The sequence below is a fragment of the Mobula hypostoma genome, chromosome 29 (assembly GCF_963921235.1).
Source record: "Mobula hypostoma chromosome 29, sMobHyp1.1, whole genome shotgun sequence".
NCBI classification, from domain to species: Eukaryota; Metazoa; Chordata; class Chondrichthyes; order Myliobatiformes; family Myliobatidae; genus Mobula; species Mobula hypostoma.
Window position 1 is genome coordinate 23530196 of NC_086125.1, and position 288358 is coordinate 23818553.

The 288358-nt window shown below is 42.9% G+C and overlaps 3 protein-coding genes across 6 annotated transcripts; 2 read left to right on the forward strand and 1 right to left on the reverse strand.

The window, feature by feature from the left end:
- The first annotated feature begins 45097 nt into the window (after positions 1-45097).
- cc2d1a (coiled-coil and C2 domain containing 1A) lies at positions 45098-180392 on the forward strand. Of its 3 annotated transcripts, XM_063035825.1 has the most exons (29): positions 45098-45381; positions 49530-49668; positions 63282-63388; positions 66027-66119; positions 73711-73842; positions 74408-74747; positions 77591-77715; positions 79187-79259; positions 83578-83658; positions 84420-84550; positions 86183-86255; positions 87578-87702; positions 91535-91661; positions 93189-93361; positions 99063-99185; positions 102212-102270; positions 107228-107344; positions 113909-113982; positions 118452-118510; positions 121749-121800; positions 122843-122942; positions 123992-124082; positions 126868-126999; positions 133372-133427; positions 161530-161596; positions 165198-165324; positions 166024-166100; positions 171730-171777; positions 175188-180391. In XM_063035825.1, the coding sequence occupies exons 1-29, from the start codon at positions 45322-45324 to the stop codon at positions 175206-175208; spliced, it is 2982 nt and encodes a 993-aa protein (XP_062891895.1). In that variant the 5' UTR covers positions 45098-45321; the 3' UTR covers positions 175209-180391. The 3 variants fall into 3 exon arrangements, with proteins under 3 accessions (XP_062891895.1, XP_062891897.1, XP_062891898.1); XM_063035828.1 differs by lacking the exons at positions 45098-45381; positions 49530-49668 and having other exon boundaries at positions 63316-63388; positions 66031-66119; positions 175188-180392; XM_063035827.1 differs by lacking the exons at positions 161530-161596; positions 165198-165324; positions 166024-166100; positions 171730-171777; positions 175188-180391 and adding an exon at positions 143433-161523.
- Positions 174080-175073, forward strand: LOC134339272 (uncharacterized; the record flags this gene model as incomplete). The annotated part of the gene is made up of 2 exons (XM_063035646.1): positions 174080-174157; positions 175005-175073. Coding segments are annotated over 2 exons (147 nt in total), but the record flags the coding sequence as incomplete, so codon positions are not given.
- Positions 180393-180624: 232 nt separating the features above from the next.
- LOC134339379 (podocan-like protein 1) lies at positions 180625-217264 on the reverse strand. Of its 2 annotated transcripts, XM_063035829.1 has the most exons (10): positions 217154-217264; positions 215544-215771; positions 214813-214906; positions 208106-208170; positions 200675-200784; positions 199576-199732; positions 190617-190732; positions 188796-189453; positions 185467-185615; positions 180625-182512 (listed from the first exon to the last, which is right to left on the reverse strand). In XM_063035829.1, exons 1-10 carry the CDS (start codon positions 217196-217198, stop codon positions 182320-182322), a joined length of 1815 nt encoding a protein of 604 aa, XP_062891899.1. In that variant the 5' UTR covers positions 217199-217264; the 3' UTR covers positions 180625-182319. The 2 variants fall into 2 exon arrangements, with proteins under 2 accessions (XP_062891899.1, XP_062891900.1); XM_063035830.1 differs by lacking the exons at positions 199576-199732; positions 200675-200784.
- Positions 217265-288358: the final 71094 nt, after the last annotated feature.

A 288358-nucleotide genomic window follows, 5' to 3' on the forward strand; every position in this document is an offset into this window, starting at 1 on the left:
TATAAGAGTTTAATCCAGGATATAAATTTCGAGCTAAAATTAAACATTTCAAGCACCTTAAATAAATAAGGCCATTCTACTCTATCAAAAGCTTTCTCGGCATCTAAAGAGATAACACATTCAGGAACATTTTGTGAGGGAGTATAAACGATATTTAACAGTGTACGAATATTATAAAAAGAGTAACGACCTTTAATAAACCCCGTTTGGTCTTCCGAAATAATAGAGGGAAGTACTTTTTCTAATCTATTTGCTAATAACTTAGAAAAAACTTTAGAATCAACATTTAATAAAGATATTGGTCTATAAGATGCACATTGAGCAGGATCTTTATCCTTCTTTAATATTAAAGAAATTGACGCTCTATTAAAAGATTCAGGAAGTTTACCAAGTTTCAATGAAGCCTCAAAAACCCTACAGAGCCAAGGGATTAATGAAGGAGCAAAACATTTATAAAATTCTACGGTAGACCCATCAGGGCCAGGAGCTTTCCCCAAATTCATAGAGAAAATAACATTCTTAATCTCATCCATGGTAATGGGAGTATCTAACATAGAAGCCATATCCTGTGAAATCTCAGGGAAGTCTAAATTATCTAAAAAATCATTCATATATTTAGAATCTCGAGGAGACTCTGATTGATATAAGGAAGAGTAAAAATCACAGAAGGTTTGATTAATCCCCACATGATCAAGTATCAGTCGATCATTTTGGTTATAAATCTGATTAATTTGAGATTTAGCATAATTAGACTTCAATTGATTAGCCAACAGTTTGCCAATTTTGTCACTGTGTACATAAAATTCACTTCTTGTTTTCTTTAATTGGTTTATAATCGAGGACGAGAGTAATAAACTGTGTTCCATTTGAAGTTCAGTTCTTTGTTTATATAACTCCTCAGAAGGAGCTATAACATATTTCTTATCAATTTCCTTAATCTTGTCCACAATTACCAACTCCTCCTGCTTCTGCTTCTTCCTCAAAGCAGCAGAATACGAGATAATCTGACCACGAATATAAGCTTTAAAAGTGTCCCAGAGAGTGTTAACAGAAATATCCTCTGTATGGTTAATTGTAAAAAAAAGATCAATCTGTTCATTCATAAAGTTAACAAAGTCCGAGTCCTGAAGCAACAGCGAATTAAAACGCCATTGTCTATTATTTTGTATATTGGCCAGAATTTTAATAGAAAGCTTAAGTGGAGCATGATCCGAAATGGTTATAGAATCATAATCACATTTAATCACTGAGGAAATAAGACGAGAATCAATAAAGAAATAATCAATTCTCGACTAGGAATGATGAACATGTGAAAAAAAAGAAAAATCTTTTTCCTGAGGATGCAAAAAGCGCCAAATGTCCGTCAACCCAGAATCAGAAAGGAATGAATTAATCAAAGTTGCAGATTTATTAGGTAAGGTCCGTAAAGGAGCCGAACGGTCCAAAGCTGGAGACAAACAGGTATTAAGATCCCCGCCCCAGATCAATGAAAACTCATTCAAATTCGGAAACTGATTAAATAATGATTTATAAAATTCCGGACAGTCCATATTAGGAGCATAAACATTAACCAAAACTACTTTTTTTATTGAATAGTAAACCACTAACCAATAGAAATCTACCATTCGGATCAGAAATAATATCATGTTGTATAAAAGAAACTGAGGAGTCTATAAAAATAGAGACGCCTCGAATCTTAGCATTGGAGTTCGAATGAAACTATTATTCCTTCCAGAATTTAAAAAAACGTAGTCTGTCCCCCCTCCGCACATGGGTCTCTTGTAAGAATAAAATTTGTGCTTTAAGTCTCCGGAACACTTTAAAAACTTTTTTCCTTTTAATAGGATGATTAAGACCATTAGTATTCCAGGAGACAAAATTAATAATAGACTCCATAAACCCTAAAGTCAACCCGCAACAAGGAGGATTGACGATAGGCTCGACCCACGAACCCGGAGAGGGAACAGAACATACAAGAGATACCGGGAAGAAGAACGCAACCAATACTTCAATAATGTATATAGCCCAAGAAGAAAGAAACTAAAACGTGAAGCCCCTCCCACCACCTCCCACCCCATGACCCCAAGGCTAAATCTAATGCAGACCAGCCCGAAAGAAGCAAGCACTAAAACTACCCCCATGACTTCCGGTATACGCTCCCTAAAAAAAAGTGTAAATATAAAAAAGATCAGCTGATTATAAAACAGTAAAAGAATAAAAAAAATAACTCAATTAAAATAAACACATAACAGAATAAAAGCCAGAAAATATATAAAAAGACCGCAATAAACCCCAGACCCATGAATAAACAGAACAACAAAAAAAAAATAAGATTATTAACATTAACTAGCTATAAAAACCTACAAAACAAAATAGATTTAAAACAAAACTACAAAATTTAAGGCCACAAAGGAAATACGTAAAATGACAATAAGGAAGTAACCACCCAGAATCCCCTGGGAAAAAGAAAGAAATGACGCAGTTAAAAAGAAAGTTTAGCAACCATATTAAGTAATCAAAAATAAACTTTTCTGCCCAAATAGGGCAAAAAAAAATTAAGACCGACAAATTCACAGCCTCCGATCAACGGAGATAGTTAAAAAAAATTACAATTAAGATGTTGAAGGTGAAAATTGATCCAGATAACTCTGGGCATCCGATGGAGAGTCAAAAAAACAGAGGGCTCCATCCAACTTGCGAATCCTTAGACGTGCAGGGTAAAGAAGCGCTGGTTTTAAATCCATCTTGTAGAGTTCCGACATCACAGATCTGTAACGAACCCGCTGATCCCGAATTGGTTTACTGAAATCTTCCACGAATCGGAATTTAAGATCCAAAAAATCAATGAAACCTTTAGATCGAACAAATCGAAACAGTTTCTCCTTGTCTTTAAAGTAATGAAACCGTAAAATGACATGTCGAGGTTTATCTGACCTAAGCAAGTATGATGGAACTCTGTGAACGCGATCCAATAGTGGTGGTTGGTCAGGAAATACAGTAGGAAATGCATCTTTTAAAAGTTGAGAAAAATACTTCATAGGGTTATCAGATTCAACAGCTTCACGCACCCCGATCATTCGTAAATTCTGCCGTCGCATTCTAGATTCTAAGTCAGAGTTTTTAAAGGTCAGAAAGTCAAGTTTCTTCTTCATTACATTAATTGTTTCTTCGATTTTCCCCATCTTAAGCTCACTTTGTTGCGTGGATTTTTGAAGATCAGATATAGCCGACTGATGTTCCGTAATAGATGTTTGTATCTTATCGATTGAATCGGCAATTTTCTGGAAATTAATTGAAATTTCCGCACGAATCAGCTCCGTAACAGAGGTTGAAATTTCCGCACGAATCAGCTCCATAACAGAGGTTGAAATTTCCCTTTGAATTAACTCCGATATAGCTTTCAAAGTCACCGGTGGTTCAGTCGGGGGGAAATCAATACCTTTCGGTTTAACCGGAGGTTTGCCATCCTTCCCGTTTTTCCCATTCTCAGACATAGCAGACCTTAAACGCATCCAGTTATCGAAGAGCCCAATTTATTTCAAAGTATTGTAAAAGTTGATGCCTTAATGGTTAATTGAAGTATAGCTGATCATAAGAAAAAAAACTCAGAGGTAATGGAGCGAGTCAAGAACGCAACTTCACTCCATGAGCGCTACCGGAAGTCCCCCGACTATGTGAAAGTCTCTAGATGGTTGTTATACACGAATGCTCCGGATGGCTCTTGACGTGAGTTGGCAACAGCACATGACGAACGTCGAGCTCTATGACGATATACCGATGCTCACCACTAAAATCGAGGCGAGAAGACTGCAACTAGCGGGGCACTGTCTACACCACGCCGAGCTACCTGCCAGCCTAGTCATCATATGGGAGTCCAAGCATGGGAGGATGAACCCTGGGCGCCCTCCCAAGACTATGGTCAACATGCTCCTAGAAGACAGTGGCGCGGCTAATATAGATGAACTGAACACACTGATGAGGGAGAGGGAGAAGTGGAGAACCTGTCATCATGCCCGATGCCGGTCCCCTAGGCCTGAGTCAATGTAGTAGTAGTATGAATGTGAGAATGACCAGAAAGCCTTTGACAGGGTATCACACACCAACACAACGGGCATACTCTTTAAAATGGGCTTTGGGGAGGGAATCAGAAATTGAATCCAACTGCTCTACGCAGACACCTGTTGTGCAGTCCAAACCAACGGGTGTGAAACATAGCCTCCCCATCAAGTCTAGAGTCAAGTAGGGTTGCCCATTCTTCTGTCTTGTTTGTGTGCTGAATAGCAGTGGTCCTCAACCTCTGGGCTGTGGACAATACCAATCCGTGAAGCATGCAGGGGTTCAGCGGTAGCCAGAATGCACCCAGCACATCTTTAAGAAAAAAGCAGGAATAAACAAGCTAATTAATTAGGTGCCGCCAGAGCTAAAAGCACAAAGAGCAAGGCCATGCTCTTTGGCAACAGGCCTGACTGATCCAGAGCCCCCTTCACCATCAAGTCTGATTACCTGAAGGTGCTGGGGATCTGGTTTGGAGAGGCTAAGATGTGGAACACGAATTAGCTGGAGCGGACTGGGAAAGTAAAACAGAAATTGGCAATGTGGCGAAGGTGCTCCCTATCAATAACGGAGAAGGACCTGGTTATCAGGTGTGAGGTACTTGGTGCAGCCGTGGCCTATCCTTCATTCCCCCTACTTGGGAATAACCTGAGCTGTTTTCTTTGATCCAAGATGGAGCAGGTCAGACAGATCACAATGTACAAATCCCTGGACAACATACCTAATATTATTCTCACCCTGATGACCACCTTCATGTGTGCCTGCATCATGCTGTGCGTGGAACCTAAATATGCAGGCACCAAGTACTACCACGTGCCAAGGTTCTAACTGTCCCCTGAGTTATGAAGGATGGTTCTGGCCCCATTACCACACAACGTTCCAGTCAACTGGACATCGTTGCACTACCTGTCTTTCATGGAACGGTTCTTCTTGACTAACACCTTTGACCATATCCATCAGGCTGTGGTCAGAACAGAATGTCCTGCAGGAGAGGGCACAGTGTGGTGACTGTCCAGACCATCCGGCAGAATGTCTCATCGCCAGGCCTCACCAAGAGGCAGCAAGGCCTTGCCTGGCTGGCAGTGAGAGGTGTCCCTCCCAGTCAGATCCCTTCATTCATGGTCGGAGCATCATTCACACAGTGCACTGCCTGTGGGAAGACTGTAGTTTTGCAAAAGGTTTGTGTCGCGATTCATCCTGAACAGCTGCTTGACAGAGGACTCTCTGATCTACAAGCTGCTCCCAGAGGCATGCACTTTGACAAACATCAAGTGCTGCTGATAGATCATTAGTACTGTGAAAGAGACTCTTTGGTCAGCCCAAAACTTGTTGGTCTGCCAGCATATTGATATGTCCATGGAAGAATGCCGCTGACTGGCATATTCCAGGCTGCAGGAGTATGTGTTGAGGGATGCACTGAAGCTTGGTATAGCCACCACAAGGGATCAGTGAGGAAGGAACACACAGTGTAGGGTTATTCTCCTATTGGAGAGGAAGGGGCCAGGTTGGGGAAGGAAGCCCCTCAATTATTATTGTAGTAATAGACCACCTCAGAGTGCTCATGAGTGGCAGCAGTGCTATTGTTGTTAATGATACAATGGAGCAGTACGGAAAGCATTGACTATGAATGTAAAGAATGAACAGGCATTGACTGGTTTATTCTTGTAATTTTTTTATTATGAACAAATATTAATTTCATTAAAAATTCGAAAATGAAAAGGTATTGCATGTTGTATACTTGTAAATAATTTTATTATGAAAACTTTATTTTGCTTAACAAATGACAAAATTAGACAAGAAACAGGAAAAGTCATCAGGACAGATGCTCAAAGACATCATCAGATCGTTGTAGTGACTGTCTTTAAAAAAAGGTGGATAGGTTCAAGGAGAGAATTATGGAGTTTAGGGACAAAGCAGGTGAATTAAATTCAACACACAAGAGATTAAAAATTAAATTATATAGAAATCTCCACAATGCCTGAGTTTGAAAGAGAATGCAGGCGTTGATGGGGTGGGTGTAGTAGATATTATTAGGCGTTCAGAATGCAAATGATAACATAAAACCAGAACACAAGCCAATATGGGTCATCAGTCAAACATAGTAGTGAGCAAGTGACAAGTAGCAGAACTTTGGATGGGCACGGCCATATAAGCATGAAATAGGAGGGGAGCCAAGAGAGCAATGGAATGTCTGGAGATAACAAAAGAATGGACGAAGGCTTCAAGAGCAGACAAACTGAGCTGAGGTTGAGGTCATTAAGTTGGAATTCAGCAGTTTTAACAAAGGAGCAGATAATATCTCAACTGTGTCAAAACACATGGAACAGACTGCAAACATAAGAGAGACTACAGATGCTGGAACCTGGAGCAAAAGACATAAAACGCTGAAACAATTCAACAGACCAAGCAGCATCCCTGGAGAGAAATGAACAGTTGAAGTTTCAGGCTGAGACCTTTTATCAGGACTGGCTCAGATTGGATAATTTTCTGGGTCAAAAAGCTAAATCCATGGCCAAAGACACTTAAATCTTCTCCATAATGAATTTTAGGATATGTCTGCTCATTTAGGAAGTGGAGGGGCCAGTATGGTACTTAAGAGATACATGTCACTAGTACAAATGTAGAAATTGATGTACAAGGGGTGATTGATATGTTCGTGGCCTAAGGTAGAAGGAGTCATTTTAGAAAACCTAGCACATTTATTTTTCAACATAATCCCCTCCTACATTTACACACTTAGTCCAGCAGTCATAGAGCATGCGGATCTTGGACCTCCAGAAAGTGTCCACTGCAGGGGTGATTGATATGTTCATGGCCTAAGGTAGAAGGAGATGAATTATACAGCTCTTTTTACATGCACATGCAGTTCAACTCTTTGAGTGATTATGCAGAAAGTTTGAGGTTAATAACTCATCAGGGGTGATTGATAAGTTTGTAGCCTAAGGTAGAAGGAGATGACAGAAGAACCAATCAAAATAAAATAAAGGCCAACACCCAATGAGCAGAGAAAGGGAAAAAAAACATAAGTCATGCAAACAATAGAAGCGAGCAACAACATACTGAACCAAAATGATCCGAATCCCAGAGTTGGCCCAAGCCTCGGTATCATGAAGGGAAATGCCAGAGGTAATAGCCTAAAATTGGGATGAGAAATCATTGCAGGTAGTTCTTGTTGAGTAGTAATAAAAGCAAGTAAAAGCTGCCCAGCTATCTGCTAAATGGGGAAAGGATATTTGAAAGGGATGCAGCAGAATGTTGAGGCTATAAATAGGTTAAGAATTAGGAGGAAAAGTTAACTAGTTACAAAACCAAAATAAATTGTGAGGTTACTATTTATTACTTTGCCATCAAGGTGGAACAGGAAGAAGTTGCGTTTCTTACTCAGTTATTTGTGTTCAAGAATGGCTCATATTTAAGTTCTGTGAGCGCTAAGGTGGCTAACAAGTGTTCTTGATAAGGAGATGGGGCATGATGCACTGCTTTTGTCATTTATAGTACAGGTCATGAAACACTCATTTATTCTATGGAAGGAGTGAAAGGACTGCCGATTAACTCATCCCTGAATAAACAGAACCAAATCCATAAAGACCACATCCTATTTCTGAGTTAACCCTTCAGATAATGTACCCACTGTCATTCTTTCAGCTGTGCATCCTCTGTTTATCATTTCATTCAGTGTGGTAAAATTGATGTTGGAATGTTAGAGGGTTATAATAGCAGTGATTATCAGGTCTATCATTGTGGAATTGTTCTTGATGGAACAGGCCCTGACCTTCATATGAGATGTGTAAACTATATGTATGTGTGATTTATTTTAACATGTGCAAACTGATATGAAGAAAAGACGGGCATGGATTTAAGAAGTAACATGTTCAAGGATCTTGTACCGAAAATGTAGATTGGATATGAGTGACTATTTATCCACAATAATACCTGAAGCCTCAGGGAATAGCCATCCCCATATAATTTTAAAATTTATATTATTTTCCCATATTAGGTTCATTTATGAAGTAGAATGAGAACTATACTCTACCTTTGCTTTTTGCATTCCATATTGTGACTTATAGTTACTGGTTCTTTATCCTCTCTAGGTTTCAAGGCAACATCCTCTGTACCATGCTGTTCAGCTGTAGTCTTGCATTCTTCGCCTGTAGTGTCAGTTTTCTGGTCCTTGGCAGATTGGAAATGTTTCTTCCTCAGTGTTCTTGCAACGTGCAATAACGGTTCATCTTCCTTTCCTTTAACCAGCAGGGAATAAAAGAATCAGAATCACATTTTCTGTCACTGACATAAGTTGTGAGATTTACTGTTTTGAAGCAGCAGTACAAAGTAGTTGTGATGGGAGATTTTAATTTTCCTATTACTGACTGGCATCTCCTTAGCGCAAGGAGTTTATTTGGGGTGGAGTTTGTTAGGTGTGTTCAGGAAGGTTTCCTGACACAATATGTAGATGAGCCAACTAGAGGAGTGGCTGTACTTGATCTGGTATTAGGAAATGAACCTGGTTAGGTGTCAGATCGCTTGGTGGGAGAGCATTTTGGAGGTAGTGACCACAACTCTATCTCCTTCACCATATCGCTGGAGAGGGATAGGAGCAGACAATTTGGGAAAACATCTATAGAAGTTTGCCAAGACTCCTGAGAAAGTAGAGGCACTGTTGTGCTTTCTTCACAGGTATATTTATATGACTGGTTCAGGAGAGGTCCTCTGAGATAGTGACACCCAAGAAATTTAAAGTTATGACCCTCTCCACCTCTGATCCACCAATGATTACTGGCTCCTGGACCCCTGGTTTCACTTTCCTGAAGTCTACAATCAGTTCCTTGGTCTTATTGACATTGAGTGAGCTAAATTTTCAATCTCCCTCCTGTATGTTGATTCATCACCAACTTTGATACAGCCCCTAACAATAGTGTCATCAGCAAACTTGTATATGGTGTTGAAACTATAATTAGCTACACAGTTATAGGTGTAAAACGAGTAGAGCAGGGGGCTAAGTAGACATCCCTGCAGTGCTCCTATGCTGATAGAGATTGTGGAGATGTTTTTGCCAATCCAAATTGACTGGAGTCTATAAGTGAGGAAATCCAGGATCCAATTGCACAAGGGGGTATTGGGGCCCAGGTATTGGAGTTTACTGGTTAGTTTTGAGGGGATGATGGTGTTAAATGCTGAGCTGTAATCGATAAAGAACATTCTGACATACGCAGCTTTGCTGTCCAAATGTTCCAGAGTTGCGTTAAGAGCCAATGAGATAGCATCTGCTGTAGACCTGTTGCTCTGGTAGGTGAATAGGACCAGATCCAAGTCGCCACTCAGACAGGAGCAGATATGCTTCAACACCAGCCTCTCAAAACACTTTATCACTGTGGATGTAAGTGCCACTGGGCAAAAAATATTTAGACAGGTTACCACCCACTTCTTGGGCACCAGTATGATTGAACCCTGCTTGAAGCAGGTGAGTACCACAAACTGCCAGGGCAAGAGGTTGAAGATATCCATGAACATACCAACCAGTTGGTCAGCACAGATCTTCAGTACTCGGCCACATCCGTACTGACTTTAGTCTCCTGATGAGGAAATCAAAAATCCAGTTCTAGAGGGAGCTACAGAGGCTCAGGTTTTGAAGGTTGTTGATCAGTACTGAGTGGATAATGATGTTGAATGCTGAGCTGTGATCAATAAACAGCAGCTTACATAGGTATTGCTGTTGTTCAGAGCCCAAAAGAAAGCCAGTGAGATAGCGTCAACGTAAACCTAGGCAAATTACAGTGGGTCTAGGTCCTTGCTCAGGCAGGAGTTAATTATAGTCATAACCAACCAAATGAAGTATTACATCCTAGTGGATGTGAGTGCTACTGGGCAATAATTACTGAGGCAGCTTACCTTGCTCTTCTAGGGCACCAGTATGTTTGATGCTCTTTTAAAGCAGGTGGTAATCTCCAACTGCATCAGTGAGATGTTGAAAATGTCCATGAACACTCCAGTTGTTTGGCACAGGTTTTCAGTGTCCTGCCAGGTACACAATCAGGGTCTGGTGCCTTGCAAGGGTTCTGACATTGGCCTCCAAGACACAAGTCACAAAGTCATGAAATACTGTGGAGATTCTCAATGGTGCAGTTGTATTTTCCCTTTCAAAGTGCGCATAAAAGGTGTTGAGCTTATTGTGAGGTGAAGTATCACTGCAATATACTACCAAAAAGAAAAAGGCACTCTTAAATGTTCACCATTCTTTCTGATAGAATATGAAGTACTCAGTTCTCTGAAAGGTGCTCTCAACATGAGGAATAAAATGTAGTCACAAAATAAAATTAGAAAAGAATGTTGAAGTAAAAACAAAAGTGAAGCATTTATTAGAATAAAACATTGCAAAATTAAATATTATTCCAGAACCCAGAATTAATGCAATATAAAAATACTATCCTTTATTTGCTCCATGTAACACTTAATATTTATCTATATTCATACTTCATTAACTTCTGTATTTCTCAGAATATTTGTTAGTTACAAAATATAAGCATTCCTTCAATCACAAAATCCGTGAGATTACTCAAGTACCTCAAAAGGGTACTTAAATTTTAAATTTACTGTACCTTAAATTTACTGTAATATGACAGTGGGTGACACACCCACAGCAGACTTCTTTCTGATGGTTGGAACATTCTTTGGCATCTATTTTTACTAATACTTCTATAGCAAATGTAGAAGGACAGCTTTTACAAGGAAAGAGAATGAGGTCAAAAACAAAATCAGATTAAACAGCTGTATAAGTCAATAAGGTCAGAATTAAGAGCTTGATTAACTGCATAAAATAAGATTGAACAGATTTAAGCCAGTTCACTCATGTACAGTCATTTGCAGTTCAGTTAGAGAAGTGGATCTCAATGTAACATAAACCTGGATAACTGTAAGGTAGCATTATACGTTCAGAACAATACATACAATATCTATATACACTTAGTGGCCACTTCATTAGATACACCTGCTCATTAATGCAAATATCTAATCAGCCAATTATGGCTCATAGCTTCACTTAGCTTAGCAAAAAGTAATTTGCTGTTATTAATTATTGGTAATTCATATATAATGCTATCTATAGGTATTTGCAGCCAATAAGTGTTCAACAATTCATTCCTTAATTTGTGGTGTGTTTTGGCTTCTTTTGACAATTTGATATCAATTTGTTATTTGTTCATTGGCAGCTTATAGAATTTTGCACCGTGCTGCTGTTACAAAACAAAAGAAAATCATGACATATGCCAGTGATATTAAACCCGATTCTGATTATTGTGAAATGGCAAACCCAATTTTAAATCAAACTGGGTGATAGAGGACAGCTCATCAACCCTTATTGTCATCATTCACTCTTATCCATCTGGTTCCTGCCGCATATTTGTCAGATACTAAAACTCAGTTTTCTAGTAAACAATATAATGCATCTCGCAACCTCCCTTGGAAGATCCAGGATTGTCTTTTTTTACTGGAATTTCCAATGCTGCACTCTTATCATACAACTGTACCTTTAAAGTGGTAACATTACAATCTAGAGACATTAAAATAAAAGATGAAGGCTTGGATAAGATTCTTTTTAGTGTCTTAAATCCATCAAGGTAGACAAGTAATTATATTTAAGGAGGGGGTTAAAATGTTATCGCTTGAAGACAGCATCAATAAAATAAATAATGCACTGAATGAAATAATGAATCTTAATATAAATCAGATGTTTTCCTCCAACTCCTGAGTAAGTGTTAAATGACTGGACTGAAGCCATGATGGATGTACGTAAGGTAGCGATGAGATCTTCATAATGTGCCACAATAAGCCTTTGATTTTGAGAAGTTCTTATGAAGGTATAATAGTGTGAGATATTCTGGGCTTTGGAGAAAAGTTTAAGGCCTTAAATTCTGTATTTTTTGATTAACAATATGAAACAGAAGGGGAAGTTATCAGTATTGTAAGTGCCACATAGCAAACTCCAGCATTTTTTGGTACAAGATCATTAAGGTTCTAACCACAACACAGTAAACAATTTATTGCTAACTCCCAAATACTGACTCGCAAATTGTCATTCTAGGTTAGAAGGAATAAGCAAAAATAGTAGAAAATCTCTCACTGCTACAGGCAAAAGTTCCCACCTGCTTCAAAAAGGCAACAATTATACCAGTGCCTAAGAATAATATGAGCTGCCTTAATGACTATTGCCCAGTAGCACTCACATCTACAGTGATGAAATGCTTTGAGAGGTTAGTCATGACTAAACTGAACTCCTGCCTCAGCAAGGAACTGGATCCATTGCAATTTGCCTATCGCCACAATAGGTCAATGGCAGATGCAATCTCAATGGCTCCTCACACGGCTTAAGACCACCTGGACAACACAAACAGCTATGTCAGGACACTGTTCATTGATTATAGCTCAGCAGTTAATACCATCATTCCCATAATCCTGATTGATAAAGTCATAGAACCTGGGCCTCTGTACCTCCCTCTGCGATTGGATCCTCAACTTCCTAACCAGAAGACCACAAGCTGTGTGGATTAGTTATAACACCTCCTCCTCGCTGACAATCAACACAGGTGCACCTCAGGGGGGGGTGTGCTTAGCTCACTGCTCTACTCTCTCTATACCCATGACTGTGTGCCTAGGCATACCTCAAATACCATCTATAAATTTGCTGCTGATACAACCATTGTTGGTAGAGTCTCAGATGGAGGCAAGAGGGCGTACAGGAGCGAGATATGTCAACTAGTGGAGTGGTGTCGCAACAACAACCTTGCACTCAACGTCAGTAAGACTAAAGAACTGATTGTGGACTTCAGGAAGGGCAAGACGAAGGAACACATACCAATCCTCATGGAGGGATCAGAAGTGGAGAGAGTGAGCAGCTTCAGGTTCCTAAGTGTCAAGATCTCTGAGGACCTAACCTGGTCCCAACTTATCGATGCAGTTATAAAGAAGGCAAGACAGTGACTATACTTCATTAGGAGTTTGAAGAGATTTGGTATGTCAACAAGTACACTCAAAAACTTCTATAGATGTACTCTGGAGAACATTCTGACAGGCTGCATCACTGCCTGGTATGGCGGGGCTACAGCACAGGACCGAAAGAAGCTGTAAAGGGTTTTTAATTTAGTCGGCTCCATCTTGGGTACTAGCCTACAAAGTACCCAGGACACCTTCAAGGAACAGTGTTCTTTGCCTCAATTATAAGGACCTCCAGCACCCAGGTCATGCCCTTTTCTCACTGTTACCATCAGGTAGGAGGTACAGAAGCCTGAAGGCACACACTCAGCGATTCAGGAACAGCTTCTTCCCTTCTGCCATCCAATTCCTAAACAGACATTGAACCTGTGAACACTACCTCACTTTTTAAATATATATTTTCCCTGTTTTTGCACAATTTAAAATCTATTCAATATATGTATACTGTAATTGATCTATCTATCTATCGATCTATTTATTTATTTCTTCTTCTATATTATGTATTGCACGGAATTGCTGCTGCTAAATTTAAAAATTTCATGACACATGCTGGTTGAACCTGATTCTGAAATGATAATAGACAAGCTCATACTTACTTGCAGGAACAGACTTCTTCCGCTTACTCATGCCCACGTACGTATATCCTGCAAATTAACAATAGCTGAAATTAACACGTATCACAATTAGGTATGGTGTACAACTAAAAACAAACCTGATGATTGAAATAAAGGCAGTTCCATTAATAAAGCTACCAGCTGCTGAAACAGGGCACAAGTGTAATAATTCCAATTGGAATCGTTGATTAGAACCAGCAATAAATATTACCTATTTATTAAAGTTCAAAGTAAATTTATTATCCAAGTACATATATGTCACCATGTACAACCCTGAGATTCATTTTCTTGTGGGCATTCACAGTAAATACAATAAAACAAACAGAATCAGTGAAAGATCATACCCAACAAGACAGACAAATAAATACCAATGTGCAAAAGACAACACACTACATATAAAAAAGAGAAAAAAACCAATAAATATTGAGAATGCAAGATGAAGAGTCTATTGGTTGTGGGAACAGTTCAGCAATAAGGTGATTGAAGTTATCCCCTCTGGTTCAAGAGCATGATGGTTGAGGGTAATAATTGTTCCTGAACCTAGTGGTGTGGGTCTTGAGGCTCCTGTACCTCGTTCCTGATGGCAGCAGCAAGAAGAGACCATGGCCTAGATTTTGGGGGTTCTTGATGATGGATGCTGCTTTCCTGTGACAGTGCTCTAAGTATATGTGCTTGATAGTGGAGAGGGCTTTACCCATGAAGGACTGGGCAGTATCCATTACTTTTTGTAGGCTTTTCTATTCAAGGGCATTCGTATTTCCGTACCAGGCAGTGCTGCAACCAGTCAATATACTGTCCACTGCTTATCTATTGGTTTATCAAATTTTTAGATGGCATTCCAAATCTTCACAAACTTCTTTGTAATATCACTTATATGTGGAACTCAAGACAGATCCTCTGAAAAAATAACACTGAGAAATTTCAATTTTCTGATGCTCCCGACCCTGATCCTTTGATAAGTACAAGCTCATGGACCTCCAGTTTCCTCTTCCTCTGGTTAATAATCAGCTCCTCAGTCTTGCTGACATTCAGTGAAGGTTGTTGTTTGGCACCACTCAACCAGACTTTCAATCTCCTTCCTATATGCTGATTCGTCACCACCTTTGATTCCATTCAACAAATAAATGTACTTACAAAAATAATAACAATATGGGAAGTGATTGCTAACTAATGAATTCAAAAATCATTGGCATTTAGGGAATTTTAAAACTAGTTATAGAATCTTAAGAGATCTATTTATCTCAGCAGAAACTTTTGAGTTTACTGCCCTGAATGCTAAAATAATTCTTCCATAGTAACATTAATTAAGAAAATGTTTTTCTTCCCTGTATGCGTAACATTCATGTGCAATAGCAATATGATCACTAATACGAAGCAAATAAATGTCTCATACACAAATGTATAACTTGGATATATAAAACAAATCAACACAAACTTTTAAACCAAACAAGTGATAAACAGCTGTGTTAAAGGAGCTTTTAAATTCAAATAATAATAGAGTAATTATTTCGGCAATTAAGCCATACTTTTCATTGATCAAAATGGTCAAGATGGTGCCAGCGAATGATTCCTTGGGTGATATCTTCCAGATTGTCAATCATTTCAATTTTTCTACATCTTCTACTTATTCTTTTTATTTTAATATTGTTTTGGAAGTTGTTGGAGCCCGGGACTTAGTCTTTAGTTTAATCAAGTGAGCTCATGCTCTGCTGATGCCGAGAAAACTCCAGAAGAGGTATGTGAGCACGAGAAGCTCAGAGATGAGACAAGGAGCCATGACCTACTACATTTCTGACTGATTATTAAGTGTCAAGGAAGATTGAAACATCGAGACAAATGTGGAGGAGAGTGAGAGGTTCTTGGAGAGGCCGTTGGTCATGTCACTTCCCCTCAGAGGGGCCACTGGGTCCCGATATTCTCAGAGATTTATCGATTGGACTGTCGTTCATATTGGCCTCTTTCAGTTCTATGTCTTTCTTTTGTGTTCTCACTCTTTATTTTCTTGTTGCCAATTGGCAGGGTGAGGTATGGGTGATCTGTTAGTTTTTGTGTGAGGGAGGGTTGGGATTTGCGAGTTTTTGTTTCTTTTGCTTTTCATGCAAGGGATTGATGTCCTTCTCTCAACTACTTCTATGGCTTTCTGTATTTTATGGCTATCTGGAGAAGACAAATCTCAGAGCTGTATTCTGCATACATACTTTAATGATGAAATGAACTTTTGCAACTTTTATCACACTCCTCAAACTGTAGCTTGCATCCTCTATATAAACTAACAGAGTGCTTTTTCAAATATACTGTATGCAACAAGAGATCTCAAGTCAAGTAAGAAATCTGCTGCAGCCCTGGCAACACCATTTAAGACTTTAGCATATTTACATTTCCTAATTACATTTTCTTTGCAACCATCATGTTACGTCCAGAGCTTTGGAATATTTCTCACACGGGCATTAACTTTATTACGTTGTCATAGTGCCATTACATTGGGTGCTTATCACTATAGTAATCATCGTATATGTCAGCAGAAGACCTTTCCATGAGAGTGCATATTGTAAACTGCCTGATCAGTATAACCACTTGTATTAAACACAAGTTTACTGTGAGTACACTAACGCCGATCTATCAAGCTCAGCAATGTTACAGTAGAATGAAGAGCCTTTGTACAAGTTTTAATCCAACATGTTTGTAAGAAAGCTTATGGGATGTTAGCTTTCATAAGTCGAGGGATAGAGTTTAAGAGTCACGATGTAATGATGCAGCTCTATAAAATTCTGGTTAGGCCACACTTGGAGTATTGTGTCCAGTTCTGGTCACCTCACTATAGGAAGGATGTGGAAGCATTGGAAAGGGTACAGAGGAGATTTACCAGGATGCTGTCTGGTTTAGAAAGTATGCATTATGATCAGAGATTAAGGGAGCTAGGGCTTTACTCTTTGGAGAGAAGGAGGATGAGAGGAGACATGATAGAGGTGTACAAGATATTAAGAGGAATAGATAGAGCAGATAGCCAGCGCCTCTTCCCCAGGGCACCACTGATCAATACAAGAGGACATGGCTTTAAGGTAAGGGGTGGGAAGTTCAAGGGGGATATTAGAGGAAGGTATTTTACTCAGAGAGTGGTTGGTGCGTGGAATGCACTGCCTGAGTCAGTGGTGGAGGCAGATACACTAGTGAAGTTTAAGAGACTACTAGACAGGTATATGGAGGAATTTAAGGTGGGGGCTTATATGGGAGGCAGGGTTTGAGGGTCAGCACAACATTGTGGGCCGAAGGGCCTGTACTGTGCTATGCTATTCAATGTTCTATCTGTTATTCTCACTGACTTAGGTCTACAAACAATTTCAATGCAGTGGTTACACACATCAAAGTTGCTGGTGAACGCAGCAGGCCAAGCAGCATCTATAGGAAGAGGCGCAGTCGACGTTTCAGGCCGAGACCCACTTTGATGTGTGTTGCTTGAATTTCCAGCATCTGCAGAATTCCTGTTGTTCAATGCGGTGGTTGTCCATCATGTCCAACGATGACAGGAGACATGTGCAAGAGTTTTTAAAGTTGAAAAGCTATTGCACTGGGGCAGGACCACTCTCTCAAACTCAAAAGTCCAGGTCCAGTAGTACAAACAAGTATCACAAACTGGGGTCTTCCTTGGTTGCAGTGGATGATCATGACATCTTCTGTACCTTTTCATACCCTTCACTTTCCACAGATCATTGAACCGCCTTCCTTGCCGTTTGATCTCACCTGCCCAGTCCACCGGAGCTGACTTTGCATGCTAGGATAGACATGTCTCTATCTCACTGGGGTATAGAGATCTTGCTTATCACAGTGCATTTCGATGCTAAACAGAACAGCACCCATTTTATGTGTGTTTCCTACAGATCGAGAATTGTGTGGTCAAAGGTTAACGTACCTCTTGCTTCAGCCAGTCACTTATCCTGATGGTTCAAATAATTATAAGGTTGTAATAGACTTGAAGGAAAAACCTAATTGTTTGACTTTGCATCTCAGAACACCATTGACCAGATCAAGACTCCAAGTCATTCAAAACGAGTGATCTGCCACAGAATAAAGGTGTAATGACTGGTCAGAACATTGGGCATCACACTTTTTCCTTATGGTCACATATTTATGAAAGAAGTGAGATCTCTGCAGTTTGTTACATCTCCCAAGTCTAATAACGTGACATAGTCAAAGACAAGAGGAAGTACATGGACATCTGCAACATTTGTAGATCTATGTGCTCTCTTCTCCCTGGAAGAAGAGAGATGAAAATCTGTATTCTTCTAAAATAGAGTTTTGTACTTCATTATTCCATGGGAAATGTTAAATTGGAGTTCTCCTCAGTTCCAGCCTGGACACTCAATGCAAAAGCTATAGCCATCTGAGCTTCAGAGCCATCAAGAAAGTACCCAAAGTTTTGCTCTGTGTTTGGAGTTGTCATTGGAATATTTCAGTGTGAATGCCCTTACTGTAACACTAATTGATACCTCATCCAGAATCAGTTTATTATCATTGACTTGCATGATATGATTTTTTTTGTTTTACAGCAACAGTTTAGTGCAAGACACTGATTCTTGAGACTTCGGCGAAAACATGTCCCACTAAGAAAAGTGCTAATTCCGTTGAAAATGAATAATATTTTCTTATTTAAAATAATCAGGGTTGATCATCTGAGGGTCTTTTGCACAAATATAATATTTTTTCATATGTTTGTTTTTAATTTTATAAGCTATATGATTATATGATAGCCCAGTACCCACAGAATCAGTTGTCCTTAGACAAGAGATTATCATTTCAATTTGATTTTAAAAAAGTGTGAAAAAAATCAGTTAAAATGTATAGTATACTAGACAACAGGGTGACCCATTGGGGCACCCTTTGAGAGAAGGGTAGTGCAGTCCGATGTGACCAGAATGAACATTAAATTTCCCTGAATGCTATTGCTATCTATTTGATTTGGAAATTAGAGAAAAACTCAGCTTATTTAAGAAGAAAGACGCATAGCAAGACAAATATGTGACCAGAATGAACATTAAGTATCCATGAAGTAAATTTGAAGGAATCGAGCTTGCTGGGTCGGGTCTGGAATTAAATGTCCGATGTAATGATGGATTTGGCTTTGAATAATCACAGAAGGATTCCATCGATTCCTAGTTGGAATGACTTCTTTGGCACCAAAGGATGTCATTTGGAAGAGGCAATTGTATTGTCTGATGTTCTTCCTGAACACGTTTGCAATAGGTTCATCATTGCTGTACAAATTGAGGAGATCATTAGGTAGAGGCTGCAAATTCCCTATCCTGACCTTTCCCTTCATACAGCAAAAATGTGCGGTTTCTCCAGCGAATAGGAAAGCATGACAGTGAGGGCATACTCTGGTCATCGAACCAACATCAGCAGAAATGTGACGGCATGCGAGTTGTGCATTTTGCCTTGCCCTTTCTCTGTTGAGGTATTGTCGTCGAAAGCAGCCATTGTCGTCTTCAGCAATTCTCTCAATAATTACTCCCTGCAGCATATTCTCGAGTTGATTTTTCCATTTCTCCTCTGTCTCTTCCTCTCTCCTCCTTCTCTGCCTGTTTTTGTCATTCTGGAGATGCGCAGCCCTTTCATCCTTCGTCTCTTCATCTCTTCTACCATTTGTTCTTTCTCTCTGATCCTGGAGTCGTGCGGCCCTGGCCTGATCGGATTCTTGTTCTCTCCTCCATCTGTGCCTGTTGTCATTTTGGAGACATGCATGCCTGTCCTCCTCTGTCTCGTCTTCTCTCATCTTTTTTGTCCTGACTCTTTGATCCTGGAGTCGTGCAGCCCTGACCTCATCCGATTGTTGTTCTCTCCCTCTCTTTGCCCCTTCCTGACCACGTTTGGCATCATCTTTTGACCATAATGTCCCACTTCTCTTTCCACGTGACATAATTAGGCTATCCATATATTTTTACCCTAATGCTTAATAGAAGATAGGAAGCAGTAACACCAAAGCCTCTAAGCTGCTGAGGCTGGCCATGCGCATGCGTCAGGCAGTGGTGTCGCGGTCTCCATGGAAGGTGGAAGCGGCTCTGTGAGCATCGTGAGATGCTGCTGAGGCTGGCCGTGTGCGTGCGTCGGGCTGTGGTGTCGTGGTCTCCATGGAAGGTGGAAGTGGCTCTGTGAGCATTGTGAGGCACTGCTGAGGCTGGCAGTGCGCATGCCTCGGGCTGTGGCGTCGTGGTCTCCATTGAAGGTGGAAGTGGCTCTGTGAGCATCGTGAGGCGTTGCTGAGGCTGGCCGTGCACGTGCGTCAGGCAGTGGCGTCGCGGTCTCCATGGAAGGTGCAGCCCGCTCTGTGAGCATCGTGAGATGCTGCTGAGGCTGACCATGCACGTGCGTCGGGCTGTGGCGTCGCGGTCTCCATGGAAGGTGCAGCCCGCTCTGTGAGCATCGTGAGATGCTGCTGAGGCTGGCCGTGCGCGTGTGTCAGGCAGTGGCGTCGCGGTCTCCATGGAAGGTGGAGCCCGCTCTGTGAGCATCGTGAGGCGTTGCTGAGGCTGGCCGTGCACGTGCGTCAGGCAGTGGCGTCGCGGTCTCCATGGAAGGTGCAGCCCGCTCTGTGAGCATCGTGAGATGCTGCTGAGGCTGACCATGCACGTGCGTCGGGCTGTGGCGTCGCGGTCTCCATGGAAGGTGCAGCCCGCTCTGTGAGCATCGTGAGATGCTGCTGAGGCTGGCCGTGCGCGTGTGTCAGGCAGTGGCGTCGCGGTCTCCATGGAAGGTGGAGCCCGCTCTGTGAGCATCGTGAGGCGTTGCTGAGGCTGGCCGTGCGCGTGCGTCGGGCTGTGGCGTCGCGGTCTCCATGGAAGGTGGAGCCCGCTCTGTGAGCATCGTGAGGCGTTGCTGAGGCTGGCAGTGCGCGTGCGTCGGGCTGTGGCGTCGTGGTCTCCATGGAAGGTGGAAGTGGCTCTGTGAGCATTGTGAGGCACTGCTGAGGCTGGCAGTGCGCATGCCTCGGGCTGTGGCGTCCCGATTTCCATGATGGCCGATCGAGTCTCGGGTGAAAGGCAGCCTGTTGATTTTTGACGAATGAGCAATTTTATGCAAATATAACCCTGACCTTTGCCTGCATTCTGTAAGTTAGCACATTTTAATTCGATTTAGCCAAAAATAGTGCTGCTGTAGTGCAGCGTTTGCGCTAGTTGGAGGTCACAAACAGACAAACAGAGCATGAGAGTTTTAGTAGTATATAGATATGCCAGATGAAAGAGTAGAGTGAAAAACCTCTTTAAAACTAAAAACAGTGAATTTTCAACAATATTTACTCTTATTTTGTGGTTGCTCAAAATGTGTCCCAAGTTTTTGTCAACACCATCAGATATTTATAAAAAAGGCAATAAAATCAGGCAACCACATGTTCAATTATATTCCTGAGGACCCCCTTTACACGCTCCACATCTGCTAAATGCAAAAAGATCAAATAAGCTCCTGTAAGTTTGCTACTTTTTCAATAACTTTTACATATTTATTGATGTTTCTAGTTCCTGAGGAGACTGAGGTCCTTTAAGATCTGCCGGCCGATGCTGAGGATGTTCTACGAGTCTGTGGTGGCCAGTGCAATCATGTTTGCTGTTGCGTGCTGGGGCAGCAGGCTGAGGGTAGCAGACACCAAGAGAATCAACAAACTCATTCATAAGGCCAGTGATGTTGTGGGGATGGAACTGGACTCTCTGACGATGCTGTCTGAAAAGAGGATGCTGTCCAAGTTGCATGCCATCTTGGACAATGTCTCCCATCCACTACATAATGTACTGGGTGGGCACAGGAGTACATTCAGCCAGAGACTCATTCCACCGAGATGCAACACAGAGCGTCATAGGAAGTCATTCCTGCCTGTGGCCATCAAACTTTACAACTCCTCCCTTGGAGGGTCAGACACCCTGAGCCAATAGGCTGGTCCTGGACTTATTTCCTGGCATAATTTACATATTACTATTTAACTATTTATGGTTTTATTACTATTTAATTATTTATGATGCAACTGTAACGAAAACCAATTTCCCCCGGGATCAATAAAGTATGACTATGACTATGACTATGTTGCTACTGTCACAACCATGACTGTCTCTTTTGTATAGAAAGAATTAGAAACATAGAAACATAAAAAATAGGTGCAGGAGTAGGCCATTTGGCCCTTCGAGCCTGCACCGCCATTCAGTATGATCATGGCTGATCATCCAACTCAGAACCCTGTACCTGCCTTCTCTCCATACCCCCTGATCCCTTTAGCCACAAGGGCCATATCTAAATCCCTCTTAAATATAGCCAACGAACTGGACTCAACTGTTCCCTGTGACACAGAATTCCACAGATTCACCACTCTCTGTGTGAAGAAGTTTTTCCTCATCTCGATCCTAAAAGGCTTCCCTTTTATCCTTAAACTGTGACCCCTCGTTCTGGACTTCCCCAACATCGGGAACAATCTTCCTGCATCTAGTCTGTCCAATCCCTTTAGAATTTTATACGTTTCAATAAGATTGAGGGGGGATCTTCTAAATTCCAGAGAGTATGAGCCTAGTCAATCCAGTCTTTCATCATATGAAAGTCCTGCCATCCCAGGAATCAATCTGGTGAACCTTCTTTGTACTCCCTCTATGGCAAGAATGTCTTTCCTCAGATTAGGGGACCAAAACTACACACAATACTCCAGGTGTGGTCTCACCAAGGCCTTGTACAACTACAGTAGAACCTCCCTGCTCCTGTACTCAAATCCTCTTGCTATAAATGCCAGCATACCATTTGTCTTTTTCACCGACTGCTGTACCTGCATGCCCACTTTCAATGACTGGTGTACAATGACACCCAGGTCTCGTTGCACCTCCCCTTTTCCTAATCGGCCACCATTCAGATAATAATCTGTTTTCCTGTTTTTGCCACCAAAGTGGATGACCTCACATTTATCCACATTAAATTGCATCTGCCATGAATTTGCCCACTCACCTAACCTATCCATGTCACCCTTCATCCTCTTAGCATCCTCCTCACAGCTAACACTGTCGCCCAGTTTCGTGTCATCAGTAAACTTGGAGATGCTGCATTTAATTCCCTCGTCTAAGTCATTAATACATATTGTAAACCAGCGGTCCCCAACCACCGGGCCGCAGAGCATGCACTACCAGGCCGCGAGGAAACGATATGATTTGGCGATATGATCCAGCTGCACTTTTCATCATTCCCTGTCACGGCCACTGTACAGCCATTACGCATGCGAGGTCATTACCCGCGCATCATCCATGTCAGTGCGGGAAGGAGATCAACTCCTCCAGCTTGCAAATGACGGCGGGCTGAGGAGTATGTATGACATAACATCTCTGCCGGCATTCCGGATCAAAGTCAAGGCTAAATATCCTGAGATAGCCACGAAAGCACTGAAAACGTTGCTTCCATTTCCAACATATCTCTGCGATGAATGTAACAAAAACTAAATTGCAGATTAGACTGGACATAAGGAACCCCCTTCGAGTATCGCTGTCTCCCATCACCCCTCGATAGGACTGACTTATTGCAGGAAAGCAAGCCCAGGGCTCCCACTGATTCAGCGATACTGGTGTGTTGCAATGATTTTATATGTTCATACGAGGAAAATATGCGCTGTGTGTTTAATATCCAAACGTTACTTAAAATGTTATGATGCTATTGACTTATATAACCATTTAACAATTACAGCACGGAAACAGGCCATCTCTGCCCTTCTAGTCCGTGCTGAACGCTACTCTCACCTCGTCCCACCGACCTGCATTCAGCCCATAACCCTCCATTACTTTCCTGTCCATATATCTATCCAATTTTTCTTTAAATGATAATATTGAACCTGTTTCTGACACTTCTACTGGAAGTTCGTTCAACACTTACTTCAAGCTCCCCTGTCCTCCCCTGATAATTGACTTATTGCTATTTTCATGCGAGGAAAATATGCGGTGTGTGTTTAATATTAAATTCGTTAGATAAACCCTTTTAGAAACCAAATTGAGTGTATTAGCCACTTATCACCGATATTCCGGTTGTGATTAACACCTCCCCCCCCCCCGGAGCAGAATCACCAAAATCGATTTCTAGAAAAGTAATCGGCAGGTGCACGCATGCGCAAGTCAAAACATGCGCACTGGTGCCTGCGCAAGGCCTCATGGTCATTGTAGTCTTTATCTTGGTAAACACAACGTATTTGACTGCTACTCTTGTCCGTTGACAACCAAACCCCGCCTCCCCCCCCCCCCGCCCCGGGTCAGCCGGTCCGCAAGAATATTGTCAACATGAAACCGGTCCACAGTGCAAAAAAGGTTGGGGACCCCTGTTGTAAACAACTGGGGCCAATTGCGTCGCCTCTGATCTGGGCCAACATTTACGTGCTGGACAGCACCTAATTAATTAGCTTGTTTATTTCGGCTTTTTTCTTAAAGATGTGCTGGGTGTGTCCCAGCTACCGCTGCATTCTCCGCGACAATGTATTGGTCCACGGCCCGGGGGTTGGGGTGGAGGGGCACTGGGGTGTCATCTCATCGTCATTTGTTTCCATGAGGGTATGCAGGTTATCTTCTTCTATGTTTGCCTGCCTCGATGTTGAAGGTCGAGGTTCATCGTCTGCTGTGGCTGACGTGGAAGGCTTGAAAAACGACAGTATGCTTGACTGCTGAGCCTCACGCATTTTTCTATCATACAGTTCTTTGTAAGCACTCAAACCATCCTGCAAATTTGCCCTAAATCTACGTACCCTTTCAAAATTAAAGTCGTACTTTTCTGCAATCATTGTTGTCAATTGCAGCGAAAATCTACGCAGTTGCTTCACGTTCAGTTCCTGGATGGCTTCACTTTTGGTCTGTTCACTACTGCATTCGTTTTTGATTGTTATCCCTTCCTCTTCCAATTGCATCAGCTCTTCATCTATCAGTTCTTGGTAATGGGATGCCAAAACCTCTTCAACATCATCTTCGTCAACGTCCACAAGCCAAACTCACTTTGTCTTTACTTCATTCACCATGATCAAAACACTTAATTACGTCTAGTTTTATGCTAAGTGTAACACCCTTATGAGCTCTTTTAGGCTTTTCCGATACCTTAGAACTCATCTTGCTAACAGATGCTCACAGGCACGTGTTTAAGCAATGCCGGCTAGAATGCAGTTCCGGGAGAGGAGCTCGGCTGCTCAGGACGCGTGCTGCCTTTTTTCGTAACAGTGAAAACACCTTCTGTTAGTGAAAACAGGTAACTAATGTAGGTCTTTTGTAACAGCGAGGTTTCGTAAAGCGAACGTTCAAAAAGCGGAGGACACCTGTATTAGCCACTGATAAGTGACCTATAGTTGACTTATCACCTATATTCCGGTCGTGATTAACAACCCCCACCGTCAGCCGGTCCGCAAGAATATTGTCAATATTAAACCGGTTCGCGGTGCAAAAAAAGGTTGGGGACCCCGACTAAAACCATAAATTAACTTAGTTGCACTATTTCATAATCATTTTATAAAATTTCACCAAATTAAACATAATTAAATTCATAGTAATTTTGCACAATTTCATAATAATTCCATTAAATTCTGACATTCCTTTTATGTACTTTATGAAGTTATGGCTAGGCAGCAGCTATCAGTGGAGAAGCAAAGGAGAAGAAACAGGGAATACCAAAAATAGTGGAGAGAGAAAGTATATAGTGAGCCAGAGTTAAAGGAGGAATACCTGAGAAAGGGAAAGCAAAGATGGAAGAAAAGAGTAGAGGATGGGAAGATAAAAACTATCAGTGATTTGAATGAAAGGGAAAAGTGGAGTAAGAGAAAGGCATGGAAATGTAGACAGCAAGAGTCAAGACAGCATAAGAGAAAGGGCCCAGAACGCCCAGAAACTCCCCCAGATAGTCCATTGGATCAGACTATACAGGAGCCAGCTCGCAGTAGGCAGTCTATAGCAGAGGAAAGGGAAAGAAAGAAAACAAGAGCAAGATACTTGAGAGAGATGAAAACTTTGAAAAATAAACTTCAAGAGGTAATAAAAGATAGGAACAAACTGAAAAAGTGTTGGTGACAAGAGCAAATTAGAAATTAAAAAAAACCACAAGAATCACCAAGCAAAAAAAGAGCAGATGCTACAGGAAAGCAAAATCTTCCATGAGATGGTTGGGAGATCAACGCTTCTTTAAGTTTTGGAAAGATCAACAATACCACTCAAATGCTCAAGCCAAAATTAAAGGCGTTTCAATTTTTATTGATCCTTCAATTACATTTATTCATCAAGACATTATTTCGGATCCTAATGGCAGATTTTTGTTAATTACTGGGGTACTTTTTAATAAAAAGGTCGCTATGGTGAATGTTTATGCTCCGAATGTGGATTACCTTGAATTTTTTAAACAATTATTCACTTCCTTTCCTAACTTAAACGAGTATATGTTGATAATGGGTGGTGATTTTAATTTATGTCTGAATCCCATGTTGGACAGATCCATAGCTAGTCCGGCTTTACCGAACAAGTCAGCTACTATTATTAATTCTTTTATGTTGGATTCTGGGATTTTAGAAATTTGGAGATTTCTACATCCAAATGACAAGGAATTCTCCTTTTTTTCACATGTTCACCGTTCTTTTTCCCGGATTGATTATTTTTTGATTGATTCCCGTTTGATTCCAGATGTACTTGATTGTAATTATGACAGTATTGTTATTTCAGATCATGCTCCACTGAAACTTTCCATCAAGTTAATGGACATCTCCTGTACTAGCCGACAATGGTGATTTAACCCTATTTTGCTTCAAGATCAAGATTTTGTCAAATTTATAAAGGAGCAGATCGATTTCTTTTTTTCAACTAATACTACGGACGAAGTTTCCAATGGAACTGTTTGGGATGCCTTTAAAGCTTATATTCGTGGTCAGATCATTTCCTATTCGGCTGGTTTGAAAAAACGTGTTAACAATGAAATACTTTTGTTGGTTGATAAAATTAAAGAAGTCGATAAAAAATATGCTATTTCTCCCAGTAAGGAGCTGTACAAACATAGAGTTGAACTCCAATTGGAACATAGCTTATTATTAACATCCTCCATTGAAAATCAATTAATGAGAACTAGGAGTGATTTTTATATTCATAGTGATAAATCGGGTAAATTACTGGCTAACCATTTGAAATTTGATTCGGTTAAACGTCAAATTACTAAGATTCGTAAACAGGATGATACTTTCACAGTGGATCATGCTGGGATAAATCAAACCTTTCAAGAATTCTATACCTCTTTATATCACTCTGATTTTCCTCATGATTCTAATTTTATGCATGACTTTTTAAGTAAATTGAGTTTTCCGAAATTATCACCCGAAGAGTCCCTATCATTAGAAACTTCCATTTCAGAGGAAGAAATAATAACTGCAATCTCATCTTTGAATTCTGGTAAAGCACCCGGTCCGGATGGGTTTACAGTGGAATTTAAAAAATTTTTTTCCTCCATTCTTTCCTCTAAGTTGTCTAGAATATTCAAGGAAGCAATTAGTTTAGGTAAATTACCACAATCGTTTTATGAAGCCTCTATTTCCTTAATTCTTAAAAAGAATAAAGATCCTACTGATTGTACATCATACAGACCGATATCTCTTTTGAATGTAGACTCTAAAATTTTTTCAAAAATTCTAGCAACTAGATTGGAGAAGGTGTTACCTCAAATTATTTCTATGGCTCAAACCGGATTTATTAAGAATCTCTATTCATCCTTTAATATTAGGAGGTTAATGAATATTGTTTATACCCCTTCATTTACCACCCCGGAATGTATTATCTCTTTAGATGCTGAGAAAGCTTTTGACAGAGTCGAATGGCCTTATTTATTTAATGTTCTTGAGAAATTTAATTTTAATTTGACATTTATATCTTGGACTAAATTGTTATATTACTCCCCGGTAGCCTCGGTTTGTACAAATAATTATAGATCTTCCTTTTTTCGTCTTTTTCGTGGCACTAGGCAAGGTTGCCCTCTTAGTCCTTTGCTATTCAATATTGCTCTTGAACCTTTAGCAATTGCTATTCGTAACTCGCCAAATATTGTTGGTATTACCCGTGGGAACGAAATACATAAGTTATCATTATATGCAGATGATTTGCTGCTATACATCTCTAACCCGGAGAAGTCAATTCCTGCTATTTTAGATTTGTTAGCTCAATTTAGTAACTTCTCTGGTTATAAATTGAATCTTAATAAGAGTGAATTATTCCCTTTAAATAAGCATGTACCTATTTATCGATTTTTACCATTTAAACTGGTTAATGATTCATTTATATATTTAGGGATAACAATTACGAAAAAATATAAAGATTTATTTAAAGCTAACTTTTTACCTTTAATTGATCAGATTAAACTGTTATTTACCAAATGGTCGCCAATCTCTATGTCTTTGATTGGTCGGATTAATGCTATTAAGATGATCATTTTGCCTAAATTTTTGTATATATTCCAATCAGTCCCAATTTTCATCCCAAAATCTTTTTTTGATAATGTAGATTCAAAAATTTCCTCATATATTTGGCAGAATAAAAATCCTAGGTTAGGTAAAAGGTATTTACAGAAGTCTAAAAAGGAGGTGGGGCTTGCCCTCCCGAATTTTAGATTCTATTATTGGGCAATTAATATTCGATATTTAAAATTTTGGTTACGAGATCTGGACGTAACTTTAAACCCTCATTGGGTAAATCTTGAATCTAATTCATTACAAGGGCTTTCCTTGGGTTCGGTTTTAGGAACTTCACTTCCTTTTACTTCTTTTAAATTATATAAACAAATGAATAACCCAATAGTTAAGCATACTTTACGTATATGGTTTCAATTTCGAAGATTTTTTGGGTTCAATCAATTTATCCTAGCAAGCCCTATCTTGTCAAACTTTCTTTTTCAACCTTCCACGATGGATCAAGCCTACTCTGATTGGAAAATTAAAGGTATAATATCTTTTCGCGATTTATTTATGGATAATTGTTTTATGTCTTTTGATCAACTTTCTAATAAATATAACTTACCCAGATCTCACTTTTTCAGATATTTACAGATTAGGAACTTTTTAATTACTGTTTCCCCTAATTTCCCACATCCATATCCAACGGATATTTTGGAAAAAATTTTAGATTTAAATTTCTCTCAGAAAAGTGTTGTAGCAATCATATATGATATAATTTTGAATTTATGTCCTGATGCTTCTAATAAAATTAAAGCTGACTGGGAAAGAGAACTTGAGATTAATATACCGACTGAAAAATGGGAAAAAATTCTTCAGTTGGTGAATTCATCCTCTGTGTGTGCTAAGCATAGGTTGATACAGTTTAAAGTAGTGCACAGGGCTCACATGTCCAAAGATAAACTATCTCGTTATTACTCTTATATTAATCCAATATGTGACAGATGTCATTTCAAGATAGCTTCTCTAACCCACATGTTTTGGTCATGTCCCCTGTTGCAGAAATATTGGAAAGATATTTTTGATATTATTTCAACGGTTTTAAATATAGACTTACAACCGCATCCAATTACTGCTATTTTTGGACTACCAATGATAGATTTAAATAATTTAACCTCTTCATCACGAAGAATGATTGCATTTCTTACTTTAATGGCCAGAAGGTCTATTTTATTGAATTGGAAAGAGATTAACCCTCCTAAGGTATTTCATTGGTTTTCACAAACTATGCTGTGTTTGAATTTGGAGAAAATTAGAAGTGCAGTTTATGACCCTTCCATCAAGTTTGAAAAAACTTGGAGGCCATTCATTCAGCATTTTCACTTAATGTAATATCTTTATTTCCAAACCTATTCTATTTCTCTGTATTGTTGTTGAAGGGGAATGGAGTCATCGGCACTAAGGTTTTCTTCTTTTTCATTTTTAAGTTTTTAGATTTGCCCAAGTCTTTTAGTTCAGTTGATCAATTTTGTCTTTCTTTGGGTTGGGGTTTTTTTTTGGTTTTGGTTTTTTTTTCTTTTTCATGTTTTTTTTAGTTTTTTTTGATCTGTATTATCCATTGTTAGTTTTATATGATTGGGAGTTTTGTCAAATTTCAATATTGGACTTTACGATTACTGTTTGTAAGTGTAACAATTTATCTCCTATTATTTGTATCATTGTTATGTTTTGTTTATATATTCTAAAATTAATAAAGAGATTGAAAAAGAGATGGTTGGGAGAAGCCTTTGCAGTACTCAGCTCTATCATATTGCTGAAGATGACATGCAGACATATGATGCATTCCTTTTACAACCACTAAAACCTGTACCAGCAATGAGGAAACTCCATCAAGTCATACCTTATGGAAACAGCGTCCATTGCAGATCATTGTCATGTTTCTGCAGTGTTTCAGCCCAACATTTCAGTTGACTGAAGATACACATGCCAGGGTACAGGCTGAGGAGAATGGTGGTCCTACCACAATGGGAAAGAACAGAGGGCCTTTGGCAATGCTGATAGAGGAAATGGAGCAGGAACCCTAGAGTGTTCCTGATGGGACTACGACAGATATATCTGCTGGTGTCATTAATTGTGGAGATTGGCTTGCAGTCATTTATGACCAAAATTGGTGGTTAGCAAAGGCTGTCACTGTGGATGCTCATTATCAAGATATTCAAGTGGAGTTTTTCCACCCTCATGGGCCCAACACGTGCTTCCATCCAAAACCAGGTGGAAAGGATATGTGCTTCGTACCAGTTGAAGATATTCTGGTCAAACTGATGGAGCCATCATCATGCAAGCAGGACGAAAGAGATCTACCACCTGTCTAATGAAGTCATGAACTTCATAGAGGAAGAGCATATTAATCGTCTACTTCCTGATAAAGCTGACTGAACGTTTTCAAAGATTTTCAAGCCTAGAAATAGATGGAATTTTTTTTTAGTTCCTGGTGTGTTTTCTGACGTTTATGCTTAAACATTGCAGTTGTACTGTAGTTTTTATTTTGCTGTTTACCGTTGTTGTTAATATTTACAGGATAAAATGTACATGACAACTTGTTACTTGTTGTATCAAAATGTTAAATAAAGTTGTTAAGCAAGGAAGCATTGACTTGAGCGGTGAAAAAATTGGAATTGTTTGTTGTAATTAGGCCACTGCCACCACCGTCAGATGGAACTTGCTCTGTTTTAGATTAATATGCTTACAATCTGTTCCTCCAAAACAGTTGATATATTAAAGTAATTGTTTCTTTAAGATTAAAAATGTGTCATTTTATGTCCAAAATTGTTATTTTGTATATTTAATGCTAATGATAAAAAGACGTAAGAGTTTTTAAAGGAGTACACGTGAAATACTATAAAAAATGAACAAGTGAATATTCGACATTTAACAGCATAAATGTGATATATGTGCATCATTTTCTATTCATTGCAAAAGTTTGAGAAACCCAAATTCCTTCAGTTCCTAGTATACCTGTCACTGTAAAACTCAATAAAACTTAAGGAGATCTAGAAACATCAAATAATAACACAACAGATAGTAGATCAGTCTCTACCTTTCAAACAGTTCATAATCTCTTTAAATGGTTCTGATAGAGTGACCTTCCTGCTGCTTAACACATTGAGTTATGCAAGGTGCTGGTTTAAGTTTCAAAATCCAAGTTGCCAATTCTGGCTCTAAACAGCATATGGCAGATAAACAGCAATCTGTCTATCCTGATTTCCAACTGGCATTAGTAACCATATGCTTTTGCTTTTCCCAATTCAGATGGTGATAAGAAGGACATTTCCCAGCGAGTTGTGTAAATTCTGTGAATTATCTATCCACAGAGAGTGGTTGAAGCAGTCAGTGAATATATTCAGGGGAGACACTGACAAACATTAAAACCAATGGGAAAAGTATGGTGCCGAGGGCAAGATCAGATCTGCCATGACCTCACTGAATTGCAGACCAACTTAAGGATTTAATGGCCTACTGCTGTTACTGTATCTTATGGTGGTTAATAAATGTGTGCACATATCAGTTGCCACAGCGGAACGAATTTACCAATGTCATTGTAGGGAACTGAAAGAACTTACTCTTATACACTTCATTCAGCCTTGGCATTGGTAGTAGCCGATGTCAGGTCCTACTCTAAATATGAACATATTATGTAGCCTGATATTCAATGCAGCACTGAGAGGGAGTATTGTTATTTCAGAAGTCTTGGCTGAGGTAAGACCTTCTCCAGATAAAATGTTCCATGTCATTGGAAGTTGATGAGAATGACGGATTTCAGAAGCAAGCAAAGTAGCTTATTGAGGATTCACACTGCAGATTTTCCTCATTCAAGTCCTTTCTCTATTATAAGGAAGTTTTTAAACATGTCCTTTGATGTAGCGAACTCACTCTTTTCTGGCACAGCACTCACTTTTTTTTCTATTGAACTTCCATAGAGTACCATGGATATGGATATTATAGATATGTAAAAAGGAAAAGATTGATAAAGACAAATGTAGGTCCCCTGCAAACAGAATCATGCAATTCATTCTATTTTTCAGAGGTTTGCACTTAATAATATCAAGTACAAAGCTGTTGGTCAGCTAGTACATACTTTTAACAGATGATCTCACACAAGGTTCCAATAATTTAGTGTTTTTATCTTTTGTTAACTAACTACAGATTATCATTGGAAATTACTGTAAAGATAATGACTTAAACCAATTGAAGCAGCATGTGCATGAAATTACTGACTATCAAAAACTGCCATTACACACTGTTCTGTGCAATGTGAAATGTAACTCTATGAACTCCAGTCCGGATTAAAAAATGAGGAGGGAGAGAGAAACCGGGGAATTATAGGCCGGTTAGCCTAACGTCGGTGGTGGGGAAACTGCTGGAGTCAGTTATCAAGGATGTGATAACAGCACATTTGGAAAGCAGGGCCAAAGATAGACAGTCAGCATGGATTTGTGAAAGGAAAATCATGTCTGACGAATCTCATAGAATTTTTTGAGGATGTAACTAGTAGAGTGGATAGGGGAGAACTATTACAGCTGTTCGAGTAATCGATTTTCAAAAGGCTTTTGACAAGGTCCCACATAGGAGATTAGTGTGCAAACTTAAAGCACACGGTATTGGGGGTAAGGTATTGGTGTGGGTGGAGAATTGGTTAGCAGACAGGAAGCAAAGAGTGGGAATAAACGGGACCTTTTCAGAATGGCAGGCGGTGACTAGTGGGGTACCGCAAGGCTCAGTGCTGGGACCCCAGTTGTTTACAATATATATTAATGACTTGGATGAGGGAATTAAATGCAGCATCTCCAAGTTTGCGGATGACACGAAGCTGGGTGGCAGTGTTAGCAGTGAGGAGGATGCTAAGAGGATGCAGGGTGACTTGGATAGGTTGGGTGAGTGGGCAAACTCATGGCAGATGCAATTTAATGTGGATAAATGTGAAGTTATCCACTTTGGTGGCAAAAATAGGAAAACAGATTATTATCTGAATGGTGGCCGATTAGGAAAAGGGGAGGTGCAACGAGACCTGGGTGTCATTATACACCAGTCATTGAAAGTGGGCATGCAGGTACAGCAGGCGGTGAAAAAGGCGAACGGTATGCTGGCATTTATAGCGAGAGGATTCGAGTACAGGAGCAGGGAGGTACTACTGCAGTTGTACAAGGCCTTGGTGAGACCACACCTGGAGTATTGTGTGCAGTTTTGGTCCCCTAATCTGAGGAAAGACATCTTTGCCATAGAGGGAGTACAAAGAAGGTTCACCAGATTGATTCCTGGGATGGCAGGTCTTTCATATGAAGAAAGACTGGATGAACTGGGCTTGTACTCGTTGGAATTTAGAAGATTGAGGGGGGATCTGATTGAAACGTATAAGATCCTAAAGGGATTGGACAGGCTAGATGCAGGAAGATTGTTCCCGATGTTGGGGAGGTCTAGAACGAGGGGTCACAGTTTGAGGATAGAGGGGAAGCCTTTTAGGACCGAGGTTAGGAAAAACTTCTTCACACAGAGAGTGGTGAATCTGTGGAATTCTCTGCCACAGCAAACTGTTGAGGCCAGTTCATTAGCTATGTTTAAAAGGAAGTTAGATATGGCCCTTGTGGCTACAGGGGTCAGGGGGTATGGAGGGAAGGCTGGGTTCTGAGTTGGATGATCAGCCATGATCATAATAAATGGCGGTGCAGGCTCGAAGGGCCGAATGGCCTACTCCTGCACCTATTTTCTATGTTTCTATAATTCAATATCACAGACGTTATAAAATGTTGAATCATGCAATTCATTCTATTTTTCAGAGGTTTGCACTTAATAATATCAAGTACAAAGCTGTTGGTCAGCTAGTACATACTTTTAACAGATGATCTCACACAAGGTTCCAATAATTTAGTGTTTTTATCTTTTGTTAACTAACTACAGATTATCATTGGAAATTACTGTAAAGATAATGACTTAAACCAATTGAAGCAGCATGTGCATGAAATTACTGACTATCAAAAACTGCCATTACACACTGTTCTGTGCAATGTGAAATGTAACTCTATGAACTCCAGTCCGGATTAAAAAATAATTGTTATTTTCAAATGAAGTCTCTTACTCATCTCTGACTTGGTGTCCCACTAGGAGACACATCTTCAAAGCAGGGCCAAAGATAGACAGTAATCTAATTTCAGGAAATGCTGTAAATACTTAGCAGGTAAGGCAGTGTGGGTGAGCTCTATTACAGCTGTTCGAGTAATCGAAATTCACCACTACAGAATTCCACAAAACATTATACAAAAAGATACTAGATAAAATGTGGTTTCACAAAATATATGTGAAGAAGAAAATAAACTTTTTCTCAACTTGTGTTTCTTGATGGTGAGGATATGGTTTCACATTATAGAAAATCACAATATGGACTGTACCAGAAACACAACCCCACTCCTTCAGTAATGTTGGGGGGGGGGCGAGGGAATGATTGCCTGTCTCTGATATTCATTAGTAGTATCTAATGTAAGGTCAGTAACTCAAGTATTAACTCTGTTTCTCTCTCAACAGAGATGAAGTTTGATCTGCTGAGTAGTTCCAACACTTTCTGTATTTATTTCAGACTTACAGCATCTGTAGTATTTTTAATCTTAAAAGAAAACCTAATTGCAGGCATGAATTTACAAACCAAAATTTGATTCTCTCAATTTTGCGACATCATCTGAGTTCTCTCAATGAAAATGCCGTCCTGTAAAATATCAGTTATGCTCCTTATGCTGTGTTGCTAAGAAACTTAACAGGGAATAGATCTGTAATTGATTACACCAAAATTGTAGATGCACCATCTTATAATAGTTATATTACTAACAACGACATTGGTCTACTTCAATTTCAGACTCTTTATTATATCCTGAAAATTACTAGACATTTGCTTTGTTTTAAAGTCTTTATCATAATATTGTATTTATTTTGATGTTAAGGCCATCTCAGATTCTTAAAAACAGACTACAGATAATTTCACTCATACATTCTTACCAAAAAATTTGCTCGACCACCTAAAACTACCCCATGCCAACATCTGCTGATGCAAATACCACATGTTCTGAATTACAGTTATATTAGCAATGCACTTACAATGCAAGCTCACTGCTAATGCCGAACAGTTGTAGATCTTGCACAGAATTCTAATTATGAGAAGCAACTAATACAAATGAAGAATTCTGAACATAGAAACTCTCTCTACACTCATGACTGTGGGTAAGCACAGTTCAAAGGCCATTTTTTAGTCCACAGATGACACCGTTATTGTTGGCAAAATCTCAGAAGGCAATGAGGCGACATAGAGAAGTGAGATAGATCAGCTGATTGAATGGTTTCACAGTAAACTCACATTCAATGTCAGCAAGACCAAGGAATTGATTGTGGACTTCAGGAATGCAAGTAGGGAAAAAATGAACTAGCCCACACAAGACTCAGTGGTGGAAAGAGTGAGCAACTTTAAGCTTCTGAGTATTAACATCTCTGAGGATCTGTTTTGCACCCAAAACATTAATGCAATCACAGAAGGCAAGCCAGTGGTTCTACTTCATTAGGAGCTTGAGGAGATTTGGTATGTCTCCAAAGACTTACAAATTTTTACAGATTAATTGTGTAGACTATTCTCACTTCTTGCATCACAGCCTGGTACGGAGGGCTCCAAAGCACATGACTGCAAAAGGCTGCAGAAAGTTGTAGACTCAGCTAGTTCTATCAGTCACAACCCTCCCCACCATTGAAGAGATTTTCAAAAGGCGATAACTCAAGAAAGTGGCAACCATCATTAAGGACCCCCACCATCCGGGAAGGAGGTACAGGAGCTTGAAAACTCATACTCGATGTTTCAGGAACAGTTTCTTCCTCCCATGAATCAATGAACACTACCTCTTTATACCTTTTTATTGCACTATTTATTCTGTAATTTACAGTAATTTTACACTTTTGCATTGTATTGCTGCCATCAAACATCAAATTTCATCTAGTGATTGTGATAATAAATCCAGTAAAACTTTAAAAATATCACATGCAAAAGTGACATTGGGCTGAAATTTCTTCAGAGCACCTTAAAAATGTGCTTGTCTACTTACTGAAGATGTTTTCTTTTATATTGACTGGGACTCTAATGAGAACTTTCAATCTGTTAGTCTCTGCACAAAAGATGCAAAATACAAATGGACAACATGGCATCACACAACCAACAAAATGACAACACCTTGACGATTGGAAACTTGGACAAGAGCACGTCATATTCTACCTGGCTTTTGGTAACTGCTCAGTAACAGAGAGTCTATCCTGGGGTTGGAGGACTGTCTGCGTGAAGGAGGAAAGGGGATTGTTCCGTTGTCTGTTGTATTCTGTTTTGTTGGGCTCTGTGATGTTCTGCCGAGCATTGTTGACATGCTATGTAGGTGGCGGAATGTGTGGCTCACTCCCCACATCCTTAGGCAGTGTTGATTGTTAATGCAAACAATGCATTTCACTGTATGTTTTGATACACGTGATAAATTAATATGAATCCCGTCTATTATGTTTCTCTGTCTCCTCCTTATCCGCCTGGCATACATAATTGTGTCTTCCTACCAGTTCCCCTCCCCACCTACCTTCCCTTTATTCTCTGATCCACCCTCCTCTCCAAGTTGATGACATCACCAGACTTTTGTCACTTCTACCTATCACCTCCTATCTTCTGACATTCCTCCCCCCCCCCCCACCACCTTACCTGGATCCATTTATTGTTTTTCCAGCTCTTGTTCTAACCCTTTACTCCATTTTTATAAGACCAAAAGAGGAGCAGAATTAGCCCATTCGTCCCATTGAGTCTGCTGCAGCATTCCATCATGGCTGATTTATTATCCTTCTTAACCCTATTTTCCTGGTTTTTCATGACTAATCAACAACCTATCAACTTCTGCTTTGAATATAAATTACTTGGCCTCCACTGCCACCTGGATCTGGCAATGAATTCCAGATTCACTCCTAGCTGGCTAAAGAAATACTTCGTCATCTCTGTTCTAAATGGATGTCCATGTATTCTGAAGCTGTGCCTTCTGGTCCCAGACTCACCCACTATAGAAAACATCCTCTCTACATCTACTCTATCTAGGCCCTTCAATATTTGATAGGTTTCATTGAGATCTTCTTCCCCACATTCTTCTAAATTCCAGCGACTAAAGGCCCAGAGCCATCAAATGCACCTCATACATTAACCTTTCATTCCTGAAATCATCCTCATGAACTTCCTCTTGACTCTCTCCAAAGGCAGCACATCTTTTAGCTAAGTGGCCCAAAACTGATCGCAATACTCCAAGTGTGGTCTGACCAATACCTTCTAAAGCCTCAACATTACATCCTAGTCCTCTAAAAAAAATTCAAAGTAACTGTTGCAAGGGGGTGATGGTAGCGGACTCAAACGCAAGACACAGACACCGAAGTACTAGGAACTGGACTATGTTTATTAAGAATGCTAGGTAAGCCAAGGAGTGAGGACAAAATAATAACATGAAGGTAGACGTAGAGTGACATACCGGAAAATCTGGACTTGGACTTGAACTTGACAGGGAACTCGGGTCATGACTCGGAACTCAGATCTTGGCAGGGACTTGACTCGGACTTGGAACTTGACTCTGGACTTGGACTAGGCTCAGACTTGACTTAGACACAGGACACGGAATACTGAGCCAGGACTCCTGCTTGGACACAGGACTTAGAGCCGGGACTCTTCATAGACACAGGGCACAGAACACTGGGCCGGGGCTCCTCCTTGGACACAGAACATAGAGCTGGGACTCTTCATAGACACAGGGCACAAAACACTGAGAGCCTTCCTCCCTTAAGGGTAGCGGCAAACAGCCGGACCTACCCAGCAGAGACGAGGACACAAGGAGACAAAACCACACAACAATAGACAGTTCTTTTATCTTGGCATGAAGTGGCTCCAAGTAGCAGTGAGCTCTCGACTAGGCCCCGGAACTACAGACAGCAGTTCTTGACTCACTCCGGCAGGTTAACTTGACGGTCCTGCTCCAGCGAGGTGACTGATAAGGACTGTCCAGCAAGGAATCACCAGACCCTAGAGCTATTTATGTTGCCAGCCCGAAACGAGAATCAGGTGCCTCAATTAAGGCACCCAATGGAACAAGGGAAAACAGAATAACCGGAGCATGGAATCCACGGACCGGACCATGAACTGGAATGCCGACTTCACGGACCGGACCGTGACAGTAACCCCCCCCCCCCATGGGAGCCTCCTGGCGATCCAACAGGCTTGCCCGGATCATCAGTGACCCGGGCGGGTGGGGGGGGGGGTTTCAACAAGAGGGTCCCTGGATAGTGAGAGTTTAACAATAGTGTCTGTGTCGCTGGGTCCATGTCTAACTGGGCCGTTGTTTTGCAAGGGGTCAATGGTAGCGGACCCAAACGCAAGACACAGACACTGCAGTACTAGGAACTGGACTATGTTTATTAAGAATGCTAGGTAAGCCAGGGAGTGAGGACAAAATGATAACACGAAGGTAGATGTAGAGTGACAAACCGGAAAACCTGGACTTGGACTTGGGGCTTGAACTTGACAGGGAACTCAGGTCATGACTCAGAACTCGGGTCTTGGCAGGGACTTGACTCGGACTTGGCTTGGAACTTGACTCTGGACTTGGACTTAGAACTTGACTCTTGATTTGGACTTAGAACTTGACTCTTGATTTGGACTAGGCTCAGACTTGACTTAGACACAGGACACGGAACACTGAGCCAGGGCTCCTCCTTGGACACTGGACTTAGAGCCAGGACTCTTCTTAGACACAGGACATGGAACACTGAGCCGGGGCTCCTCCTTGGACATAGGACATGGAGCCGGGACTCTTCTTAGACACAGGGCACAAAACACTGAGACCGCCTCCCCTCAGGGTAGCGGCAAACGGCCGGACCTACCCAGCAGAGACGAGGACACGAAGAGACAGTTCCCAACTCAAGGTAGTGGCAAACGGCCAGATCTACCCAGCATAGACGAGGACACGAAGATACAAAACCACACAATGATCGGCAGTTTTATCATCTTGGCATGAAGTGGCTCCAAGTAGTGGCGAACTCTCGACTAGGCCCCGGAACTACAGACAGCAGTTCTTGACTCACTCCCGCAGGTTAACTTGATGGACCTGCTCTGGCGAGGTTACTGACGAGGACGGTCCAGAAAGGAATCACTAGACCCCGGAGCTATTTATGTTGCCAGCCCACAACAAGAATCAGGTGCCTCAATTAAGGCACCCAACGGAGCAAGAGTACGGAATCCATAGACCAGACCGTGAACTGGAATGCAGACTTCACAGATCGGACCATGACAGTAACTATTATCAAAGTACATATATGTCACCATATACAACCCTGAGATTCATTGTCTTGTGGGTATACTCAATAAATCCACAGAATAATAACCATAACAGAATCAATGAAAGACTGCACCAAATTGGGCATTCAACCAGTGTGCAAAAGACAACAAACTGCAAATACAAAAGAAATAATCATGAATAAATAATCAATAATTATTGAGAACATGAGATGGAGTAGTTGAAAGTGAGTCCGTAGGTTGTGGGAACATCTCAATGATGGGACAAACGAGTGAAGTTATCCCCTTAGGTTCAGGAGCCTGATGGCTGAGGGGTTATAACTGTTCCTGAACGTGGTGATGTAAGTCTTGAGGCTCCTGTACTTGATTCCTGATGGTAGGAGTGAGAAGAGAGCATGATCTAGGTGGTGGGGTTCACTGTTCACGGATGCTTCTTTCCTGCAACAATGTTTCGTTTAAATGTGCTCAATAATCAGGAAAACAAATGCTAACATTGCATTTGCCTACCTTACCACTGGATCATGTTAACCTTTAGGGTATAGAAACATAGAAACATAGAAACATAGAAAATAGGTGCAGGAGTAGGCCATTCGGCCCTTCGAGCCTGCACCGCCATTTATTATGATCATGGCTGATCATCCAACTCAGAACCCAGCCTTCCCTCCATACCCCCTGACCCCTGTAGCCACAAGGGCCATATCTAACTTCCTTTTAAACATAGCTAATGAACTGGCCTCAACAGTTTGCTGTGGCAGAGAATTCCACAGATTCACCACTCTCTGTGTGAAGAAGTTTTTCCTAACCTCGGTCCTAAAAGGCTTCCCCTCTATCCTCAAACTGTGACCCCTCGTTCTAGACCTCCCCAACATCGGGAACAATCTTCCTGCATCTAGCCTGTCCAATCCCTTTAGGATCTTATACGTTTCAATCAGATCCCCCCTCAATCTTCTAAATTCCAACGAGTACAAGCCCAGTTCATCCAGTCTTTCTTCATATGAAAGACCTGCCATCCCAGGAATCAATCTGGTGAACCTTCTTTGTACTCCCTCTATGGCAAAGATGTCTTTCCTCAGATTAGGGGACCAAAACTGCACACAATACTCCAGGTGTGGTCTCACCAAGGCCTTGTACAACTGCAGTAGTACCTCCCTGCTCCTGTACTCGAATCCTCTCGCTATAAATGCCAGCATACCGTTCGCCTTTTTCACCGCCTGCTGTACCTGCATGCCCACTTTCAATGACTGGTGTATAATGACACCCAGGTCTCGTTGCACCTCCCCTTTTCCTAATCGGCCACCATTCAGATAATAATCTGTTTTCCTATTTTTGCCACCAAAGTGGATAACTTCACATTTATCCACATTAAATTGCATCTGCCATGAGTTTGCCCACTCACCCAACCTATCCAAGTCACCCTGCATCCTCTTAGCATCCTCCTCACTGCTAACACTGCCACCCAGCTTCGTGTCATCCGCAAACTTGGAGATGCTGCATTTAATTCCCTCATCCAAGTCATTAATATATATTGTAAACAACTGGGGTCCTAGCACTGAGCCTTGCGGTACCCCACTAGTCACCGCCTGCCATTCTGAAAAGGTCCCGTTTATTCCCACTCTTTGCTTCCTGTCTGCTAACCAATTCTCCACCCACACCAATACCTTACCCCCAATACCGTGTGCTTTAAGTTTGCACACTAATCTCCTATGTGGGACCTTGTCAAAAGCCTTTTGAAAATCCAAATATACCACATCCACTGGTTCTCCCCTATCCACTCTACTAGTTACATCCTCAAAAAATTCTATGAGATTCGTCAGACATGATTTTCCTTTCACAAATCCATGCTGACTTTGTCCGATCATTTCACCGCTTTCCAAATGTGCTGTTATCACATCCTTGATAACTGACTCCAGCAGTTTCCCCACCACCGACGTTAGGCTAACCGGCCTATAATTCCCCGGTTTCTCTCTCCCTCCTTTTTTAAAAAGTGGGGTTACATTAGCCACCCTCCAATCCTCAGGAACTAGTCCAGAATCTAACGAGTTTTGAAAAATTATCACTAATGCATCCACTATTTCTTGGGCCACTTCCTTAAGCACTCTGGGATGCAGACCATCTGGCCCTGGGGATTTATCTGCCTTCAATCCCTTCAATTTACCTAACACCACTTCCCTACTAACATGTATTTCGCTCAGTTCCTCCATCTCACTGGACCCTCTGTCCCTTACTATTTCTGGAAGATTATTTATGTCCTCCTTAGTGAAGACAGAACCAAAGTAATTATTCAATTGGTCTGCCATGTCCTTGCTCCCCATAATCAATTCACCTGTTTCTGTTTGCAGGGGACCTACATTTGTCTTTATCAGTCTTTTCCTTTTTACATATCTATAAAAGCTTTTACAGTCCGTTTTTATGTTCTCTTCCAGTTTTCTCTCATAATCTTTTTTCCCCTTCCTAATTAAGCCCTTTGTCCTCCTCTGCTGAACTCTGAATTTCTCCCAGTCCTCAGGTGAGCCACTTTCTCTGGCTAATTTGTATGCTACTTCTTTGGAATTGATACTATCCCTAATTTCTCTTGTCAGCCACGGGTGCACTACCTTCCTTGATTTATTCTTTTGCCAAACTGGGATGAACAATTGTTGTAGTTCATCCATGCAACCTTTAAATGCCTGCCATTGCATATCCACCGTCAATCCTTGAAGTGTCATTTGCCAGTCTATCTTAGCTAATTCATGTCTCATACCTTCAAAGTTACCCCTCTTTAAGTTCAGAACCTTTGTTTCTGAATTAACTACGTCACTCTCCATGTTAATGAAGAATTCCACCATATTATGGTCACTCTTACCCAAGGGGCCTCTCACGACAAGATCGCTAATTAACCCTTCCTCATTGCTCAAAACCCAGTCCAGAATAGCCTGCTCTCTAGTCGGTTCCTCGACATGTTGGTTCAAAAAACCATCCCGCATACATTCCAAGAAATCCTCTTCCTCAGCACCTTTACCAATTTGGTTCACCCAGTCTACATGTAGATTGAAGTCACCCATTATAACTGCTGTTCCTTTATTGCACACATTTCTAATTTCCTGTTTAATACCATCTCCGACCTCACTACTACTGTTAGGTGGCCTGTACACAACTCCCACCAGCGTCTTCTGCCCCTTAGTGTTACGCAGCTCTACCCATATCGATTCCACATCTTCCCGGCTTATGTCCTTCCTTTCTATTGCGTTAATCTCTTTTTTAACCAGCAACGCCACCCCACCTCCCCTTCCTTCGTGTCTATCCCTCCTGAATATTGAATATCCCTGAACGTTGAGCTCCCATCCCTGGTCACCCTGGAGCCATGTCTCTGTGATCCCAACTATATCATAATCATTAATAACAATCTGCACTTTCAATTCATCCACCTTATTACGAATGCTCCTTGCATTGACACATAAAGCCTTCAGGCACTCTTTTACAACTCTCTTAGCCCTTTTTAATGCTTGCCCTGGATTTGTCGGCCTGCCACTTTTACTTTTCCCCTTTGTACTTTTTGCTTCTACGCTCACTTTACACCCCTCTGTCTCTCTGCACTGGTTCCCATCCCTCTGTTGTGAACTAACCTCCTCACACCTAGCCGCTTTAATTTGATTCCCACCCCCCAACCATTCTAGTTTAAAGTCACCTCAGTAGCCCCCGCTAATCTCCCTGCCAGGATATTGGTCCCCCGAGGATTTAAGTGTAACCCGTCCTTTTTGTACAGGTCACACCTGCGCCAAAAGAGGTCCCAATGATCCAAAAACTTGAATCCCTGCCCCCTGCTCCAATCCCTCAGCCACGCATTTATCCTCCACCTCATCGCATTCCTACTCTCACTGTCGCGTGGCACAGGCAGTAATCCCGAGATTACTACCTTTGCGGTCCTTTTTCTCAACTCCCTTCCTAGCTCCCTATATTCTTCTTTCAGGACCTCATCCCTTTTCCTACCTATGTCATTGGTACCTATATGTACCAGGACCTCTGGCTCTTCACCCTCCCACTTCAGGATATCTTGGACACGATCAGAAATATCCCGGACCCTGGCACCAGGGAGGCAAACTACCATCCGAGTCTCTGGACTGCGTCCACAGAATCGCCTATCTGACCCCCTTACTATCGAGTCCCCTATCACAACTGCCCTCCTCTTCCTTGCCCTACCCTTCTGAGCTACAGGGCCAGACTCTGTGCCGGAGGCACGGCCACTGTCGCTTCCCCCGGGTAAGCTGTCCCCCCCCAACAGTACTCAAACAGGAGTACCTGTTGTTAAGGGGCACAGCCGCCGGGGTACTCCCCATCACCTTCCTTTTCCCCTTCCCCCTCCTAACCGTGACCCACTTGTCTGCCTCCCGTGGCCCCGGCGTGACCACCTGCCTTCCACTCCTCTCTATCACCTCCTCACTCTCCCTGACCAGACGAAGGTCATCGAGCTGCAGCTCCAGTTCCGTAACGCGGTCCCTTAGGAGCTGCATCTCGATGCACTTGGCGCAGATGTAGACGTCTTGTACAAAGCTTCCCAAATCCCTTTGCACCTCAGATTTCTGGATTTTCTTCCCATTTGGAAAATAACCTCTGCCTTTATTCCTTTCATCAAAGTGCAAGGCCACACTTCCCTACACTATATTCCATTTGCCCTTCTTTGCCCAATCTCCTAATCTGTCCAAGTACTTCTGCTGATCCTCTGCTTCCTCAACACTACCTGCCCCTCCAGGTACTTTTATCTTTATATTCTACTGGCTGTCTCCCCTCTCTTAGTCTAAATCATCGGTTCCCAACCTTTTTTATGCCATGGTCCCCTAACATTAACGGAGGGGGTCTGTGCACCGCAAGTTGCGAATCCCTGGACTAAATGAAAGCCCCCCAACTCCAAAGGATCAATTGTTCATTTTTGTTAAATTGAGCTATTTTTCTCACACGTACCGAGGGACAGTGGCAAAACTTGCCTTGTACACCGTTCATACAGATCAATTCATTACAACTACCTTGAAGTCGTACAAGCTAAAACAGTAAAAGAGTGCAGAATGAAATGCTACATTTACAGAGACGGACGCATGCTACCTGAACCCCGAGTTCCTCAGGCACTTTATGTGTTACTCCAGAATCCAGCATCTGCAGCCTCTAGTGCCTCTTAAGTACTGAGTATGGCTCGAAAACAGCACTCAGGAGATCTTACCCTATCTAGTAAAGAGTAAAATGGTTTGAGTTGTCGTCCGAGAGGCACTCCCTCAGTCGAACACTTGCATTCAATACCCGATCTGTCAAACCCAGCCTAAAACAATCGGCACCCAGATTTTTTCTTTATTCATTCGCTCCAACACATAATTTCAACGACACATTCAAAGATAAAATAATCTCAAGCGACGCACTACCTGAATATCTTCGAATCAATCAGCTCCCTAATCCACCCCCCGCCCGCGCGAAGCTGACACCTCTTTCCCGCCCACTCCTCGAGCGCCAAACGCATCTGCGCGTCAGTGTGCCGTCCCCTTGGGAACGAGGTACTGTTTTGCCGCCGGCATACCCGAACGAACTACAACTCCCGGCAGGCACAGCGTGGGACACAGCCGGTTTTCCCAGCTCCTCCCAAAAGCGGCTCTTTTTACGACAGTGCGGGCACTGCTTTGCGACTGTTGGGGCAGGGCTATTGGATTGTAATTCACCTGAGCGGAGAGGGAAGGCGGAAGTTCCCGTGGAGAGGACGCTGCCGTAAACATTCAGCGTCTTGGGGGTTTGTGTGGGGAGGACCCGTGGTCCTGAATTGATCCGATTATAATTGAGAGATGCCTTCTGATCTTGGTGGCCCCGCCTAAGTAGGAAAGGAAGCGAGGATCTTGAGTGGTTTTTTTTCTTCCCCCAACCCTTCGAGATATGAGGTGTTGAGAGCCGGGAGGCCAGCTATGAACAGGAACCGAAGAGCTCCAGAGCCCAAGGGCCGGGGAGCGGCGAAGGCCAGGCAGGTAAGGCTGGGCCAAACAAGTGGATGCTGTTTCCGGGCAGATTCCAAATTCCCGGGAGCTGACAACCAGTCCGGGGCCTTTGCAGTTTCATAATGCAATGTTTTTCACGTTAATTGCTAAACATACTGTATATACTGTTACTGATGTTCTCCTTGGCATCCAAAACGTCTAAAATATACTACCTCCCCCCACACACAGAGACAAAATATTGATCTTAGCTGTAAAAACACATAATCAGAGGTTGTCAGCATTCTGGAAAGGACGCAATTGGTATTTACTGGCGGTAGAGTTCTGTTTTCAGTCTTAGATTGTGGGTGTGTGTGTGTGTTGCGAATACACTTTTGAGCTTTTCGAGTCTGCCACATCGATAATCAACAAGTTTGCTGGGTTACTAATTTAACAAAGGCACAAATCAATGAAATTTGAAATGTTTTCTAAAGGTTTTTATAAAAACATTTGGTTAATTGAAATCCTCCGTCTTGTAGTGTTGTGACAACACTGCCACAGAGTGGTGGAACGAGAGTCGATTCAACAGTTAATTAACACTGAGAACTGCTGAAACCGCGTATGTCCAGTAAATATCTTGCGATACAACCAACCGTTAAAATAGTTTTAATACCTTTATTTGAAAATATTATACTTGCTATTGAAATTAGAAATGAAGTGTAGAGTGCAGAAGTCAGTAAACTATGGAGAGAGAAACAATTAAGATGTAAAGTTAATCAGAACTGAGAAAAGTGAGAAATCAAGTGTTAGGTTATAAAAAGAGGAGAAACAAGGAAATGTACTGTATGTGCTAGGCTGGGACATAAGGCTGTTCAGGAGAGAATTACTGTCTGATGGAGGAAGTGAATGCATGTTAGTCATAATCTATGAACTAACCATGATTAAGAAAGAAGTTTTGATATTACTGGGTAAGGTTGGCTATCTGAAATTATTGAATTCAACGTTGAATTTTGAGGTACTGCTACATGCCTGGACAGAGGTGTTGTTCCTCAAATTTCACTAGGCCTTGTTGGAAGTGTATAAGGGCAAAGCCCCTTGATCTGTTTGGCATGGGTGACCCTACCAAGAGCCAGAGCATAAAGCCCTGACTCCCTCCAACATAGCTCTCTGGATCATTGAGGCATGGAAACCTCCAAGCCACAACAAGTTTGTGGTCCTCTTGGAGTGTCTTTATCAATAAATAATGTATACTTGCTACTCTAAACTCTGTTGTACTTGGTATTTTTCACCATGAAGTAAATTGCTTAACATGGAGTGTCTGGATTGTCTTAGAGTTAGGATAAGTTGCTACACAAAACATCCTTTGGCAGAAATGAAATTCAGTCTTGGCAGTAAGTACAGTGTAACACACTCAAAATGCTGGAGGAACTCAGCAGGCTAGGCAACATCTAGGAAAAGAGTACAGCTGACGCTTTGGGCCAAAATGCCGACTGTTCTCTTTTCCTAGGTGCTGCCTGGCCTGCTGAGTTCCTCCAGCATTTTGTGTGTGTTGCTCAGATTTCCAGCATCTGCAGATTTTCTCTTATTAGTAAGTACAGTGTGCCAGGTGCAAGATGTTCTTGAATTGCACCATTGTTGCACTATCTTGTATCTGCCGCTTCTGCCCACCAGTCTGTTTTGATACCTTTACAGTGCAGAGATCTCAGCTGCACTTGTAACAAAAGTGCTTGTGAAAGTCAGAAACTGTTTCAAAACATAATTGATGCACAGAGTCATAAGTTACTTCATAAACCATGAGAATGAGTGTGTGCATTTTAGCAGCATCACTTTTGATTATACAATTTCTTATATTTTTGAAGCAAATATTTGAAATATTTTGAAAGATTTTAAGGATCGGCAGGAAGGACAGAGGCACTAACACCAGTGTACTGGAGTAGGCCAACATGAACAGCATCTCCACCGTGATAAAGCAACACCAACTCCGATGGACAGTTTTGTCATTCAGCTGCGTAAGTCGCGTCTCACCAAACAGATCCTTTACTCGCAACTGAAGGAAGGCTAGCGACCCCCTGGTGGGCAAAGGAAACGCTTTAAAGATGCCATTGAAACTCGCCAGAAGAAATTCAACGTTACAGCTAAAAACTGGGAAGACATTGCGTTCAATAGGAACACCTGGAGCAAATCTGTTCAAGGATGAGCTGCGTTACGACCTCCGTTGCAAAAAGACCCAACCACTAACCTAAACACGAGGAATTCTGCAGACCCTGGAAATTCAAGCAACACACATCAAAGTTGCTGGTGAACGCAGCAGGCCAGGCAGCATCTCTAGGAAGAGGTACTGCCTGGCCTGCAGGGTTCACCAGCAACTTTGATGTGTGTTGCAACCACTAACCTACTTGTGTCCACACTGCACCAGAGTATGTGGATCACAGACCAGCCTCTACAACCACCTGAGAACACAATAGACTCACCCTTAGCAGAATCATACTCAACTGGAGTGATTGCACTACTATATGGTAGAGATAAATTTCATCCAGAAGATATTTGTTTTATGATTTTGCTTTTTCTGTGTCAAAGGAGGTCAGGTTCAAAACTAATTGGCATCTACCATTTCCAATATGATCTGTTTGACGCCAAGGTCTGAATGAACAACAATGCTATTTGTGAAGATTTCTAGTCGTATCTATTTGAATGATGTTTGGCCATATAAATGAGCCTGTGGTTGCAGGAAGAAACATTGACCCCATCAGTTTGCATTTCCTTAACCAATAGAGCTATTTCAGTGACAGGTTGGCGAGGACCATCAAGGTTTGCGTCAGGAAAGCAACAGGAATTGGCTGTGCATGGATATGATGGAACTGTGGCATTGATCCATGTGGTCAGTGTCAGTGGAGGCTATGCTACCACCATATATCTGGTATCCCAGCAACATTTGTAAATTTCAGTTTCTTTTAAATTTTGTGTACTAGATACTTAACTATCTAAGTTTAATGTCTGGATTATAACTTCACTGTATTTTGAACTTCGTACTGGCATTGAAGTAAGGAGAAAAGTTCAGTTAATGATTAGCTTTATTTGTCACATGGGCACATTGAAACAATGTGAAGTGTGTTTGTGTCACCAACACGGTACAAGGATGTGCTGGGGGCAGCCTGCAGCGTCGCCAAGTTCTGGCACCAGCAGATTATGTCCATGACTTATTAACCCTTACATCTTTGGAATGTGAGAGGAAACCAGAGCCTCAGGAGGAAACCCATGCAGTTATGGGGAGAAAGTACCAACTCCTTGCAGACAGCAGCAGAAATTGAACGCTGGTTGCCGAACCTGTAAAGTGCTACACTGCTGTGCTGGCAGCATTTGAGTTATTGCAAATCATGATTAACTATCTTGAAGACTTGGGATTGTCTGAATATTTTCTTAAATTTGATGCAATTTCCTGTTTTATTTTTGTGAAAAGCTTCTCCACATTTGTCACCAAATAAGATCATGTCGTGATGATGATCGCATTTGTTACTTTAATGGTCAGAAGATCCATTTTATTGAACTGGAAGGAGACTAACCCTCCTACCACATTTCAATGGTTTCTATATCATGTTTAAATTTAGAAAAAATCAGAAGTGACATTTTTGATCCTTCGGTTAAATTTGAAGAGACTTGGAAACCATTTATTCAACATTTTCATGTGATGTAATTTGATCTTTCTGAATCCTTCTTATTAACTTAAAATATATGAATAGAGGAGCGGAGTTGACGACATTATTGAACGTATTCAATTTAAGATATTGGTTCAGCTTTGTTTTGTTCTGTTTGCTTTTTTTTGGGTTTAGTATTTAGTTTATTTTTTTGGGGGGGTTTTCTTTGTATTTTTTTTCTCTATGATTAACTATATTAAGAGTTTGGAAGTCTATTACACCTGTATTTGAAATTGTTTTTGTACATATTTATCAACAACAAGATTATTCCAATCTCTCTGTATTAATATTGTTACTCTGTTTAGAATTTTGGAAAAATAATAAAAAGATTTAAAAAGAAAGATCATGTCATGATTTCTGCTTTTATTTTGTCTCCAGTGAGATCATGAATGTTGCCAACTGCTACAGTGTAAACCCCCTTTGTAACAGTAATTTTCCTGCAGTTTTATTTGGAAACTCTGTCCCTTGGCGTTATCGATGGTCATGTCCATGTTAAATGTGTTTTCACAGCTTGGCTTGCTGGTTGACTTCTCACCAGATGGTATGATGATGGATGTGAATGACAATGAAAATGATGCCGACTTAGAGGCAGAGCTTGCAATGATTACTGCACAAAAGCCAGCTGCTAAAGGAAACCCAAAGGGAAAAGGTAAGATACGAGATTTGTCACTGTACTATTAATATTTTAAAGGGTTAGGACAATCATTGAACTTTTAAGTATGTGCATTAATTGAAATGTGTCATTGTGTGGGTTGGACGGAAGAGATATATGTGTGTGTTTTCTCTTATGAAAAGTGATAAAAAGAGACAAACTGATGGTCTTGACTTTTGCCTCTGGACTACTTCATTGCTACATTCAAATCACAACTTGTCAGCTACATGCTTTGTGTCTATACTTAGCTGGGAAAATCCAAGTACTCGCCTCAGAGAATCCAGCCCTTGCCCCTGTGGTGTTAAGACGTGTTAGTACAAGAACATAAGAAATGGGTGTGGGAGTACGTTCATGAGCTGGCTCCGTCATTCGTGGCTGTAGTACCATTTTCTTGATCTGTCCACTTAGTCCCTAGTATTCAGAATCAATCTGTCCTGAGTATATTCATTAACTCTCTCTCTCAACAACCTCTTGAGAGAGACCCACCTTGTCAGTCCACCTCTGTTATGTGAGGTCATTTTTTTATTCTTCTGTACTGAGTCATGGAAAGTACAGCATAGACATGGACCTTTTGGCCCATCTAGTCTGTGCCAAACCATTTAAACTGCCTACTCCCATTGACCTGCACCGGGACCATAGCCCTCCATTTCACTACCATACATGTACCTACACAACCAAACTTCTTTTTTGCTGAAATCAAGCTTGCATATACCACTTGTGTTGGCAGCTTGTTCCACACTCTCAGGACCCTCTGAGTAAAGAAGTTTCCCCTCATGTTTCCCTTAAACTTTTCAGCTTTCACCCTTAACCCATCATCTCTAGCTGTGGGCCCAGCTGATCAGTGGAAATTACATTTACCCTATCTATACGTTTCATAATTTTGTATACCTCTATCATGGGGCGTCAGGGAGGGGTAGCACCTCTGGTGGGGGAACATGTCGCGTCCTTCTCAGGGTGATTTGTCTACCTTTGGTCTCCACCTGGCACTCAGCTCTCACCTGTGGCTCCCCGTAGCTGTTTGCATGCCACAGCGGCCACACCCCGGGCAACGGCTTTGACAAGCCGGCTAAACTAGGTGAGGGTAGCCGACGGGTCTCAAACCCTCGGTGAGATAGGGAGTTGCCTATCCCAGCATGTGAAGACAGACTCCTGCAGATTGAGCGGACAAGACCTGTGGAAGGTTCAACAGGTAAGAAGGCGGTCTGTTCAAGCGTCGTGGAACGTATAGAGCAGGATGAGACACAGAAGACGTCCTGGTCATCCACTGCGCCTAGTCCCGTCTCCAACCGTCTCAACTCTTGTCTTGCCACTAGATCCAGATGGGAATTGGGAAGAGAGAGTGAGGCTGAGGCTGACGCTGCGCAACTCTCCCTCACTTAAATCCAAATCAAGCGCTAGTCTGGACACCATGATAAGCCGGCTGGTGACGCAGTGACATCAGCGCCGGACTCCGGAGCGAAGGTTCCCGAGCTCGAATACAGTCGGGCCGCTCCCGGGCACACTATTCATCCGTGCCGAGTTGAGTGTCGAGCTAGCAACTCAACCTCATAAGAAGTACTAATGGTGTCGAGGTCGTCATCGATGACAATAGACGAACCTTATCATTTCCCCCTCAATCTTCTATGTTCTAATGAATAAAGTCGTAACCTATTCAAGCTTTCCTTATAACTCTAGTCTTCCAGATTTGGCAGCATGCATGTAAATCTCCTCTTTTGACATTATTTACATCTTTCCTGTAGGTAGGTGACCAAAACTGCACACGCTACTCCAAATTAGGCCTCACCAACATCTTGTACAACTTAAACATAACATCCCATCTCCTGTACTCAATACTTATTCAGATCATTGATGTAGATGACAAACAACAATGGACCCTGCTGCACTCCACTAATCACAGACCTCCAGTAAGAGAGGCAACCATCTGCTACCACTCTCTGGCTTCTCCCAGAAAGCCAGTTTACTACCTCCTCTTGAATGCCAAGCGACTGAACCTTCTTGACCAACCTCCCATGCAGGACCTTGTGAAATGCCCTACTAAAGTCTATGTACACAACTTCCCCTGCCTTGACTTCATCCACTTTCCTGGTTACTTCCTCAAACTCTGTAAGATTGGTTTGATATGACCTACCAGCACAAAACCATACTGACTATCCTTAATCGGTCCATGTTTATCCAATATCCGGTCCCTCAGAATACCATCCAAGAACTTTCTCTCTACTGATGTCGGGATCACCAACCTATGATTTCCTGGTTTATTTTTAGAACCTTTCTTAAACAGTGGAACAACATTGGCTAACCTCCAATTGTCTGGTATCTCACCTGTCACTAAGGATGATTTAAGTGTCTCTGCTAGGGACCCAGTAATTTTGCATTTGCCTCCTGCAGGATCTGAGGGAATACCTTGTCAGGCCCTGGGGATTTATCCACCCTAATTTGCATCAGAACCGCATACACCTCCTCCTCTATTATCTTATAGAGTCTATGAATGTGATGCTAATTTGCCTCATTTCTAGAGACTTTTGTCTGTCTCCTGAGTAAATACAAATGCAAAAAAAAATCTCCTGCATATCTTTTGGCCTCACACCTGGATTACCATGCTGATCTTCCAGAAGACAATTTTGTCTCTTGCTATCCTTTTGCTCTAAATTTATCTGTAGAATCCCTTAGGATTCTCCTTCACCTTGTCTGCTAGGGCAACTTCATGCTGCCTTTCAGTCCTCCTGATTTCTTAAGTGTTCTCTTGCATTTCTTCTACTCCATAAGTACCTCATTTGTTCCTACCTGCTTATATCTGTGGAGCTCTTTTTTTTTCTTCCCTTAACCAGGGTCTCAATATCTCTTGCACACCAAAGTTCCTTACACCTGTTGTCTTTCTTTTTCTGATAGACACGTACAACCTTTGTACTCAAAATTTCACATTTCCACTGACCAAGTACACTTTTGCCAGAAAACAGCCTGTCCCAATCCAATCCATACTTGCCAAATCCTTTCTGATACCATCAAAATTAGCCTTTCTCCAGTTTAGTATCTCAAACCGCGGACCAGACTTATCCTTTTGCATTTTTACTTTGAAACTAATAGCATTGTGATCGCTTGATGCAAATGTTGCTCTGCACAATCTTCTGTCACCTGCCCTGTCTCATTCCCTAATAGCAGATCAAGTATTGCACACTTGCTTATTGGGACGTTTACATGCTGATTAAGGAAACTTTCCTGAACGCATTTGACAAACTCACATCTAGTCCTTCTACAGTATAGGAATCCCAGTCAATATGTGAGAAGTTAAAATCACCTACGATAACAACTTTGTATTTCTTGCAACAATCTGCGACCTCTCTGCAAATTTGCTCCTCTAATTCCCTTAGGCTGTTAGGTGGTCTGTAATAAAGCCCGATTTATGTGGTCATACCTTTCTTGTTTCTCAGTTCCACCCAGAATGCCTCATTAGACAAGTTCTCTGGTCTGTCCTGACTGGGCACTAGCATATCGTTTTCCATGACTAGTAACACCACTCCCCCCTTAATCCCTCCCGCTCTGTCACGTTTAAAACAATGGACCCCTGAGTATCGAGCTGCCATTCCTGCCCCTCCTGCAATCAAGTCTCACTAACGTTTACAATATCACAATTCCGGGTGTTGATCCATGCCCTGAGCTCATCTGCCTTTCCTGCAGTACTACTTGCATCGAAATATATGCAGCTCAGGATATCACTTGCACCATGCTCAATCTTTTGGTTCCTGACTTTGAGGTCTTAACAATATCTCCACTAACTGTTCTGTATTCTTGTTCCCATCACCCTGCAAGTCTAGTTTAAACCCAGCACTGGCAAACCTTCCTGCTAGGGTATTAGTCCCCTTCCAGTTCAGGTGCAAACCATCGCTTCTGTACAGCTCCCACCTTTCCTGGAAGAGAGCCCAATGATCCAAAACTCTTGTGCCCTCCCTCCTACAATAACTCCTTAGCCACGTGTTAAACTGTATAACCTCATTATTTCTGGTCTCACTAACACATACCATGGGTAACAATCCTGAGATCACAACCCTGAAGATCCTGCCCTTTAACTTAGTACAACTCCCTGCACTCACTTTGCAGAACATCGTCACTCTTCCAACCTATGTCATTGGTACCTAAAAGGACCACGACCTCTGGCTGTTCACCATCCCACTTAAAAATGCTGAAGAATCGATCTAAGATTTCCCAGACCCTGGTATCCGGGTGCAACATGCCATCCGGGAATCTCGTTCTTGTCCACAGAACCTCATTTCTGTTCCCCTAACCGATGAATTCCCCATCACCACAGCTCGCCTCTTCTCCCCACTTCCCTTCTGAATTGCAGTCAGACTCAGTCAACAGTAAATAATTATAAAAAAAAAAATAGTTGGAGGTTTAAATGTACATAAATACAAGCATGTTCAGTGCCTTGTTAAAAGTATTCAGTCCCTAACCCTTTGTTCACATAAGTGAGTATTACAACCAGGGATTTTGATCAATTCAACTGTGAATTTTTATTTGTAAATCACAGGCTCCTTTTTTCACAATAGAGCCCAAAACTGGAAAACTGTACAGAATGAATAACTAAAAATACAAAAACAGAGATGTCAGCAGTTTTTTATCCCTCTGCTCAGTATTTAGCTGAACCACTTCTCACAGCTATTACAGCCAGTAGTCTTTATGGATAAGTCTCAGTTAGTTTTACATGATGTGATGGAGCAAGATTTGCCTATTCCGCCTTGCAAAATTGCTTGAGCTGTGCAGATAGTTGGGGAGCAGTGGTGGACGGCAAGCTTGAGGTCTTGCCAGATATGTCTGAACGGGTTAAGATCAGAACTCTGACCGGGCCACTCAAGGATATCAATTTTCTTCACTTGAAGCCACCCTGTGGTTTCTCTAGCAGTATGCTTTGGGTTGTTGCCCTAAAAAGGCAACCCTAGAAAGACTAACTTCCTACCCAGGGTAAGCTTTCTGGCAGAGGATAGCTGGTTTTTATTCTAGATCTTTCTATATTCAGCAGCATTCATCTTCCCAACAATCCTGACTAGATTTCCAGTCCCTGCTGCTGAAAAGCATCCCCATAGCATGATGCTACCTTCACCATACTTCAGCCAGATAACACCGTCCCGACTGTGATGTGGTTAAATCTAATACTGTACAAGTACCGCTTAACGTTGAGGCCAAAAAATGTTCTACTTTAGTCTCATCCAAATAAAAGACCTTCTTCCATATCTTTACAATATCTTCTAAGTGGCACTTTGCAAAGTTTTTACAGGTAAGGACGTGTTTTTAATCCAGGGTTTCTGCCTTGCCACTCTTCCAAAAATACCCTTTTTGTGCAAGGCTTCACCTCCAGTTGCAGCTTCTGACTTCTGCAGCTCACTTACAAGTGCCATTCTTCTCCAGCGACTGTTTAGAGGGGTGGCCTGACCTAGGCAGTGTGGTGTGGTTTCATATTTTTTTTCCAGTTTTTCATGATGGACTTCACCGAGCTCCAAGGTATGTTCAGTGTCTGAGATCATCTTGTACCCTTGTCCAGATATGTGCTTCTCTATTATCATTTCCCTACCTTATAAACTCTCTTCGGGCTTCCAGCTGGGTACAGGTACCAATTTTAACCGATGTTTCAATGGCAACCTCTTCATCGGGGATGATGCCTGGGCATGTCTATTCTGGTGGTATTTATTCCCCTGTCTATTCTGGTGGTATTTATTCTGGTGGTATTTGTCCCTCCTGATTGGTTAGTCCAGTCAGGTTTCTGTTGTTCCACCTTGTTTGTATTCAAATCTCAGTTCTTAATTAGAGCAAGACCTTTATCTTTGTTAAAATTCTTTTCCTCTAGTTTCATTCCAATGACTTCCTTCACCAGGCGCTCCCAAAAGCCATTGGTGCGGCACAGTTTTGTGCTGTCAAAGTCAATCCTATGCCATCGCGAGGACATAATGGTCAGTTTCGACGTGGTGTCCCTGTTCCCGGGAGTGCCCATCAAGGACAGCTTGGTCCTCCTGCAGTCACGGTTTGAACTCATCTTACATCAACGTACTTCTTCTATAAGGAATGAACAAACAGTTGGGATCACTCTTGTTGCTGGCTATTGCTAATTTTTACATGGAGGACTTTGAAGAGTGGACTCTGAGTTCATCACCCTTGCACCCCAAATGCTTCTTCAGATATGTCGCTAACACCTTCATCGTGTGGTCTCATGGACTCCAGGCACCCCAGCAGTTCTGTGACCATCTGAACAGCATCCGTCCAAACATTCAGTTGGAGATGGAGAAAAATGGTTGCCTCCCATTCCTGGGCATTTTAATACAACAGAAACCGGATGGTACCCTTGGACATGGGGTCTATCGGAAACCCACTCACACGGACTTGTACCTCAACAATAACACCCACCATCATGTCTCCCAACATAGTGGTTCTTTCTACTTTGGTTAATTGTGCAAAAACTGTTTCGAACCCAGAAAATCTCCATGGGGAGTTAAGATGAATATGCACAATGTTCCTACAGAATGGATACAAGGTGAAGGAGATCAATCACATTAAAAGGGCCAATGGGAAAAACCAGGAAAGCTGAACTACATTTCCACAGTTTCTGGAAGGATCGCCAGAATCCTGAAGAAATACCAGATTAGTACCATCCACAAACCCGTAAGGAAGCTCAAATCACAGATTATGTGGGTCAAAGGTGACCTGGACTCGGGGTGGCTGGCTTTTACAGGGTTCCCTGTGAATGTGCCAGAGGGAACACATGGTGGAAATCCACATCAAAGACCAAAGACCATTTGGGTTACTCAAAGAAATTGGCAGTAGCAGAACATTGCATTTGCAATGGCCATAGGATTGACTTCGGCACAAAGCCGTGCCAATAGCTTTTGGGACAACTGGTGAAGGAAGCCATTGAAACAAAACTAAGGGGAAAGAATTTTAACAAAAGCACAGGACTCGCACTAATTAAGAACTTGAATTTGATCGTAAACTAGGTGGGACAGCAGAAACCTGATTAGATGAGAGCTAACTGATCAGGGATGGGCGATTGGGGGGGTATAAATACCAATAGACAAGACATGCCCAGGCATTATCTCTGACGAAGGTGACAGTGTTTGTCATCGAAACATTGACACCTGTACCGGCTGGAAGCCTGAGAAGACTTTATTTGTCATATATGCTGGGAAAGTACTAGATCCTTTTTTTATTTCCATGATTTGTCTTGAATGCTCTTTTGACTTCATTTTGGTTTGATCTGTTGAAAATCTACTGTACCTTTGGACCTTACAGACAGAAGGCATAATTATTCTTATGAATTCATTGAAAACAGGTGACAATAATTTTTCTCCATCAACAAATTAGGTGAATTGGTAAGGTAATATATCACACCTGAGGAAAGTTGTGTAGTTATTACAAAGGAGATGAATACTTTCTGAGCCTCACAATTTTGGTTTTTAGTTTGTGGTAAATTATTGACAGGTTTGCAGTTTTGACATGATGCACTATGTTTTATAGAATAGCTCAAAAATCCTATTTCAATATATTTTAAATTTAGAAAATGAGACAGTAAAATGTGAAGATAGTTGTGGGGGCTGAATACTTTATCAAGGCACTATTTACAATGTAAATAGCATTGTAAAATGTGGTTTGAAGTACTTATAGGGCAATAACTGAGGTAATAGATGGAGTGGGGGTGATAACTAGGGCAAGAAATCTTTAAAATGGTATGAAGTATTGCATTATATCTATAATTTTAAAGGTCCCCCCCTTCCTTCCAGGCTCTTTCTGAACTGATAGAGATGAAAACTTGCTGAGTCTAATATTTTATTTACAGCAAATGGACAAAGTAGATATTAGTGAACTAGATTTGTCATTTAAAATTTAATGAATCAGAGTTCCTGTCATTATTTATTGATTAGGAAGAGATTGTGAAATCGGTATTACTTTGAAGAGTCTTATCTCCAAGGAATGTTATTTTCTCTGCTTGGATATTATCTAGGGCAGTTTTTTTCAACAACTCTGCGGCTAGTAATAATCTCACAAAACCTTTTATTGATTGTGCTTGATTGACTTTTGATCCTATTCAGCTGATCTTGACCTATTTAGAAAAGCAACTCCCTGGTTGTTTTTCACTTGGTGGTATTCTTGCCTTCAAGCTAGAAGATCCCTGTAACAAGACCCATCATAAAAATCTGAAAACACGGAGTTATGCAGATATAGCAGTGAGATTCCGCTGCACTTTCAAAGTTCAAAGTAAATTTATTATCAAAGTATATCTATGTTACCATATACAATCCAGAGATTCATATTCTTGTTGGCATACTCAATAAATCTATGATATAATAGTAACCATAGTAGAATAAATGAAAACATGCCCGAACTTGAGTATTCAGCCACTGTTCAAAAGGTGACAAACTTTGCAAATACAACGAGAGTAGTAACAATAATGAATAATGAGCAATAAGTATTGAGAACATGAGATGAAGGGTCCTTGAAAGTAAGTCCATATGTTGCAGGATCATTTCAGTGATGGGGCAAGTGAAATTGAGTGTAGTTATCCCCTTTGGTTTAACAACCTGATGGTTGAGGAGTAGTAACTGTTCTTGAACCTGGTGATGCGAGTCCTGAGGCTCCTGTACCTCCTACCTGATGGCAGCTGTGAGAAGGGTGCAGCCTTGGGTGGTGGTGGGGGAGGGGGTTGTTCCCTGACGATATATGCTGCTTTCCTGTGATAATATTTTGTATAGATGTGCTTAATAGAGGGGAGGGCTTTACCCATAAAGGGCTGGGCTATATCCACTACTTCTTGTAGGATTTTCCGTTCCAAGGCATTGGTGTTTCCATACTGGGTTGCAGTGCAGCCAGGTAATGTACTCTTCATTACACATCTATAGAAGTTTGTCAAAGTTTTAGATGTCATGCCAAATCTTCGCCAGTTCCTAAAGAAGTAGAAGTGCTGCCATACTTTCATCGTAACTGCACTTGTGTGCTGGGCACAGGGCAGGTCTTCCTGAAGTTTAAAGTTGTTGATCCTCTGAGAAGAATTGGCTCATAGACCTTTGGTTTCCTCCTCCTGAAGTCCATAATCAGCTCCTTAGTTTTGCTGACATTGAGGTTGTTGTTATGGCACCACTCAGCCAGATTCTTAATCTCCCTCCTATATGCTAATTCATCACCACCTTTGATTCGGCCTGTGACAGTAGTGTCATTAGCAAACCTGAATATGACACTGGAGCTGTGCTTAGCCATACAGTCATAAATGTAAAACAAGTAGAGTAGGGGGCTAAGCACAGAGTTATGATACACCAGTGCTGATTGAGATCGTGGAGAAGATGTTATTGCCAATCTAAACTGACTGAGGTCTACATGTGAGGAAATTGAGGATCTATTTGCAGAAGGAGGATTGAGGCCAAGGTCTTAAAGCCTACTGATAAATTTTAAGGGGGTGATTATGTTGAATGCTGAGCTGATAGTTAATAAAGAACCTCTGATGTATACATCTTTTCTGTTGAGATGTTCCATGGTTGAGTGAAGAGCCAATGAGATGGCATCTACTGTGGACTTGTTGCTCTGGTCGGCAAATTGGAGCGGATCGAAGTCGCTTCTGAGGCAGGAGTTGATATGTTTCATCACTGGATGTACAGTTGCAAAAAAAAGTTTGTGGATCCTTTGCAATTATCTGGTTTTCTGCATTAATTACTTATAAAAATGTAGTGTGATCTTCATCTAAATCACAATAATTGACAAACACAATCTGCCTAAGCTAATAACATGCAAACAATTGTTTTATCATCAATATTGAGTATACCACTTAAACAATCAGCCTAGGTCCAAAAAAGTATGTGAACCTCTGAGGTAATGCCTTCAACAAAAGCTGTTGAGAGTCGGGTGTTCCAATCAATGAGATGAGAGTGGAGGTGTGGGTTGTAAAGCTGCTCTGCCCTATTTAAAAAAAAGACACACAAAGTCAGGTTACTGACACAGCCTGCTCTCTCTAGAAAAATCTGTTTGTGTACCATGCCTCGATCAAATCAACTTTAAGACTATCTTAGAATTGTAGCGATGCATGAAGCTAGAAAAGACTACAGAAGCATTTCTAAATACCTGAGTGTTCATTAGCCACAGTAAGAGAAATTGTCTACAAATGGAGAAAATTCAGTACTATTGCTACTCTCCCCAGGAGTGGACGTCCTGCAAAGATCACACCAAGACCTTGACTTACAATGCTGAAGGAAGTGAAAAAGAATCTGAGGGTAACAGCAAAAGACCTGTAGTAATCTCTAGAACTTGCTGAAGTTTCTGTTCATGTGTCCCACTATGAGGAAAATACTGAACAAGGATGGCGTTCATGGAAAGACACCGCGGAGGAAACCACTGCTCTCCGGGGGAAAAAAAATGCTGCACATCTCAGGTTTGCAAAAGACCACCTGGATGTTCTACAACACTTCTGGAACAATGTTCTGTGGACAGATGAGACAAAAGTTGAACTTTCTGACAGAAATGCACACTGTTACAATTGGAGGAAAAGAGCACTGCATCCCAATACCAAAACCTCATCCCAACAGTGAAGCATAGTGGAAGGAGCGTCATGGTTTGGGGCTGTTTTGTTGGCTCAGGGCCTGGATAACTTGCATTCATTGAGGGAACAATGAATTTAAAATTGTCTCGACATGTTACAGGAGAATGTCATAATCAACAAGAGAATGGTTTAAAAAGAAGACAATTTGTGTTTTGGAATGGCTAGGTCAGAGTCCAGACCTTAACCCAGTTGAGATGCTGTGGTATGACCTGGAGAGGGCTGTTTGTGCAAGGTGTCCCAGAAATATTGATTGACTGAAACAGTTTTATATGGAGGAATGGTCTAAAATTCCTCCTTGCCATTGTACTAGTCTGATCAGCAGCTACAGGAAACATTTGGTTGAGGTTATTGCTGCTCCCTGTTATTAAATACAAGGGTTCACATGCTTTTTTTTTCTTGCCAGGTCGTGATTAAACAATCTGTTCAATAAAGACATGAAAAGTACAATTGTTTGTGTTATTAGTTTAGGCAGATTGTATTTGTCTATTGTGACTTGGATGACAATCAGACCACATTTTGAGTAAGTAATGCAGAAAACCAGGTAACTGCAAAGGCTTCACAAACTTTTTCTTGTAACTGTTATGTACCCCGTAACTGGGTTGCCAAACCAGCAGAAATGGATCACTCAGTTGGAGTCTGGATTACTAGAACTAAGAAAGTTTTATTAAAGAAAGAAGCAACACAGTACTCTAATCAAAAGGATAATAAATGCAACAGTTCAGCAATGATAAACACACATGTACACAATTAAGATAACAGGATCAATCAAGCTCTATCGTTGTCTAGGGGTAAATGACCAGTTTCAAAGTGACGCAAAGTTCAGTTCAATTTAGTTCAGTTCAGTTCGCAGTAATCGCTGCCGTGGGAGATGGACAGTGGGGGGGAAGGAGAGAGAGAGCAAAACGAATGAATATTCAAACGGCTTCCACACAGACCTTCGCAGTCAGCTTTCGGGTGAGTCCTTTGTGATGTCATCTGAGGTCACTGACCGTGACCCCTCCGTTTCCAGATACGATCGTTTCCCTGCGGTGAACCCAGCACCCAGGCAAGGGTGGACACACACTAGGTTCCCGCCGATCGTGCCTTTCCACCCTGTGCGTCTACGGCCCGGTACTTCCCACCGACTTGTGAGAGACGCACCGCTTCCAGGTTCTCGTTACCTCAGGTGTCGTGTGTGTCTTGCCTTAGCGAACCTGTCCCTTTTTATCCCCCTGCTGGGGTATCGCCTGTCCATCACTTCAAACAGTTCAGGGTTCAAAGGGGGAGCCGATCTTGACAGCTCTCTCCTTCTGTTATTCTCTCTCCCGTCCCTTCATTACACATCTCCAAATGCTGCTCCATTGTTTTCCTTATCTCTCTCTCTCCTGAAGACAGGTGGCAGACCAACTGCTGATCCCACTGGGATCCCAAGACAGCTACATCTTTATCGATGTGTATTCTTGTCACATAACTGTAAGTGCTACTGGGTGATGGTCACTGAGGCAGGTTACCACATACTACTTGGGCACCAGTATAGTTGAAGCCTGTTTGAAGCAAGTGGGTATCTCAGACTTTTGAAGTGAGAGGTTAAAGATCTCGGTGAACACTGCAGCCAGTTGAACACCACAGATTTTTATTACTTGGCCAGAAACCCCATCTGGGTTTGATGCTTTTCATTCATTCACTTCCCTGAAGGCTGCTCACATGTCTGCCTCAGACCGAAATCACAGGATCACTGGGGGCAGTGGGAGTTTGTGATGGTTCCTTCATGGTCAAAGGAAGCAGAGAAGACATTGAGCTCACCTGGAAGCAAAGCCCTGTTGTGGTCTATGTCACTTGATTTAACTTTATAAGAGGTGATAATATTCAAGCCCTGCTACAACTATTAATCCTTACAATGGACTGGGTATATTTTATCCTGACAAATCTTGTAAAGTTGAAAAACTATCATAAAGACAAGATTCTGCAGATTCTGGAAGTATAGAGCAGCATGCACAATTTGCAGGATTATGTCAGGCACCATCTATGGAGAGGAGTAAATTGTCAATGTTTTGGGCTGAGACCCAAGAATCCTGATGAAGGATCTTAGCCGGAAATGTCAAGCATTTATTCCTCTCTGACTTGCTGAGTTCCTCCATCAATTTGTGTGTGTTGAAAGAATCTTTCTCTCTTTGGTGGTCATCTAGAATTTATCAATTTACAAAAACACTTAATACAGTGCCTTTATAGTTGTACTTATGAGTTTCTTAACCAAAGTACTCAGTAAGACTCTGGTTGGATCAGATGACCTGGCTGAAACAAGTGCAGGCATGAGAAAATCTGCAGATGCTGGAAATCCAAGCAACACACACAAAATGCTGGAGGAACTCAACAGCCCAGGCAGCATCTGGTTTTCATTTCCCCAAATTCCATAGCTTCTAAAATGGTTTCTGTAGATTGAAAGTTAGAAAATGTAAACCCACTATTTGAGAAAAGAGGAAAATGAAAACAGAACCACAGACCAGATAGCATGACCGTGGAATATGGTAGAATCTGCTAACACAATACTTGGAAAATTGGGTGAAGTTAACATGGATTTAGTTTGGCATATGTGTTGCCATCTTCTGAGATTGTAACCAGATCTATAGGTAAAGCTTTGGGATAGGAGGAAGTTAGGAAATAATCATCTATGACATGTTTGTGTTTTCAGGAGGTGTTTGAACTGCCATACAAGAGATTATTGAACAGATTTAGAGCACAAAGGATTGAGAGTAAAATGGTGTCCAATTGAGAGGTTAATGAAAAGTCAAAAAATGGGGCATTTTGGGTTAGGAGACTGAGACTAGTGGGATGCCACTGGAAGGGCTCCAACTGTTTCAATTTATGATTACAATTATTTGGATGAGGGGATGAAATCTGATGTATCCAAGTTTGTGGATGATTTTAAAAATAGGTAGCAGTGCATTGTGAAGAGACTTTAGGGAACTGTTCACGGGGATATGTCCAATGGAATATAATGTGGTAAAACATTCCATTGAATAAAATGTGAATAAAACAGTTTAATGTCATGATTGATTTTTTTTTATTCCTGTAGCCCCACTCCCGATGGAAGCTATTGAAAAAATGGCTGCTCTGTGCATGAAAGACCTCGATGAAGAAGACAGTGACGATAATATGGATGATGATGACCCGGACTTGATGGTAAATATAGCTTCCTTAAAAACCTTTTGACATTTCACCCCTTTTGTGATATCCAAGCTGAAGGATAATTGTTCTATAAAGGGTAATTATTGAAGCATTCTCTGTGACCCGATCACCCACAGCTATTCTCAGTATTATTTATTTACTCATTTCTCAGCATTATTCAATATTATTTCTCACTCTTATTTGCACTTTTGTACTTGTAGTTTGGCTTTTGCACGTTGGTTGCTTATTAGTCTTTGTGGAGCTTTCTTCATTGATTCTGTTGTATTTCTTTGTTCTACTGTGAATGCCCGCAAGAAAATTAATCTCAGGGTAGTATTTGGTGATCTATTCATACTTCAGTAATTTTATTTTGATCTTTGTATGCCACAAATCTGAACTAACAGATGGGGCTATGACTGAAGCTTCAAGAATCAACAAAATGTCTTGGAAACGTCATCTGATACAGGAGGATTATTAAATGTTCAGTCTGAGTATTGAGCCCTGTACTTCTAAAACGTTAAATAAACTAGGTCATTGTGCCTGTTATTCTGCTTGCATTCCAATGGGTTTCCTGCAAATTAACTTGAAGAATACAATGAAGGCCCAGTGTATCCTGTTAATGTGCTCAAATAGGGCACATCTGATGTCTCATTTATCTGTAGGGCAGCCATTGTGCAAGGTACCACTGTGTTTTCCCATCGAGATTTAAGCTTTTCCATCTCTGCCATTTGAGCTAATAACAGTAATACCTTTGTGAAGTAAAGCAAGTATTCTGATTAATAATTTTATTAGTTTTGCTGTTTGTTAAACTATTCATTACTATCACTGCCGAGCTTCCTTGTACTGTGATGTTTGCCACATGTTATCAATGGGTTTGGAATGAAAAGCTGGGTTTTTTTGTGTGGTTATGGAGGGGGAAAGAATTCAAATAACAATAGCATAGGAGTGGCACGGTAGAGTAGTGGTTAGTGTAACACTATTACAACACCAGCGATCGGATTCAATTCCCGGCCCTGCATATCAGGAGCTTGTACATCTCCTTCCCCCACCCAATGACTGCGTGGGTTTCCTCTGGGTACTCTGGTTTCTTCCCACTTTCCAAAGACCTGGAGTCAGTAGGTTAATTGGTCATGTGGGTGTAATTGGGCAGTGTGGGATTGTTGGGGTGGAAGGGCCTGTAACTCTGCTGTATCTCTAAGTAAAATTTAAAACGAAATACAGTCAAAGTGCATAGTATAATGAGGATGTGTGTTGAAAGTATTTTAACCATCAAGTTATATCTTTGGTGTTCCTTGTTCTCCCTCTGTTATTCCATGTTATTGTATGCATTTTGTTTGCCATCGTGCTTTTGTTATTCTCTTTATTTTAATGTTCTCTATCTCAAATGATCTGAAAATTACTATTGCAGAGATGGCCAAGAGCTGGCAGTTTTATTGTATTGTGTCTAACCACTAACGAGGACCACTTCTTAGACTTGGAAATCTAGATTGCAACTTTAGTATTGAATTGTAACAGTGCTGTTCTTTAGGCGCTAAGTTAAAGATGGGCAAAAGAGTTTTGTGTCACCCTGAAGAGTTGTGAGTCCTAGGTAGGGGAGTCATCCTTTAACTATCATAAATAAAATAGATTACCTAGTGATTGTTGCTTGAGATTTAGTGGTGTACAAATTGGCTGCTGTGTTTTCTACATTACAGCTGTGACCACCTTCAAAAAGAACTTCATTAGCTGCAAGGCCAGTTTGAACATCCTGTGGGTATGAAGGGTCTTTTTCTTTCTTTGTGCTCTTGCAGGAATAGGGATTTGTTGAGCTATTAATGCATATGACTGGTCTGTGCTTCAGAAATAAATCTTGAAAGTTCCTTGTCTACAATTACTTTGTGACCTTTCCGCTCAATGAAGAGCAGGTCATTTTCTTTTTCAAATGGCCGCAAAGCAACATGGTTTAATCTTCTGGAATAAAGCTTTCATCTCATTACATTAGATGGGCTATAAAGCTGCATTGAAACATCCGGTGCGATGCATCATTTGCATCAAAGTAAATCGGTGAGTATTGGGAGCAGCCTGCAAGTGTTGCCATGCTTCTGGTGCCAACATAGCATGCTTACAGCTCACTAACCCGAGCTCGTGTGTCTTTGGAATGTGGGCAGAAACTGCAGCAACCAGAGAAAATCCACAGTCACCAGGACAGCATACAAAACCCTTACAGACAACAGTGAGAATCGAACTCTGATCTTACAGCTGGAGCTGTAATAGTATTATGCTATCCGCTGTGCTATGTTTCACCCCATTTTCTTTTGGAGATCTCAATTCTACTGATAAATGCTAAGGAAAACACTCTTTATTGGGAGGCAAACATGTGAAGCAATTGTGGACAATGACCTTTCAAATTTATTTCTTGCGTGTAGGGCAGTCCTGTGCGTTGCAAGATCAAAATCAGTAAATTTAAATCCTCTGTCAGGTTGAAATCCTTTTTGTTTCTCCAATCTTTTGACTATTCTCTGAAGTCGTCATCTATCAATACTAGAAGAAATATGCCACAGCTACTTAATAATTGTGATACGCTGGGTGAGTGCATTGGGCTAATCATAAGTCACTAGTTTGTATTTAGATTAATCTATGTAATTCTGGACTGTTAAAGTTACTACTTTTCCAGGCAGAACTGAATGAGGTGCTTGAAGAAGATAAACCAAACATGAATATCACTTTCCCTGAAGAAACTAAGCCTTCGACTGACAGAATTCCACAGGTAGTTTAAATCTTATTTGTATTCTTGTGTTATCAGTTAAATAAGTTTATTAAGATTGCATTTCTTGCAGTTGTGTTTTGAGGAATTTAAACTTTTATAGTCTTTAAAGAATGGCGCATATAGCAAAGAACAATACCAGTCCTCACATTTTGCCTCTAGGTTATCACTTCCATGAAGGTTAGTATGGACATGGTGGACCTGTTTCTTGCTACATGTCTGAGTTTTAAGAGGAGACTAACATCTTTCATAGTTTAGGATCTCCTATTTTATGGGTCACTGATTCTTGAGAATTTGGATAAAACAGGTTTTAATTTTGAAAAGAAAAAAAAATTTAAGTGTTAAGAAATCTAAACATATGTTTATAGAACAAGGTCTCAGTAATCAAGCAATATTTCGGTACAACCTCCTGATTTTGTAATTTTTTTCATAACATATGTGGTTTTCCTGTCATTACTTAGTTTTTGTCAACATAGACACAATAAAAAAGCTAATTATTCCTATTTGTTTAGTCTTACATAGATTTAGAGCTTTTAAATCATTGTGTCTACACAATAGGTACACATATATGCTGTTAAATGTTGAATATTCACTTTTGTTCATTTTTTTATACTGTTTCACGTGTACTCCTTTAAAAACAATTACATCATGCAACTTTTATCATTAGCATTAAATATACAAAATAACAATTTTGGACAAAGGAAGTTAGAGATAGCATAGCATTAAAAAAGTATAACAGAGCTAAGGTGAGTGGGAAGACGGATGATTGGGAAATTTTTAAGGAGCAACAGAACTTAACTAAAAAGGCAATATGGGGAGAAAAAATGAGGTATGAACGCAAGCTAGCTAGGAATATAAAGGAGGATAGCAAAAGTTTTTTTAGGTATGTGAAGAGAAGGAAGATAGTTAAGAACAATGTTGGGCCCTTGAAGAATGAATTGGGAGAAATTGTTATGGGAAACAGAGAAATGGCAGACGAATTTAATAAGTACTTTGGATCTGTCTTCAATAGGGAAGACACAAGCAATCTCCCAGATGTATGGATGGGCCAAGGACATAGGGTAACAGAGGAACTGAAACAGATTGACATTAGGAAGGAAACAGTGATGAGTAGACTGATGGGACTGAAGGCTAACAAATCCCCAGGTCCAGATGGTCTGCATCCTAGGGTACTAAAGGAGGTGGCTCTGGAAATTGCGGATGCATCGGTGATCATTTTCCAATGTTCCTTAGATTCAGGATCAGTTCCTGAGGATTGACAAATGGCTAATATTATCCCACTTTTTAAGAAGGAGGGAGAAAACAGAGAACTATCGCCCTGTTAGCCTAACATAAGTAGTGGGGAAGATGCTAGAGTCCATTATTAAAGATGAAATAGCGGCATATCTTGATAGCAGTGATAGGATTGGGCCGAGCCAGCATGGATTTACCAAGGGCAAATCATGCTTGACTAATCTATTGGAGTTTTTCGAGGATGTAACCAGGAAGATAGACGCAGGAGATCCAGTGGATGTGGTGTACCTTGACTTTCCGAAGGCATTCGATAAGGTACCACATAGGAGATTGATGGGTAAAATCAGAGCTCATGGCATTGGGGGGAGGATATTGACATGGATAGAAAACTGGTTGGCAGATAGAAAGCAAAGGGTAGCAGTGAATGGGCGCTTCTCGGAATGGCAGGTGGTGACTACTGGGGTGCCACAGGGCTCGGTATTGGGACCACAGCTGTTTACGATTTACGTCAATGATTTAGAGGAAGGCATTGTGAATAACATCAGCAAGTTTGCTGATGATACTAAACTGGGTGGCAGTGTGACATTGATGAGGATGTTAGGAGAATTCAAGGTGACTTGGATAGGCTGGGTGAGTGGGCAGAAACTTGGCAGATGGCGTTTAATGTGAATAAGTGTGAGGTTATTCACTTTGGGAGCAAGAACAGGAAGGCAGATTATTATCTGAATAGTGTGGAGTTAGGTAAGGGAGAAATACAAAGAGATCTAGGAGTACTTGTTCATCAGTCTCTGAAGGTGAATGAGCAAGTGCAGCAGGCAGTGAAGAAGGCTAATGGAGTGTTGGCCTTTATTAGAAAGGGAGTTGAGTACAAGAGCAAGGAAATCCTTTTGCATTTGTACAGGGCTCTGGTGAGACCACACCTGGAGTATTGTGTGCAGTTTTGGTCTCCAGGGTTAAGGAAGGACATCCTGGCTGTGGAGGAGGTGCAGCGTAGGTTCACTAGGTTAATTCCTGGGATGTCCGGACTGTCTTGCGCAGAGAGGTTAGAAAGATTGGGCTTGTACACACTGGAATTAAGGAGATTGAGGGGGGATCTGATTGAGACATATAAGATTATTAAGGGATTGGACAAGATAGAGGCAGGAAATATGTTCCAGATGCTGGGAGAGTCCAGTACCAGAGGGCATGGTTTAAGAATAAGGGGTAGGTCATTTAGGACAGAGTTGAGGAGGAACTTCTTCTCTCAGAGAATTGTGGAGGTGTGGAACGCGCTGCCTCAGAAGGCAGTGGAGGCCAATTCTCTGGATGCTTTCAAGAAGGAGCTAGATAGGTATCTTATGAATAGGGGAATCAAGGGTTATGGGGACAAGGCAGGAACCGGGTATTGATAGTAGATGATCAGCCATGATATCAGAATGGCGGTACAGGCTCGAAGGACCGAATGGTCTACTTCTGCACCTATTGTCTATTGGTGTTGACATCTGACGGTGATGACAAAACACTTTTTTACATGACATGCATGAGTTGTATACAGGAGCAATCTTGTTTTCCCTCTGTTGCTAGCTGCCTCTGGCCTCTACTTAAAATGCATAAATTTATGTCATTAATTTAAAATTCTTTCTATACAAAAGACAGTGACATGTCGTGGTTGTGACAGTAGCAACATCAATGAAGGTCAGATCACAACCTGGTGCATCTAAAACCCTGCTACGTGCCTCTGGTGAAGAGTAAACCTGCAACCTCGAGGACAGTGAGAAAATGGTTGGAGGAGGCTTATGAGACGCTCCAGGGTTGTTTTGAGGTGACAGACTGGCAGGCACTCTGTGAGCCACATGGAGAGGATATTGATGGGCTCACAGAGTGCATCACTGATTACATCAACTTCTGTGTGGACTGCAATGTTCTGACAAGAACTGTCCTTTGTTATTCAAATAACAAGCCATGGGTGACAAAGGACATTAAGGACATCCTGAACGCTAAAAAGAGGGCGTTTAGAGATGTAAATAGGGAGGAGCTGAGGGCAATACAGAGGGAACTGAAAACCAGGATCAGGGAGGCTAAAGACAGGTACAGGAGGAAGCGTGAGTGGAAACTCCAGCAGAACAACATGAGAGAGGTCTGGAGGGGGATGAGGACCATCACTGGGTTCCGGCAAACTAGCAACAGAGGAGCTGAAGGCGGTGTGGACAGGGCCAATGAACTTAACCTGTTCTTTAACAGATTTGACATTGTGGCTCCTGCCTGTCCCCCACATGAGCCATCTGTTGTCGGCCCCCAACCAACACATGTTCCACTCTCCCCTCCTACCCCTCCTCACAGTCCCCCACCCTGCTCTCATGACTATACCCCTTCCCCACACGAAACCACCACGGTGGGCTTCACAGCTGAACAGGTGAGAAGACAGCTGAAATGTCTCAACCCAAGCAAGGCTGCAGGACCGGATGGTGTCAGTACCAGGGTGCTCAAAGCCTGTGCCCCTCAGCTATGTGGAGTACTCGCCATGTATTCAACATGAGCCTGAGGCTCCGGAGGGTTCCTGTACTGTGGAAGACGTCCTGCCTCGTCCCTGTGCCGAAGACGCCGCACCCCAGCGGCCTCAATGACTACAGACCGGTGGCATTGACCTCCCACATCAGGAAGACCCTGGAGAGACTTGTGCTGGAGCTGCTCCGGCCTATGGTCAGGCCATACTTAGATCCCCTCCAGTTTGCCTACCAGCCCCGACTAGGAGTTGAGAATGCCATCGTCTACCTGCTGAACCATGTCTACGCCCACCTGGACAAGCCAGCGAGCACTGTGAGGGTCATGTGTTTTGACTTCTCCAGTGCGTTCAACACCATCTGCCCTGCTCTGCTGAGGGAGAAGCTGACAGCGATGCAGGTGGATGCTTCCCTGGTGTCATGGATTCTTGATTACCTGACTGGCAGACCACAGTACATGTGCTTACAACACTGTGTGTCTGACAGAGTGATCAGCAGCACTGGGGCTCCATAGGGGACTGTCTTGTCTCCCTTTCTCTTCTCCACTTACACCTTGGACTTCAACTACTGCACAGAGTCTTGTAATCTTCAGAAGTTTTCGGATGACTCTGCCATAGTTGGATGCATCAGCAAGGGAGATGAGGCTGACTACAGGTCTATGGTAGGAAACTTTGTCACATGGTGTGAGCAGAATTATCTGCAGCTTAATGTGAAAAAGACTAAGGAGCTGGTGGTAGACCTGAGGAGAGCTAAGGTATCAGTGACCCCTGCTTCCATCCAGGGGGTCAGTGTGGACATGGTGGAGGATTACAAATACCTGGGGATACGAATTGACAATAAACTGGACTGGTCAAAGAACACTGAGGCTGTCTACAAGAAGGGTCAGAGCCGTCTCTATTTCCTGAGGAGACTGAGGTCCTTTAACATCTGCCGGACGATGCTGAGGATGTTCTACGAGTCTGTGGTGGCCAGTGCTATCATGTTTGCTGTTGTGGGCTGGGGCAGCAGGCTGAGGGTAGCAGACACCAACAGAATCAACAAACTCATTCGTAAGGCCAGTGATGTTGTGGGGATGGAACTGGACTCTCTGACGGTGGTGTCTGAAAAGAGGATGCTGTCTAAGTTGCATGCCATCTTGGTCAATGTCTCCCATCCACTACATAATGTACTGGTTGGGCACAGGAGTACATTCAGCCAGAGACTCATTCCACCGAGGTACAACACAGAGCGTCATAGAGCGTCCTGCCTGTGGCCATTAAACTTTACAACTCCTCCCTTGGAGGGTCAGACATCCCGAGCCAATAGGCTGGTCCTGGACTTATTTCATAATTTCCTGGCATAATTTACATATTACTATTTAACTATTTATGGTTCTATTACTATTTATTATTTATGGTGCAACTGTAACGAAAAGCAATTTCCCCTGGGATCAATAAAGTATGACCATGACTAAAAGTTAACATCAGCACAAGAAGCTTAAACAGAAAAGCTGAATAAACTTGGTTTTGCATGTCCAATTTAAGGAGCTGTAGAAAATACGATACTTTTAAGAAATTAGGTGCTCTCTTGAATATTATGTGGGGAGAAAATAGGCAATTCTCTTTGGAGCATCTGGTTTACTCCAGCTGCGTTTCAACTGAAATCTCCAGGATGCTTTGTGAAAACAGTGGGGTTGCTCATCAGCAGTGCTCCAGCAAACAGAACATTGAACAGTACAGCATTGTACAGCCCTTTGGCCCACAAAGCTTTCCATTGTACTATCATCCGTGTATGCCTATCTAAGAGTCTATTAATTTTCCTGGAAGAGTAGCACATTGTATACACCTAGCACTCTGTTTTAAAGAAGAACAACTCTGATATTCTCCTCTATACTTTCCTTCAATCATCTTAAAATTATTAGCCATTTCTGCCCTAGGAAAAAGTCTCTGATTGTCCATGGAAATCGGTGTGGACAAGGTGGATCTGTTTCTTGCTGCATGACTTAGTTTTAAGAAGAGACCAACATCTTCTATGCCTGCTATCTTGTACACCTTTTGTCAAGTCTCCTCTCATCAGCAGAAAATTCTTAGATTGCTTAACTTACCCTGATAAGACATGCTCTGTGATCCAGGAGCATCCTGGGAAACCTCTGCATCGTCTCTAAGGCTTCCCTTTACTGTCATTTGGATGACGACCATTCATTGTTCCAGAAATAGCTCTCCACATTAGCATCGTAGGGTTGTACAGCACAGAAACATGCCTTTCAAACATCGACTAACTATCCATACTAAACTCATCTACCAGCCTACTGGATTGAAGGTCTGTAACCTGCAGTTCTGCAGTGACTCTCTTTTGAAAGGAATGTCTGAATTGAGGACCTTTTGTGTCATGTTTTGAAGGTGTTTTCCAAGATTAATTTTCAGGAATCAGATTTATCCTTTTGGGACTAAAATTTATCTTCAGACCCAAAATTCAGCTGAGTCTCCTCCTGAACTTGGGTTTGTTTCCAGCATCTGGATCTTCAACTTGCAAGCAGTCTGGACTGGATTCAAATAAAACACGGAGTTCGGTTCTTTATAGGGCTTCAGTGCATAGTATGATTTAGAAACAGTTGATAGGTTGTTATATTAAATCAATATGAACAGCTAAAGGCTCCCTAGTGAGTTCCATGGGTAGAGTCTCAAATTAAAGAATTGGCCATTCAGAACTGAGATGGGAATAATTACGCAAACGCAAGGAAATCTGCAGATGCTGAAAGTTCAGGCAACACACAAAATGCTGGTAGAACACAGCAGACCAGGCAGCATCTATAGGAAGAGGTACTGTCAACGTTTCAGGGCAAAACCCTTCGTCAGGTCGAAATGTTGACTGTACCTCTTTTTTTAGATTATGAGAACACTCAGTCCTCTTTTATTGTCATTTAGAGATGCATACATGCATTAAGAAATGATACAATGTTTCTCTGGAGTGATGTCACAGAGAACAGGACAAACCAAAGACTAACACTGATAGAACCACATAATTATAACATATAGTTACAGCAGTGCAAAGCAATACCATAATTTGATAAAGAACAGACCATAGGCACAGTAAAAAAAAAAGTTCTCAAAGTCCTGAGTTGGTCAACCCCTGAGTCCCCGATAGCAGGCGGCAAAAGGGAGAAACTCACTGCCATAAACCTCCAGGCACCGTCAACTTGCCGATACCTTGGAAGCAGCTGACCCTGAGTCCATCCGTCCGAAAACTCCGAGCTTCCAAGCAGCCTTTCCGATACAGCCTCCCGAGTACCATCCTCTGCCGAGTGGCTTCGCCCTCTCCCTGGCCACTGAAACACGTAAAGCCGAGGATTTCGGGGCCTTCAGCTCTGGAGATTCCGGTTACCACACTGTAGCAGCGGTAGCAAAGCAGACATTTCAGAAGTTTTCCAGATGTTCCACTGTGCTCTCACGTCTGTCTCCATCAAATCAGAATTGAGCACAGTCCCCTACTTGACAAGTAACAGATATTCATCACCGAAGTGGCTGCACGCGCTGTCGTCGTGCCACCATCTTCTCCCCCTCCCGGGAGTACCACTTCCTATAGATGCTTCCTGGCCTGCTGCGTTCCACCAGCATTTTGTGTGTGATGGGAATAATTAATTTTGAAAGTTGTAAAGCTTTGTAATTTTCTACCCCACAAAACATTGGTTATTGCTCAAAGGGGTTTGTAGTCAGTTTGTACTCATGTTCCTTTAGTTCCTTTTTATAAGTCTCTTTTTGGTAGTTTTCTATCAGTCAAAAGTTATCCAAATAGTTTATTCCCGGTTTGATACTGAGAATTAACCAAATGTTGATCATAATGTGAATTGTGTTTGGTAGTATTTTGCTTTAGTATTAATTGTGCTTGCTTGTTTTTAATTACAGTCCAGTACGACAGCTGCAGATGGACTGGAAGGCACTTTGACGGAGAGGATTGAGATGTACAGATGTGCAATAGACAACGCTAAACAATCTGGCGAAAGTTCCAAATTGCGAAGATATGAACGCGGCCTTAAGGTATTTTTTTAAAAAGTTGATGGTCTGTAATCTAATTAGTACACTTGTCCAATTAGAATTGATGAGCCTGATCTGTTTCTGTGGCATAATGTCTTTACTTTGAAAAGGCAGCTAGTGCTTTCATAGTGTATATAGAAACATAGAAAATAGGTGCAGGAGTAGGCCATTCGGCCCTTTGAGCCTGCACCACCATTTATTATGATCATGGCTGATCATCCAACTCGGAACCCCGCCCCAGCCTTCCCTCCATACCCCGTGACCCCCGTAGCCACAAGGGCCAAATGTTGGAACATCATGGGCAAATAAACTCTTCTGGGGCTTTTCCAATAAGAGTTTATTCATTTTAACATTCTGTCGTCTGATTATTGGGTTCAAACTATTGTTGCTGTGTTGAATGTTGGCCTAGATTATATGTTTGAATTGTGGATTAGGGCTTGATCTGTAGCCTTTTGACCGTTGGGAACCGCTTGTGCTTGTTGGTCAAGAATACCCAAATTGTGGATGACGGGCAAATCTGCAAATTAGCTTTTTCAGTTTCCTAACTGATTGGACTTTTCTTTTTAAGACTCTACAATCAATGCTTACATCTGTGAAGAAGGGGAAGCAGATTAATGAAGAGGACATCCCACCTGCTGTGGCTTCTGGGAAAAATAATAACACAACTGCTCTGCCCATCTCGGAGACCTCAACATCTTTAATGAGGGATCAGTCTCCACTGATAGACCTTCCTGTGTCCAGAGAGCCTCCCAAGCCTGCAGCAAGATCTGCAGCGCCTCCATTGTTACCCAAGCCAAAGATATCTGTACCTGAGGTTACTCCTCCATCAGTCAAGAGGCCAAGCACACAGGCACTGCCAGAACCTGCAAAACTAGAAACAGCCACCCCTGTGCCTAATAACAAAGAAGGTAGGGTCAGACTTCTGCGTGCATTGTACAGTTTTTATTTCCTGATTTTAAATAGCTGTTGCCCCTCAGCGGGCAGCTTTACGTGGCCGAGTCGGAAGCTGAGAGCTCAAGTGCCACCACAGAGACTTGATCACAAAGTGTAACCTGTTAGTCTTCATTGCCGTCCTGAGAGTGTGTGATATTGCCATTTGGATAAGATGTTAAACCTGTCACGTAGCATAACAACAGAAACCATAAGACTTGTAGCATAGTAGAGGTCCTTTGGACCTTGATGTTTCAATATTTTTAATGTAGTTTAAGATCAACCTAACCATTCCCTCCTACATAGCCATCCATTTTTCTATCAACCATGTGCCTATTTAAGAATTTCTTAAATGCCCCTAATGTCTCTGCCTCCATCACCAGCCCTAGCAGGGCGTTCTACGCATCTACCATTCTGTGCATTTTTTTTTTAAATGCCTCTGACATCCCCTTTTATACTTTGCTCCGGTCACATTAAAATTGTACCCCTTGTAATTAGCCATTTCCATCCCAGAAAAAAGTCTCTGGCCATCCACTCTATTTATGCCTTTTATCATCTTGTACACCTCTGTCAAGTCACCTTTCATCTCCTCTGCTCCAAAGAGAAAAGCCCTAGCTCATTCAACCTTTCATCATAAGACATACTTCCTTATGCAGGCAGCATCCTGGTAAATCTGCTCTGCATCCTCTAAAGTTTCCACTTCCTTCCCATAATGATAAAATCACAACTGAACACAATATTCGAAGTGTGATCTAACTAGGGTTTTGTAAAGCTGCAACATTACCTCATGACTCTTGAACTCAGTCCCATCACAAATGAAGGCCAACGAACTGTAGCCCTTCTTAACCACCCTGTCACCTTAAATGGCAACTTTGAGGGTTTTCTGCAAGCTTATTGGGTACAGTGATAGTTTAAGCCAGTGGTCGCCAACCTCCGCGCCGCGGACCGATACCGGGCCGCGAAGCATGCAGGGGTGCAGTGGTAGCCGGAATGCACCCAGCACACCTTTAAGAAAAAAGCCGAAATAAACAAGCTAATTAATTAGATGCCGCCTGGCACGTAAATGTCGGGCCAGATCAGAGGCAATTGCCGATTGCGTCGCCTCTGATCTGGGCCAACATTTACATGCTGGGCGGCACCTAATTAATTGGCTTTTTTCTTAAAGATGTGCTGGGTGCGTTCCGGTTACCGCTGCACCCGTGCATGCTTCGCGGCCCAGTATCGGTCCGCGGCCCGGAGGTTGGGGACCACTGGTTTAAGCATTGCAACAATTATACAGTTCATCAAATGTACTTAATTATTTGTCATAAGTTGTATTAAAATATGCCTTTTAATCATTACAAAATGCAAAACAATGTAATTCATATTAATACTGAGATAGTCTAATATTGTGTTTCTAGTATATTTTTTGACTTTATTGCAAGCATCACCTATGGTCAGACTGTTATTCTGCTACCTCGAGGTTAGGAGACTACAAAAAAAATCTGATGATTCTAGTTACCTGGTTAAGATTTTCCCATTTGTCAACCACAATCTAAATTTACTGGGTTGTCAAAGTAGTTAAGTCCAAATTATTGCAGTTCTCGGTATCAGCAAGTTTATCCTAATGTTCTCTAACAGTCCTTGTATTTTTCTAGAGTACAAAAGTATCAGGAATTAGTTAAATTTGTACGTCTGTATGAATGTGTGTATTAAAATTATGGACATTATGTATTCATCATTCATGTCCCACTTGACTATATGGTTCACTTTTCAATGTTATTTTTATGGATGGAACCTGAGGTTGTAGACAGCAGATAAATATGAGGAATTTTAAGACAAATGCCTATTGACTGTTTAAATTTTAATGTAACTTCATACCATCAAAATGCATTAATAAGAATCTAGAAAATATAATTGTCTGCATAAGAGGATTTTTTTTCTAACCTAAATAAAATCAGAAGGTACTAGGAAAATAAAACATGCTTTTAAGATTTTAGGTGAAATATTATGCTTTTTTTTCTGATGGGCAAGTATTTTTCACATTGGTTGTGTAGTTTTTCATTGATGCTATAATATTTCTTCTACTGTGAATGCCTGCCTGCAAAAATGAATCTTGGGAAGTATATGGTGATATCTCTAGTTTGAACTTTGAAGTTACTTGTATGAGCAGTGGAGGGTTGTAGACATTTCACTGAAAGTAAAAAGGAACTCTTATGTACTTTTAACAATTGACTTCTTTGAATTTCCTCCTTTTACTGACCATCTTTCAATTTTACTTTGCGCTGTTTTGGAGTAAGTGTTTAAGTATGTACATTTAAGGTCTTTACTGTGTACAGAGATTTGGGGTTATTTACTGATATGTGCTTGAATACTCTAGGAAGAGCTCGTGAAGCCTTGAAAATGTAACCTCATTGGTCTAGTGTATCCTCAAGCCCAATTATTTTGTATTGGTTAACTGAAAAATGTGTCATGTATTATTGTGAAATGTAACTTAATTTTGTGTTTGTTCACGTGTAATGTGAATAGACAGTAAAGTAGATTCGGCCAGGTTGTTGCTGGCTGGGGCAAAAACTCTAGTCTCTTGCCTGCAGAGAATTAAAGAAAATTTTGAGCTTGAGCTGAATTCTTTGACCTGCGAATGAACAACATTCTTGTTCCTTCTGATTGTCCAATTCTCACACACTTACAGAGCTGACGCACTCCACCTTATAGTTTGGTGCTACAGTTACAGGATATTTCTCTTGGAATGAATGAGGTATCATTGTAAGGAGCAGTGGGCGTGGTTTCTCAATTGCATTGAAAACCTGTAATTTAATGTTTTTTTTTAAATTTTGTTCAGTACCAGTAAATTCCAGCATGAAGGAGAGTGCCGTGAGCCGGCAAAGAGAATACAAACTGGCCGCACTGCGTGCCAAACGTAGTGGGAACACTGCACTCGCAACAAAATACTACCAAATAAGCAAGGTGAGGTTAATATCGAACTTTGTGTTTCAAATAATAGCAATTTGAACAGGATGTGAGTTGTCTGAATGTGCCCATTAGAATGGACATTGTACTGTATATTTCCCACTATAGCCACTTGACTACATTCACTTTTTAATGATGAGATTATACTAAAAATTATGAATAGTGTTCCCAGGCAATGAAGGAACTGGTGATGTATTAGGTGCAATAGTAGCCTGTTTTAAAAAAAATAATTAAATGGGATCCCACCTTGGTATATGTTGAAGCAAAATGTGAATCTGTAGGACAGTATGGTGTTAGCCTGAAGTGAACACAGAACAAATTTTAAAAATAATTTTAGTTACATAACCTACACTAGACTGATCTCTGCTTGCTATTAGCATGGATCTAACCTGAAATGTATTTGGACTGTTTCTGTTGCTTCTATAACCGGACCAGAATGCCAAACTACGTGCAACTAACTTGTCATTTAGAATGCAGCCTTGTTCAGAGTGTCCATTGAAATGATTGGGAAAGTAATGGGATGATTTAATCAGTATCTTGAGATAGATGGTTCTGTACCTGAAATAGAAAGTGTCCACCTTCATCCCTCCATTTAACATTCCTAATCTTCATACCACTGAAATTGTTAAAGAAGTTGGACTTTAAATGAAAGGTTGTTAAGAAGTGAGGGTGTTGGGGTGTTGTTGAGAATGGGTGGATCAAGATGGTAGGTACAAACCAGCCATGATGCCATTGAAAGTAGAAACAGACTTGAGGAAAGTGAGTGACTTCCCAGTGGCCAACAGTTTTAATTCCACTTTTCATTTGCATTCCAACATGTCAGTCCATGACCTCCTTTACTGCCACGATGCGGTCACCTTCTGGTTGGAAGAGCAACACCTCATTTTTGTCATGTTAGCCTCCAAACTAACGGCATGAACATCGATTTCTTTAACTTCCAGTAATTTCTGTCCCCTCCTCCACTCCTCTATCCATTCCCCATTCTAGCTCCACTCTTATCCTTCTTCCCACCTGACTATCACCTCCCTCCTTTCTCCCATGGCCCACTGTCCTCTCTTGTCAGAATCCTTCTTCAGCCCTTTACCAATTCCACTGATCACCTCGTTTCATCACTCTTTCTCCTCTTCTCCCCCTGCCCCCACCACCTTATTTTGGATTCTTCCTCATGCCTTTTCAGTCCTGATGAAGGGTCTCGGCCTGAAACATCAACTGTTTATTCCCCTCAGATGCTGCCTGACTGGCTGAGCTCCCCCAGCATTTTGCATATGTGTTACTTTAGACTTCCAGCATCTGCAGAATCCCTTGTTTGATTTCCTCTGCTTTCTGTTTTTTCCAGAGTACCTGGATGGAAACGATAGTGTGATTACTCCAGCTAGGCCACTGACTTCCATACTTAGTAGAAGCTATGGTGAAAATGTAAATTAACTTCGCATGTTTAACAGCATTTTGTTCTTTCTGTTCAAATTAGAAATTTGATCCCTTTCTTGAGGCACTGGATAGAGGAGAGACTGTGGACTTCACTAAACTGCCGCCCCCTATTGGTATGTATTTGTATATCAGTATTACATTGTTACATCAGTGTATTTTCAAGCTTCTGCAAGCAGTCAGTTGATCCAACACCTCCACCTGTTACCACACCCCACCACCACTACAACAAAATCAGCCACTTCTCTCCACAGCCCCTCAGTTCCTTTCATCTCCCCCAACCCCATGCACTGCCATTTTCCACTAAACACTCCACAACTCATACCCACACTGACACAGTCACTGTCCGATTGTGTTTTCATATACCTTGCTGCTACCTAGAAGAGTTCCTTATGCCAAGTGCCACTTTATCATTTTGTGACAGTCACCTTATGTACAGATACTGCAGCACCTAGCAATACTTTATGTACATATAATTAGTCTATGTACGTAAGCTAATCTTGTGTATGGTCCCTATAAAATGTATTCACCCCCTGCCCTAGAAAGTTTCATGTTTTATTGTTTTACAACATTGAATCACATTGAATTTGATTTGACTTTTTTGACACTAATCAACAGAAAAAGATTCTTTCGTGTCAAAATGAAAACATATCTACAAAGTGATCTAAATTAATTACAAATAAAATACAAAATAATTGATTGCATAAGTATTCACCCCCTTTAATATGACACACCCAATCATCACTGGTGTAGCCAATTGGTTTTAGAAGTCACATAATTAGTTAAACAGAGATCTGTTTTTGGAGACCTGTGAGCAGTCGAGGTGTTTCAATTGACTGTAGTAAATACACCTGTATCTGGATGGTCCAACTACTGGTGAGTCAGTATCCTGGCAAAAACTACATCATGAAAACAAAAGAACGCTCCAAGCAACTCCATGGAAAGGTTACTGAAAAGCACAAATCAGAAAATGGTTACAAGAAAATCTCCAAGTCACTGAATATCCATTGGAGTACAGTTAAGTCAATTGTCAAGAAATAGAAAGAATAGGACACAGCTGTAAATCTGCCTAAAATAGGCTGTCCTCAAAAACTGAGTGGCCGTGCAAGAAGGGAACTAGTGAGGGAGGCCAACAAGAGACCTGTGGCTGAGATGGGAGAGACTGCGCATACAACAACTATTGACCGGGTGCTTCAAAAGTCTAGCTGCGATTTCTTGCAAGTTGATTTCAACAGTGGCTTTCTCTTTGCCTCTCTCCCATAAAGCTTAGAGTTTGCCAGAATGCACATGGAAGTCTCTGAAGTCGGATGGAAGAAGGTTCTGTCGTCTGATGAACCCAAAATTGACCTTTTTGGCCACCAGACTAAATGCTGTGCTTGGCATAAACCAAACACCACACATCATCAAAAGCTTACTACCGTGAAGCATGGTGGTGACTGCATCGTGCTGTGGGAATGCTTCACCACAGCAGGCCCTGAAAGTCTTGTGAAGATGGAGGGTAAAATGACTGCAGCAAACTACAGGGAAATCCTGGAGGAAAACCTGATGCAGTCTGCAAGCGAAATGTGACTTTGGAGAACAATTGTCTTCCAGCAAAACTATGACCTCAAGCATAAAGCCAAAACTACACAGAATGGCTTAAAAACAACAAAATTAATGTCCTAGAGTGGCCAAGTCAGAGTCCAGACCTCAATCCAATTGAGAATTTGTGGCTGGACTTGTAAAGGGCTGTTCCCTCACCATCCCCATGCAATCTGACAGAGCTTGAGCAGCTTTGTAAAGAAAAATGGGGAAAGATTTCAGTGTCCAGATGTGCGAAGCTGATAGAGACTTATCCACACAGATTCAAGGCTGTAATTGCTGCAAAGGTGCATCTACTAAATACTGACTTGCGCAATCATTTATTTTGTGTTTTATATTTGTAATTAACTTAGATCATTTTGTAGAAATCTGTTTTCACTCTAACATGGAAAGTCTTTCTCTGTTGATCAGTGTCAAAAAAGGCCAAATTAAAGCCACTGATTCAAAGTTGTAAAATAATAATATATACACCCACACATATTTCCTCACTCAGAATTAGTTATACATTGTGTTTTATAGAAATGACTTTATTTCTTGCATCCTTCACATACGTGAGTAAAAACCTTTACGTTACGTCTCCGTCTCAATGTGCAATCATAGTAATTTATAATTTTACAGTCAGTGTAACATAGAGTACACTCAAATCAGCATGAGTTAATCAGCCTGATGGCCTGATTGTCCTGGCTTTTATACTGTGGTACCGTTTCCCGGATGGTAGCAGCCGGAATAGATTGTGGTTGGGGTGATCCGGATCTCCCCAGTGATCCTTCGGGCCCTTTTTACACACCTGTCTTTGTAAATGTCCTGAACCATGGGAAGTTCACAACTACAGATGCGCTGGGCTGTCCGCACCACTCTCTGCAGAGTCCTGCGATTAAGGGAGGTACAGCTCCCATTACCAGGCAGTGATACAGCCACTCAGGATGCTCTCAATTGTGCTCCTGTAGAAAGCTCTTGGGATTTGGGGGCCCATACCTAACTTCCTCAACCGTTTGAGGCGAAAGAGTCGCTGTTGTTTTTCACCACACAGCTGGTATGTACAAACCACGTGGGGTCCTCGGTGATGTGGATGCTGAGAAACTTAAATATGTTTACCCTCTCAACCCCAGATCCATTGATATCAATAGGGGCTAGCCTGTCTCCATTCCTCCTGTAATCCACAAACAACTCCTTTGTTTTTTGCAACATTGAGGGAGAGGTTGTTTTCTTGACACCACTGTCAGAGAGATGACTTCTTCCCACGTTATTGTTTGAGGTGAGGCCAATCAATGTAGTGTCGTCGGCAAATTTAATTCGCAGATTAGAGCTGTGGGTGGCGACACAGTCATGGGTATACAGGGAGTAAAGGAGGGGACTTAGTATACAGCCAGGATCCAGCTGCACAAGGCAGAGTCAAGGCCGAGGTCTCTGAGCTCCTTGTTGAGCCTGGATGGAATTATAATGTTGAGAGCTGAACTGTCGTCCAAGAACAGCATCCTCACATAAACATCCTTCTTCTCCAGATGTGTAAGGACAGTATGTAGAGCATGGGCTGTTGCGACATCTGTCGATCGGTTGTGTCGGTAGATGAATTGTAGGGGTTCCAGTGTGTGTGGTAGCAAGCTGCAGATGTAATCCTTGACCAGGCCCTCAAAGCATTTGCTTATTATTGAGGTGAGTGCGACAGGACACCAGTCGTTCAGACATGTTACCTTGGTCGTTTTCGATACAGGGATAATAGTGGATAATTTGAAGCAGGAGGGCACTCTACACTGGGAGAGGGAGAGATTAAAAATGTCAGTAAACACACCTGCCAGTTGTGCTGTGCACATCCTGAGTACTCGCCCTGGGATGCCATCGGTCCCGCAGCCCTGCAACTGGCCACTCGTTGGAAACATCTGCATACCTCAGCCTCAGATGACCAGGTTGCAGGTTGTAGCGGTGACTTTCCTCGGAGCTTAGTGACATTGAACTGACCATAAAAGTGATTGAGCTCATCTGGGAGAGCGGCCGCGATGTTGGCGGCACCACAGCGTTTGGCTTTGAAGTCTGCGATGGGATGCAGCCCTCGCCACAATCACATGTGCTGTTCGTTGTGAATCTTGACTTAATCTTCTTCTATTGTTGTTTTGCAGCCTTGATAGCTTTGCGCAGATCATAGCTGCTTTTCTTGATCTCTAGCTGATTGCCGGTGATGTAGGCTCTATGTCGAGCTGTAAGTGCTGTCCACACGGAACTATTGATCCAGGGTTTCTGGTTCGGGAAGACCCTGACCAACTTCTGGGGGACAACATCGTTGATGCACTCCCGGATGAAGCTCGTGACTCAATCAGTGAACTCGGAGACATCCTCATTATGGAAGACGTTTCAGTCGACGTCATTGAAGCAGTTCTTGCAGCATGGAGGCTTATTGGTTGGACCAACAGTAGACAGTTTTAACTATGGCCGGCTCTTGTTTCAACTTCTGCCTGTACGTCGGCAAAAGCAGGATCGAAGAGTGGTCTGATTTTCCAAAAGCTGGGCGAAGGAGAGCTTTGTAAGCATTGCAGAAGGGAGTGTAACAGTGGTCAAGTATTGTTTTTATATTTAGTGTTTTTTGTTTTTTAATTTGTATTGTTTTTCTATGCTGCATTGTATCTAAAGTAACAATCATTTTGTTCTCCTTTGCACTCGTACTGAACGATGACAATGAACGATCTTGAATCTCAAATATTTTGACTATTGCAGACAGTGGTTCTTGTAAAGTGTAATGGGAGCTCGTTCTTGCTGTTTAATCTGGGTGCTTCTGAGTCTTGTTGACTTTAAGAAGTTATTCATAAATATAGAATTAGTTTAGCTACTATATTTTTATTCAGGTGTAATTTTTCTTCCTAGATGCTATACCAAAGGCCCAGCAATCAGTCCCGGCTCCCTCAGCTCCAGTAGCCGCTCCTGCACAGTCAGTGACTCCTTCAGGTGAGTCTTGAATGCATGTGGTGGATTCTTCCATTAATACAGAATAATCTTGGTGTTTTCCTTTCAGTTTTCTTTCCTCCAGTTGTTTTGAAGAATTGATTTCTTTTTATGGAATATGTTTCGTGGTGTTTTGAGAATGCCGTGTGAAAGCATGAAAAAGAATAGGGTCTTTAGCTATTGGTAAGATGTGCTATAGATATTCCCAACTCAGTAACATTTTGCCACTTACATTGTTGACCTGGAGGCATGGTTGCTGGATTTGCTGAGGATGCAATGATAGCTTGGGAAGTAAGTTGCGAAGACGTCATGAGGAGGCTGAATTAAAAGGTAGATGGCTTAAGTAAGTAGGGTAAATACCATCTTCGGGCAACAATCGCGGGAGATCTACCTGAGATCTAGCTCAACATAAAGTGATCACCCACCCTCTGACAGCATTTGGAAATATTACTATAGGCTTGTACTCTATTTTCCACCCCTCCTTCCAATTCATCTGTTGTATCTGTTATATACAGAATGTTTGCATTATTGATTCTGAAGCAGTAGGCATCATCTCACTGTGCATGCCAATACACGCATGCAATTTTATTCTCCAATACTGCAGTGGAACAGAGCAGTGAAAGTGCAATTGGCAGGTGTTTTAAAAAGTTTAGTATTCTGCTAGAACGCATGTCAAGTATCCTCCTTGAATGGAACTTTAAGTTCTGCCCTTGTCCCTGTAGAGGTCTTGCCCTTAATTGAAGCTTTAACTTTCTTATCCACAGCAATTCCCTCTCCCCCTAAAGATGTCATGGAAGCCCTTCAACAAAGAATGGACAAGTACAAGTTGGCTGCTACACAGGCTAAGGTTGCAGGCAATGACCGGAAAGCAAGAATGCATGAACGCATAGTTAAAGTAAGCAATCTTCCAGAATGACGCACTGTGGGCAACCTTTTGAATTAACCTGTTATTTCTATTATATTGTTCCTGAATAATAAAATATTTAAGTTGCTGTCTTCGTTCAGGTCAGCTCTCCTTGGTGTAGTGTGTCATTTTAATATACACTCTGTAGAAACTTTAAGTATCTTCTGTGCCTAATAAAGTGGCCACTGAGTGTACGTTTGTGGTCTTCTGCTGTTGTAGCCCATCCACTTCAACATTTGAGATGTCCTGACGAAGGGTCTCGGCCTGAAACGTCGACTGCACCTCTTCCTACAGATGCTGCTTGGCCTGCTGCGTTCACCAGCAACTTTGATGTGTGTTATTTGAGATGTTCTTTCAGAAATCTCTTCTGCGCATCACTGTTGTAACAACACATGTTTATTTGAGTTACTGTCACCTTCCTGTCAGCTTGAACCAGTTTGACCATTCTGTGACTTATCTCGTTAACAGAACTGCTGATTACTGGACTTCTTTTGTTGTTTTTTTGTACCACTTTCTGTAAACTCTAGAGACTGATGTGTGTCAAAATCCCAGGAGATCAGCAGTTTCTGAGATACTCAAATCACCCCGTCTGGCACAATAATTCAACGGTCAAAGTCACTTAGATCACATTTCTTCCCCATTCTGATGTTTGGTCTGAACAACAGCTGTCCTTTGACCATGTCTGCATGCTTTTATGCACTGACTTGCTGCCATGTGATTGGTTGATTAGACATTTGCATGAATGAGCAGGTTTACTGGTGTGTCTAATAAGACCATAAAACATTGGAGTAGAATTAGGTCATTCAGCCCATCAAACCCACTCTGCCATTTCATCACGGCTGATTTATTATCCCACTCAGCCCCATTCTCCTGCCTTCTCCCTGTAACACAACGCCCTAACTAATCAAGAACTTACCAACCTCTGCTTTAAATATGCCCAATGATTTGGCCTCCACAGCTGTCTATGACAATGGGTTTCACAAATTCATTACCCTCTGGCTAAAGAAATTCCTTCTCATCTCCATTCTAAATGGACATCCATGTATTCTGAGGCTATACGCTCTAGTCCTAGACTCTCCCACTATAGGAAACAGCCTTTCCACATACAGTCTATCTAGGCCTTTCAATATTTGATAGGTTTCAATGAGATTCTCCCCCCCGCCCCCGAAATGAATGCAACATTGCATTTGGCTTCCTTACCACTGACTCAACCTGCAAGTTAAGGAATCCTGCATGAGTACTCCCAGTCCCTTTACACCTCTGATTTCTGAATTTTCTCCCCATTTGGAAAATAATCAATGCCTTTTATTCCTTCTTCCAAAGTGCATGATTACACACTTCCCTCCACTATTATCCATCTGCCACTGAGTGTAATTGTTGATTGTAAATAGAAATTAAAAATTAGGAGATGTGTGAATTGGTGTTCGTACTCACTTGCAGGTGTATATGAGGTGAAGATCTTCTCTCCCTGCTCTATTTCTCATTGATCATCTTGTGTGAGATCATCTTCAGACTTTGCTGTTATATCTCTTCCATTACTCAAATTTGACTGTTGTGGAGCAGCAAAAGCTGAATATAACAATTCCCTGCATTCTTGACCAATGTTTTACAATCTTTTTCCAGCAATACCAGGATGCCATTCGAGCACACAAAGCTGGAAGGAATGTTAACCTCAGTGAACTTCCTGTGCCACCAGGTAAAGAATATTTTTAAAATTAATCTTAGTCGTCTGTTGTTAGACCTGTGACCAGTGGTGTGCAGCGGGCTAAAGTCAAACACAAAATGTTGGAAACTCTTGACGGGTCAGAAAGCAGGCCTGGCGCAAGAAATCGGCTCTACACATCAGACTGGTGATTTTTTTTTTTCTCTTTTTTTGGAAGATGAATCCCCCTTGATTTGGGCAGATCTTGCTGCACAAGCATTGAGACCCTTAATCTGTGCAAATGAAGGGCCACAAACTTGGATTTGTTTTATTTGTCATATCTGCATTGAAATGTACAGTAACCTGCATAAGTTGCATCAAATTAAGTCAGTAAGAGTTGTGCTCGGCAGCCCACAAGTGTCACCACACTACCAGCTTCAAGGTAGATTGCACATAAATCACTTACCCTAACCGTATGTCTTTAGAATCTGAGAGGAAACCAGAGCATCCAAAGGTCACAGGGAGAACGTACAAACCCCTAACAGACAGTGGTGGAAATTAAACCCTGGTTAAAGGTGCTAGAATAACGGCTGTGCTAACTGCCACACCATCATGTTGCCCCCGAAATGCTGACTGTTATTTCCCTCCATGGATGCTGCCTGATGCATTGAGTTCCTCCTGCATTTAGGGTGTGACAAAAAACCGGAGCAGTCATGGGAGAACATGCAAACTGCACGCAATCACTGGAGATCAGGATCAAGCCTGGGTCACTGGAATTGTTAGGCAGCAGCTCTTCAGTGTTAGGCACGGAAATGCTCTCATTCTGCCCTGCAGAGCTGACGTACGGTTAGAATGACAAAGTTTTTTGAATCTTGAATCTTGAATCTTCCAACTGAGCTCCTGTGTCAGCCAGTTTGTGCTGTGCAGGGTGTAATTCTGTTGGCCTACTGTTTTTCATTTCTAGTGTTTCATTCCTGAAACAGTGACTTCACAAATTTCTGCATAAAAGTTGGTTTAAATGACCAGTCATGATTACCTGTGTTTCTTCACAACTGCCCACATCCCTCTTTGAACCAAACAGGCATCAGAGGTGACACAGTATCTATTACAGTGACAGTGACCTACTTCAATGCCTGCCACTGTCTGTAAGGAGTTTGTAGTTTCTCCTCGTGAATGCATGGGTTTCCTTAAGGTACTCCAGTTTCCTCCCACTTTCCAAAGACATACAGGTAAGTAGGTTATTTGGTCACGTGGATGTAATTAGGCAGTCAGTCCAGAAGGGCCTGTTACCGTGCTGTATCTCTAAATAAATGGTAACTGGAAAGGTGATTAAATGATTTATTACCTTTTTTTTAATCCCTGGCATGTATCTTCAGGTTTCCCACCTCTTCAGGGATCAGAAAATTGTGCTCAGAATCAGACCATTGCGGGAGTGCTGGAGAGTGCAATGAAGCTGGCTAATCAGGAGGTGGATGAAGATGGTGACCATGAGGAGGGTGAGGTAGGTTCTTATGGGTAGTTTTAAATAAATAAATATTTTTCCATCCCGCCCCTAACGAAATGTCTTCATGTACAGTACTATCTTCTAATAGGGTTTGTAAATGTGTTGCCAGCTCGCATAGAAATGAGCTAATATAAAGCATAGTTCTGTGATTCAGTACAGTATGCACAGTAAAACTGAATCTGCCATTCACTTGTTTTGAGTTCCTAATGGCTCGGAATGCAGCTCATCAATGCGTATGCCAAGTTCACTTAATTGGACACTGATTCTAAAATAGATTAGTTTTCTTAGTCACATGTACATCAAAACATCAGTGAGATGTGTTGTTTGCTTTAATAACCAACAGGGTAAGGATGTGATGGGGAAAGCTTGCAAATGTTGCTATGCTTCCAGTGCCAACTTAACTTGCCCACAACTTACTAACCCTAACCCGTACACCTTTAGCATGTGTGCAGAAATTGGGGGCACCCGGAGGAAACCTACGTGGTCACAGGGAAAACATACAAATTCCCTTGCTGTCAGTGGTGGAATTGAACTTGGGTCACTGGTGCTTTAAAGTACTGTGCTTGTGCCATGATGCTGCCCTAAACCTAGCTATTAATAGTAGCTGATCTTTCTGGAGATGTATAACTGAAGGGACTACTACTACGTTGACTCAGGCCTAGGGGGCCAGCGTCGGGCACGATGACAGACTCTCCACTTTTCCCTCTCCCTCATCAGTGTGATCAGTTCATCTACATTAGCCGCGCCGCTGTCTTCTAGGAGCGTGTTGACCATAGTCTTAGGAGGGCGCCCAGGGTTCATCCTCCCATGCTTGGGCTCCCATATGATGACTAAGCTGGCAGATAGGTCGGGGTGGCGTAGACAGTGCCCCGCTAGTTGCAGTCTTCTCGCCTCGATTTTAGTGGTGAGCATCGGTAGGTCATTATAGAGCTCGACATTTGTCACGTGCTATTGCCAACACACGTCACGAGCCGTCCAGAGCATTCATGTATAGCAACCATCTAGAGGCTTTTGCATAGTCTTGGTGAGTGTCCACATCTCATATCCGTACATGAGAATGGACTCTATGACTGCTATGACAATCTCCTTTTTAAGCCCTCTGGTCAGGTTCGACTTCCAGATTTCCTTCATGACGTTCATAGCTCTCCATGCCAGCGCCTTCCGTAACTGAAGGGAAATGAATGAGAATAGAGAGGAAAATTGCTGAAACGTACTCAGCAGGTCAGAGCACCATGGATTGATGACCTTGCATTGGAACTGATCAGTTCCGGAGGAAAAATAAAAATGGAAAGATTAGTTACCTGAAATTGTTGAATTCAGTATTGAGGGCTTCAGCATGCCCAAATGGAAGGTGAATAGCTGTTTCTCAAACTTGCCATCTGTCTTGTTGAAACATTATAAGACGCCAAAGATTGACGTGTCAGAGTGAGAGTGGGATGCAGATTTGAAGGGACAGGCAACTTGAAGCTCAGAGTTATGCTTGTGGGTTAATAGATATATTCTACAAAGTGATTAACCAATCTGCATTCTTCTTCCGCGTAGAAGGCGGCATGGTAGCATAGGGGTTTGCGCAATCATTTTGCAGCGCCAGTGATCGCCAATTGGAGTTTGATTCCTATCACTATCTGTAAGGAGTTTGTACATTCTCCCATGACTGTATGGATTTCCTCTGCTCCACTTTCCTCCAAAGACATATGGGTTGGGATTAGTGAGTTATGAGCATGCTATGTTGACTCTGGAAGCCTGGCGACACTTTTGGGCTGCCCCAGCACAATCCTTACTGATATGATTTGATGCAAATGATGCTTATGTTTTGATGTACATGTGACAAAGCTAATTTTTGGAGGAGACTATTAAATTGGAATAAGGTTGAGTGAATTAGAGCTTTACCTGGAAGTGCTATTGGGCTTTCAGAATAGTGGGAAGGGCAAATGTTAAAGGACACATGTTGCACCTCGTGAGTGTTGTGAGAAAGAGGGTGGTTGTTGGAGATGGGGAGGTACAGAAAGAATAGTTCCTTCAATGTGGTGAGCAGACTCTGGTGGTGGCATCTTGTTGTGAGAGCTTGGAGTGTGAGGGCGTGTGGTCAAGGTGACTATGCACATAATAGATATCAATTTCTAAACTATTGCCTGAGATGGAGATGAGTAGGTTATGGATAATTGAAAGGCCTAGAGAGAGTGTACTGTAGGGGTTGTTTCCAACGAGGGGAGAGTCCAGGACTAGAGGGTACAACCTTAGAACGCAAGGACATCCCTGAGGATCTCCAGAGATGAGGAAGAATTTCATTAAACCAGAGGGTGCTGAATCTGTGAAATTCATTTTCATAGTTGTCTGTGGAGGCCAAGTCATTGGGTATATTTAAAGTGGAGATTGGTAGGTTCTTGATTAGTAAATGCATCAAAGGTTATGAGGAGAAAGTGTAAGAGTGAGGTTAAGAGGGAAAATAAATCAGCAATGAATGAATGGTGGAGCAGACTCGATGGGCCGATTGACCTAATTCTGTCTTGTATGGAAATAAGAGCAGACTGGAATATGACAGAAAAGCGATGAAATATTTAATTTTTGTCCATGAGTAGCACCAGTACAATCATCACTTCACTTGAAAGTCAAGGCAGGTGTCTGGAGCAGGACTGATCTGGTTGATCTACATGTCCTTGAAAGAGATGGGTATAGCTTTTGTATTCAGCTCCATGAGGTTGCTCTGCCTTTTATAAGATTGTGGCTGATCTGATCATCACTTCAGTCTGCATTTCTGTTTTCCTTTCACCCCCTTGTCAATGTGAGAATAGATTCAGTCAGTTTGTGTAGGGGACTGCCTGGGCCTCTGTGCAAGGAATCGGGAAATTTTCTATGTGTTGAAGGCTATTAGAGGTGTTACAGAGGTAAATAAGAAAAGTCTGGATGAGAGGAGGAAGGAGACAAAGTGGGACCAGAACTGGCTAAAGCAGTGGATCTTTCAGTAATCCATTTGGGTGCTTTGTAAAGTGTGTGAATGTCCTGGATGAGCCTGCATTTGGTTCTGCTCAACCATTGCCTGAAAACCCTAGAGCTCAGTTTCCGGAAAAACCCTTTTTCTTTTAAGACAACTGGAGTAGGCAATATGCAGTCTTTGGTTGGTGTCTTCAGTATACATTAAAGGAAGTATCTTAACCACTCTGCGATAGATGTGCTCTTTAAGCACATTGTGATGGATGGGTGAGGCACCTCTACTGAGGAGGGAAGGAATTGTTTGAAAGAAATAAGCTAGACAGCTTGTTCTCTCCCGGCAAAGCAAGTGGCAAGGAGTATGGGGTAACCGATGGTCATCTTCAGGAACACTGGATAATTTTGAGCTGCCCAGTGGATGTCTGAATTTAGTAAGTAAATAAGAAACTAGCAGAGGCCAGAGCTGGAAACTTGGCTGAAGAATGTGAAGTAAAATTTTAAATGAATCTGAGACAAGAACTAATACCTTTTAGTTAATTCAATATCTTTTCCATATCCAGCCTTTCTCGCACTCTTAGTTCCTACGAGATGGAACAGACATTTCCTGTTGGTTAGAAATTGTAACCCTGGTCTGTCTGATATAGATTGGCAATGGTGCTCCTAAATGTCAGGTCCAGGTGGATTTTATTGGCTTTGTGTTTAAAAACTAGTTGAAGCATTCACCCTGAATGTTGTACTTCACATAAGTGAACTCAGCTGTTATTTTTTTTGCCAGTAGTTTTATTCTTTCTCTGCCCAAAGAGAATGATTTCTGTACTAAATGAAGCATTGAATATGTAGTTATTGCAAATGGCTGGAATATGACTGGTAATACATATTTCTCTCGTACCCTTTTTCAAAGCCAGCGCAAAGGACGCCTGCTCAAAGATCTTCTCAGCAAGCACCCCCTCGGACATCAGCACCAAGGGCACCGCCAGCTGCCCCCAATGGCTCTGAAAATCCTGCACCGAAGCAGATGTCAGGCAAAGGTAGTTTTGAATTTGATCTTTGAAGAACAGTCAAATATTTGCAAATGATGCAAAGTTGGTTTTGTATTTTTCATTCAGTATAAAGTCTTCTATAGCATCAAAGAGTTTATATTCACTGCTTTATCATATGGTCTTGAGGCTCCTGATACTTGCTTAAACTAATGACTTGTGCCTCTTTTTGTAATCTGTTGAATATAATCCTTTACAAAGCAAGGGCTGTATGTATACGCAGGAATCTGCAAGTTTGGTTATGTAGCCAGACATGTGGAGTTCGGTGATTAATGAGCCCTCGTTAAGTCTCAAATCTTTTTTTGAAAAGTATGAAATAATAAATTAAAAATAAATTTACAAGTTCAATTTTCATAAAAATCACCAAATTAACAAATGAAGATTAGGTAGTTAAAATTATTCTTGGAATCAAATCCCCCTCCTCTTTGGGTGTTTCTGCATAGGAGACTATCACTCCCTGGCTACTTTCCCAAGTGACCTGTTGGCATGTATGAAAATTCCATTCTGGCAATGTCTTTCAGGATCACAGAACTAAATGTTTTGAGATCTGACTGTTTCTTTTTCTTTTTCTATTTCTAGTCCCCTTTGCCAGAGTTGCACTTAACTCTTGCAACCCTCGCTCTCTCTCCCTTTCTTATATCGTTACATCCCTAAGAACAGACTGAATGCTACACCTCCTGGTATGTGTGACTCAACATGGCTTGATATCATCCTGGAGCACTTGCCCAATCATTGACTGTGTAGTTATTGCAAAGTGGGACTTGGGAGTCCTAGTGCAGGATTCCTTCAACTTGTAGGTTGAATCAGTAATAAGGAAAGCAAATGCAATGTTAGCATTCATTCTGAGAGGACTAGAGTATAAAAGCAAGGATACAACGCTGAGGCTTTATAAGACATTGGTCAGACTGCAATTAGAGTATTGTGAGCAGTTTTGGGCCCCTTATCAAAGAAAGGATGTGCTGACATTAAAGGTCCAGAGGTGGTTCATTCAAATGATTCCAGGAATAAAAGGGGTAATGTACGAGGTGAATTTGCCTCTGGGCCTGTACTCACTGAAGTTTAAAAGAATGAGAGGTATAGAAACCTATCAAATTTGGAAGTCCTTGATAGATTTATGTGGAGAGAATGTTTCCTATAGTGGGAAAGTCTAGGGCCAGAGGGCACAGCCTTCGAATACAACGTGCCTTTAGAACAGAGGTGAGGAAGAATTTCTGGAGTCGGAGGGTGGTGAATCTGTGGAATTTATTGCCACAGATAGCTGTGAAGGACAAGTAATTGGGTATATTTAAAGTGGAGCTTGATAGGCTTTTGATTAGTAAGGGCGTCAAGGTTATGGGAGAAGACAGGAGAATGGGGCTGACGTGGGTAATAAATCAGCTATGATGGAGTTTCAGAGCAGACTCGATAGGCCGAATGGAATAATTCTCCTATATCTTATGGTCTTGTCACATTAGCATTACAGTACACAGAAGTAAACATCGCACTGAACCTCTCCTTTGTTTTTATTCCATCTTACAGCTCAGCAGCAGTTGCAATTCTTGCAGAACAGGAAAAAGCAGTTCATGCAGGCAGCCCTGAAAAAGAAACAGAAGAATGACATAGAGGGAGCTAAATTGTATCTTCGGCAGGCTAAAGGCCTGGACCCCATGATTGAGGCTGCCAAAAGTGGGCTTCCTGTAGATATTACAAAGGTAATTAATTTGCTTTCTGAAGTAATGTCCTTACCTTTGGGGTAAAAAAGGAATAATTTACAAATACATTGTACAGCTGTATTCCAGAGATGAATTTCTCGACACATGCCAGTGATAATAATTCTGATTCTGACTTTAAATTGCTGAAACCCTTTTTATTTTGTAGCAGAGTAACGATGCAAAAATGGCAGCTAATGTGCATAAACAGCTAAATGATCTTTTTCTTCTGTGATACTTGATGGACAACAGGAAATGTATTCCTCGGTATGATATCCTGGTGTCACTTTATGACTATCTGAAGCAGACATCCCACCCTGCAAAAATTCATTTCAGGGAGGTAGCACCATCAATTTGTGGGAGACTCCCAGAACTTCCGGGATAGGTGGGATGTTTGCTGTAGAGTAGCTCCTTAGCAGCTAGCCAGCTAGTTTAAGTAATGTTAGCTATGCTAATGAACGTTTGACACCTGTTAAACTTCACCTCAACATGTCATTTACAGTCTTAACCCACCACAGGCAATGGAAGAGTCACTGCTGCAAACAGTGCAGTGAGCAACATTGTCATTATTTTTCACCCCTATTATACAAGGGTACACTTTAGTGTAGTCTGAGGTGATGTACATTTTATATTTTCTTTTTTCAGAACACTGCTATGGCGCTCGCGCTCTCGCTCAAAAAAATCGATTTCCGGGATATTGTATATAATTTGCGGGCATCAGGGAGCCACTATCAATATATGATTGGGAGACTCCCGGAACTTCCGGGAGAGGTGGGATGTCTGCTGAAGGGATGGGCAGGGCCTCTGAGTAAAGTTTCATCCAAAAAGACAGCAGCTGTACCAGGAAATGCCAGTGGCATTTTGTTTTGTTCAAGCCTTTGGTGTGTGATTTAAGTCAAATGGTTTAATCAGTGTTGCTTGCCAGTGTACTGTGGCGAGTAGATATCTTCTAATGTGGAGAAGCTCATAAAGTCACAAAAATTAGAAAGCTTTTGACAAGAACAGCCCATTCGGCCCAACAAAACTTGCCAAATTCTTATTCACGTAGTGTTGAAATAACTATTGAGTTTAGATTTGAAAGTCTCTAAGGTACTACTCTCAACTACCTGATTAGGTAGTTTGTTCCATGTGTCCACAACTCACTGTGTAAAGAAATACTTCCTGATGTTAGTCTGAAATCTCCCTTTAACCAGTCTCCACCTATGTCCCCATGTCTTCGTTGATGGATTATTTTGAAGTAGCAGCTGGCATCCAGCTTGCTTATACCCAAAATTATTTTGAGCACTTCTGTCATGTCTCCTCTCATTCTGTGTCTACTTAGGCTAAAAAGATTTAATTCTTTCAGTCTTCCTTCCTAGCTTCTGCCTTGCAGACCTGGAATGAATCTGGTCTCCCTTCTCTGACCCGCTTGGTGGCGCAATAATACCAGCGCCGGACTCCAGAGCAAAGGTTCCCGAGTTCGAATCCAAGTTGGGTTGAGCGTCGAGCTAGCAACTCGGCCTCGTGAAAACAAGATTAGCTTGCTACAGAAACACCGTCATGACGGTGCCCCGATAACTCCACTGCCGAGTTAAGGGCTATTCTTCTTCTTCCCTTCTCTGAACTCTAGTACCTTCACATCCCTCACAAAATATGGAGACTAAAATTGTACACAGTACTCAAGGTGTAGCCTCACAAGCACATTACACAGCCTAAGGAGAATGTCTCTAGACTTGAACTGGTGGTAGACCTGAGGAGAGCTAAGACACCGGTGACCCCTGTTTCCATCCAGGGGTCAGTGTGGACATGGTGGAGGATTACAAATACCTGAGGATACGAATTGACAATAAACTGGACTGGTCAAAGAACACTGAGGCTGTCTATGAGAAGGGTCAGAGCCGTCTCTATTTCCTGAGGAGACTGAGGTCCTTTAACATCTGCCGGACGATGCTGAGGATGTTCTACGAGTCTGTGGTGGCCAGTGCGATCATGTTTGCTGTTGTGTGCTGGGGCAGCAGGCTGAGGGTAGCAGATGCCAACAGAATCAACAAACTCATTCGTAAGGCCAGTGATGTTGTGGGGATGGAACTGGACACTCTGACGGTGGTGTCTGAAAAGAGGATGCTGTCTAAGTTGCATGCCATCTTGGTCAATGTCTCCCATCCACTACATAATGTACTGGTTGGGCACAGGAGTACATTCAGCCAGAGACTTATTCCACCGAGATGCAACACAGAGCGTCATATGAAGTCCTTCCTGCCTGTGGCCATCAAACTTTACAACTCCTCCCTTGGAGGGTCAGACACCCTGAGCCAATAGGCTGGCCCAGGACTTATTTCCTGGCATAATTTACATATTACTATTTAATTATTTATGGTTCTATTACTATTTATTATTTATGGTGCAACTGTAATGAAAACCAATTTCCCCCAGGATCAATAAAGCATGACTATGAACTCCACTGAGCACGTTATATAGTCCAACATTCTATGAGTCTTTCTAGTTGCTTCTGTGCATTGTCAAGATGTTGATAGTGATGAGTCTACGAGGACGCCCAAACCCTTCTCATAAGATGCGTTTTCTAACTCAAGACTCCCATTGTATATTTATATCTAATATTTCTCCTTTCTGTATGTAATATTTTACATTTACTTACATCAAATTTCATCTGCCCACATCTGGATTTTGTTTAGACCAAACTGTACTGATTCTGCTGTTTGAATGTTATCAGCCTTCCCCCTAATTTTGCATTATCTGCAAATTTTAGTAGTTTATTTGTTTTGTGCTTATCCAAATTATCAAGGTAAATTGAAAACTGCAACCCCAAAATTGATCTCTGCAGAACCCCACTTTTAACATCTTCTAGGTGTGAAAATGGTCCTTTCATCATAAATCGTTTTCTGTTTTTGAGCCAATTCTGCAGCCATTAGCATACTGTACCCTGAATCCCTACCTCCTGTAATTTGATTATTAACCTCTTGGGAGTATCTTGTCAAAAGCCTTCTCAAGTCCAAATGAATGATATCAATTGCTCTATTGTTATCATAAATTTTAGTTGCCTCGTCATGGAACTCCAGCATATTAGTAAAACATGCCTGTTCTTATCAGCTGTTTTTCCATCTCATTGTTTATTAATGCTTCCATCATCTTACCTATGATGCACTTAAGCTTGCTAGTCTATAGTTACCAGGGTCAGTGCGGGCACCCTTTTTGTATACTAGGGCAATGTTAGCCCATTTCCAGTCTTTGGGGACTTCACCAGTCTTTAGTGACTTATGAAAAATACTTTGGGGGGTTTGTATATATAATCACAGACCTCTTTAAGTACCCTTGGATATATGTTGTCTGGCTTTGGAGATTTATTAACTTTCAGCCTTTTTAGCTGAAGTAGAACCTCAAGACACCCATGTCACTTAAAACAACCTTTTTTCCTACAGTTGTTGGCATATTGTTAACATCTTCACAGGTGAACACTTTAGCAAGATATGAGTTAATAGTATCCGCTATGTCCTTCTCTGCATAATTTATAACCCCACTATAATTCCTAGTACATTGAACTTCCTCCTTGACTTTTTTTTTACTACTTTGAGTATTGGAAAAAATCTCTTGGGGCCAATCTTAGCATTATCAGCAATATCCTTCTCAGCCTACTTTTTGGCTCTCTAAATTTATCTCATATTTTCATATGCCCTGCAGTTAATGTTATTACTATTTTTTTGAGTTCTTTATACGGCTGTCCTTCAATATTTTGTATGTATATATTCATTCATCTATGTAGTTGACCTATTGTTTTTATTGCTTCTCCCAACCTTGGGTATGAACATTTCCTGCATACGTGTATTACCTTTTTAAATCGACCCCATTGTTCCTCAACTGACTCAACGTCAAGCAGTTACTTCCAGTTTACCTTCTGAAGTCTGCTGCGTCTGCACAAACTTTGCCTTCTGAAATGTAATTAAATGGCTTTTGTTATTACTGATATACTGTCCCAAAAAACTTTGAGGCTAGCAACGTTGTGATCGCGTGTTCCTAAAGGTTCAACAACTTTCGTACTCAAAATTCTATCCTGATTGTTACAGAATGTCAAATCCAGACAGTCCTCCCCTCTCATTGGTGCACTTACGTATTAGGTCAAAAAACAATCATTCAATGAATTGTTACGCACCAGCAGCAATAGATATGGAATTGAGTCAGGTTTTTATAAACAAACAACGAAATTTATTAACCTCTACTCAAAAACATAGAAAAGTAAACAAAAGACTAACTTAAACAGAAGTTAACAGTGTTAATGCGTCTTTAGTTATCAAACAGTTGAACTTAAAGGCAATTCTTAACAGAATTCTTAAAGGCAATTCAAACAGTCTTAAGTTCAACGAGTCCAGGTGATTTATGAAATAAGTGAGAGGAGAGACTTCCCGAACCAGCGATGACGAAAAGACGAAAATGCTGACGCAGATCCCAGCCAAGAAATGCCTTGTCCGAAGAGATCACGAAGAATTAGATTTCTCACAGTAACTGACCTTTCGCAGGAGGTGGTCACCACACAACACCCAAGACCATGCAGGGGTTAACCAAAAGTGTGTGCCACAATACCCATATGGACCATACCAAATGTCAATCACAGAATGCCGTTCATTTCTTGGATTCGTACGAAGCTGGTGATTCTTCTGTCTCTCGCTGTCTCTGCTTCCACAATTACGTAACCACCAACTGTGACTCCCCAACAAAACAACTACGCAACAAACTACAGTCTTCCCTTTTATACCGGTTGGAACATGCCATCGCGTGACATTACATCACCCCACTATCACGACACTTGCATCATGCCAATATCACGAGACAATTACATCATGCTCATGGTATACTCACGGGACAGGTAACAGAATTCACTTCTCTGTAATCTATTGGTCACTGGGTTCTCTCCCTCAATATTTGAGAATTTAAAGTCTCCCATAACTATAACATCACCCTCAGAACTTACTTTTTTAATATTCTGGTGGTTGTTTATTAAAACCACTCAATACTAGGGGATCTATATCATGCTAAAATGTGGAGTAATATTCTGCTGGAGGAACTTTCAGTTCTATAAGATGCAAGAGCAGAACTAGGCCATTCAGCCTATCGGATTTGCTCAGCTATTCAATCATGGCCGATTTTATTTTTCAGCTTTGTTGTCCTCCCTTCTTCCCTTAACATTGCCTGTCAAGATCCTTGCAACCTCTACCTTAAATACCCCTAATGGTTTGACCTCCACAGCCCTTTGTCGCAGTAAATTCCACAAATTAACCACCCTCTGCCTAAAGAAATTCCTCATTTCATATTTGAAGGGACACTGCTTTAATTCCAAGCCTTGGATCCTAAACTCCCGTGCAAATAGAAAAATGCTCCCCACATCCACTCGATGCTGATGTTTCAGTTGAGCAGCATCTATAGAGATGGGGTAATAAAGAATTGTCAACATTTCTGGTAGAAACCCTGAATAGGAACAAAAACATCAACAATTCCTTCCTTTCTACCTTCCCCCATCCCTACAGATGCTGTTCACCCTGCTGACTTCCTCCAACAGATTGTTGCTTGTGAGGCCTATTACTGATCCAGATGGGGAGAACAGCTAGTAACCCATAGGAAGCATTGATTCAAGTCTTTGTTATCTTTGACGATTGTGATATTCACTTACCTGGTTAAGTTGTTTAGTAAGTGAGCAATCCTTGACCTTAAATTTTAGGTACCAGCACCCCCAGAAAATGAGGAGGACTTTGTGTTAATGCAGCAAAGAGGAGTAAACATACCCCAGAAAACAGCGGAACAATATGGCCAGCTGATGGAAGTTCTGAAGCAACAGTATGAGGTAAATGCATAACACAGCAATATTAGGATTGAGTGAATCCGAGTATATCAAAGCATCTGCAGTCAAAGTTCAAAGTAAACTTATAAAAATTTGTATGTTACCATATATATGATTCATTTTCTTGCATGCATTTACAGGAAAAAAGAACAACAATAGAATTTTATATAAAAACACTACATAAAGACTGACCAACACCAATGTGCAAGTGAAGACAAACTGTACAAATAAAAATAATACTGAGAAACACATACAAAATGCTGGATGAACTCAGCAGGCCTGGCAGCATCTCTGGAAAAGAGTACACACAACATCTCAGGCCGTGACCCTTCAGCAGGACTAAAGAAAAAAAGCTCAGGAGTAGATTTAAAAGGTGGTGGGGAGGGAAGAGAGAAACACAAACTGATAGGTGATCCCTGAAGTGGGAGGGATGAAGTGGAGAGCTGGGAAGTGATTGGTGAAGAAGATACAGGGCTGGAGAAGGAAGTCTAATAGAAGAGGACAGAAGGCCATGGAAGAAAGAAAAGGGGGAAGGAGCACCAGAGGAAGGAGATGGGTGGGCAAGGAGATAAGGTGAGAGAAAGAAAAGGGAATGGGGAATTGTGAAGTGGGGGGGGGTATTACTGGAAGCTTGAGAAAGTGATGCTTACGCCATCAGGTTGGAGGCTACCCAGACAGAATATAAGGTGGTGTTCCTCTGACCTAAGTGTGGCCTCATCACGACAGTAAACATCTTGGAATGGGAAGTGGAATTAAAATGGGTGGCCACTGGGAGATCCCGCTTTTTTCTGGCAGATGGAGCGTAGGTTCTCAGTGAAGTGGTCTCCCATTCTATGTTGGATCTCACCGATATACAGGAGGCCACACCGGGAGCACCGGACACAGTATATGACCCCAAAGGACTCTTCAGAAGTGTCACCTCACCTGGAAGGAATGCTTGGGGCCCTGAATGGTAGAGAGGGAGGAGGTGTAGGGACAAGTGTAGCACTTGTTCTGCTTGCAAGGATGAGTGCCAAGAGGGAGATCAGTGGGAAGGGATGAATGGACAAAGATGTGCTTGGTGGTGGGATCCCGTTGGGGATGGCGGAAGTTCCAAAGAATTATGTGCCTGGCACGGAGGCTGGTGGGGCGGTAGGTGAGGATGAGAGGAACCCTATCCATGGTAAGGTGACGGGAGGATGGGGTGAGAGCAGACGTTCATGAAATGGAAGAGATGCAGTTGAGATGGTGGAGGAACAGAAGCCCCTTTTCTTTGAAGGAGGAGGAGCTTCATCCTGAGAGCAGATGCGGCAGAGACGGAGGAATTGAGAGAAGGGGATGGCGTTTTTACCAGTAACAGAGTGGGAGAAGGTGTAGTCCAGGTAGCTGTGAGAGTCCATGGGTTTGTAATAGCCATCAGTAGATAAGCTGTCTCCAGAAATAGAAACCGAGAGATCGAGAAAGGGGAGGAAGGTGTCGGAAATGGAACAGGTAAATTTGAGGGCAGGGTGGAAGATGGAGGCAAAGTGGATGAAGTCGACAAGTTCCATATGGGTGCAAGAAACAGCAACAATGCAGTTGTCGATAGAGTGTACAATGTAGGCTTGGAACATAGACTGTTCTGCATAGTCGACAAACAGGCAGGCATAGTTGGGACCCATGCGAGTGCTCATGGCTATACCTTTTGTTTGAAGGAAGTGGGAGGAGCCATAGGGGAAATTATTTAGAGTGAGGACAACTTTGACGTATGCTGCTTTCTTATGGCAGTGCTCCATGATCTTAATGTTTTCTGTTTAAGTTATGGAATGGGTGCATTTCTCATTAACATTTGTGGAAGGGTTTCTGTTCCTCCAATTCGGCCATGAATGGTCCCAAGCCAAGCTGCCAAAGGAGGAGGGTTGGGCATGGGGCTAGCACCCCCACCCCATTTTTAAAAACCCAAAGCTACAGAAACTCCAAGGACCTTATCCCTGGGAGAGAAGGAACCTTCACATAGAAGACATAAAAATGGGCTACACCTGAGGACAATTTGAAAGACTGGCCCATGACAGAGTACACTGGCGAACTGCCTTTGGCAGCCTATGCACCACTAGGGGTGATGGGCTAAAGAAGAGAAGTTCTGGGACTACAGCCTCGAATCTTAATACAGTATCCTCAATTCCTTGCTGTGTTAGTCCATCTGTTTCGCGAGTGTCAGGTTTCATATATGGGATCGACATGGAGTTTTGGGAATCTCTAGGGAAGTGTCTTTATGCCAGCACCTGGAACCTAAAATGCATTCATTAATTGAAGTTATTTTGTGTTCTTACTGCATATAATTTATAACTGAGGATAAACTTGGCAGTTTCGACTGAACATTTGGCAAAGGTGGTGAAGCATACTGGGCAACAATAAGAACTTTGGAGGAATTTGGGGAAAAATTGATTGAAGCAATTACAATATCATGTTGCTCCAGGGCAAGGAGCTATTGTTCAAGTTCTGTCAGTTGGCATTAACAGTATTGGTAAACTGACATTAGCAAGGAAAGGAAATTCTGCACTTTTTGGGAGAAATTGAGAAAGATGAGCAGGGTCAGGGTCATACAGTACAAAAATAAGCCCTTCAATCCACCATTTTGTACCTGCTTCACTATCATTTACCAGCAGCTGTAATATTGTAATTTGTAAGTTGCTAGTTTTTAAAATTAACATTGTCAGTTTTATATTTTAAAATGAACGTTAAGCCTATTTTAAGATTTTCATGTGCTTGGTTGCCATTGTGATTTGGGTAGATCGGGTCAGATAAACTTCAGCTTTTTTCCCCAGATTTGCAAATGTACATTAGAGCAATATTGTAAGTGACAAATATTAACTTGTCATGGCCACATTACTCACTGGTGAAGAATGTTTTAAAAATATATATATATAGATTTTATAGTCAAATATACCAAATTACATTTGCAGACAAGTTGAAAAAGTTGAACTCCACTGGAGGTCAGCTGTGTATTTGGGTGAATTCTACTCTGCTGTTGCACCCAATAATAACCATTTCATTTGTGTGTCCTACTGCAGAAATGTATGAAGTACTCCAAGCAATACACCCACCTTGGCAATGTGTCAGAGACCACCAAGTGAGTTGCATGCTTTCACTCTTTTCTTTTCCAAACTGCATTAAGTATTTGATTTTCCGAAGTAAGCAGTAAAGATATCACAGTACAGAGTGCAGTAGAAATGCAATAGTCTGGCATTCAGTTGTTTGGAAATCATACGGGTTTGGCATCAAATTTGCTGGCTATCTTTTCCATGCTTCCTTTCAATTATCCAGGTCTGTTCGAAAATTGGTTACAAAGATTAAACTGCACTCATGGGCCTCTTTATTTGGTACAGGAGTGGAACTCTGTGTGATCTTCTACTGCAGTCACCCATCCACTTTAACGTTCGACGTGTTTGCATTCAGAGATTTTCTACTGCACGCCACTGTTGTAATGCGTACTTATTTGAATTACTGTTGCGTTCCTATCAGCTCGAACCAGTCTGGCCATTCTCCTCTGACAAGGCATTTTTGCCCACAGTGCTGCCATTCACTAGATGTTTTGTTTTGTACAATCCCCTGTAAACTCCAGGGACTGTTGTACGTGAAAATCCCAGGAGATCAGCATTTTCTGAGTTACTGAAACTACCCTGTCTGGCACCAATAATCATTCCATGGTCAAAGTCACTTAGATCACATTTCTTTCCCATTCTGAGTGTATGTTCTGGATAACAACTGAACCTCTTGCTTTTATGCATTGAGTTGCTGCCATAATGATTGGCTGATTAGATAAATACATTTACAAGCAGGTGTACTTAATAGAGTAGCCACTTCACATTTGTGTTTTAATTGGAGTAACATCTAATAATTTGCAAGCCTAGGTCTCAGGAGAATCAGATTAAAGATGAACTGTAATTCCATAGGGAGAAACTCTTGTCAGTTTGCATAGTTTTCTCAGCATTGTTGTACCTGATTTGTTGCCTAATTTTACGTTTTTTTTAATTCCATTGAGCAGATGCCGGTAGACAGATCCAATTTGTACCCCAGCTTAGACCACAAGAGCAGAGTTGTGTCGTTTAGTCCACTGAGTCGGCTCCACCATTTCATCATGACTGATCCATATTTCTTATCCGCCTCGATCTCCTGTCTTCTCCCCTTATCCCTTCTTCCCCTAATCAACCAAGAACCTATTAACCACCGTCCTAAATATGCATAAAGACTAGGCCTCCACAGCTGCCAGTGACAATAAATTCCACAGATTCGCCATTCTCTTGTTAAAGAAATTTCTCCTCATCTCTGTTCTAATAGGACGCCCCTCTGAGGCTATGTCCTCTGTTCCCAGACTCTCCCACCTTAGGAAACATCCTCTCTACATCCACTCTTTCAAGTCCTTTCACCATCGATAGGTTTCAGTTAAGTCACCCCTCATTATTCTGAATTTCAGCAAATACAGGCTCAGAGCCATCAAACACTCCTCATGTGACAAGCTGTTCAATTCTAGAATCTTGTCTGTGAAGCTCCTTTGAATCCTCTCCAATTTCAGCAGATCCTTTCTTGGATAAGGGGCCAACAATTGCTCACAATATGCCAAGTGAGGCCTCACCAGTGCTTTATAAAACCTCAACATTATATCCTTGCTTTTATATTCTAGTCCTTTTGAAATGAATGCTAATATCATATTGGTCTTCCTCACCACAGACATTACTTACAAATTAACTTTTAGGGAGTCTTGCACAAGGTCTCCCAAGTCCCTTTGCACATCAGATTTTTGAATTTTCTCTCCATTTGGGAAATAGTCTACCTTTTTTATTTCTACCAAATTGCATGATCATACACTTGCCGACACTGTATTCCATCTGTCACAACTTTGCCCATTCTCTTAATCCAAGTTCTTCTGTAGTGCCTCGACTTCTGCAAAAATACCTGCCCCTCCACCTACCTTCATATTTAGTCCGTAAGCTTTGCAACAAAGCCATCAATTACATCATCGACATACAACATATATAGAAGCTGTCTCAACACAGACCCCTGTGGACTTCACTGGTCACTGACAGCCAGCTAGAAAAGTCTCCCTTTATTCCCACTTGTTGCCTTCTACTAATTAGCCACTGCTTTATCCATGCAAGTGGCTTTTCTGTAATACCATGGACTCTTAATAAGCAGCCTCGTGTGGCACCTTGTCAAAGGCCTTCTGAAAATCCAAGTGCACAACATTACCTGATTCTCCTTTGTCTATCCTGCTTGTTATTTCTTCAAAGAATTCCAGCAGATTTGTCAGGCAAGACTTTTCCTCGAGGAACCATGCTGACTACAATCTGTTTTATCATGTGCCCCCCAAGTACCCTGAAAACACATCCTTAACAATTGACTCCAACATCTTCCCAGCTACTGAGGTCAGACAAACTGGTCTATCATTTCCTTCCTTCTGCCTCTCTCCCTTCTTGAAGAGTGGAATAATGTTTGCAATTTTCCAGTTCTCTGGAACCATCCCAGAATCTTCAAAGATTGTTACTAATGCCTCCACATTTCAGCTATCTCTTTCAGAACCCTGGGATGTAGATGACTTAGATACCTGCAGACCTTTCAGTTTCCCCAAGAACTTTCTTCCTCGTAATGGCAAATTCACTTACTTCTGACACTGACACTCTGGAGCTTCCACCGTATTGCTAGTGCCTTCCACAGTGAAAACTGATGGAAAGTACTTATTCAGTTCATCTGCCAGTTCCTTGTCCCTCATTACTTTTCTCCAGCATCGTTTCCCAGTGGTCCAATATCCACTCTCTCCTCTCTTTTACACTTTGTATCTGAAGGAACTACTTTGTTTGACAGAGCTCATGTGGACCAGAAGACAAAGTGATAGTGAAGCTTTGCCCTTGGGGAGTCTTGTGAATTCCTGAGACCCTGAAGGTGATGCTGTTGGAGTTTAGCTATCTGTTGCTTAGCTCCCGGTAGGGTCATTCGTAGTGGTAAGGTCAAGGAGGAGGGTCCAGATAAAGACCTTTCCAGCCCAAGACCGCAGTGATGGAAGTGATAGCGTATCACAGAAGTCAGCAAAGGCAGAGGTAGACTGCAGTAGTGAGGGTCCCCAGTTCCCCGGTCTTCCTCCATTCCATTCCAGTGGACCCTGATCCAATGTGGTGGTTGCCTATGTATCAGCCTCCTCACATTAAACAAAGCTCTCCATTAAGGAAATCCACTCCGACATCATGGATTAAATTCTGTGGCAGTCGGCATGTGGCGAAGGGGGTAGAATGTGCACTATATGTCGATCCTGGACTGGTCGCCTTCTGCTACTTGAAGACCCACTAATAGACAACCCCTTGGGAGAACATCATATTCGACTTGTGTGATCCCACGTTTTGGCTCTATTTAGACTGTAGTAGATTTAGTTCATAATTGCAATTGTGTGGCTGTTGAGTTTTAATTAAATCTTTTTCTTCTAAAGTATGTTACCACTTAGTCTTAACACAAGAAAAGCTAAGGATGGCATAACGCCCAGAAAGAGTAGACATGGAGAGGATATTTCCTATAATTGGGCAATCTTGGACCATAGGGCACAGCGTGAGAATATAAAGATGTCCCTTCAAAACAGAAATGAGGAAATTCTGTAGCCTGATGGTAGTGAATCTGTGAAATTCATTGTCATAGATGGCTTTGGAGCCAAGTCTTTTGGGTATAATTAAAGTGGAGGTTGATAGCTCCTTGATTAGTAAGGGAGTCAAAAGATTACAGAGAAATCACTGGAGAATGGGATTGAAAGTGAAATAAATAAGCCAGCCATGAGAGAATGGCAGAACAGACTCAACTGGCCAACTGGCCGAGATCTGCCCCCAATGTCTTATGGTCTTAATGTATTGGATTAATTTTATATTAGACAGCACTGTTTGTGTGAGGTCTTTGATTCCTGACTGTCAGTGTGCTAGTGGAGCATTAAACTATGGCAAAAAAATATGCAGAAGAGCTTGACTTCTGTCTTATTTCTGCAGCTTGTTCAGAAAATTGTTAGTTGGAAATTCAGCTTCAGATCCTTTGCATTTAGTTCTTGAGAATGTTTAATTTTGAGCAACATTATTGAAGTGAATGGCTATTTTTCCCTGCTTTTGATCATTTTGGAATTCTTGCCTGAGTTCCATAGGATGTTAAATATGAGTTTTAAATTGCTTTAGTAGAGTTGTTGTATTTTTTCAGTATTTTATCTTGCTGTGAGTAGCCTGAAGATGTAAGGTTGGTTTTATTTGTCACATGCACGTTGAAACTACGGTGAAATGTGTTTTGTATCTACGATTAAGATTATCTGAGCGTTGTGCTGAGCAGCCAACAAGTTTTTCCATGCTTCCAGTGCCAACATAGCATACCCACACTCACTAACGCTAAACATACTTTAAAATATGGGAGGAAATTGGAACACCCAAAGGAAATCCATGGGGTCAAGGGAGAAGATACAAATTCCTTGCAGACAGTGGCGCAGTCAAATTTCGATGGTGATTGCTGGCAATGTAAATTGATTGCACTAACCACTACAATACTGTGCCGCACTGGCTGACTATATTTTCACTGCTGGCTGTTGATTTTAAGCAATCAGTGTTATTACATTAAAATATTGATGGAGTTTAGAATGTGGTCCTGAGCTTTAAAACCTCCAGGAAGCAGAAGTTTTAAAGCTGTAATATAAACAGCAGATGTTGGAAATATTTGACAGGTTTTAAGCACCATCTGTGGAAAGAAACACAGTTAGCCTTCTAGATTGAAGATCCCTTCATCAGAAGTAAGTCATCTCTGACAAAAGGTCTTAACCTACAGCTTTCTCTGTTTCTCCTTCCACAGGTGCTGCCTGACATGCTGCGTGTTTCCAACCATTTTCTGATTTTTAGTTCAGGTTTCCAGCATCTGCAGTTTTTTAATTGATTTAGCAAATGTGCAATTATAAACGGTTTGTTGGAGATGGGTGTATGGAGTCAACTTTCTCAATAACAAGCGTAATATAAACAGTACGTATATGGAAGATTAAGTAAGATGGAGTTACTTTTTAACCAATTTGTTCTACTTTGATTTTAAAGATTTGAGAAAATGGCAGATGATTGTAAAAAAAATATTGAGATCCTGAAGCAGGCCCATGCACAGGGCTGCCCATTACCCAGATACCACCAAGAAGAAAGGACCTTCCAAGTGGTCAAGTGAGTAGCGGCGTCAAGAGATGTGCAAAAGGTTTGAAAATAACTTAGTTGTAGGATTCATGAGCCTCTGCCTTTGTAAATTGCTTTGAACATTATTTTGGAATAATTATTTTTAAGTAATATAAAAATGAAAAAGTCACTTATATTGACTTGTAGGATGCCCAAAAGCTGCGACTAAATATGCTTGAATTGTCTCTTGTATTCATGCAGCCATCATCATTTCTTTTTCTTCCCTCTTACCTTGCGAAAGGAGACTGAATAACATATTTCTGATGTGTAAACAATGTGCTAGAACTTGATTAGTGTAAGGTAGGTTCATATCCATTTTGAGTGCATTGCCCTGGTGGTTGTATTGCTGGTTTTGTCTTGCCAGTCATGAACAGAAGTTCCACAATAGTGATTAGGGAATCGAAATTCGGAGAAATAAATCTGGAGGGGGGAGAAAAACAGAAATAGTGACCAGAAGATTGTTAGGACAAGTCTAGGTCTGTTCAGTCATGTTTATCATCCACCATTGTTGCTTCATCTGTTCTGCTTGTGACTCCACTGCTGCTCCCGTGACTCCTTTCTGCAATGACTTGGCAATTCACTTCAATGCATAATGAACTATAAATGTCCTTGGCAGCATCCTCAATGTCCAAGGAACAATTAATTAAAAACATAGCAGGACAGCTCTGCATGGAAAAATCCAGAAGTAGTTAAGAGATGCTGTCATTGCCAATAATAAAGTAACACCCCAGAACATATGCACTCTTACAACTCAAACATATTTTATTTACTTGTGCACAAGAACAGCATGGCCCCTTCACTGTTATGAAGCCAGGACAGAAAACTGCTATTTTTTATATACGGAATTGGCTGATCAGTTATGGATATTGACCATTTGGTAAATTGTATATGTTTCAATTCCTTACTGGCAAGATCAATCGCCATTCACGAGAGATGTTAAAAGTCAATAGGAATGACAAGCTGGCAACTGATGATTCTTTGAAGTTAGTAAAGCAAATGTTCTTAGTTGTTGGGTGTATTTCACATCCTTCCATTATTCCTATCTCATCTGTCTCTGGCACCCACTATTGTGTAAAGGGAAGCTATGTTCTTTTAGGCTTTTACACACTGCCACTTGTATTCTCACTGACCTTGTCTGCAGTAAGCAAGGTTGGATCCGGTGATCTCACTTCAGGGGTCTCACTTGACCACAACTGGCCTAGGCTATTCTTGCCTGGATGTTGTCTCTTACCCTTGCCTTACTGCAACGTCCACAATACAAAGTAGCACATTGACTTCCATTATCCAACATGTACCTCTTTATAACTTTCAATATGCTTGACGTTTAGAAACAGGGATTTTAAAAAATTACAGATGCATAAGGTCTTGGTAAGGCTACACCTGGAGTAACATGTACATGTTAACATGTAACATTTACATTCCGGCGCAAAACGTCGACTCATCGTTTCTAACTGATGCTGCCCGACCTGCTGAGTTCATCCAGTGTACTGAAAGTGTTGCTTTGATCACAGCATCTGCAGATTATTTTATGCTTACGTAACATGTACAGTTTTGTCCTCCTTGCATAAGAAAGGATGTTGAAACATAGAAGGTAATCTGAAGGAGATTCACCAGTCTAATCCCTGGGTTGAGAACATTGTCTTGACTGGAGAAGCTAAACTATTAATTGTTTGAAAAGAATGAGAGGTGACCTTATTGAAATGCAAGATCCTAAAGGGACTTGCTTGAGATATTTTCACCAGTGGAAGAATCTTGAATACAGTAAACAACTGATCATTTAACGTGAGTGTCAGACTCAGGTTTATTATCACTGACGTGCGTTGTGAAATTTGTTGTTTGGTGACAGCAGTAAAGTGCAATTATATAATAAATTGTAGTCCTATACCTTCTCACATGGGGGTGATGAATTTCTGCTATTTTTCCCAGAGTGTTGTGGAGGCTAGATCATTAAGCATAAAGTGGAGGTAGGTGATTTTGTTTTTGAAAGATTGAGGACTATAGAGATCTAACACAGAAAGGAGCTGAGGCCTAAGGTAGATCAGCCATGATCTTACTGAATAGTAGGGTAGACTTAAGGGGCTAAGTGGCCCACTCCTATTTTCTTTTCTTCTATGATGCTAATGTAGTCCACTGATTGGTTTTAATCTCTGTAAAAATGTTAGTCTCTATGTAAATATATAATTACTTGCAGAAACTCTCAAATTCTCAGACACTATTTACATGTATGTTATGTGAGTAACGATTCTGTGCATAGACACTACCTTTGACAAGTAATTCATTGTTTGAAAATTGTCCTGAGACACTGAAAGTGTCAATAGATATTGAAGTACATTGTTGACCATCAGAATAAATGAGTAATCAGTTGCACTCCATCAATGGAAAGATTGTTGAGGAGGGAAATGAACTAGGACATCTTGTCCTCATTCAGCTAGCATCTTGAGACTGTTAGCAATACTCTTGAAATGGGACAGTGGGGCAACACACAAAGTGCTGGAGGAAGCATGTGGTTGTGTGACAGTCAGAGGGGGGGGAAGCGAAGGTGAGCAGACAGGTAGTGCAGAGCACCCCTGTAGCCATTCCCCTGAATAATAAGTTTACCGTCATAAATACTGCTAGCGGGGACAACCGACCAGGTGTGAGCCACGGTGGCAGGGCCTCTGGCACTGAGTCTGACCCTGTGGTGCAGAAGGGTGGGACGGAGAAGAGGAGAGCTGTTGTCACTGGAGACTCTACGGTCAGGGGAGCAGACAGGAGATTTTGTGGACGTGAGAAGGACACCCGCATGGTTTGTTGCCTCCCGGGTGCCAGGGTCTGGGATGTCTCTGACCGGGTGCACGACATCCTGGTACGAGAGGGAAAGCAACCAGAAGTTGTGATACATGTTGGCACCGACGACATAGACAGGAAGAGGGATCAGGTACTGAAGTGTGAGTTTCGGGAACTAGGTAGAAGGCTGAAGAACAGGACCTCAAGGGTGGCATTCTCAGGATTGCTGCCATTGCTACATGAAAGTGATGGTAAGAATTGGAGGTGATGGCAGTTGAATGCGTGGTTGAAGAGTTGGTGCAGGGGGCAGGGTTTTAGATTTTTGGATCATTGGGATCTATTCTGGGGAAGGTGGGACCTGTACAGATTGGATGGGTTGCACCTGAACTCGAGGGGGAGCAATATCCTTGCAGGTAGGTTTGCTAGCATGGTTCGGGAGGGTTTAAACTAATTTGTAAGGGGGATGGGACCCGGAGCAATAGAGCAGTGGAAGAAATGCATGTAGTAAAGCCAGATCTAGCATACAGAGAAGCTTTGAGGAAAGAGAAGCAGAATAAAGGGTGTAGAGGTAGTAAGATAGAAGGGCTAAAGTGCGTGTACTTCAATGCAAGAAGCATCAGGAACAAAGGTGATGAACTGAGAGCTTGGATACATACATGGAATTATGAAGTAGTGGCCATTACAGAGACCTGGCTGGCACCAGGGCAGGAATGGATTCTCAATATTCGTGGATTTCAGTGCTTTAAAAGAGATAGAGAGGGGGGGAAGGGGGAGGAGGGGTGGTATTACTGGTCAGGGATACTAGTACAGCTACAGAAAGGGTGGGTAATGTAGCAGGATCCTCTTTTGAGTCAGTATGGGTGGAAGTCAGGAACAGGAAGGGAGCAGTTACTCTATTGGGAGTATTCTATAGGCCCCCTGGTAGCAGCAGAGATACCAAGGAGCAGATTGGTAGGTGGATTTTCGAAAGGTGCTAAAATAACAGGGTTGTTATCATGGGTGACTTTAACTTCCCTAATATTGATTGGCACCTGATTAGTTCCAAGGGTTTGGATGGGGCAGAGTTTAAGTGTGTCCAGGACGGATTCCTGTCACAGTATGTTGACAGGCCGACTGGGGGGAATGCCATACTAGATCTAGTATTGGTAACAAACCGAGACAGGTCACAGATCTCTCAGTAGGTGAGCTTCTGGGGGACAGTGACCACCGCTCCCTGACCTTTAGCATTATCATGGAAAAGGACAGAATCAGAGAGGACAGGAAAATTTTTAATTGGGGAAGGGCAAATTATGAGGCTATAAGACTAGAACTTGCGGGTGTGAATTGGGATGATGTTTTTGCAGGGAAATGTACTATGGACATGTGGTCGATGTTTAGGGATCTCTTGCAGGATGTTAGGGATAAATTTGTCCCGATGAGGAAGATAAAGAATGGTAGGGTGAAGGAACCATGGGTGACAAGTGAGGTGGAAAATCTAGTCAGGTGGAAGAAGGCAGCATACATGAGGTTTAGGAAGCAAGGATCAGATGGATCTATTGAGGAATATAAGGAGCTTAAGAAGGGGCTGAGGAGAGCAAGAAGGGGGCATGAGAAGGCCTTGGCAAGTAGGGTAAAGGAAAACCCCCAAGGCATTCTTCAGTTATGTGAAGAACAAAAGGTTGACAGGAGTGAAGGTAGGACCGATTAGAGATAAAGGTGGGAAGATGTGCCCGGAGGCTGTGGAAGTGAGCGAGGTCCTCAATGAATACTTCCATTTGGTATTCACCACTGAGAGGGAACTTGATGACGGTGTGCACTATATGAATGAGGTTGATGTTCTGGAGCATGTTGATATTAAGGGAGAGGAGGTGTTGGGAGTTGTTAAAATACATTAGGATGGATAAGTCCCCGGGCCCTGACGGAATATACCCCAGGCTGCTCCACGTGGTGAGGGAAGAGATTGCTGAGCCTCTGGCTAGGATCTTTATGTCCTCGCTTTCCTCGGGAATGGTACCAGAGGATTGGAGGGAGGCGAATGTTGTCCCTTTGTTCAAAAGAGGTAGTAGGGATATTCTGGGTCATTATAGACCAGTGAGCCTTGCGTCTGTGGTGGGAAAGCTGTTGGAAGAGGTTCTTAGAGATAGGATCTGTGGGCATTTAGATCATGGTCTGATCAGGGACAGTCAGCATGGCTTTGTGAAGGGCTGATCGTGTCTAACAAGCCTGATAGAGTTCTTTGAGGAGGTGACCTGGCACATAGATGAAGGTAGTGCAGCGGATGTGATCTATATGGATTTTCGTAAGGCACTTGACAAGGTTCCACACGGTAGATTTGTTCAGAAAGTCAGAAGGCATGGGATCCAGGGAAGATTGGCCAGGTGGATTCAGAATTGGCTTGCCTGCAGAAGGCACAGGGTCGTGGTGGAGTGAGTACATTCGGATTGGAGGGTTGTGACTAGTGGTGTCCCATGGATCGGTTCTGGGACCTCTACTTTTCGTGATTTTTATTAACGACCTGGATGTGGGGGTAGAAGGGTGGGTTGGCAAGTTTGCAGACGACACAAAGGTTGGTGGTGTTGTGGATAGTGTAGAGGATTGTCGAAGGTTGCAGAGGGACATTGATAGGATGCAGAAGTGGGCTGAGAAGTGGCAGATGGAGTTCAACCCGCAGAAGTGTGAGGTGGTACACTTTTTGGAAGGACAAACTCCAAGGCAGAGTACAAAGTAAATGGCAGGATACTTGGTAGTCTGGAGGAGCAGAGGGATCTGGGGGTACGTGTCCACAGATCCCTGAAAGTTGCCTCAGGTAGATAGGGTAGTTAAGAAAGCTTATGAGGTGTTAGCTTACATAAGTGGAGGGATAGAGTTTAAGAGTCGCGAAGGAATGATGCAACTCTATAAAACTCTGGTTAGGCTACACTTGGAGTACTGTGTCCAGTTCTGGTCGCCTCACTATAGGAAGGATGTGGAAGCATTGGAAAGGGTACAGAGGAGATTTACCAGGATGCTGCCTGGTTTAAAGAGTATGGATTATGATCAGCGATTAAGGGAGCTAGGGCTTTACTGTTTGGAGAGAAGGAGGATGAGAGGAGATATGATAGCGGTATACAAGATATTAAGAGGAATAGATAGAGTGGATAGCCAGAGCCTGTTCCCCAGGGCGCCACTGCTCAATATAAGAGGACATGGTTTTAAGGTAAGGGGTGGGAAGTTCAAGGGGGCTATTAGAGGAAGGTTTTTTACTCAGAGAGTGATTGGTGCGTGGAATGCACTGCCTGAGTCAGTGGTGGAGGCAGATACACTAATAAAATTTAAGAGACTATTAGACAGGTACATGGAGTAATTTAAGGTGGGAAGTTATATGGGAGGCGGGGTTTGAGGGTCGGCACAACGTTGTAGGCCGAAGGGCCTGTACTGTGCTGTACTATTCTATATTCATTTCACTCAGCAGGCCAGGCAGCATCTGTGAAAAATAATACAGTCAACTTTTCGAGCCAGCACCCGTTAGTAGTTCTGCAGAAGGGCCTCCGCCTTAAACGTAAACTGTCTCTTTTCCATAGATGCTGCCTGGCCTGTCGAGCTCCTCCAGTGTTTTTTGTGTGTGTGTTGTTTGGATTTCCAGCATCTGCAGATTTTCTTTTGTCTGGGACTGTGGGGCCTCTGATTGGCAGAAAACTGCAAGGGATTTTGTTTACCCACGCTGGGATAACAACCTGAATACACAATCTTTTCCTGATATGGGTCCAGCGTTTGTACCCTTAATCCTTGGTTTAATCTACTGTTTTCTTGTCTGTTTCTGCTTTCTCTCAGGATATTTCCTGACCTGTCAAGCAGTGACTTGGTCCTCTTTATCGTTAAAGGAATCAACCTGCCTCCTCCACCAGGTAATGCCATTAGCCTATTAGTTTATTAACTCTAACCTATCTGGTCATGAGAGCAGCATGATGAAAACAGTGCAGCTTGTGCTCGCGTTTGATGTTAGATGCGGGAAAGTATCAAGCTAAGCTCACATTGAGAGCAAGATGGAAAATGTAGCTGGAAACACTGTCACACTGGCCAGTTAACTGGAGGTCTTCTGAATAATAATCGCCCAATCTATCTTTGGTTTCCCTATGTAGAAGAGAGCATATCATGAGGAATGAATAGAGCACACTAAATTGTCAGAGCTGCAAATAAATTGCACTTCACATAGGAAATGTTTGGGGGCTCTTGAAGGTCGGAATATAGAACAGAACAGTATAGCACAGTACAACGACTACATTGTGTCAACCTTTTATAGAACATAGAATAGTACGGCACAGGCCCTTCGGTCCACAATGTTGTGCTGACCCTCAAACCCTGCCTCCCATATACCCCCCCCGCCTTAAATTCCTCCATACACCTGTCTAGTAGTCTCTTAAATTTCACTGGTGTATCTTAACTCCACCACTGACTCTGACAGTGCATTCCAGGCACTAACCACTCTTTGAGTAAAAACTTTCCTCTAATATCCGCCTTGAACTTCCCACTCCTTACCTTAAAGCCATGTCCTCTTGTATTGAGCAGTGGTGCCCAGGGGAAGAAATGCTGACTGTCCACTCTATCTATTCCTCTTAGTAGCCTGTATACCTCTATCATGTCTCCTGTCATCCTCCTTCTCTCCAAACAGTAAAGCCCTAGCTCCCTTAATCTCTGATCATAATCCATGCTCCCTAAACCAGGCATCATCCTGGTAAATCTCCTCTGTACCCTTTTCAATGCTTCCACATCCTTCCTATAGTGAGGTGATCAGAACTGGACACAGTACTCCAAGTGTGGCTGACACCCCATAAGCTTTCTTAACTACCCTATCTACCTGTGAGGCAACTTTCAGGGATTTGTGGATATGTACCCCCAGATCCCTCTGCTCCTCCACACTACCAAGTATCCTGCCATTTACTTTGTACTCTGCCTTGGAGATTGTCCTTCCAAAGTATTCCACCTCATACTTCTCCGGGTTGAACTCCACCTGCCACTTCTCAGCCCACTTCTGCATCCTATCAATGTCTCTCTGCAATCTTCGACAATCCTCTACACTATCCACACCACCACCAACCTTTGTGTCGTCTGCAAACTTGCCTACCCCCCACATCCAGGTCGTTAATAAAAATCATGAAAAGTAGAGGTTCCAGAACCGATCCTTTTGGGACACCACTAGTCACAACCCTCCAATCCCAATGTATTCCCTCCACCACGACCCTCTGCCTTCTGCAGTCAAGCCAATTCTGAATCTACCTTCAAAGTTGCTGGTGAACACAGCAGGCCAGGCAGCATCTCTATGAAGAGGTGCAGTCAACGTTTTGGGCCGAGACCCTTCGTTGGCCCGAAATGTCGACTGTACCTCTTCCTAGAGATGCTGCCTGGCCTGCTGCGTTCACCAGCAACTTTGATGTGTGTTGCTTGAATTTCCAGCATCTGCAGAATTCCTCGTGTTTCTGAATTCACCTTGTTAAATGACTTACTAAAATCCATGTAGATCACATCCACTGCACTACCCTCATCTATATGCCTGGTCACCTCCTCAAAGAACTCTATCAGGCTTGTTAGACACCATCTGCCCTTCACAAAGCCATGCTGACTGTCCTTGATCAGACCATGATTCCCTAAATGCCCATAGATCCTATCTCTAAGAATCTTTTCCAACAGCTTTCCCACCACAGACGTAAGGCTCACTGGTCTATAATTACCCCGACTATCCCTACTTGCTTTTTTGAACAAGGGGACAACATTCGCCTCCCTCCAATCCTCTGATACCATTCCCGAGGAAAGGGAGGACATAAAGATCCTAGCCAGAGGCTCAGCAATCTCTTCCCTCATCACGTGGAGCAGCCTGGGGAATATTCCGTCAGGGCCCGGGAACTTATCCGTCCTAATGTATTTTAACAACTCCCAACACCTCCTCTCCCTTAATATCAACATGCTCCAGAACATCAACCTCATTCATATAGTGCACACCGTCACCAAGTTCCTTCTCAGTGGTGAATACCAAATGGAAGTATTCATTGAGGACCTCGCTCACTTCCACAGCCTCCGGGCACATCTTCCCACCTTTATCTCTAATCGGTCCTACCTTCACTCCTGTCAACCTTTTGTTCTTCACATAATTGAAGAATGCCTTGGGGGTTTTCCTTTACCCTACTTGCCAAGGCCTTCTCATGCCCCCTTCTTGCTCTCCTCAGCCCCTTAAGCTCCTTTCTTGCTACCCTATATTCCTCAATAGACCCATCTGATCCTTGCTTCCTAAACCTCATGTATGTTGCCTTCTTCCACCTGACTAGATTTTCCACCTCACTTGTCACCCATGGTTCCTTCACCCTACCATTCTTTATCTTCCTCACCGGGACAAATTTATCCCTAACATCCTGCAAGAGATCTCTAAACATCGACCACATGTCCATAGTACATTTCCCTGCAAAAACATCATCCCAATTCACACCCGCAAGTTCTAGTCTTATAGCCTCATAATTTGCCCTTCCCCAATTAAAAATTTTCCTGTCCTCTCTGATTCTATCCTTTTCCATGATGATGCTGAAGGCCAGGGAGTGGTGGTCACTGTCCCCCAGAAGCTCACCCACTGAGAGATCTGTGACTTGACTCGATTCGTTACCAATACTAGATCTAGTATGGCATTCCCCCCAGTCGGCCTGTCAACATACTGTGACAGAAATCCGTCCTGGACACACTTAAACTCTGCCCCATCCAAACTCTTGGAACTAATCAGGTGCCAATCAATATTAGGGAAGTTAAAGTCACCCATGATAACAACCCTGTTATTTTAGCACCTTTCAAAAATCTGCCTCCCAATATGCTCCTCGGTATCTCGCTGCTACCAGGGGGCCTATAGAATACTCCCAATAGAGTAACTGCTCCCTTCCTGTTCCTGACTTCCACCCATACTGACTCAGAAGAGGATCCTGCTACATTACCCACCCTTTCTGTAGCTGTAATAGCATCCTTGACCAGTAATGCCACCCCTCCTCCCCCTTTTCCCCCTCTCTATCTCTTTTAAAGCACTGAAATCCAGGAATATTGAGAATCCATTCCTGCCCTGGTGCCAGCCAGGTCTCTGTAATGGCCACCACTACATAATTCCATGTATGTATCCAAGCTCTCAGTTCATCACCTTTGTTCCTGATGCTTCTTGCATTGATGTACACACACTTCAGCCCTTCTATCTTACTACCTTTTAACCCTTTATTTTGCTTCTCTTTCCTCAAAGCCTCTCTATATGTTAGATCTGGCTTTACTCCATGCACTTCTTTCGCTGTACTTATCGCTCCAGGTCCCATCCCCCTTGCAAATTAGTTTAAACCCTCCCGAACCATGCTAGCAAACCTACCCGCAAGGGTATTGCTCCCCCTCAAGTTCAGGTGCAAGGCCAATCTAACCCTTCCCTCCTGCATAGCTCCTTATTTTTCTTTCATGCATGTGCTTACAAAGAGTATCTTATTTGTCCCTAATCTATCTGCCTGTATCACCATCCCTGGCAGCACATTCCACACACCTATCACATTCCATGTGTTAGAAGATAAACCTACATCTGACAACCCCTGTACTTCCCTCCAATCACCTTAAAATTATGCCCTCCTATATTAGCCAGTTCTGACTGGGGGTGGGGGGGAAGCCGCTGGCTGGCTGTTCTGTCAATGCCTCTTTATCACCTTTTATACTTCTGTCCCCTCATCCTCCTTTGCTTCAAAGGGAAGGGCACTAACTTGCTTAACTTCTCCTTGGAAGATGTGCTTTCTGATCCAGTCAGCAGCATCCTGGTAAATCTTCTCTGCACACTCTTAAGCATAATGAGGCAACCAGAACTGAACACAGTTCTCCAAGTATGGTGTAACCAGAGTTTATAGAGCTGAAACATATCAAGCTTTACCTGGAATGTATTTGGGGGCCCTTGAAGATGGGAGGGGAGGTAAAAGAACAAGTGTGGTATATCCTGTTGTCACCAGCAGAGTGCTGTGGGAATCAAACCAGTCTGTTTTCTTGCAAGCTGATCTATGGAGACTAATGGTTGTTGATGTTACTAAGCATTGAAATCTGATTTATGCAATCCCAAACAGTCTCTGATTTTTTTTTAATGAAAACCTTTTTGAAATAATTCCTCTGAACTTGAGGAAAGATGAATAATTACACAATAGAGCTCATTTTCAAGCAGCTTTCCTTTAATAGAAAAAGAAGTATTGTTGAGGTGGGTTGATGGCATCTAGCTAGTGCCACTACCCTTTCATTGACATGATATGGGGCATCTCTTGTAACTTGGGAGGAGCAAAGACCTGTTCTTTGCTGAATGGCAGTGTGATATATAATGACCATTTCCTGTTCTGTACAGGTGTTGCATCAAATGATCTAGATGCCTTTGTCAAGTTTGAGTTTGCCTTCCCAAACACGGTAAGTAAGAACAGTGTTCAAGAACTGCACGTTGACCCAGCTGTGGGTGTGAATACTGGGCTAAGCCCCGGACACCAAAGAACAAAAATAGGATAAAAGGCCAGGTAACTCCAAGGGCTATAGATAAGGCATAGAAACAATGATGCTAGAGTGTCTAGAAATTAAAGTGTCCCTGTTTTAATATCCAGGGAAAATTAAGTTCCATTTCCAAATACCATTAAAATTTCTTTTTACCATGTTGTAAAAAGACCCAATGTACACAAAGTTCAAAGGCTTTTATTTCATTGAACTAAATGGATTGTCTTAATTAGAATGGGTACATTATTTCCACAATTATGAGATGCAGTGATCCATGCAGATAATCTCAAAACATAACTGCATTGAGGTAGTAGTGTAAGGGAAAAGCAATGACAATGCAGAATATAGTGTTACATTTACAGAGAAAGAGTGCAGGTAGACAATAAGGTGCAAGGTAAATTGTAAGGCTGTGAGTTAATATACAAGATGTCGTTCAAGCATCTTGTACAGGGGATAGAAGTATCTTTGAGCCTGGTGTTTAAGTTCTAAAGCATTCATATCTTCTGCTTGACATCAACGAGATAATGTCCAAGGTGGGAAGGGTTTTTGTTCATTGTCGATTTTCCGAGCCAACTGGGTATAGAAAGAGTCCATGGAGGGGAGGCTGAAACTGGGTATAGAAAGAGTCCATGGAGGGGAGGCTGCTTGTTTATGAGACTGGGCTGAGTTCACAACATGCCGTTTCTTACTGGCTTGCGCAGAGCAGTTGCCATACCAAGATGGGATGCTTTCTCTACTGCTATAGCAAAAATTGGTGAGGGGATATGTCACTGATGCGACCTTTTCTATTAAATATCATATTTTGCACTTTATATTGAAGTTAAGAGTTTTACATGAGTCAGGAAGAAAGGAGAATGAGTACTAATAGTAAAACCGTGAACAGAAAGGGAGAACAGTGAGAAGCAAGGGTGCACAGACTTAACTGATCTAATTGACTACAAATATCAATGCTTTTATTTAAAAATTCTTATTTGGGTAGCTTGATAAGCTTGTCCCTCCCTACTTCTGTCACGTCCTCTATCTCTGTTGTCGTCCAGTTCTGCCCTCATGAACAGGACAGATTCTTCACTCTACAAATGCTACCTGTAGTTTAAGTTCTGAACACTGGCACTCTTGCCCTAAACTGGACTGTTACTTTTTAAAGCAATTATTGAAACTTGTCCCTGACCTATCTGTGATTAAAAAATACTCTTTAGTGAAATACTGTGGAATATTGTTGCTGTTAAAATTGTTAAAAAAGCAGGTTGTTGGCTTAAATTTGATCCTAATTCATGTCCAGTCCTTATATACTTCCATCCCCCATCAGGAAGGTCTCAAAGCTCTACGCTTCTTTTTGGATTCCAGACCTAATCAGTTCCCCTCTACCACCACTCTGCTCCGTCTAGCGGAATTAGTCCTTACTCTTAATAATTTCTCCTTTGGCTCCTCCCATTTCCTCCAAACTAAAGGTGTAGCTATGGGCACCCGTATGGGTCCTAGCTATGCCTGCCTTTTTGTTGGGTTTGTGGAACAATCTATGTTCCGTGCCTATTCTGGTATCTGTCCCCCACTTTTCCTTCGCTACATCGACGACTGCATTGGCGCTGCTTCCTGCACGCATGCAGAACTCGTTGACTTTATTAACTTTGCCTCCAACTTTCACCCTGCCCTCAAGTTTACCTGGTCCATTTCCGACACCTCCCTCCCCTTTCTAGATCTTTCTGTCTCTGTCTCTGGAGACAGCTTATCCACTGATGTCTACTATAAGCCTACTGACTCTCACAGCTATCTGGACTATTCCTCTTCTCACCCTGTCTCTTGCAAAAACGCCATCCCCTTCTCGCAATTCCTCCGTCTCCGCCGCATCTGCTCTCAGGATGAGGCTTTTCATTCTAGGACGAGGGAGATGTCTTCCTTTTTTAAAGAAAGGGGCTTCCCTTCCTCCACTATCAACTCTGCTCTTAAACGCATCTCCCCCATTTCACGTACATCTGCTCTCACTCCATCCTCCCACCACCCCACTAGGAATAGGGTTCCCCTGGTCCTCACCTACCACCCCACCAGCCTCCGGGTCCAACATATTATTCTCCGTAACTTCCGCCACCTCCAACGGGATCCCACCACTAAGCACATCTTTCCCTCCCCCCCCCTCTGCATTCCGCAGGGATCACTCCCTACACAACTCCCTTGTCCATTCGTCCCCCCCATCCCTCCCCACTGATCTCCCTCCTGGCACTTATCCGTGTAAGCGGAACAAGTGCTACACATGCCCTTACACTTCCTCCCTTACCACCATTCAGGGCCCCAAACAGTCCTTCCAGGTGAGTCATCACTTCACCTGTGAGTCGACTGGGGTGATGTACTGCGTCCGGTGCTCCCGATGTGGCCTTTTATATATTGGTGAGACCCGACGCAGACTGGGAGACCGCTTTGCTGAACATCTATGCTCTGTCCGCCAGAGAAAGCAGGATCTCCCAGTAGCCACACATTTTAATTCCACATCCCATTCCCATTCTGACATGTCTATCCACGGCCTCCTCTACTGTAAAGATGAAGCCACACTCAGGTTGGAGGAACAACACCTTATATTCCGTCTGGGTAGCCTCCAACCTGATGGCATGAACATCGACTTCTCTAACTTCCGCTAAGGCCCCACCTCCCCCTCGTACCCCATCTGTTACTCATTTTTATGCACACATTCTTTCTCTCACTCTCCTTTTTCTCCCTCTGCCCCTCTGAATATACCTCTTGCCCATCCTCTGGGTCACCCCCACCCCCCTTGTCTTTCTTCCCGGACCTCCTGTCCCATGATCCTCTCGTATCCCCTTTTGCCTATCACCTGTCCAGCTCTCGGCTCTATCCCTCCCCCTCCTGTCTTCTCCTATCATTTTGGATCTCCCCCTCCCCCTCCAACTTTCAAATCCCTTACTCACTCTTCCTTCAGTTAGTCCTGACGAAGGGTCTCGGCCTGAAACGTCGACTGTACCTCTTCCTATAGATGCTGCTTGGCCTGCTGCGTTCACCAGCAACTTTGATGTATGTTCCTAATTCATATCTTTTTTTCCTGTATTTATTTACTCATGTAATTTGTGTTACACTTTTTCCAATTTTACTACCTCTTGTGCTTTTCTGAATCTCTTTACTGCTGTCGTCATGATGGTCACTCTGTTCATTTTGATAGGAAGAAGCACAGAAAGACAAAACCAATGTTGTGAAGAACACAAACTGTCCAGGTATGTGAAACAGGAGAGTAGTCACCGTTGTCCTTGTAGCTGTCATGTGGTCAGTTAATTGAGAGCTGCTGTTGTTTACACCCCACTTTGGAACTTTTACTTAAACAAAGCTGGCACAGCTATACTGAGGTAGCACCACATTCAGAAATGAGAATTGATGGAAATGATCCCATTTCATTATTGAATAAATAGTGTGAGGGAGTGGGCTGGGGAGAGAAATCAACAAATGGAATTTTATTGAGAGGTAATATAATTGGGAGGTACAGCATGGTAAATGGAACAATATTAACTGGTGTGGAACAACAGGAATGTGTGCACATTGTGCGCAAGCACATTCATGCTCATCTTTAAAAGAAGCAAATGGGTCAATGGCTTATGGGGAGCTTCTTTTGTTAGCTGAGACATAGAATATAAATTTAGGGAACTATTATCTACAGCATTGGTGGGTGAGAGGTGAACCAGGGACTTTGATTGAAACAAGGGATCTTGATGTGGGCATAGAGGTGGTATTTCCTGTTCTGGGAGAACCTTGAACAGGCATCACACTTCAAAATTAAATTGACTTCCAAAAAAACAGTTGCAGCAGCGTTTTTTCAAAGGGCTGTGGAAGGAGTGACTTTGAGTTCTTTGAGACAACAAGAGATGAGTGGGTAAAAGTGGTAGATAGAAATGGGGAACTGAGAATGTAATAAAAATAAACGTGACCTTATTAAAAACAGAGCAAATTTGAGTATCTGTTAATTCATATATTTGTTGACCTGTTACTTAGAACAGTAGCTGAATTTGCTGAGCAAGGGTATGGAACCTTGGTCAGAGTAACCGGGGTGATGAGAAGCAATCACCAAATGTGCGGCAGTAAAATGGAGTGTGATGTGAAGGATAGACAACCCATTGGTCACTCTGCTCTCTGCACTAACCCTGGACCTTACTGCCCTGTTTTGTTACAGGGGGCATTGGAAGCTCTTGACAATCTGGCCTGTTTGTCTTTGATCCCTGATTCCTACTGTGCAGCTTCTTACAATCACTTCTGTTTGCCTACTAGAATTCAAAGAAAAGTTTAAATTGAACATTAACCGAGAACATCGAGCATTTAAGCGGTTGGTACAGACCAAAGGAATTAAATTTGAAATACTTCATAAAGGGTATGAATTTACACTTTATTTGGTACTTTATTAATTATTGTCACATGTACAGAGATACTGTGAAAACCTTTTGTGTGTATTCACTTCAGATCCCATACTCAAGTAGACTGAGGTGATATAAAATGGACAAAAAACAATTCAGAATATGGTATTACAGTTACATAGAAATTGCAGTGGAGTTAGACAATTATGCAAGGGTTATTTCAGTAAATGGACTGTGGGGTCAATGTGTATCATGTTCATGAGCACAGGATGATAACGAACTTGCTGTGGCAAAGAGTAAAGGGTATAGTTTGAGCAACACACAAAATGTTGGAGGAACTCAGCTCGTCAGGCAGCATCTATGGAAGGGAGCAAACAGTCAACGTTTCAGGCCAAGTAAACCTGAAGCATCAGCTGCCTTTTCTCCCCCCTCTTCCATAGATTTCTCCAGCATTTTGTATACATGTGGGTGTGGTGCTCAAGATTTCTAGCATCAGCGGAATCTCTTGTGTTGAACAGTATAGTGTGATCTGGTGATTCATTTTTTTTCCCAAAGTCAGCCACTTGATGGCATGAGAGCCAAATGTTTCATGCAGTGACTGATTACTAAACTCTGGTAACTCTGCACATTTGGGACTTCGGTGCCAAATTTTCTTGATTATTGCATCTTATTTAAATTAATGTGCCATCATCCTCTAAGTGCACACTTGTTTTAGATATTTCAGAGCTGTACTCCCAGGAGCCTTAGTGAAAGGCTGAAGCCCTGGTATGGGTCTCTGGAACAACATTTCTCACTTGCTGCCATTGTCTTCTGATTCCCTCCTCCCCACCAAATGCTACTATTTATTGGTAACATAACTTGATTTTGGGTTACTATCTGAGGTAAAGTCTCCAGGCAATGGACCCTAAATCATTCTATCAATTGCCTTGCCCCGTTCATCACAACTCAAAAAGAAAGCCGCCTTTAAAATGTTGCATCTTGTTACACAAGAACTGAGGTTAGAGTGTAAAATAACAATGGTGTTTTTGATTGGGTTAACAGCAAATAATTGTTCTTACCTTGGCAGAGGACTTTTCAAGAATGATCGTGTTGTGGGAACAGCTCAACTTAAGCTGGACAAACTAGAATCACGGTGTGAACTTCGGGAAATTCTGGAAGTGAGTTTCATATGAGTTATGAAAATAAGATCTTGCTTAATGTATTAAATCAGCTTATTTGAAAACTGGAGTTCAAAAGAAATATCCTGGAAAGATTATGACTGAGTAAATAAACTGAGTACCACTGAACTGATTCAAACTGTGGGCAGTCTCTCTGGGTTACAGCATAGGACAATGTGATTTAGCCAGTCAAATCTGCACTGGCTCTCGAGGAGCAATCCTGTTAGTCCTGGTCCTTCCTAAGAGCCTTGCAAATTCTGTTCTTTCACAAAGTTATCCTGTTTTTAGATGTCATAATGGACTTGACTCCTGTGGCAGTGCATTTCAGACCTCAGTCACTTACAGCATTAAAGAAATGTTTTTCTATGTTAGTTTTCGTTCTTTCTGCCAAATGCATCTAATCTGTTTGCAACCAAAGTATCTTCTTTGAAGATAGTTTGTGAGAACAGTAATGTCAGAAAAAATCAAGGGCATTAAGTCTTCTCAGACCTGGAAACATTCAGATTCAGAATCAGGTTTAGTATCACAGACATATCTCATGAAATGTGTTGTATTATGGGAACAATTTAATGTAGTCTACAAAAATACTATAAATTGCAATGAGAAATATATTTAAAAAAAAAATAAAGCTAAGTAGTCCAAAAAGAGAGCATAACTAGTTAGGTAGTGTTCATGGATTTGTATCTGTTCAGAAATCTGATAACGGGGAGGGGCGGGGAGCAGTTCCTAAAAAGTAGTAATGAGAAAGGGGCATGTCCTGTGTGGTGAGGGTCCTTGATAATGGATGCCACCTTTTTTAAGTCATTGCCTTTTGAAGATGTGTTTTGGTGGTCATCCTGATCTTTAGGATTTTCATATTGTTGATTGTGGATTTTAATTGTTGACTTTGGTCAGTTTCATAGCGATTGGAACTGCTTCTTTGCTTGTCACAGTACTCCATCCTGAACCTTTACACCCATTCTTGCTCGTGTTCTGGCCTGGGACTCACCCTGGCTCTCTGATTTGTGTTTGATTGGCTGTTGAGAACCTCTTCACCTGACACTTGGTACCTCGTGTAAAACTAGCACCAAAAGTTGGGAACAGAACATTCCAGAAGTGCACACACAATCCTGGAGAACTCAATAGGTCAGACAACATCTATGGAGAGGAATGAACAGTCGAAGTGTCTGTATTTTCCTTGAAGCTGCTTAGTTTTTCTATAGCAGGTGTCACAGTTAATTGCTATCATTGGGATTTTGTTATCTCTCTAATCTGAGTATGAGATGACCACAACTACTTTTACACAATAAAACGGCCATAGGCAACAAGTTTTATGCCTCATGCTTGACTTCTGAAGAACTTTGGGATCACAAAAACATCAGGATCCAACATTAACCAGAATGATTAATTGACCATAGCCTATGTATGAAAAGGTATTGTACATTCCTTTGAGTGTGGAAAGTAAGGAGTTCAATGTTAAGTGCTCTAGCCAGAACAAGGCAGCCTGGGGTGGCACAATAGTGTAGCGGTTAGTGTAATGCTTTACAGCACCAGCGACCTAGATTCAATTGCTATTTGAATGTTTTCCCTGTGACTGCACGGGTTTCCTCTGGTGCTCCAATTTCCTCCCACATTCCAAAGGCATGTGGGTTGGTAGATTAATTGATCACGTGGATGTTAATGGGTGGTGCATGTTTGTCGGGCCAGTAGGGCCTGTTACTGTGCTGTATCTCTAAATATTAAAAAAAACAAAATTTAGCACTGAATTTCTAACAAAAATGCACATTTTTTTTTCTGTGACAAGGAACTCTTTCTCTACAATGATTGCTCAGACAAATTGTTGATTGAAAATGTCAAGGTCTGAGTTTATTTTAGACAAGCCATTGGAAGATGAAGAACCAAAGGAGGTAGATTTGAAGTGGATTTGGGTTAGCTGTAATCTGATTTCCTTAGCAACAGAGCAAGTTTGATGATCAGTACCCTGTCTCTGTCATTTCATGGATGGACAGGAACAGCCTTCAGGGCATGACAGAAGTACTTGCCTTTGTTGAGGGCTGTTGGAGATGGGTCTGTGTTCTCCAATTGCCCTTCTATTTGATGTCACTTCTGCTAAGATACTGGCTACAGTTAATGGACTGTTTGTGAGTGTAATACTGTATATCAGTGACCTAGGCTGCAAAACTTCAGTCTGTTAAAAGTAGCAGAGCCTGTGTCTTGAATTCCTTTCTGCTGCTCTTCCTTGATGAGATCAGTGGAGTTCACTGTTCAGAGATGGTCCAAGCCATGAATTCTTAAAGAAGAATCAAGGCAGCATGCAGAGAATGTGAGGGGATAATGGAGAGCAGGTAGTGCGAGGGATCTGGCATCCGTCTACCCTATAGTGTGATCTACTGTCTATGTGATGTCGACAATGAAATCACACACCATGTTGCCAGATGTCAAAATTACTGCTAAACTATTTATGATGCAGACCCTCAACCTGAATCATCCTTGCCTTCACAGATACTATCTAACCAGCTAAGTTCCTCCAGTTTGCTTTTTGCTCCAGATTCCAGCATCTTCAACATCTAGCATCTGTATCTCCAAACTATTAATGGTGGCTTGGCTTATAGTGAGATTTCCAGTAAAACTGTGGCTCTTTCTTCTCAGTATTCAGTGATGTAGTGTTCTTCTGTGCACTTTTGGCTTTTTACAAATCCATCTGTTTCCTTTCCAACAGACGGGGAGAATGCAAGCCCTAATTGATTGCTGTATCTGTTCTTCCCACATGTAATCATTTTTTTTACATTAAAAAATTTTTCCCTAGGTTCTGGATGGCAGAAAGACCACTGGAGGTCGGTTGGAGGTGATCGTAAATATCCGGGAACCGCTGAGCTCCCAGCAGCTTGAGAGAGTGACTGAGAAGTGGCTTGTCATTGATGCCCAGAGCTTGCCGGTGGTATGGTTGCTTTTTGTAATGTTGAAAGTTAAACCCTTTTGAAACTGGTACATTGGGGCTCCAATGTCATTTTGTAAACCTTTAAGGCTGTCATGATAGCAAATGTTGCTATACAGCAGGGAAGCTAGAATGTGAATATTCTGAGGGGATGGTGCCTCTTTGGATGGTTGATTTGGGCCATGGTTAGAATGGTAAGCTTCCCGAGCTCTTTACAAACTAAATCATGTGTGTAAAATATTTGGTGAATGGAGGACCCTGAGGTTCAGTAGAAAAACCCATCAGCACAGTAAGCTTTCTGAATATGCTATTTGCCCGTGCTTTTTTGATAAAAGTCTGTTGTACATATTCTAGGTTTAGAGTACTTGTATGAGAGTTACAGGTAGAATATAACCAGAGCAATGTTCTGCTGGGGATCAGTGCTCCAGCATCTGTGGGAGAAAAGGAATTGTCAATGGTTTGGGTCGAAACCCTGAATCAGGACCCATGAGGCGGGGTTTCCAGCTGAAACATAGATATTCCTCTGATGGGAGGTAAATCTATATTTCCCATTATTGACCATTGTTCCTATGCTGGTGATTGTAAGCTCTCACATTTCAGGATATTTACAAAGTGCAATCACCGTTAAATGGGGTGACATGGTAGTGTAGCAGTCAATTCTCAGTTGGGGGTTCAATTCCCACTCTCGCTGTAAGGAATTTGTATGTTTTCCCAATGACATTCCAAGATTCACGATTCAGATTTATTTATCACATGTACATGGAAACACACGATGAAATGTGTCGTTTGCATTAACAACCAGCACAGCCCTAATGCAAGTGTCACCACGCGTTCTGGCACCAACATAGCTAGTCCACAATGCTTGGGAGAATGACACAGAACACAACAAGCAACAACAGCAAAACAAGCCACATTCCTCTGTCTCACCCATGCCCATACGCAGTCTTCTAATCCAAAAACTGTCCTTACAATTCATCCTCCAGCAGACTCTAATTCAGACGCGGAACTTAGGCCTTCAACTACCCCAGAGGACTGAGAGATTCACAGAGCTGGGGCTCCAGACAATCGGCCTCAACTTATGGACTTCTGATCAGACGTACCGGTTAAGGTAGCAAGTTATGGACAAGCTGTGATGATGCTGGAAGTGTGGCGACATTACAGAGCAGTACAGCACTGGGACAGGCCCTTCAGACCACAGTGTTTTGTCGAACCAATTAAATTCATAATCAAATGGGTAACTTACACTAATCTCTGCTGCCTATACAATATCCATATCCTTGCATTTTCCTTACTTTCATGTGCCTATCTAAACATCTCTTAAAAGTGTATAATATTTTTGCCTCTACCACCCAGCCACCCAGCACTTTATATTAATTTAAAAAAATAACTTTCTCCCCTCACATTTCCATTGAAGCTAACCCCTCTCACCCTAAATATATGCCCTCTGGTATTTGACATTTCAACCCTGGAAAAAAGATACTGCCTGTCTCATAATCTTATAAGCTTCTATAAGATCTCCCCTCAGCCTCTGGCACCAGAGAAAACAACCAAAGTTTGTCCAACTTCTCGTTATACAACATGCCTCTAATCCAGGCAACATCCTGGTAAGCCTCTTCTGCACCCTCTCCAAAGCCTCTGCCAGAACTGTATGCAATACTCCAGAAGTAGCCTGAGTTTTATAAAGCTGCAACATAACTTCCTGATGTTTTTTCTTTTTACTTTAATGCCTCGACTTATAAAAGCAAGCATTCCATAAACCTTCTTAACCACTCTATCAACCTGTGTAGTCACCTTCAGGGAGTTATGAACTCGGATCCCAAGATCCCTCTGCTCATCAACACTGCTAAGGATCTTGCACTTAATAGTGTACATTTGACCTTCCAAAGTGCAGCACTTTATGTTTGGCCAGTTTAAGCTCCATCTGCTATCTCTCCGCTCATATCAGCAACTATATATATCCCATTGTGTTCTTTACTAGCCTTAATAAGCCTCCCATCTACGTCTCCATCCAGGTCATTTATGTAGTTCATAAACAGCAGAGATCCCAGTACTGATCCCTGTGGAACACCACTATTCACAGACCTCCAGCTAGAATGTTCTTTTGATCACTACCCTCTGTCTTCTATGGGCAGGCCAGTTCTGAATCGAGATGATCAATTCATCATGTATCTTCATCTTCTAGATGAACCTCCCGAGAGGCACCTTGTTCGACACCGTATTAAAATCCACGTAAACGACATCCACAGCTCTATCTTCATTAATTTTTGCCCGTGGGGGGGGGGGGGATTGTTGCTCGCTGCTGCTTACGCGAGGGAGGGAGGGGAGCTGGGGGATACTTTGGGGTTCTAACATTTAACTGTCGTTTATTCTTGGGGCACTCCTCTGTTTTCATTGATGGTTGCGAAGAAAATGCATTTCAGGATTATATTGTATACATTTCTCTGACATTAAATTGTACCTTTGAACCTTCGATTAACCACCCTCATCACCTCATCAAAGCATTCAGTGAAATTAGTAAGTCACAAGTCACAGTCATGCTGGCTCTGCCTAATTAGGCCATGGTTTTCCAAATGCTCATAAATCCTCTCCCTAAGAATTGCCTCCAGTAAATCCCTCTATCACTGACATGACACTTACCGGTCTATAGTTTTCAGGACTATCCCTGTCTCCTTACTTGAACTCACCAGTCCTTTGGGACTTCACCCATGGCTAGAGAGGACACCAAGATATTGGTCAAGGCCCCAGCAATCTCTTCTCATGCTGCTCTCAATAACCTGGGGTATATCCCGTCAGGCCCTGGGGACTTATCCACCTTAATGCTCTTAAAGAGATCCAGCACTACCACCTCCTTCACCTTGAAATGCTCTAGAATATCAATATGCTCACCACTGATTTCCTGATCACCACTACCACCTCCTTTACCTGGAAATGCTCCAGCATATTGAAATGCTCACCATTGATTTCCTGATCCTCCATGTGCTTCTCCTTGGTAAACAGTGATGTAAAGTACTCATTAAGGACCTCACCTACATCCTCTGCATCCAAACAAACGTTCCCCACTTTATCCTTGAGTGGTCCTACCAACGTTCCTTCTGTTTTTTAACAACTACCTGGACCAACCATTGCTCTGAGCAGGAAATTACTACATGGCCTGAAAGCTGTGCGGCACTTTAAATTAACATAATATAAAAGAAAATTTCAGCTGCGCAGGAGCATTTCAGTTGCTGCATGGTCACACACACGCGCAGCTTAGAGGAAACTGGTCCTACCTTCATCCTGGTTATCCTCTTGCTCTTGATGTATGTATACAATGCTTTGGGATTCTCTTTAATTCTGCTTGCCAAGGACTTTACATAGCTCCTCCTGGCTTTTCTAATTCCCTTGTTCTTTTCTCGTTTCTTTACAATCCTCAGTGGCTCTTTTTGATTCTAGCTTCCTAAGCTTTACATACTGTTCCCTTTTTATTTCTTGACTAAATTCATCACCTCTCAACTTCCAAGGTTTTCGTATCTTGTCGTCCTTGTCTGTCCTTCTTACTGGAATATTCCTGTGTTCTGTGCACTTGGTCTATATACACCTTCTACGTGTCAGGTGTGGACTTGCCCAAAGGCAGCTGTTCCCACTTAACTCTCCCTAGTTCCTGCCTAATGTTCTTGTAATTTGCTTTATTCTAATTTAATACTCTCCCGTAATATCCATACTTGCCCTTATCTATAGCTATTTCAGAACTTGTGGTCACTGTTCCCTAAATGTTCACCCAGTAAAAGGTTGGTCACTGGGCCAGGCTCATTATTCAAAACTAGGTCCAGTACAGCCCCTCCTCTTGTTAGATTATCTATATTATGGTTTAAGAAACCCTCTTGGATGCACTTAACAAATGCTGGCCCATCTAAGCCTCTTGCACACAGAAGGTCCCAGTTCATATTAGGGAAGAGAAAGTCCCCATAACAATAACGCTATTGTTTTGCACCTTTCCTTAATCTGCCAGCATATCTGTTCCTCACTGTGGGAGGCGGGGTTGGTCTGTAGCACAATCCCATCCCATCAGAGTGATGAATGCATCCTTCTTGTCAGTTCACCCACACAGACTCAGTAGGCGAACCCTCCATTATATCCCCTCTGAGTGCGGCTGTGATATTTTCCGAATGGTAGTGCAACTCCCCGCCTCTTTTACTTCCCTCTCTACCTTTTATAAAACATTGAAACCCTGGGGTATTACACGTCTATTCCAGTCCCTGTAATGGCCACAACATCATAGTTCCATGTACTGATCCGTGCTCTTAAGTTTCTTCACTTCTGCCCATAGTGCTTGTGAGCTGCCTCCAGCACATCCTCAGACGTATCGATCATTGAAAGCGATGCAGTTCGCTGTATGTTTTGATGTACATGTGAAAAACTTTAAATTGGTGGTATAACAGCAGAATTTGTGCATCGAGATGTTATTGTGAGTCTGGAGCTCAACAGCCGGAACTTAGTTCTGTAGGAGCTGCTTATACCCATGAAATTAAGGGAGAATACTGAATAGAAATGCGATAGTCACACAGAGAGGTTTCTTAAAGTAATAACAGAGACACAGCACCTAGTTGTGGTCACTGCTAATTCTACTAAAAATTGTAAAGCAGGGTGGCAAGTGTGAGGTAGATACAATACAGAGATCCTTCACAATATATGGACAGATCAAGGGAATGGATGAGGACGTGGCTGACGAAATAAAATATAAAGTCAAAGAAAATGTAGAGCTTTTTTCAAATGATGAGAGATTAAAAAATGGTCCTGTTCATGGGTGTCCGTCTGTGTACATGAATCTTAGAAAGTTGGCATATAGGTACTGCAAACAATTAGAAAGAGAAATTGTATTTTGGCTTTCAATGCGAGAAAACATAAGTATAAGCGTAAAGATGTGTCTCTAATTATATAGAGCCCTGGTGCGATTACACTTGGAAAGCCTGGAATCCTATCACAGGTTGCACTCGCGATAGTGATATCACTTCACCAGATTGATTCTTGGCTTGAGGGGAGGGACAGTGGAGCAGTGGGGGTTGGAGTGGAATTGGTTGTATGGGTCTTCAGTGTAAAACCACCAGCACATGAAGGGTACAGAGAAGTCCCCAGTGAAATGGACTTGAGAACTTGCACCACTCACACCCTTCTTTACAGTTTTAAACTCCTGGGAGTGCACATCTCACACAATCTCTCATGGTCCCAGAACATACTCCACACAATCAGGCTGAAGAGAGCCGGGCTATGCACATCCATACTCCCAACCTTCTTGGTGCACAAGCTGCATCACTGCTTGTGGCGAACAACCGGTCGTCAGAACTGCTCGACGCATCGCTGGCACCAGCCCACCTGCCATCAAGGACGTATATACAGAAAGGTGCTGGAAAAGGGTCAGTAACGTCATGAAGGACCCCGCCCACCCTGCTCATGGACTGTTTGTCCCACTCCCAAACAAGGGGGAGGCTAGGTAGCATCCACAGCAGGCCACCAGACTGAAAATGGTTACTTTCCCCAAGCTGATCAACACCTTCACATGCTAACCCTCCATACCCCAACCACCACAACTTAGTTATTTCCTGTCAGTCCCCTCGTGTATAGACAACATCTGTGCCTAGTGTCACTTTATGGACATGCAATCAATCTATGCATATAAGGTATCTTATGTGTTTATTTTTATTTTGTTATTTTATTATTATTATTATTATTATTATGGTGTTCTTTATCTTGTTTTTTTTGTGCTACATCCAGAGTAACAGTTATTTTATTCTTGGTTATATTTGTGTACTAGCAATGACACTAAACAATCTTGAGTCTTCAAAAAAAAGGGGTTTAACCTCAGGACTGATGAGAGGGGATTTCTTTACCCAGACGATTGTGAATTTGGTCATTATCACATTGCTCTTTGTCAAGATGTTAATCAGGGCATTAAAAATTAGTTAAAATACTGGAGGTAATGACAAGGTCCTTGACATCCAACAGACTAAGCAAATGGCCTCGGTTCAATATCTCACTTCAAAGACAGCAGTGAGAAGGAAGCATCCTTCTGTATAGCACTAAAGTGTCAACCTAGATTTTTGTGCACATTACCTCAATGGGACTTGAACCTGGGACAGATACTTTTGCCCCTCACTGTCAGGCTTCATTGGTCCATTGCTTTTTACTTCCCTCCAGCTGCAGCCCTCGGGCAGGGATCAGAAGCACCCCATGAGGCTGAAGTAACTGGGGAGGGGGGTGGGCCATCTCTGCTTATACCCACTCTTCCTCATTTACCCTCTATCACTGGCCAGCAGGGCACTGTTTGAAGTTTTCCATCACGGCTACAGTAGCAGATACACGGAAGAGGATGTGAATGAAGCCAAATTTGTTTTCTTACAGATTGCAGTTCCAAAGGCAAAGGAGCGAAGGGATACTCCACAGGTCACGAGTGGAAGGTAAGTGTAGACCTGCATTAGTATCGAGTGAGCACATGCACTTCTGCAGTTCTTGTAATGTGGCAAGGGGGAGCTGATCATTGGTGTTTCATCGGGGTCCTGAATGAAGCAAGCTTGGGTCAAATGGTTTCCTTGGTCTGAGCTGCCATACCTTATCTAAACATCTTAAGAGCATGTATTTCTCATGAGAAAATATTCTGACACCCCAATTTGTGAAGACCATGTTCAAGTAAGTGTTCCAAATTACTGAATATAGTAAGGACAGAGATTCAGTCTACAGGGAATTTAATACCAGTCTATGTAAGAGCAAGGAGACAGTAGGTCATCTTGCTGCGTCTTTCAATAACATCATAGCCAATCTAGTCTTGGTCTCAGCAACACTTTCCTGTCATCTCTCCTCGTACTCCTTGACTCTCCTGTAGTGGGAATGTGTTGAACCCTACCAGTGATTTCCTGCCAGTTCCCCATGGTGGAGAATTCTGGTGGCAACAACCCAGTGAAAGAATTTCGCCCTCATCGCTATCTGAAATTAGACATTGTGGACAGAAGGGCCTGTTCCAGTTCTCTAGAGTATGTAACAACATAAATTAGGTATTGACACTCCTTATGTCCTTTTTATTTTTATGGGCAATGTGAGTAGCATTGGGAAAAATAGTCAATAAGCAAAGTTATTGGGTATCATTTGGAATTCAAGTGGTTTCTTCAAACTCTTCATGGTTCCTGGTGTTATTAATATAAAATTAATGCATACTTTTGAGTATTTTTAATAACCATTTAGAAATTTTGTATAACATGCCCTTTCATGTTGTCTGAACAGTTATGTATGATTGCTTTGCCTACTGCCTCATTGCCAAGTGGGTGTTGTTGCTGCAAGTGTAGGTGAACTAATTGTTAACATACAAGATAAAATCTGCAGATGCTGGAAATCCAACCAACGCACAAAATTCTGGAGGAATTCAGCAGGCCAGGCAGCACCTACAGAAAAAACTACAGTCGAGGTTTCCGGCTAAAACCCTGGAGTTCCTCCAGCATTTTGTGTATGAACTAATTGTTGAGTGATCATTTATAGAATGGAGGGTACAATAGGTTCATTTGTATATACTGCTAGTTTCAATGAAGAATCAGATACTTCACTATCATTGTATCAGAGCCAGCAATTCATCAGCTGGAAACCCATGTATCTGTAAGGTTGTGAAAAGGAAGATGATGGAGAGGTGAAAATGGTCAGATACAGAAAAGGAAATCTACTAGTGGAGTAGGAGGTTATGGCTGAGTTACTAAATCATTTTGCATAGTAAATACACACAAAATACTAGAGGAACTCAGGAGGTCAGGCAGCATCTACAGAAGGGAATAAAGAATTGATGTTTGGACTAAGACTTTTCATCAGGACTGGAAAAGAAAGGGGAAGAAGCCGGGATAAGAAGGTAGGTGGGGGAAGATGTACAAGCTGGCTGGTGATAGGTGAGACCAGATGAGGGAGAAGGTGGATGGGGGAGAGGTTGATGAAGTGAGAAGCTGGGGGGTGATAGGTGGAATGGTAAAGGGCTGAAGAAGGAAGAATATCACATTCTTCCTTCAGCAAACATAAGTGAATTAATTGTTTATTAGTTGACAATGGGAAAACACTTTACATCTGAATTTACCTTAGCTGATATCGACACAAGGTGCAGCTGAGATCACAACCCAGTGGGTCGAGCAGCATCTGTAAGGGAGAGGAATTGTCACCATTTTGGGTCAAAACCCCGCATCAGGACTGATTAGGAAGATGACCAGTATAAAGGGAAAAGGGGGAGCAGTGAGACAGAAGCCTGAAGTAATTGGTTAACTCTGAGGAGAGGTGAAGGCTAATGGGCAGATCAAGCCATAGGGGAGGGGTGGAGTTGGAGACAGAGTCAAGTGGGTGGTAGATAAAAGCACACAAAGAATAGAGGCAGTGGAGCCGGGTTGGAGGAGGTGAAGGTGTACTTTGAAACATTGAAACATACTTTAAAATGCATTCTTTGTGTCTTTGATTAACATGCTCCAAGGATGCAGGTTGTGAGTTTCGCCATGTTTCTGGCACCAGCAAAGCATGCCCATAACTTGCTATCCCTAACCCGTGTGCCTTTAGAATGTGGAAGGAAACCTGAATAGGCATAGGAAACCCATGAGGTCACAGGTAGAATGTACAAATTCCTTACATACAGCAGCAGGAACTGAACCCTGATTGATAATCGCTGGCACTGTAAAGCATTGTGCAGACTGCTGCCTGCGTCTGTGCTGGACGGACTCGGCGGTCGAGCAGCATCACTGTTTGGGAAGGAGCTGAGAGTCGCTGAGTGTTCTGAAACCTGATAAAGTAGAATACCAGAAAGGCAAGCTGTGCCTAGAAGTAAATACGTCACCCAGTCCAAATGGGATGGATCTTGGGTTGCTGAGAGAAGCAAGGTAAGGGATAGCTGATGCACTGGTCGTAATCCTCCGAACCTCTATGGGTTCGGGACTGCATCTTGAAGTCTAAGACTTGATCAAAAAGAGGTTGAGACAAACCTAATAGTCGCAACAGTCATTTTGTCACTCTTGATAATGTAAGTTGGAGAAACAATAAGCAGGCAGAATTAGCAGTCACTTGGGTGATCATGGCTTGGTTAGCAAAAGCTGGCATGAATTTTTAAAGGCAAGTCCTGGTGGACTCCCTTTGTAACAAGAGGTTCAAATAGGAAAATTAGTGAATGTGATTTATGGGTTTCCATATTGAAAGCCTCAGAATTAAAAACGGTTTATGGCAGTATAGAGAAAAAGATTGACTTAGCACCGAGGATAAGAGTCAGTACTGTTGCTTTTTGGACAAGAGAGAATTGTACAATAGACTTCCCCAGGCTGTGTTTAAACTACTCCCTGTCTTATTTTAATAACTGTGTTGACCGGGCGTCACGTGATGACGTGGGATTGAGACGTGTAAATCCAGCTCTCCCGCAACAAGTCAGTAAAGTACCATTTAAATAAAACAAAGTTAGTAAATATTTTCTGAAAACTATTTATAAACTTTGTAAGATTACTTTACGATATGCCTCCTAAACCGCAACAAAAGAAGTCTGCTGTTGCGAAGCAGCCGCGAGACGGGAAGAAAAAAGGGCCTACTGCAACAATGGAGCCTCGGACTCAGGTTGGATCTCCTTTGGTAGAACAGGGAGCAACGGCGGTGGCAACGGCTTCTTCGAAGAAGATACTGGTAATGCGCATGCGCAAAGAAGAGCGCATGCGCAAACCGACACAATACAAACTACAAGAACCAACAGCCACTGCAATTGAAAATGACTCAGAGTCAGAATCGGATTCTGCAGAGAACATAGATGAAGAAGAGGAGGAACAACTGGAAGCGATTGGAAGTAAAGGAGATGATAGTGATATGAGAGAAGCTATATTGCAATTAACGGCTGAATTAAGAAAAGTAAGAGAAGAACTTAGAGATACGAAGATGTGCTATGATAAAGTTATGGCAAGACTGGACAAAATGGATAAGAAGCTTCAGAAGATGGAAAGAGCAATGGGGTATATGAATGATAGAGTGGAAAAAACAGAAAATGATTTGCTTGTCTGGAATTCGGAAAGAAACCGACTCTTGGAGAAAGTGAACATGTTGGAAAATTTTAGTAGACGTAATAATATTAAAATTGTTGGTCTTGAAGAAGGTATGGAGGGAGATAAACCAATAGAATTTTTTCAAAGATGGATCCCGGATGTTTTGCAAATGGAAGAGGGGGTTCGATCAATTGAAATTGAGCGGGCACATAGAGCTTTAAGACCAAAACCAAAAGATGACCAATATCCACGATCGATTTTAATAAAATTCTTAAGATTTCAAGACAAGGAAAGGATTCTACAGGCAGCTGCTCGAGCTGCCAAAGATAGAAAAGGGCCATTGATAATTGAAGGGAACAAAGTTTTTTTTTCTATCTTGATATAAGTTACGAACTTTTGAAGAGAAGGAAGAAATTTAATCCAGTGATAAAAACCCTATGGGAGCATGGTTATCAATTTACACTGCGTTATCCTGCAACTTTGAAGATTTTTTTGTCTGGTGGAGAAAAAAGATTTTTTGATGATTATCAGAAAGCAGAGCAGTTTGTGCGAGATTCTCTGAAAACTCACCAGACACAAGAACAAACCCAGGAGAGCGAAATAGATTGAAGATGAAGATTGGGTTAGAGAATGGACTTGATGGATTTTTGAAGCTGGATGAATGTATAAATATATTATTAATTATACGAGGGGGGTAAGAAAGGTTAAAACTGGAGGAATACTAGTTGGGAATAGTAATACTAATTTTGTCTATATATATATATATAATGGTTTTTTTTTGTTGCGGGGGAGCTGGAAGAAGCACTGATCGATTGCTATGCTAGTCATATGTGCAAGCGTGACTTTTGCCACGACCCGCAAAATGGAGGGAGGTAATATTGTGTATCCTTTCGTTCACAACATTAGTGGGGGGGTATTTTGTTTTTTTTTTGTACTTTTTCTTCTTTTTTCTTTCTGCCTGGAAGGTTGGGAGGGAGACGCATAGCAACATGGTGAAGTTTAAAGAGATTCCCCAAGGAACTATGAAAGTTGAAAAGATAAATAATGTTTTAGATTGGAGTAACTTTGTGAAGAATAATGACTAATTTATTGAATTTTTTGAGTTTTAATGTTAACGGGCTTAATGGACCAGTGAAAAGAAAAAGCATCTTAACACATATTAAAAAAATGAAGATAGATTTAGCTTTTTTACAGGAAATGCACCTAACGGAAACAGAACATCAGAAACTAAAGAGAGATTGGGTGGGTAGTGTTGTTGCAGCTTCATTTAATTCAAAAGCGAGGGAAGTAGCAATTTTGATCAATAAAACGTTACCAATTAGAATACAAAATGTAATAACTGATTCTGCGGGGAGATATGTGATTATACATTGTCAACTTTTTTCTTAATTATGGGCTTTTATGAACATTTATGCACCAAATGAAAATGATGCAAAATTCATACAAGAAGCTTTTCTGAATTTGGCAGATGCGCATGAAAAAATATTAATTGGAGGAGACTTTAATTTTTGCTTAGACCCAGTCTTAGATAGATCAACCAAGGCTGTTATAAAATCGAAGGTAGTAAATTTAACTTTATCATTGATGAAGGATTTAAATCTGATTAATATATGGAGAAGAATCAATCCTAAAGAAAGAGACTATTCGTTCTATTCCCATAGACATAAAACTTTTTCAAGGATAGATTTGTTTCTATTATCAATGCATATTCAACACAGAGTGAAAAATATGGAATATAAAGCAAGAATATTTCAGATCATTCCCCTTTATTAATGACAATAATAATGGCTGATAAGGAAGAAGTGGCTTATAGATGGAGATTTAATTCAACATTATTAAAACGTCAAGATTTTTGTGATTTTTATGAAAAAGCAGATTCAATTTTTTTTGGATACAAATTCTCATTCAGTGAATGATAAATTTATATTATGGGATGCGATGAAAGCATATCTTAGGGGCCAGATAATAAGTTATACATCTAAAATTAAGAAAGAATATATGGCAGAACTAGATCAATTGGAAAAAGAGATTACAAAAATAGAAAAAGAATCTCAAAGATATATGTCAGAAGAAAAACGAAAACAACTTGTCAATAAGAAGTTACAATATAATACGCTTCAGACATATAGAACGGAAAAAGCAATTATAAGAACTAAACAAAGGTATTATGAGTTAGGTGAGAGAGCACATAAAATTCTTGCCTGGCAGTTGAAAACAGAACAAGCTTCCAAAACAATAAATGCAATTAGAACAAGGGCAAATAAAATATCTTATAAACCTCTTGAAATAAATGAAACTTTTACAAATTTCTATTCTGAATTATATCAATCAGAATCCCAAAATGATGTTAATGAGATAGAAAGGTTTTTATCTCAAGTTTCTCTTCCAAAATTGAATTTGGAAGAACAGAAGGGATTAGATATGCCTTTTATATTAAAAGAAGTTGAAGAAGCTTTAGGATCACTCCAAAGTAATAAATCTCCAGGAGAAGATGGTTTTCCACCTGAATTTTATAAAAAATTTAAAGATTTATTATTTCCTCTTTTTATGGAACTAATACGTCAAGCAGAAAAAATACATAAACTTCCAGAATCTTTTTCAACAGCGATTGTAATTGTATTGCCAAAAAAAGATAGAGATCCTATGAAACCAGCATCATATAGGCCTATTTCTTTATTGAATACGGATTATAAAATAATAGCAAAAATTTTATCGAATAGATTATCTAAATATTTACCAAAATTAATATATATGGATCAAACAGGATTTATTAAAAGTAGACAATTGGCAGATAATGTAACTCGGCTACTCAGTATAATTCATTTGGCACAAAAAAGGGATGAGAAGAGTATAGTAGTAGCTTTGGATGCAGAAAAAGCATTTGATAGATTAGAATGGGATTTTTTATTTAAAGTACTAGAAAAATATGGGTTAGGAACATCTTTTATAAATTGGATTAAAACTTTAAATTCTAACCCTAAAGCTAAAGTGGTGACAAACTCTCAAATTTCAACACCATTTCAGTTAAAAAGGTCAACTAGACAAGGTTGTCCACTATCACCTGCTTTATTTGTATTGGCGATAGAGCCATTAGCAGAACTAATTAGAATTGATCCAGATATTATGGGTTTTAGAGTTAATCAGGAGGAATATAAAATTAATCTTTTTGCTGATGATGTTTTGATCTATTTAACAAATCCACAATATTCGTTACATAAATTATCTTCTAGATTGGATGAATATGGCAAGGTATCAGGTTACAAAATAAATTGGGATAAAAGTGAAATTTTACCTCTTATTAAAGGAGACTATAGTCAATGTCGATTAGTAACCCAATTTAGATGGCCGATAAATGGTATAAAATATTTAGGTATAAGACTTGATAATGATCTAAAGAATTTATATAAATTTAATTATTTACCACTATTGAAAAAAATTCAAGAAGATCTTGACAAATGGATGATATTACCAATAACATTAGTAGGTAGAGTCAATGTTGTAAAAATGAATATATTTCCTAGATTACAGTATCTGTTTCAAACATTACCAATACAATTGCCACAGAAATTTTTTCAAGAGTTAAATAAATGTGTGAGAAAATTTCTTTGGAAAGGTAAAATGTCAAGAATATCATTGGAAAAATTGACATGTAAATTTGGGTTAGGAGGGTTACAACTTCCAAACTTTAAAAACTATTATAAAGCAAATCAACTTAGATTTATTGCATCTTTCTTCGATGATCAAAAACCAGCATGGATTAAAATAGAACTAGACAAGATAGGAGAAAATAGACCTGAAGATTTTATATATAAATGGGAATCTAAATTGATACGGGAAAAGAAAGAATCTCCTATATTAACACATTTGATTGATCTATGGAATAAGATAAATGTTGATAATGAAACACAGAAATCTCTATTAGCAAGGAGACCTTTGTTCCAAAACAGACTTATTCCTTTTACAATGGACAATCAACTTTTATATAATTGGTACCAAAAAGGGATTAAATTTATAGGAGATTGTTTTGAACGAGGTATATTGATGTCATTTGAACAATTAAAGGATAAATATAAAATATCTAATAATACTTTCTTTTGTTACTTTCAACTAAGGGCTTACTTAAAAGGTAAGCTGGGTCAAACAATGTTTTTGCGAAAACCCAATGAAATTGTAATTTGATTCAAGAACAGACAATTAAACAAGGAACCCATAAGTCAAAGCAAAAATGGGAAACAGATCTGAATATTATTATTGATGAAACAAATTGGTCAAGACTTTGTCTTGACAGTATGACAAATACAATAAATGTTCGACTTAGATTAGTACAATATAATTTTTTACATCAATTATATATTACACCGCAAAAAATAAATAGATTAAATTCAAATTTTTCTGATAAATGTTTTCAGTGTAATCAAGAAATTGGTACTTTTTTACATTCTACTTGGTCTTGTTTTAAAATTCAACCCTTTTGGATAAATTTAAGAATCTTATTGGAACAAATTACTGCAATTCAACTTCCACATAACCCTGTATTATTTTTATTAGGTGATATTGAAGGGATAAAACCGAAACTTAAATTGAATAAATATCAGAAAGAATTTATAAAAATTGCATTGGCAGTAGCTAAGAAGACCATAGCAGTTACTTGGAAATCTGATTCGTATTTAAGTATGGATCGTTGGAATAATGAAATGGCTAGTTCTATTCCACTTGAAAAAATTACTTATAATTTAAGAGATAAATATGTAACTTTTTTGAATATTTGGCACCCTTATTTACAAAAGATAGGATGGCATATTTAAGTGCTCCGATAAAGACTTTGGTCACTTGGGGAAAGTAACGAATAATTATACCAAATTCATTTAGAATCCCATGGAGCATGTGGAAACCTTCCAATAACCAGGCGGTTCTTTTCTTTTTTTTTCTTTTTTTTCTTTCTTTTTAGGTAGGACTATATATGGGGGGGGGAGGGGGGAGGGTAGATTCTTTTTTTTCATGTATTCTTTTTGAAAATTCAATAAAAATTATATTAAAAAAAAAATAAATAAAAATAGCTGTGTTGTGCAGAGCACGGTTTCCAAATTTGGAGAGAGAATCAACAGTGAGGAAGGTAATAGATTTCAAGATGTAGTCAGGATAGTAGAGTGGGCAGATAGGTTGTAGATGAGGGTTAATGCTGAGAACTACTAAGTAGGAATAATAATGTAAAATTTGGGATATTCTGTTTAGTTCTGGTCATCTCATTGAGGAAGGATTTGGAAGATTTGGAGAGGGTGCAGAAGTGCTGTCTGAACTAGAGAGCATGCCTTATGAGGGAAGGTTGAGTGAGTTAGGACTTTTCTCTAACTCACTCAACCTTCGGAGAATGAGAGGTGACTTGATAGATGTGTATAAGATCTATTTATTATATTTTATTTTTGAGATACAGCACGGTTACAGGCCCTTCTGGCCAAGCAAGCCTTTGCTGCTCTATTACACCCAAATAACCTTCTAACCTATATGTCTTTGGAGGTAGGTTTTTTAACATGGTGAGTGGTAAGTACATGGAACTGCCTGGGGTTGTGGTAGAGGCAGATGCATTCGGACACTTAAGAGACTCCTGGGCAGATTGATGAAAGAAATCTGGAGGTTTATCTCGGATGGAAGGATTAGAATAATCTTGGATTAGGTTAAAAGGTTAGCACAACATCAACGGTTGCTGAAGGGCCTATACTTTACTGCGCTGTACTATTCTGTATTCTTAAACAAGTGAAAAGTTGTAAATGGCGTACCAGAAAAGAGCTGTCTGCAGTATATGTGCTTGAAAATGGAGAAAGAGGGCAATGACTTGGTCCTGACCAATCAAAGTTTAGCTCTATATTTTGGTCTCTAATTTTGTCCTTCATCTTTTTTTGGGCACTTGATATTTGATAACACTCCATATTTTCCATAACGGGTTCTTGGCTGCCTCTGGGCAGTCTCGTGTAAAATGTACCATCTATAATGAATCTATATAGCTCTGATAATTGCCCTTCTAAACAAGGGGTGCAGTGTCTCCAGTCTTAATTTCCTACACTGTTCTAATCTGATTGTATTTTACAGCTTGGGCAAGTAGATCAAAAAGTGCAGATCGCAGTGATCTGATGGGACAGGACTAAGTGTTTAAATGGTATACTCCTCTCCCTGCGTAAATAGAATATAGCTGTGGACTCGAGTCCCAGAAAAAAAATGGAGCATTAAATTCAATTTCATAAGTTATTGCTTCCATGACTACTTTACTCTTGGGGGGGTGGGGGGGTGGGGGGGTCCCCATGCCCTTCTACATGTACTTACAAGACTCTGACCCCACCTGACCTGAGACTCTGGGTCATGATCTGGCAATTGCCTGATGCTACAAGTGCTCTTTTTGGTTTTTGAGTAGTACCTATTTATGTTTTAATTTTTAATTTCCTTTTTCAGATCCTCAATTTGCTCTTTAATTTAACGAAATAAAAGCCAGAGACATCTGTTCTGCAGACATCCACAGAACCATTGTTGTTTCTATTTTTGGTTCGAAGTTAGACTTCATAAGTTTCATTGTGTGGTGAGGAACCAGTGAAGGAAGTAGAAATCCAAGAAAGCCAGCTCCCTGGAAATGACGAATACTTCAAAATCAATGAACAGAGACACAGGCACTTCACTCAGGTCAAAATGAAATAAACTGTTTACTTCTGTACCGGCACTGGAAATCTGAAACTAATCCACTTAATTCTGGAACGGTCTAAACTCTACCTTGAGAAAGGACCCTCTTCTAGTTGGGACTCCGTCAGAACTGGCAAAGGAAGGCTGAAAAATCCCTTTGTCACAAAGATTGTAGAAGCTGAGGAATCAGTCATAATTTTCCCTGTAGCCTTTCACCAGTGGGTTTGCTTTCTTCTTTTCTACTGTCCTCCCCAACCTCTTCAAAAACCCCTAGATTCTATCTAGTAGTATAGTTCATTCTTAATTTGAGAATAGAATTCCACATTGTGATGCAGCAGCAAAGCTTCCAGTCGCAAGAAATCCAGTTGAATATGACTACTGGTTTGTTTGCAAGAAATACAAAATGATCAACTCTTTTGTGCAGCTTGTAGTGTAAATCTGTAACAAGTTCTTGAACGTTTAAGAACAAGTGTCTTAATCAGTTTATAATTTCTGTGCAATAGTTCTGAGTCATTACTTTTCCAGGACACTTATTTCATCATGTGGGAAGAGCCAACAGGTTAAAATATAGGAACATACAAAAATGCAGTTCTTTTGAAATATTTTAAAGCTTAATAGATAGTTTTATATGTATTGTATGTGTAAGTGGGTGCCACGGTAGTGTAGCAATTCGTGTGTTGCTGATACATCTTTGACATTCCGGAGTTCAGAGTTCAATTCCACCTCTTGTACGTCCTCCCCATGGAGGACATTTTCTCCAGGTCCTCCCACATTCCAAAGACATACGGGGTTGGTAGGGTGGTCACCGTAAATTGTCCCGTGATTTGGTTAGGGTCAATCGGGTTTGTTGGGGTTTGCTTGGGGCAGCGTAGCTGGAAGGGCCAGAGGGACCTTCTCCATGCAATGTCGATATCTGTGAATATCACTGAGGATTGGAGTCCGGGGGAGGGTGATAGCTAGAAATTGGAATCTGCTTGAGAGCAGGATTAAGTGTTTAGGGGTGGGGGGTGTTGTACAGTTTGGGAAGAAAGTGTGTTGAACTAAGAAGGGAGCTACTATATCCAGGTTGGGCTCTGGTGATCCATGAGAGATGTGTCAGATGTGGTATCTCCATAAAAATCCCATTCTGGAAGTCTCCTGGGACGGGCGCTCCTCAGAAGAGGGCAAACTTATCTTGCAGACAGTCTGTAAAAAAGTAACAGTGTGACATGTTACTAGGGAAATAAAGCAGCACTATGTCTGAATTTCTAGGTCACTAAATATCTAGTTCAACATGGGCACTATGAAAACTTGGTAGAGCTCTTGCTTGGCCAACACAAGTTCTTGATCAGCTGATGGTAATGAGGGATATGGTGCATGCTGGCTTTCAGGAAACAACTGACAAGGTATAGCATTATTGGAGAAGATCAATTTGTGGAATTGAGGAGGGAAATGGAAAATCTAATTTAAAGCTGGTTGGACGAGAATATACTGTTGGGCTTAAATTTCTAGTCTGCAACCCTGGACTGAGAGGAGTGCCATTAGAGTGAGGTAGTTGGCCCTTCCCTTTGATCCTGCTGTCTTTGGGGTTCCTGTTTCTGAAATGCCAACATTCACACTGGAAGTAGGTTTTGATGATTTCCTAATTAATCATGCCTTCAAGTACGAGTTTATTGTCATAGGCATACATATACAGGGTGTAAATTCAAGATTCAGATTCATTTATCACATAGTAGAATTGAATATGATAGTTAAAAGGATGCAGGAATTAATTTTTCATTACTTTCTGTGCTAACTATTCAAATGATATAACTTTAAGCAATAGACTTAAATGAAATAACGCCAAATTTTTCAGTACAATATTTAGTATTTCAAATGAATGATTTGGATTGCAGTCAACTTGTATTAATTAATTTGTCTCTCTCCTGTTCTTCCATGACCTGCAACTGCTGGTGCAACATAGTCTACTTCAGTGAACAGTAGTTCTGAAAACACAGAGGCATCTGCTTTTAGAGGCAGGAGAATGGGATTGAGAGGGATAATAAATCAGCCATGACTCAATGGACCAAATAGCCTAATCCTGCTCCTGTGTTTTATGGATGTGTATACGTCTAAACATACTGAAAAGCAACATTTGCGTTAACAACCAATTCACTCAAGGATATGTTGGGAGTAGCCCACTGGTTTCGCCACACATTCCGGTGCCAATATAGCATGCCCAAGATGCTAGGCAGAACACAACACAAGCAAGAAACACAATAATGGCAAGAAACAGGATTTTTACAGTACATTACAAACATAAGACAGTCTGGAGTAACATAAATTAGACCATAAGACAAAGGAGCAGAGTTGGGCCATTTGACCCATCAAGTCTGAAACATTATTCAATAATGGCTGATCCTTTTTGTTTCCCCTCCACAACCCCACGCCCCAGCCTTCTCCCCGTAACCTTTGATGCCATGTCCCTTAAATACACCCAGCGACCTGGCCTCCATAGCTGCCTGTGGTAACAAATTCACCACCCTCTGGCTAAAGAAATTTTTCCACATCTGTTTTAAATGGATATCCCTCTGAACCCTGAGGCTGAGTGTCTTAGACTGCCCCACCATGGGAAACATCATTTCTGCATCTACTCTGTCTAGGCCTTTCAACATTTAAAAGGTTTCAATGAGATCTCTAACCCTACCCCCCAATCTTTCAAAATTCCAGCAAGTGTAGACCCAAAGCCATCAAATGTTCCCTGTATGATAACCCTTTCATTTCCGGAATCATCCTTGTGAACCTCCTCTTCTGAACTCTCCAATGCTAGCACATCTTTTCTTAGATGAGGAGCCCAAAACTGTTCATAATATTCAAAGTGAGGCCTCTCCAGTGTCTTTTAAAATCTCAGCATCACATCCCTGCTTTTGTATTCTACTTAAAATGAATGCTAACATTGCATTTGCCTTCCTCACCATCGACTCAACCTGCAAGTTAACCTGTAGGGTGTTTTCCCCAGGTCCCTTTGCATCTTAGACTTTTGGATTTTCTCCCCATTTAGAAAATAGACTGCACATTTATTTCCACTACCATAGTGCATGACCATGCAGTTTCCAACTTTGTATTTCGTCTGCCACTTTCTTGCCCATTCTCCTAATTTGTCCAAGTCCTTCTGCAGCCTACCTGTTTCTTCAACACTACCTGCGCCTTCACCAATCTTCATATCATCTGCAAACTTGGCAACAAAGCCATCTATTCCATTGTCTAAATCATTCGTGTACAGCCTAAAAAGAAGCGGTCCCAACATCAACCCCCACGGAACACCACTAGTCACTGGCAGTCAACCAGAAAAGGATCCTTTAATTCCCACTTGCTGCCTCCCACCAATCAGCCAATGCTGTAACTACGCCAGTAGCTTTCCTGTAATACCATGGGCTCGTAACTTGATAAGCAGCCTCGTGTGGCACCTTGTCAAAAGCCTTCTGAAAGTCCAAGTATACAACATCCACTGCATCCCCTTTATCTATCCTATGTGTAATCTCCTCAAAGAATTCAAGCAGGTTCGTCAGGCAGGAATTTTCCTGTAGGGAAACCATGCTGACTTTGCCCTATCTTGTTCTGTGTCACCAAGTGCTCCATAACCTCATTCTTAAAAATTGAGTCCAACATTTTCCTAATGACTGAGGTCAGGCTAACTGATCTAAAATTTCCTTTCTGGTGCCTCTCTCCTGTCTGAAAGTGGAGTGACATTTACAATTTTCCAGTCCTCTGGCACCATGCCAGAATCCAGTAAATTTTTTTTTTGAGAGATTGTTGCTAATGCCTCCACAATCTCTACTGCTACCTCTCAGAACCCTAGGGTGTAGTTCATATGTACCCTTTGGCTTTTCAGCACTTTCTCCCTTGTAATAGTAACTGCACTCACTTCTTTTCCCTCACAGCCTTCAACATCTGGCACATTGTTAGTGTCTTCCACAGTGAAGACTGATGCAAAGTACTATTTATTCCATCTGCCATCTAAATTATACACAATTTGCATAACAAAATAAACATAATACAAGTTGGGGGGGAATATAGTCTGAAGTAGTGTTAGGACTTTTCAGGAATTTGATAGTGGAGAAGAAGCAGAGGGTTACTGTTGTGAATTGTGTGTCTATAAATAAGGTTTTTTTTAATTGCAGTATCTTAAGAATAGTTTGAATGGGTTGGGATGTTTTGAAGAAAAGAATAAAGGCATGTGGAATGAAGCCATGAACCTGTGAATGCTGGAATGGGTTGAAACTTGGAGGCAAGATGGCCAGTTGGAAGGCAGATCCTTTTTTTTTCCACTCCATTTTATATTGGCTGTCTCCCTTCCATCTTTCAGTCCAGTTGTACCATCTCAGCCAAAGTCTTTGACTATCTATTTTCCTTACTAGATGCAGCCTAACCTACTGAGTTCCTCCAGTGTTTTGTGTGTTGCTTCAGATTCCAGTATTCAGTTTTTTGTGTCTGCCAGGGCTAAACAATTTGTTGCCACTTTATAATATATCAAGGGTTTCTGATGACACTAAGACATGCTGTGTAGTGAAAACTACCAAGTTACAAACATATTAAGCGAATACACAAAAACTGTAGTAAATAGTTTACACCATGAGGTCATAGTCTTGGGACTTAAAAGGATGGTACAGAATACATTGTATTTTTAAAAAAAACACACAAAAGCGAGAAAGTATACATCCAAAACAGACTTGAGAAGAGGGCTGGCTGGTAAGGGGGTGTTGATGGAGATTATACACACATCATTAATATGTCATAGATACAAAAATGATGGAAAATTTTAATAGAATATAGATACTTATCAAGCAAGCTATACAAAGGTGTTAGAATTGTTTTTATAAAAGGTCCTGGATTGACATCTGCAGTGTATTAAACACACACCTTCGTTAAGATGCACAATTTCAGAGGGAACAAGTACAGCTTAGATTTAGCAGTGATTTATTAACCCCCTCAACCTCATTCTCCTGTCTTTTTCCCATAACTTTTGACACCCTGGCTAATCAAGAACCTATCAAATTCTTTAAATAACTCAGTTACTTGTCCTCCGCAGCCGTCTATGGCAATGAATTCCACAGATTCACTACCGTCTGGCTAAAGAAATTCGTCTTTATTTCTGTTGTAAGTGGATGTTCTTCTATTCTGAGGCTGTGCCCTCTGGTTCTAGGCTATAGGAAGCATCCTCTTCACATCCACTCTATCTAGGTCTTTTGTGGTCTTGGAAACTTAAAATGGGTCATCTGTTCAAATATTAGGTATTATTGAGAGAAACTTTTTGAAGTGGATGGTAACAGATCAATGCTGGAGGAACTCTGGAGGTCGGGCAGCATCTATGGAGTGGAATAAAAGTTGTTTGGGCGGAGACCCTTCATCAGGACTCACCTCCATAGATGCTGCGTGACTTGCTGAGTTCCTCCAGCATGTTGTGTGTATAACTCTGGATTTCCAGCATCTGCAGAATCTCTTGTATTTACATTGAAATAGATAGCTTCTAGTAGATAAACTCTAAAAATTAGATTGAGGCTTTTCAGGATGAAATTAGGAAAGTTTTTGTTTAACATTTTATTTGCCTTTCCTGAATCAAGTATTGCTGGTGAGACTAACATTTATTGCACATCCTTGAGAAGGTGATGGCAAACCTCTGCCTTGAAGTGCTAATGAAGCTTCTCTTGTGATGCTGTTGGGAGGGGGTTCCAACATTTAGACCCAGTGATGATGAAGGAAGAATATCCCAATTTGTACGGTGTGTGATTTGGAGGGGAGCCTATAGGTGTGGTGTTCCTATGGATTTGGGAAATGCAGTTGGAGTATCTTGGGTGAGTAGCTGTAGTGTATTTTGTAGATGATATACTTTTGAGAGACTCCGCATTGATAGTGAAAGGAATGAATGTTTAGGGGCGCACGGAGCAATGTGCCAGTGAGGAATGCCACTTTCCTGCCCCCACCGGATTACGGATTGCATTAAATCACATCTTTCTGCTACATTAGATCCTTTCCAGTTCACTTATTGCTCAAATTGGTCCACTGATGATGCTCTGGTCTCTGCACTCCACTCTGCCTGTCCCACCTGGAAATCGGTGTCTCATATGCCATGATGCTGTATATTGACTTTAGCGATCATACCCCAAAGGATGGTGGGCTTTCGTTGGGTCTCAACAGTGTAACTGGATCCCAGGCAGAAAGGCCACAGCCAGTCCGTGTTGGCAGAAGCATCTCTAGCTGGTATCATGCTGGGCTTTGTCACTCCCCAGGGCTGCATGCCCAGCCTGCTGCTGACACTGTTGCGTTACTAGATCCAGTTCAAGCTGAATCATCGTTCACTGATGACACAAATGGTTGACCTCAGCAGCAATGATGATGAGATGGCATACCGAGGGGCTGGTAGAATGGTGTGAGAGTCTCAACGTTGTCAAGACCAAAGAGATGATTGTGGACTTAAGGAAGGTGAAGGCAGACCACTCCTCACTGCACATAGGTAGGTCCTCTGTAACACACGCAAAAAGTGCTGGAGGAACTCAGCAGGCCAGGCAGCATTTATGGAAAAGAGTACAGTTGACGTTTTGGGCCGAAAAACTTCATCAGGACTGGGAAAAAGGATGAAGGGTCAGAGTAAGAAAGTGGGGGGGTGGGGAGAAGAATCACAAGATGTTAGGTGAAACCCATGTCCATCCATGACCCCTTCCACTGTTGTGGTGGGGCCACACTCAGGTTGGAGGCTCAATACCTTGTATTCCTTCCAGGTAGCCTCCAATCTAATGACATGAATATTGATTTCTTGAACTTCTGGTAGTTGCCACTCTCCCCTTGATTATTCCCGTTTCCATCTCACCTTATCTCCTTACATGCTTATCACCTCCCTCTGCTGTTCCTCCACCTTTTCTTTCTTCCATGGCCTTCTGTCCTCTGCTATCAGATTTCTCCCTCTCCAGTCCTGTATCTTTTTCTCTCCAATCCTGATGAAGGGTCTCTGTCCGAAACGTTGACTGTACTCTCTTCCGAAGATACTATCTGGTCTGCTGAGTTCCTCCAGCACATGTGTGTTGCTTGGATTCCAGCATCTGCAAATTTTCTCTTTGTGTCAGTTCCTCTGTGGTGAGAGTTAGGAGCACTGAGTTTTTGGGTGTGCACAATAACAAACGATCTCACCTGTTACCTCAACATCACCTTTTTGGTAAAGAAAGCACAACAGCATCTCCACTTCCTGAGGAGATTCAGTCCAAGTGAGGCCTTTCTTCTCTTCCCCCCCCCCCAAAAAAAATAGAATGACAATAAGCTGGAGCTTGGATTGTTGCCAATTAAGTAAGCCTAGATGCTGAAGCTGCAATCACACTGCTGACCACAGCTGTGCAGATGGCTTTAGAGTTCAAGAGATGAGTTTCTTGCTGCAGGAAACATACCCACCGCCTACCTGCTCTTTGTGGTTGGTCTGGTTGAATTTCCAGTCCATGGTGAACTCCATGTTATATCAGTGATGATACCAATCAACATCAGGCCTGCGCGGTTGCTTCTGTGGGAATGGGCATATTGCCTGTAATGTTTGTGGTGTATGTGCTACCTGCCCTGCCTGGGAGGTTGGGAACATTTCCAATGAATTATTGATGATAAATCTGAGGTAGATTGTTTACTGTTATCAGTGATTGGTGCAAGAGGAAGTTTGAACTACCATGGCTGATCTGTGAAAAGAAGAAAAAGTTCTGTGTCATTTCCTCAGATTTTATTTATGTCCTCTTACCCAAAAATGGATTTTACTTGAGCTGACGATCAACAAGGTCCCTTAAGTCAAACCACCAACAGCGAAATGTAGGATTCCAGACATTCCACAGTAACATTTGCTCAAATCTCCTGATTTCGAGCCAAAGGGCAAACTTGATTTATCCTATGTCTATATTCTGGGATCTTTAAATCTTGTTCTGCCCATTTTTTGATCAAACACAAGTGTAGTTTTTGCAATGTGTAGCAATGATTTTAGTTGCGGGCCTGAGAAGCTTGTTTGCAAACCACCATTAACTTGAATTGGCATAACTTAATTCCTGGGTAATTACAGTGCTGTTTGTGACCTTTGTGAATGGAGGCTGTAAAGTATTTGGTATCAGTTATTGTTCAAAGTTTTATTGAATCTAGGAATAATGCTTGTTGATGCAACACAATAGATCGCCATTTCAGTTTGAAAGCCTAGTTGTTGACTTTGTTGTATTATGTGATTAAGTGAGCTGTATAATTAAGAGTATGATGAACATCTTTGAATGACTGTCTGGAAGTTTGACCTCTAACGATTTGGCAAGACTAACACTCCTTAGAACCTCCTTGAAATAACATTCCCCACAGATTAAATCAATTATTGTGCAGTATGCTAAGTATTTCTCCAACATGACTTTCTGGTTCACTGGTCTGAAAAAGTGTTTTTCTGAGGACCCACTTGGGTTCATTTCAGTGTCAGTGATCAGAAGATCGAGTCAATTCCCACCGCTGTCTGTAAATTTGTACGTTCTCCCAATTATCACATGGATTTCCTTTGGTTGGTCCAGTTTTCTTCCACTTTCCAAAGACCTACAGATTAGTAGGTTAATTAGTCACATGGGTGTAATAGGGCTCCATGGGCTCGTTGGGCCATGAGTGCCTGTTACTGTGCTGTATCTCTAAATAAGCAGACAAACCTGTGACTTCAAGTTTCTGTGCCTCCTACCTGATGGTACCTGTGCAAAGAGGGCATGGCTCGTATGGTGGGGATCTTCATTGGATGTTGCCTTCTTGAGTCAGCGATGCCTTGGATGGTGTTGCATGGCCATACCCAGCATGTGGGCCCTAACATTGAAAATTGTAATCGTCATGAAATCACACTACTATTTTTGCACTGTTAAAAGGTAGTAAAGCAATATTATGCTCCCAGTCCATGACATTCAGGCTTTATGCAGAGGAGGGCAAAATGGTTCTCCTAGTATCTGAACAACCTGCCACTTATTCAGTACCGTTGAAAGAGATTAACAGGCCATTCACTAGTTTTGTTTTTTCTGAATGTAAACCTAAATGTTCACTAACATTAAGTACCACAAACAAAGCTACTGCCTTGAAGCTGATGTAGAAGGATGTGCTAAGTGAGTTTTTGGATTTCAGGGCCTTTTTTTGGCCATGGAGAGGAATATGTGCAATATGGTAGCATAGCACTGAGCATAACGCTTTCCAGCACCAGTGATCAGAAGATCTGGATTCAATTCCCTCCGCTATCTAATCAGTTGTACCTTCTCCCCATGACTGCCTGGGTTTCCTCTGGGTGTTCTGGCTTCATCCCATATTCCAAAAATAGACAGGTTAGGATTAGTAAATCATGGGCATGCTATATTGGTGCTGGAAGCTGAATGATGGCCTGTAAACCAGAGAGAATTCCATCAACTAATGCAGTTGAGTCTTTTACATCTACCTGAGCTAGTGGTTAACATTGAGTTAATGTCTCATCTGAAATCTGATCCGTTGGTTTGGATTTTTGTGCTAGAGTCTCTGGGGTTGGTTAATAAACCTGCACTGTTTGAAGACCTGAAGCAAAAGATTTGGGACCATATATTAGTAGAGTTAGATTATTTTATTCAACACACACAAAATGCTGGAGAAACTCAGCAGGCCAAGCAACATCTATGGAGAGGAATAAATCTCTCCTGATGTCTGGAATGGTCTCAGCATGAAACATTCTTTTATTTCTGTCTGTAGATGTTGCCTGACCTGCTGAATTCCTGTGGCATTTTGTTCATGTTGCACTGGATTTCCAGCATCTGCAGAATCTCTTGTTATTTTTTTCAAGGAACTTCTGTTTATCTTAAAAAGTCTGCTGGAAAAGCCCAGCAGGTTGAGTATTGTTTGTGAAAGGAATTTATGGTTCGAAACCCCACATCAGGACAGTGCAACTAGAAACACTGACAACTTCTTTCCTCTTGTTCCTCCAGCAAATTGTTTGTTGCTCTAGACTTCATCATCTGTAATCTCTTGTGACTGTTCTTTTCATGCAAATTGCATTTGATGTTAAAGATGCAGTTAATTTTTCAATTGAAACAGGGGAGGTTGTGATTCCAAGTTGATGGTTGTTTTGGTGTGCTTTCCAGTCCACCCAGCACCAAAACAATATGTCTAACTACTTCCTGTTGGACTATTCTGAATGTATGGTCAATGCTATCATATCCTCCTGGCCAGAATGTCAGGCACAGTACATAGAGGCTGTACCTCTACTTTAAAGTTAATCTGAGTGCAGTTGGTTATTCTAAGATTACACAGGTTTCCCAATAAAAAAATGCCATTGACTACATTTCAGAAAACACTATGTATCCTGAGGCTGCTTCTGAATGCCCTTGCTAAATCATGTGGTACTTTTTATTTTGTTGTATTTTTTTTTAAGAGATACGGCGTGGAATAAGCTGTCCTGGTCCTTTGAGCCGCACTGCCAGTAACCCACCGATTTAACCTTGGCCTAATCGCAGGCCATTTTACCATGGCCAATTAACTTTCTAATTGGTACTTTTTTGGACTGTGAAGGGAAACTGGAACACCCAGAGGAAACCCATGTGTTCACAGGAGGGCATACAAACTTGTAGATGAAGTCAGAATTGAACCCTAAGCTCTGCTGCCCTGAACTGTAATATTGTCGTGCTACCTGGCACTTAGCAGCCATTCTAGTTCTGAATCAGGAACGTAATTGGAAACTATTAGAAAATAGACTTGGTAGAGTAGCGGGGCAGCATGGTAGTGTACCGGTTAGCATAACGCTTTACAGTGCCAATGACCTAGGGTTCAATTCCCAACGCTGACTTAAGGAGTTTGAACATTCTTCCCGTGACCATGTGGGTTTCCTCTGAATGCTCTGGTTTCCTCCCACAACCCAAAGATGCATGTGTTGGTAAGTTAATTGGTCATTTGAGTAGCATGAGCTCATTGGGCTGGAACAGCCCGTTGTATCTCTAAATAAAATAAATAAACTAAGAACTGATTAAATTGAAACAATTGTTTTTGCTACACATCTATCTGCTACATAGTTCTAAGGGGTTCCTAACCTGTGGTCCAGAGACCACCTGTTAATGGTAGGGGTCCATAGTATAAAAAAGGTTGAGAAACCTTGTCTGCTGGCTCACTTTTGATGTTAGCATTTTCTATACCTGTCACCTCTTTCTTACTGCTGCTCGGAGTAATCATTGAATTTCAAGCCTGAAACTGTTTCAAAATTGATGCCTCACCCAATGTCTGCTATACAAATAAATGTGGCAATAAGTTTATAGATTGCTGCACAAGAAAAATGTTAATATTTAACAAATGGCACCTGCAATACTTGCCTGTTACTGTCACACTTTGTGCAGGGTGAATCCTTCGGTTATAACAGAGTAGAGGGAATAGTTTTTGCCTTTTTGCACTATGTTGATCAACACTAGATACTTAATTAAAACTATTGGAACAATCTTTGTACATTTGTATTTAATAGAAGTTCTTTTTCATATAGATGTATAGCCTTGGTTGATGGCTTGATCTATAAACACAATTATGGGTTTCTGGGAAATCTTTTTTGGGGTCAATGTAGAGATTATGTTTTCTGTGTGGGAAAATCTGTAACTAGTGATCACTATCTCAAAAATAAGAGCTTGCCCACTACTTAAAGCCAATCTTTTTTCCTCCTGATATCCACAAGTCTTTGGAGGTGTTTGGTGAGGGTGAAGGAGTGTGGAGAAAGGTTACCAGCAGTAGGAGAGAATGTGAAATTCACATTATATCAAACCCTTTTAAATGGCAGGTCAGCTTCTTCATCTCGCCTTTATTCTGGATACATCCCCCTTCCTTTCCAATCCTGCTGAAGGGTCTCAGCCCGAAACGTGGAATGTTTATTCCCCTCCACAGATGCTGCCTGACCTGCTGAGTTCCTCCAGCATTTTGTGTGTTTGAGTGTTTTCACATGCCAACCTAACATAGTTCTCCACTTTTGTTCCCCACAATTTCTTCCTCATGTCACTACCATGGTGTAAAAAATATTGTAGTCACCTTCTCTAAAATATATTGGAAGGAAGAAACTGCAATACTTAATGAGGATAGATCAAGCTGCTCAGTGTCATATTTCGTACACTTGAGCAATCATTCATTGATTGCAGGGGTGGGGTCATAGCGTGAGGAAATACACCAGTGGCCACTTTATTAGATGCATCTTCTACTTAATAAATTGTCTACGGAGTGTATGTTCATGTTCATGGTCCTCTGATGCTGCAGCCCATCCACTTCAAGGTTCAACATCTTCTACATTAAGAGATGCTCTTCTGCACACCACTGTTGTAACATAAGGTTACTTGAGTTGCTGTTGCCTTCCTGTCACCTTGAACCAGTTTGGCCATTCTTGTCTGACCTCTCATTAACAAGGTGAACTGCTGCTCACCATTCTTTGTAAACTTGAGAACCGGGGTTTCGAACCTTTTTTATGCTATGAACCCAATACCTTTAACTAAGGAATCCATGGACCCTAGGTTTGGAACCCCTGCTCTTGAGACTGTTAAGCTTGAAAATCCCAGAAAATCAGCAGTTTCTGAGATGCTCAAACCACCCATTTGGCACCAGCAATCATTCCACAGTCAAAATCACTTGGATCGCATGTCATCCCCATTCTGATACTTCGTCTGAACAATATCTGAACCTCTAGACTATGTCTGCATGCTTTTATACATGAGTTGCTGGCACTACATATCCCCTAGATGCAGATAAGTGAAATGGGAGAAATGATGGGTTACCATAATCAAAAGAAATGCAGGAGGCATGGACTGAATGTGCCAAAGGGCCTATTGTAGAGCTCTCTGGCACTATTGCAATGGTAGTGTTGGAATGGAAGCTGGGATTTGAATTATTCAGCTGGATCTCAAAGCTCCCTGGCCCAGAGTTTGTCCTATAACCAGTTTTGCGTCCAAGCACCAAAGGCATTTGAGCTGAAACTCATACCATGCCTGCCAGGTACCTAAGCGTGCATCTGGCATTGAACATCACAAGGTGGCAATCAAGTTGGCAGCCTGCATAGTTCCCATGCAAAGTATTTTTGACCACAGAGATTGGCTACCAGAGATGCATCTCTCTGGCTCAGGTGTAGAATGTATCAAGGCAGAGATTGATCATTCCTTGGACTTTGAGTTCAGATTCAGAGGTTATTTGCTTTAGTAGCCAACACAACCTAAGGATGTGCCGAGGGTAGCTGGCAAGTCATGTTCTTGAGACACCGTCTTTTATATATATGAGTTCTTTTTTACCAAGAGGATTTCAAAACTTAGACCATAAGACTTAGGAGCAGAATTATGTCATTAGGTCCTCGAGTCTGCTTTGCCATTCCATCGTGGCTAATTCATTATCCCTCTCAACCCCACTCACCTGCCTTCTCCCTGTAATCTGTGACACCCTTACTAATCAAACTGTCAAACTCTGCTTTAAATGTATCTAATGCTTGGCCTCCACAGTCATCCATGGCAATGAATTCCACAGATTCATCACCCTCTGGCTAAATAAATTCCTCCTCATCTCTTTTCTGAAGGGATGTCCTTCTAAACTGAGGTTGTGTCCTCTGCCTGTAAACTCTTCCACTATTGGAAACCTCCTCTCCACGTCCACCTTATCCAGGTCTTTTAAATCTGTGAGTCTATGTCCAGCCTCTCTTCAATCTGTCCCATGTTTTTCAAAATCATTTTGCAATTGTACCCTTGTGCTTTCCCCTTGTGCATGGTTGAATGACAATAAACTTAAAACTTGTTACAGAGGTTTCCATGTTGTTTTGGGGGGCGAAGTGTTTAAACATTTAGATTCAGGAAGTCAAGAAATCTACAAGAAAAGTTTCCACAAGCTTGGGAAATGGGAGTCTGTGTAGTCGCATGCAGAGTATGCAAAGGATGTTCAACACTCTTGAAATCAGCAATAGTGGGCACTGTGCTCCGTAATCACTCACCTGGACTTCTCCAGCTACATCTCTGGACACCACGATCCCTTTCACCAATGGAACAAACCTCCCCACTGTAGATACCTGTCGTAACGCAGGAAGCCAATTTGGCGCATCAGGTCCAAGAGTAATTATATCATTCAAATTTCCCCCTGACTGCTGCACCTCATGCCCATTGCCTTCCTTAATTCTTCTGCCACTTACCTACATGGGGGGGGAGTAACTTACAATAGCCAGTAGGCCTAGCAGTCTCGGCGGGTGTGGGAAGCAAGCGGAACCCCCAGTTTATATGGAAAATGAAACGCCACAAAGGCAGCACCAGACTTTGGGATAGAATCCAGGTGCCTATACCTGTAAAACAACCACACAAGCTCAAGATTCTGCAGATGCTGCAAAGCCAGAGCAACACAAACAAAATACTGGAGGAACTCAGCAGGTCAAGCAGCATCTATGGAAATGAATAAACAATCATTGTTTCGGGCTGAGACCCTGCTGAGGGCTGGAAAGGAAGGTCATGAGAATAAAAAAAGATGGGGAGAGGGGAAGGAGGACAAGCTGGAAGCTGATGAGTGAAACCAGGTGGGTGGGAAAGGTAAAGGGCTGGGGATGAAGGGATCTGATAGGAGAGGAGACTGAATTGTGGGAGAAAAGGAAGGAGGAGGGTCACTAGGGAGAGGCCAGAGTGGGGAATTGAAGAAGTGGGAAGGGGAAGGGAAAAGAAAAAAATTACCGGAAGGAGAAATTGAAATCGGCTTGGAGCCTACATTGACAGAATATGAGGTGTTGACTCCTCCACCTTGAAAGTGACCTCATCGTGGCAGAAGAGCCACGGACTGACATGTTAGAACAGGAATAGGGATGAGAATTAAAATGGTTGGCCACTGGAAAATTCTGCTTTTGCCGAATGGAGTGGAGGTGCTTGACAAAGCGGTCCCCAATTTACGTCACGTCACACTAATGTAGGGAAGGTCACATTGAGAGCACTGGGTACAATAGATGACTCCAACAGATTCACATGTGAGGTGTTGCCTCACCTAGAAGGATTTTTTAGGGCCCTGAATGGAGGTGAATGGGTAGGTGTAGTATTTCTCTCGCTTGCAGGTATATGTCCCAGGAGGTAGATTTGTGGGGAGGGATGAATGGAGAAGGGAATCACGGAGCGATTGATCCCTGCGGAAAGTAGTGCAGAAGTAAAGATGCATTTGGTGGTCGGATCCCATTGAAGATGGCGCAAATGGCAGAGGATGATGCATTGGATGCAGATGCTCGTGGGGTGGTAGGTGAGGACAGAGGAGCTCTGTCTCTGTTCAGACAGTGGAAAGATGGTGTGTGCACGTGTGTCCGGGAAATGGAGGGGATGCGGGTGAGGGCAGCATCAATGATGGAGGAAGGGAGACGCCGTTCTTTGAAGAAAGAGAATATCTCTGATGTCCTAGAAAGAAAAGCCTCATCCTGGGAACCGATGCAATGGAGACAAAGAACTACATGAACTGCTGGACCTCCATGCTAGTCAAATTCCCGTCCAAACTGAAACTATTTTGCTGATCCTTCATCCTTGCTGGATCTGAGTAGTGGAACTCCCTACTGTGTAATATTATAGTATTGGGTTATTGTTGTCGCATGTATTGAGATACAGTGGAGGGGTTTTTGTCTGCATGATATTCAGATAGATCATCCCATACACAAGTAGATTGAGTTGGTAAAAAGAAAACAATGTAGAATACAGTGTTACTGTTGTAGAAATAGTACAGTCCGGGTAGACAATGTGCAAAGGTCACAACATAAAGCATGTACGTATCATATACTACCTTGAAATTTATTTTCTTACAGGCAGTCACAGAAAAATAAAGAAATATAATAGAATTATGAAAACTGTACAAAAACATAGGCTAACAAAAATGTGCAAAAGAAGACAAATTGTGCAAACAAAAGAAAATATATAAAACTGAGAGAATGAGTTGTGTCCTTGAAAGTGAGTCTTTAGATGTAGAATCAGTTCAGTGTTGAGCTGATTGAAGTTACGCTGATTTAGGAGTCTGATGGTTGAAGGATAATAACTGCTCCCGAACCTGGTGGTGTAGGACCTAAGGCTCCTGTACCTCCTGCCGATTGTAGTGATGAGAAGAATGCATGATGATGGATACTGCTTTCTTGTGGCAGCTCTTACAAGTAGATTGGGAGATAAAAGCTATCCTTGAGCCTGGCTTTTGTATATTCTGCCTAACGTGAGAGGGGAGAAGAGCAAATGACAAGGGTGGGAGAGGTCCTTGACTAAGTTGGCTCCTTTCCCAAGGCAGATGGAAGAACAGACAGAGATAGTGGAGGGGCGATTAGTTTGCATGATAGGCTGAAGGGTGCATATGGTCTCTTCAAGACCGTGTGCCTGTTAATAATAAGGGGCAGCTTCCACTGACAATGGACAGCTGGTTGTACAGTGGCATCTGCACCGGACTTCAAGGCGAGTGGTCCCGGGTTCGAATCCGGTGGCTCCTTTGCATGTTTTCCATCTGTGCTGGGTTGAACATCGAGCTAGTAACTTAACCTTGTAAAAACCAGACAAATACTAAAGAAATGGCAAGGAGCGAAGAGGAACAGTAAAACAAAAACACTGCCAATGACTATGTTCTGGGAAAAATAAATAACAAATAAATACCAGCCACCAGAGAAAACTCTTCTGCGTAGTTTAATGGTATTTTCCCCTGGCTTGTCTGCAATGTCACCCCAGCAGTGCAGCCTTTCCTTCGCTACTCTTCTCCCCCTCTCCCCCTTCTCTCTTATTCCATTCTTCATTCTGACACCTCTTTCACCCCCTTCTCTTCTCATCACCTGCCATCACCTCTCTCTGGTTCCCGTCCTCCTTCCTTTCTCTAATTGTCCATTCTTCTCTCCTCTCAGATTCCTTTCTTCAGTTCCTTACCATTTCCACCTCTCTCTTCATCAACGCACCCACCTTTCCCCTCACCTACCCCTGCCAGTTGTAACCTCCCCCATCTTCTTATTCCGACTTCTGCCCCTTCCTTTTCAGTTCTGATGAAGGGTCTCAGCCCAAAATGTCAACTGCATATTCCCCTCCATAGCTGCTGCCTGACCCAAGTTCCTCAATATTGTGTGTTGCTCAGCCTTGCCTACGTACTACATTGAAATGTCAGCCTGGGTTCTGTGCACAAGTCTCTGGAGTAGGACTTCACCTTCTGACTGATCTGAAAGGCTGACTTGCTGGGTCACTGTTGTCATTGGTTCATATTCTGCATGCTTTTGTATTTTCCCCACAGGAATTGCTTCTCCCTTCTCTGTCCTATACAGCTCCTCAATAGTTAAACTTCCAAACTCAGCAGTAGCAAGAGCTCTTCGGTTAGTTGTAGGCCTAGGACTGCTTGGCTAGCCGAGGTTTAATAAAGTGAACCAAGCTTGTTGGAAAAATAAAGTCTCTGTAATCTTCCTAATCTCTGCAAAGTGCATGACTGTACGTTGAATAAGATGCTGTACCAGTCCATCTACGACGTTGACAAAACCACTTGGATACATTTTCAGGTAATCCACCTCTCCGTGTCATACTTTCCGAGCAAATCTCTTTTTTAAACACGAGATTCTGCAGATGTTGGAAATTCAGAGTAACACACACACACAAAATGCTGGAGGAACTCAGCAGATCAGTCCTCTGATTGAAGTGAGTCCTGATAAAAGATCTCTGCTCAAAATGTTGCCTCTTCATTCCTCTCCATAAATGCCACCTCCAGCATTTTGTGTGTAACTCTGTCAGTCTCCTCACTCTGCTGTTTGACTTCTGGTTTCCCTAGTAACTCACTGTTATTAATAAAAACATTCTTGGCGATTGCTTTGTCTTTGAGGTCTTGACTCTCAGTTGTACTCTGTGCAGATCAAAGCTTGAAATAATATGTAAACAGGTAATTATTGACCAATATTTATTTGTAACCTAATTGAAGTGTTTTATACTTCCAGCAAGCCCTCCTACACTCTACAAAGCTTCAACCTGCTGAAATTTGACAAAGAGCGCATAGAAAGGAAGGTAAGTGATGTTTGAGAGTAGTGTGGCATATTTATTCTGCATTTGGTGCTAATTCATGGTGCTGTTGTCTCGAACCTTTGGGTAGGGATTTGCAGCTTAGAGCCAGAGACGATAAAAAATGTTGATATGCAGGATAGTGTGTGATTTCAAAGTAAATTTATTATCAATGTACATATATGTATACTGCCTTAAGATTCATTTTCATACAGGCAATTTTAGGAAAGTTATTAAGTACAATGGAGTCAATGCGTAACTGCACACAAAAACTGACAACCAATGTGCAAAAGGTGACGAACTGTGCAAATAGAAAAAAGAGGTAAACAAATACTGAATACCATAGGTTGTGGAATCAGTTCAGAATTGAGATGAGGGAAATTATCTACGATGGTTCTGGAGTCTGATGGCTGTAGGGTAATAACTGTTCATGAACCTGGTGGTTTGGGACCTAAGGCTCTTGTGATGTCCTGTCTATTAGCAGTAGTGAGAAGAAGGCCTGGTCTGGATGATGGATTCTGTGTCTTGTGGTAGTGCTCCTTGTAGATCTGCTCAATGGTGGGGAGGGCTTCACTTGTGAAGGACTGGGCTGCATCCAACACTTTCTGTAGCCTTTTCTGTTCTTGGGCTTTGGTGTTTCCACTTTGGAGAGGAATCTGCAAATGGTGGAATTCCCAGGTGCCTGCTCCTCTTGTCCTTTCTGATGTTAGGTGTCATTGATTTGAGAGATGTATTCAGAGTAGCCCAGATGAGTATCTGCAGTGCACTTTGCAAATTATACACATTGCATTGAAAGTTAGAGGCTTTAGGAAGATGTATGTAGATCATTAGAAGAACTATCAGATGGGAGTGTACAGCAAAAAAAAACACAATTCTGGATTCTGAACTTTAAAACTGGACCAATTCTTGGCCGAAAGAAAGAAGAGCTTGTGTTGGGCTTGAAAATATGTTGTCTGATACAACATTGTCTTCTGTTTATCAATACTCCAATGCACAGAGCAGTTCCTTTAGGAAAGGATTAGAACTAATTGGTGGGGCAAGAAAGAAGGCCTTTCCTATCTCCCACTCCAATGGGGTTTGGAATATTATATTGAAAATCTCAAACGCCAAAGGAATGGGAGACAGGAAAGATCTGGTATAAGATTGTTTTCATAGATATACATCTATGGCAAAAAAGGTTGGCTTTTTGCTACAGCAGCATAGACATTACAGACATACAAACACAAAGTAACAAAAAATATACATCACAACATAAGTTAACAAAACTTATACATAACTTCCGACAAAATAAGCATAACAATAGGAGTGCAAGTTAAGAGAGTGACAGAGAGCAAAATAAATGTAGGCTATCTATAGTTTCTACAAATAGTCTATTTTCAGAAAGTCCACAGTAGCATGAAGATTCAAGATGCATGTTATCAGTTATCATTCCATTGTCAATAATCTGTTTTCTGTTAGGATGCCATGTCTATTCCTGCAACTGTAAGGGGACATGGATTGATTGGGAGAAGTCTGCCTCTGTTTCACTGTTGCTGAACAAAGGATAATGTACATAAATTACCTGCCTTACTAATCCCATTTATTAACATGTTAACTCCTGTCATAAGTCACTTCTGTTGAATTTTAAAAATGTTTAGTTTCTTGCAATAATAAGTATAACTCATGACTCACCCATTCACTGTCCTCTCAAATTCACTTGCTCACACTCACTTGCTCACTTTCACTCACGCTCACTCACCTCAGACATAGACACGCACTCATACACCCTCCAAATTAATTGCTGTGTCCTTTGATGGAGGGAACCCTGTCATAAAGCTCTTATCAAAGACTTTGCACAACATTGGATACCCGGGTTAAGACCATAAGACCATAAAATATAGGAGCAGAAGTTGGCAATTCGTCCCATCGAGTCTGTTCCACCATTCAATCATGGGCTGATCCAATTCTTCCAGCCATCCCCACTCCCCTGCCTTCTCCACAGACCCGTTAATGCCCTGGCTAATCAAGAGCCTATCCATCTCTGCCATAAATACAGCCAATAACATGGCCTCCACAGCCGCTCGTGGCAACAAATTCCACAGACTTACCACCTTCTGAATGAAGTAATTTCTCCGCATCTCTGTTCTGAATGGACGTCCTTCAATCTTGAAGTCGTGCACTCTTGTCCTAGATTCCCCTACCATGGGAATTAACTTTGCCATATCTAATCTATTCTCGCCTTTTAACATTTGGAATGTTTCTATGAGATCCCCCCTCATTCTCCTGAACTCCAGGGAGTACAGCCCAAGAGCTACCAGATATTCCTCATATGGTAGCCCTTTCATTCCTGGAATCAGTCTCATGAATCTTCTCCGAACCCTCTCCAATGTTGGTATATCCTTTCTAAATTAAGGAGCCCAAAACTGCACACAATACTCCAAGTGTGGTCTCAGGAGTGCCTTATAGAGCCTCAACATCACATCCCTGCTCTTATATTCTATACCCGTAGAAATGAATACCAACGTTGCTTTCGCCTTCACCACCACCGTACTCAACCTGAAGGTTAACCTTTAGGGTATCCTGCACAAGGACTTTCAAGTCCCTTTGCATCTCTGCATTTTGAATTCTCTCTCCATCTAAATAATAGTCTGCCAGTTTATTTCTTCCACCAAGGTGCATGACCATACACTTTCCAACATTGTATTTCATTTGCCACTTACTTGCCTATTCCCCTAAACTATCTAAGTCTCTCTGCAGGCTCTCTGTTTCCTCAACACTACCCGCTCCTCCACCTATCTTTGTATCATCGGCAAAGTTAGCCACAAATCCGTTAATACTGTATTCCAAATCATTGACATACATCCCAATACCACCCCTGTGGAACTCCACTAGTAACCATCAGCCAGTCAGAATAGGATCCCTTTATTCCTACTCTCTGTTTTCTGCCGATCAGCCAATGCTCCACCCATGCTAGTAACTCCCCTGTAATTCCATGGACTCTTATCTTGCTAAGCAGCCTCATGTGCAGCACCTTGTCAAAGGCCTTCTGAAAATCCAAGTACAGCACATCTACTGCATCTCCTTTGTCTACCCTGCTTGTAATTTCCTCAAAAAATTGCAGTAGGTTAGTCAGGCAGGATTTTCCTTTCAGGAAACCATACAGGCTTTGGCCTATCTTGTCATGTGCCTCCAGGTACTCTGTAGTCACATCCCTAACAATGGATTCCAACAACTTCCCAACCACTGATGTCAGGCTAACAGGTCTATATTTCCTTTCTGCTGCCTCCCACCCTTCTTAAATAGCAGAGTAACATTTGCAATTTTCCAGTTGTCCAGTAATATGCCAGAATCTATTGATTCATTGTTAATGCCTCCGCAATCTCTCCAGCTACTTCCTTCAGAACCTGAGGGTGCATTCCATCAGGTCCAGGAGAATTATCCACCCTCAGACCATTAAGCTCCCTGAGCACCTTTCTAATTTTCACTGCACATACTTCACTTCCCTGACACTCTTGAATGTCCGAGGCATTTGACTTGTGAATGTGCTTTTTGCAGGAAGTTTGTTGCCAGAGAGGCGATTGTCCTGGGAATAGGTTCATCCTGATTATTAACCCGATCATTTTTCCAGATCCTCCAGTGTAAACAGGAACACAGAGCCATTCCAGAAGAGCTCCTGAATCAGCACAGGGAAATTAAACAGCAGATCCAGTGGCAGAATACCCATCTGACTCAAGGAGACGCTAAAGTTCTTAAAGGTAACAGACCTCACTTTCTACTCCGGGTGCTTAAAAACTTTTTCTGTTTCTTCTACCTTCAGCTGAAGTGGGGTTGTTATTAACAAGACTGTGTGAAGAGTCAGATGTAAGTTGAAGGGAACTGGACTAGTTTGAATTTACCTTCCCCTTTCATGGAACCCTCTTGTTCCCTGTATTTTTGTTTTCTCCCCCATCCCTGTCACTACCTATTAGAACTAAATTACCCTGAGCAATCTCTCACTATTTTAGGCAGTGATGTTTGTGGAGGAAATGACTCAGTGAGGTTCAATTTAAAAGGGTTTGCTGTCTTCCTGTGCATTCAGTGTGATGGAATATGCCCATCTGTGGCCTTGCAGGAGGCTCCAGACAGCAGCACTTTTGCTGAGACCTCTCTCTCTGACTGTTACTCTATAACTGTGCAGTAACTGGTCAAGACGTGTTCCTGAACCATAGTCTGGAACTAGAGGTCATCAGTGATGATTTGGGACCTCACCTGTATGTTTCTGGTTGTTTAAAGCATAAGGTCCCAAGAAATCATTATTTCCATTTTCTGTATGATACACATGCAAAGTTTGCAGGGGTCTGGAGAAATGTTACTTCGTTTGGCAATATATATCTGTATGGTTGAATGAAAATAAACTTTGAGCTTGAAATTGAATTTTAGGTCAGTGTGGAGCACATTATGTTTTTGTTTTGCAGAGTACGTGACCCAGCTGGAGCGATATGTACTCTATTACACTGACGCAGCTAAGCGACTTGGTAACGAAGGCAAACGGGTAAGTAATGAGTGTCTGGTTGCTGTGACAGCAAGATATTTATTTAGAGTTGCAGTGCAGAGTGGGCCATTCTGACCCTTCAAGCCCAGTTTAACCCTAACCTAATCACTGGACAATTTACAATGACCAATTAACCTACCTGGTATGTCTTTGGACCATGGGAGGAAACCAGAGTGCCCGGGGAAAATCCACGCATTCCACTGGGAGGACATTCAGAGACTTCTTACAGAGGATGCCCGAAATGATCTCCAAACTCCGACGCCCTGAGCTAAAATAGCGTCACGCTAGCCACTACACTACCGTGGCTGTGGTTGACCAGGTCAGAAATGGGGCCTGTATTCTTCGACTTGAATCTTCACCGTCCCAGGGAGCCTACATTCTCCAGTGGGAAAAAGTTCATTTTCTGAGAACAAACCTTCCTGGTGCAGAAGGAAATGTGTGGAATAAATGCTGCTAATGTTGTGTTCCACAGAATCGAACAGGTCAGCAAGGCACGTCTGCAGAGCTGACCCAGTGACCAGGGTCCACCCATCCCCTGCAGAAGTCTAAAGCTTCCTTCCGTACCATAAGTGTCATTGTGCTTTCCGTTAAGACTTGTCTTTCCGTCTTATGTGTATTCAAAGTAAATTTGTTAACAAAGTATGTCTATGTCACCATATACTACCTCAAGATTCATTTTCTTGCTAGCATTTACAGAAAATAAAGAAATACAATAGGATATAGAACATAGAACATGGGATAGTACAGCACAATACAGGCCCTTCGGCCCACAATGTTGTGCCGACCTTCAAACCCTGCCTCCCATATAAGCCCCCACCTTAGATTCCTCCATATACCTGTCTAGTAGTCTCTTAAACTTCACTAGTGTATCTGCCTCCACCACTGACTCAGGCAGTGCATTCCACACACCAACCACTCTCTGAGTAAAAACCTTCCTCTAATAATCCCCTTGAACTTCCCACCCCTTACCTTAAAGCCATGTCCTCTTGTATTGAGCAGTGGTGCCCTGGGGAAGAGGCACTGGCTATCCACTCTATCTATTCCTCTTAATATCTTGTACACCTCTATCATGTCTCCTCTCATTCTCCTTCTCTCCAAAGAGTAAAGCCCTAGCTCCCTTAATCTCTGATCATAATGCATACTTTCTAAACCAGACAGCATCCTGGTAAATCTCCTCTGTACCCTTTCCAATGCTTCCACATCCTTCCTATAGTGAGGTGACCAGAACTGGACACAGTACTCCAAGTGTGGCCTAGCCAGAGTTTTATAGAGCTGCATCATTACATTGCGACTCTTAAACTCTATCCCTCGACTTATTAAAGCTAACACCCCATAAGCTTTCTTAACTACCCTATCCACCTGTGAGGCAACTTTCAGGGATCTGTGGACATGTACCCCGAGATCCCTCTGCTCCTCCACACTACCAAGTATCCTGCCATTTACTTTGTACTCTGCCTTGGAGTTTGTCCTTCCAAAGTGTACCACCTCACACTTCTCCGGGTTGAACTCCATCTGCCACTTCTCAGCCCACTTCTGCATCCTATCAATGTCTCTCTGCAATCTTTGACAATCCTCTACACTATCTACAACACCACCAATCTTTGTGTGGTCTGCAAACTTGCCGACCCACCCTTCTACCCCCACATCCAGGTCGTTAATAAAAATCATGAAAAGTAGAGGTCCCAGAACAGATCCTTGTGGGACACCACTAGTCACAATCCTCCAATCTGAATGTCCTCCCTCCACCACCACCCTCTGCCTTCTGCAGGCAAGCCAATTCTGAATCCACCTGGCCAAACTTCCTGGATCCCATGCCTTCTAACTTTCTGAATAAGCCTACCATGTGGAACCTTGTCAGATGCCTTACTAAAATCCATATAGATCACATCCACTGCACTACCCTCATCAATATGCCTGGTCACCTCCTCAAAGAACTCTATCAGGCTTGTTAGACACGATCTGCCCTTCACAAAGCCATGCTGACTGTCCCTGATCAGGCCATGATTCTCTAAATGCCCATAGATCCTATCTCTAAGAATCTTTTCCAACAGCTTTCCCACCACAGACGTAAGGCTCACTGGTCTATAATTACCCGGACTATCCCTACTACCTTTTTTGAACAAGGGAACAACATTCGCCTCCCTCCAATCCTCCGGTACCATTCCCGTGGACAACGAGGACATAAAGATCCTAGCCAGAGGCTAAGCAATCTCTTCTCTCGCCTCGTGGAGCAGCCTGGGAAATAATCCTTCAGGCCCTGGGGACTTATCTGTCCTAATGTATTTTAACAACTCCAACACCTCCTCTCCCTTAATATCAACATGCTCCAGAACATCAACCTCACTCATATTGTCCTCACCATCATCAAGTTCCCTCTCATTGGTGAATACCGAAGAGAAGTATTCATTGAGGACCTCGCTCACTTCCACAGCCTCCAGGCACAACTTCCCACCTTTATCTCTAATCGGTCCTACCTTCACTCCTGTCATCCTTTTTTTCTTCACATAACTGAAGAATGCCTTGGGGTTTTCCTTTACCCTACTCGCCAAGGCCTTCTCATGCCCCCTTCTTGCTCTTCTCAGCCCCTTCTTAAGCTCCTTTCTTGCTTCCCTATATTCCTCAATAGACCCATCTGATCCTTGCTTCCTAAACCTCATGTATGCTGCCTTCTTCCACCTGACTAGATTTTCTACCTCACTTGTCACCCATGGTTACTTCACCCTACCATTCTTTATCTAAGTTAAATAAAGACAGCTAAACAACCATGTGCAAAAGAAGTCAAATTGTGTGAAATAAATAAATAAATAATACTGAAAGCACAAGTTGACAGATTTGTGATAGTGAATCTGTCGGTTGTGGAATCAGTTCAGAGTTCTGATGAGTGAAGTTTCCATACCTGTTCCAAAGCCTGACAATTGTAGGGTAATAACCATCCCCGAATCTGGTGGTGTGGTACCTAAGGCTTCTGTACCTTCTGACTGATGGTTGAGTGAGAAGGGAGCATGGCCTGGATGGTCTCTTCCTCTGCAATGACGGCCACATTACCAGAGATTCAATGTTAAGGTTATTCAACTAGTTTTAAACTGTTTCTTGGTCTCCCAGTTCTCTATCTCTGTCTAGCCATGAAACCCGCAGATCTCTGCACTTTACAATTCTGTCCTCTGGTCAGTTTTAGTTGTACCTACAGGTGTCTGTATCCTGAATTCTCAAATCTCCTCCCTGCATCTTCTTTCAATTTGCTCACTTCTCATTTCTAACATCAGGGAGTTATAAGAAGGCAGTATCCACCATTAGGACCATTACCATCCAGGACATGCCCTCTTCTCATTACTACCATTGTGGAAGAGGTACAGGAGCCTGAAGATGCACACTATAATTTTGGAACATCTTTTTCCCTTTTGCCACCAGGTTGCTGAACGGATCATGAACATCACCTTTTTGCTACTTTGCTCTCTTTGTGCACTATTTATTTATTTCCGAATCAGGTTTATTATCACTGGCATGTGTCATGAAATTTCTTTATGAATTATGTCAGACCATAAGACATAGCAAATTTAGGCTATTCGGCCCATCGAGACTCCTCCACCATTTGATCATGGATGATCCACTCCCTTCCTAACACCATTCCCCTGCCTTCCCCCTGTAACCTTTCGTGCCCTGACATCAAGAATCTATCAACCTCTGCCTTATGTATACCCAATGACCTAGCCTCCACAGCTGCCTGTGGCAATGAATTCCACAGGTCCACCATCCTGTAGCTAAATAAATTCATCCTCATCTTTGCTCTAAATGGACATCCTTCTATTCTGAGGTTTTGTCCTCTGGTCTTAGACATCCTCTCCACATCCACTCTATCTAGGACTTTCAACATTTGATGCGTTTTAGTGAGATGCCCCTCGTTCTTCTAAATTCCAGCAAGTACAGGCCAGAGCCATCAAAACCTCCTTATGTACAAATGTTTTTAATAAGCCCAGAATCATTCTTGTGAATCTCCTTTGAAACCTCTGCAATGTCAGCACCTCCTTTCATAGGGCCCAAAACTGCCCACAATACTCCAAGTAAGGACTGTCCAGTACGTCCTTGATTTTGTATTCTCAAAATGAATGCTAATATTTCACTGGTCTTCCCTCACCACCGTCTCAACCTGAAAGTTAACCTTTGGAGGATCCAGAACAGGGACTCCCAACTCCGTTTGCACCTCGGATTTTTGAATTTTCTCCCCATTTAGAAAATAGTCTGCGCCTTTATTCCTTCTACCAGAGTGCATGACTGTAAACATCCCGACACTGTATTCCGTCTGCCACTTGCCCATTGTCCTAATCTGTCTAAGTCCTTTTGCAGCCTTCCTGCTTCCTCAACACTACCTGCCCTCCATCTATCTTCATATTGTCCACAAACTTGGCCACAAAGTCATCAATTCCATCATCCAAATCGCTGACTATTAATGTAAAAAGAAGAGGTACCAACACCGACCCCTGCGGAACACCACTAGTTACAGGCAGCCAATCAGAAAAGGTTCTTTTTATTCCCACTCTTTGCCTCCTGCCGATCAGCCAATGCTCTATCCATGCAAGAATCTTTCCTGTAGTACCATGAGCTTTTAATTGCTAAGCAGCCTTATGTGTAGCACCTTGTCAAAGGCCTTCTGAAAATCCAAGTACACAATATCCACTAATTCTCCTTTGTATTTTCCTCAAAAGAATTCCAACTGATTTGTCAGGCAAGATTTTCCCTTAAGGAAACCATGCTGACTTTGGCATATATCACTATGTGCCTCCAAGTATCCCGAAACCTCCTTAACGATTGGCTCCAACAGCTTCCCAACCACTGAGATCAGGCTCACTGGCTTATAATTTCCTTTCTGTTTCCTCCCTCCTTTCAATTTTCCAGTCACTGGAACCTGAGGAGTCTGAAGGTAGATAAATATTCTGAGGAGAGATTGAGTAGCCTGGGACTGTGCTTGCTGAAATTCAGAAGAATAAGAGGAGATCTGATAGAAGCACATAAAATTATGAAAGGGATAGATAAGATAGAGGCAGGAAAGTTGCTCCCACTGGTAGGTGAGATTAGAATTAGGGGATGTAGCCTCAAGATTCGCGGGAGTAAATTTAGGATGGAGATGAGGAGGGACTGCTTTTCCCAGAGGGTGGTGAATCTGTGGAATTCTCTGCCCAATGAGGCAGTGGACGCTACCTCAGTAAATATATTTAAGACCAGGTTGGATAGATTTTTGCATAGTATGGGGAAAAGGCAGGTAGGTGGAGATGGCCAGATCAGTCATGATATTATTGAACGGCAGAGCAGGGTCGACGGGCTAGATGGCCTACTCCTGCTCGTATTTCTTTTGTTCTGAATCAGATGGGCTATATCCCAAAGTTCTAGAAGACGTAGTTAAAGAGATTGTGGAGGCATAGGTAATGAATCACCCCACCCCCCCATAGGGAAGTTGGCACTGAAAGCATGACAACATTTTGTGAGCTGGTCCCACACAATCCTGGAACTGTTTTGGTCGATGACCCAAACTGTATTTCACTTCGTTTCGATGTACGTATGACAAATAATGCTAATGTTTTCAAGTGAAATGTTACACCATCTGACCCTGAGTGTCATTGTTCTTCTTTCTAATCAGGATTTGGCCAAGGAAGTGTTGCACAAGAGGAAACTGGTAAATGATGAGGTGAGATCCTACGCATAGTGCTACTTCATTCAGAATGGATACCCATTTACCTACATAAGTCTTTTCATTAACTTATCCACACTACCCAAAGTAAAGCAATCTAAAAGAAAGAGAGTAAATTGGTTGCTGCATTTAAGTTGGCAGTCCATGAGGCTTGAACAGAAGTGGGAGGCAGATGTTCAGTGCAGGATTGCGATTTAAGGAGCCTATGAGAATCCAGTGCCACCTCATAGAACATAGAACATTACAACACAGTACAGGCCTTTCGGCCCATGATGTTGTGCCAAACTTTTAACCAACTCCAAGATCAATCCCCTCCTACGTAATCTTCCATTTTCCTATCATCCACGTACCCACCTAAGAGCCTATTAAATGCCCCCAGTGTATCTGCGTTTACCACCACCCTCACAGGATATTCCACACACCCACTGCTGTCTGTGTCAAGCACCTACCTGTGACACAGCCCCCCATACTTTCCTCCAACTACTGTATAATAATAGCTCCTTATATAGGAGGTATTGTTTCTGCCTTTGGAAAAAGTCCCTGTCTATATGTTCTCTCTTTGCCTCTTATCATTATATACACCTCTATTAGGTCACCTTTCATCTTTCTTCTCTCCAAAGTGAAAAACCCAAGCTTGTTCGACTCTCCCTCATAAGACATGCCCTCTAGTCCAGGCAGCATCCCGGTAACTCTCCTCTGCACCCTCTCTACAACTTCCACATATAATGAGGCGGCCAGAACTGAATATAATTAGGAGTGCAGCATTGCCAGTGGAAAAACCTTTGGCTGAGCTGAGGGTTCACTTACCCTCTCCAAGCATAGAATATCCCTTGGTGTTTCTCTGAAGAGCAGGAGGCGTCTGCCTGGGTCCAGGGCAATATTATCTTAAAGCAGGCCAAAATGGATAGTTCAGAGTGTTGGAAAACTCTGCAGACCAGGCAGCATCCATGGAGGGAGAAAGTCTGTCTGATTTGCCAAATCTTTCCAATATTTTCTGTTCATATTTCAGAGGGTGGTGATTCTGTAGAATTCATTGACACAGACTATTTTTGGGGACCAAGTCATTGGTTATGTTCTATACAATGTGGAAATTGATAGGTAAGGGTGTGAAAGGTTACGGGGAGAAGGCAGGAGAAGTAGGTTGAGAGGGAAAATAAACCAGCAGAAATTGGTTGTTATACCTTTGCTATCACACCATGGCCCCTCACGATTCCTCCACTGTCCCCTGCTTGTCCAGCATGCAACGTCAAACCTCCAGGTACATCATCTAGCAGGGGTCCCAACCTTTTTTATGCCATGGACCAATACCATTAAGCAAGCGGTCGGTGGACCCCAGTTTGGGAACCCCTAGTCTCTAATGGAATAAAAAAAAACCGAAGCAATGCCTTTGAGAGCATGTAAGCCAGATAAACCAGGTGCTGTGGTCCTTGATGGCTGTGTCCAGAGTTGTCTGTGTTCTTTTTTATGAAACGGAATTATAGAAAAACCCTTCCAGGTTATTACATTCCTTCCCTTGTGCCTGAAGGCTGCTAATATATGGAGTTAACTGGAAAAGATGAAGTGTTCTTGCTGTTACCATGTAATATTGATACAAGTACTTTTTTATGATCTCCCCTGGGGCTTCAGGAGTCCATAACTGGTGTAACAGTATATCAACTCTGAGTTGTTCATTGTTCAATGTTGTCATTAACCTACTAGTAGATATTAGTCATTGTAGAACTATGATGGACTTTCTAAAAAAAACTAACTAAACTTCACTTTGCTTTCCCCTTTTTCAATTCAATATCTGTTCTCCCTTTCAATCTCATTGCCCGCACTCTCATTTTCCCTCCCCCTCCCCTCCACTCTTCCCCCTCCCCTTTCCTTCCCTCCGCCTTCCCCTTTCTTCCCCTCCTCCTCTCTCAACCTCCTTCCCCGCTCTCAACTTCCTTCCCCTCTCTCAACTTCCTTCCCCTCTCAACCTCCTTCCCCTCTCAACCTCCCCCCTCAACCTCCCCCTCAACCTCCCCCTCAACCTCCCCCTCAACCTCCCCCTCTCAACCTCCCCCTCTCAACCTCCCCCTCTCAACCTCCCCCTCTCAACCTCCCCCTCAATCTCCCCCCTCAACCTCCCCCCTCAACCTACCTCCCCCCTCTCATCCTCCCCCTCTCATCCTCCCCCTCTCATCCCCCCCTCTACCTCACCCTCTCTACCTCACCCTCTCTACCTCACCCTCTCTACCTCACCCTCTCTACCTCACCCTCTCTCAACCTCACCCCCTCTCAACCTCACCCCCTCAACCTCCCCCCAACCTCCCCCCTCTCTCAATCTCCCACTCAATCTCCCCCCTCAACCTCCCCCTCAACCTCCCCTCTCAAACTCCCCCCTCTCAACCTCCCCCCTCAAACTCCCCCCTCTCAACCTCCCCCCTCAAACTCCCCCCTCTCAACCTCCCCCTCTCAACCTACACCCCTCTCAACCTCCCCCCTCGACCTCCCCCTCAACCTCCCCCCTCAACCTCCCCTCTCAATCTCCCCCTCGACCTCCCCCTCTCTCGACCTCCCCCCTCCACCTACACCCCCTCAACCTACCTCCCCCTCTCAACCTCCCCCCTCAACCTCCCCCCCTCAACCTCCCCCCTCAACCTCCCTCCTCTCTCAATCTCCCCCCGACCTCCCCCCTCAACCTCCCCCCTCAACCTCCCCCTCAACCTCCCCTCTCAAACTCCCCCCTCTCAACCTCCCCCCTCAAACTCCCCCCTCTCAACCTCCCCCCTCAACCTCCCCCTCTCAACCTACACCCCTCTCAACCTCCCCCCTCGACCTCCCCCTCAACCTCCCCCCCTCAACCTCCCCCCTCAATCTCCCCCCTCGACCTCCCCCTCTCTCGACCTCCCCCCTCCACCTACACCCCCTCAACCTACCTCCCCCTCTCAACCTCCCCCCTCAACCTCCCCCCTCAACCTCCCCCCTCAACCTCCCTCCTCTCTCAATCTCCCCCCCGACCTCCCCCCTCAACCTCCCCCCTCAACCTTCCCCCTCAACCTACACCCCCCTCACCTACCTCCCCCTCTCAACCTACACCCCCCTCACCTACCTCCCCCTCTCAACCTCCTCCTCTCAACCTCCCCCTCTCATCCCCCCTCTCTCAACCTCCCCCTCTCAACCTACACCCTCCTCAACCTACCTCCCCCCTCTCAACCTCCCCCTCAACCTCCCTCCTCTCTCGACCTCCCCCCTCAACCTCCCCTCTCTCAACCTCCCCCCCAACCTCCCCCTCAACCTCCCCCCTCTCAACCTCCCCCCTCTCAACCTCACCCCCCTCTCAACCTCCCCCCCCTCTCAACCTCACCCCTCTCTCAACCTCCCCCCTCTCTCAACCTTCCCCCTCCCCTTCCCCCCCCCTCCTCCTCTCTTCCACCTTTTAGCTGCAGAGATTCAGACACTAAAGATCACTGTGCTTGGACTGGTGCAGAGTCCTCCTCATGTTCCACCGTACACCGTCATTTGAAGCCTCTTCATCACACCACGCATCTCTAAGGTGAGCCAGCGCCATTGGAGAAGCAGAGTGGCAAACACCCATGAACTTGTCAGGACCTGGGATTCCCACCTTCTGGCCCTGAAGCTCCTTGGAGGACCTCATTCTCACCCTCCCTCCCCACGCACACCAAGATACGGAGCCATGCGGTGGCAGAAACTGCAACACAGAGACTTGTCAAAATGCCCACGGGCTGTGTGTGTCCCGGTGCTGGAGATGCTTGGAATTCTTGTCAATAGAGACTGGAACTCGAACGGGAAACCACAGATTGGCTTGATTTCCTCTCTTATATGGCCAGGGTCCTGTGAACACTCTTTCTTCCTCCCCCACCTCCCTTGCAGTGCCTGACCTCCCCCCTAACAGCAGGAGGTGGTTTGTGATGTTTTATCTCATCACCTTCTCATGCCTGAGACAAACCCTACGTGAAAAGATTATTGGGTCCAGCGTGATGTTCCCCACATTCTGTCCATATTTTCAATACCGTTCCAATTGCCCAGAGAACTAGAATTGGCCCAGACTTATTAATTCAAATGCATTTTATCCAGTGCTAAGTTTTACCAATGCATTCCAATCTTATATTTTTCTTGTTGATAATAGTCTTCCACCCATGAATGGATGCACTTGAGTTCCTGGCCAGCCTCTAATGCTGTACTGGTTTCAGTAGTGTTTGGTATTTGGCTTTTCCTTAATTGAATGTTGCTAAGTGCAGCGGGAGTGGGGGTGCGGTACACCTGTATTGCTGAAATATTCACAGGGTTGTATTGCCAGAGGAAAGTTGAATATCTCCTAGAACCCTTTAGGAGTTAATACTCTGCTAGTTTGGAGTTAACGATCCAGGTTGGAGTTAACGATCCTGCCAGTTCAGTGCTAAGGCTGCAAATATGTTAATAATGTTGTAAGGGGAATTGGCTGAAAAGAATAGACTGGATTCAATCCTTAATTGTGTGAATGATACTGGAAGCAGCTGGTAATGTCCTTGCTAGAGGTATTATTGGATCCAGGAATGGCATAGTTTCCCACAGGATAATGCAGTTTCTAACCCTAATGAGTGGTTGGTTATAGAAGGCCTTGGAGCTTCCTCAATGAGTATACTACAGCCTCCAATTGTAGACAGCCCATTCTGAAAATGTTGCAAGATACGTGCCATTTCTGCCTGTCATCAGCTTGTTGTGATTTACAAAATATCGCTGGATCAGGAGCAATAACTTGTGACTGTAATCTTTGAAGACTTTTGATCATCCCATGACTTACTAAAACAACGCGACGTCTTAGTAAACTGTAATCCCAAATGGCCCTGAGTTTAGACAGCAACCTGTTTGGGGACAAAGGCTGTTTTCAGTCCCGGGCAGATTACAGATTTCCGCCAGCCCCTAAGTTTGAGATGTTCAGATATGGGCTTATTAGACAATTAGGCACCTGAGTTCCTATTATACCAGGCATATTTTCAACCTCCAGTAAGAGTTGTTCAGACCTTCAACCTGGCTCTGAGAAAAATGACTCTTGAATTGCTTTTTGGCTTTCTATTCCTCCTCTGCCAAAGCCCCAGCCAATACCTAGGCTTGTTTCAGGAGCCCATCCGCAATGGACTGTCGAATGCCCAAAGTATCTAGCCCATTGTGGAACAGATATTTTGGGACAATGCAGCTCTGAGGTTTGATCCTGATGAGAGAAGCAAATAAGAAAAGGAACAAGTTCCTCCTGAAGTCCGCTAACTAAAGGGGAGCAGACTGGTACATTACAGCCTGTCTGCACACTCTTTGTGAGCATGACTAATGCCCACCTCTGCTGGTACTTGTAAATCCAGTGAGTGAGCAGTGAAGCACTTGTGTGCTCTTTCCCAATGAGGCCCAAGGTATTCTATGGTGCTGATGCTGGGAGCTGCCACTTCACTGTGCCTGTGTGGTCACAGTTTCTGCCTGAGCCGCTTTTCCAAGACATTTGGATATGACTAGCGCAGTGATGAGCTGAATAAAACCACGGAAAAGCAGCAGCAGGAACTGTGATACTGGCCCAACCACAGCACAAAGTGATTGAGATCAATGGATGTTTTGCTGGCCTTTTGGTCCAAGGATTAAGCAGGGTAAATAGATTTCATCAATGAATGGTGTGAGGAAGAAGGAATGTGGAATTTAAAAAACAGGGGAAATGAGGGAAAACACTTTCACCCAGAGAATGGTAATGATGTGGAACTCGCTGCCTGTGAAAATGAAGTTTCCAGGATTCAGAAATCAATATTATTTATTGTCATTTTTCAGAACAGGAGTGTAAAGGGTAAACAAAATGATTGTTACTCCGGATCCAAAGCAGCATAATAAAACACAATAAGCATAAAGAACACAATAAGGAAACAAATATAAATACAAAAGCAATCCTGTAAATCATAATGTACAATGTCATCCAGCCATTTGCTTCCTCCCTGGGTGAAGAAGCACTCACTAACAGTACAAGTGCTGGGAAACTCTCTGCCACAATTAGCTTTGCGGCATGAACGCAGCTCGGATTATTATCCTAATAAATATATTTTTTAAATCAATAAGTAATTGAGAGTACATTAAGTTGCACCAGAATATAAAATGTATATTTATTTAAAGCAATAATTTGGCATTACAACGAGTACTGATGGATAGAACATTATTTCCGGTGAGTACCCAAGAATGCAATATATCTCTGTATGTTTATGCACAAACATTTTAACATGATGTAAATATTAACTGAAATTTAAGGCTCTATGGGAATTTTGGATTAAGAAGATAGGATGAAACTACATCTGCACTACAGCAGAGTTGGTCTTGCTGTTATCTCTCCTTGGGTGTGAGGATGCAATGATAGACGTGGGTCAGGTTAATGAGCATACTTTCTGCCTTGGGAGGTAATGCCCCTGAACTGCCTTGAGATTTTAAGGTGATGTTCTGATGTTTCCAAGGTCTATTGATCCCAGAGCAAAATGGAACCATGCACATCTATCCCCTTTGAAGGCAAAGGGGCTGAAAGAGGATCTGAAGTAGAATCTGATTACTGAGTATGCAGAGCATCTGTCAGCAGAGAGTTCGACTGCACAGCTGAAGACCATTTGGTTCTCTGTGCCTGTGTTGGCTCCTTGAAAAAGCATTGACTCAGATCCATTTCCCTGATCTATGACCATGAAGATCTTCTCTCTTTGATTATTTATCCAATTCACTTTTGAAATTTGTTATTGAATCTGCATTGGGCAATTCCTTCCTCATCAACACAGTTTCTGTGAACTTAACTTATTTTTCCTCTAATAGAGAAGGCTAGATCACTCAGCAGGTCAGGTGGTATCAGTAGAACGAGAAACAGCGTTAACATCTTGGGTGAAGACCCTCTACAGGGAGAGGAACTGAAACATTTATCCATTTCTCACTCCACAGATGCTGCCTGGCCTACGTTTTTAAAAATTTTGGATTTCCAGCATTTGAATTTAATTTTACTTTATTTTTTCTCTCCCCCTTCAGCCCTTGACTTATTGAACGGGGTTTATCCTTAGCCATGCTATATATTGTATTTTTGTGTTTTTCAAACAGCTGCTGTAGAGTGAGAGGGCAGCTCAGGGTACAGCATAAAGAAAACACTGTGTGACTTTGTGCTTAAATGTGAACTTAACGTTACAGGCAGCTCCATAGATTGGAACTTGAAGCTCCTCCTGTCTGCAAGAGGCTGTGGCTTGTATGCAGGAGGTGGGACTTTTTGAGGAAGGTGTTAGTCGGACAGGCCCTTCTGCAAGAGACAGGGTCAAAAGTGGGTGAGCCTTGTAAACCGGAGACTGGACATTTAGAGGGTGGGCATGTCAACAGGAGGTGGAGTCAGAAGTGGGTGTGCCCTGTCAGTAGGAGGTAGAGCTTTTAGAAGGTGGGGTCTATCAGCAGTATGTGAGGTCAGAGGTTGTCGGACCTCTCAACTGGAGGTGGGGTTCAGTAGTGTGTGGGGCCTGGTGAAGGAGAATAGTGGGGTTGAATAGTTGCTGTCTTAGTTCAGAGATATAGTAAGGGAGGAAACCCCTCTATAAGCATAAATGTTTCAAAGCAGAACTCCTTTACCAGAACTGATGAGTGGATAATCAATGATTTGATGGAGCAAAACTCATCCACCTCTCAATATTTCCTAACCCGTCAGTAATGATGTTGTGCCTTATTTTTGTTTTATTAAATTGTGACAATCTCCCTGCACTGATTGTACTCTGCATAAATGGAGTTCAGAGTGGGAAGTTTCACCAAAGAGTGACCCAGGGTAGGCATTTCTGCAGGTATTCAGGAGGGTGTTCCTCCTCGTCACAGGGAGTACCTGTGCTAACGTGAACCTTGGAGGGTAGTTCACTAATATTAGGAGGGATCAGCTATTCAGATAATAAATGCAATTTGTTAATTAATCCTCAGCATTAAGCACTGGTACCATTTATAAGTGTCATCCTGACCAGCCAATTCTCCCTCCTCTTGAAGTCTGTGGTATGGGAGTGTTGCTTAGTAGGAGAGAGGACATCTTCCCGTTCTTCTAATGGAAATCTTACCATTCCTCAGCCGGACATCTTCCTGTTCCTTCAATGAAAATCTTCCTATTCCTCCACGGGACATTTTACCGTTCCTCTGCGGATCATGTGACATCCTCGGCTGATAACTGGTAAAAGGTTGGAGAATGACCTGTCCCTCCTGCTTTCCATCTTGAACTAGTTGCAGTCAACAGCTCTCACTTACATGTCCTGGTTTAAACAAAATACACTAAAATCCATTTGAGGAAGACCGAAAGGTGTGGGTGTGGGCTTTGGGTGCATCAAGCCTGCTGAGTTACCAGCTGACTAAGATGGTGTTTCTTGCACGTCATTCTTGTTTCTGTTTATGGACATTAATTTATCTGTATTGGAAACTATCCTAAGCAATCAGAATTATGGGAATGCTGAGGCTGGTCCTGGTGGTTTAACTCATTAGAGAGAGTTCATGACCCTATTCCCTGTGAACCGCCTTGCACTTATCCACTAAGGAGCTGTCATTTTCATCTCTGACTGAGGCATTGCTGCTGTAGAGGGGAGGGGGGGTGGTTGTGTTGCTGGTGTTCAGAATTCAGTGAAGTGCCTGCTAACTCTGTACTGAATGTTTTACAATTTGGAAAGTAATGTATAAAGTGGAGATGATTCTTGACAATAAAGACAAATAAATATTTAGTAAACAGTTCTTCATCATTTGCAATTTTTTTTCTCATTAACAACTTCTACCAAGTGGACTAATTTGGTGTCTCCTCTTACATTTCCTCATACATTGTTACCCTATTTTAGAATAAAAGACAAAGGTGAAAAACATTTGTGTTCAGTTAGGTTGGCACATTTCATAGAACATAGAACATTACAGTATAGTGTAGGCCCTTTGGCCTGACTTTTTGACCTACTCTTAAACTCAATCTAATTTCCTTCCTACATACCCCTCAGTGTTCTATCAATTAATGTGCCTACCTAAGAGTTTTTTAGATGCTGGTATTCTTCAAACAAGAATTTCCTTTGCACTTTTTTGAACATTGTGCATACACAAAAGGTGCTATACAAATGTAGATTTGTCGGGCTGTCTTGATGGAGAAGTGGATCAAACAGTTTGAACCGACTGTGTGAAGAATCACTGCTCCTAGAGATTTGTTCTAAAGTTCAGCAACTGAAGGATACCAAAATACGTAATGAATGGCTCAGTTGGTCAGCTTAGAATTGGAAACAGATCTTGATTGAAATCAACATGCAAGGCCTTAATGAATCAGCACTATATTGTGGATGCTCCCTTTAATTTGTCAGCTAAGACTTGCTTGTCCTATTGATTTAAGGGAATATTTTATTGAAGAATTGAGAGTTCTCCATGAGTACTAGATGTTTCAATCGGGTAAAACATACACAGAATGCTGGAGCAACTCAACAAGTCAGGCAGCATCTGTGAAGAGGAATAAACAATCAATATTTTGGGCTAAGACCTTAATCAGGACTGCAAAGAATGGGGAAAGAAACCAGAATAAGGTGTAGGGAGGGAAAAAGGGTACAAGGAGGTGGTAGGTGAGTGAATGAGGGGGATAGGTGGCAAAGTAAGAAGCTGGGAGGTGATAGGTGAAGAGGTAAAGCGTTGAAGAAGGAATCTGATAGGAGAGGACAATGGACCGTGGAAGAATTGAAGGAATGAGGGGAGCCAGAGGAAATTGATGGACATATGAGGAAAAGGGAAGGGGTGAAAGGATAACCAGAATGGGGAATAAAAAAAACAAGACCGTGAGTTACCAGAAGTTAGAAAAATAGATGTTCATGCCATCAGGTTGAAGGCTACCCAAAGGGAATATGAGGTGTTGCTCCTCCAATCTGAGTTTAGCCTTGTCGTGGCTATAGAGGAGGCTCTGGTCAGACTTATCTGAACAGGAATATCTGGCTTTATCATAGCAGTTTCCATCCCCCATAGTCTTTCTATTTAACCAGGTAATTAGAGAAAGAGGACAGTGTGGACTGAGTGCAGGAATAATTCATTTACACTTAATTACTGAATCTTTCATTATGTAATTACATTATCTTTCAATAAAAGCAAAAAATACTGCAAGCATTCAGGTGGTTAGGATCCTCTGTCGTGATATAAGCAGTTAATATTTCAGATGTGGGGTACTTCATCAGAACTCATCAGTTTCTCATTTCTCATTTCTCATTTCTCTCTCCACAGATGGTGCCCAAACCTGCTGAGTATTTGAAGAATTTTCTGTTTTATTTCAGGTTTGGAGCATCTGATAGTTTTCTTGTTCGGGTTTATCATTATGCTGGTGTCACTAAACAGTTTTATGTTTAACTACTTACAATTTATTGACTCTTAGAGAAGTCAAATACATTTAATATAAAGTCAGGTTGATATGATCAGCAGAAAGTAGGTTGAGGTTATGACTGCTCCAGGTAATGGGTTTGTTTAAGTTTATCAATTGGTGAGTTCTGACGGTAAGGGCTCTTAAGTTGGTGTTTCATGATTGCGTTACTCACTGTTCTAGCTGGCTATGGACAGCCTCTGCGTTCCTCAGCTCAGCTGACTGCTTGTATTTCTTTGCCTGGCCACTGCGTTGATGCTGTCTGCTTGAGTCAGTTCTTCCAAGTCACTGTGCAAAAGGACATTGATGTGCTCTAGGTTTCCTGTCAGATCTAGAACTTGCAGATGTTGCAGTCCCATGAGTGCTTTCCTCTCCAGACCTGCAGAAGTCAACCGGTTTGACCTACAAGAATAAACCAGGTACAGTGATAAATGTCAGTGGTGATGTGCTGAGAGGCAGGGTTGTGCCAACTTTAACCAATGACAGTTTGTGGAGATCCAGAATGATGGCACGCTACAGTGTGGAAAGGATTGCTCAGAGATTGGGAGTCAATTTGCAAACTTCACTGCTGGTGATGTGCTCATGGCAATTGTTTATTTGTACTAAATTCAGTGTATGCTCAGTGGTCATTTTATTAGGTACCACCTGTACCTAATAAAGTGGCCTCTGAGTGTCTGTCCATGGTCTTCTGCAATCATTCAAGGCTCAATGTGTTGTGCTTTCAGGGATGCTCTTCTTCACACCAATGTTGTGGTAATTTGAGTTACTATCACCTACCTGTCAGTTTGAACTAGTCTGGCCATTATCCTCTGACCTCCCTCATTAGTAAGGCATTTTCACCCTCAGAACTACCGCTTGCTGGGTTTTTTGTTTCTTGCACCATTCTCTAACTCTAGGGACTATTGTGTGTGAAAATCCCAGGAGATTAGCAGTTTCTGAGATACTCAAACCACTCCCTCTGATCAATCCATGGTCAAAGTCACTTGGATCACATTTCTTCCCCATTCTGATGTTTGGTATGAATAACTGAACATCTTGTTATGTCTGCAATCTTTTATGCATTGAGTTGCTGCCACATGATTGGCTGTTTAGATATTTGCATTAACAAGTAGGTGTACCTAATAAAGTTGCCACTAAGTGTATTTAAGTAGATTACGAAATCCTACTAAACTAGTGGCAAGTATGGTTGATAAAAATATTCCTGGGATCATGGTGGGAACCATCTGCTTGTTAGCAGAGGGCAAAACTATCCTAGAGATTGGGTATGTATCTATATTGGAGGCCCACTGAGGGCAGGAGAGATAGAGTTGTGGGAACTCCCACTGAAGAGTTTGGGGGAAGTTGAGTCTGGGAACCAGCGATTTTATTTGGAGGAAAAGTATTGGAAGTTGGGGCCAGAGGCAATGGGGAAGTTAGAGCTTGGGGAGATTGGGTGAGTCGTTGCTGAAGGATCGAAGATGGGGGACAAAACCGAGAGATGGTCTACATTTAGCACAATGAAACTATGGTAGTTACCTGGAGAGTGACCAGCGGGAGCATTGGGACCAAGTGGGTGTGAGTAATAGTGAGCAGACACCAGCACAAACTGACCCAGGCAAGCTGATCAGTACTTTGGGTTTTATCCAAATATAGGTGACCGTATGGTCAGCTTGGCAAGACAAGTGGGGCAGAAGAAACTCTTTTGGGATGCCCACTCAACGTGGTGGAGGAACTCAACAGGTCAGGCAACATATTCCCCTCCATAAATTCTGCCTGATCTGCTGAGTTCCTTCATTCAGCAGGAGCAGAATTAAACCATTCAGCCTGCTTCTCTTGTGCTCAAGGTTTCCAGCATCTGCAGAATCTCTTGTGCTTGCCGCCTTCTTGGAGGCACATTGGTGCTGGCTGTCCTAGTTTCTGAACTCCAAGCACCAACTAGCGTCTTAGATAGGGGATTTAAAGAGATTAGCTTATTTGTCACATGTACATCAAAGCATGCAGTGAAATATGTAGTTGTATCAAATCAAACCAGTGAAGAGTGTGCTGGGGGCAGCCCCAAGTGTTAGTACGCTTCCTGCACCAACATAGCATGCCCACAACTTACTAACCTAAACTGTACGAATTGGAATGTCGGAGTAAACCAGAGCATGCAGAGGTAGCCCATGTGGTAACAATCTCCTTACAAGAAGCGACTGGAATTGAACCTCAATCGCTGATTGCCGGCACTGTAAAGCCGTGTGCGAACCCCCATGCTATTGTGCCACCCACGATTTGAATTTATTATCTCTTGTTGCCTTTGAGATTTTCCTCCTTCCTGATGGCAGCAGGGGTCACAAGTGAGCTTCCTCCCTCACTATCCCAACACAAGCAACGAGGTCGCATAAAAACAGAGGAGATCAAAGCAGGAATATGCCATTTCGTCCTGTGAGTCTGCTCTCCCATTCAACAAGGTCTACCTTGACACAATTTTCCAGCTCTGTCCCCATTTTCCTTAATTCCTTTGATACCTGTTAATCTCCATTTACAATCCAATCAATGACAGAGTCTCTGCAACCCTCTGAGGTAGAAAATTTCAAAGATTTGCCAACACCTTAAGTGAAGAAATTTATGTCCTAAATGGCCCATCCCTTATTTAGAGCCTGTGATCCCTAGTTCCAGACCCCTCACTCTGGGGAAATAATATCCTTGCATCCACCCTCTTAAGAATTTTGTATGTTTCCACAAGAAAACCCCTTACAAACTCTTAAGAAATTGGTCTAGCCTACTCATTCCCTGCTCACGACAGATCTGGAAAGAGTACAGAGGGGGTTTATGAGAATGTTGACAGCATTCAAGGGACTAAGTTATGGAGAGAGGTAGAGTAGGTTCTTTCATTGGATTGTAGGAGACTGAGGGGTGATTTTATAGAGGGGTACAAAATTGAGAGGCATAGATAGGGTGAAGGCATTCAACTTCCTTTCCCCCCCAGGGTTAGGGAAATCAATAACTAGAGGGCACAGGTTTAAGGTTGTGGGGGAGAGATTTAATAGGAATTTGGGGGGCAACTTTTTTCACCCAGAGTGTGGTGGGTGTATGGAACAAGTTGCCAGAGAAAGCAGTTGAGAGAAGTACATTAGCCACATTTAAGATGCACATGGACAGATATATGGATAGGGAAGGTTTATAGGATATTGGCTAATGCAGGCAAATCAGATTAACTTAGATGGGAATCTTGGACAGCATGGACCATTTGGATCAAAAGGCCTTTTTCCATGCTGCATGACTCTACCATCCTAGCAACTGTCTTGGTGAATGGTTGATGCCCTTCCTCTGTAGTTTCCACATCCGTCCTGTAGCAGAGAGAGAAAAAAGTGGTGCAGACAAAGCAGTGGGCTTACCTCAGAACGATGACTTTAATATTTAAAGTGGAGGCAAAGGAGTCCGAGGTGATCATTGAAATGTGGTTATTCTGCAGGTAGATATACTCCAGCGATTCCGGGAGGTCCGGAGGCACGTAGGACAATTTGTTATATCCCAGATCCAATAACTAAAAGAAACAAAAGTAGATTGATTATATTTTCAAATACCTGTAACGTTAAATATTCTTGACTTGCTTAATGCCTAAAGTGCCTGGGCAGGAAATCTGCTTTCGGTTGCTCATACTAAATGAGTGGCTGTCATCTGCTGGTTGACTTTACTGGTCGAAGGTGAGTAGAATGAGCAGTTGATGCTTCTGCATCCGTTTTGCAGGTGACCAGAGCTTCTACCCACATTCTTTCCTTTCACGTGCTCTCATTTGTCTGAAACTCAGCACTTTGTGCCTCACTGTTATGAAACTATTGAATGGTTCCCTCGTACAATAAGTTGGACTCTTGATGTCACAATAGTCATAGAGCAATGGAACACAGAAACAGGCCTGTCAGTCCATTTAGTCCGTGCTGAACTATTATTATTACTATTATTATTCTGCTGCGTTCCCATTGACCCACAGCAGGCAGTGAAGAAAGCTAATGGCATGTTGGCCTTCATAACAAGGGAAGTTGAGTATAGGAGTAAAGAGGTCCTTCTGCATTTGTACGTGGCCCTGGTGAGACCACACCTGGAGTATTGTGTACAGTTTTGGTCTCCAAATTTGAGGAAGGACATTCTTGCTATTGAGGGAGTGCAGCGTAGGTTCACGAGGTTAATTCCCGGGATGGCGGGACTGTCATATGTTGAAAGATTGGAGCGACTGGGCTTGTATACACTGGAATTTAGAAGGCTGAGAGGGGATCTGATTGAAACATATAAGATTATTAAGGAATTGGACACGCTAGAGGCAGGAAACATGTTCCTGATGTTGGGGGAGTCCAGAACCAAAGGCCACAGTTTAAGGATAAGGGGTAGACCATTTCGAACGGAGTTGAGGAAAAACTTTTTCACACAGAGGGTTGTGGTTCTGTGGAATGCTCTGCCTCAGAAGGCAGTGGAGGCCAATTCTCTGGATTCTTTCAAGAACGAGATAGAGCTCTTAAAGATAACGGAGTCAAAGGATATGGGGAGAAGGCAGGAAAAGGGTACTGATTGTGGATGATCAGCCATGATCACAGTGAATGGTGGTGCTGGCTCAAAGGGCTGAATGGCCTACTCCTGCACCTACTGTCTACTATCTATTGACCTACATCTGGCCCATAGCCCTCCATACCCCTCCCATCCATGTACTTATTCAAACTTCTCTTAAATGTTGAAATTGACCCTGCATCTACCACTTCTGCTGGCAGCTTGTCCACATGCTCACCACTCTCTGAATGAAGAAGATCCCCCTCACGTTCCCCTTTAACATTTCACCTTTCACCCTTAACCCATAACCTCTACTTCTAATCACAATCTACCTCATTATGATCCTTGGGCACCTTATTGTCCACCTGCATTGCACTTTCTCTGGAGTTGTTAATACCTTATTCTACTTTGTGGTAATTGTTTTATCTTATACCTCCTCAGTATTGTAACAAATTAATTTGTGTGACCAGTATGCAAGATAAGCTTTTCACTGTACCTCAGTATATGTGACAATAATAAACAGCTGCAAGATTAGATTCAATTCTCTCTTATGTCTGTAAGGAGTTTGTACGTTTTCCCGGTGACTGCATGGATTTCCTCACGGTGCACCAGTTTCCTTCCACATTCCAAAGACACAAGATTTAGAGTTAGTAAATTGTGGGCATGCTATGTTGGTGCCAGAAGTATGGAGGCTGCTCAAATCCTTGTTGATTTGATTTAATTTGACACAAAGTGATAGATTTCATGTACGTTTCAGGTAGCAGCAGGAACTGAACCCTGATCGGTTATCGCTGCAACATGATCCCCCCCACCTATCTCAACACCAGTGACCAAGCTGAGAATTGGACTGTGGCACTCTCAAAACAGAGATTGGAGCAGCCCATTTGAACCTTTGAGCCTGCTCTGCCATTCAGTGAGATTTACCTTGACACCATTTTCCTGTCCTATCCCCATATCCCTTGATCTCAAAGATGACTGCCCACTGCTTTGGCTGCACCACTTGCTTGTAACTCTGCCACTGGATGGATGTGAGGACCAAAGAGGAAGGACACCAAACATTCACCAAATTGGTTCCTGGGATGAGACAAATAAAACTAATCTTACAACCAATTCCTCCTGCTTTTGTGGTTTCCCCTGAATGGTCAGGTTTCTTCCCATATCCCAAAGACTTGCTGGTAGGTTTAGTTGGCTATTTAAGTTTCCTCTTGGTACATGTGAATAACAAAAAAAAATCGAAGGAACATAAGTGAGAGAGAATGAGCTAAGGGGAAATAATGAGAGGGATTTATGGAATAGAACTGATTTGTACACTCTAAGTTAGATGCCAACCTTTCTGGTTTTGGGAACACAGTCCCGTGTACCAGAAGGCGTGAAATCTCTTCACTGTGTTCCAATCCACATGTACTAAAGTTGAGGTTGTCATCCTTTCCTCACTGTTCAGTATCACCTCCTCCTTACCACCTTGTGGTATTCAACTTCTGGGGCATATCCTGTAATCTTCGCTGTACATTTTGGCGCCTAATATGAATGCCTGATCTAGTGATAGTGGAGGAAAGGATATAGATCAGCACCCAGTAGCCTGCAACAGGGTTACCAAAGAAGGTAGGCGGTTGTTTGCCAATGGTCTCATGCTAGAGATCTCACTCTAACCTTGGAACTATTTATTTAGAGAGGCAGCACGGAACAGGCCCTCCCAGTCCAATGAGCCGTGCCACCCACAGCCCACCAATTTAACCCTCGTGTGATCGCAGTACAACTTACAATGACCAATCAACCTACTAATCGGTGTGTCTTTAGACTGGAGGAGGAAACGGAAGCACCTAAAGGAAACACACATGTTCACGGGAAGGACGTGCAAACTTCCTATGGACGGTTCCAGAATTAAATTCTGAACTCCGACACCCCAAGTTGTGATAGCGTCATGTTAACAGCTACGCTACTGTGGTGTCCCACCCATTCAGCATAGGGACAATTTAGTGGCCAATTAACTCGTGTCCTCGGGATGTGGGAGGAAACTGGAGCATCTGGGGGAAGCACAACACCCAAGGACAGGATGGAACCTGTTTCAGCTCGACCCACTGCATGGATGCTCACGGGCATAAATTGCAAGTGTGTTGAGCGACACGCCTGGTGGAGGGATGCTGCTCAGAAATGCAGCCACTGCCGCCTGTCCCGTTTTGCTACTTGCCTTGAGGTTGGGGACCTGCCCCCAGGTTCCTGGTTCTATCTTGCGGACGGTCAGCTCATTGTGATTGAGGCGCAGTTCCTGCAGGGCCTTCATGTTGCGCAGACTCGTGACAGAGAGCCGGTTGATCTGACCGTGCTGCGCGATCAGAGTTTCCAGGCCAGGCGGCAGCCCGCTGGGAAGCTGCGTCAGGTGGTTGCCCGACAGGTCGATCCTCTTCAAGCGATGAAGCTTCCGAAAAGCCAGTCGGTGAACGCGCTCGCTGTGGAGTTTGTTGTAGCTCAGGTTCAACTCGGTCAGGTGGTACGTGGTGACAAAGTCACTGGGACCGATCTCTTGGATGCCATTGTGGAGGAGCATGAGAGAGTTGACTCGGCGAGGGAGACCATCCGGGACCTTTCCAAGTGGATTGTTAAACAGGTGAAGAGTGTGTAAATTTCTCACCTTTGCGAAAGCCCCCCTATGGATCCCAGCGCTGGTGATACGGTTGTTTTGAAGCAGTAGGTATTCCAGGTTCCGGATCCCATTGATGCTGCTCTCGGAAATGGAGGTGATGCGGTTCTTCCCCAGCTGCAGGATGACGATGTTGGGTGGGAGTCCTTCTGGGATCTTCACCAGGCCGTTACTGGACAGATCCAGGTACTCCAGCCCCTTCATTTTACTGTGAAGTACAAAACAGAAAGAAGTCCTATTTCAAAGATGCAGCCGAGGGGGGGAAAGAAATGTCTAGAAACAAAAGATACATTAGAGTCATATTGGTCTTGGATTGAGGCCCAAACGTTCTCAATGAAAGTGGTTGTCCCCTGAACACACAGCGCCCTATACCTACTGTGCTGCTAATAAATATTAATATCCAAAAATTACATTAGAGTCGAGAGAAAACTGAGAGATCACACGGGATTGGAGTTTGAAATAACGGGCCACTTATTAAAAGCTGGTCCACGGCAGGAGACCGGAGGTTACCTGCCAACTACGGGAAAGATTAAAAGAGTGCGGAGACAATTTACAAGTGTGTTGCTGGGACTTGAGGAGCTGAGTTCCAGGGAGAGACTTTATTCACTCGAGCATAGGAGAATAAGGGGAGATGAGACAGAGGTATACAAAATTATGTGGGTATAGATAGGATAAGTGCAAGCAGGCTTTTTCCACTGAGATTGGGTGAGGCTGGAATGAGAGGTCATGGGTTAAGGGTTTAAGGGGAGCATGGGGGGAACCTCTTCACTGAGAGTAGTAAGAGTGGAACGAGCGGCCATCAGAAGTGGTGATTGATTTCAACATTTCAGAGAAGCTTTGATTAGTACTTGGATGGGAGGGGTTTTAATGGGTATGGTCCAGGTGCAGATCAATGGCACTAGACAGAAAATAGTTCAGCACAGACGAGATGAGCTGAGGGGCTTGATTCTGTGCTTTAGCACTCTAAAATCTATGACTAGATAGATTTGAACAAATTGCTAAAAACAGAAGTATGCTATGTGAAGGGAATGGACAGTCACTGTTTTGGGTAAGACCCTTCATCTAAATGTAGTCTAGCTGGAGGTTTGACAAGAAACATTGACTGTCCATTTCCCTCAACAGATGCTGCCCGATCCATTGAGTTCCTCCAGCATCTTGCGTGTTGCTCCAGTTTCCAACACCTGTGGCCTCGTGTGTCTCCAACACATTATGTGAGGCCACTTCTTTAAGCAAATACGAGTGGCGGTTGAGGTTCACTTCTAGAGGAACTGAAATCAAAGGCAGAGTGTTTGGTGCCTAAACAACCTCGGCTGGACCACACCTGGAACTTTTGGGCTGCAGATGAAGATTGTGTTAATCTGCATTGCTCACCTGAAGGTTTGTGCAGTTATACCTGCGTTAGAGAGACGGTTGCGTTGCAAGTAGAGTTCTCGAAGTTGCTCCAAGTTTCTGAAGGCACCTTTGGGGATCTTTGTGATTTTGTTGTTCTGTTGCATGGAAATACAAAGAAAGCGAATCATTGCGGATTTAAGCACCCTCCGTCTCTTCGGTGCATAAGCTTGGCGTCGTTGCGTCAGTATGGCCTGATGGACCACAGCTTCCACCCTCCTCCGAGCTGCATTTGCCAACTTGGACCGAGGCCCAAACTTTCTCAATGAAAGTGGTTGTCCACTGCACACACAGTACCTATACCTGCTGTGCCACTGTTAAATATATCAGGCTGAGACCCACTGCAGAGGCAGGGAATGGCTGGGCACATGTTCAATATGCAGGATGAAGTACCCGCATACAGCAAGCTTTGCTTCAAAATACCGAACATGTAGGCCATTCAGCCCTTGGTTCCGGCTCCACCATACAATTAGCTGATGGCTGAAACCATCTCACAGCAACCCCATAATGTCTGAATGTCAAAATAATCTTTGTTTTTCCCCCTAAATATGCTTAGCACAGCCCCCCCCCTTACAGAGAATTCCAAATATTACTCTTTCATCTACTGTAGGTGCTGAATAGCTGGCCCCTTTCTTTGAGGCTGGCTCCTGGCTCTAGGCACTGCAGCCAGGAGAAATATCTATGTCAAACTCTGCCAGTTCTGTGGGTTTCAATATGATCAATTCAAAATAAAATAAATTTGTTATAAAGTATGTATATGCCACCATATACTACCCCAAGACTCGTTTTCTTGCAGGCATTCACAGTATATACAAAGAAATACAATAAAATCAATGAAAAACTGCACAAAAAGATCATGAATAGCCAATGTGCAAAGGAAGATAATCCGTGCAAATACCAAAATAAGCAAATAACTTTGGGAAATAAATATCCAGATGGCACGATAGTGTGATTGTCAAGCCACACACATAAAAATTGCTGGTGAACATAGCAGGCCAGGCAGCATCTGTAGGAAGAGGTACAGTCGACATTTCGGGCCGAGACCCTTTGTCGGACTAACTGAAAGAAGAGATAGTAAGACACTTACTATCTTACTCTTACTATCCTCTCTTACTATCTCTTCTTTTAGTTAGTCCTGACGAAGGATCTCGGCCCAAAACGTCGACTGTACCTCTTCCTATAGATGCTGCCTGGCCTGCTGCGTTCACCAGCAGTTTTTATATGTGTTGCTTGAAATTCCAGCATCTGCAGATTTCCTGGTGTTAGTGTGATTGTCACAATGGTTTAAGGTTCAGTTCCCACCGCTGCCCCTAAGGAGTTTGTATGTTCCCCCCGTGGCTGCGTGGGTTTCCCCCCACGTTCCAAAGACGTAGGTTAGTAGGTTAATTGGTCATTGTAAATCGTTCCATGATTAGGCTAGGATTAAACTGGGAGCTTGTGGTCAGCATGACTCAAAGGGCCTATTCTGCTCTGTATCTGAATAAATTAAAATAAATAAATAATACAATTTTCTAACACTCAAGCATGTTGAAGCCCAATCCACTTAATAGAGAAACATTCCGTCTGGTGAACCTTCATTGCATTTCCCCTACTGCAAGTAGATCTTTCCCTGGGTGGGGACAACAAACCTGTACGAAATAATTCAGGTAACCAGGACTCCATGTAATAGAAACGTGTTATCTCCACTCTTATTGCCACAGAACAGCTTCTTCCCCTTTGTCATGCAATTCCTAAATGGACATTGAACCCGTGAACCCAGACTCATTTTTTTTAATATATATTATTTCTGTTTTAGCATTATTTCATTCTGCTCTATATACATATATATGCTTATTGTAATTAAATTACTTGGTTAGTTATTTATTTTTTCTTTCTATATTATTATGCATTGCATTGATCTGCTGTTGCTAAGTTAACAAGTGTCACGACACATGCCGGTGGTAGAAAACCTGATGTTGATTCTGAGATAGCTGTGGAAGCCAACTCACTGGGTAATTTTATTTATTTAGAGATACAGTACAGAATAGGCCCTTCAACCACCAATTTAACCCTAACCTAACCGCGGGACAATTCACAAAGACCAATTAGCCTACTAAATAGTCATAGTCATCCTTTATTGATCCTGGGGGAAATTGGTTTTCATTACAGTTGCACCATAAATAATTAAATAGTAATAAAACCATAAATAATTAAACAGTAATATGTAAATTATGCCAGGAAATAAGTCCAGGACCAGCCTATTGGCTCAGGGTGTCTGACCCTCCAAGGGAGGAGTTGTAAAGTTTGATGGCCACAGGCAGGAATGACTTCCTATGACGCTCTGTGTTGCATCTCAGTGGAATGAGTCTCTGGATGAATGTACTCCTGTGCCCAACCAGTCCATTATGTAGTGGATGGGAGACATTGACCAAGATGGCATGCAACTTGGACAGCATCCTCTTTTCAGACACCACCGGCAGAGAGTCCAGTTCCATCCCCACAACATCACTGGCCTTACGAATGAGTTTGTTGATTCTGTTGGTGTCTGCTACCCTCAGCCTGCTGCCCCAGCACACAACAGCAAACATGATCGCACTTCATGAAACATGCTACATCTTTAGACTGTGGGAGGAAATCCATGCAATTCACGCAGGATGTCGAGACTCTTGTCAGAGGATGCCGTATTAAAGCAAAGGTGGTAGGTTCTTGATTAATAAGGATGTCAAAGGTTACAGGGAGAATGCAGGAGGATGGGGTTTGGAGGGATAATAAATCAGCCGTGACGGAATGGCGGACCAGATTCACTGGGCCAAATGGCCTAATCCTGCTCCTGTGCCTCATGGTCTTATGGAATTGGTTTATTATTGTCACATGTACTGAGGACACTTGAAAAGCTTGTCCGGCATACCATTCAAACGGTTTAATTCATTACACAGTGCATCAAGATAGTACAAGGTAAATCAATAATAATAATGCAAAATAAAACATAACAACCAGAGAGCAAATGCTGTGCAGGTGAACAACAAGGTCCAAGATCAAAATGAGGAATGTGAAGTCAAGAATCTTATAACAACAGGGTGGAAGCCATCTTTGAGTCTAATGGTACGTGCTTTCAGGCTTTTGATTATTGTACTCAAATCCTCTGGCAATAAAGGTCAACAGAACACTTGATACGTCTGTCAGCAATTCATGAACAAGGTACCTATTTTCTTCAGAACACCAATACCTATCCATCTTTTGCCATTTGAAAGAAAAACTCCATCTTTCCATTTTCTCTTGCAAAGCAGATAACCTGATATTTTTTACATCCCACTTTTCACCTGGAACTGTCTGTAACCGCTTTGTGTGCTCTTTGCTTCCCTCGCTGGCTTTCAGTTTTGCATCTTCAGCAAACTAGATCACATGAAAACGTGGAAATGTCTGTTCCCTTCTTAAATCCCTGTTGAGTCAGCAGAATGCTAGTAATATTTTCCAATTGCACACAAGAGGTTCTGCAGATGCTGGAAATCTTGAGCAACACACAAAAAAACGCTGGAGGAACTCAGCAAGTCAAGCAGCATCTATGAAATGGAATAAACAGTCAACGTTTTGGGCCAAGACTGTTCATCAGGACTGGAAAAGAAGTGGGGCTAATATAGATTGTTATCAGCCAAGCCTCCCACACCAATCCCTGCAGAACCCCACTAGTTGCAATGTCACAACTTCAACATGCCTTGTTTATTCCAACTTAGTCTTGTATCAATTAATTAATTCCTAATCTATGTCACTAGATTACCCTCATGTTGCAGCTACTGTATATATGCATTTGTTTAGATCACACTTGGAGTTCACCAAGATGATTTCTGAATTAGAGGGTATGAGCTATAAGGAGAGGTTAGACAAAATTAGGCTATTTTTCCCTGGAGTGTTGGAGGTTGAGAGGAGACCTGACAATTTTATAAAATTATGAGAGGTTTAAAGAGGGTAGACAATCAGAATCTTTTTCAGAATCAGAACCTGAGCGTGGCCTGATTGTGGCAGGAGGGGAGGCCATCAACTGACAGGTCAGAATGGGAATGGGAAGTAGAATTGAAGTGGATGGCTGCTGGGAACACTCATGCTCGGGTGGGAGGAGCAACACCTTATATTCCATATGGGGAGCCACCAACCTGATGGCATGAATGTTGATTTCTGGAATTTCTGGTCATTGCCTCCCCCTTCACCATTCCCCATTACTTTTTCCCTCTCGCCCCTTATCTCCTTACCTGCCTATCACCTCCCTCTGGTGCTCCTACCCCTTCTCCAGCCCTTATCTCTTTTACCAATCAACTTCCCAGCTCTTTACTTCACGCCCTCACCCTCTCCTGGTTTCACCTTTCATGTGCCACCTTGTACATCTTCCTTCCCCACCCCCCCCCCACCTTCTCACTCTGACCCTTTCTAGTCCTGACGAAGGGTTTTGGCCAGAAACATTGACTGTTTACTCTTTTCCATAGATGCCTGTTGAGTCCCTCCAGCATTTTGTATGTGTTGCTTTGGATTTCCAGCATCTGCAGATTTTCTCATGTTTGAAATACTAGAGGACATACATTTATGGTGAGAAGGGGAAACTTAAGGGAGATGTGCTGGGCAAGCCTTTTATTTTTATGTTGTGTGCTGGGGCAGCAGGCTGAGGGTAGCAGACACCAACAGAATCAACAAACTCATTCGTAAGGCCAGTGATGTTGTGGGGATGGAACTGGACTCTCTGACAGTGGTGTCTGAAAAGAGGATGCTGTCCAAGTTGCATGCCATCTTGGTCAATGTCTCCCATCCACTACATAATGTACTGGGTGGGCACAGGAGTACATTCATCCAGAGACTCATTCCTCCGAGATGCAGCACAGAGCGTCATAGGAAGTCATTCCTGCCTGTGGCCATCAAACTTTACAACTCCTCCCTTGGAGGGTCAGACACCCTGAGCCAATAGGCTGGTCCTGGACTTATTTCCTGGCATAATTTACATATTACTATTTAATTATTTATGGTTTTATTACTATACATTATTTATGGTGCAACTGTAACGAAAACCAATTTCCCCCGGGATCAATAAAGTATGACTATGACTATGACGAGCATGGTAAGTCTCCCTTTTACCCAGAGAGTGGAACAAGTTGTCAGGGGTAGTGGTGGAAGCAGATATGATAAGAGGACCTTAGATGGTCGTTGTGAATATTCAAGGAAAGAATGTAAATGGATAATGTACAAGCAGAAAATATTTACTCTGGCATCATATACACTGAGAGTAGAGGTACAGCCAGGTGATCAGACTTTCTAAAGTGCGGGTGTGAGATGGCACGGTAAGCATTCTTGATGGTAGTGTAACAGCGGTCAAGTGTGTTTACTTCTCTGGTTCCAAAGGTGATACGTTGGTGGTAGTTAATCAGAGACTTCTTCAAGCTGGCCTGGTTGAAATCTCCCACGATGATAGGGAAGGCATCAAGGTGCGCTGTTTCATGCCTGTTGATTAGGAAGCTTAGCTTCTCCAGTACCAGCCTGAAGCTGGCCTGAGGTGGAATGTACACCGCTACCGGGATGATGGCAGAAAACTCCCTCCACAAAGGGTGACATTCGACCGCTTGATGCTGCAGATCAGCTGAGCAAGACTGAGACCGCTGTGCCACTAACGTTTAATTATAAAGCATACTCCACCTCCTCTGCTTTAAGAGACTGAGCCGCCCATTCTTTACAGTAAGTGGTGAAGCCACTGAGCTGCGACACTGCATCTAAAATGGCAGCTGCAGCGCAGCAGCTCGAAATCCTGACCCCGTGTCCACCAGTGGAAACAACTTTCCTGCCTCTATCGTATCTATCCCTTTCACTGAAGACTGGAGAAGATTACAGAGAGAGGGCAATATTACAGAGCAATTTATGACCAAGGATAATGATCTGAAAACTGAGGCATTACTCATTTGGGAGCCAGTGCAGATGAGCACTGGGTGAATGGAATGCAATACAAATCAGAAGTCACGCCATCAAGTTTTGCTGGAGCGAGTTTAGAGAGTGTAGGAGAAGTATGGGAGAAGAGAGATGTACGTGAGGGAAGCTGAAGGTGGTAAAAGATAGATGGGCTGTGCCCACACCTCGCAGACACTCACAGCCCCATGACGCACCACAATTGTCCAATACTAGGTTCCAACTAAGGGTAATATCTTGAACTACTTATTTACTCTGTAGCTGTACTCCTCCTCTATTTCAGGAGCTTTTCTATATATGCTATGTCCTGCTTTCCAGTATAATTTCCCTTCTCAATCTGTAAGGGAACCACATCAATTTACTTTATATACCTATAGAATCTACTGCAGTTTGTTTTGACGTTTCTTGCTGGTCAGCTCTCGTTTTCCACTTTCCCCTTTCCTTTTCAATGTCTACGTTCTAAGCTGTGTTCTGAAATGTGCAAAATCCTCAAGTTTACTGTTATCTTTGGCAAAATTTTAGATTCTTTCATGGATCTGATAGCACCTTTAACTTCTTGGAAGCCATGACTGGTTTACTTTCACTGCTTTTTTAAAGGAATTATGACTGAACCATGCATTAATTGTTTTGATGAAGTTCTGATGAAGGGCCTCAGCTTGAAACGTTGACTGTTCATTCCTCTCCATAGATGCTGCCTGACCTGCTGAGTTCCTCCATCATTTTGTGTATGTTGCTCTGGATTTCTAGCATCAGCAGAATCTCTTGTGCCTATTAATTCTCTAAATGTTAGTATCATACCTTATGATGTCACTTCTGATACTACCATAGCAAACTAAAGCTAGAGTCGTTAAGTAATACAGCATGGAAACCAGCCGTTCGGCACAATTCGTCCTTACCGACCTGAGCTGGTCCTATTTACTTTGTGTTTGTGCTGCGTCCCTCTAAACCTTACAAAGTTTGCTTTCTTCTGAGTTGAGGCCCTCGATTTCAGATTGAACGACATCATTTTCAGTCCTCATATACAAAGTTCTGACCTGCTGGTCCTCAATTCAAGATATTGAGCAAAGGCCAGTACCAGCTGGGATGTGGTTTGAAGGAAAATAATCCAGGATCCAAGACACATTCCTATCCTTGAAATGTAAGCAATGGTCAAAATTGAAACAAAACAGGTTATTAACTTCAACCAGCTATACCCACGTTCAGCAGTTGGTTCTTGTCTGATATACAAGATTTAAGATTCAGATTTATTTATCACGTGTACATCAAGACATACAGTGAAATGCGTTGTTCGTGGCCACCCATTGTGATTGGACAGCGCAGACTAGTTGTGCCAGAAGGGTCTGTTACTCTAAATAAAAATGCTGCCCTACATATGAAAATCTCCATAATTATTATTAAATTCAAAAGTACAATATTCATATGTATGCTTTCTTTCCTACAAATGGCAGAATTAGTGTCCTATCTCTCCAGTTTAAGTCATTTAATTATTAATTTTTAATTTAGAGATACACCATGGTAACAGGCCTAACAAGCCTGTACCACCCAATTACACCCATGTGACCAATCAGCCCACTAGCCTGAACATTGTTGGAATCTGGGAGGAAACCAGAGCACCTGGAAGAAACCTACACAGTCAAGGGGAGACCTTCATCAGAGTGCACACTGAGTATAGAAGTGAGGACGTTGTAGAGTACAGTGAGGCTGCATTTGGAATGTTACGCTCAGTTTTGATCACCTCGCTCATCCTGCTATAGGAAAGATGCCGTTAGGCTAGAAAAAGTGTCGAGATTTACCAGGATATTGCCAGGACTTGATTGACTGAGTAATAGAGCAAGATTAAACAACTTGGTTCTTTTTTTCAAGGACAGGTGATCTTATAGAGATGAATAAAATTATAACGGGCTTGGATAGGGTGAGTGGTCAGTCTTTATCCCAGGGTTGGGGAATCACAAATTAGAGGGCAATGGTTTAAGGGGAGAGGAGAGAAATTTAATAGGAACCCAAGGGACAACATTTTAACTCCATTGAAACTAATCTCCGCTCTATCAATTCCTTCTACACATTTTGCTGCTTTAGTTAAGCAGCCAGTATGATCAAAAACCCCACACACCCCGGACATGCTGTCTTCTCCCCTCTCCCATTGGGCAGAAGATACAAAAGCCCGAAAGCACGTACCGCCAGGCTCAAGGAGAGCTTCTACCTGACTGTAATTGGACTCTTAGCCTCACAAACTACCTCGTTACGATCTTGCACTTAATTGTTTACCTGCAGTGCATTTTTTCAGCAGTTTATATACTTTACTCTGTTATTGTTTTATCTTGTTCGATGCACTGTGTAAGGATTTGACCTGTATGAACAGTTTGCAAGGCCAGCTTTTCACTTTATCTTGGTACGTGTGACAATAATAAACCAATTCCAATACCAATGCTTTCCAAATTATGGGCAAAATCAGCTAATGGACGCCTGTAAAAGCAGAACCTGTCTATTACATAGGTTTGGCCAGAACTGGTGAATTCATTGCATGGAGCAGGGACAGCTTTGACATGGTGGGGCATGGTTGAAAGTAGAGTAATACAGGATTCAAAAGAACTTGGAAACATTCAGCCCTCGCCAAATTTCAAACAGACTGTGGGTATTAGTCAAAAATAAAACTGGGGAAATCAGACGTTGATGTTCAGGGACATCTTCAGGCTTTGATGAGAGAAGATGTACCTGGGCTGGGAGGGAGAGTTGAGGCAGACGGGAGATGCAGTTAGATTTGGTAATTAGTTTGTTATTGTCAGTACTTGTGTCCCCTCAAGATCATTGCATACGTAAATGCATTGAGGTAGTACAAAATGAAAACAATACCAAGATATAGGGTATAGTTTTGTAGTTACAGAGAAAGTGTAGGCATACAAATAAAGTGCATGGACCACAACAAGGTAGATTGTGAGATCTATAGCCCCTCTTTGTCATACAAGATTTTTGAGTACAGTAGTCCAACAATCTTGTAGCAGTGTCCTTGAGCTGGCATATTGGCACCTACCTGTAAATGCAGCTGGGCAAGCAGAGGTGGGAGGTTCTCGGGTACTTGTCTTAGCTTGTTGCTGGATAGAATTAAAGTAGTCACCATCTGCGAGCCATTGAACATGGCCTTGGGCAAGCCCGAGTTTGTCAGCTTATTGTTGTGGAGATAGATAGACCTAGAGGGAGGGAGAGAGGGATGTGGTCACTTCACCCGCTGCTGTGAGAAATACCAAGAATGAGTTCACTGTCATTAGCTGGAGGGTAAAGGTTTGTATAATGCAGTGGGACGATGGCTATCCTGCCTCCAAAACTACTACGCAGGGTCGCAGAGGGTTGTAGCCAGCCAATTCCATCGTGGGCACAAGCCTCCCCACCATCAAGGACATCTTCAAGAGGCAGTGACGCAAGAAGGCATCGGCTATCTCTAAGAGCCCTCACCATCCGGGACATTATTACCATCAGGGAGGAGGTACAGGAGCCTGAAGACACACACTCTGCATTTTAGGAACAGCTTTTTCCCCTCTGCCATTAGATTTCTGGATGGCCCATGAACCCATGAATATTATCTTGTTATTACTTCTATTTGCACTAGTTACTTATTATGTAAAATTATAGTAATTTTATGTCTTTGCACTGCACTGCTACTGCAAAACATGAGTTTCATGTCAAAGAAGTGAAATAATAATAATTCTGATTCTAATTCCCTGTAATCGGTGAGGAAGTGAGAGTGGGAATAGGGAGGTGATAAAAGCTGTAGATGATGGAATTCAATAGGAAAGGACAGTGGAGTACAGAATCAAATAAGGGTGATGGGGAAGACAGAAGGGAACAGAGGAGAGCAGAGAATCTTGCATTCAAACATCTATAGAATATATTTTACTATTAACAATTCAATTTAATCCCTTTAACTCATCGAATTATAACAGCACGGTGGAGGATACAGTACTCGATGTCTCTCGAGTGACTTTGTCCAATCCAGATCATAGCTACAACAGGATCCATATTACTAAGGAATGTTGTCGTTAGTGCGGGAGTGCACGGAGAAGATCTAATTGAGAAACTGAGCCAGGACGATGGGCTGAATGGCCTACTCCTACTGCAATTTCTCACATCCTTACCTGAGCCATGGCTTGTGGCTGAATGTGAGCACGGATACCTCCTTCAGGTGGTTGGCAGCAAAGTCAACGATTTGCAAAGTGTTGGGTAGCCTCCTGGGTGTCACTGTCAGCTGAGGAATGACAGGGAAGATAAAATTGAATCACATCTCAAGGCTTCTAGGGAGATTTCCCAGACTGTTCATCTTGTCCCCTCCTGGAAGTGCTAACCTAGGACTCACTTGGATTCCCTCCTGCTTCGGCTTCATAACCCCTCCTGTAGACCGAGTCTCTGGGACTTGCTCCTTTTACTAAACCTACAAACCCACCGTCATGGACCCTCCAGTCAGCACGACTGAGTCCGTGACCATCCATGGGACAAACCGTTTTGTGGCATTACTGCCTAATAGCGAGATGATGGTCGCGTATTTGCACACAGTTGTTACCTTCCCATTTTCCCAAAGCCATACTGCCGCAATCTTTATGGAAACAGTATGTATGTAAACACTAGTATAGAAACGGTAATATCCAAGAGAAAAAAGCCTACAATAAGTGGTGGATGCAGCCCAGACGTTCACAGGCAAGGCCCCCCACCACTGAGCACATCTACACTGCCTTGAAAGAGAGCTCACATTTCACATTTTACTGCCTCATTTTCTAAATCTAAAATATGTTGAAGTAGGATTTTTTGAGCGAATCTACAAAACATTGGGCATCATGTAAAATCAAAAGAAAAATTCCAAAATCTATCAACAGTTTACTAAAAGTTAAAAACCAAGATTGTGAGGCTGAAAAGGTATTCATCCCCTTTGTAATCACTATATAACTTCCACCAGGTGCAACTCTCCTATTTTGGAGATGTAGAAATTTGGAGCATTACCTGCTTTCAATAAATTCATAAGAATGAATACCCCTTTCTCTCCGTAACTTCCAACCATATGGTAGATTTTCAACAGGCCAAACCCCAAAGAAGACAAAAGAACTTTCAAGATATATCAGGGAAATGAAGATAGACAAGCGCCAATCTGGGGAGGGGTACAAGACCATCTCAAAAGCACTGAACATACCTTGCATCTCAGTGCAGTCCATCGTGACAAAAATGGAAAAATATAAAACCACAGCCACACTGCCTAGGTCAGGCAGCCCCTCTAAACCTAATCACTGGAGAAGAATGTCACTTGTCAGAGAGGCTACTGTGATGCCACAGTCACTTTGAGTGAGCTGCGGATGTCGAGGCTGCAACTGGAGATGAAGTTCATGGCTCCACAATCTCTAAGCCCTTGAACAAAAATAAGATATTTATGGAAAAGTGACAAGATAGAAGCCCTGGGTAAGAAAAAAACATATCCTTGCCCATAAAGACTTTGCAAAGCATCACTTTGAAGATATTGTAAAGAGGGGCAAGAAGATCTTGTGTCAAATAAGACTAAAGTGGAACTTTTTGACCTCAACTCTAAGCTGCGCTTGTGGTTTAAATCTAATACTGTGCATCAGCCGGGTTACATCACCCTACTGTAAAGTATGGTGGAGGTAGCATCATGCTATGGGAAGCCTTTTGAGTGGCAGGGATTGGAAATCTGGTCAGAATTGATGGGAAGATGAATGCTGCAAAATACAGAGAGATATTGGATAAAAACCTGCCAGCCTCTGCCAGAAAGCTTAAACTGGGGAGGAAGTTCATCACTCAGCGGGATAATGGCCCAAAGTACACTGCCCGAGCAACCATTGAGTGGCTTCAAATGAAGAAAATTGATGCCTTTGAATGGCCCGGTCAGAGTCCTGACCTTAACCTGATTGAACATCTCTGGCAAAACCTCAAGATTGCCGTCCACCACTGCCTCCCAACTAACCTGGCACAGCTTGAGAACTTTAGCAAGGAGGAATGACTGATCCTAAAAGACTATTGGCTGTAATAGCTGTGAGGGGTGGCTCAGCCAAATATTGAGCAAAGGGTTATGGGGAGGGGAACGTCGACTCAGACCATGAGAGGCCTGCGTTGGGCATTTTCATGCCTTACAAGGCACAGACTGGAAGTCTGTGTGGGGCACCATTCCTCACCTCGCACAGACACTAGAGCAATGTGTGGGTTAAGTGCCTTGCTCAAGGGCACAAACACGCTGCCACAGCTGAGGCTCGAGCTAGCAACCTTGAGGTAACTAGAAGAACGCCTTAACCACTTGGCCACGTGCCCAACACCTTTGAACCTTTGAATACCTTTGAACATTTCAGGTTTTGAATTTTTAGTTTTTCATGCTTTACAATTTTTTCCTGTTTTTGGGCTCCTTTGTGGGGGAGAAAAGAACATGTGATTTACAAATAAAAATTCTCAGTTAAACTGATCAAAATCCCTGGTTGTAATACTCATATGGGAACAAAGGGTTGGGGGCTGAATAATTTTTCAAGGCACTGTACAAGGAACACTGCTAAAAGAAGGCAGCATCCATCATGAAGGACCAACACTCCCCCCCCAAACCCCATCCAGGCCATGATCTCTTCTCACTGCTGCCATCGGGAAAGAGATACAGGAGCTTTAGGTGCCTTATCACCGAGTTTTGGAGTAGGTATTATCCTGCAAATATCAGGCTCCTGGACCAGTGTGGATGACTTTACTCACCTCAACTCTGAAATGATTCCACAACCTATGGACCCACTTTCAAAGATTCTGCAACTACAACTAACTTTCTTTCTTTCTTTCTCTCTTTCTCTCTCTCTCTCTCTCTCTCTCTTTCTTTCTCGCTCTCTCTCTCTCTTTCTCTTTCTCTCTCTTTCTTTCTTTCTTTCTTCCTTCCTAAATATTCATTTATTTGTATTCACACAGATTGTCTCTTCTTGCTCATTAGTTACTTGTTATTCTTTGTGTGTATATTTTTATTGGTTCTATTGTGTTTCTTTGTTCTACCTTGAATGCCTGCAAAAATGAATCTCAAGATAGTATATAGTGACATAAATATACTTTGATAATAAATTTACTTTGATCTTTACATCGCTCAAGATTATGGAGAATTTACATATAACAACATGGACTTCAATGAGGTTAATGGGTTTGTTTCTGACTGAAAGGAAAATGTTGCTGAGAACTCTGCTGCTTTCTGCCAAATAGTCTACTAGTGTCATTTCCAGCCCTGAAGACTTGGGGAGCTCCTACTTAATGTCTGTTCAGGAGCCAGTCCTGGTTAGAGAGCTGGTGAGGAAGGAGGAGCAGGGTGGAATGGATGCCAGGAGGAGCCAGTCCTTGGGGAGGAGAGGGAGAACTAGGAACTAAAAGTGAAATTGCTCTGCAGTGCTGGGTTTGTGGAAAATGTGTTCAGAGCTAAGGGCTAATTAAACATTGTGTACTCACAATGGAGATGCAAAAGACTGCTGACGCTGGGATCTGGAGTAACAAGCAAACTGCCTGAGAACCTCAGTGGGCTGAGCAGTATCTGGAAGGAAATGTACAGTCGACAGTTTCGACTGTCATTTGGATTGTTCAGCTGGCTGAACTCCAGGTGTGTGTCAAGTTCCTGTCTCACACCAAACACGCTTTCGATTTCCTCCTGACCAAATGAAGGGTCTCAACCCGATACGTTGACTGTCCATTTCCCTCCACAGAGCTGCCAGGCCTGCTGAGTTCTTCTAGCATTTTTTTTTTGCATTATGTATTTACAGATCTTGTATCAGTAAGCTCCTGAACAGACAAATATGTGAAATCTCAGCACCAAAGCCTTATTTCGCTAGATAAAAATTTCTTAAATAAACACCATGATCCTCATTCTGAATTGCTTGCAATTCATGTTATTGTTTCCACTAATGGCTCCAAAGCCAACACTGGAGACAGATTTAATAAATGGCTCATAAAATCAAGGATGTAATCCACTGCTTAACTGTATCCAGATCTTTGCACAAAACAGTTAAGATCAGAGCTTATCCTGTTTTGCAAAAAGTGCACAGCAGGTTGATCTGGAAATTTCTGTTCCAGATTACGTCAATCCTCAGCTCGCACTTTGGAGTAATAAACATTTTATCCCGGATGGCTCTCCCTGTAGAGCGCTGAGGCAGTGACTTCACTTCTTCACGTAATCTGTTGCTCTTAGAATGCTTTGGTTTAATATTGTCTCATGTACTGAGATACAGATCCATCAGCCAGTTCGTGTTGGAGGATCAGAGGTGGGGAGGGTCTGTAACTTTAAATTCCGAGGTGTTATTATTTTGGAGGACCTGTCCTGGACCCAGCATGTAAGTGCAATTACGAAGGAAGCACAGCAACACCTCTACTTCCTTAGAAGTTTGCTGAGATTCAGCATGTTATCTAAAACTTTGACAAACTTCTATAAACGTGTAATGGAGAACGTATTGACTGGCTGCATCACAGCCTCATAATAGAACAAACCAATGTAATTGAATGGAAAATCTTACAAAAAATATTGATACGGCTGTGGTAAACCATATATATATGTTGTAACTGGGTTACCTGTCTGGACACGCCCCTCTGCTGACTGCTGCTGTGGCTCCTCCCATAGATCCCTGAATAAGGGCAATTGCGCCATTGCTCCTCCTCTCAGTCCAGGGGCAGATACTCAGCATGATGGAGGTCACATTTTACTGCTAATAAAAGTCTTTCAGTATTTACTCTACTTCCAGTCTTTTGGAGTTATTGATGATGCATCAACGGCCCAGTCCATCTCAGGTAAATCCCTCTCCACCATTGAGCACATCTACACAAAACTCTGTTGCAGGAAAGCAGCATCAGGAACCCCCACTAACCCAGGACGTGCTCTCCTCTTGTTGCTGCCACCAGGAAGAAGGTACTCAGGACTCACACCACCAGGTCCAGGAACAGTCATTACTCCTCAACCACTGGCTCTGAACAAAAGGGGATAACTTCACTCAACTTCACTTGCCCCATCATTGAAATGTTCCCACAGCCAATGGACTCATTTTCAAGGACTTTTCATCTCATGTTCTTGATATTTATTGCTTATTTATTAATTATTATTATTATTATTATTATTTCTTCTTTTTGTATTCGCACAGTTTGTTGTCTTCTGCACTCTGGTTGAATCCACTAGTTGGGTGATCTTTCATTAATTCCGTTACGGCTATTATAATAGAGGTTTATTGAGTATGCCCCCAAGAAAATGAATCTCAGCGTTGTATATGGTGACTTTGATAATAAAATTTACTTTGAACTTTGAAATCATTAAATTGCATTGAGGCAGAACAAGGTAAATGGCAAATGACTCCACAGCCTTCTGCCAAAGAGTTCTCCAATCCTGGCAAATCTTTGTCCCTTAAGACCATTAAATATAGGAGCAGAATCCTGGCAAAATTTTATCCCTTAGGACAATTAAATATAGGAGCAGAATTAAGCCATTCAGTCTACTGAGTCTATTCTATCATTCCTTTATAGTTGATTTATTTTTCTTTTTAACTCCATTCCCTTGCTTTCTCCCTGTAACCTTTGATACCCTTACTAATCAAGAACCTACCAAACTCTGCTTTAAATACACCCAATGACTTTGCTCCCACAGCTGTCAGTGGCAATGAATCCCTCAGATTCACCACTCTCTTGATAATGAAATTCCTCCTCATCTCTGTTCTAAATGGACATCCTTCTACTCTGAGACTGTGCCCTCTGGTCCTGTACTCTCTCACTATGGAAACATGCTCTCTATGTCCACTCTGTCTAGGCCTTCCAATATTTGGTAAGTTTCAGTGAGATTCCCCCCTCATTCTTCTAAACTTCAGTGAGTAAAGGCCCAGAACCATCACATACCTTTCATACCTTTTCATTCCTAAGGTCATTCTCATAAACATCCTCTGGGCCCTCTCCAATGCCAACACATCCTTTCTTAGGTACATGGTCTAAAACTACACAGTACACAATTGCAATCTGACCGATGCCTTATAAAGCCTCACCATTACATCCTTACTTTAATATACTAGTCCTCTAGAAATGAATGTTAACATTGAATTGCCCAGTTCACATCCCTTACCCAGTGTCCCTTGAGGGACTTGACTGTTGGAGAATTGGCTGCTGTATTTCCTATATTAATAGACTGAGCTTTCAGCGTGTTTCAATGACAGTGATGCATTGGGGTAATGCTATTTTTTTCAGTTATGGTTACTTCTGTGTATTTTCCTCCTAATGTGGGCTGGGTGGGAAGGGCTGGGATTTAAGGAGCCCATGAGAATTCAAAGCCATCTCATAGAACATAGAACATGGCAGCACAGTACAAGATCTTTGGTTCACACTGTTGTGCTGATCTTTTAACCTACTCTCTAAAATCAATGTAAACCTTCCCTCCTACATAACCCTCTATTTTTCTATCATCCACATGTCTGTCTAAGAATTTTTTAATGTCCCTAACGTAAGTGCCTCTACCATCACCCTTGCCATTGCGATCCACGCACCCACCACTCTGTGTGTAATAACACTGCCTCTGATATCAGCCCATGCCGTCCTCCAATCAGCTTAAAATCATGGGCCCTTGCATTAACCATTCCTGCTTGGGAGAATATCTCTGGCTTTTGACGATCTATGCCTCTTATTATCTTGTACACTTCTATCAAGTCAGTTCTCATTCTCCAAAGGGGAAAAATCCTAGTTCACTCAGCCTATCTTCACAGGACATGCTCTCCAATCCAGGTAACATCCTAGTAAATGGTCCCCTGCCTCCTCTCTGAAGCTTCCACACTTTTCATATAATGAGCTCTACACAATATTCCACATGTGGTCTAGAACGGGTTTTACAGAGCTGCAACATTACCTCACAGCTCTTGAACTCAATCCTCTGAATGCCAACATCCTAATTGCCTTCTTAACAACCCTATCAACTTGCGCAGAACTTTGAGGGATCAATGGATATGGATCCCTCTATGCCTCCACACTTCCAAAAATCCTGCCATTAACCCTGTCTTCTGCCTTCAAATTAATTACTTCACAATTTTCCAGGTTTGTCTCCATCTGGTACTTCTGGTTCTAGAACAAGGGGTCACAGTTTGAGGATAAAGGGGAAGCCTTTTAGGACTGAGATGAGGAAAAACTTCTTCACACAGAGAGTGGTGAATCTGTGGAATTCTCTGCCACAGCAAACAGTTGAGGCCAGTTCGTTGGCTATATTTAAGAGGGAATTGGATATGGCCCTTGTGGCTAAAGGGATCAGGGGGTATGGAGAGAAGGCAGGTACAGGGTTCTGAGTTGGATGATCAGCCATGATCATACTGAATGGCGGTGCAGGCTCGAAGGGCCGAATGGCCTACTCCTGCACCTATTTTCTATGTTTCTATGTTTCTCATCCCACTCTACATCCAGGCAATGTCCCACTGCAACCTAGAACAACCATCCAAGCGATCCACAACTTCACCAAACTTCGATCATCTCCAGCCGACCCTGTGCACAATTCCTCCCCTCCTTTGATGAAGTGTGGCCTGTGCAGCCTATCACAGCGGTACAGGGAATGCCAGGATGCTCACCTTATTATTGGACAAGTAGAGGTGCTCCAGTTCCCGCAGAAACTTGAAAGCCTTGTCTGGTAACCCTGTAAAAACAGTACATCTTGAAAAAGGAGCTGGAACAGAACATAACATTCCAGTGTTCTCTGTCATTATTATGGAGTCATACAGCATGGAAACAGGACCTTTGCCCAAATGGTCTATGCTGACCAAGGTAGTCCCATTTGACCACATTTATCCCATTTGTTCTAACCCTTTGCAATCCAATGTACCTGTCCAACTGTTTCTTAAAATTTGTTATTGTTCCTGCCTCAGCTGCTTCCTCTGGCAGCTCATTCAACACACAGACCACCCTCTGTGTGAAAAAAAAAGTTGCCTCTCAAAATTGAGCACCTTTGTTCTGTCCAATGCAGAAGGCAGTATCCCCTAGTGGTCACCCATTTCAATTCGGCTTCCCATTCCCATATCAACATGTCTGTCCATGGCCTCTTCTGCTCTGACACAATGAGGCCAAATGCAGGTCGCAAGAGCAACAACTCATATTTCATCTCAGCAGCCTCCAACCTGATAGCATGTACGTCGATTTCTCTGACATCTGATAACCAATTTCCCCTGCTCCCCCCCCCCCACTTTGCCATGGGTCTTCCCCCATTTTGATGACCCTCTCATTCCTTCTCCTTCCACCATCCCTCTATGAACTGCCTAACACCTCCCTCTGGTTCACCACCTCCTTCCCTTTATTCCATTAACCTTTCCATCAGATTCCTCCTTCTTCAGCCTTTTACCGCTTCCACTTATCGCCCTCCAGCTTCTCACATCATCCACCTTACTCCTCACCCGGTCTCACCTACCACCTGCCAGCTTGTACTCTTCCCACCTTCTTATTCTGGCTTCTACCCACCTCCTTTTCAGTCCTGATGAAGGGTCTCAGCCCGAAACGTTGACTGTTTATTTCCCTCCATATGTGCTGCCTGACCTGTTGAGTTCCTCCAGCATTTTGTGTGCGTTGTTCAGGATTTCCAGCACCTGTAGAATCCCTTGTGTCCTATTAAATCTTTCTCCTCTCACCTTAAAACAATGCCCTCTAGTTCTTGAATCCCCAACACTGGGAGAAAGACTGAGTGCATTCACCCTATCTCTGCCCTCATGATTTAACATACCTCTATAAGATCACCTCTCAGTCTCCTATGTTCTAAGAAATGAAGCCTCTCCAACCTCTCCCTATAACTCAGTCCCTCAAGTCCTGGCTTATGGGGTACAAACTTGATTCCATTCTTCCTGCCCAATCCCATTTCCTTAGATTCTCTGATTCATAACTCTCCTGGTTGTAGCTTTGTCCTGCTCAGCACTGAAACATCCCGAGCTCTCCAGGGCAGAGGATTCCAACGATTCACAGCCTCCTGACGTACCCAGTGGCCACTATAGAGCTTTAAATCTGTGCAGCCACCTCAAGGATGAGATCAGCTCCACTGTGCACCAGAGTATAGGCACCGCCAATTTCATCTGTCCTTTATTACTTGCAATTACAAAGAAAACACGTCAGCAGCAATATTTCATTAGGAGTTTAGGGAGATTTGGTATGTCTCCAAAGACTCCAGCAAATTTCTACAGCTGTACCATAGAGAGCATTCGAACTGGTTGCATCACCACTTGGTATGGAGGGGCCACTGCACAGGATCACCAAATACAGCGCAGGGTTGTAAACTCAGCCAGCTCCATCATGGGCCAAACCTCCCCACCATCAAAGACATTTTCGAAAAGTGATGCCTCAGAAAGGTGGCATCCATCATTAAGGACCCGCACCACCCAGAACGTGCTCTCTTCTCTAACTACCACCGGGGAGGAGATACAGGAGCCTGAAGACACTTATTGTAATTTATATGCTTTTTATATATTGCTCTGCACCGCTGCCACAAAACAATAAATTTCATGGCAGATGCCAATGATAACAAAGCTGATTCTGGTTTCTATGGTGGCCCTAATCCAAGGATGATAATCCTATGGCACGCGTCACCAAGATGGCACACGCAAAAGTTTTGTGGGCCCGCAGCATGTAGCGCCATCCCTTGATTCCTTAAACCCCACCTATAATTAAATGACACATTATCCTTACAGCTAAATGAAGCAGCAAATGATTTTCTTTACAAACCTAGAGCAGTGGGATGTTTTCACAGGAACTGTCTCACACTGGCTTGGCGCCAGCTAGTGCTGAAGATAAGGTAGCTGGTTTACAAACGGAAGCAATGTGTAGTGAGCTGAGGCTGTTGACAGGGCAAAATTGCAATTAGCATGATGAATTACAATGTAAAAGGTGGACAAAATCAGAAAAGGGTGAATACAGGATCGAAGGTGTTGTATTCGAATGTGCGCAGTATACAGAATAAGGTAGATGAATTTGCAGCACATTTGCAGATTGGCAGGTATGATGTTGTAGGCATCACTGAATCATGGATGAAAGATTATAGCTGAGAGCTCAATGTCAAAGGATACGCATTGTATCGGAAGGATAGGCAGGAAGGCAGATGGAGCTGTGCTGCTCTGTTGGTTAAAAAATGAAACTAAATCATTAGAAAGAGGTGACATAGGATCAGAAGGTATTGAATCATTATGGATATAGCTAAGGAACTGCAACTCAGTAAGTGTGAGGTGGTTCATTTTGGTAGGTTAAATACAATGGCAGAATATAGTATTAATGGTAAGACTCTTGGCAGTGTGGAGGATCAGAGGGATTTTGGGGTCCGAGTCCATAGGACACTCAAAGCTGCTACGCAGGTTGATTCTGTGGTTAAGAAGGCATACAGTGCACTGGCCTTCATCAATCGTGGGATTGAGATTAGGAGCTGAGAGGTAATGTTGCAGCTCTATAGGACCCTGGTCAGACCCCACTTCGAGTACTGTGCTCAGTTCTGGTCGCCTCACTATAGGAAGGATGTGGAAACCATAGAAAGGGTGCAGAGGAGATTTACAAGGATGTTGCCTGAATTGGGGAGCGTATCTTATGAGAATAGGTTGAGTGAACTCAGCCTTTTTCCTTGGAGCAACGGAAGATGAGAGCTGACCTGATAGAGGTGTATAAGATGATGAGAGGCATTGATCGTGTGGATAGTCAGAGGCTTTCTCCCAGGGCTGAAATGTCTAGCATGAGAGGACAGTTTTAAGGTGCTTGGGAGTAGGTACAGAGGAGATGTCAGGGGTAAGTCTTTTATGCAGAGCGGTGAGTGCATGGAATGGGCTGCCAGTGATAGTGGTGGAGGTGGATACTGTAGGGTCTTTTAAGAGACTCCTGGACCCATACATGGAGCTCAGTAAGACAGAGGGCTATGGGTAACCCTAGGTAATTTCTAAGGTAAGGACATATTTGGCACAACTTTGTGGGCCGAAGGGCCTGTATTGTGCTGTAGGTTTCCTATGATTCTATGTTTCTAAGTGTAAAATGAACCTTCTGGGAGTGTGTCCAAACAGTAGTAAGGGTGTGGTCTACAAAGTACAGTGGGAGATAGAAAACGCATGCTTAAAGGGCAATGTTACAATAGTCATGGGGGACTTCAATAGCAGGTAGATTGGGAGAGTCAGGTTGGTGCCGGATTACAGGAGGGGGGAGCTTCCAGAGTAGCTATGAAATGGATTTTTACAGCAGCTTGTGGTCGAGCTCACTAGAGGGTCAGCTATTTTGGATATTGTGTTGTGTAATGAACCAGAATTGATTAGAGAGCTTAAGGTAAAAGAACCCTTAGCAGCAAGTGATTGTACAATATGATCAAATTCACCCTGAAATTTGAGAAGGAGAAGCTAAAGTCAGATGTAATTTTATTACAGTGGAGTAAAGGCATGATAGAGGAATTGGCCAGAATAGATTGCAAAACGACACTGGCAGGGATGATGGCACAGCGGCAATGGCTGGAACTTCTGAGAGCAGTTCAGAGGCACAGGATATATACATCCCAAAGAGAAAGAAGTAATCTAAAGGCAAGATGATACAACCGCGACTAACAAGCGAAGTCAAAGCCAACATTAGATCCAGAGAGAGGGAATATAATAGAGCAAAAATTAATGGGAAGCTTTAAAAACCAATAGAAGGCAACTAAAAAAAATCATTAAGAAGATAAAGATGGAATATGAAAGTAAGCTAGCCAATAATATTAAAGGAGATGCCAAAGTTTCTTCAGATACCTAAAGTGTAAAAGAGAGGCCAGAATGGATGTCAGACTGTTGGAAAACAATGCTGGAGAGGTAGTAATGGGGGACAAGAAAATTGTGGATGAAATGATAAGTATTTTGCGCAGTCTTCACTGTGGAAGACACTAGCAGTATGGTGGAAGCTCCAGGTGTTTGGGGATCATGAAATGTATGGAGTTACTATAACTAGGAGAGAAGACTCTTGGGAAACCGAAGGTCTGAAGGTAGATATGTCACCTGACCAGATGGTGTATACCTTAGTGTTCTGAAAGAGGTGGCTGAAGAGATCGTGGAAGTATTAGTGATGGTCTTTCAAGAACCACTAGTTTCTGGAATGGTTCCAGAAGACTGGAAAATTGCAAATGGCATTCCACTCCCCAAGAAGGGAGAGAGGCAGAAGAAAGGAAACCATGAGCCAGTTAGTCTGACCTCAGTGGTTGGGAAGATGTTGGAATTGATTATTAAGGATGAGGTCTCGGGATACTTAGAGGTACATAGTAAAATCAGCCACAGTCAGCATGGTTTCCTCAAGGTAAAATTTTGTCTGACAAATGCGTTGGAATTTTTTGAAGAAGTTGCAACCAGGATATTGTGTACTTGGATTTTCAAAAGACCTTTGACAAGGTGCCACACATGAGGCTGCTTAACAAGCCACGAGCCCCTGGTATTACAGGAAATATTCTGGCATGGATGAAGCAGTGGCTGATTGGCAGGAGGTCACAAGTGGGATAAAGGGAGCCTTTTCTGGCTAGCTGCCGGTGACTAGTGGTGTTCCACAGGGTTCTGTGTTGGGGCCGATTCATTTTACGTTATATATCAATGACTTGGATGATGGAATTGATGGCCTTGTTGCACAGTTTGCTGACTATATGAAGATAGGTGGAAGGACAGGTGGTTTTGAGGAAGTAGAGAGGCTACAGAAGGATTTATACAGATTAAGAGAATGGGCAAAGAAATGACCGATGGAATACAGTGTTGGGAAGTGTTTGGTCATGCACTTTGGGAGGAGAAATGAAAGAGTTGACTATTTTCTATATGGCAAGAAAATACAAAAAAACTGAGATGCAAAGGGACTTGGGCGAACTCATGCAGGATTCCCTAAACGTTAATTTGCAGGGTGAGTCTGTGGTGAGGAAGACTAGTGCAATGTTAGCATTCATTTCAGGAAGACTAGAATATAAAAGCAATGATGTAATGTTGAGACTTTATGGAGCATTGGCGAGGCCTCACTTGGAATATTGTGAGCGATTTTGGGTCATTTATCTTAGAAAGGATGTGCTGAAACTGGGAGAGGGTTCAAAAGAGGTTCACAAAAATTATTCCAGATTTGAATGGCTTGTCATATGAAGAGTGTTTGATGGCTCTATGCCTGTATTCACTGGAATTCAGAAGAATAAGAATTGAAACCTATTGAATGGTGAAAGGCCTTGATAGAGTGAATGTGGAGAGGATGGTAGGAGAGTCTGAGACCAGAGGACACAGCCTTAGAATAGAGGTGCATCCTTTTAGAATGGAGATAAGCAGGAATTTCTTTACCTGGAGAGTAGTGAATCTGCAGAATTCTTTGCCACAGGCAGCTGAGGAGGTCAAGTCTTTATGTATATTTAAGGCAGAAGTTGATAAATTCTTGATTGGTCAGGGCATGAAGGGAAATGGGAAGAAGGCAGGAGATTGGGGCTGAGAGGAAAAATAGATTAGCCATGATGAAATGGTGGAGCAGGCTCGATGGGCCAAATGGCCTAATTCTGCTCCTATTGCTTATGCTTTTATGGTCTAACGGACAGTTGTGTGAACGTGTGACATTGGATGACACACTTTGAAATCCTCGCAGGCCTGGTCTACACATGAGCATTTGTACAGTAAACAGTTACAATAACAATATTATTTAGAAATGATGTTATTTTTCAATTGTCTTTTTAAAAGATTAATATTAGTTTTTGAAAAGGTTTTCTAAAATGCTTCATTTATTTCAATTTTATTAATAATAAAACATTGAATACATGTAAATAAGCTACAGGGCTCATACCTTTTTCCTTTAAAAAGCTCATAAATATTGTTACTAATTGATTAAACATTGATAATAAGTTTACCATGACACATGAGAGAATTTTTTAGATTATCGCCAATTTGGGCACATGCTCTCGTGATGTTTCGCCACCCCTGCTCTGGAGAATACCCATCACTATTCCCTCTCACCCTTTTCGTGCCCTCTTCTCATTACTACCATCGAGGTGGAGGTACAGGAGCCTGAAGACGTGCACTCAGTGTTTTCGGAACAGTTTCTTCCTCTCTGCCATCTGATTTCTGAACAGCTATGAGCACTAGCTCACCATACCTCATTGGGAATACTTATCTATTTTTATTATAACTTCTATTAATTTGTTATGCCTGCACTGTATTGCTGCCACAAAACCAAAAAAAAACATTCAGTGACAATAAACACGATTCTGAATCCCCTATAAACTCCACCCTGACTCTCCGACCACCCAACGACATAGTTCACCCTCACCTGTGGAGCAGAGGTATATCCCCTCTTCCCTTCAGACCCCTACCTCTGGAGAGAAGCTTGTTGTTGTGTAAGCTGAGTGTTCTCAGTTTGGTGAGCTTGGACAGTTCCTCTGCCGGAATCTTTTCCAGCTGGTTATTCTGCAGGGAAAGCGATCGTTAGCCCGGTTCATTCCCAACTTGTGGAAAAGCCGCTCCTATATTTTACATTCTTTTCGTCCGTTTTTTTTTCCAGATTTTTCCTCACAACATGAGGTCAATACTTCTTGGGTGAAACATTTTCTTTAGAGGTGCAGCATGGTAAACAGGTCCTTCTGGCCCTACGAGCTTGCACTGCCCAATTGGACGCACGTGACCAATTAACCTACGAACCAGTACACGTTTGGAATGTGGGAGGAAACCAGAGCACCTACAGGAAACCCAGGCAGTCATGGGGAGTCCTTACAGACAACAGCAGAATTAGGCCCAAGTCACTGGTAGTAGCGTTATGCTAACCAGCATTGTTTCCTGAATGTTAGAGTCTTCCTGACCTAACAAATTTACTGGACATTTTACAAAACCAGCCCATGATGGAGCAGTGAGAAAATTTGTGGTTCAAGGCATCGTTGGGCCACTGGTGTCTCAGGTACGTTCTTAAATCTATCAGATCGAGCAGTGCAGTGCTAAAGTTGGGCTTCAACCCCTTTGTCACTAATGCTGCCCAGTGTCCCTGCCCCTGACCTTCTGAAGAAGATGGTCTTGAAAGTTTAGTGATCAGATGGCCCATGGGTTTTGGTACCTGCAGGGACAAGAGCTGGATGTTAGCAGACAGGTTGCTTGGGAAAAGGCTGAGATCCACACCACCACAGTCCACCATCTCTTCTCTAGTGCAGATGCATCTGGACGGGCAGCGGGTCACCTCGTCTCTCAGGGGCACATGGGGCTCATCCTCTTCGTGGCTGGACGTGGGAGATGTGGGGGGGATGGTCATCAGGAAGACGAGCAGCAGGGACACCCATGGTAACATCTGGAAGAGGAAGGTCAGAAGTACATGAGAGTGCAGGAAAGGGGAACATCTAAGCCCTCTTTATCCTAAAGGCAACCCACCTGTATCTCCTGCACCTAATAAAGTGGCCATGGAGTGTACATTCATGGTCTTTTGCTGCTGTAGCCCATCCACTTCAAGGTTTGATATGTCGTGAGTTCAGAGCTACTCCTCTGCACACCACTGTTGTAACGTGTGATTATTTGAGTTACTGTCAGCTCGAACCTTGAACAGCTGTGCCAGCAGCTCAGTACATAAAAGCATGCAGACATGATCAAGTGGTTCATTTGTGGCTCTGACCAAGCATCAGAATGGGGAAGAAATGTGGTCTAAACAAAACTGACTGTGGAATAAATATTGGTGCCAGGGCTGTTTTGAGTATCTCAGAAACTGCTGATCTGGCATATTCACACACAGATGTGTCTAGAATTTACAGAGAAAGACGCAAAAAAAAAGTGAGCAGCAGCTCTCTGAGCAAAAATGCCTCGTTAATGAGAGAGCTCGGAAGAGAATGGCCAAGATGACAGGAAGGTGGCAGTAACTCAAATAACCACACATTACAACTGTGGTGTGCAGAAGGGCATCTCTGAATGCACAACATGTCAACTTTGAATTGGATGGGCTACAGAAACCCTGAACATACACTCAGTGGCCCACTTTATTAGGTTCAGGAGGTAGGATCAAGGATCGGCTTTATCGGGTACTGAGTATATGAGGAATGAAGCTGGTCCTTGATCCTTGAAGTATTAATAAACAGGAGAAATGTAGTTGGGCACTTGATGGTCACCGGACACGAGAGGTCGAAGGGCCTGTTTCTCTGTTGTATGCTTCTTTGACTCAAATCTGAACTACCATTTTGATGCCCTGAACTCGTAATGGGTGTGGAATGAGCTCCTGTATTGTGTGAAGTCGGAGACAATTAGAATTCACGCCATTGCGCCTGTTTTTCCCACAGAGACTGGAATTGGGATCCCCTTCCAATTGAGAGCACTGTGGATTTTCTGAGTAGTTTTATGGTGGGAAGCAAGGCTGCCACAGATCTGTCTATATGGGAAGAAGGTGGTGAAGGGAGTCCCTGGATTCACCCCTACAGATACAGGGAACTGGCAGGAGGCAATGAATGGACCAGTCGGAGTTGGGGACTGAACACTGAAATCATCTCTCCCTTAATCAGGAGCATTGCTGCCTCCCTCCTCCTTCCCTCCTTCCAGGAATGTCATCGGCAATCAACATTACCACAGCATTTCTCTGGATGTACTGAGAGAACAGAGAAAATTTACAATTCATTTAAGAAATAGATCTCCCTTCACACTAATGCGAGCCGCAGTCAACAGAAGCACTGAAGAGCCAGAAACTTCCCTTACCCTGCTGTGTTTGCCAAAGACCAGCTGTCCGACTGATGAATCCATGGGTCTCAGAGAGAGCGGCTCCCGGGACTGAGGGGATGTTCCCTGGGAGAGAGGGAGAAAAGAGTCAGTCTCTCTCTCTTTCTCTCTCTCTCTTTTCCTCTCTCTCTCCCTCCTCCCCTCCCCTTCCCTCCCGCCCTGCACTCTCTCTCTCCGCCCCCCCCCACCCCTCTGTTAAAAGACAAAATCAACAGACCAAGAGTCAGCAGACTTTTATACGAATGTACAATCACTGGGCACCGCTGACTTATCCTAAAATGGATTTATTTTTTAGAGATGATAAGGATTCAGGATCATTCCATTGCCAGAATATTCTGTCAGCTTCACTGTATGAGTATGTATACAAAGACATCTGCCCACATATACTCACACAGGCACACACATGTTCACTCACACGTATGCACACACGTTCACTCATACGTATAGACCTGTGTTTGTCACAGACATTGCGGCTGATGGGACCAGTTCCTGTGTTATACTGTTCTGTGTTCTATTAGTAAACTACATGTGACAAAGGAGAGGCACGGAGGGAAGAAAGGGGAGAAATGCCAAGCTTTAACCTGTGATGAGGTGATTAGTTGGGGAGGTCTGCTGCCTCATTGCTCCAGAGATCCAGGCTCGATCCTGACCTCCGGTGCTGTCCGTGTGGAGTTTATGTATTCCTCCTGAAACAGGGCGAGTTCCCCTGAGTTAATCGGGTTTCCAGGTCCCAAGCCCGCGTGCATTGGTGGGTTAATTAGCTGCTGTAACTTGCCCCTAGTAACGGGCAGAAACTGTTGGGAGTTGTGGGGAATGTGTTGAGGATAGGTCATAGGGAAAAATACAGGAGAAGCGGGATTGCTCTGTAGTACAATGGGCTAGTATGGACTAGATGGACTGAACGGTCTCCTGTGTTGGGAGAACATTTGAAATATGGATGTTCTGATGAATTAAAACAATTTGTGTAACTTCCAACCTCTGTCCACTTTTGGATAAAAAGGAAATCTTCCCTAGACGAAGATTAAACTCTCTTTAATTTGGGGTTGAGGCAGTTTAAGTGCAGGAACACCCAGTTCCACCAAGCCAGATTCAGTTGTCTTGGGCCACTTAAGTGCTGTGGCATGGAGGTTCTCTGTACATGAGCTCAGGGAGCCTCCCTGCCACAGCAGGCTGTATCCACCCCTGGGTCTCCCTGACCGCTCAGCCTCTCCCAACAAACCAACCAGATGCTGGCTGGTGTCCAACACCCACTTCAGATAAAGAGGCTTTGTTCTCAGTCTTGTAACTTAGTTCTTTTCCAATGTCCTACACCATGTAGATGATTTAGGGATTCACTCCTTCACTGACAGGAATTCACTGCTGTAGACAATGGAAAGGAGGATACAGGTGGAATTTTAACATCTCTGTCCCTGTATTGGGTGTTTGTGATGGGACAGTGTAGATGGAGCTTCACTCTTTATCTAACCAACGCTGTCCCTGTATTGGGGGTGTGATTGGACAGTATAGAGGGAGCTTCACTCTATCTAACCCATGATATTCCTGTTCTGGGAGTGTGCAGCAGAGCAGTGTAGTGGCAGAATCAATTTGCATCTAACCTAAACTGTCCCTGTCCTGGGAGTGTGTGATGGGACAGTGTTGAAGGTGTTTTACTTTCTGTCTAACCTGTGTTCTCCCTGCCCTGGGAGTGTGTGATGGGACAGGTTGAAGGTATTTCACTCTCTGCTTACCCTGTGTTGTCCCTGCCCTGGGAGTGTGTGATGGGACAGTGTTGACGGTGTTTTACTTTCTGTCTAACACGTGTTGTCCCTGCCTTGGGAGTGTGTGATGGGACAGTGTTGAAGGTGTTTCACTCTCTGTCTAACCCACGTTCTCCCTGCCCTTGGGAGTGTGTGATGGCACAGGATGAAAGTGCTTCATTCTCTATCTAACTCATGATGTTCTTGCCTTTGGAGTGTACGACAGGGAAGTGTGGACGGTGTTTTCACTCTGTACTTAACCCATGATGTTCTTGACCTGAGAATTAATGACGGGGTAGTGTAGCAGAAAATAATCCTGCATATCTAACCACTGGAAACTAATGTGTCATCTTTTTGTATTAAATGTTGTCAGAGTATACAGAGCAATGGTTGAAAATGAGACTAAAATCTCTTTTATGGGAAATTTGGATGAACATTTAATGTGGAGGATGATGCAAAATAATGCCAGAGAGGTCAAAAACATGGAGCTGTTTTGAGTTCTCTCACACAGAGCCTGTACAGAAATCAGTGGCCTCCTTCCAAGGGACACACTGGAATTTAAATGTGACCACTTTTGGAAGACCGTATTAACCACAGGCATATAAGACATAATAAAATATATAAATGCACGAAGATTGTCAAATGCTCTTCCAAAGAATGAGTCTTCACTCTCAGGCTGCATTTTGATCAGACTTTCAGCAGGATTAAACAACTGTGGTGCAGTTGGCTGGTGAGGTTTGCTGCAATACCAAGAGAGATATTGCTGTCACGTCGCAAGTAATCTGCGTAACTTCAAATTCCTCAGTGAAGCACCGTGTGTGCTTGGTCTGTTTGAGTTGTTCTGCCTCACACACTGACATTTCAATAGGGTCCTGCGGTGGTGGTTAAGTATAAACCCTGAGTTAAGACAGTGATCATTGTTCATCTTCTCTAACTATCCTATGTAATGGTCGTATACAGCCTGGAAATGGGCCCTTCAGCCCATCTGGTCCATGCCTACCAAGATTCCCATCTAGGCTAGTTCCATTTGCCCATGTTTGGCCCATATCCCTCTAAACCTTTCCTATCCAGTAACTTTGACACAATGTACCTGCCTCGATCACACCCTCTGGCAGCTCATTCCATATACCGATCACCCTCTGGGTCAAAAAGTAAAAGTTCAAAGTAAGTTTATCATCAAGGTCTGTATTTGTCACCATATACTACCCTGAGATTCATTTACCAGCAGGCATTCAAAGGAAAATAAGGAGCTACAATAGAATTTATGAAAAACTATAAATAACGAAGACTGACAAAAAACAATGAGCAAAAGAAGATGAATTGTGGAATTAATGAAAAATGTAATTAAATAATATTCAGTTGTAGAGTCCTTGAAAGTGAGTCTATAGGTTGTGGAGTCATGAGGGGCCGTCCCTCAGTTTCCTATTAAATCTCTCCCCTCTCGCCTTAACCTGTGACCTCGAGTTCTTCATTCCACAACACTGGGAAGAAAAGGCTGTGTCTTAATGCAATACAGGAATCCATGACAGTAAGCATATTAGTGAAGTATAAGCACAAGAGCTTATGCAAATGTTGGAGGTTCAGAGCAGCACACACACACGATGGTGGAGGAACTCAGCAGGTCAGGCGGCATCTGTGGAAATGAATAAACAGTCAACATTTTGGGCTAATACCCTCCTTCAGGACTGGAAAGGAAGGGGGAAAATGCTACAATAAAAAGGCAGGGGGTGGGAAGGAGGACTAGCCTAGATGTTAGGTGAAGCCAGGTGAGGGAACGGTAAAGGGCGGGAGAAGAAGGAATCTGATAGGAGAGAAGAGTGGGGAAAAAGGGAAGCAGGACAAAGGAAATCTGCCAGTTTACTTCGGCTCCACCAATGGAGAGGAGGCCTCATCAGGAGCACCGGATACAATAGACAACCCCAGCAGATACGCAGGTGGAGAGTTACCTCACCTGGAAGGACTGTTTGTGACCCTGAATGGAGGCAAGGGATGAGGTGAATGGGCAGGTGTAACACTTTCATTGCTTGTATGGATACATGCCAGGAGGGGATTAGTGGGGAGGGACAATTGGACAAGGGAATCACGCAGGAAGTGATCCCTGCAGAAAACAGGGATCTTCATTGGGTTCCTGCAGATGGAGTGAAGATGCTCGACAAAGCAGTCCCCCAGTCTATGTCAGGTGAGCTTTCTGTATGTTGGTGAGATACAATAGACGGGGGACCATTTAGCCGAGCACTTTCGCTCCATCCGAAGCATTCGGAATTTCCAGGTGGCCAACTATTTCAATTCCAGTAACGAGGAAATCTGCAGATGCTGGAAATTCAAGCAACACACATAAAAAATGCTGGTGAATGCAGCAGGCCAGGCAGCATCTCTAGGAAGAGGTACAGTCGATGTTTCGGGCTGAGACCCTTCGTCAGGACTAACTGAAAGAAGAGCTCGTCAGAGATTTGAAAGTGGGAGGGGGAGGGGGAGATCCGAAATGATAGGAGAAGACAGGAGGGGGAGGGATGGAGCCAAGAGCTGGACAGGTGATTGGCAAAAGGGATACGAGGCTGGAGAAGGGAGAGGATCATGGGACGGGAGAACTAGGGAGAAAGAAAGGGGAGGGGAGCCCAGAGGATGGGCAAGGAGTTACAGTAAGAGGGACAGAGGGAGAAAAAAAAAGAAAATAAATAAGTAAATGAATGAATGAATGATGGGGTACGAAGAGGAGGTGGGGCATTAACGGGAGTTAGAGAAGTCAATGTTCATGCCATTACGTTGGAGGCTACCCAGACAGAGTATAAGGTGTTGTTCCTCCAACTTGAGTGTGGCTTCATCTTGACAGTAGAGGAGGCCATGGATAGACATGTCAGAATGGGAATGGGACGTGGAATTAAAATGTGTGGCCAACACCCAAGGCATGTTCTTTTCTCACTGTTACCATCAGGTCGGAGATACAGAAGCCTGAAGGCACACACTCAGCGATTCAGGAACAGCTTCTTCCCCTCTGCCATCTGATTCTTAAATGGACTTTGAAGCTTTGGACCCTACCTCACTTTTTTTAATATACAGTATTTCTGCTCCTGCACATTTTTAAAAAATCTATTCGATATACGTAATTGATTGACTTGTTTGTTTATTTATTATTTTTTTTTCTCTCTCTGCTACATTGCATTGAACTGCTGCTGCTAAGTTAACAAATTTCACGCCACATGCTGGTGATAACAAACCTGATTCTGAGTTGCCATAAATGTCGATTTCTCCAACTTCTAGTAATTTTCCCCCTCACCTTCTCTCTTCTTCAATTCTCCACTCTGGCCTCCCCTTACTGCTTCTCTTCTCCTCTCTTGCCTGTCACCTCCCCCTAGTTCCTCTTCTCCTTAACTTTGTACAGCCATGGTCCACTCTCCTCCCCATCGGATTCCTTCTTCTCCATCCCTTTATCCTATCACCTCTCAGCTTCTTACTTCATCCCTTCCTCCCCCCACTTTGTTATACAGGCATCTTCCCCCCTCCTTTGCAGTCCTGGTGAAGGGTCTTGGCCTGAAATTTCGACTGTTTATTCATTTCCATAGGTGCTACCTGAGCTGATGAGTTCCAGCATTGCGTCACGTTGTTACTCTCTGTACGTGATGTAATGCCGCTGCCAATCAGCAGATGGTGTTGTTGAGACACGAGATTCTGCAGATGCTGGAAATCCGGAGCAACACACAAAATTATAGAGGAACTCAGCAGGCCAGGCAGCATCTATGTTTGGAACAAAGGAGGATGAAAGGTGACTTGATAGAGGTGTACAAGGTGATAGGAGGCACAGACAGAGTGGACAGCCAGTGGCTTTTTTTCTCCCTGGGCGTAAATGGCCAGCACCAGAACATAATTTTAAAGTGGTAGGTCAGAGGGTTGGTGGGCGTGTGGTATGCACTGCCGAGTGTGGTGTTAGGGGCAGATACATTAGCGATATTTAAGAAACTCTTAGATAGGCTCATGAATGAAAGAAAAATGGAGAGCTATGTGGGAGGGAAGGGTGAAATTGATCTTGGCATAGATTAAAAGATTGGCACAAGATCATGTGCCAAAGGGCCTGTACAGTGTTGTACTGTTCTATGTTCTATGATGTAGAAGAGAAGTTAAACTAGGCAGGACTTACACACTAAATGACCGAATCTTGAAGAGTGTTTTAAATTATAAAAATATATTAAAAATATGAGAGCATAAATTATAAAAATATATTTAGAAAATGAGAGCACTAAGGATAGAGGTACAGAATCCCCTGCAGGTGATGAGCAACACCCACAGCACGCTGGAGGAACCCAGCAGCTCGGGCAGCATCACGACGTTTCGGGCCGGAACCCTTCGTCAGGATACCTGCTGGTGATGAAACAGGTAGATAAGCAAGCTTACCTGCATCGGTCGGGAAGCGGAGTACAAGACAGTACGAAATGATGGTGAGGCTGCACTCGGAGCACGGCGTACACAGCTGTGGGGAAGAAGTTATTGAGCTAGAGAGAGAGTGCAGTAACGATTCACAAGCATGGCGCTGAGACTGGGCTCGAGTTATAAGCAGAGAATAGAGGCACTGGGGCCGTTTTCACTGGAGCTTGGTTCACAGATTGGCGACTTTATATAAAATCCATTAGATATGTAGTTAAAGTGGATGGGCATTGTCTTTTGCTCTTGATAGGAGGATGGAGGGCATAGGTTAAAGGTGAGAGGGGAAAGATTTAAAAAGGACTTGAGCAGCAAGTTTTTCACGCAGAGAATGTTCTTTGCTATCCACATTTTCCACCGATTTTTTGTGTCATCTGTAAACTTAGTAGTTATTCCATCGACATCTTTACCCAACTATTTACAAATATCACAGACACCAGGAGGTCACAGCACTGATCTGCACGGAGTACCACCGTTCACAGGCCTCCAGCCAGAATGCCACCCCTCCACCAACACTCTGTACCTTACGGCGAGGCCAATTTTGAATCTGAACTTCCAAGTCTCTGTGGAATCCATGTACCTGAATCATCCAGATCGGCCTACGATGAGGAAACTTGCTGAAAGCTTTAGGAAAGTCCACATGTCAGACGTTCACTACCCTACCCTCATCAATCATCTTTATCACCTCGTGAAAAAACTCAGTCATGTTTAAAAGACATGAACTTCCCCTGCACCAAGCCATGGTGGTTAGCCCTAATAAGTCCAAGTTTTTCCAGATGCATGTTGATCCTATCCCTAAGAATAATTTACCTATGATAAGACCATAAAAACAAAAGACATAAGAGCAGAAATAGGCCATTTGGCCCATCGAGTCTGCTCTGCCATTCCATCATTCTCCTGCCTTCTTCCCATAACCTTTGACACCCTTACTAATCAAGAACCTATCAACCTCCACTTTAAATATACCGAATGACTTGGCCTCACAGCCATCTATGGCAATGAATTCTACAGATTCATTCTGCTTAATCCACCTTGCCAAGGACATTTCATTGCCGTTTTTAGCCCTCCCAGTTCTTTGTTTAAGCTCTCTCGTGCCATGTCCGATTTCAGATTCTAAATGCCCTGCTATCCCGCTGTTATAAAACTAGCAAATGATTCCCTGCGAGAATCGGAATCAATGCGATAAAATGGACTCGATCTCATAATCCAACTCATTATAACATTGCACCTTATTGCCTGTCCGCATTACACTTTCTCTGTAATGGTAACACAGCATTCTCTCATTGTCTTACTTGGTTCTTCCTCAACGTGTTATGATTTGATCTGTATGAACAGCATCTAAGACCCAACCAACTTGAAGGGAGAAAGCCTGCAAGTATTCACCTTATTCGCCCCTCATAATTCTGTAACTTTGTATTCCAGTGAACAAAGTCCCAAACCATTGAGTCTTTCCCTATTACTTGGGTTCTCAAGTCCCGGCATCATCCCTGCGAATTTTCTCTGCATTTTTTTGAGGTTATCAATATCTTTCCTGTGGCTGAGCGATACAATACTCCAAGTTCAGATGCACCAACGTTCTAAACATCTTCAACATAACATCCCGACTCCTGTACTCAGTGCCCTGGTTTATGAAGGTCAATGTGCCAAAAACCCTCTTTATGGACCTATCTACCTGTGAGGTTTAAGGAGATTAGCCAGGCAAGATTTTTTTTTACATAGGGAGCGGTGGCTTCCTGGAACACGCTGCCAGAGATGGTGATGGAAGCAGGCCCAACAACAATGTAGACAGATGCATGGGCAGGCAAGGAATGGAGGTATATGGATCATCTGAAGGTCTCTGGTCCATTCGTGGGTTTTGGCACTTGGAATTATTTGAGGTAGGATTGTAGCACAACACTGTTACAGCAACAGTTGTAAGATCAGGGTTCGATTCCCACCGCGGTCTGTAAGGAGCTTGTATATTCTCCCCATAACCACAGGGGACTCCCCCGGGTGCTCCAGTTCCCTCCCGCAGTCCAAAGGACTAGTGAGCTGTGGGCACGCCATGTTGGCACCGGAAGCGTGGCAACACTTGTGGGCTGCCCTCAGCACAATCTTTGCTGACTCGATTCGATGATGCATTTCGACGTTTCGATGTAGATGTGACAAATAAAGCTGACCTTTACGTGCAGTCCAATGGGGTTAATTTCGAGCGGCGTCACACTCGGTGCAACGTAATGGGCCGAGCGGCTTGTTCCTGAGCTGTTCTGCTCTGTGTTCTATGTTGTACGCTAACATTTGCAGCACAGAATTACCACACGCTGACTATGTCCAGCCAGAGGGAGTCTAAGCTTCTCTGTGATGTTCAATGGCATCACCAAGGAAATTAAAGCTACTGATCCACCCCAACCCCCTAATGAAGACTGGATCACAGACCTCTGGCCTCTTCCTCCTGCAGTTGATAGTCAGCTCTTTGGCTGGTTAGCAACACTATGATCACTTCGATCACTTTGAACAAAAATGGATTTTATTCCTTTTGTTCTAATTGCACTCTTGTAGCAATTGCGTATAATTAAATTTGCCTCGTGAGTGTTACTCACATGATGCTGTGAGCCTGTGAAACTGCTGTAAGTATGATTCTCATTACATCTGTGCTAATTGACAAAGAACTCAACTCTGACTGTGGGGTCACCTTCACCAGCAGGATCGAAGTGGTCTTACCACCTTCTCAGGGGAAATGAAGGAAGGGCAATAATTTTTCCACATGTGTTAATGCTTCTAGCGATGCCCAGACTCTGTATCTGAGTCACGGATTCGGGGGTGCAAATCCCACACCAATTACTGCCTTAATGTCCAGCACATTGCTGAGGGATCACAGTAGTCCACCTGTCTGCTGAGACATCGGCCTGTCTGCTCCCTTGGGTGGCTGTGAGGACAGAAGAGCTGCCTCTAACTTGGTTCCTGTAGAAACACCTCATCCACCTCAGGTTCAGATTCTGCACCTGACCCAGCATGGACAACTTCACTCACCTCAACTCTGAACTGATCCCACAACCTACAGATTCACTTCAAGGGCCTTACAACTCGTTTTCAGTTTTTAAAGTTTATTTTTTATATGCACAATCTGCCTTTTTTTCCACATTGGTTGTTCCAGTCTTTGTGAATAGTTTTATTTCCATGAATTCTACTATATTTCTTTATTTTCCTGTGAATGCCTGCCAGAAAATGAATCTCAGGGTAGTATATGGTGACATGTACATACGTTGATAATAAATTTACTTTAAATTTGACTTTGATGCCAGTCAGCCCTGGCTAAGTACTGGATCAGGACCCATTCCCGTTGAAGGGTCCCGGCCTGAAATGTCAACTATTTATTTCCGTCTACAGATGCTGTCTGACTTGCTGAGTTCCTCCAGCAATTTTTGAGTGTGTTGCTCAAGACTTCCAGCATCTGCAGAATTCCATGTGTGGCAGATTCGGTTAAGTGGGGTGTAGCAGAGAGGCATAAAGTCAAAGTTCAAGTTGAGTTCATTGTCAGACACATAGGTAGATGTATGCACCAGTAGAACTAAACACTTCACTTGCACAATCACAGCATCACAGGCACATAGCATCAGATGCACAATATTCACCACATCCGTTAGTCTTGCGAATCTGCCACACATGGAATTCTGCGCCCGGAAAGTCTTCACTCTCCAGGGCGCAGGCCTGGGCAAGGTTGTATGGAAGACCAGCAGTTGCCCATGCTGCAAGTCTCCCCTCTCCATGACACCAATGTTGTCCAAGGGAAGGGCATTAGGACCCATACAGCTTGGCACCAGTGTCGTCGCAGAGCAATGTGTGGCTAAGTGCCTTGCTCAAGGACACAACACGCTACCTCGGCTGGGGCTTGAACTCACGACCTTCAGATCGCTAGTCGAATGCCTTAACCTCTTGGCCACGTGCCCACACGTTGTGCTGTATTCACCACAACAGCACAAATTAAACATCAATTATACACAACCTTTACAAGGAAGAATACAGTAAGAACAAAAAAAATCAAGTCCATTGTAGAGCAAAGTGGTCAAACTGGACCTTACAAGAAGAGTTGTAAAGTTACTAGAGTCATAGAGTCCCAGAACACTACCGAACAGAAACGAGCCCTTCGGCCCATCTAGCCCAAGCTGAACAGTTATTCTGCCCCGTCCCATTGACCTGCACCTGGACCGTTGCCCTCAATGACTCTCCCATCCATATACTCATCCAAACTTCTCCTAGATGTTGCAGTCAAACACACATCCACCACTTCCACTGGCAGCTCGTTCCACACCCTCACCACACTCTGAGTGAAGAAGTTCCCCTTCAGGTTTCCCTTAAATATTTCACCTATGACCTCCAGTTATAGTCCCAACCAACCTCAGCGGCAAAAGCCTGCAAGCATTAACCCTGTCTCTACACCTCATGATTTTGTATACTTCTATCAAATCTCCCCTCAACTAATTCTGAATCAAGTTCAGGGAGGTGACTCCTCTTGCCTGATTAGAATAATACAGAAAGCCTCCTCTGTAATCTTTCCGAGCCAGCTCTGTTGGGAGATGGGGAGAGTCTCTTTAAGAGCAGTATTAATTCAAGCACAATTATCCTTCCATCAAAACAACCCCTGCTGTTACATGCTGCTACTTTGTTTGGCAAGTTGATTATGTAATTCTACTTCAACCAAACATCAATGACCCTGACATTCTCAGAAACATTCATCCTCCCAACCCTCCAGGTTCATTTTGGCAAGAACCCAGCCAGTCTGCTCCAGCCTGTACTCTCCACCCCTGACATCGAGTTTTGTAGCCAGCTCCCCCCCACACTCAGCCTTGCTCCTCCATTTGGTCTGAGGCAGGATTGAATTGCTTTCCCTGGGAACCAGCTGCCACTATTACATCACATCGATAAGGGGTTTTGGAAGGAGGCCTGAGCTTTCATCAACACTTTGCGGAAAAGCACTTTGATCCTGATCTGGGAGGGGCGATTTGGAAAGGTGTCAGGAGATAACGCACTAGTTCAACATTAACTATTCCTGGGCGAGACTGTCTTGTCTGTTCAGGGCATGATGAGCCCAGTTGTATCTGAGGTTGTGTCATGATTCAGGGACTATTGTGGCCCTCCCCCGCCTCCTGAAATTTTAAAGTTCATAGTCAATTTATTATCAAATTGTCTCCTGAGATTCACTTCCTTGTGGGGCATTCACAGTAGATACAAGATACACAGTAGATTCTTCTTTTCTTTTTCAATCTTTTTATTAGTTTCATAAAAATAAACATAACACAGTAATGGTACAAAGTTATTGGGAATACATTGTTATAATTAGCGTAAGTAATTATAAAGCCAGTTGACACTTAAATGATAAAACTCCCAATCATGTAGGATACAGAAGAACAATATAAAACAAAGAAAAATATCTAAAAAAAACCATGAAAAAGGGAAAAAAAATTATAACCCCCCCAAAAAAAGACTAATCTCAACAGAATTGATCAACTAAACAGAAAAAAGACATGGGCTGTTTTGTAACATCATAAAAAAAAGAGAAAACCTTAGTAGATCCTGACACAGCTCTGAATGTTTTGGGGGATGAAATACCTCATTAACAGTTAGTAGTTAACCTAGAGTAAACAATCACCTGTCTTGCCCAAGACTATAAGATATTGGAACAGAATTAGGCTATTCGGCTCATCAAGTCTACGGGCCAGTGTTCATCTCACTGCTCCATGAAGGTTACTCATCTCGGCACTGACTGCGACTAACAGGCTCCAGGATCGGCTGTGACTGGCATCATGGCTGTGAACTCAGAGATCCCAATGTTATTTGCTTGCTTTTATTGTTTGCACAATTTGTTTATTCCGCACATCGGGTATTTGTTGGTCTTTTTTAAACGGGTTCTGCTGGGTTTCTTTGTTTCATGGCTGCCTGTAAGGAGACAAATCTCCAGGTTGTATAAATATTCTAGGATTTTGCGAATAAAGCATATGAGAGTCATCTTCTGTGCTTAACAAAAGCCGCAGCCCTTTACTTACATTACGAGCAAACTCAAAAGTAGTCGCCTTACTCTCAAGTTATGTCAGACACTGTCTCTTTAAGTGAACACAGCAACTCAATGACGTGTTTCTGAATTATGTAGAACAGTTTCTATTATGAATTATATGTGTCATCAGTCACCCATTACAATACCCCTACACAGGCCCTGCCTGAATTCACCAAAGCTGGCATTGTGAGTCTGACTGGAGCTTGTACAAGCCGCCCAGCACAGGTCCTATGCACCTTAGCTGGAGTCATAGCAAGTGCCCCTGGCTTATCCAGGGGTGTGCTGACACCCACATGGTCATGTTGTGATGCAGGCGGTTATGACAGTGGAATCATCCAGGTCTTGGTGGGTTGGTTTAAGCCAATCTATAGAAATGAAATTCAGGTTATCCTTTCTATCTACAGTAAAAGTCTTTTTGCCCGGTTCCAAAATGTGGAACAGGCCATTGTAATTTGGCTTAAGAGGGTGCTGATATGCATGGTGGCAAACAAAAATGAAAGAGGTAGAATGCAGGTCAACTCGAGAGTGCTGTACGCCATGATGGGAGGGAACAAGAATTGAATTTACTGAGGAGGGTGGAACACTGCTGAGAAACTGAACAGGCAGTCATGGTGTCAGCAATAAAATCACCCAGCTCCCATAGTGGCTGCTCATTCACCAACTCAGCTATGGAGGTCTTGCTTTGGAGCTGTTCAGAGTCCCAGCAGGACCTATGGAAGATGATCGTGCCAACAATCGTCCGTCACAGAGACCCTCAAAGCTGCCTTTGAGGAATGGTGAGAACGCTGGGTGACACGTTGTGGTGTGAGGCAATTTAATGCTGAGGTTCTGTGCCATTGTGGCCCAGAGGCCTGACATGAATTGGGGGCCGCGGTCAGAAGGGATATCAGGTGGGATGCCGAACCAAGCAACCCAAATGTTGGTGAACACCCGAGCCATGTCCGCAGCCGTCGTTGATGCCAGAGGGTCAACGTACGGCCAGCTGGTGATGCTGTCTGCCTTTGTAAGGAGATGTGTGAAACCCCAGGGGTTAGGGTGGGGGCAGAGGACTAACCGTGTCCACGTTGACGTGGTCAAACTGTTGCTCAGGTATCTTGAAAAGTGCCGATGGTGCCCGAACGTGACGGTTAATTTTCACCCACTGATGCACAACACAGGATGGACTCCAGTCGCACATGTCCTTCCTAAGGCTTTAAAGCAACCAGTTTCTGTGATGCCTTCCCAGCTGGAAGCAAGAGGTTGTGAATGGAGTTAAAAACAGTACACCTCCAGTTTGCAGGTACAGTGGGGTGAGGGCATCCCTGAATTTGATATCAGCCAACGGCAGGCCCGTGACTATCGTCCTGTAAGCCTGGACCTCTGGGTCAGTAGCTTGTTTGGCTGCCACGTCGGTATAGTCAAGCCTGATGTGTATGGTGTCGACGGTGGGCTGTGAGGGGCAATTGGCCATGGCATTATTTTTCTCTTCGATGTGCTGTGTGTCAGTCGTGAATTCGGAAATGTAGGCCAGGGGGCATTGTTGCTGTGCAGACCGAGGGTCTGACACTTTGGCCATCACCTGCACGAGGGATTTGTGGTTAACAAGTGCCGAAATCTAGCAGAAATCGAAAATGACGGATGGCCGGATAGAGACCGAGAAGGTGTACTTCCCCTCAGGAGGTAAAGCTGCCGGCTGAAGCAGGCGAACGGCTGCCACACGCCTCCAAGTAACTGTTCGTGCCCAGCACCCACAGCATAGCCTGCGGCGTCGGTAGTCATGGCTATAGGTGCGTTGGGGAGCGGGTGTGTCAGTCGGGTTGTATTTGAAAGAGCTCGTGTGGTGTTGTCGAATGCTCTGATCATGGTCGCTGACCACGCAAGCGTGCGATTAGGGCACTGCCTTTATGAGCTGTATAGAAGTTCAGCCGCTCGTGGAATGAAACAATAATAGAACGTCACCGTACGTAAAAGCTGCTGCAATGTTTTGCTAGCGCCGGGCAGTGGCGAGTTTTGACGGCAGGGGTATCACACACCTTCGTGCTGGCCGGCTTTTCCAGTTTACGTGCATGGGTGTGAACCGGTGAGCCATTTGTGGTGCTCGATCCCATGCTTTGTGACTGTAGTGTAAACGTGGGCTTGGTGAGGTTTGGGAATTCGCCCAGCAGGCAAGGGAATCCACATGTGATGCTGCATGTGTTAAACAGTCATCGTGGGGAACTCACTGTGGGTGCAGTGTACCGTCCCAAGGTCCTTTGCATCCACAAGCTGGCAGTTTTTAAGATCTACTGGCAATCCTTTGGTGCACAGAAAATATGTGCTGAGCAGAGGCCTAGCAACTTTAGCCAAGACAAAATCCCATGTGTAACATCGGCCACTGCAGCAGAACATCACATGTCATATCCCGTAAGTCTGGAACCTGCTGCCATTGGCTGCTTCCAGTGACGGTTCATCACTCTCTGCCTTGTAAGCCATGGACGATGCTGGCCGCACATTCACTGGAGCACCTATGCCACACAGGAAGCGTCGACCTGAAAGGGTGTCCGTGCTGAGCAATAGACAACCCTGGCAGCTGGAACCCACGACGTTCACATGTCCCAGTGTGCTGGCACTGTGGAAGACGCACAGCGGTTGGAGTTTCTTGGTGTTCATGCCGAAGTGTGCTGGTAAAAACAAAGACCCACCCTTGTTTTGGTTTGGAGCCATGGGCATGAGTCTGCTGGAGGCTCTGCTAGCAGGGCTTATTGAAACAGGGAAAGGAGCAGGAGTGATGCTCCTGGCTGAGAGTAGTCTATCGGCCATTTTAGCAAGCTCCCTATCGTCCGCTGAGATCCCCACCCATTCTTCTAAACTCCAATCAGTACAGGCACAGAGTCGTCAAACAAATTGGGATCCTTCTTGTAAACCTCCAAGGGACCCTCCTCAATGTCAACGCATTCTTTCTTAGAAACCTGAGCATCAGGCATGTCCACTAAGTGCAACGGAACATAATTCTGAAGGAAAAGGGCATCTGTTGCATTCGCCCTGTGTGGCAGAACAGGAGTGCCATGGCAATGTCTGGGAGCATACCACCACTTCTGGATCACAGTGGTTGCCATGGGCAACAAGGAGATAGATTGGCTGTACCTGGGAAGGCAAGACTACGAGCAGAGGGGGATCAACCGCCTCGCATTTTACAGGGATCCATGCCCTGCCTCCTCATTCTCTCCTATTTTCAGGCACCACCGTCGATGTCTACATGTGCTCACCACCCTCAGCCAGCCTCTGCACTTTGCCACCCTGGAGTGTACAAGCCTGAAGTTATACAAAGTTTATGCAAACAGTGAAATGACAGCGTCCATCCAGAGCAGAGAAGTCTCTAAACTCCGGGAAGTTCCCAGGGACACAGTGATGGACATCAGGTGTTGCTGGAAGACTATCAACTCAGAACAAGATGTCCTATTTGGCCTTCACTGAAATATATTGTCAATTTTTTCTTTTTGCAGCAGCCGCTGTACAGTGCAAGATATAAAATTACCACAAATTATTAAAATAAATAATTAGTGAAGAAGACAAATAATAAGGTAGGGTTCATGCGTTGATGACTATATAGAAACCTGATACCACTCCTTCCCCCATAGTAATACTGAGGAGAGGACATGTACTAGATGGTGAGGCTCATAAATGATGGATGCCACCTTGTTGAGACGTCCTTGGTAGTGGGGAGCCTGGTGCCCATGATGAAACTAGCTGAGCCTACAAGCCCCTCCTGGCTGCAGGACCCACAGAAAGGCTGTAATGCCGTAGGGTAATGTAATGGGTGACAGATGACACATGCAATTCATAATAGAAACTGTTGTATGTCATTCACAAACACCGTCATTAAGTTGTTGTGTTCACTTTAAGAGACAGTGTCTGATGTAATGATGTCAGTGTAAGGAGACAGCTTTTGGTCTTGTTCGTAATGGAAGGGCTGAGGCTTTCGTTAAGTACATAAAATGACTCCTTCATGTTTTATTCACAAAATCCTATTACACAACCAGCAAGAATGCTCTCCACTATACATTTATAGAAACAGTGACATACCAAACCTCCTCAAACTCCTAATGAAATATAGCTGCTGGTGTGCCATCTCTTTATTTGAATTTATTTCGAGATACAGCCCATTAACAGCTGCTTCTGGTCAATGAGCCTACACTGCCCATTTAACCATGTAACCATATAACAATTACAGCATGGAAACAGGACATCTCAGCCCTTCTAGTCCGTGCCGAACTCTTACTCTCACCTAGTCCCACCGACCTGCACTCAGCCCATAACCCTCCATTCCCTTCCTGTTCATATATCTGTCCAATTTAACTTTAAACGACAACATCGAACCTGCCTCAACCACTTCTGCTGGAAGCTCATTCCACACAGCTACCACTCTCTGAGTAAAGAAGTTCCCCTTCAGGTTACCCCCAAACTTTTGCCCTTTAACTCTCAACTCACGTCCTCTCGTTTGAACTCCCCCACTCTCAATGGAAAAAGCCTATCCACGTCAACTCGATCAATGCCCGTCATAATTTTAAACACCTCTATCAAGTCCCCCCCCCCTCAACCTTCTACGCTCCAAAGAATAAAGACCTAACTTGTTCAACCTTTCTCTGTAACTTAGGAGATGAAACCCAGGCAACATTTTAGTAAATCTCCTCCGTACTCTCTCAATTTTATTTTACTCTCTCATTTACGCCCGTGAGACTAATTCATCGACTAACCCATACATCTTTGGAATATGTGTTGGGCCCAGGGTAGATATTTTGAGATATTGACACCCAGCACATCGAAATATGTGCCAGTTGGTTCTGAGAGACTCACTGAAGCTTGGAGCAGTCAACGTTAACCTCAGTGAACCACGGTCTAGGCTGCATCCACCACTGGACGTTGAGGAATAGAGTATGGTGCAAAACCCCTCAAACTACAAAAGGACGTTTCACCTTGGGGAGCTTTTGTCCAAGCAAACTAAAGATGTGTCAGCACTACTGAATGTACCAACCAAATGATACTAAGAATGTAAAGAGCTTGCACCACATCTGTTATTTTGAATATACGTACAAAAGATTGTGCAATTGCTGGAAATTCATAGCAATAAACACAAAACACTGGAGGAATTTAGCAGGTCAGGCAGCATTTTTGAAGGGGAATAAACAGTGAACGTTTGAGGCTGAGACCCTTCATCAGGACAGGAATGGATAGGGGCAGGAGCCAGAATTTGAAGGTGGGGGAGGGAAGGAGCTCAAGTTGGCAGGTGATAGGTGAGACCAAGTGAGGGGAAATGGGGAAGGGAGGATGAAGTCAGAAGCTGGGAGGTGATAGGTGGAAAGGATAAAGGGCTGAAGAAGAAGGAATCTGATAGGAGAGGAGAGTGGAAAGGTAAGGAGGAGGGGCAACAGAGGGAAATGATGGGTAGGTGTTGAGAAGAGAAGGGGTAAGAGGGTAACCATAATGGGGAATGGAAAAGAGAGAAGGGGGAGGGGGAGAAATTACCAGAAGTTAGAGAAATCAATGTTCATGTCATCAGGTTGGAGGCTACCCAGACAGAATATGAGGTGTTGCTCCTCCAACCGGAGATTGACCTCATCATAGCTGTGTAGGTGGCCATGTCAGAATGACATGACGGACATATCAGAATGGAACAGGAAGTAGAATTAAAATGGATGGCCTCTGAGAAAGCCCGACTTTTGTGATGGTGGAGCGAGCATGCTCGACAAAGCAATAACTCAGTCTATATCAGCTGCAGGGTAATGTAATTGGTGGATATGTATATAATTCACAGCCACCAACATTGTGTTGGTGTTCACTTTAAGAGGCAGGTCTGAAGTGATAACGTAATTATGTAAAGGGTTTTTTAGCGTACTTTATGTTCAGTTTTTGGGAGTTCAATAAAATGTGTTATTGTTCTCTTAAACATAAAATGCCTTTGTCTTATTTGTGAAAACCTACTTTGGTGACCCCAGTGCTCTAGAACAATTCCAGAGTTATTGAACAAATCGGACAATACAGTCACTTTGAAACCACCAGAGCTTTGGGAGCAAAATGCCATTGCCTGGTTAGTACAAGCTGAGGCCCGATCTGAGAAATCACCGTCACAACACCAAATTCTACTATGTGGTAGCATTGCTCAGTAATTCCATAGCTGGGAGAGTGGTGAATCTACTAGAACACCCACCTGATCACGATAAATATCGATTGCTGAAAACTCACCTTTTACAGGCTTTTGGACTGTTGGAGTCTGAGTGTGCCAAACATTTGCTCTCCTTGCCTGGCCTCGGCGATGCTAAGCCGCTGGAGCATATAGACCACACGCTGTCTCTCCTGGGAAATCAGCATCCTTGTTTTATTGTTAAAGATCTCTTCATGCAGCAAATGCCTGATCAAGTTTGCATAGCCCTTGCTAATACAGCTGTGAAGGACTATAGGGAACATGCTAAAATGGCTGATAGTCTACACTCAGCCAGGCAGCGGTGCATCATTCCTCTTCCTCTTTACCTCACTGAGCCCTGTCAGCAAGGCCCCTAACACAAGGGAACCCGCGGCTGCGAAACAGACGATGCTGGCCCATGTTTTGACCACACTCGCTTTGGTACGAACGCTAGGAAGAGCCAACCACCTTGCAGCTTTGAAAGTGCCAGAGCATTGGGACATCAGAGGACTGGGAGCACTGTGGGTTCCAGCTGCCAGGATTGTCTTCTGTTCATTACAGACACCCTTTCAGGGCAAGGGTTCCTGTGTGACACGGATGAGAAGGCAAAGAGCGACGAAGCCTCATTGGAGGCTGCCAAAGGTAGCAGGATCCAGACCTGCGGAACACGAAAGGTGACACTCTGCTTCAGTAGCGACATTACACATGCGACCTTGTCCTGTCTAAAGTGGCTAGCCCTCTGCTCGTCACAAATTTCTTGAGTGCTCAAGAGATATTAGTCGTCCTTAAGAGCTGCCAGCTGCCGTTCGGCTCCTCTTCGGACCTTACCTAATAAATCTGCAACTTTGATTAACTCATTCCTCTCTGATTCTGGGTCGACGGACATTTGGCGTTTTTTGCATCCTCAGGAAAAAGATTTTTCTTTTTTTTCACATGTTCACCATTCCTATTAAAGAATTGATTTTTTTTTTTATTGACTCTCGGCTTATCTCTTCAGTGATTAAATGTGATTATGATTCTATAACCATTTCGGATCATGCTCCACTTAAGCTTTCTATTAAAATTCAGGTCAATGCACAAAATAATAGACAATGGCGTTTTAATTCATTGCTGCTTCAGGACTCGGATTTTGTTAACTTTATGAATGAACAGATTGATTTCTTTTTTACAATCAACTACACAGAGGATATTTCTGTGAATATTCTTTGGGATACTTTTAAAGCTTATATTCGTGGTCAGATTATCTCATATTCTGTTGCTTTGAGGAAGAAGTTGAAGCAGGAGGAGTTGGTAATTGTGGACAAGATTAAGGAAATTGATAAGAAATATGTTACAGCTTCCTCTGAGGAGCTGTATAAACAAAGAACTGAACTTCAAATGGAGCACAGCTTATTACTTTCGTCCTCGATTGTAAACCAATTAAAGAAAACAAGAAGTGAATTTTATGTACACAGTGACAAAGTTGGTAAACTGTTGGCTAACCAACTGAAGTCTAATTATACTAAATCTCAAATTAATCAGATTTATAATCAAAATGATCGACTGATATTTGATCATGCGGAGATCAATCAAACCTTCTTTGATTTTTATTCTTCCTTATATCAATCTGAGTCTTTACAAGACTCTAAATATATGAATGACTTTTTAGATAACCTAGATTTCCCTGAGATTTCACAGGATATGTCTTCCATGCTTGATACTCCCATTACTACTGATGAGATTAAGAATGTTATTTCCTCTATGAACCTGGGGAAAGCTCCTGGCCCTGATGGGTTTACCGTGGAATTTTGTAAGTTTTTTGCACCTTCATTAATCCCTTGGTTCTGTAGGGTTTTGGAGGCTTCATTAAAACTTGGTAAACTTCCCGAATCCTTTTATAGAGCGTCAATCTCTCTAATATTAAAGAAAGATAAAGATCCTGCTCAATGCGCATCTTATAGACCGATATCTTTATTAAATGTTGATTCTAAAATTTTTTCTAAATTATTAGCAAACAGATTAGAAAAAGTACTCCCTTTTATTATTTCGGAAGACCAAACGAGTTTTATTAAAGGTCGTTACTCTTTCTATAACATTTGCACACTGTTAAATATTGTTTATACCCCCTCACAAAATGTTCCTGAGTGTGTTATCTCTTTAGATGCTGAAAAAGCTTTTGATAGAGTAGAATGGCCTTACTTATTTAAGGTGCTTGAAATGTTTAATTTTAGCTTGAAATTTATATCCTGGATTAAACTGTTATATCATTCTCCTATGGCCTCGGTCCTTACTAACTCTTTATGCTCACCTTTTTTCCCTCTTTTTCGAGGTACTCGACAAGATTGTCCTCTTAGTCCTTTATTATTTGATATTGCATTAGAACCTCTTGCAATTGCCATTTGAGAATCTCCAAATATTATTGGGATAACTCGGGGCCTAAAGTCCCATAAAATATCACTCTGTGCTGATGACTTACTTTTATATATTTCTAATCCTCAAAACTCTATCCCTGCTGCTTTAGATTTATTAGCACAATTTAGTCTTTTTTCAGGTTATAAATTAAACCTTAGTAAGAGTGAACTTTTTCCAATTAATAAACAACTTCCCTTGTATCATAACTTTCCGTTTAAATTGATTAATAATTATTTCTCATATCTTGGGATTAAAATTACTTGTAAATACAAAGATTTATTGAAGACTAATTTTTTACCCTTAATTGATCATATTACTCAACTTTCATCTAAATGGTTTCCATTATATTTAACTTTGATTGGTCGTATTAATGCAGTTCAGTTGTTTATTCTGCCAAAATTTTTATATATATTTCAGGCATTACCGATTTTTGTTCCAAAATCTTATTTTGATAAAGTTGACTCTAAAATTTCTTCATTTATTTGGCAAAATAAAAACCCGAGATTGGGTAAAATACATTTACAGAAAGCCAAGAGAGATGGAGGTCTAGCATTACCTAACTTTAGATTCTATTATTGGGCAATTAATACTCGACATATGAAATTTTGGTTACTTGACCAAGATACACTATCCATTCCTAAATGGGTAGTATTGGAATTACAATCTGCTCAGGGCTATGCACTTGGCTCTATTTTAGGTTCCTCTCTTCCTTTTGATTTGAAACGCCTTAAACTGGTCTCTAACCCGATAGTTAAGTATACCTTGCGTATTTGGTTTCAATTCAGAAAATTTTTTGATCTCAACCAATTTGGGCTAGCGATCCCTATTTTAGGTAACATAGTTTTTCCTCCCTCTTTCACGGATCGTGCGTTTCAAATTTGGAAGACTAAGGGTATTTCACGGTTTTTGGATTTATTTTTAGATGGTTCCCTTATGTCTTTTGAACAATTATCTAATAAATATAATTTACCAAGAATACATTTTTTTAGATATCTCCAAGTTAGAAATTTCCTAAGTACTATACTCTCTTCCTTTCCGACGTTACCTCCTACATATATTTTAGATACTATAATTAACCTTAATCCATGTCAGAAAGGTGTAACGGCTATTATTTATAATATTATTATGAAACTTAAGAAAGCTCCATTTGATAAGATTAGGTCAGATTGGGAACAAGAATTGGGTTCTATTATTTCCGTGGATGACTGGGGGCAGATTTTACAATTAGTCAATACTTCCTCTATCTATGTTAAACACTCCCTAATTCAATTTAAAGTTGTTCATAGAGCACATATGTCCAAAGATAAATTAGCTCGTTTCTATTCTCATATTAATCCTTTTTGTGATAGATGTCCGGGGCAGATAGCCTCTTTAACTCATATGTTTTGGTCTTGTCCTATTCTGGAAACTTTTTGGAGAGGCATTTTTGATATTATCTCAAAGGTATTGAATATAGATATTTCTCTTCATCCTATTACTGCTATCTTTGGATTACCTAAAATTTCCAGTAGTCTTTCCCCTTCAGCTCATAGAATGATTGCATTTCTTACTTTAATGGCGAAAAGATGTATCTTACAACATTGGAAAGAGCCTAATGCTCCAACTACCTTTTTTTGGTTTTCCCAGACGATATTATGCTTAAATTTGGAGAAAATTAGAAGTAATCTTTATGATTCCTCATTTAAATTTGAACAGACCTGGAGATCTTTTATTCAATATTTTCATTTAATGTAATTTTTTTTCTCTTTTGTTCCATATTTATATTCCCTTCTTGCCTTTTTTTTTAAACTGTTTTTAATGGAGGTCGGGTTTGAGGACGTGATTTTAAGTTCTTTAACTCTACCTGTTCCCAAGTTAGCCCACTGCTTTGCTTTGCTTTTAGTTTAGTTGCACAGTGGGTTTTTTTTGGGGGGTCTTTTTTTTGGGGTTTTTTTTCCTTTTCTTTATTGATATATATATATAAAAATCAGTATACTATTATTTTACCATATTATTTTATGTTTAAATTGCACTGTTTGTATCAATTTTTTCTTCTGTATTAATATCTCCTGTATTTCTAACGGTGTATTAATGCCTTTATGGTTTACCCTTTGTATACTCATTCAATAAAAAGATTTAAAAAGAAAGAAAGAAAGAGCTGCCAGCTTGTGGATGTCAAGGACTTTGTGTGGGTACCCTGCTCCCCCAGTAAGTTCGCCACATGGAAAGGCTTGGCATTGTACACCAGTTGAATAGCCTCTGGACTTTGCCCCTCCAAATGGTCCCTAAGTCCGATGGTGGTTGCCGCCCATGTGGCGATTACCAATGCCTTAACAAGGTCTCCACCCCTGATCGTTACCCGGTCCCACACATCCAAGACTTTTCGGCACGATTAGCCAGAAAGTTAATTCTTTTCCCAAGTCAATCTAGGTAGAGGCTATCATCAGATATCTGTATGCTCGGAGTACATTTCAAAATTAGCTGAGATAACCCCGTTTGGCCTCTTTGAGTTTCTGTGTATGCCATTTGGGCTGAATAATGGAGCACAGATTTTCCAATGGCCGATGGACATTGTATTCAAACTATTGTATTACTACTGACACTTCAGACCATGCTGTGTGTGCCGTGCACAAACAGTCGGTCGGAGACGTGTGGCAGCCGCTCCTCTTCTTCAGCTGGCAGCTCTGTCCCCCCCCCCCCCCCGAAAGAAAGTACAGCACGTTTGACCGTGAACTTCTTGGTCTCTAACTGGCACTCCATTTATTTCAGTTTCTTCCAGAGGGTCGCCATTTCACAGCATTTGTTGACCACAAACCTCTTACGCACGTGATGGCCAAAATACCCTTGATATGTACAGCAGCAACTTCACCTGCCCTACATATCAGGGTTCAACACTCATATACAACATCCCAAAGGGAAAAATAATGCCGTGGCTGATTGCCTCTCACGGTCAGCAGTCGAGGCCATAGACACAGGGATTGACTATACTGGTATGGCAGTCAACCGTGCTACCGATCCAGAGATCCAGACTTACCGAACAGCAGTCATGGGCCTACAGTTGACTGACGTTAAGTTTGGGGAAGCTGGGGTTTCTTTCCAGTGTGATGTCTCAACTGGTCACCCTCACCCCATAGTGACAGCAAAATGGAGACGGACTGTCTTTGACTCCATACTTGTCTCTCATCTGGGCCAGAAGGCCTCACAGAAAACAGTTGCACTAAGTTTGTGTGGCATGGCCTTAGAAAGGACGTGTGTGATTGGACTGCAGCCCACATGGAGTGCTAGTGGGCAAAACGTAACCATCAGGTTCAGGCACTATTGGCACTTTTTGAGGTCCCTGAGCGACAGTTTGACCATGTCGGTGTGGATCTTGTTGGTCTTCTTTCCCCCCCCCCACAGATTTATGCACCTCCTTACCATGCTGGACATACCAGCAGGTGGCCAGAGGTCATCCCTTGAATATCAACACTGGCCATAGATGTGACTCAGGGGTTGTCAGCATCTGAGTTTCTCAGTCTGACACTGCATCCGATATCTCCTCTGACCATGGTCCCCCATTCGTATCAGACCTCTAGGCCGGGATGGCCCAAAACCTCAGCTGTAGGCTACATCACACCATGGCATTTCACTGCTCCGTAAGGGCTGCTTTGCAAGCTCCCTGATGGATGAATATTAGCATGATCATCTCCCGAGGGTCCTGCTGGGACTCAGAACCACTCCAAAAGAGGGCCTGCAGTTGTCCTTGGCTGAGATGTACACAGGCAGCCATTACAATTTCCAAGTGATTTCATTCCTGATGCCTTGACTGCCTGGTCAGCCTCACAACAACGTTCTACCCTCCTCAGTAAATTCAAATCCTTTTCACCTCTTCCTATCTCCCAACATGGCGTACTGCACTCTTGGATTCCTGTTGACCTACATTTGGCCTCATTTGTGTTCATCCACCAGGGTGCACACCAAGGTCCCCTTAGGCCCCCTTACGATTGCCCGTTCCACATTTTGGAACAGGGACAAAAGACTTTTATTGTGGATAAGAGGGGCAAACCTGAACGTATTTCAATGGATCTGCTTAAACCAGCCAGCCGAGATTTGGAGTATTCTGCCGTCATGCCCCTGGCATCACAACATGACCGTGAGCGTGTCGACATACCTCTGGATGAGCCAGACGCGGCTGTGGTTCCTCCTCCCATGATACACAGGACCTGAGCCAAGCGGCTTGTCCGAGCTCCAGGTGGGCTCGCAATGCCATCTTTAGTGAATCCTGGGCTGCCCTTTGTAGGGTAATGAAATTGATAGATACATACATAATTCACAACCACCAACATTGAGTTGGGGTTCACTTTAAAAGGCCGGTCTAACGTGAAGAGGGACTGTTTTTGGTGCCAGTATAGGTTTCTCACGCATTGAACCCTGAATCAACATTTCACAATCTGTGATCACTTAGGGCAGCTGATAATGTTGCTGGAACTCCGGGTGATAAACAGGTCAAGATTTGGAAGATAAAGATATAAAGGTTAGCTTTATTTGTCACATGTATATCGAAACACACAGTGAAGCCCGAAGATGTGCTGGGGACACACCACGGGTGTCGCCATGTTTCCAGCGCCAACATTGCATTGCCACAATTTACTAACCCTAACGCATACATCTTTGGAATGCGGGAGGAAACCAGATTAACTGGGGGAGACCCATGTGGAGAATGTACAAACTCCTTGGGAATTGAAACCCCAATATTCTAATCACTGGTGCTGCTAAACACTGCACTATCCTTTAGTTCAGTTTTAGCACAGTCTCTATGCATAATGGGAGCTGAATTACTGAAGTGTTATTCCCTATTTTCTAAAAATTAGGGCCAATGAATGCACTAGAAATTTACTGTAGAGAGAAGCTTCATATTATTGCTTCTGTAAATCTGCTTAAAGGAAGGAACCCGAACTTCAGCAAAAACCACACTCGGTAATGTACCTTGCGTAACTTCTCAGCTTGTACTCAGCCTTGTTACATGTTAATTGGTTCCTAGAAGAGAGAAGAAACCTGTCAGATCATGAAATCTAGCCAACCCAAAGTCAAGTTCACTATTGTATGCACAAGTAGTGTGTGCACAGTTGCAAAGAAGATCATGCCTGCAGTAGCATCACATATTAGATTATTAGATTAGATTATGAGGACACTCAGTCCTCGTTTATTGTCATTTAGAAATGCATGCATTAAAAAATGATACAATGTTCCTCCGGTATGATATCACAGAAACACAAGACAGACCAAGACTAAAACTGACAAAAAAACACATAATTATAACATAGTTATGACAGTGCAAAGCAATACTGTAATTTGATAAGAGCAGACCATGGGCACGGTAAAAAAAAGTCTCAAAGTCCCGATAGCCCCAACATCTCATGCAGGCGGTTGAAGGGAGAAACTTTCCCTGCCATGAGCTTCCAGTGCCGCAAATTTGCCGATGCAACACCCTGGAAGCAGCCGACCACAGTCCGACTCTGAGTCCGTCTGAAAACTTCGAGCCTCCGACCGGCCCTCCGGCACCGAGCACCGAGCACCACCTCTGCCGAGCGCTTCGACCCCACCTCGGCCGCCGAGCAACAGGCAAAGCCAAGGATTCGGGGCCTTCCCCTCCGGAGATTTTGGATCACACAGTAACAGCGGCAGCAAAGCAGGCATTTCAGAAGTTTCACCAGATGTTCCTCTGTGCTCTCACGTCTGCCTCCACCAAATCAGAATTGTGCACGGCATCCTACTTGACAGATAACAGATATTCATCATCGGAGAGGCCACGCACGTTGCGTCACGCCGCCATCTTCTCCTCCTCCCTATCACAGGCAGATAGCATCATATTTATTTATTATTTAGAGATGCAGTATGGCACCAACGAGCTGCATCACTCACCAACCCATCTATTTCATTACAGGATAATTTACAATGACCAATTAACCTACTAAGCATAAGACCATACGACCATATGGTATCGGTGCAGAATTAGGCCATTTAGCCCATCGAGTCTGCTCCACCATTTCATCATGGCTGATCTATTTTTCCTCTCAGCCCCAATATTTTGCCTTCTCCCTTCCTTCATGCCTTGACCAATCAAGAATCTATCAGCCTCTGCCTTAAATATACATAAAGACCTGGCCTCCACAGCTGCCTATGTCAACAAATTCAGCAGATTCACCACTCTCCAGCTTAACAAATTCCTCCTCATCTCAATTCTAAAAGGATGCCTCCCTATTTTGAGGCTGTGTCCTTTCATTTCTTCTGCCAAAGTGCATGACTATAGTCTTCCCAACACTGTATTCTATCTGACAGTTCTTTGCCCATTCTCCTAACTTGTCTGAGTTCTTCTCTAGCCTCTCTACTTCCTTAAAACTACCTGCACCTCCACCTATCTTTGTACCATCTGCAAACTTTGCAACAAAGCCATCAATCCTGTCATCCAAATCATTGACGTATAACATAAGAAGAATCAGTCCAAACACAGACCCCTGCGGAACACCACTCGTCCCTGGCAGCCAGCCAGAAAAGGCTCCCTTTATTCCCACTCTTTGCCTCCAGCCACTGCTTTATCCATGCTAGAATCTTCCCTATAATACCATGGGCTCGTAGCTTGTTAAGCTTCCTCGTGTGGCACCTTGTCAAAGGCCTTCTGAAAATCCAAGAACATAACATCAACCGATTCTCCTTTGTCTATCGTGTTTGTTATTTCCTCTAAGAATTCTAACAGCTTTGTCAGGCAAGATTTTCCCTTGAGGAAACCATGCTGACTATGGCCTATTTTATCATGTGCCTCCAAATACCCTGAAATCACAACCCTTAGCAATCGACTCCAACATCTTCCCAGCCACTGAGGTCAGGCTAACTGGCCTATGATTTCCCTTCTTCTACCTCTTTCCCTTCTTGAAGAGTGGAGTGATATTTGCAATTTTCCAGTCTTCCAGAACCATTTCAGAATCTAGTGATTCACGAAAGGTCATTACTAATGCCTCCACAATCTTTCCAGCCGCCTCTTTCAGAATCTTGAGGTGTACACCATCTGGTCCAGGTGATTTACCTACCTTCAGACCTTTCAGTTTCCCAAGAACCTTCTCTAGTTATGATAACTTCACACACTTCATAACCCCTGACACCTGGAACATCCACCATACTGCGAGTGTCTTCCTCAGTGAAGACTGATGCAAAATACTTATTCAGTTCTTCCACCATTTCATTGTCCCCCATTACTATCTCTCCAGCGGTCCGATATCCACTCTCACCTCACTTTTACATTTTATATCTCTGAAGAAATTTTGTTATGCTCTTTAACACTACTGGCTAGCTTACTTCTACATTTCTTCTTTACCTTCTTAATGACTTTCTAGTTGCCTTCTATGGTTTTTATAGCTTCCCAGTCCTCTAACTTCCCACTAATTTTTTGCTATATTATATGCTTTTTCTTTGGCTTTTACATTGGCTTTGACTTCGCTTGTTAGCACGGATGTATCATCTTGCCTTTAGAATACTTCCTCTTTTGGATGTATGTATCCCGTGCCTTCTGAATTGCTTCCAGAAATTCCAGCCATTGCTGCTCTGCCGTCATCCCTGCCAGTGTTCTTTTCCAATCGATTCTGGCCAACTCCTCTCTCATGCCTCTGTAATTCCCTTTACTCTACTGTAATACTGATATATCTGGCTTTAGCTTCTCCTTGTCAAATTTCAGGGTGAATTTGATCATATTATGATCACTTGACGCTAAGGGTCCTTTTCCCTTAAGCTCTCTAATCATTTTCGGTTCATTCCACAACACCCAGTCCAGAATAGCTAATCCCCTAGAGGGCTAAACCACAAGCTGCTCTAAAAAGCCATCTTATTGGCATTTTTGAAATTCTTCCTCTTGGAATCCAGCACCAACCTGATTTTCACAATCTATCTGCATATTGAAATCCCCCGTGACTATTGTAACGTTGCCCTTTTGGTATGCATTTTCTGCCTCCCATTGTAACTTTTAGACCACAGCTTTACCACTGTTTGAGGGTCTGTATATAATTCCCATCAGGGTCTTTTTACCCTTGCAGTTCCTTAGATCTATCCACAACAAATCAACACCTATGTTACCTCTTTCTAATGATTTGAATTCATTTTTTACAAACTGAACAATGCTGCGCCCTCTGCCTTCCTACCTGTGCTTTTGATACAATGTGTATCCTTGGACATTAAGCTCCCAGCTATAATCTCCTTTCAGCCATGATTCAGTGATGCATACAACATCATACATACCAATCTGTAGCTGTGCTACAAGTTCATCTACCTTATTCCGTATACTGCACACATTCAAGTATAACACCTTCATTCCTGTATTCACCCTTTTCAATTTTGTCCATCTTTGAAACATCCTATAGACTACAATTTTTCCCTATCAACAGCCTCTCCTTACTAGGAGTCTCACTACAAATTACCTCTGTTTGTAAACCAACTACCTCATTTTCAGCACTATCACTCCAGTTCCCATCCCCCTGCCAAATTAGTTTAAACACACCCTAACAAATCTAGCCAACCTGCCAGCAAAGATATTGGACCACTTCGGGTTCAGGTGTAACCTGTCCCTTTTGTATAGGTCATATCTTCCCCAGAAGAGATCCCAATGATCCATAAATCTGAACCATAACTGTCTTTGGACTGTGTGAGGAAACTGGAGAAACCCAGAGGAAACGGGAAGGACGTACAAACTTCTTACAGAGGACGCAGGACTCCAACATCCTGAGCTGCAATAGCGTCACGCAGACCACTATGGTTCCATATCAACAGCGTTCACAAGAAGAACATAAACATAAATTATACACAATTTTTATAAGCAAAAACTCAATTAGAACACACACAAAATGCTGGAGGAACTCAGCAAATCAGGCAGCATCCATGGAGGGGAATAAACAGTTGAGATGTCAAGGCAAAACCCGAAATGTTGCCTGTTCATTTAAAGAGTGCTGCCACAAGAAAGTTGTATCTATCATCAAGGAACCCAGACATCTAGGTCAAGCTCTCTTCTTGCTACTGCGATTGGGAAGGAGGTACAGAAGCCTTTTAGGTCCCACACGAGCAGGTTCAGGAACAGTTATTACCCTTCAACCATCAGGTTCCTGAATCAGTGTGGAAACTTCACTCACTTTGACTCTGAACTGATTCCACAACTCATGGACTCATTTTCAAAGACTCTACAACTCCAGTTCTCAGTATCATTTATTTATGTCTGTATTTTGTAGTTCTCTTCTTTTGCACATTGCTTGTTTGTGTGTACTTTTTTTATTGAATCTATTGTACTTCCTGTTCTACGGTGAATGGATACAAGGAACATTATCTCAGGGTAGTATATGGTGAGATGTACATAGTTCAATAATAAATTTACTTTGAACTTTGAACTTTAGATGCTGCCTGGCCTGCTGAGTTCCTCCAGCACTTTGCATATTGCTCAAGATTTCCAGCATCTGCAGAATCTCTCGTGTTTACATTTAGAAGAAAAAAAAACATAAAGTCCATTTGAGTGCAGAGAGCTTATCTCTTGAGATCTAGCTGCTGTAGATTGGGGTATGGTGAAGGGGGAATACTTGCAGCCTGTAGAGGGTGAATGGTCAGTCTGCAGGGGATTAGTTCTGATCAGTTATAACACCAATCAAGAACCACGCAGCCTCAGAATGTACTGGGACCTCAGCTCAGCAAACATGCCAGAGGGTAACTCAGCTTATGTTGCTGTAGGTCCCAGGGTTGATTACTAAACACATCCTGCACATATCAGGTTTATTGATGTCACCTCAGAATGAGGCCAGTGACTCCTCTTTTCCAGGAATTGGCCTGAGCGTTAGGTACACTCTGTACTGACGGGCTGGGAAAATACGACAGGTTGCCTGCAGAATGAAGACACAGCTGAAGCAGTGACCGAGGCAATAGCACATTTATACACAGGCGTCATGTCAGTACTCATCAACTCACAGTCCTTGGCAATATTTTCATATGGTGTATGTTGTTCCCATTGCTGGACTCCTGACACAGATTGGTATGAGAGTCGGGATACTGTGTACTTGTGTGTGTTTGCGTTTGTATTTGCGTCTCTATGTATGTTTACATGTAAGTGTGTTGTGTGTGTCATTGGTCATATGTGTACTTGTGTATGTGTGTTTTTGTGTGTATTTTTGTGAGAGTGTTTTTGTGTGAGTCTGTTATGCTTATTGATATATTTATGTGCTTTGTGTGTGTGTGTGTGTGTGTGTGTGTGTGTATGTGCATGTGTGTGTGTGTGTGTGTGTGTGTGTGTGTGTGTGTATGTGTGTGTGTGCATGTGTGTGTGTGTGTGTGTGTGTGTGTGTGTGTGTGTGCGCATGTGCATTTGTGTTATTCTTCTGTGTACCTTCTTCTGGTTCTGAGGGTCTGAGCTGGCTGCTGAGGAGACAGGATGGGTGGGCGGACAGGTGATTTATGAAAAGCTCCCAGTGCCCGGACTCGGTGCTCCCACTACCAGATAGTAGGCACCTTCTCAAACTGAAGCAGTCATGCTTCAAGGTTCCCCGGAGACAGTAGGGATGAACAGATTTGACATTGTGGCCCCTGCCCATCCCCCACATGATTCATCTGTGGTCAGCCCCCAACCACCACATATTCCACTCTTCCTTCCTACCCCTCCTCACAGTCCCCCACCCTACTCTCATGACTATACCCCTTCCCCACACAAAACCACCATGGTGGGCTTCACAGCTGAACAGGTGAGAAGACAGCTGAAACGTCTCAACCCAAGCAAGGCTGCAGGACCAGATGGTGTCAGTACCAGGGTGCTCAAAGCCTGTGCCCCTCAACTATGTGGAGTACTTCGCCATGTCTTCAACCTGAGCCTGAGGCTCCGGAGGGTTCCTGTACTGTGGAAGACGTCCTGCCTTGTCCCTGTGCCGAAGACGCCGCATCCCAGCGGCCTCAATGACTACAGACCGGTGGCATTGACCTCCCACATCAGGAAGACCCTGGAGAGACTTGTTCTGGAGCTGCTTTGGCCTATGGTCAGGCCACACTTAGATCCCCTCCAGTTCGCCTACCAGCCCCAACTAGGAGTTGGGGATGCCATCGTCTACCTGCCAAACTGTGTCTACGCCCACCTGGACAAGCCAGCGAGCACTGTGAGGGTCATGTTTTTTGACTTCTCCAGTGTGTTCAACACCATCCGCCCTGCCGGGGGAGAAGCTGACAGTGATGCAGGTGGATGCTTCCCTGGTATCATGGATTCTTGATTACCTGACTGGCAGACCACAGTATGTGTGCTTGCAACACTGTGTGTCCAACAGAATGATCAGCAGCACTGGGGCTGCACAGGGGACTGTCTTGTCTCCCTTTCTCTTCACCATTTATACCTCGGACTTCAACTACTGCACAGAGTCTTGTCATCTTCAGAAGTTTTCTGATGACTCTGCCATAGTTGGATGCATCAGCAAGGGAGATGAGGCTGCGTACAGGGCTACGGTAGGAAACTTTGTCACATGGTGTGAGCAGAATTATCTGCAGCTTAATGTGAAAAAGACTAAGGAGCTGGTGGTAGACCTGAGGAGAGCTAAGGTACCGGTGACACCTGTTTCCATCCAGGGGGTCAGTGTGGACATGGTGGAGGATTACAAATACCTGGGGATACGAATTGACAATAAACTGGGCTGGTCAAAGGACTCTGAGGCTGTCTACAAGAAGGGTCAGAGCCATCTCTATTTCCCGAGGAGACTGAGGTCCTTTAACATCTGTCAGATGATGCTGAGGATGTTCTACGAGTCTGTGGTGGCCAGTGCGATCATGTTTGCTGTTGTGTGCTGGGGCAGCAGGCTGAGGGTAGCAGACACCAACAGAATCAACAAACTCATTCGTAAGGCCAGTGATGTTGTGGGGATGGAACTGGACTCTCTGACGGTGGTGTCTGAAAAGAGGATGCTGTCTAAGTTGCATGCCATCTTGGTCAATGTCTCCCATCCACTACATAATGTACTGGGTGGGCACAGGAGTACATTCAGCCGGAGACTCATTCCAGCGAGATGCAACACAGAGCGTCATAGGAAGTCATTCCTGCCTGTGGCCATCAAACTTTACAACTCCTCCCTTGGAGGGTCAGACACCCTGAGCTGATAGGCTGGTCCTGGACTTATTTCCTGGCATAATTTACATATTATTATTTAATTATTTATGGTTTTATATTGCTATATTTATACTCTATTCTTGGTTGGTTCAACTGTAACGAAACCCAATTTCCCTCGGGATCAATAAAGTATGACTATGACTATGACTGTGGTGTTTTACATGGAGGGGGGTACAGTCACATTCTCCTGTGGGGTCGAACAATGGAGTGTGTGCACACCGATCCTGGAGACTGCATTCCCCTGGGACCTGTGAATGCTGACCCAGGGAACCACCAGGCATCAACTCTGGGGACCAGTAAATTTTAATCCTGGGGATCACCATTCATTCATCCTGTCCACCAGTTGTTCACCCTGGGGTGCAGTCAGCATTGAGCCTGAGGACCAGCACTCATCAGCTCTGGAGACATTGACCCTCAGGCCAGCAAACATTCACCATAGGGAGCACCAATCGTCAACTCTGGGGACCATCACTCATTGACCCTTGAGGACCAACAGTCTTTAACCCTGGGGACCAGTGAGCACTGACCCTCGGGACCGCCACTCTTTGGCCCTGGGGTTCAGTGAGTATTAACCCTGGAGACCACCATGCATTAATGCTGGGGACTACCAATCTTCTACTGTGGGGACTAGTAGGCATTGACCCTAAGATTAGTGGTCATTGACCACAAGGTTTCTGTCTCTGTCGTTCCGAGGTTCATGTTGAAATGAATGGAATAAATAGATAGGGAGTTGTGCAATGGGTCAGTTCCATTTCAACTACTTCTTGTTTCTTTCACAGAACCCAGAGACAACTTCACAAAATCATTTTTGTCTGTTAATTACCCCAATGTAGCTGGGCACAAGTCACACACTCAACAATATTCTTCTGTCTAAGGATTACTCTGGGAGCGGAACTCCATTACCCCACGGGAAGACAGCACAAAACCTTGTTCTCCGTCAGCGGGGCTGCACCCTGTCAACCAGACCAGATTCTTTAAATGACTTGTTCTACCATAAACATGGGAAAAAAAAATAGCACACACTGTGACCCACCCCACACCACGGACAAAGTTCCATCCTGGCATCTCCGAAGCTATCTCACAGCTCTACATGACTCAGAAAATCTTTCATCCTCGCATAGCCTATTTAGTTCCAAGATCGTGTCCTTGTGCTAGTTATAGATTTATTATGACATGCAGCATGATAACAATAAGGAGGGTCCCCAAGTTTAGTGGAAGCTGTTGCTGAAGGTGGTACGGAGTTTGAAGTGGCGATTACTGCCACCCACAGAGATGATAGATGCAAGCCCTGACTTATGTATTGGAATTGGTTTATTATTGTCACATTTATATACTAAAAACAATGAAAAGTTTTCCTTACGTACTGCTTATACAGATCAAATCATTACACAGTAGATTGAGGTAAGACAAGGTAAAATATTAACAATTCAGAGTAAAGTGTAACATCTATAGTGAAATTGCAGTCCAGGTACACAATAAGGAACAAGATCCTAATTACGTAGATTGTGAGGTCAAAAGTCCAATTTACCATACTAGGGAACGACTTTAACAATCTTAGAACAGTGGGATAGTAACTGCCCTTTAACCTGGTGCTTCGTGCTTTCAGGCTTTTGTACCTTCAGGCTGATGGGAGAGGGGAGAAGAGAGAATGTTTCGGGTGGTGGGGTCTTTGATTATACTGGCTGCTTTATCGAGGCAGCGAGAAGCATAGACAGAGTCCATTGTAGAGAGGCTGGTTGCCGAGATGTATTAAGCTGTGTCCACAACTCTCTGCCATTTCTTGAGATGATGTGCTGAGCAGTTGCAATATCAAGCCGTTAACATCCCAATAGAATGCCTTCTAAGAGTGCTTTGATAAAAATTGAAAAGGATCAGCAGGGACATGCCAAATGTCTTTAGCCTCCTGAGGAAATAGAGACATTGGTGAACTTTCTTGGCCATGGCATCAATGTGGTTGGACGTAGACAAGCTCTTGTTGTTGTTTGCTCCTAGGAGCTTGAAGCTCTCGACTCTCTCAAACTCAACACCATTGATGTAGACAAGAACATGTGCACCACCCCGCATTCCTAAAGTCAATTTCAGCTCTTTTGTTTTGCTGACATTTAGGGATAGTTAGGACGTTGTCATAACACCATGTCACTTAGCAATTCATTCCTGTACTCTGACTCAGCATTATTTGAGATGTGGCCCATAACAGCCATCGGGATCATCGGGATACTAGATGGAGCTACTATGAGATGGGGATGAATCCTCATCTCAATGACCACTCTGTTAGTCATCTTGGGTTCCAATTAAAAGTGTGATAATTCACAGAGAAAGATCACTTTGTAAACACGAGGAATTCTGCAGATGCTGGAATTTCAAGCAACACACATCAAAGTAGCTGGTGAACGCAGCAGGCCGGGCAGCATCTCTAGGAAGAGGTACATTTGACATTTCGGGCCGAGACTCTTCGTCAGGACTAACTGAATGAAGAGCTAGTAAGGGATTTGAAAGTGGGAAGGGGAAGGGGAAGATCCAAAATGATAGGAGAAGACAGGAGGGGGAGGGATGGAGCCAAGAGCTGGACAGGTGATTGGCAAAAGGGATATGAGAGGATCATGGGACAGGAGGCCCAAGAAGGAAAGGGGGAGGGGGAAAAAACCCAGAGGATGTCCCTCTGACTATACCCCTTGCTCATCCTCTGGGTTTCACCCCCCCCTTGTCTTTCTCCCCGGACCTCCTGTCCCTTGATCCTCTCATATCCCTTTTGCCAATCACCTGTCCAGCTCTTGGCTCCATCCCTCCCCCTCCTGTCTTCTCCTATCATTTTGGATCTCCCCCTCCCCCTCCCCCTCCCACTTTTAAATCTCTTACTAGCTCTTCCTTCAGTTAGTCCTGACAAAGGGTCTCGGCCCAAAGTGTCGACTGTACCTCTTCCTAGAGATGCTGCCTGGCCTGCTGCGTTCACCAGCAACTTTGATGTGTGAAGATTACTTTGTTCTCGTTTAATGGCAGCAATTATGTGGTTAATATCACCATTAAGATAAAAGCTGAGGTAGTCTCATTAGCTGCTTTAAATCCCTCTGATTCAGAGCTTTTAGACAGGGGTTCCCAACTGTTTTTATGCCATGGACTCCTACCATTAACCAAGGAGAAGCCCCTGCTTTAGAAGTACGATAACCTGCAGAGCGCTGTGTGTGGTCATACAAAAGTCCGAAGACTGTGTGGGCTTGAGGAAGATACATACGGGCTTCGGGGAGGGGGTGGTGTAGATAGACTAAGAAAGTAATGTAGAAAAGTGTGGAGTCAGCAGCTTCAGCAGGAAATTAGGAAGACTGAGTCTATTTTTAATAGTGAATGATTTAAAGGTGTTTTAAATGGTGCTTAGGGAACCCTAGTCGTCCATGACAACACAAATCACTAAAAGTTAGCATGTAGGTACAGGACAGAATTAGAAAGACAAATGGCATATTAGTCCATTTTGGAAGAGGATTTGAGGTGTAGAATGCTGCTGTCCAGTTATATGGGGCCTGGTTACACCCACAGCTGAAATATTATGTAAACTGTTCTCCCTCCCTAATGAAAGAATGTCTCATATTTCCTTATAACATAGAAAGAGGCCTTTTGGCACATTGAGTCAAGGTTCAAAGTAAATTTATTATCAAAATATGTATAAACTCATTAACCATTTTATTAGGTACCTCATGTTAGCTGTCTGCTGCCGTAGCCATCCACTTCAAGGTTTGACGTGTTGTGCATTCAGGGATGCTTTTCTGCACACTGCTGTTGTAACACGTAGTTATTTGAGGTACTGTTGTCTTCCTGTCAGTTTGAACCAGTCTGGCCATTCTCCCCTGTCCTCTCTAATAGCAGCATTTTTGTCTGCTGAATTGCCACCTCCTGGGTGATTTTTTGATTTTCACACCATTCCCTGTAAACTCTGAGGACTCTTGTGCATAAAAGTCCCAGTTTCTGAGATACTCAGACCACCCTGTCTGGCACCAACAATCATGTCTGCATGTTTTTTTACGTTGAATTGCTCCCATACGATTAGCTGATTAGATATTTGCGTTAACGAGCAGGTGTACAGGTGTACCTAAAAATATGGCCACTGGGTGGTTGTTGCCTTGAGATTCATTTTCTTGCAAGGGTTTGCAGGAAAAAATAGAAACATGATAGAATTTATGAAACAGGTCCTGCATCTGCTGGAAATCAAGAGCAACACACACAAAATACGGAAGGAACTCAGCAAATCAGGCAGAATTTATGGAAGGGAATAAACACAGTGTCCTCATAATCTTATCTAATCTAAAAAAAACAGTCAGGCCACAACCCTTCATCAGGACTGGAAAGGAAGGAGGAAGAATAGAATGAAATTCTCCCTCCCTTGAAGTGCGGTGCAAAATTCTCTGGAAAATTGTGCAATAAACACTTGGACCTGGTTGACAGGGTGCAATAAAATGTCATTAAACCTGACTGGTATTTGCGATGGTGATCTGCAGGCCTGCTGTTAAAAATAGAGGCTGGGGAGCACAGAGTTCTCTTAGAAAGTACAGGTTACACAATGTTTCTGCACAAGGCCAGTTCACCAAGGCCCTTCTCCAACGTAGTCCTGCTTGTGGGTCTTTTAGAGAACCAGGGAAAGACCCTGGATATTCAACCCCTCAAACCAGCGAGAGTTTCTTTCCAGAGAAACACACACAAATGCTGGAGGAACTCAGCAGCTCAGGCAACGTCCATGAGGGTTGTACCGAAATGCTTCATTAGGACTAACTGGAAGTTCAGCACATCGTGGGAACCAGACATTATGGACTCCGCCTACACTTCGCATCGCCTCAGTAAAACGGCCAAAATAGTTCTGATACAAGGTTTAAATGCTAAAACTTCAATGGTTCCCTCCCCCTACAGATGCTGCTTGAGATGCTGAGTTTCTCCAGCAGAATGCTCATTGCTTTGGAATATTGTGTTCAGTTTTGGCCACCCTGCAATAGGAAAGATGCCATTAAGCTGGGAAGAGTGTAGAGGACTGAGGGATGACCATATAGAAGTGTATAAAATCATGAGGGGCATAGATAGGGCGAATGCAGACACTCTTTCCCACAGTAGAGGAATCAAGAATTAGAGGGCGTAGGTTGAAGGTGAGAGGGGAGAGGTATAGGCAGAGTCTGAGAAGCAACTTTTTCACACAGAAAATGATCCCGAAATGGAACAAATTGCTAGAGGAAGTGGGTGAGGCAGATACATCAACGACGTATAAAACACACTTGGACAGGCACATTGATAGGAATGGTTTAGGGGATGTGGGCCAAGTACAGAAAATGGGACTGGTTTAGATTGGTTAGAATGAACAAGTTGGGCCAAAGGGCCTGCATCCCTGTCATAATACTCTGTGACTCAATTGCTATGGAACTTGAGTCACTGCAATGTGAAATTGGAGCCTGCCTTTGGGTTATGTGTGTGGGAATATTACTGAAATACTTAACAGAAAATTCTTCAAAATATCGTTCTCACTTTTATTTTCTGGTGGAGAGACAGAGGATGAGATGACTCTTTTCTGACCTCTCAACGTGCCTCCCTTCTACCCCACCGCACCTGATGTCATTTGCGAATGTGGTGCCAAGTTGGCAGAGGCAGAGGGAATAAAACAGTGTTATGCAATGTGTAATGGACTGAGAGGGAGCAGTATCTGTCTGAGTTCGTTCGGCAGGTCTCTGTTATCTTGGCTCTCTGTGCTGCCAGTGAATTCGAGGAGTGGAATCTGCAGCTTCACTTTTGGTATTCAAGATTTGGTCAGCAAGTTCTTTGCTTGCCAGCTTTAGAACACATCTTAAAGTCATACCACTCTGAAATAGGCCCTTTGGCCCGCTGAGTCAGTACTGAGCAACAAGGACCTACATACACTAATCCTTCAACTGCCCCCGGGTTCCTCTGCTTACGCACATACCAGGAGCAATGCACAGTGGACAACAAGACCATAAGATGTAGAAACAGAATCAGGCCATTTGGCTGATTGAGTCTGCTCTGCCATTCAATCATGGCCGATTTTTTTTTCCCCTCAACACTATTCTCCCATTTTAAACTTTAATCCCTCTTGCCAATCTAAAGCCTGTCAATCTCTGCCTTGAATACACTCAATGACTTGGCCTCTGCAGCCCTCTGTGGTAAAAAAAAAATTCCACGCATTCACCTCCCTCTGGATGAAGAAATTCCTCCTCGCCTCAGCTTTAGAGGCACACCTCCTCGGACCCTCGACTCTCCTACTGATGGAACCCTCCCCTCCATACCCACCCCACCCAGGCCTTTCAGTATCTGGTAGATAACCTTCAGGCCTGCTCAGCTTTGCAGTGTGGGAGGAAGCTGGAGCACCCGGCGGTCACAGGGAGAACGTGCACACTCCACGCAGACAGCGCCGGATATCAGGAGTGAATCTGGTTCACTGAAGCAGCATCCACTGTGCCTCCTTAATTGTAAACTGTAAATAGAAGAACATAGTTACTTTGAACCTCGAACAGTACAGCACAGAAACAGGCCCATAATGTCTGAACCAAACACAACACCATATTAAATATCTGCCTGCATATGATCCATATCCCTCCATTTGCTGCGTATTCATGTGTCTGTCTAACCTCTTAATTGCTACTATCCTATCTTCTCCCACCACTTCCCTTGGCAGTCTGTTCTGTTTAAAAACTTCCCCTGCACACCCACCTGCTTTAAACTTTCACCTCTTCATCAAGGTTTGCCCACTTTGCACCGATGACTCTTTCTCCCATCTCCAACCCTCCTTCTCTTCTTGGACACCCTGCTCTGGTCTTCTGCCTGCTCTAGATCTTCTCATCTCTAAAGACGTCAACCAGCTCTACTTCAGCACTTTCTCTGCCTCGAAACTTACCCCCTCTGAACACGCAGCCTTCCACTCTCCTTATACCATTTCCAACCTTACCATCAAACCTGCAGACAAAGGGGGTGCTGCTGTAGTCTGGTGATGTGGCCAGGTGGCAACTCTCAGACAGTTCTTGAAAAGAACCCCACTCTGGACCATCAGGCCACTGTCTCCCACACCATCACTAAGCACATCAATTCTGGAGGTGTCCCATCCACTACCACCAACCTCATAATTCCCATACCCCGCACTGCTTGCTTCTAGCACCTACCCTAGATCCACAAACTTGACTGTGCGGGTAGGCCCATTGTTTCTGCCTGTTCCTGTCCACTGAACTCCTGTCCGTATAACTTGATTCCATTTTATCCCCCTTCGTTCAGTTCCTTTCCACCTACATCTGCGACATTTCGCATGATCTCAATCTCCTCAGAAACTTTCAATTCTGTAGCCCTGATGAACGTGAATGTTCGGTCACGATACACTTCTGTCCCCCTTCAAGAAGACGTTAAAGCTCTCTACTTCTTTTAAAAAACAGTCCCAGTCAGCTCCTCCCCGTCACCACCCTCCTCCGTCTCCTCACGCTCAACAATTTCTCTTTCGCTTCTCCCACTTTCTCCAAGCGCAAGGTATACTCATGGGCACCCACATCGGCCCAGCTATGCCTGTCTTTTTGTTGGCTACATGGAACAGTCCATGTTCCAAGCCTACCCTGATAATGCTCCCCTACTCCTCTTGCGCTACATTGATGAGTTCATTGGTACTGCTTCATGCACCCGCGCTGAACTCATTAATTTCTCTTCCAATTCCCACCCTGCCCTTAAATTCACTTGGTCCATTTCTGACACCCCACTCCACTTTCTGGATCTCTCAGTCCCCATCTCTGGGGCCAAAATGTTGACCAACATCTTTTATAAACCTACTGATTTCCACAGTAATCTTGACTGTACCTCTTCCCACCCTTTCCTGTAAAAACGCCATTCCCTTTTCTCACTTCCTTCGTCTCCACTACATCTGTCCCCAGGATGAGGCTTTCTTTTCCAGGACATCAGAGATATCCTCCTTCTTTGAGGAAAGGGGTTACCCTTCCTCCACCATTTATGCTGCCCTCATCCGCATCTCCTCACTTCCTGGGCATATGCGTTCACCCCATCTTCCCACCACCTTAACAGGTGGAGAGTTCCTCTGGTCATCATCTACCACCCCATGAGTCCCCGCATCCAACGCATCATTCTCTACAACTTCCACCATCTTCAACAGGATGACCACCAAACACTTCTTTCCTTCCTTCCCACTCTCTACTTTCCACAGGGATTACTCCTTCCATGATTCCCTTGTCCATTCATCCCACCCCACCAATATCTTTCCTGGAGCTTATCCCTGCAAATGCTACATCTGTCCATTCACCTCTTCCCTTACCTCCATTCAGGACCCCAAACAGTCCATCTGTTGGGGTCATCTACTATATCTGGTGCTCCCAATGCAGCCTCCTCTACATTGGTGACGTCCATTGTATATTGGTGAACCACTTTGTTGAGCACCTATGCTCCATCCACAAAAAGCAGAATTTCCCAATGGCCTGGCTTCTTAATTCCTATCCCCACTCCCATTCTGACACATCAGTCCATGACCTCCTCTTCTGCCACAATGTGGTCACTGTCACAATGGAGGAGCAACACCTCATCTTCTGTCTAGGTAACCTCCAAATTGACGGCATGAACATCGATTTCTCCAACTTCTGGTACACTTTTTATCTCCCCCTTCCCTCTTCTTCTACTCTCCACTCTGGCCTTTTACCTCTTCTCCTCATCTACCTATTACCTTCCCTTGGAGTATTTCATCTTTTCCTTTCTCCCATTGGTCCTCTCTTCTCTTCTGTACGATTCCTTCTTCTCCAGCCCTGGACCTTCTCTACCTATCACCTCCCAACTTCTTACTTCATCCTCCTCCCCCATTCTCCGGGCTTCACCTCTCAACCTCTACCTTGTCCTTTCCCCCCTCCCCCACCTTCTTCTTCCCCCTTTTCTTCCAGTTCTGACGAAGGGTCTCAGCCTGAAACGTCAACAGTTTATTCATTTCCATGGTTGCTGCCTGATCTACTGAGCTCCTGCAGCGTTTTGTGTATATTGCTCTGGATTTTCAGCATTTGCAGAATCTCTTATATTTATCCTTTAAATATTCATCCTCTTTTTTGTTTCTGCTACCTATATAAATGATATATATGTTTTGCTGTTGTTCAGGGACAGCTACTATCCCTCAACCATCAGGCTCTCGAACCAGAGGGGGTAACTTCACTCACTCCAATACTTAACTGGACTCACTTTCAGGGACTCGTCATCTCCCTCGATAATTGTTGCCTATTTATTTATTACTGTTTTGTTTCTTTTTGTTTTACAGTTTGTTGTCCTTTGCACATTGATTGTCCGTCCATCTTGTGTGCGGTTTTTCATTGATTCTGTGCGTTTCTCTATATTTACACTAAATGCCCACAAGAAAATAAATCTCAGGGTGACATATACGTATGTTGACAATAAATTTACTTTGAACGTTGAACTTTATTATTTTGTTGCTTGTTGTGTTCCGTGTTGTTCTGCTGAGAATTGTGGGTATGCAATGTTGGCGCCGGAACTTGTACGGCGACTCTCGTGAGCTGCCTCCAGCACATCCTTAGGTTGTGTTGGTCGTTACAAATGATGCAGTTCATGGTATGTTTCAATGTATACATGTTAAATAAATGAATCTGAATCTGAATTTGAAATGATTTAGATGCGAATGCCAGAAGCATGACTGGAAAGTCTACCGTTGCCAAAAATGATTGGCGACGCTGTGGGTAATTAACAAGATTGCGTAAGGTTACAGCAGGAGAAAGGTCAGGTGGAAAGTGGGACAGAGCATTTGCAGAATAAAGTTAATCTGGACAAGTGTGAGGTGATGCATTTCAGGAAGTCAGGTAGTGGGTGATAAATAGTGGAGGGGCACTAAGGAATGTTAATGTAAAGGGGGACCTTGAGCTTCAAGTCCACAGTTCCCTGAAAGAGGTAATCCACAAGGGTAGTGTGGCGAAGAAGGCAAATTTGCATGCTGGCCTTCATCGGTCAGGGAATAATGATTAGCTTTAATTATCTCATCTGAAGTGAGTCATTTGCGTCTAATAAAATCTGCAAGGATTGTGTTGAGCAGCCCACAAGTGTCGCAATGCTTCTGGTGCCAACATAGAGTCATAGAGAAGTACAGCAGGCCCTTTGGCCCATCTAGTCTGTGCCAAACCATTTGAACTGCCTAGTCCAATTGACCTGCATCTGGTCCATTGCCCTCCATACCCCTGCCTATCCAAACTTCTCTTAACTGTTGAAATCAAGCTCACATGTACTACTTGCATTGGCAGCTTATTCCACAGTCACATGACCCTCTGAATGAATAAGTCTCCCCTCATGTTCCCCTTAAACTTTTCACTTTTCACCTTTCACCCTTAACCCACGACTTTTGGTTATAGTCCCACCCAACCTCTATAGAAAAAGCCTGCTTGCACTTACCCAATCTACACTCCTCGTAATTTTGTAAACCCTCAGTCTTCAACATTCTAAGGAATAAAGTCCTAAACTATTCAATCCTTCCTTATAACTTAGGTCTTCCAGTCCCGGCGACATCCTTGTAAGTTTTCTCTGTACTCTTGCAATCTTATTTACATCTTTCCTGTAGGTAGGTGACCAAAACTGCACACCATACCCCAAATTAGGCCTCACCAATGTCTTATACAACTTCAACATAACATCCCATCTCCTGTACTCAGTACTTTGATTTATGAAAGCCAATGTGCCAAAAGCTTTCCTTACAACCCTATCTACATGTATTGCTACCTTCAATGAATTATGGACCTATACTCCCAGATCCCTTTGTTCTACCACATTCCTCAGTGCCCTACTATTCACTGTGTAAGACCTACCCTGGTTGGTCCTACTGAATTGTAAAACCTCGCACTTGTCTGTACTAAATTCCATCTGTCATTTTTCAGCCCATTTTTCCAGCTGGTCCAGATCCCTCTGCGAGCTCTGATAGTCTTCCTCGCCTTTCACTACACCCCCATTCTTGTTGTCATCCGCAAATTTGCTGATCCAGTTAACTACATTATCATCCAGATTATTGATATTGATGACAAACAACAACAGACACAGCACTAATCACTGCAATACTTCACTAGTCACAGGCCAATAGTCAGAGAGGCAACCATCTACTACCACCCTCTGGCTTCTGCCAAAAATCCAGTCTAATCCAATTTGCTACATCATCCTGAAAGACAAGCGACTGAATCTTCGTGGCCAGCCTCCCATGCGAAGCCTCCCTTATCAAATGCCTTGCTAAAGTCCATGTAGATAATATCTATTGCCTTGCTTTCACCAACTTTCCCGGTAACTTCCTTGAAAAAGTCTGTAAGATTGTTTAAACATGACCTACCACGCACAAAGCCACGCTGACTATCCCTAATCAGTTCATGTCTATCCAAATACTTGTATATTCGGTCCCTTATAATTCCTTCCTATGATTTTCCTACTACTGATGTCAGGCTTACCAGCCTATAATTTCTTCATTTATTTTTAGAGCCTTTCTAAAACAGCCGAACAGCATTAGCTATCCTCCAATCTTCCAGTACCTCACCTGTCAAAGGATGATATAAACATCTCTGCTAGGGCCCCTGCAATTTCTGCAATTGCCTCCCACAAGGTCTGAGGGAACACATTGTCAGGCCCTGAGGATTTATCCACCCTAATTTGCCCCAAGTCAGTCAGCACCCAATCCTCTGCAATCTGTATAGGATCCATGACCTCATTGTTGCTTTGCCTCACTTCTATAGACTCTGCGTCCATCTCTGGAGTAAATACAGATGCAAAAAATATCCATTTAAAATCTCCCCCATCTCTTTTGGCTCCACGCATTCTGATCTTCCAGAGGACCAGTTTTGTCCCTTGCAATTCTTTTGCTCATAATATATCTGTAGAATCCCTTAGGATTCTCCTTCACCTTGTCCGCTAGGGCAACCTCATGTCATCCTTTAGCCATCCTGATTTCTTTCTTAAGTGTCCTCTTGCATTTCTTATGCTCCGTAATTACCTCATTTGTTTCTACCTGCTTACACCAGCTCTTCAATTCCTTCTTTTTTTTAACCAGGGCCTCAATATCTCTTGAAAATCAAAGTTCCCCACACTTTTTTATTCTGACAGGCATATACAAGCTTTGTACGCTCAAAATTTCACTTTAGAAGGCCCCCACTTATCAAGTACAGCTTTGCTAGAAAACAGCCCGCCCCAATCCACACTTGCCGGACCATTTCTGATGCCATCAAAATTGGCCTTTCTCCAATTTAGCATTTCAACCCATGGATCAGAACTCCCCTTTTCCATATTTACTTTGAAACTAGTGGCATTATGATTATTAGATGCAAAGTGTCCCCCTGCGCAGACTTCTGCAGATGGCACGGCCCGGGTGGTGATGATGATGGACGTGGCCTTCTTGAGGCAACACTTCCTGTAGATGGTGGGAAGGGATGTGCTTGTGACGCATTGGACTGAGGCCACTCCTCTCTGCAGCTGACATTGCTGTTCATTGCTGGGATGGTCGTACTAGACTAGAATGTTTGGAGATATGCTGGCAAATGGGCAAATGGGATTAGTGTAAATGGGAAAATCAGGGGTTTCTGAAGGGCCTGTTTCGGCATGGTACGACCCTGCGCCTCTATTACTCAGCAGTCCAGGCAATATCAGTGGATAGGGAAATACAGTCAATGTTTCAGGGCAAAGACCTTCTACTAGAACTGGAAAAGGCAGCAACATTGAATTTCTCAACCTGTCATAAACCACATTGTATAACCCAGTCCAGCTCCCCTGAGAATCACTTACATAACACGTGGAAAAAAGAAAACGAGCATCCCCTGATCATGTTACATTAATTCAAGTCAATGGGAGTGTCACCTAGTGTTCTTGATCCTGCTACACGGATTATAAGGAACAGGAAGATGCCACTTGGCTTGCAAACTCCCCCTCAATAATTTAGATTATATGTGCCTGAGGTCCGTGTACCTGCTTTGGCTTCGTCCTATCGACCCTTTGACCCTGTCCCCTCGGACTCCAGACCCCAGTGGTCCTAACCCGCACGTATCTCGGTAAGCACGACCAAACATGGTTCTGTTTCACGTCGTATAAAGTGGGCAAACACAGGAGGGGCAAGTAGGAAAAGATGGATTTTTGTTTGCTGCCCCATGGATGGAGTGAAATTGTATTGTAGCTGACCTGAAGGTGAAACAGAGCCCTTGCCTTGAGCTCTATGAGCACAGCTAAACCAAGCACTTACATAAGTCACTACACCACATTGTATAACCCAGTCCAGCTCCCCTGAGAATCACTTACATAACACGTGGAAAAAAGAAAACGAGCATCCCCTGATCATGTTACATTAATTCAAGTCATGGTTACAGTCAACATCTTACATAAAGGGTCTTAGTCACAACAAATTGCAACAGATTATGTAACCTCCTGATTTAACACGGAACATAGCATGAATCACTCAGCTGTTATGTCTGTAAGAATTAAAGAAATATGCTCAGAGCAAGGTGGAGGAGCAAGGAACATTTTTTTAAGAGTGGCAGGGAGGGAGTAAATGCGAGAAAGGAAAAAGCAGTGTAATTAAATTAACCTTGGATGGATCGGATTAATTAATAAAGCACAATACTTGTTCTGCCGTCTTTTAATCAGCTGTGAGGGTTGTGCAAGATGAGATTTAACCCTTGCTTTCCCAGGGTGTTTTTGTTGAACACTTACAGCAGCCAGAGTTCATGGCAGAGATTGAGTTGCCCCTGATATGAGGCAGGAACTTCATTCAAAAACCCCAAGTAATTGAGCAACGCCCACAAACACCCACTACATAATGTACTGGTTGGGCACAGGAGTACAATCAGCCAGAGACTCATTCCACCGAGATGCAACACAGAGCGTCATAGGAAGTCATTCCTGCCTGTGGCCATCAAACTTTACAACTCCTCCCTTGGAGGGTCAGACACCCTGAGTCAATAAGCTGGTCCTGGACTTATTTCCTGGCATAATTTACTATTTAATTATTTATGGTTTTATTACTATTTAATTACTTATGGTGCAACTGTAATGAAAACCAATTTCCCCCAGGATCAATAAAGTATGACTATGAAAGTGCTGGAGGAATTCAGCACGCCAGGCAGCAACTCTAGAGGTGAGTACATAGTTGATTTTGGGCTGAGACTTTTCATCATGAAAGATCTCAATCCAGATATCAACTGTTTATTCAAGCCAAGTACAAACCAATCTCTATAAAGACAATGGAGCACAATTGGGATGTTATGTTGAAGTTGTATAAGGCATTGGTGGGGACTAATTTAGACTATTGAGTGCAGTTTTGGTCACCTACCTGTAGGAAAGGTATCGATAAGATTGAAAGAGTACAGAGAAAATGTACAAGGATGTTTATTTGTGTATTTATCTACTTAATGATACAGTGCAGGATAGGCCCTTCCATTGCTTTGAGCCGTGCCGACCCAGCAACCCGGACAATTCCGATTTAACCCTAACCTAATCACCAATCAACCTACCCGGTAAGCCTTGCGGCTGTGGGAGGAAACAGGGGAACCCTGAGAAAACACACGCATCTCACGGGCAAGATATACAGAGAGTCCTTAGACGATGCCAGGATTGAAGTCCTAAACTCCAATGCCCTGAGCTGTAATAGCTAACCACTTTGCTGCCACGGCACGCCGGCATTGAGGACCTGAATTATAGGGAAAGACTGAATAGATTAGGACTTTATTTCCCGAGCGTAGGAGAATGAGGGGAGATTTGATGGAGGTATAGATAGCATAAACGCAAACAGCCTTTTTCCACTCAGGTTGGGTGAGGCTACAACTAGGGATCATAGGTTAAGGATGAAAGATGAAATATTTAAGGGGAACCTGTGGGGATATATTTTCAATCAGATGGTGATGTGAGTGTGGAACTAGATTCCAGCAGATGTGGTGGATCTGGGTTCGATTTCAACAAACAGGAGAAATTTGGTTAAGTCCATGGATGGGAGGGGTATAGTGGGATATGGTCCAGGTGCAAGTCAACAAGACTGGATAGAATAATAGTTCAGCATAGACCTAATGGGCTGAATGGCTGTTTTGCAATGTGGTGCCCTATGACTCAATCGCCTGCGTAAAAATTCTGAGGCAAGCAAGATTTAGTTTCGATCAAAGTTATCCCAAGCTGTCTCTACCCTAGGAATGAGTGACAGGACAGCATGGCAAATCTTTAATCCACCGCAAAGTATAACCCAGCCCAGTTCACAAAGTAGTAGAGAGAATCTGGTTAGAGCAGGCTGGGAGCAGCTGTTGTTGGGTAGTCTAAAATGTTGCAACTTTAAATATTAAACTATTCAAAGGAAGATATGGGATTACTCAAATATTACTTAAATACACTGCACTCCTCTCTGCTTAGCTATAAACTCCAACTCAGTAGAGAATGCATCTCAACTATATAGACAGTATAGAATATAATACAACTACTAAATAGCAAATTTTAAATTGTCCCATTCAGGCCTAAAGATTTAATCACTGTGGAGGATTTCTTACTTTTGTGGGATAACGCCTTTCCTGGCAAGGAAGGTCACTCTGCATGGCAGGTGAGACTTGTGACTGTGAAAACCATCTCAGGTTCTGCTGCCTCCTCCATGATGGCTGTAGGAGTCAACCTGGAGATTGCAAGAGGTGCTTCGGACAGCTCTAGACACCATTATTCTCCGTCCTTTTTCTTCTTCAAGTTCGTGCATTTGATCTTGGGAAAGTGTATTTAATTCACTGGAGTATTCTCTTAATGATATGATCTCACTTCTTGGTCTCCATATCTGCAACATTATCTAGTGAATCCTCTGTTTTTGTATCTCCATTGACTCATTTCATTTTCGTCTTCCATTCCTCCAGCTGGGCTTCGGTCTTTGGATCAAGCATCTTTTTGTCTCCCACTTGAAGTTCATGCAATAACCTTAATGTCCGCAGTATGAATGTTCTTCATACTCACAAAAGCTGAATGCTTGCAACATTCCTGAAGCTTGTTGAACTCTCATCCAGCTTAAAACCAAGCCAAATTTTGCCATTCTGACATGTCTATCCACGGCTTCCTCTACTGTAAAGATGAAGCTACACTCAGGTTGGAGGAACAACACCTTATATTCCGTCTGGGTAGCCTCCAACCTGATGGCATGAACATTGACTTCTCTAACTTCCGCTAATGCCCCACCTCCCCCTCGTACCCCATCTGTTACTTATTTTTATACACACATGCTTTCTCTCACTCTCCTTTTTCTCCCTCTGTCCCTCTGACTATACCCCTTGTCCATCCTCTGGGTTCTCCCCCCCACTTGTCTTTCTCCCCGGACCTCCTGTCCCATGATCCTCTCATATCCCTTTTGCCAATCACCTGTCCAGCTCTTGGCTCCATCCCTCCCCCTCTTGTCTTCTCCTATCATTTTGGATCTCTCCCTCCCCCTCCCACTTTCAAATCTCTTACTAACTCTTCCTTCAGTTAGTCCTGACGAAGGGTCTCGGCCTGAAACGTCGACTGTACCTCTTCCTAGAGATGCTGCCTGGCCTGCTGCGTTCACCAGCAACTTTGATGTGTATTGCCAAATTTTGCAAGTAACAGCCGGGACTAACATGTCAGAAGCTTTCTCAGATAAGCTGAGCCACAATGAACCATCTGATTGGCCTATCAGACTTCTCTTTGAGAACTAGTTGACTTGATCAGCATTTCTGATATGGCTATTGTTCATGATTGCACTTAATTAAAAAAATATATTTCCTACATAAACTGTTGTATTCAGACTGCTGCTTTTGTCACTTTCACGTTTCCACTGAGCAGCATGGTCCTTCCTTGGTCCAATATGCTTTCCAACCAGAGGCACAGAGGTTGGTAATAACAACTGCTTGCCCTCTGCTGGGCAATAGTTGATTGGGTTCAGCATGGAGACAGTTGTGGTATCATCTAGTAGTATTCTTAATCCACTTTCAGTTGACTCTATTGCAGGGGATGTAGCATGCAAATAGTGTATGGATTTCCAATCAAGTTGTAGCTGTCTCAGCCACTCAAATTCCCACACTGCTGGTCCTCCTGTTTTTTTCCACATACAAGCTGAATGTGGCTTGGTTGTTGTTGTATTTCACTGTTATGAATGTCACTCACACAGAAGTTATTTTTTCTTCCAGTGTAAGTTCTTAGTTGGATAGCTGCAGGCTTCAGCTTACCACCTTTGAAGTGCCTCTCAAACTCATTTTGTGGAAGGACTGAAACAGGTGAACCAATGTCTAATTCCATTTTAATTAATTCATCATTCATTTCTGGTGCAAGCCACATTGCTTGTCTGTTATTAGTTTTCACATGGTAAATCTCAAGGTTACCCAGTTCTGTGGCACTCTCATCATCATCAGATTTTTCATCAACAGCATGCAACTTAACTTTTTAGCTTCTTCTCTTCTCTGTACAGTCCATTTATTTGTGTCTTTCCAACATGCTCTTTGTATGTGTCCTAAGTTGTTACATTCTCTGCGAGTTTCACCTTTAAACTTGCGTTGATCTGGTGCATGTGAGCTCCTGTCACATGGTAACGCAATGTGTTTGGCCAGGCTGCCTTCTGTTTCAATGTTGCAATTTTGTTTACGCTTACTTTCATTCCTATCTGCAACCCAGTTGTGGCTCTGTTTGCTGTTTCCACTAATACAGCAATTCAACTGCTCTTTTAAATGTAAGTTGTGCTTCAGTTAGGAGCTGTTTTTTGAATGCTTTCTTTTATGATTCCATAAACTAAATGATCTCTTAGTCCATTAAACCCATTACCGAACTGACAATACTCAATCTCTTCAATTCAGCCACATACACCGAAATGGACTCCCCTGCCTTTTGATTCCACTTATGAAACCTAAAGCATTCTACAATCACTAATGGCTTTCATTCTAAATTTCCTGCATTACTTTGACAACATCAGCAAATCCCTTTTCTGCTGGTTTGGTTGGAGCAGTCAAACATTGAGGCAAACTGTATGGTTTTAGATCCAATTCACTCAGCAGAATTTGGTAATTGTTTCTCATTGGCTATTTCATTTGCTTCAAAATTCTGTTGAATTTGCTCAATATATAAAATGCAGTTATCTGTTGTGTAATCAAATGTGTCTATCTTTCCGTAAACAACAGGAATTCTGCAGATGCTGGAAATTCAAGCAACATACATCAAAGTTGCTGGTGAACGCAGCAGGCCAAGCAGCATCTATAGGAAGAGGCGCAGTCGACGTTTCAGGCCGAGACCCTTCGTCAGGACTAACTGAAGGAAGAGTGAGTAAGGGATTTGAAAGCTGGAGGGGGAGGGGGAGATGCAAAATGATAGGAGAAGACAGGAGGGGGAGGGATAGAGCCGAGAGCTGGACAGGTGATAGGCAAAAGGGGATACGAGAGGATCATGGGACAGGAGGCCCAGGGAGAAAGACGGGGGGGTGACCCAGAGGATGGGCAAGAGGTATATTCAGAGGGACAGAGGGAGAAAAAGGAGAGTGAGAGAAAGAATGTGTGCATAAAAAGGAGTAACAGCTGGGGTACGAGGGGGAGGTGGGGCCTAGCGGAAGTTAGAGAAGTCAATGTTCATGCCATCAGGTTGGAGGCTACCCAGACGGAATATAAGGTGTTGTTCCTCCAACCTGAGTGTGGCTTCATCTTTACAGTAGAGGAGGCCGTGGATAGACATGTCAGAATGGGAATGGGATGTGGAATTAAAATGTGTGGCCACTGGGAGATCCTGCTTTCTCTGGCGGACAGAGCGTAGATGTTCAGCAAAGCGGTCTCCCAGTCTGCGTCGGGTCTCACCAATATATAAAAGGCCATATCGGGAGCACCGGACGCAGTATATCACCCCAGTCGACTCACAGGTGAAGTGATGCCTCACCTGGAAGGACTGTTTGGGGCCCTGAATGGTGGTAAGGGAGGAAGTGTAAGGGCATGTGTAGCACTTGTTCCGCTTACACGGATAAGTGCCAGGAGGGAGATCAGTGGGGAGGGATGGGGGGGACGAATGGACAAGGGAGTTGTGTAGGGAGCGATCCCTGCGGAATGCAGAGAGAGGGGGGGAGGGAAAGATGTGCTTAGTGGTGGGATCCCGTTGGAGGTGGCGGAAGTTACGGAGAATAATATGTTGGACCCGGAGGCTGGTGGGGTGGTAGGTGAGGACCAGGGGAACCCTATTCCTAGTGGGGTGGTGGGAGGATGGAGTGAGAGCAGATGTACGTGAAATGGAGGAGATGCGTTTAAGAGCAGAGTTGATAGTGGAGGAAGGGAAGGCTTCGTACATCTGCTCTCACTCCATCCTCCCACCACCCCACTAGGAATAGGGTTCCCCTGGTCCTCACCTACCACCCCACCAGCCTCCGGGTCCAACATATTATTCTCCGTAACTTCTGCCACCTCCAACGGGATCCCACCACTAAGCACATCTTTCCCTCCCCCCCTCTCTCTGCATTCCGCAGGGATCGCTCCCTACACAACTCCCTTGTCCATTCGTCCCCCCCATCCCTCCCCACTGATCTCCCTCCTGGCACTTATCCGTGTAAGCGGAACAAGTGCTACACATGCCCTTACACTTCCTCCCTTACCACCATTCAGGGCCCCAAACAGTCCTTCCAGGTGAGGCATCACTTCACCTGTGAGTCGACTGGGGTGATATACTGCGTCCGGTGCTCCCGATATGGCCTTTTATATATTGGTGAGACCCGACGCAGACTGGGAGACCGCTTTGCTGAACATCTACGCTCTGTCCGCCAGAGAAAGCAGGATCTCCCAGTGGCCACACATTTTAATTCCACATCCCATTCCCATTCTGACATGTCTATCCACGGCCTCCTCTACTGTAAAGATGAAGCCACACTCAGGTTGGAGGAACAACACCTTATATTCCGTCTGGGTAGCCTCCAACCTGATGGCATGAACATTGACTTCTCTAACTTCCGCTAGGCCCCACCTCCCCCTCGTACCCCAGCTGTTACTCCTTTTTATGCACACATTCTTTCTCTCACTCTCCTTTTTCTCCCTCTGTCCCTCTGAATATACCTCTTGCCCATCCTCTGGGTCACCCCCGCCCCCCCGTCTTTCTCCCTGGGCCTCCTGTCCCATGATCCTCTCGTATCCCCTTTTGCCTATCACCTGTCCAGCTCTTGGCTCTATCCCTCCCCCTCCTGTCTTCTCCTATCATTTTGCATCTCCCCCTCCCCCTCCAGCTTTCAAATCCCTTACTCACTCTTCCTTCAGTTAGTCCTGACGAAGGGTCTCGGCCTGAAACGTTGACTGCGCCTCTTCCTATAGATGCTGCTTGGCCTGCTGCGTTCACCAGCAACTTTGATGTATGTGTCTATCTTTCCGATGCATTCAGCCGTTTCTGCTCTTTTTTATGATTATTATCATCTGGTACTCTGTGTTTATGAACGCATAAATTCTTCCATTTTCTAACTTTTGTTTTAAATTGACTGTCTGCACATGCTGGGCTGCTTTTTTTTAAACTCACATCTCTTCACTTCACTTCAACAGGTCAGTAGCTGCCATGGGTTTGTTTTAAAAATACCTCACCACTAATGTTGTGTTTTGTAACTGCAAAACATTCAATTAATTCAAAGGAAGACACGGGAGTCCAAAATGTAAGTCTAATTTCATGTTTACTTTAAGTGAGGCACACACGTATCACGTAGTAGAGAAATGATGTAGGCAATTCACGCATTCACACATATGACCCATAATGAATTATTTAACTGAACAAGAATGCCTAATCAAACAATATATACACAAGGTTACTTAAATATTAAATACACATCAAGTAGGCCCACATCTAAGATTTGGGAGATGGTTCAAGGCCAGCTGGTCAGAGTTCAAGTCCTCTGTTTCTGAGAAGAAAGACAAGGATAACAAGATTTGGGAACTTTGGATATGAGAGATATTACAAATTTAGTCAGGCACTGTAAGGTTGAAGAAGTTGAAGCTGGTCAAGCCCTCTGAGGAACATAAAGGAAGAAGGAGAAAGTTCCAACAGAGAATCAAGAGGAAACGCATTTCGCTGTATGTTTGATGGTCTGTGATAAATAAATTAATCTGAATCTAAAAGGGGTCACAAAATGCCCTTGGCAAGTAGGATTTAAAGAGAACCCAAGGTATTTTTACATACAGTAAAAAGAAAGGGGTAACAAGGGAGAGGATCAGATCACTAAAAGACAAAGGAGAAAATTAATGCCTGGAGGAAGGAAATGCTAAATGAGTACTTGGCACTGGTGTTCACCAAGAAAGACATGGAGAGCAGTGAGATCATGGAGGGGTATGCTGACATTCTAGGGCAATTGATACCAAGAAAGAGGAGGTGTTTAGCCTCCTGAAGAACATTAGGATGGATGGGTCCCCAGGCCCTCATGGGAACTATCGTAGGTTTCTGAGAGAGGCAAGAGAGGAAATTGCTGGAACCTTGACAGAGATCTTTGTATCCTCTTTAGCTGTGAGACTGGGGAATAACCAATATTCCTTTGTTTAAGAAGGGGAACAGTGATAATCCAGGAAATAACATGCACAAAATGGCGGAAGAACTCTGCTGGGCAAACAGCATCTACGGAGAAGAATGAACAGTCAATATTTTGGACCGAGATCTTTCATCAGGACCTGATGAAGGGTCCCACTATGAAGCTTCGGCTGTTTATTCCCCTCCATTGATGCTGCCTGACCTGCTGAGTTCCTCCAGCATTTTGTGCGTGTTGCTCTGGACTTCCAGCATCTGCAGAATCTCTTGTGTTTATAAACCAGGAAGTTATAGGCTAGTGAGTTTCTCATCAGTGAGAGGGAAATTAGTAGAGAAAATTCTTAGGGAGAGGATGTACTGGATTTATTACAAATAATCAGCAAGACTTTGTACGGGGAAATCAAGTCTTATGAATATGACTGAGCTTTTTGAGGAAGTGATTGATAAGAGCAGAGCTCTGTATATTATCTATATGGACTTTAGTAAAGTTATCAACAAGGTCCTGTTGGTAGGCAGACCTAGAAAATTAAAGCTCATAAGAACTAAGGAGAAAGATTGGATTCAAAAGTAGTGGTGGAGTGGTATTTCTCTGAATGAAGTTCTGTGAACAATGGTGTTTTACAGAGATCAATTCTGAGAGCTCTGTTGTTTATGATACATACACCGAGTGGCTATTTTATTAGGTACAACTGCTTGTTAATGTAAATATCTAATCAGTCAATTATGTGGCAGTAACTCACTGCATAAAGGCATGCAAACATGGTCAAGAGGTTCAGCTGTTGCTCAGACCAAGTATCAGAATGGGGAAGAAATGTGATCTCGGTGACTTTGACCACGGAATGAGTGTTGGTGCCAGACAGAGTGGGTTGAGTACCTTGGACATAGCTGATCCCCTAGGAATTTCACGCACAACGCTCTCTAGAGTTTACAGAGAATGGTGCAAAATACGAAAACAAAAAAAAATCCAGTGAGTGGCAGTTCTGTGGCAGGAAACACCTTTTTTATGAGAGAGGTCAGAGGAGAATGGCCAAACTGGTTCAAGCTGACAGGAAGGTGACAGTAAGTCATGCTATAACAGTGGTGTGCAGAAGAGCTCCTCTGAACGCACAACACATTAAACCTTGAAGTGGCCGGGGTACAGCAGCAGAAGATCATGAACATACACTCAGTGGCCACTTGACTAGGTATAGGAGGTACCTAATAAAGTGGCCACTGAGTTCACATAAATGATTTGAACAAAGTATGTGTGGGCTGGTTAGTGAATTTAGAGATAACACAAATAATTGACAGAATTATGGATAGAGGGGAGGGCTGTCAAAGGATTCTGCAGGGTACTCCATATGGAGGATCAGAGGCTGAGGGGGGCAACGTGATAAAAGTATATATGATTATGAGAGACATAGACAAAATGCAGGAGGAACCCAGCAAGTCAGGCAGCATCTATGGAGGGGAATAAACAGTTGATGCTTCCCAGGAATCAGGCTGGTGAACCCTCACTGAACTAACTCCACTTACCTTCCTCTTGTGTTATTTTTGGGTGAGTGTGGGACGGGGTGGACAGTACTCATTGACACCAGATTATCCAACTTCTTTCACTTGCCATTGGCCACTTGGCCCATCCATTCTAACAAAAGTACCGCCCTCTCATGCCATGTTGAAAAGCTACTGGACACCTTTGACTGCCATTCAAATAGCTTTATCCCGCCCCCCCCCCCCAATCACCAACAAGTGTTATAACCACTAAAACGTCCAAAGATTGCAGAATGTTTCTAAGTTGGCTTGCTTCCTGCATTTGTTGACAGTGATCCCCAGGAAACAAACCTTGTATTTCTTGGAGCTGAGACCAGGATAATCCTGGAAGTTTAGCAGCTGAAACCATGAGCTTTTGCAAACGGCCTGAAAACTAAAGTCATCAACTTGACTATAAATAAAAGCAGTTCCTGTAACTGTGTACAGCTCACTGACCAGGCAGCTTTGAAAACACAAGCAACTATTTTAATCACTTTGATGTTGTTGTGAAGATTCAGATAAAGCAAGACAAGCTTTTCATTGCATCTCAGCTGAAAAAAGTTTCAACAAATTTCTCAGACGTTTTCTCTTTTATAATTTTTATATATGTATTTCTTATTGTAATTTATAGCATATTTTCTGCATTTTACTCTGCTGCTGCCACAAATCAACAAATTTCATGGTATATGTTAGAAATAATAAACCTGATTCTGATTATGGTTAGCTTTAGTCACTCATAGTTGTAAATAGAAACTGGTGAGCGCCTTTCAAAATACATAAGTTGCAGACTGCACATTTGTGCAGGAACTTTTTATTGCTGAAAGAGTTTGCTTGAGAGATGAATCCAATATACCATGGTACAAGTATACCAACTGTAGCAACATTGCTATCAGTTGGACAAGGAGGGTGAATGAGTGCAGACAGGGACAAGTGCAGGGTCAGCGAGAGCGTTCAGAACTGGGTCTTGGGCTTGGCTGAGTTCACTTCGTTCATGTTGCTAGAGATCAGGGAAGGCTTAATCCTGCTGGTGAAGGTTACTGGGTTCAAGGCAGAGTGCATGCCGAGATCAGGCGTCTCCGCATCAGTCTGCCAGGGGGTCACTGAGTACAGGATAAAGTGTACACGAGGTGGTAGAGGAAAGCTTCACTGGGTACAGACTGCTGGGAAGAATTAATGTTTAAAGCACTTAACGAGCTCCTTTTTAAAAGAGACTTGGACAGGTACATGGGTAGGAAAGGCTTATCCAAACATGGGCAAATGGGACTAGCTTAGGTGGGCAGCTTTGTTGATGCGGATGGGTTGGGTCAAAGTGCCTATTTCAAAGTAAATTTATTGTTAAGGTACATACCCATGCTACCTTGAGATATCATATTCATGCAGGTATATAAAGGAAAACAAAGAAATACAACAGAATTTAAGAAAATCTGTGAGTTAAAAAGACTGACAACCAATAATATGTAAAAGAAGACAAATTGTATAAATAATAAAACTAAAGAAATAATATTGAGTTGTAGAATTCTTAGAAGTGTGTTTATAGGTTGAAAGTCTGTTCAGTACTGAGGTGAGTGAAGTTTTCCACACTGGTTCAGGGTCCTGATGGTTGATGTTGCTGAACGTGGTGGTGTGGGACCTCTTACCTGAGAAGACAGCATGACCTGGATGATGGGGGTCTTTAATGATGAAAACTATTTTCTTGTAATGTGCTCAGTGATGGGGAGGGCTTTACTTGTGAGGCACTGGGCTATGTCCATCACTTTCTGCAGACTTTTCCATTCCTGGGTACTGGTGTTTCCATATCAGGCCATGATGCCTCCAGTCAAGGTACTGTCCGCTGTGCATCTATAGAAGTTTAGATGATATTCCAAATCTAAGCAAACTTCTAAGAAAGTATAGTCACTGTAATGCCTTCTTTTCATGCTAGTCCCATGACAGATCCTCAGATTGAAATGCCAAGGTCTTTAAAGTTACTGACCCTCTCCACCTCTGCTCTACTAAGGAGGACTGGCTCCTGGGCCAGATTCATGATTCTGAGATGCATTACTCATGTCTCGACGTAGACAGGCTATTTGGTTGTGATACCTAGCCTCCCTGGGCTTGTATTCTCTAAGGGTCCTCATGGGAACTTACAGGGCTTGGCTATTTAGATGCAAGGAGGAGGTTTCTCCTGGCTGAGAAGTTCCAGAGTAATGTATCAGACATTTGGTTCTTATTGTCTGCATTGCACTTTTAAAAAAAAATTTAGAGATATAGCGCAGTAATAGACATTTATGGCTCATCAAGCCCACGCTGCCCCATGTTACAAGCGGCTGGAGGCCATGTTATTGGTTATATTTGAAGCAGAGTTTGATAGGTTTTGAATTACCAAGGACATCAGAGTTTACAGGGAGAAGGCAGGAGAAGGGAGTTGAGAGAGAGAATAAATCAGCCATGATGGAATGGTGCAGCAGACTCGATGGACTGACTGGACTAATTCTGCTCCTATGTCTTATGGTCTTAGTATGGAACAATTGAACCTACTAACCCATACACCTTTGGAATGTGGGAGGAAACCGGAGCAGCCAGAAAAAAAAAACAGTCACAATGGGAATGTACAAATACCTTGCAGAGAGCGGCGGAACTGAACCTGATTTGCTGGCACCTATAATAGCGCTATGCTACCTGTTACCGCCACATTTCCAAATGCAAATTCCAAATTCTCTGTAGCTGTTACACTTACACTGCATTCTGTTATTGTTTTACCTTGTACCACCTCAATCCACATTGTGCATAAATTGATCTGTATGAGCAGTACGCAAGACCAGTTCTTCCACTGGATCTTGGTACATTGACAATAATAAACCAATTCTAATTCCATTTACAGCTATGATGAAACTTTGAATGGTGGTGAGGGAGAACAACAGCTCTTCACCCAGAGGATGGAAAGTCTTTGGAATTATCCACTGTGGACGCTCCGTCCTTGGGGTCATAGAACATCGAAAAAGTAGAGCACAGTACAGGCTCTTTGGCCCACAATATCATGCTAACCCTTTAATCTACTCCAAGATCAATAATTCAAAAGAGAGATAGATAGACGTCAGAAACAAAGTAATCAAATGTTGGACACGGCACGTCAGGCAGTATCCATAGAAGAATAAAGAGTTAATCTTTTGGGTCCAGAACCTTTTGTCGGCACTGGGAAAGAGTTAAGAGAGAATGATTTGATTTCTGGTTTTTTGGGGTATGTATGTAAGCTCAACCATGAATTGAGGGACTGACTTGAGGGACCGGGTGATTGTTTCCTGGTGGGAACGCTCAAAATTATCGTAAGATCATAAGGTATCAGAGCATAATTAGACTATTTGACCCATCAAGTCTGTCCACCATTCAATCACATCCACCCTCACCACCACTGAAGGTTTCAAACAGTCCTTCCAGATGATGCTGATAATGTCATTCATTGTTCGTGGTGCTAACTTCAAGGAATAGCCCCCTCCCCATCCTTCCCTCTTTTTTCCATTCCCTATTCTGGATACCTTCTTATTCCTTGCCTTCTACTCAGCTGCCCATCATCTCCTTCTGTTTACCCTCTTCCTCCATTTTCTTCCATGATCCACTGTGCTCCCATTTCAGATTCCTTCTTTTTTAGCCCTTTATCTCATCCACCTATTCCCTCTCAGCTTCTTATTTCATCCCTCCTTCCCTGTCCACCTACCTTCCTCCCTCACCTGGTCTCACCTGTCACCTGCCAGCTCGTACTCCTCCCTCTACCCCAACTTCTCATTCTGCCTTCTGCCCCCTTTCTTTTCAAGCCTCAGCCTGAAACATCAACTGGTTATTCCTCTCCACAGATGCAGTGTGACCCATTGAGTTCCTCCAGCATTTTGTGTGCATTGTCCACTCAATCAAGGCTGACTTTTTTCCCCTCTCAATCCCATTCTCCTGCCTTCTCCCCTTCCTCCTTAACAATCAAGAACCTATATTAACCCTTTAAACCACCCCATGATGTGGCCTCCACAAGGAAATATATTACCCCCTGGCATTCCAAGCCTGAAGGAGCAGGGAATCGTCAAAGCAAATGGCTACCCTGCAGGCTGAGTCGGGGACACCATGGCTGTGCACTGGACCACCACGCCAAGCTTGTGTGTGTATGTCTGCAGCTGCAAACCCGTGCAGCAGAACTCAAAGTCACTCTGTCAGAAGTCTTGCCTTTCTCCTTTCATTTCCTCTACTTGTGGCTTCTGCCGTGTTCTTTATTTTGGTCATTCCTGGTATGTCGTGTTGATATCTGTTCACACGCTGCCTTCAGCTTCCCCCACCTCCCGTCACGCTTACAGGCTCAGCTGACCCACACCCATGCCCCCACCCATGCTGGGCCCTCTGCTGAGGTAGAAGCAGGCCTGGGCAACTTTGCTTGCTTTATTCCTCAAAAGGCAGAGGGTGCTCTGTCCTTGATATGACGGAGTGTAATTTTAAGGTGATTGGAGGAAATTATAGGGAGGACATCAGAGGTAAGTTTTTTGCACAGAGGGTTGTGTGTCTGTGGAAGGTGCTGCTGGAGTGATGGTGAAGGCAGATATATTAGGGACATTTAAGAGACTCTCAGATAGAGAAGGCTGATAGAAGTATGGAAGGCTATGCAGGAGAACATATACAAAATGCTGGAAGAAACCAGCAGGTCAGCACCATCTATGAACAGCCGATGTATCAGGTGGCCGAGACCCTTCAACAGGTTTGGAAAGGAAGGGGGAAGAAGCCAGGGTAAGAAGGTGAGACAAGGGAAAGGAATACAAGCTAGAAGGTGAATAGGTGACACTAGGTGAGGGGGAAGGTGAGTAGGTGGCGGAGGGGGCATGGGGGGGTGAATGAATTAAGAAGCTAGCAAGTGATAGGTGGAAAAGGTAAAGAGCTGAATAAGAAGTAATCTGATAGGAGAGGGGAGTGGATTTGGTAGGCGCATACAGATGATCTGACCTGGACCCACAACACCTCCTCAACAGTCAAGAAGGCAAAGCAGCGTTTACACTTTCTGAGGAGATTGAGACGTGCAAGGCTCCCCGCCCCATATTCTAACAACTCTCTGCAGGAGCGCCACGGAGAGTGTCCTGTCTGGCTCCATCATTGTGCAGTATAGAAGTTGCTAAGATTCAGACCACAAGACCCTACAGAGGACAGTAAAAACTGCCGGGAGGATGACTAGGGTCCCCCTGTCCCCAGGTGTTACATATACCGGGAGTGTTGCACATGAAGAACCTGAAGCATTGTTGAGGATTCCTACCACCCATCTCACAATGTCTTTCACTACAGCTGCCAGGAAGGAGGTACAGAAACACCAGGATTAGGACTACCAGACTGGGCAACAGCTTCTTCCCTCAGGCTGCGAGACTAACGAATACCCTGCCACCTCTGAGGTCTTGTCGCTAGGACAGCCAGCTGTTTACTGTTTACCTGTGCTGCACACTATGTGCATTTTGAATTATATTTTATTAAGTTATTTATGGTAATATCTTGTTTTATGTGCTCTGTGTGATATTTGTGGTCTGGAGGAATGTTGTTTTGTCTTGTATATTTGTGCAGTCAGATGAGAATAAACCTGAACTTGAATTGAATTTGCACCATGGGAGAAAGGGAAGGAGGAGGGCAAAATTTCAGGCTATGCAGGAGGGAAGGGTTAAATTCATCTTAGAGTAGATTATACAGTCAGCATAACATCGTGGGCTGAAAGGTCTGTATTACGCTGTGCTGTTTAATGTTCTGAGATGTATAGGGATAGACTCATTTTCCAGCAGCCTTACCAGCCAGGCCTGCCTCCGAAACCTGACCACTCAAGCAAAACCCAAACTGGTCAAAGACCTCAATGAGGAAATGTTCACTGTTGGCTTTCCTCTGCAGCCCAGTCCCTTCACAAGGTGAGTCCACTTGCTTTATTGATTCCCTTGCTTCAGAAGATTCATGGGAATGGAAGACTTGGGCTGTGAGAGTTTAGATAGGCTGGGACTGTTCTCTCTGGAGTGAGAGAGGCCGGGGGAAAACCTTACTGTGGTAGATAAAATTATGAAGGACATAAATGGGTAGATAGTCAGCATCTTTCTCCCAGAGTAGAGACTACATAGAGTTAAGATGAGAGGGGAAAGATTTAAAAGAGATCTGAAGGTAAGTTTTTCACATAGAGGGTGGTGCAAATAAGGAATAATCTACTAGAGAAAGTGGTACAGGTGAGCACAGTTGAATTAGCTAAAGTCATTTGGACAGGTAAAAATCAAAGATTAGCTTTTATTTCTCACATGCTCATCAAAATATCAAAACATACAGTGAAATTCATCTAATGCGCCAATGACCAACACCATCGAAGGATGTGCTGGGGCATCCGGTAAGCGTCAGCATGCTTCCACTGCCAATGTAACATGCCCACAACTTACTGTATGCCGGTGCAATGTGGGAAGAAACCAGAGCACCGTGAGGAATCCCACTTGTTCACGGTGAGGACATGCCAGACGGCGTTGGGAAATGATCCCCGATTTTACAATCACTAGCACTGCAAAGTGTTATGCCAACTGCTGTGCTACTGCTCCACCCTGCATGGATGGGAAAGGATCGGAGGGATATGGGCCAAATGCAGGCAAGTGGAATCAGCATAAAAAGACACATTAGTCACCGAAGAACAGTTGGTCCAAAAGCCCCATTTCAAAGCCGTATGTCTCTGTCAATCTATTAATCTACACTCAGTGACCACTTTATTAGGTACACCTATACAGTTGCTCATTTATGTCAACATCTAATAGGCCAATCATATGGCGGCAACTCAATGCATAAAAGCATACGGACATGGCAAGAGGTTCAGTTGCTGTTCGGACCAAACATCAGAATGGGGGAAGAAACGACCATGGAATAATTGTTGGTGTCAGACAGGGTGGTGTGTAGATGTCAGAAACTTCTGATCTCCTGGGATTTTCATGCACAATAGTCTCTAGAGTTTACAGAGAATGGTGCGATAAACAAACAAAAAAAAAAATCCAGTGAGGGGCAGTTCTATTGGCAAAAAAGCCTGGTTAATGAGAGAGGTCAGAGGAGAATGGCCAGACTGGTTCAAGCTGACAAGAATGCGACAGTAACTCAAACAACCACACGTTACAGCAGTAGTGTGCAGAACAGCATCTCTGAATGGACAACACACCGAACCATAAATTAGATGGACTACGGCAGCAGAAGATCATGAATATACACCCAGTGGCCACTTTATTTAGTTATTTAGTGATACAGCATGGAGTAGGCACTTCTCACCCTTCAGGCCACGCTGTCCCAGCAAGCCCACAACCTCATTAACCCTAACCTGATTACAGGGCAACCCAGAATGTCCTGTTAACCTACCTGGTACGCCTTTGAACTGTGGGAGGAAACCAGAGCACTCGAGGAAACGCTATGCATTTCACTCGGGGAAACCCTATGCATTTCACTCGGGGAAACCCTACGCATTTCACTCGGGGAAACCCTACGCATTTCACTTGGGGAAACCCTATGCATTTCACGGGAAGATGTACAGGAGCAGTGCCGGAATTGTACTCCAAACTCCAGAACACCCCGAGCTGCACTAACTGCAAAGCTACCTTGGCACCCAAGGAGGCACAGGAGAGTACATTCATACCACAAGCACCATCGAGAGTATCCTGACCAACTGGGCCTCTGTCTGCTCTGGGAGTTGCACGGCATCTGACTGCAAGTCCCTATAAGGGATTGCAAAGGCTGCTAAGAGGATTATGGGGGTCTCTCTTCCACCCATCAGAGGTACTTATCTGGAGGACTACGTACACAGCGTCCTTAGCAATGTCAATGATCCCTCCCTTCCATCAAACAATCTCATTGACCCCAGGAGGTACTGTAGCATAAAGACAAGAACTGTTAGGATGGGAAACAGCTTCTTCCCCCAGGCCATAAAACAACTGAACTCCCTGCCACCACCTAGGACTCATCATGCACCATTAGCATTTTAACTTGTGTTGTAAATGCACCCTATTATTTGTGGCTATATTACTTTATGCATTATGTGGTTGAGTTAGATGTACTGTGTTGAACACCATGGTCTGGAGGAAAGTTGTTCCATTTAGTAGTATACACGTGAATGACATTAACTTGAACTTGGGCTTGATATGATGCCAGTTTAAACGGTGTACCTGTGTGTATGGTCCATATCCCTCTGTTCAAATAGGCCGGAGACCAGCTGAGCAATGTAATCAACAGGCATGAAAATGCGCATCCTGATGTCTTCCTCTTCATTTTGGTGGATTTTAACCAAGCCAGCTTGAAAAGGTCTCTAAATAATTATCACCAACGTATCACTTGAGGAATCAGAAGGGCGAAAAGACTGGGCCACTGTTATACTACCATCAAGAACGCTTACCATGTCATTTGGCTGTACTTCTACTTCCTGAGTACAGGGAGAGACTGAAGACTACTGCACCAGTAGAGAGGACGAAGAATCTATGGACAAAGAAGGCGGAGGAGCACTTCCAGGACTGCTTTGAGTTGGTGTACTGGACAGTATTCAGGGATTCATCTTCGTGTGAATGAATACACCACGGTTGTCACTGACTTCATTGAAACCTATGTGAATGAGTGTGTGTCGATGAGAAGATACTGTATATACCTGAATCAAAAGCCATGGATGAACTAGGAGTTTCATAGTCTGTTGAGGGCTCCATCAGAGGCATTCAAGTCTGGTGATTGAGGATTATGCAAAAAGGCCAGGTACAACTTTTGGAGGACGTTCTCAAGAGCAAAAGCACTATTCCAATTGAGGTTAGAGGCAGAATCAGATACATGTCAACTCTGGCAGGGTTTGCAGGCCATTACTTCCTACCAAGCGAAACCTAACATAATGAATGGCAGTGATGTTTCACTCCCAGATGAGCTCAATGCCTTTTATGCTCACTTTGAAAGGGAGAATAAAACTACAGCTATGAGGATCCCTGCAGCATCTGGTGGCCCTGTGATTTCTGTCTCGGAGGCCGACACCATAACATCTCTCAAGAGGGTGAACCCTCGCAAAGGTGACTGGCCACAATGGTGTACCTGGTAGGGCTCTAAAAAGCCTGGTGTGCCAACCAACTGGCAGGTCTGTTCAAAGACATTTTCAATCTCTCATTGCTACAGTCAGAAGTTCCCTCCTGCTATCAGCGCCCAAGAAGAGCAGGATGGGCTATCTTAACAAGTATCATCCAGCAGTACTCACATCTGATAAGGTGCTTTGAGAGACTGGCTATGGCTAGAATCAACTCTTGCCTCAGCAAGGGCCCAGACCCACTGCAATTTGCCTATCGTCACACAGCAGGTGTGATCTCATTTGCTCTTCACGTGGCCTTAGATCACCTGGGCAATTCTAATATTCATGTCAGGCTGCTGTTTATTGACTACAGCTCGGTATTTACCACAATAATTTTTACAGTTCCTGGGACTCTGTACCTACCCCTGCAACTGGACCCTCGACTTCCTCACCAGAAGACCACAGTCTGTGCAGATCGGAAGTAACATCTCCACCTCACTGATAATCAATACTGGTGCATCTCAAGGATGTGTGCTTGGCTCACTGCACTACTCTGTCTACCCCCAAGACTGTGTGGCTTGGTGGAGCTCAAATGCCATCTATAAATTTGCCGATGACACAACTATTTTTGGCAGAATTTCATACGGTGACGAGAAGACGTACAGGAGCGAGATCGGTCAACTAGTTGAGTGATACTGCTGCAACCAGCTTGCACTCAACTTCAGTGAAACCGAAGAATTTATTGTGGACCTCAGAAAGTGTATGATGAGGGAACACGTACCAGTTCTCATCGAGGGATCAGAAGTGGAAAGCGTGAGCAACTCCGAGTTCCTGGGAATCAACATCTCGGAGAATCCATCCTGGGCCAAAGATACTGATGCGGTTACAAAGAGGGCACAACAGGGGCTGTATTTCATTAGGAGCTTAAGGAGGTCTGGTATGTCATCAAAGCAAGTTGCAAATTTCTACCATGGTGAGCATTCTAACTGGCTGGATCACCGTCTGGCATGGGGAGAGGCATTGTACAGGATCAAAATAAGCCGCAGAAAGTTGTAAACTTTGTCAGCTCCATCATGGGTACGAGCTCGCCCAGCATTCAGGACATGTTCGAGGAGTGACACCTCAAACAGGTGGCATCCAACGTTGAGGACCCTCTTCACCCAGGACGTGCCCTCTTCTCATTGCTACCATCAGGGAGGAGGTAGAGGAGCCTGAAAACACACACTCAACAATTCAGGGATAGCTTCTTCCCCTCTGCTGCCATATAACAAGTTTCATGACATATGCCAGTGATATTAAATCTGATTCTCATTCCCTGCCTGTCCATGTTTTTGTCTAAATGCTTCTTGAACATTACTATTGTATCTGCTTCCACCACTTCCTCTGGCATCACGTTCCAGGCACTGATCACTCTGTGGAAAATAAAAACTGCCTCACTAATATCCTTCTCGTGTGTTAAAGCAATGTCCTCTAGAGTCACAAAGAATTCGAATACTAGCACACAGAAACAGGCCCTTTGGCTCATCTAGTCCATGCTGAATTATGCTGCTGCCTAGTCCCATCAAATTACACCCAGCCCTCCACATCCCTCTCATCCATGTATCTAAACAAATTCTCTTAAATATTGAAATCAAACCCTCATAGAAACATAGAAACATAGAAAATAGGTGCAGGAGTAGGCCATTCGGCCCTTCGAGCCTGCACCGCCATTTATTATGATCATGGCTGATCATCCAACTCAGAACCCAGCCTTCCCTCCATACCCCCTGACCCCTGTAGCCACAAGGGCCATATCTAACTCCCTCTTAAACATAGCCAATGAACTGGCCTCAACAGTTTGCTGTGGCAGAGAATTCCACAGATTCACCACTCTCTGTGTGAAGAAGTTTTTCCTAATCTCGGTCCTAAAAGGCTTCCCCTCTATCCTCAAACTGTGACCCCTCGTTCATCCACCGCTTCTGCTGACAGCTTGTTCCACAGTCTCACCACCCTCTGAGTGAAGAGGTACCACCAAGCATGTTCCTCATGTTCCACTAAGCATTTTCTCACTTCACCCTTAACCCATGACCTCTAGCTCCAGCCTCACCCAACTTTAGTGGAAAAAGCCTGCTTGCATTTACCCCTCATAATTTTGCACATCTCTATCACATCTTCCCTTATTCTCCTATGCTCCAGAGAATAAAGACTTAACTTAGTTAACCTTTCCCAATAACTCAGGTCTTCAAATCCTAGCAACATCCTTGAACATTTTCTCTGCGCTCTTTGAATCTGATTGATATCTTTTCTGTAGGTGACCGGAACTGCACACAATACTCCAAATTAGGCTTCATGAACACCTTATGCAGCTTCAGCATAACATCCTAACTCCTGTACTCAATACTTTGAATATAAAGAGCAGTATACCAAAAGTTCTCTTTACGATCCTACCTAACCTATCTCGCCTCTGACACTCCACCTTCAAAAAGACAGCATCCATCACTAAGGACGTGCCCCCTTGTCATTACTACCATTGGGTAGGGGTTACAGTAGCCTGAAAACCCGCACTCAATATTTTAGAAACAGCTGCTTCCCCTCCACCATCAGATTTGTGAATGTTACACGAACTCACGAACACTAGCTCAATTTTCCTCTTTTCACAATTTATTTATCTTTTGCAACTTTATAGTAATTTCTGTCTTGCACTGTAATGCTGCCAGAAAACATCAAATTTCCTGAAAATGTCTTCTCTGTTCAACTATTTCCATACCTTCCTGCTAATTTCTTCACCAGTATTCGAATGATAACTTTTTGAAAAGAGCCATTAGTTCTTTTCCGTACATATTCTAGATACGATCTGAGGTTTTAAAACATTGATCAGATGGCAGTTGGAATATTGTGAGCAAGTTTTGGGCCTGTATCTAAAGAAGTTATGGCCCTGGGACTCGAAATTGAATGATCCCAGGAATGAATGAGGATTTATAGTGTTCAGAAGGGTGAGGGGGCATCTCTTTAAAACCTGTCAAGTACTGAAAGGCCTGGATAGAGTGGACATGGAGAAGTCTTTTCCATCAGTAGTAGTGGCTAGGATCTGAAGGACTGCATCAGAATAAAGAGACGTCTCTTCAGAACGGAGGTGAGGAGGAATTTCTTCAGCCAGAGGAGACTGAATCTGTGGAAGTCATTGCCACAGAAGGTGGGGGAGACCAAGTCATTGGGTGTACTTGAGGAAGAGATTAATAGGTTCTCGACTGGTAAGGGGGTTAAGGGTCAAGGCAGGAAGACAGAAGAATGGGGTTGAGAAGAAAATCAGCGATGATCAAATGGGGGAGCAGACTCAAAGGGTTGAATAGTACATTGTGTTCATTGGTTCAGAGGTAGGTTTTGCTACTGTGTCCTGGAGATCTTCTGGTCGTAAGTTCCAAATCTCATTTTGTTGACCACCGGTGAGAGTTCAATATTTTAAAAAACACATTACTTCAGACAAAACCTTTAACCAATGAAACAACTAGATATTAATACACTAGCGGAGTGAAATGTGGGCTTTCATAGAGGTACATAATTGAGCAATTGTTGAGGTTTCAATTTGAATGCAAGGAAACTGTTAGTTGAACTGAGAGTTTTGGAAGGCCATAACTTTGTGAAAGCTATTGTGCTCTATCATAAGGATACTCTTATATCAGGGTCTTGAATCTTGAAACTTGAAACCTCAAAGCCTAAAGTCATCAAAAATGAGGGTAGAGATAGGCAGGTGAGAAGTAAAGGGTCAGAGTGGGAAATAGAAGAAGAAGAAAGGGAAATCGATGTTCATGCCATCAGATTGGAGGCTACCTAGACTGAATATGAGGTGTTGCTACTCCACCATGAGAGTGCCTTCATCCTGGCACAAGAGGAGGCCATAAACGGACTAGTGAGAACAGGAACGGGAAGAGGAATTAAGGTGGCTGGCCGTCAGAAAATTCCACTTTTGGCGGATACAGCAGAGACGCTTGACAAAGCATTCCCCCAATTTATTTCAGGTCTCACCAGTGTAGAGGAGGCCACACTAGGAGCACCAGATGCAATAGAGGACTCTAGCAGATTTGCCGGTGAAGTGCTGCCTCACCTGGGAAGACTGTCTGGGACTCTGAATGGAGGTGAATGGGCAGGTGCAGCACTTTGGCTGCTTACAGGGATAGGTGCCAGGAGGGAGATTAGCGGCAAGGGACAAATGGATGAGGGATTCACGGAAGAGCAATCACAGTGGAATGCAGAGAGTGGGGGCAAGGAAAGGTGTGTTTGGTGGAAGGATCAGTTTGGAAATCGCAGAACTTACGGAGAATGATGTGTTGGATGTGAATGCTCATGGGGTGGTAGGTAAGGACAAGAAGAACTCTATCCTTGTTAAGGTGGTGGGAAGATGGGGTGAGCACCGGGAAATGGAGGAAATGCAGGTGAGGGCAGCATCAATGGCAGAGGAAGGAAAACTCTGTTGTTTGAAGAAGGAGGACCTGGAAAGGAAAGCCACATCTTGGGAACAGATGCAGAGGAGACAAAGCAACTGAGAAAAGGGAATAGCATTTTTACAGGAGGCAGGGTGGGAAGAGGTATAGCCGAGGTAGTTGTGCGAATCGGTAAGTTGGTAAAAGATGCTGGTGGACAGTCTGTCTCCAGAGATGGATATAGAGAGATCAAGAAAGGGGAAGGAGATGTCAGAAATGAACCAAGTGAAGAACAAGGAGCTTTAAGGCTTCTTGATGGGGGAATAGAAGTGCATGGAGTCTAGACATCCATGGCAAAAATGAGGCAATCAAGGAAATTTAAACTTGTTGAGGATTGAAAATTGCATCATCGGCTTTCCAGATCATTAGCTCATTTCAGAGAAAACGATTTGCATACAATAAGTATCTTACACTGAAATATACAAGACCGTAAATGTTTTATTTCTACATCAGAGGAACTATCTCACATTAAAGGACACAGAGGATGTTTCTGAAGACCTGAGTCCCACATAAGGCAGAAACAAGCCACCCTTTCTGTCTCTGATGCCTGAGTTCCAGGCTCTTCCTCTAGGAATTCTGTCAGTGTTCACAAAGCAAATTCCACTCTTCCTTCGTAACTTCCGTGGCTTTATGGCACTTCAGGCACCATAAGGATTGAGGAGAAACACAAGAGTAATGCAATTAGTACATCTCTCTGCTTCTTAGATCGATGGAATAAACAGTAATAGCTTTCATTAAGCAACAGCTTTAACCAAGTCAGGAGGGCCAAGGACTGCTGTTTGTAAATGCTAAAGGTAAAATTCCAAATCATATATCCATCCATCCCGAGACTGTGGGCCCTGGATTTAGATTCAGATTTATTTATCACCCGTACAGGTATGTCGATACATGCAATGTCATGCTTCATTTGCATTAAAACCAACACATGAACGGGGTGCTGTGGGCAGCCCACAACCATCACCACACATTCCAGCACCAACATATGCCCACAGAGTTCAGCAAAACAACACAGAACACAGCCCGTTACACTCACATCGCCTCACACTCACACTCAACCTTTCACACACTCACACCCTCATACTGAACCCCTTCACACTCACACCACTGACACTCAGCCCCTCAGACACCCCTTCACACTCACACCACTCACATTCAGTCCCTTACACACCCCTTCACACTCACACACATCCTCACACACACCACTCGCACTCAGCCCCTCACACACCTCTTCACACTCACACCACCCACACTCAGCCCCTCACACACCCCTTCACACACACCACTGACACTCAGCCCCTCACACACCCCTTCACACACACCACTGACACTCAGCCCCTCACACACCCCTTCACACTCACACCACTCACACTCAGCCCCTCACATACCCCACTCACACTCACACCACTGACACTCAGCCCCTCACACACCCCTTCACTCTCACAGCCTCACATTCTACCTCTTCACACTCACACCACCCACACTCAGCCCCTCACACACCCCACTCACACTCAGCCCTTCACACACCCCTTCACACACCCCACTCACACTCAGCCCTTCACACACCCCTTCACACTCACACCACTGACACTCAGCCCCTCACACACCCCTTCACACTCACACCACTGACACTCAGCCCCTCACACACCCCTTCACACTCACACCACTGACACTCAGCCCCTCACACACCCCTTCACACTCACACCACTCACACTCAGCCCCTCACACATCCCTTCACTCTCACACCACTGACACTCAGCCCCTCAGACACTCCTTCACACTCACACCACTGACACTCAGCCACTCACACACCTCTTCACACTCACACCACTGACACTCAGCCCCTCACACACCCCACTCACACTCAGCCCCTCACACACCTCTTCACACACACCACTGACACTCAGCCCCTCACACACCCCACTCACACTCAGCCCCTCACACACCTCTTCAC

Excerpts from the sequence above, each read along its gene's own strand:
- cc2d1a (XM_063035825.1), top strand. The coding sequence starts at position 45,322 with ATGAACAGGAACCGAAGAGCTCCAGAGCCCAAGGGCCGGGGAGCGGCG. Across the intron at positions 66,120-73,710 it reads CGACTGACAGAATTCCACAG|TCCAGTACGACAGCTGCAGA; the intron begins GTAGTTTAAATC and ends TTTTAATTACAG. Across the intron at positions 161,597-165,197 it reads AAGAGCGCATAGAAAGGAAG|ATCCTCCAGTGTAAACAGGA; the intron begins GTAAGTGATGTT and ends TCATTTTTCCAG.
- LOC134339379 (XM_063035829.1), bottom strand. The coding sequence starts at position 217,198 with ATGGATTCATCAGTCGGACAGCTGGTCTTTGGCAAACACAGCAGG. Across the intron at positions 214,907-215,543 it reads TCCAGCTCTTGTCCCTGCAG|AATAACCAGCTGGAAAAGAT; the intron begins GTACCAAAACCC and ends CTTTCCCTGCAG. Across the intron at positions 189,454-190,616 it reads ATAACTGCACAAACCTTCAG|TAAAATGAAGGGGCTGGAGT; the intron begins GTGAGCAATGCA and ends TGTACTTCACAG.